This window comes from Mixophyes fleayi, chromosome 2, assembly GCF_038048845.1.
Source record: "Mixophyes fleayi isolate aMixFle1 chromosome 2, aMixFle1.hap1, whole genome shotgun sequence".
NCBI lineage: Eukaryota > Metazoa > Chordata > Amphibia > Anura > Limnodynastidae > Mixophyes > Mixophyes fleayi.
The window spans coordinates 96,171,962-96,405,930 of record NC_134403.1 but is presented as its reverse complement, the minus strand read 5'-3'; the positions used below and the strand labels follow the sequence as shown (position 1 = coordinate 96,405,930).

At 40.6% G+C, this 233,969-nt stretch overlaps 3 protein-coding genes and 2 non-coding genes across 6 annotated transcripts; 1 reads left to right on the top strand and 4 right to left on the bottom strand.

Moving 5' to 3' along the window:
- The first annotated feature begins 33,972 nt into the window (after positions 1 to 33,972).
- On the top strand, positions 33,973 to 205,749 carry GTF2F2 (general transcription factor IIF subunit 2). The gene is made up of 9 exons (XM_075199735.1): positions 33,973 to 34,142; positions 45,928 to 46,001; positions 47,327 to 47,345; positions 59,480 to 59,630; positions 99,058 to 99,093; positions 138,315 to 138,396; positions 169,886 to 169,985; positions 189,340 to 189,483; positions 205,268 to 205,749. The coding sequence occupies exons 1-9, from the start codon at positions 34,074 to 34,076 to the stop codon at positions 205,385 to 205,387; spliced, it is 795 nt and encodes a 264-aa protein (XP_075055836.1). The 5' UTR covers positions 33,973 to 34,073; the 3' UTR covers positions 205,388 to 205,749.
- On the bottom strand, positions 109,114 to 115,921 carry KCTD4 (potassium channel tetramerization domain containing 4). Of its 2 annotated transcripts, none has more exons than XR_012688651.1 (2): positions 112,004 to 112,671; positions 109,114 to 111,924 (listed from the first exon to the last, which is right to left on the bottom strand). XR_012688651.1 is itself a non-coding variant. In XM_075199734.1 (2 exons), the coding sequence occupies exon 1, from the start codon at positions 115,652 to 115,654 to the stop codon at positions 114,881 to 114,883; it is 774 nt and encodes a 257-aa protein (XP_075055835.1). In that variant the 5' UTR covers positions 115,655 to 115,921; the 3' UTR covers positions 109,114 to 111,924; positions 114,640 to 114,880. The 2 variants fall into 2 exon arrangements, 1 of the variants encoding a protein (XP_075055835.1); XM_075199734.1 differs by lacking the exon at positions 112,004 to 112,671 and adding an exon at positions 114,640 to 115,921.
- A 16,859-nt stretch (positions 205,750 to 222,608) lies between the features above and the next one.
- On the bottom strand, positions 222,609 to 227,746 carry TPT1 (tumor protein, translationally-controlled 1). The gene is made up of 6 exons (XM_075199733.1): positions 227,595 to 227,746; positions 225,704 to 225,771; positions 225,346 to 225,533; positions 224,039 to 224,144; positions 223,814 to 223,930; positions 222,609 to 222,810 (listed from the first exon to the last, which is right to left on the bottom strand). The coding sequence occupies exons 1-6, from the start codon at positions 227,620 to 227,622 to the stop codon at positions 222,808 to 222,810; spliced, it is 510 nt and encodes a 169-aa protein (XP_075055834.1). The 5' UTR covers positions 227,623 to 227,746; the 3' UTR covers positions 222,609 to 222,807.
- LOC142141863 (small nucleolar RNA SNORA31) lies at positions 222,895 to 223,025 on the bottom strand. The gene has a single exon (XR_012688897.1). It is a non-coding gene; the product is annotated as a small nucleolar RNA SNORA31 (small nucleolar RNA).
- On the bottom strand, positions 226,132 to 226,262 carry LOC142141862 (small nucleolar RNA SNORA31). The gene has a single exon (XR_012688896.1). It is a non-coding gene; the product is annotated as a small nucleolar RNA SNORA31 (small nucleolar RNA).
- Positions 227,747 to 233,969: the final 6,223 nt, after the last annotated feature.

The window sequence follows — 233,969 nt, the reverse complement described above, 5'->3', positions numbered from 1 at the left end:
CAGTACCACTGGACTTATACTGCTGAATCAGTGAACTTTGTAATAGCAGTACCACTGGACTTATACTGCTGAATCAGTGAACTTTGTAATAGCAGTACCACTGGACTTATACTGCTGAATCAGTGAACTTTGTAATAGCAGTACCACTGGACTTATACTGCTGAATCAGTGAACTTTGTAATAGCAGTACCACTGGACTTATACACTGCTGAATCAGTGAACTTTGTAATAGCAGTACCACTGGACTTATACTGCTGAATCAGTGAACTTTGTAATAGCAGTACCACTGGACTTATACTGCTGAATCAGTGAACTTGGTAATATAATATTGCAGTACCAATGGGCTTATATACTGCAGGATTGGTTTTGCAAATTTTGTTGTAATTAATTTTTTTTTAAATTATTTATTTTTTTGTATTTTTTTTTATAACTTTTTTTTTATTTTTTAAACACTTGGGAATAATGGGGAAATAACTATGCCCTTAGAAGCACAGAGCACAGGACACAGGACCACTGGACCACTGGACTGAACAGGACACAGCACAGGACCCAGCAGCACCACTGAACTCAGAAGGACAGAGCACAGCACACAGCACCACTGGACTGATACTGCAGAACACAGCACAGCACAGCACAGCACAGCACAGAACTAAACAGCACAGAACTAAACAGCACAGCACGAGATCTACCAGGACAGAGGACCACCTAACACACCCTCCCTCTACCCTGATCAATGCCCGAGTGAAGATGGCGGCGACTAGCGGGGAATTTATAATATCCAAGTATCGCGAGATCCGACAGCGGGATTATGACTCAGAGCCTCGGTTTCAAGTTTTCATTTGGCGCCAATACCCGGATCTGTCTCGGATCCGACTCGGATCGGAAAGGTTCGGGTGGGCTCGGATTCACAAAATCCGAGTGCGCTCATCTCTAATTAGAAATCACGTAGTCAGACAGCTTATTTTGTAATCAGCAGTACAAGTTATGCAGATAAACAGTTCAAAGGATAGAAGCTAATAATAGCATGGAGTTAAGGACACGGTTGTTGGGTCTCTCGATAACTCTTTCAAGGATCCCACTGCTCGGCCTGATAATTACTCCTCTACCGCATGTTATGGCCAGGGCAATGCCTTTCTGCTTTTGGAGTCCTATCGCTTCACGGTCACAGTTTATACTCTGGACAAAAGCACAGTTCCTAGTCACCTGGCCACGTACATCGTTCCAGTTCCCTAATTGCAGGTTACATTCCCCGCAATAAAGGAGGGCTGTCTAGGGGTTGTAGTCAAGCTATGATAGGTGGACAGATAATAAGACCTATTCCTTAGGTGCACTCCCCCGTGGTTGAGACCGTTGACTCCCTGTGCCGAGAGTGCTCTGAGTATGATTCCTGTAACTGCTGAAACATTTGCACTTTTGGCTATACATGATAAGCGTGGTACAATTTTACAGACATACGCTAACCATTTAACCCAGGTATCTCAAACCTCTCCTATCTCTGATGTACTAACTACCCCACCTGGTGACATTTAAGATAACTGGCATAGCTCCTATAATTACTTAATTGTTAACAAAATAAGGAAAGGCATTACAATAGCATATCTCAACCAAACAACCAATAATAACACAACAGTAATAAAAGCTGTAAAGCAGCAAACAGATAAAAGATTGCAATAGACACCTAATGAGATGGACTGCGAGTGTCACTGAGTTGCAAAAGTCCAACAACTGCTCCACATGGCTTCACACATTGCTTTTATGCAAATCAATAATTTTGAGTGTAGTTCTGAATCTTTGTCAAGTTATTGAAAAATTTGATTTCAAAATGTTCACAGTGATGCTTTCTGAATTATTTTTATCTTCTGTAGAACAAGACTGTCATTAACTGTTCAGTCTTGGGGGTAAATTTATCAAGCTGCTGGTTTGAAACAGTGGAGATGTTGCCTATAGCAACCAGAGTCTAGGTATCATTTATTTGGTACATTCTACAACATGATAGCTAGAATCTGGTTGCTATAGGCAACATCTCCACATTTTCAAACCCGCAGCTTGAGAAATTTATCCCTTGGTGTCACCTGAAGCCCTGAAATCTCGATTAACGTTTTGGTACAAAGAATGTTCAATACAAGAGACTTGCTAGAAATCATGATTCATAGACCTTCTCCAGATTGACAGGAGGTTTTGACATAAAGAAATACAGCAAGGATTGATTATGTCTTGATGAACATTAATGCTGTGAAGGTACTGAAAGGAACACCCGTGGTTATAAGAGCCAGTCGGTGCAAGAATCCCTTGCCAGATGATTAAATCTCTCAGACCAGTGCCCAGCAATCGTGTTACTTGTTTCCTGATCCTGCTTTCTAGTGAACACCACTGATAGCTGCCTGCCATTTTGACTATGCAGTTTTTGACCACAATGCATTTCTTTGCCTGTAGTCTATGTGCACTTGGTTGCTTTGCTACCACACACCACGCTACCAGCACAGTACATCTGTGTACTAAATAAGGCTGAAGCCTACATTTTTTAAACTATTTTTGTTCCTGCGTTGGCTGTGTCTGGTTCCACTTGCTGCTATCTAGCACTGAATTATTGCTGTGTTGCGTTCCTGCATTGATGGTGCTCGGTTCTACTTGCTGCTATCGAACACTGAACTATTGCTGTGCACTGTTCCAGCATCTTCTGTGCCTGGTTCCACCTGCTGCTATCTAGCACTGAACTATTGTTGTACTGCATTCCCGCATTGGTGGTGCTCGGTTCCACTTTCTGCTATCTATCGCTGTATAACTGTGTGTATTACAATCCTGTGACTACTGTGTCCGGTTATCTACACCTGCTATATTTTGGGAATCGATAGTATTAAGGAGACAACCTGTCTTCATTCCATAGTTGTCGTTATACATCCTACTACAATGTTGGTGCTGTACTGCATTACAGCTTCTCCCTTTGTGCTTGCTATTCTGGTTCCTTGAGTCCAGCTCTTTACTGGTGTCAATCTTAAACTTCCTTCAGCTTGTCTACTTCACTTCTGGTAATTACTGATCCGATTGTGAGTACATCTTCCTGCAAGCAATGGCAATGAGTTTTGTTTCAGCTTTTACATTTCATTGCCAATAATTTCCTATATAGATGATGGATATATTCTGTGGCATGTAACTGTGCTGTACATTCCAGCAGCCTTTCAGCATCCATCTGCATTGGGACTTATGATTAACAGTCGGGCTGAGAGTGCATTCTGTTTGATTCAGTACTAACATGAACGTATGTGCTGACCAGCATGAACTCGTTTCTCTTATTGTGATTCAAATATACTTCAGGCCTAATTAAAGTCCTGTTACATTTTATGAAAGGAGTATGAACTGCTATTTAAATTAAAAACTGCAGTTTTAGCATTTAAAACCTGTGTTGTCCTGGTGATGTACTACGTGTTGCCAGAGGAAGAGGTTATCAGCAACTGGGGTCTAATCCTGCTTGCCATTTTAAATTATAGGTTTACATACAGGACACACAGAATCAATTGATTCGGGAAGTATAATGACTACCACTTGTTAACAAAATATTGAACAATATAGAGTATAGACCTATCATCTGAATCAGTTTGCAAGATGCAGTGTAAATACAAACCATAATGATGGGTGTTTAAATAACTGTAAACATAAAATAATGCTTTTTTCCAATTGTTGTGGGCTAAAAATGTAGCCAAATGCTGCTGTTAACACATGGACAGCCTGATATACATCAGGTTACTCTTAAATTCAATAATAAATTAGGACAATACTTTTAATCAATGAAAGAGACACCATATACCCTTAGAATAGAATCCACATGCACCTCAAAACACCATTCAGATTTTCCCAGATGCCACCTAAAGCACCCTTCAGACTCCTCACTATGCACACACCCAAAACACCACCACATGCTCTTCAGAACCCCAATCATCCCAAAAGAACTCTCATACCTCCTGCTTGTCCTAAAACACAGCACCACCTGCTCGCTTACTTATTTGGTAAGAGCTTGGGGAAGCTGAGACACAGTGGGACATAAAGCAGAAAGTAGCTAAGTGACACGGGCCGTCTGTTGCCCATCACTATGCAACTATGACTATGTGTCACTGGTACTTAAACTTCTGCTTTTTTCCACCTGTGTTCAGTAAACAAATGCCATATTAATAATTCTAACACTGAAATGATTCTGCAGTCCAGTTGGATGACTTCACTGATGCATTTTTAATGCAATGTGGATCCTCACTGTGCAGCACAAGTATAAAACTTTAAGAGACAAAGTAGTTGCCCAAGTAGAAATTGGAAGGAATGTATGTAGCAATAGGAGTTTATTTTTTTGACTGTTCACATGAATTAGTATGGTGACTACGTCTTAGCGGCAGCATGCTCTGGCGTTCAGGACCTGCTGAGAAAGTAAAGTAGTAAGAAATAAACACCCCATATTAGAATTCCTTTATTTGAAATAGCAACTCCCTCGTTATCATCATTTATCACCTAATTCCTGTGAAATCTTCATTTTCCTTCTTTCATTTATTTCTTCTTTCCTTCATCTTTTCCCATCTTATAAACAAAAACCTTGCTACATGAGGCACAACTTGCTCCAAGATGTGACACAACACGAATGACAGTCGAGGCGCATGTCCACAAGTAGCCAATGTGGCTTTTGCGGGGGAATGCATCCTGTTTGTCCCCCTGCATTAGCTGTAACCAGACCGGGCAATGAGTGCTAGAGCTTGGGTAACTGATATATTATTATATTTACACTTATTTTACTATCCAGTAATGCAGCCAGATTCTTATGCAGTAATTTGTGTTGCACGTATTTTAAGATACAGTGGCTTGCAAAAGTATTGTTGGATCCAAGACCCTTAAGTCTTCACCAATCAATCAGTTCACCTGTGTCAGTTTATCAGTTTGAGCTCAATACAGCTGGAAGGACATAAAAGTTTTAAAACACATTGCAAGTTCTGAGAGTCCAAAATATTCTTTGCTTTCTGGTTATACAGAATCAGAATCACGCACTTCAGCAAACTACGCCCCTAACTGTCTTATCTTTGTCTTAACCACTGATTGTGCATGTTTCCTTTACACAAACCTTGCTACATTCTCCCATGAATTCCCCCAGTGGGTTGGTGGTTTATCTCCTGTCTGATATATTCAAGGTCATGGGTGCAGCTGCTTGCAAGCAACAAGCTAATAATGAATAACTTCTACAAACTAGCTGTCTTTAAGCTGTAAAAGGACAAAATGGCTGACAATTAACCAGGTGGCGTCAGCTTAGCAGAATCACCTTTCTCAGTATTCAATGCCGTAAATGTACATTTGTCTGTATTACAAATAACATTTACAGATTGTTCCAGACAGTATTTTTTATAGCGAATCAGTAAGATCATAAAATGAATTTTTCAACTCATAATTCTTTATTTGTCTGCAGATTTTTTTAAAAAAAGTATTCAACCCCTCCACACTAGTACTTGGTAGAACTACCGTTTATTGCAATAAGAGCTGTAAGTCTCTTGGAGTAAGTTTGTACCAGGTTTGCACACTGTTTGGGAGTGATGTTTGCCAATTCTTCTTTGCAAATTTCGTCCGGGATGTTTCAGTAAGTTGGGTGTCAAATAGTGCCAGATTCTCTACTGGATTGAGATCTGGACATTGACTAAGTCATTGTAGACCATTCACCTTTTCGTTGCTCAACCATGCCAGTGTTGTTTTGGCCTTGGGGTCATTGTCCTGCTGAAAAGTGAACTTCCACCTAGCTTTAGTTTTCTAGCAGACTGAAGCATGTTTTCTTGCAGTATCTCCCTGTATTTTGCACTATCCATCCTTCAATTTTTACAACTCATACTATACATCCTCATACTTCACAGTTGGGAAGGTGTTTGCTGAGGAATGGGCAGTGTTAGATTTGAATATAACATTTTCAATTGGGGCCAAAATGCTCAATTTTAATAATCATTTTTCTTATCCGATATTTTACTGAATACTCTGTTTTCTGGCAAACATGCTTTAATGAGGTTTTTCTTCATTAAAGGCTTCTTTCTAGCTACCCTCCCATACAGTCCAGTTGTACGCTTGCTATTGATATGGTTGACTGGTGCACCTTTACTCCAGTTTCTGTAGCCCCTTCAAAGTGATAGTTAGCATCTCTGTGGCTTCTCTCACAAGTCTCCTTCTTGCTCTGACGCTGAGTTTTGTGGGACGGCCTTGTCTAGGCAGTGATTGGGTGGTATGATACAACTTCCATTTCTTTACAATTGATCCAACAGTGCTCACTGGAATATCCAAACACTTGGATATTATTTTGCAGCATTTTCCTATCTTGTGCATGTCTATAACTTTATCTTTAATTTTTGTAGAATGCTCTTTGGTCTTCATTTTCACAGCTTTCCTTCAGATTCATAGTATGACTAATGTTATTTAAATTATGGGGTCTTTTATCTAGTCACTATATGTGCAACTCAAAGTTCAAAGATTAGAATGCAATTTTGTAGCCGTACGTTAAATGTACGTTTGGGCTGCAAAATTATGCTCAACTGTTTGGATAGTTAATACTGATATGAACATAAATGTATAAATAGTATTATAATAGGATGAATAGCATTATAACACAAAATAAAACAAAGAATAATAAAAAAAAAACATAAATATGCACTGATGCTTACTGTAAATATTGATGTATGCCATGCATCAGTGAGCAAATCTCATTCTTTTTTCACTTGTACTTATGTGGCATTCTGGATATTCTGTAAAAAAAAAAAAAAATCTTATGTAGATGGGATATTGCAGTCACATGGCACTGACCAGACAATGTGCTTTTCCAGATAGGAAAATGCAGTATTCATATGACCTGAATCACTTTCTTTTATCACAATATGATCATATATCACAAAGAAATGAGCATCAAAATGTGAACATTTTTTAATCAGCCAGTACTTGAAAACAATGGACTTGGCTGTTGGCAGTTGAAACAATCATAAAGAAAAGATCTCTTCTTTGCGCATGGCTACTGTATCAAGTTTATCAGAGTTTGCTAGGTCTGTGTGTGTGCAAATTGTTCAATGAAAATATTGTATATAAATTTAACCCTCGGACCCAGTGCTCACTTACTTCTATGGGGGAGTTGAGCAACAGAAAAGGAGAAACCACCTGCAGAGGGGGGAAGCCACTGTTGCCTTGAGTGCTGAAAACTACACCTCTCGACATGCCAGAGGAGAGAGTACAGAGAAGTGACGTCAGAGCCCACCAGATTCGGAGAACTTGGCCCCAAGATGTTGAGAAAGAAGTAAAAGCGTGGGAATGCAGCCATACAGGAGGTAGTCGTGAAATTGCTTGTGACTGTCACCATACGTCGGTGAGCCGATGGGAGAGAATACAGCCATACCTTGCCAAGATCTACAACCTGGAAGACAGAACCTGACATGACACTGCATTTGAGAACTTGAGAAAGAAGTGCGATTATCCTAACCATGAGATTTACCACACCTATCCCCACCAGGGGGTAAATGTATGAAGCTCCGGGTTCTTCAACACCCGCGAGTTCGGCGTCTTCAGCGCTTAAATTTAAAGTGGCGCTGCCTTGTAAAGGGAAGTTTCCCTTTACAAGGCAGCGCCGCTTTAAATTTAAGCGCTGAAAACGCCGAACTCGCGGGTGTTGAAGAACCCGGACCTTCATACATTTACCCCCAGGTGTCTTTTTATTTAAAATGCATATACACATTATGTTTGTAGGCCTTTGCAGCATTTTCCTGCTTAATTATACATTATTTGGCTCCTCTTGCACGACATGTAGAGAGTAAATAGAGGGGCACATTATGAATATTATTAAGCTTTATGAGGATGCTACAATGACTCACACAAGTGTAAACATGATTAATACACCAAATGCAGCATACCACGATGGCAATATTCAAATCAATTAATCTGTAACAGGAGAACTCTGTAACATTTAAAGCATATGACATAAGTACTGTGCAAAAAAGGGCTGGTCAATCCGCCAGGAAGACAGTCATAAAAGCTAAATATTTAGTGCATATCTTCTTTGGGTTTTACAAAGAAAGCTAGCTGCTGGGTTTTCTGATTATCTCAAACAATATTTATAATTATGTCCACTCTTTATTTAAATGGTGTCTGCACTATGAGAACTTTGTTTGCTCTGTAATCAACTTGCTTTAAAAACTCAGCTCTGACACTGCCTACAGTGGAAAGTTCCTGGCATTTCCATAGATCCCCGCAGTGCCAGGAGAGAGGACATAACAGCTGTGAGAAGCAGGAGCAGATGATTCCTCTGTCATTCATTCCTGCTATATGCTTAATGTTCCTCTGTCTCCAGAGCACTGATGATAGATGTATGAACCTGGCTGAATTACAGCTGTCATAATACACTATAGTCCTATTTCTGTCTGTGACTCTATATTAGTTTGATGTAGACTGCATGCATTGAAATGTATGTGCATAATTCTATTTTTTTTATTCAATTATTTATTTTTTAAATGTATTTTTGGAGTGTATTCAATTTTTGAAAGCAAGACAAGCGGATAAATAGGTCAGGAAAAGAGAAACTGACAACACCATGCTAACACCACTAAACCTGCAATTTACAAATGCTAACAAACAGCTAGACTGGATTTTTTTAAATAATAATATTGAAATAAAAAACTTGCATATATAAGATATTCAAATCAGATAGATCTCCACTGTCCATACCAGCTAATTGTAAATCCTGGGGGGAAAATTCTTTTTTATCCAATATCCCATATTCCTTTATTCTTCTGTTCCTTATGCTCTGTAATTGTCTCTTTTTTATATCTGCTATATACTATAGATTTGTTTGGATAAACTGTTCCATTGTTTCTCAAAAGTATGTGATTACTATAAGATAGGATTCTCACAATATGCCCAATTTAGCTCTACTCACCACAGAGGTGCTGAGTCTAATGTGGTGAAGGTCTTCACCAAGGACCTCAGCAAGAAGGTTTGTCCTTCGCTGCTAGCATTATACAGGTCTCGGTTCTCCGGATGGATACCAGGCGAGAGTGACAGGTGTAACGGGTGTTCACAGGCAAATAAGATCAGGAGATCAAATAATTTCTGGCTACAGAAAACCAGAATATGTGGAGTACTCGACACAGGATACCAGGATTAGCTGAGAAGCACAGAACGCTAGATACCATGAATATTATTATTATTATTATTATTAACCTTTATTTATAAGGCGCCACATGTGGTACGCAGCGCCATACAGAAGGTAAACAACAAGCCAGTACATGGTATAACAGTACAATACAGTAAAGAAATAACACCACAACTCTCATCGCTACTACTGATAGCCTCTATGGATAATGAGGTGCGAGGGTATATTCAGCGCAAGCTGAAACCTAAGCTCATGAGCGTGGGTGCAACTACCAGGTTTAGAGCCACTGAAAGAGGTGCAAAGATGATGGAGGAGTGGTGTCAAGGGGCAGATAGCCCAAAGAGGAGGTGCACTGTGTAGCTGGTAAGCAAAAGTTATTGGTAATGAGAACAGGAGGGAAGAGGGCTCTGATCACTAGAGCTTACAATCTAAAGGAAGGGGGCAAACAAACTGTGGACACATGGGAGTGAGTCAGTGTAAGGGGATTAGAGGGCAAGAGGCAAGAGTGGGAGAGATGTAGGATGAAAGAGGGTGAGATATACTACATGGTGAAATGGTTAAGCGGAGGACTGGTAAGCATTCATGTACAAGTGGGTTTTTGATGAAGAGTATATAAATAATCTATTATTTTATATTTCATTTCATAATATATAAGCAGATTTAACCATATTTGAATAAGGACAGTGATTTTGCACATAAAATTCCTTTCCCCACCTGTTACTATGGAACTTGTGAAAACCTGGCAAAAACAGGTTTTGCTATAGATGCGGGCTACATGCTGTGAGCACTTCCTGTGGAAAGGTAAACTCCGCCTAGAAGAAAGGCATTATGTTATGTAGCAAAGAGCACAAAGGCTCTCTTGGCGTCCTGCTCCCAGCCTGATAAGACATGCAGAAACAGCTCCTAGCTGAATCAGTGGCGGATTAAGAGGGGGGAGGCGATCGGGTCAATCGCCACCCCCCCCCCCCCCTAGCAGGGGCGTTTTGAAAACAATCAGAGCGGCCGGGCAGCACACTACATACCTGTCTCTGCCGAACGGACCTGCACATAGTGTGCAGCCGTAGGGTTAGGGTAGAGAAATGTCAAGTGATTGTCTAATTGCTTGTACCCTGGCTAGGTAGAGAAATGCGATTGAATGGAAGGTGTTTGTAAATGGAGTTAGTTTGAATGAAGTGTAATGCGTTTTTGAATGGAAGATGGTTGAGTCTGGATATATACATAGTTCTGTGTGGCTCTGTGTTGGTTTAAAGTGATAATGGAGTTTTGTTAGGTTATTTGAATGGAATTGTCTGAGTTCAGATAAAATGGAGTTAGTGAAGTTTTGGTCATGGTAGCATTTGTGTTGGTTTCAAAAGTTGTATTTTGGTTTGGTATGGATAGATGGATAGTGTTACATAACTGCATGTCTTGTAATAGTGTTGCAATGCTGTGTAGATAAAACATAGTTAATGCTATGGTGTTAGTCTGATTTGTATGTGATTATGTAGTCTAATAAGAACTGGGCCATGTTGCTATGAAAGTTGCATTGGCAGTAAATTAAGCCATTACAAGCACATGTGGTTAAGATGGTTGACAATGTGTTGACTCCTGTAATGCTGTACAATTCCTGGAGTTCCTGTTATATTTAGGATGGATTGTTGGTTTAAATGGTAGCATTTGTGACTGTTGCAAAAGATATTTAGAATAGATGTCTTTTGTGTAAAATAGATATTTGTGGTGGATTTACTAGAGTATATTATTAGAGGTTTAAGAACTTGGCCATGCTCATTGATAGTATTGTTCATGAAGTGGTCAGATTGTTAAAAGGTAGTTTATAATGGAAAACGTTGAAATAATGCGGTTTATTGCTGAAGAAATTGAAATAGTTAATATGGCAACATGGAGGTGATCTAGAAGCTACCATACTTGTAAAATGGCTGCCATCTAGAAGCTTCCATGTGAAGGGAATGTGGATAGTGAATAATGGCTATTGGACTTTGACTGAGATAAATGAAATTAAATGATAGATGGATAAATGGTAACCGTTTATATGTCAGATGAATGGAGTTTAAAGTGTGGGAAGATTTGGTTGTGGATGTTTGAAAAGTGGGTTTTAAATTGAAGTCTAGATTGTGTCCCCCCCATAGGTCCCTCCTTCCCCTCCACACATGTACACATTCACACACCTTTAGACAAAATACAAACACAATGACTTATATATTTATAAAACAGGCAATTGACTGCAGCGGATTGTGTAAAACGAAATCTGTTGAGTTTGTATAAATACACTGTTTACTGTTTTATAATGTATGCATACATTTTATAATTAGAATGTTAATTAATAATACAACTCATTTTAACTGAAGCTATATCTTGTGCGTAGTTTTTTTTTTAAGATATGAGCATAAGTTATTATATGAATATTGGTCCTGTGGATTTAAGTGAAAATAAGAATTATATTTCTTGGTTGAATCAGAATTACCTTTGCAAGGAGTTGATTGACGGTAGTAGTCAGAAAGGAGGAAAGGCAAGGGTCATTGGCACAGGGCCATCTTAACAACATTATGGGCCCCCGGGCAAAGCAGTGCACCGGGGCCCCTACATACATACTTACATAGATAGATAGATAGATAGATAGATATATATATATATATATATATATATATATATATATATATATATATATATATATATGTGTATATATATATATATATATAGAGGTATAGAGATACAGATACAGAGAGATAGAGATAGATAGATGTACTTGCTCAGTGACCCTTGAAGGTTTTGTTTGCAGACTTTTTCTTTTGCAGGATTATTTATTCTAATTAAGAGCCCTGCCTATGGGGCCCCCTTGCCCGTGGGGCCCCCGGGCACCTGCCCATCGTGCCCAATGGAAAAGATGGCCCTGCATTGGCCGACCGGAGAGGGTGGAAGGGAGTATGTAAGTAAGAGATGACATTGGTCCAGGAGGATAAGCAGGGAGAAGTGGCCCCTGGATTTGGGCAAGAGAAGATCATCAGTGACATTGGTCAAGGCAGTTTCTGTGGAGCAGTGGGGACGGAAACCAAATTAGAGAGGATAAAGGAGGGAGTTTTCAGAGAGGTATTTGGTGAGTGGCTGGAGGGAGAGGAGGGTAGAGTGGCAGGATTGGCAGAAAAGTGAGGGAAGGAGGAGATTTCATGTTTGATGGCCTCAATCTTGGAGGTTAAAAATGAGGTAAAGTCAGTGGCAGGAAGGGAAGATGGGAGGAGAAGAGGAGTGTGTTGAAAGTGGAGGACTGTGAAGAGATGACAGACTTAAAGAAGGATTGTTTAGTGAAGGAGAGGGTGGGAACTGTAGGATGAGAGGATGAGCTTGAAATGAAGGAAGACTCTCAAGGAACAAGATTTCTTTCAGTGACATTCGGCGGTGTGTGCATTTTTGAAGGAACTGGTTGTCACAAATCTGACGCCAGAATGGTAGATGAACAGGATCCTGCCGTAATTTAGAAACAACGCCCCAGTAAGGCGCAGAGTCTAACAAGGAGATGGTATTCACCAGGGACCAGCCGCAAGGCAGTTTGGGCTTAGCTGCTTCTCTCTGCAGGTAGCGGCCCTTGCTAGGAGTAACTAGGTGGAACTTCTTAGAGGAACAAGCCTGAGGGGTCTAAAATAGTAGAGTGTCAGCTCTGCAGACAATTGGTTACCACTGGAATGGCAGCAGAATACTCAGGAGGTGTTTGTTCAGCAGTCAGAAGGTTTCCACAGGAGCAGAGGAGAAGCGCTATAATAAAGTATCAGCTCTGCAGATAGTTTGTTACCACTGGAATAGTGGCAGAGCACTCAGGAGGTATTTGGTTCAGCAGATTTCCACAGGAACAGAGGAGAAGCGCTATAATAAAGTGTCAGCTCTGCAGACAACTGGTTATCATTGGAATGATGGCAAAACAATCAGGAGGTGTTTGGTCAGCAGGTTTCCACAGGAACAGAAGAGAAGCGCTATAATAAAGTGTCAACTGTGCAGACGAGCAGGAGGACAAGGAGCCACATCAGAATGCTATAAAACCTAAAGAACAGGAACTGAGTATACAGAGGAGGTGCCTTTTAAACTTTTGGAGCCAAAACTCCAACCAATGGAAGAGGGACCGAGGAAATTGACTGTACGGGTCTGCGCATGGAGCGAAGATGGCAGCGCCTGACCCGGAGCGAGCGGATGGCTGGAGCAGGTAAGTGTTACCGGGATCGGGTGTATGGCCCGATTGCCCCGGCGTGTGACACTGGGTAAATTTGGAGTACCAAGATTGGGGTTGAGAACAGCGAAGGTGGACAGAAGAGGCAGGGGCAACAGAGTCAAAAGCATGGTGAGAGTGTAGTTGTAGAAGGAGGCTGTCTGAATGAGGCAGGCCTGGGGTGGATAAAGGGGAGAGGAGAATTTCAAGCGAAGGAGTAAGAGAGGACCAGGAGTTTGATGGATGTTGGGTCAGATGGGTTGCCAATGGGGTTGTTAATATCAACTAGGATGATGGAGGGGAGGTCAGAAAAGAGGTAGTGGTGAAGTCAGACAGCAAAATTATAAAGAAATTGAGAACTGAGACCAGGTAGATGACTTAGACATAGACATGGAATAGGTAGAAGAGACAGATAGAGTGGACTTTAAAGGAGGAGAATGAAAAGGATGGCTGAGGGGAGATGACACAAAAGGCACAATTGAGGATAACAGGATGCCCACACCACCTCTTGGATGGTCATCAGGTCTGACAAAGTGGGTAAAAGAGAGGCCCCCCATAGAAGAGAGAAACAGAGGAAGCTAGGTTGCTGTGGTGGCAAGAAGGTTATGAGAGCTGGAGAACAAGAGGTCGTGGATAGAGAGCAGTTTGTTGTGGAAGGATGTGGAAATCCAAAGAGCACAGGAAAAATGGAGAGAGAGAAGTAGAGAGATATGTCAGGGTTGCTGGAGTGTGGGGTTGGGCTGGATCTGGAATGAAGATGAGGGTAGGGGAAGAGGATAGGTATTGGATGGGAGCAAAGAGACATGTAAAAACTAAGTTAGTGGAACGATATAAGGGGAGATGGTGGACTAACTAATGAGTGGGCGAATAATGCAGGGGCACTAGGAGGGGGATCAGGGGAGAGAAAAAAGACAGCATGAGAGAAGGAGGATATAAGATGGATCAGATTAGTTACCCAGTAACAACCTGCAGAATGTGAAAGCTAAAGTGAGTGATAGATACATGAAGCATCTAAAGATTATGTAACACAAGGGTGATAGTGTCTTGATAAAACTGTCACATACCGCACCAGCTAACCTCACATTTGGGGTCCGCTATGCTTACCTGTTCTCCTTGGCAATCATTCTCTCTCCCTGGTATTCCTCTGCTGGCAGGCGCCATCTGCTATCCAGCTCATCAAGGACCCCAGCACAAAATCATCCTGCAGACCTTTACACTCGTATGTATACCTGATTCTCCTTCACCTCAGTCAGGACTCCATTGTCTCCCTGCAGACCTTTGCACCTTACTACTAATCCTGTTCCTAGGTTATCCAGCTCATCAATACCTCATTGCATCATCATCCTGCAGACCATTACTCTCCTGTGTATACGTGACTCACCTTCTCTGAAGTTAAGATTCTCCTGTTACTCTGCAGACTTTTACTCTCATGTGTATACCTGATTCTCCTTCTCCTCAATCAGGACTCCATTGTTTCCCTACAGACTATTGTGCCATCCCACTGATCCTATTCCAGGGCTAACTAGCTCATAAGGACCTCAGTGCATCTGAACTCTGCAGATCATTGCTCCTTCATGTGTATTTGACTTGTCTTCTTTATTTTGCAGACCATTGGGCCTCCTAGCCAACGTAACAGGCAGTCTCTGCCTTACCCACCTCACCTCCAGCGCTCTGACATATCTCCTCTCCAGCCTCCGCTTCTGGGTTCTCTCTCCATCTCCCTCATCACCCCCTAGAGGAACATGACCTGCTGATAGAGAGCCGCTAAGTCCACATTCCCTTGCGGGGATCCCTGGTGAACACCTCTCTTTCCATTCGACTCTCAGAAGGTAGTTACCATCTGAGCAGACCTCGAGGACCCATCTGACTCTGAATCCGTGTGTCACACATTGCACCAGTTACCTTTCATTCTGGTCACTGTTCTTACCTGTTTCCCTTGCTTCTCACTCCCTACATTTACTTGCTGGTCTGAACTGAGCATGCACACACCTGGTCTTTTCAAAACTTCATGCATTCTTTTGATTGTCTAATTGCTTGTCAGCTCTGTCTATTAAAAACACCGGCTTCTCTACTAAGGTACCAGATCTTCAGGTCTCCTCACCTGTTAGGACGCTGTCTGCACATTGGTATCCTGTGTTACCTGTTCCACAATCAAGACCTGTAGTATTATTGCAAGAACCTTGTGCCTAATCAGTCCCATCCTCAAGCTATTCGCTTTCCAAGGATCTCAGTGCATCAGTTCTCTGCAGTTCACCACCTCTCAGTTGATATTCTGTGCTACCTGTTCCGCGATCAAGACCTATGGTATTATTGCAAGAACCACGTGCCTCATCATTGTTTCCTTCCTCAAGCTATTCGCTTTCCAGGGATCTCAGTGCAACAGTTCACTGCAGTTCACCACCTGTCACGGTCCGGAGACTGGATAGGAGCCCAGTGGCAGGGAGGAAGGCTGGCTAACAGGAGATAAGATGGAAGAAAGGTCAAACAAGCCGGGTTCGGTACACAGAGAGGCGTAGCGGTCCAAAGGTTGAGGCAGAAGCGTAGTGGAGGGCAAACCGAGGTCGGTACACGTGTAGTATATGCAGGTAGACAGGAACAGCAACAGGAGCAGGAGCTAGATCACAGGCACAGGGCACAATAATCAGGCACTGGAGACAGGAACTGGCCAGGCTTTTATAGGAAGTCAAAGGGGTGGAGCTAAGGCATGCTGGAAGATCAGGAGATCACTGGAACTGATCTAGAACACTGAATAAAGACAAGGAACTGTCCAGCAGCCAGAATAGCTCAGTCAGCAGAGCAGCAGTCCATGGAGGCAGAAGCCCTGGGTTCGAATCCTGACACCACCTCTCAGTTGGTATCCTGTGCTACCTGTTCCACCATCAAGACCTGTGGTATTGTTGCAGGAACCTCCTGCCTCATAATAAGTCCTGTTCTCAGCTATATGCTTTCTAAAGACCTCAGTGCTTCGTTTCACTACCATTCACCTGAACCTCTGCATTTATTTCCAGCAGTTCTGATTCACTCCACAGTTCCATCTCAACCTGCTTTAATCCCCCTTAGAGGACCGTGAACTGTGGCTAGAGAGCAGCTAAATCCATATTCCCTTGCAGGAATCCCTGGAGAATACCTCTCTACAATTAGACTCTGCACCTCTCTGGGGGTAAGTCTATCAAGAGCGGCACTTCAAGGTCTACTCCAAACAGTCCATATAGAAGCAGGTCTGGAAGATGGATATTCACTTCCCGCAAGTTCTGTTAAATTCAGAATCAGGGTAAATTCAGGGTAGACAGTTGGACACATAGATCGGGGCTGCAGTGAGAATAGATGCACAAGAATGTCAGAGAGGCAGCTTGTAGTTAACAGCAGTGCAGATCCAGAGCTATTGCAGAAGGACTGAATATCTGAGGCTTGGAAATCGTAACACAGGATGAAGGCATCAAGGATGAAGCAATGGATCAGGAGTCGATGCATCCGGTGTCCAGTGCATCAGGATGATTAGCACTGGACACCGGATATCAGGATTACCTGCGAAGCACCTGATACTGGATACCAGGATACCAGGATTAGCTGAGAAGCAACGGATACTGGATATCAGGATTACCTGCGAAGCACCGGATACTGGATACCAGGATTAGCTGAGAAGCACCGGATACTGGATACCAGGGTTAGCTGAGAAACAACAGATACTGGATATCAGGATTAGCTGAGAAGCACCGGATACCAGGATTAGCTGAGAGGCACAGGATACTGAATACCAGCAGTAGCTAAGAAGCACCAGATAATGGATACGTGCTTGAAGGTAATCAGGGCTGTTCCTGATTAAGTAAAAATGTGGCTGTGGCAGTCAAGGGGTAAAATGCATGTCTAGCTACATCACTCCATTTTATTTGCATCTACTCTAGTGAACACAGAGTTTATATTAAATACATTATAGAGTTTATTTATTTAAATTTATTTTTCTTATAACAACTCAATAAGGCACAGCTTCTCCAGTCTGCACACAGATCCACAAAAACTTGATCAGGTAGGAGAAACTGCTGTCACTGGGGGCCTGATTCATTACTGATCTTATCTTGTGCGCAAGTTGCGATGCGTATTTTAAGAACAAATAGGAAGATAAGAAAGTCACGATTCAACAAGGAACGAAAGTTAAGAGACACGCCCATCTTAAGCCATTTATGCAACGGAAAATAAGATGCAGCGGATCTTAAGTCAGTTCATCTTAAGATCCGCTTCTTAAGATCCGCTTCTTATTTAAAGATAAGACGGTGTTACGTAACGTCAAATGTGCGAGGTGTGAAGGTTTTGTTTACAAATTTAAAAACACAATTGGAGTGTATTGTGCAGGACTGTTATTAGCACTTCAGCCTCACAGCACTGGGGTCATGAGTTCAATTCCCGACCACGACCTTATCTGTGTGGAGTTTATATGTTCTCCCTGTGTTTGCGTGGGTTTCCTCCGGGTGCTCCGGTTTCCTCCCACATTCCAAAAACATACTGGTAGGTTAATTGGCTGCTATCAAAAAATTGACCCTAGTGTGTGTGTGTGTAGTTAGGGAATTTAGACTGTGAGCTCCAATGGGGCAGGGACTGATGTGAATGAGTTCTCTGTACAGCGCTGCGTAATTAGTGGCGCTATATAAATAACTGATGATGATGATGATATTCACATTAGCATTTATATAATTATATTACCTGGGACAAATGATTTTAAAGTGGCATTGTTAATATTAATTGGAAAAACATATACCGGTCAGTGGAGTTCTAGAGTGCTTTCATCACAGGGATGGGAGGGGGGTGGAAAGGTCCACCACATCTTCCTAGGGAATGTGTGGAAAGACCACCTCATTCATTGCACTCTTAAGAAGGGGAAAATGTGAAAGTTTGGGGATACCTGCTACCCTCCTCACAAACTTCATTATTACTAAAAATATATGGGAGTTAAGACCAGCAAGTTACCTTTGTGATTAGCACTTCTGTCTCGCAACACTGGCGTCATGAGTTTAAATATCAAACATGGCCTTAGCATCTGCGTGCAGCTAGTGGGCCTGAATCATTACGGAAAGGAACAAAAGAGGAACTGTGGCCAAACCAGCAGATATTTAGGATAGTATTTAGCACATAAGGAAAAAAATGGTTATTTTTTCATGTAACAAACAAACACTTGATAACTAGATTTTAACTCTGACATTCCAAGTTGATCTACTACATGCTCTACCCCAATTGTAAATCTGTCCTCATATTATTAATTTACCTTCCCTCAAATGCAACTTTGTTACACCAAGGTGCATTTTTTATTTATTTCAATGTATTACTTTCTAAAATGAGTCTGGTCCACAGGACACATTCACATTATTATGTGCATGCTGACATCTATTACTATGAATGGCCTAAGACTCTGAGGAGGGTGGGTTGATTTTGAGGGGGCAGGCTCCTTTGAGGTAAATGCAACTATTTTGTCCAGAATTGATACTGAAAAATAATTGCTGTATTACGTAAATTGTTATAGAACTGTAGAAATGGGTTGCTGCCTTTAGGGATCTGAATGGTTTCCCTATCACTTAACATATAGAGAATGCAGAATATAATTCCCTGGCGCTCCACCACAGTATAATAAGATTGATCTGAGATATAATTGTATGTAACTTTTATAAAACAAATAAAATATATTGCTGTTACTCTGGCCCTCTAGGTCATGCCCATGCAAACAGAAGTATTCTTGGCCTTGTAATACTAGTGGTACTTTGGCTAAACTTGCCCATCCTGGGACCTATAGTGGTCCAGTGAACATTTACTTACATGGAATATTCAGGGCCGGTGCTAGCCTCCATGGCGCCCTAGGCATTTTGAAAAAATCGGCGCCCCCCCCCCCCCCCCCCGCAAAAATCGGCGGCTCCTCCCTCCGTCTTTCCTTACCTCATCACCGCTGCCTCTCTGCTCCGTCTCCTCCCCTACACTCACTGACACTAGTGAGTGGAGGGGAGGAGACGGAGCAGAGAGGCGGCGGTGGTGAGCAATAGCCTCTTCCCCCCTCCCCCGTGCATCTGAATGCTGTGCGGCGGCCGTGACAGGTATGGTCAGCGGTCGCCGCACAGTTTTAAAGTAATTTTCATTCTGGAGGGCGCCCTCCAGAGCCCGGCGCCCTAGGCAAGTGCCTAACCTTGCCTAATGGGAGCGCTGGGCCTGGGAATATTGTTATCCCACACACACACTGTTTAGTTTAGGGATATATTAGTTTCATGTGCAGAACTCGGCAAGATGGCTCCTGCACTGGAGAGCCACGGGGTCTGTCCGGAGCAGCGTGGAAACAGAGAAGACAAGGTAAGTGAAGTCGGGGCGCTCGTCTGGATCAACGGGTCTAAGTGGTGAAAGGAATATTCTTTTGTACAGTTGTTTAGGCTGTCTAGGGGGTATAATAATTTAATTTTGTGGGACCTTTGTCTGTATAAATGCATTTTTTAATTTGCTATGCTTTATTAATGGATTCCTGCTATCCTCATCAGAAACTTACTGATGAATTTAATTATAAGCAACACAGAGGGTATAGTGATGTTATTGACAGTGAGGGAGACTGGAAGGCAGTTGGTAACTCAGGCATGAGGGACAATAATAAGCTCTGTATAGAACATGTTGAGCTTTAGGTATCGTTGTGACATCCATGGGAGAATGCAGAGAGACAGTGGTTTACAACAGATAGTATTGAAGGTAATAGGTCAAGGAAGCAATGTACATTTATTTGGGTGTCTGCAGCATAGAGGTGGTATTAGAGGCCAAATAAGCAATTAGTGCCCCAATAGAAGAGGTGTACAATATTAAAGTACACCATTTAGAAAAACAAAAAGGAGGCTTGTGAGACCTCAATAGAGAGTTGGAGTGGATGGGAGAATGTGCCATAGGTGGATACACTACAGGAGCGGTTTCAGAGGTAGCAAAGTGAACCAGGAAAGAATTGTGTCACGATGGGCAATGGATTGAAGGGTGTGTAGCAAATGAGGGTGTTCAACAGTGTCCAAAGCAGCAGAGAGTTATAGGAGAATGAGTTTTGAGAAATTAAAAATATGTATATTGAGAAATGTGATTTTGCTAAGCTGACGCCATCTTGTTGTCTTATAGCCATTTTGTTCTGTTATAGCTTAAAGACAGATTAGATGCACCTGTTTTGTAGGAGTAATTCATTATTTGCAAGACTGTGCTCATAACCTTGGACATAGCAGACAGGAGATAAGCCAACCCCCCCAGGGGAGTATTCCTGTGTGATAATGAGAGAATATGGTAACATCTGTATAAAGGGAGCATGAGTGGTTAAAACCTTTTTGGGCGTAGTTTTCTATAATACGTGAATTTTTGCTATATAGATATGGATTTGTAACTAATAAAGCAGAGATTGTACACTCAAACCATGTAGTGTATTTAATTCTCTCCAGCTGATGAGCTCATAACTGGTAGACTGACACCTACAGGTGAACAATCTGATTTAGATTCGACAGCATTGGAGGTCCAAACCGAGACTGCTGACCTGAGCCAAGGACAGGCAGAACTGGAAGTCGCCCTGGACACAGTGTAACAATTATGTAGCGTGTACAATAATGTAGCAATGTAGGTATTAAATATGGACTACTTGCCTTACTCTAGATCAGCGCTGGCCGGCCGATGGTGCAGAGTCTAACGAACCCCCTGTTTACCAAGAACTGCCACAAGGCAGGATGGGCTTTGCTGCAGAGGATCGCAGGTCGCGGTCCACTGGTCTGCCTCTAGAGGTAAGGATGTAGGAGGTAGCCCACGATAACACTGGAACTGGAAGGTAGTATCAGGATAGCCAAGGTCTGGTACACTTGGAGTGGAAATAATACGTTGTCAGCAAGCCTGGGTCTGGTACACTGGAGTGGAGATATATACGAAGTCAGCAAGCCTGGGTCTGGTACACTTGGAGTGGAGATATATACGTAGTCAGCAAGCCTGGATCTGGCACACTTGGAGTGGAGATAATACGTTGTCAGCAAGCATGGGTCTGGTACACTGGAGTGGAGAGAATGTCTGAGAAGTCTGCAAGGAACTGGTACGCTGAGAGACACATGAGAAGCACCTAGTCAGGGAACATAGGAAGTTGCTCTGACGCTGCCCAGGCGTCAGAGCAGGTCTTTAGTAGGGTTGCAAGTTTGAATCCCTCCCGACTCTCACGTGACAGCGCCACCGCGACCCGGAAGAGAGAGAGGATCGCGGCGCTGGAGCAAGGACGGGTGAGTTGTAACACACAAGACTCTGACTATAACCCAGGTGAGTAGAGTTTTCTACTCGTCAGGCTCCTCTGTTTAGAGCTTCCTCATGTCTGCCTAAGGTATCAGGCACGCAGATCTGTAAGTCTCAGAATTATACAGTTACTAACAATTTGTTTATTGTAATTGTATTGGTAATTAGATTTCTGAAAGATAAGTGAATTTTGAGTACATGTGTGATACACCCCAGAACTTTGTCAAGATGTTTAGAAAGAGTTTTCAGACCTTCGTCCCAGATGCTTTCAGGCTATTCTGCACAGACAGCCAGTGTAAAGAGTCCAAAAGGGACATCCAGTGTAAGGAGTCCAAAAGGGGCATCCAGTGCACAGAGCTCACAGAACTAGACATCCAGTATAAGGAGTCCAAAAGGGGCAACCAGAGTATGGAGTCCAAAAGGGGCATCTAGTGTACGGAGCCCACAGAATCGGACATTCATTGTTAGGAGTCCACAGTATGGGACATCCACTATTTGGAAAACCCACAGAAACTAGACCAGAGTCTCTATTGGGACTCAAAAGCACTGTCAATATAGGGGAATATAGACAGTAAGCAGATAGATGACAGCAAGCCCCCCATAGAAATTATGTGCAGATTTCTAGGATATGTGTCGAGTAGAAGGTCTGCAAGTAATTTGTCAAGAAAGCGGGGATAGCCAAAGAAGGAATTGATATGTGTTAATGGAGAAACAAGGGTGTTGCAAGTGGTAATGTGAAAAGAACAAAAGGGGTATTGAGCCCAAACCCCAAGAGATAGTTTGAGTTGGCAAAGGAAAGTTAAGAGATCTGGAAAACCGCAAAATATGTGGATAGGTTAAATGTATCACAAGCTAAGTTATATAATGACTAAAATAATGAATCAAGTAGGCTGTGTACTAAAAATGTATCTTTGATGCTGCGCAGCTGAAAGAGTGAAATGTGCCCCTCCCTTACTCTGTGCGAAAGATTTCAGTGTGTTGAGATAAGAAGGACTGTATTTTGTTATCTGGCAATGTATGTAACATTGATAAAACGGTTCTTCAAGAATACTTCAATATTTCAAGAAAAAAATATGTCCGGAGTGCCGAGTGATAATAATGTTGAAGCTAATTTGTATTTAGTCTAATACTGGGACTTGTAGTTCCACAGCAGTAGGCTGGAAGATAACAGTTCATTTTTCTTTTCTCTCTATGTGAGTTTTATCTCCGTCTTACTGCGTGTGAGGGAGAACCATGTTTGTCTGTCTTTACTGTTTTAAAAGAGACATGTTTCAAGGTTGAAAAAGTTGTACATTTGTAATTGTAAGCTTTTGAAGAGATGCAAAAGAGGTTTTAACATCTTTGGTCCGTCACTGCACAATTCAGTGGGAGGACAAGACTGTAAATAATGTACATTATCACTATTACTACTAGTGTCAGAACAAAGCTGACTGGGATCCAACAAGCCGTTTCTGTATTTGAACAAAATAATTTTGTTTCTGAAGTTGAGAAAAATAGCTTTCTCTTTAATGAAGTTGAGAATTGTGGGATTGAGCTTTTATATGCAGATATATTACAAGCTGTTTTTATTTGTGTTAAAATGGCACTGATGAATGTTCTCAGAAATCAGGAGGGTTTGTTATGCCCATAAAGAAATGGCTGAAAGAAAATGATGTCTGTGAGGGAGACTTGCTTAAATGAATATATAGTTTTACTTTTAACATACAAATCACAGAACCTGGAAATATGTGTGAATATTTGGTGATGGGAGATTTTGTTGAGAAAATATTGAGTGATTTACACACACAATGTGAGGTGTCTAACGAGAGTACTCTGATTTATAAGAGAAGCAGTGTTGCTTTCAAATGGTTGAATGCCTGGAACCAAGATTACAGATTGAATGTTTGTAAACCCGGAAAACATATTAGTGTCATTCAAGGGTGCTGTACTAGGTGATGATGAGAAAGGAGTGGCTTTGAACACTCGCCCAGGTCTCGTCACTTTGACATTCCCTGTTTGTGAGATTAGGGACTGCCCCTTTGAGGAAATCATGGCATGGAACGTATAGCGTCACAGTTAAGATTTTAGCAGCTGTTCAATGCACAAAAATGTTTACTGGTTACTTGATAACGGTGTATTGATACTGACAAGCATGATAGTTACTGTAATTCCTAGTGAATAAATGTTAATCTCTATGCAAAAGTTTTTTTTTTCCACAGGTCTCCAGCTACAAAGACCCTTTAGGCAATCCAGATTGCATTGATCCAACTTCCAATGAATAGATGTTTGCAATATGTTTTGGTCTACAGCCACAACAAACATAAGTATAAACTAATGAAGGATTTAAAGAACGTAGACTCTGCTGAGTAATGATTACCTTGTTTTGGAAAGAGATATTAGAGTTTATGGGCTATTCGCATAGCAAATGCATGAACTAGGTGGTTTTTCTGTATGTCATAGAAAGGTCAGAAGGTATGTTTTTAAAGAGAAAAGGAGAAATGGACTAACATAGTTGAATATGAAATAGTGTTTGGGTTTGTTTTTGCTTTTTTAAACCAAATTTTATATCAGAAGGTTTGAAAGAAAGTAATGCAATGTAATGTCAAATTATGGTAGATAACAAAGCTTTTTATTTTTTATCTTGTAATAGTTTTGAGTCAATCAGTGTTGTAAGGACATTCACTGCCCTTATTTACTGTGCTATAATCATCATATACTGTAAATACATCTTTGTATCATGGGTAGGGTAATGCATTGATGGGAATTCAATGTTAGTACATAAATGAAAAAAGCCTTAAGACTTTAAGAGCTATTATCTGTGCTCCTGCAATAGCACTTCTGGATGATAGCAAGGCATTTATAATCTCCTCTGAGCAGAGCCAAATGTTTAACCAATTTTAAGCTGAAGTAACTTCAGCGCCAGCACTGACTTTGCCAGATTATGACAAGCCTTTCACATTATTTTGTTATAAAGTAAGTGCACACGCACAAGGAGTACTGACACAGATACATGGTCGCAAGCTAGGGTCACTTGCATACTACCCTGCACATTTAGACCCAGTCATAACGAGCAGTGGCTGCAGTGGCTATAGTGTTTGGAAAAAGTACAGATATTGTGATAGGGCACCCAGTAACCCTAATGGTGCCACATGCAGTCACATAAATTTTATATCAAGCACAAACCAAACACTTCTCAGCAGCCAGACTAAGTAGCACTGCTAACTCCCTGTAATGTTACACTTAAGTGGTGCACAAAGTTGAATCCTGCTGCCTTATTACAGCAAGTATCAAAAGATGGAAGAAGTACCTTTATATATCGGGGTTACCCTAGGGATTTGGGAGAATCCCATTCCAGCTTGAACAGGAAGAAAAAAATTGCAAACATAAAATTTGTCTGAATTTGATTGTGTAGAACTAATGAGACAAGGATCTTTGGTTTTATCTGGCATTAAAGATACACCGCTACCAAATGCAGACATCTTACGCTACCACATAGATGGTGTTTCTTATACAGGGTGTGCTGTAACCACACACACAGAAAGAGTGATTCAACAGACTCTACCGAGTCACATGTCAGCTCAAGAAGCTGAAGTAAGGGCCCTGACACTTGGATGCATATATGCAAAAGGACAAATAGTAAACATTTACATTGATTCAAGTTATGCGTTTGAATTGCACATGTTTATGGCCATATATGGAAAAGTAGGGACTTATAGGTTCAACAAGCAAACCAGTCAACATGCTGAACATATCAGGGCACTGTTCACCGCTTTACAGCTGCCCTCTAAACTCAGTGATGAAGATGAAGACACACACAGAGACACTACTCCTGAAGCTAAGGGAAATAGACTGGTAGACCAGGCCGCACGAAAAGCCACCATAGCCCCAGTACCCCAAGGGGAGTCTATTTACATGGTGACCTCCTGACCCCATATTTGACCGTGCCACACTCCAACTTATGCAGAGACAAGCAACAGAGAATGAGAAAAAGACTTTGGCAAGACATGGAGCTCGAGAAGTGCAAGGAGAGTGGTGTAAAGGTCAGCGTTTGTGTCTGCCAAAAGCACTTTATCCCATTATGGCCAATATAGCACACAGTAAAGTGCATCTGAGGAAAGATGCTATGGTTGTACTCAGTAACAGGTTATGGATAGCACCAGGGTTTGCCCAAGCAGCATAGGTGTTAGTGGCAGGATGCCTAATCTGTGCATAGAATAACCCGGGTAAGTCTGTCCTAAGGAAAAGCACAACACAGACACAGTATCCCTATAAGAGGATACAGATAGACTTTACACAACTTCCCAAATGCTCAGGCTTTGAGAATGTGCTAGTCTGTGTTGACTTCTTTAGTCACTGGCTGGAGACATGACTGTATAGGAAAGCAAATGCTAAAGCAGTAGCCAAGAAAATTACGAGTGAGGTAATCTGCTGATATGGGGTACCAGAGGTCATTGAAAGTGACAGAAGGACACACTTCATGGGGCAAGGATTCCAGGAACTGTTAAAAGACATGGGAATCATATCTGCCCTTCACACCCATCACAGACCCCAAAGTTCGGGATGTTTGGAGCACCTTAATGGTACTCTGAAATTGAAAATGCAAAAAATAATGGCTGAAACAGGCCTGCCATGGATTTCAGTAAGAAACACTGCTAGAAAACACAGGTTTAACACCAAATCAGATACTGTTTGGCACAGCACACAGAACAGGCTGTTACTTCCCATAGCAACTACAGCATGTACATGGTGATTTGTTGAATTATGTTGCTTTATTATAGAAACAACTAACTGAAATACATGGTCAAGTGATTTCTTCCATTCCAGGCCCAAATTTTGATGCAGGTACATATAAACTGCAACCAGGGAACTGGGTGGTCGTAAAAAATCACGTCAGGAAGAGTCTTGAACCCAGATAAGAAAATCCTTTCCAGGTCTTATTGACGACTCCCATGGTAGTGGAAGAGCAGGGAAATGACACCTGAATACACGCATCCCACCGCAAGATCTTCAGACAAGGGGAGTCTGAGTAAAATGTATTTTACAAGTTTTTTAAAGGTTCAAGGGAGACCAGAGAGTGGTGTTCATTGATATTAGCAGAAAGAATATTGATTGCATGTTATGTTCCTTTGCTGTAGGCTGTAGATGTGTACTAGTCTAGAAAGGAAAGCTAGGTCTGGAAGAACCAGACTCATGCCAATAGTAATGTAGAGATCATTATACACAATGAAAAAAATTCTAATCTGAAAGTTTAACCCAACCAAATAAGAAAAGAGCTACCCATGACTGTAGGGGTTAACACCCAATACAGAAATGTATTTGTGAGTATTGTGGCCCAACACATTATTACATTTACACAAGACAATAGGTTAATATTGGACTACCTGACAGCTTAGTCTGGAGGGTACTGCCTGACCCTAAATATGTAAATTGAAGCCCATTGTTGCACCTTTTTAACTAGTGACGCAGATGATCCAAAGAAAATGTTTGATGAATACTTACTAAAAAATTAATACATGAAATATACATTTTTAAAGGAGCACACTGGAAATGCTTATTTAGAAGGATAGTTTTCATGGCTGTACCTGGCCGATTGGTTCAAGGGTATAGGAGGATGGTTATCAGGTTTTATACATGTTGTACTTCAAGGACTGTTACTAATCCTTATTATAATATATATACTAATAAAACTGATGTGGCTTATTAACAAGTGTAGTAAAGCTAAGTGTTTCTCTTCCAGAAAAATTAAAGGTACCAAATCTGTCTTAACTGCTGTAGTGTACATCCCATCTAATGAGTGTGAACCTTGTGGAACTCTCAGTACTACTGCCAGTTGTGATCAGTGCAGAAAAAAAAACACCTTTTCCTTGGAATCCACATGGTCGTTACTGAAGCCTATCCTTATGAAGATATACAGCACAATGGACAATCCCTTCTATTGTGAAATAAGTGACATATAACAATTGCCAGGCGCACTATGTATTTTCTCCCTCCCTTTTCTTTTTTCCTTCCCTAAAAAATCCATAGTTAAAAGACAAAAAGGAAGCACAAGAGGCCCCAGAGCCTCTCATGTTCACTGATATATGTGAAGATCTGATATCAGGACATGCAGTGGGTGCAAGACGGTTGTCGACTCATTGACCATCTATCAGCTAGAAGAGGGATCATGGCTATTGGTGGGGGATGGGTTGTTCTATGTATCCAGTTTTAGGCATCCCTATTCATATGTTCTGTTAGAAGGGTGTTTGTGTATAAGTACTATTAAAGTAATTCTATCGTTTTCAAATAAGCATTGCATAGGCGATTGTATTGTGTTTCCAGCGCACAAAGTGATTTATTTTAGCAGATGTAAATAGTTAACAGTTCAATACATTATTATATTATGATACAGTACAGTACAGCCAATACCAAAAGATACATACATACCGCTGCGCTACGCTGCGCCACCACGGGCACCAGTGGACAATAGTTCACCCTTGAACACTGTGGTCAGAGTAGACTGAAGACTGGGAGCGCAGCTATGATCTTATATACATTCAGTGTTACAGAGAGAACAATGCAGATGACGTGGCTTGCTTCTATAGGTCCAGACTTCAGGAAGGTCCAGAGGGTTGCAGATCATAGGCTGGTTCAATCTAAGGAATCCAAAGGTGGGGGTCATCTCTCCAGGGGATGAGCTCTGTTCTTCCCGCCAAAACTCCAATTACAACCAGACCATTAGCATTTTACAGTCAGCATCATATTAAAGGTTTATTCCCTAACATCAATAACTAGAGTATGCAATGTGCGATCTCTTCGCCGAATGCACCGGACAGCTGCTGATGTAAAGGGGATTAATATGATATCAGACATGACACCTTTCCTTTAACCTGAACCTTTAATAACACTGAAGTGTACATATAATCATAATATATAAACTAATAATAAACTAAATACTATCTGCTCATAAATTACTGTATAACAGAACCAATATGAATTATAAAAATAACTAAATGTTGTAATGTGAGTGTGTACGTGCGTATTTTACCGTGCGATAGCCGTATGCCACGTGTAGCGTGGCATACTGTGTGCAATCGGCCAATAAAACAATATTAACCAATATACTTTAGTTCATCCAATTATACAACTTCGACAGTACCCATTAAAAGCGACAGCAAGAATGTGATCTCTGATAGGTAGTGTTAGGACAAAAAATGAATAAAAAGATGGAAAATGAGAAATGTGATTTTGCTAAGCTGACGCCATCTTGTTGCCTTATAGCCATTTTGTTCTGTTATAGCTTAAAGACAGATTAGATGCACCTGTTTTGTAGGAGTAATTCATTATTTGCCAGACTGTGCTCATAAGCATGGACATAGCAGGAGATAAGCCAACCCCTCCCCCTGGGAAGTTTTCCTGTGTGATAATGAGAGAATATAGTAACATCTGTGTAAAGGGAGCATGAGTGGTTAAAACCTTTTGGGGCGTAGTTTTCTGTAATACGTAGTTTTTGCTATATAGATATGGACTTGTAACTAATAAAGCAGAGATTATTGTACACTCAAACCATGCAGTGTATTTAATTCTCTCCAGCTGATGAGCTAATAATTGGTAGACTGACACTTACAGGTGAACAATCTGATTTAGATTCGACAATATTTATTCATAAACACCTTTTCATTAATCAAATAAAACTCAAATTAAGAACAAACTGGACATACAAAAAAAAGATATTTACATGCTTACAAAGGCAACTCCCTCATGTCTTGAACCTCTTCCATGAAATGATCCTTGCCGCAACTCCTTTGTGCTCCAGCTAACAGCTGGGTCATAAGGTATGTTGGAATAAATTACACACATTTAGCTATTTACGAAAATGGTGTCTGTTTCTCACTTATCCTCAAAATGAAAGATAATGTAAGGTATCTCCATTAGAACACAAATCAGTGCCTTAAAATCAATATACAGACAACACTTACTTTACATGTATTTGTTTATTTTTTTGAGAAATGAAACATACCTTTACTTTCATCACCAAACAATTGTATTTTTAGGATACAACAGAATATTTGATGTGACAGATTTTAAAATATAAAACAGAGCATATTAAACATAGCTACAACCATGACAACATTGTAAATAAACATGGTACATTTAGGGCACCAACACTTTTGTGAACCAGTTGAACAACCATAGAATGGACAATTTCAAGGAAAGAGGGAAAGAGGAAATTTGCAATTTGCAAGAAAAGAGAGAGGTATGGAATCTTCACTGACCTGGAAAATAAATACAATACTCAGTTTAAATTTGTTTAAACACAACTTTACATTATTATGTCATTACATATACTGAATATTTCTAGTACTTTATAAAGAAAACGGTCTTGTATTCAGAAGCATATTTTATAGTTATTATAGCTTAATATTATAAGGTGTATTTATGAAAGGTGGAATCAGAAATGTGACAGCAAATGCAATATTTTTTACCTTTCATTTATACCTTTTTTACCTTGAACTTTTATACCTTTCAACATTTGATGTGTCTAATTCAGGACACAGCCACCCTCCTCGAAAAGGTGGGTGTGGCCTCACCACTTAAGGATTGTGTCTAGAAATTTTGACATACTAGGCCGACCACAACACCCCTTTCCTAAAAACAGGGAATCGGCTTAAATACGAATTTCTATTGCTTAAAGTATACCTGTTCTGCTTAGTTCTAACATTTACGGTACAGTTGATGTACAAGCCTAATTGCAGCCCACAGACATTAACACAGTCTTATACTCATACTTAAGGGTATATTTACTAAACTGAGGGTTTGAAAAAGTGGAGATGTTGCTTATAGCAACCAATCAGATTCAAGTTATCATTTATTTAGTATATTCTACAAAATGACAGCTAGAATCTGATTGGTTTCTATAGGCAACATCTCCACTTTTTAAAACCCGCAGTTTAGTATATATATCCCTTACACTCCTTCTTCAGTGTGTGCGGCACAGGCTTACCATGGGTATATTGCTCCCAACTTCCAATGAGTTGGGCACATGTGCTGACCTTGGGACAGTCCTCTCATATTGGGACTGACCCAACAAATGTCCCGGGACATTTGTGAGGAATGCCACTTGTGGATTTTCCACAGCAAGTACATTCTCTGCAGCTTTTTTGATCCCGTGATATCATGATTGTACGCAGCTTATTTGCAGCTTTCAGTGCCTTATTCATTACACATTCATTTGTGTTAAACCCCCTGCACAGCATGTGCCTAAAAAAGCAGTAGTAAAACAAGAGGGATTATTGCTTAAACTAAAAGTATTATCAGAAATGTTTCCCCTCCCCAAAAAAACTAAACAGTTGTAAGTGAGGATTCATCCATTATAAGTAAAGTGTTTATTCCACTTAAATATTATATCATTCATCAACCTTAACATTATTTTAAATCTGCTTATAGTTTATTTTATATCTTTATATTCTTTTCTTTTAAGATATAGATTTGGGGGTCATGTTGAGCAAATTGCGTTTTTTAACTTATAATATGTTTTTTTACTTCTGCACAAGCACTAGTTCTTAAATTATATGCCAAAGATTCAATTTGCATACAGCTCTGCCCCCTTAATGTTTAAGTTACAGGTGTCTATTTCTCAACCTATAATTAAAGCATAGAAATACAAGACTATTTATTAATGGAGGACACCAAATCCAGTCCCCAGAGGTAACTATGGGGATTGCGATTTTGCCCTAATTATGAAGCTCTGAAACTAGGAGCTTGGTCCCAGTAGCTAAGGCCAGCCATTATAACTAAGGATGAGCGGACTCGGATTCCTGGAATCAGAGCCCCCCCGAACAGAGCGGATCCGAGTCAGATCCGAGCACTGTCCGGGTATTCCCGCCGATTCCGAAAGTTAAAACGAGGCTCTGAGTCATAATCCCGCTGTCGGATCTCGCGATACTCGGATTCTTTAAATTCCCCGCTTGCCGCCGCCATCTTCACTCGGGCATTGATCAGGGAAGAGGGAGGGTGTGTTAGGTGGTCCTCTGTCCTGCTATTTCTCGTGCTGTGCTGCTGAGTCCAGTGGTGCTTTTGCCAGTGCTCTGTCCTGCTGAGTCCAGTGGTGCATCAGTCCAATGCTCTGTCCTTGCTGAGTCCAGTGGTGCATCAGTCCAGTGCTCTGTCCTTGCTGAGTCCAGTGGTGCATCAGTCCAATGCTCTGTCCTTGCTGAGTCCAGTGGTGCATCAGTCCAGTGCTCTGTCCTTGCTGAGTCCAGTGGTGCATCAGTCCAGTGCTCTGTCCTTGCTGAGTCCAGCGGTGCGTTTTGTCCTGTGCTTTGTTCTGCTAAGTGCATATTTATTTCAAAAGTATTAAAAATTCTTTCATAAAAAGAAAAAAAAAAGAAAAATTCTACAAAAATCCTTTTAAAATAATATAAAAAAAATAATGAAAAAAAGTCCTTGCTGAGTCCAGTGGTGCATCAGTCCAGTGTTCTGTCCTTGCTGAGTCCAGCGGTGCGTTTTGTCCTGTGCTTTGTTCTGCTAAGTGCATATTTATTTCAAAAGTATTAAAAATTCTTCCATAAAAAGAAAAAAAAAAGAAAAATTCTACAAATATCCTTTTAAAATAATATTAAAAAATATGAAAAAAAGTCCTTGCTGAGTCCAGTGGTGCATCAGTCCAGTGCTCTGTCCTTGCTGAGTCCAGTGGTGCATCAGTCCAGTGCTCTGTCCTTGCTGAGTCCAGTGGTGCATCAGTCCAGTGCTCTGTCCTTGCTGAGTCCAGTGGTGCATCAGTCCAGTGCTCTGCCCTTGCTGAGTCCAGTGGTGCATCAGTCCAGTGCTCTGTCCTTGCTGAGTCCAGTGGTGCATCAGTCCAGTGCTCTGTCCTTGCTGAGTTCAGTGGTGCATCAGTCCAGTGCTTTGTCCTTGCTGAGTCCAGTGGTGCATCAGTCCAGTGCTCTGTCCTTGCTGAGTACAGTGGTGCATCAGTCCAGTGCTCTGTCCTTGCTGAGTCCAGTGGTGTTTTTGTCCTGTGCTTTGTTTTGCTAAGTGCATCTTTATTTTAAAAGTATTAAAAAATCTTCCCCAAAAATTATAATTCGACAAAAATCCTTTTAAAAAAATATTAAATATTCTAAAAAGTCTAAAAAAAATTATTGCAGTCCATTAACATTAATACTGCAAGCTATTAAAAATTGTTCACTGTTCTTGCAGTATTTAAAAAATAGTACTGTAATACAACGTGTGCTGCATATAATGGAGTACCAAAATTTGGGGGATAAAGTAGGGAAAGACCAAGACCCACTTCCTCCTAATGCTGAAGCTGCTGCCACTAGTCATGACATAGACGATGAAATGCCATCAACGTCGTCTGCCAAGGCCGATGCCCAGTCTCCTAGTAGAGGGCATGTAAAATCCAAAAAGCAAAAGTTCACTACAATTAGTAAAAAAAGAAAATTGAAAACATCTGAGGAGAAACGTAAACTTGCCAATATGCCCTTTACGACACGGAGTGGCAAGGAACGGTCCTGTTCAGGACTAGTGGTTTGTGCCGCCCACTTGTGTCGCTTAGCTTCGACATCCAGCTACCTCGGTGCAACCTTTTGGCCTAAAAACAAAATTGTGAGGTGTGAGGTGTTCAGAATAGACTGGAAATGAGTGTAAATGAATGTTATTGAGGTTAGGAGTGAAAAAAACCCCCAAAAAAAATGGATTTTAGCACTTTTTATGCTTTTTTTTTAAAAAAAAAATCAGAACCCAAAACCCAAAATCAGAACCAAAACCTTTCGTGGGGTGTTTTGGCAAAACAAATCAGAACCCAAAACCTCAAGCTAATCAGAACCCAAAACCCCAAAAGTGGCCGGTGCACACCCTTAATTATAACCTATGGGAAGCACATAATAAGAGAGTGATCTTCGGATCCTGTTCCCAGTAGGCTTTGTGCTCCACCAACGCAAGTTCTGATTGGCCATAGAAACCGCAATTGCGATCACTTTACTATACATTGTTCGCTGCGATAGGCTTCTATGGAGCTGCTGTCACAGCTAATCAATTTTAATAAATTGCCACGTTAATTTCTTATCATTGTGATAAGAAATTAAAATTAATGTGAGCAATTTGTTTGGTCATAAATAGACATACCACATACTTCAATATTTGTATGAAATGTATTTATGTTTATATAGCATAAGTGGTGTACAATGTGCAATTAATTTTCAATTGCGGCTTCTTCACTACAAATGTTAAACTTGTTTTGCAGCTATGCAAGGAAAACTAATCTGGGCGAAATCTGCATCTTTCTAGGCAGTGTAATAAGTGTATGCAATAGATAATACTGAATACTGAACAATAGTCACGTATAGTATACAATACACAGGGTCCAGGGTCCCGGGTCCCGGACCGGTATCATCAACATGACTAGACTCAGCAAGGATATCGTAAGCGCACCCGGAAGTGTGTCCCATCCGGCGCTCCGTAGTCCGTACAACAGTGTGCACTTGCTCTTGTTTCCCCCTGTGTGCCGGCTTTAGTAGTATTGTGTTTGTAGTAGACGGCATCAGCGTTATGGCCGCAGATAAAGGGGAACTGGATCTGAGCGGAGCCAAGCAAAACACGGGCATGTGGCTGGTAAAGGTAAGAGATTTTAGTCTGTCTAGATGACTCAGTCATGGGTTTCAGGGAAGCTTCAGTATTGGAATCAAGTTGTCTTCTGTCTTCAATGGGGTTCTGGCTTAATGTGTATATTGGGTGCCGCAGGGCTCAGGCTCTGCGCTCTGGTCGCCGCAGGGCTCAGGCTCTGCGCTCTGGTCGCCGCAGGGCTCAGGCTCTGCGCTCTGGTCGCCGCAGGGCTCAGGCTCTGCGCTCTGGTCGCCGCAGGGCTCAGGCTCTGCGCTGCCAAATCACTCATTTATAAATTTGAGCATCTATAATCTACAAATGCTGCATCGCGTGTTTACCTTAGAAAAGAGGCGTCTAAAAGGACATATGATTACTATGTACAAATACATTAAGGGTCAATACAGAGAACTTTCATGGGAACTTTTTACCCCAAGCACTATACACAGGACATGTGGTCACCCCCCAAAGGTTAGAGGAGAGGAAGTTTCACAACCAGCAAATGAAGGGGTTCTTTACAGTAAGGGCAGTCAAGATATGGAATTCACTGCCAGGGAAGGTTGTGATAGCAGATTAAATAGATATGTTTTTAAGAAAGGGTTAGACAAATTTTTAGCGGACAACTGTATCCAGGAATACGACCGTTAATTAAAATGAAGGATAGTAGTGGATATAGGGAGAAAATAGGACTGCAATATTGGGTCTGGGGGGATTTTTCCTGATTGAAACAGATTGGCGGTTGCTTGATCTGGACCAGTTTCAATGATAAGAAAGGGATTGCAGGAAATCCAAAATAGGTTGAACTTGATGGACTGGTGTCTTTTTTTTAACCTCATCAACTATGTTACAATTAGTTCCCATTCATGTTTTCTATTGGTTAGAAATGCATAACCTTACTGCAATGCATGTATTTGTTCTGATTACCCTACTCGTATTTAGAGTGCTAAGTTACACAGTAATACAACATGAGCATTGAATATTTGTTGTGAAGGGCTGATAAGAAGTGCTGGCTTTCCAAATGTAACAAGATAGGTGTCATGTCCCAAACTCAGCCACACTCATACTCACTTATGTTTATTATGTGCATTTTACTAATGTTTTTAATGCTAGTAAAATACATGTTGGTTGTCCTGACACAATATTTTACTAATCTAAGGGGCCGATTCAGTTCAGCGTGATGTACGGGTACTATGGTACTCAACATCACAGATTTTACTGTTCACATCTATTGTTTTTGAGGCAATATCCGCGATGTCGCATTGATTTTACATTCCTGATGCACTCTGGCTCCTGAATTGAATTGGCCCCTAAGTGTGTAGTGTAAACACTGCAGAATAGCGATCTATTCATTTCTGTGCTGTCAACGCAATATTATTTACTCTATTGCAGTAATATATTTGCCAATTATGTAATGGTTGCCTATGTGGGCAGTATATGTGGCACAGTATAGAGATTAATTGGTCTGTTTTCTACAGATTTCGAAGAGAAAACTCTTTCGTCTACGTGCCCTTAGACCACAACTGAATAGTTTTTTTTTACCCTTGTATTAAAAATGTGTACCAATGTTTTTCTTTTTTTTTAACTACGTCCATTACTCATTCATGCATTATTTTCCATGTGGGGAAAAACGCCTGTAAAGCATTTAAATTCTTTTACCTCCCCATATTTGTTAATGTAGATGCATATTTGAATAACTTGAAATGGTGTAATTTAAAGTCTTTATTGTTTACACCTGTATGTAGCGACTTCAGTTTTATGTTTCAGAGCTCTGTGAATTTGAATTTCAGAAAAGACAATGTGTATGTACTTTGTCATTTTGATATGTTGGGAAGCATGCTTGAGTTAAGCTTATTGTATATATGAAAATAAATGATAGAGATTGCACCTAATAGTGCAGTATGCTTTTCAAAGCACCATCATGTGCAAGGATAGAGTATGTGACAAATAAAGAAATAGTGTTTTATCTTATATCATGGTCCTTCAGGTTTATCTTATTGAGTCTTTTGTTTTTAGGTGGAGACTCAAGTGATATAGATCAGGAAAGAGAATAACCACTATACAGTGTAATAAATCAATTAATTTAACGAATCTTCTTAAAAATGCACATACATTAAAACAAAGCAGAAAGGCTTTGGTTTTATAGGATTTAATGTCCCTTGTCTATTGTTGACTCTCTCAAGTTCTGATAATTTCCATGGAAAGCATCCCTTTGCATTTCATCTTCTACAAAGACTTCCTCAGGGGTCCTTTATAGCATACTCATACTCTAATTTATATATCCTTACGGTTCCTGTATTAGTAACACTTTGATAGATAGGTATAGGAGTAGCAGTTGCTTCCATATCTATTCAGCTGTTTATTGGCATGTCTGCAAACTGTGAGGTCCTGCAATTTTTGTGCACACCTGGTTTATTGAGGTAACGGAGGGGCACATCTAAATAAATTCCATTCTAAAGGAGCCACATACACAGATACTAATTAATTAAGTCTATTTTCTTGGAAGTGGACATCCCTACTACCACCTCTTTACAGTTAAGAGTTAGAATACCGGAGCTCCCATCATCCTTCTCCAGGAACAAGACAGAGAGGTGCACAACATTTGAAATTAGGCAAAGTAATGACATCACTATAGTAACAGTTTATGCCCTCTTCATTACTCTTGTGGAGAACTCTTAGGTAGCTGAATGAGTGCTGAATAATTTGAGTGTGTTGGTTATTGCAGCTACAGTAAAGTGTTAATGTGATGTCTGCTTCCCCACCTCCCCACATAACTTGTATCCCACTGTTAGGAACCCCCCTAGCCGATACTGCACAACCCGGAATCTACTCTGCCAGTCAGGTGTTCACTGGAGCCCCTAGTGGTGGGGACAGACTGGGCCGCAGACTGCCAGAGGGTTGTGAAGTGCGTACCGGCTGGGGAGAACCCAGGAAAGCGGAGTGGAGTCCAGGCAAGTGTCGAGGGCCGGCAGCAGACATGGAATCCAATAAACAAGCCGAGGTCAAGGGTCACGAGCAAACAGGAAGGTCGGTAAACACGCCAGAGGTCGGGGTCACAAGAAACACAGGCAAGGGGTCATACACGGGCAAACCAACAGAATATCCAAAGAACAGGAACAAGGAGCAGAGAAGGTCAGCAGACTGGTAATAGAAGCTATAACCGGCAGTGAGGCTTCAGACCTTACTGCCTTAAATACCACTATCAGCCAATCAGAGCCTAGCTCTGAAATCCTGAACAGCCCTTCTTGATTACATAATAAAACCTAATTAGCCCACAGGCTGTACCTATTTTTGCTCATGCGCCCGGCTTCCAGCACTGCCGGGACGCAGCGCTATGTGAGAGGCTTCTGGCCGTTGCCTTGGAAATGACCTTGACGACCGGGACGCCAGGGGGCACTAGAAGCGAGCCTCGGCGGCTGTGAGTACCGCCGTGTCACCCACCTGACCAGCCAAAAGCTTTAAGGCCTCAACACACTAGTGTTAAATGTGGTTTGTAATGTTGTGGCACAAGTGTAATGCATGTAATGACTCTGACAATGAATGTAAGTGACTCTACATTCCCAAGCTTTCATTTTGTGGGACAAGCTTATTTAAATGCTTTTTCGCCCTGCAGATGTACTTGATTTTTCCACGACCATATGATGGCGGAGGTCACATCTCATCCTATAAGTTCAATAGGACACATTTTGCACTTGACGACCGGGACGCCAGGGGGCACCAGAAGCGAGCCGCGGCGGATGTGAGTACCGCCGCGGCTCGTGACAGTAACCCCCCTTGAGGAGAGGTTAAGGAACCCGACACCCAGGTTTCTTAGGGAATTTTCTGAAGAATTCTTTAAGATGTTTAGTGGCATGAAGTTGTCTTCGCGGAACCCAAGACCGCTCCTCCACACCTCGATTCTTCCATTGTACCAGGAAGTGCACCTGGCCCTGTACCTTCTTTGAATCAAGAATCTTCTGAACAACTGATTTTTTTTTTATTTTTGTTCCGATTCTGTCCATAAGAACTTGGAAGCTGAGGTTGACTTGGATAAAGTACTTGGATAAAGTACAGATTTGAGCAGGGAGCAATGGAAAGTTTTGGGGATCTTTAATGACCCAGGAATTCTCAACCTAAATGCCACGGGATTAATCTGCTTGACAATGAGGAACGGACCAATGAATTTAGGACCCAATTTCCTGCAGGGCTGTCTGAGCCTAATATTTCTCGTAGAAAGCCACACTTTCTGGCCCACTTTGAAGGAGCAGGTGGTACGGTGGCGATCAGAATTTTTTTTTTGCAGAAAATGAGGCCTGTCTTAAAGAGAATTGCACTTTTCTCCAGATGACCTTAAGATCGGCAGCAGTAGAACGAATATCCGGAATGCCAGCGGATTTGAGGGAACACAAGGAATTGGTCCTAGAATGAAAACCAAAATTGCAGAAGAATGGTGAGGTTTGCGTGGATGAGTGACATGAATTATTATAGTCAAAGTCCGCCCAGGGTAACAAGGATGACTAGTTGTCGTGAAATTCTGAAGTGTAGCAACGTAAGAACTGTTCCAAAGACTGGTTAACCCTCTCAGTCTGCCCGTTAGATTGAGGGTGATATGCAGAAGAAAGGCTAACCTTGATTCCCAGAAGGGTACAAAAAGATTTCCAGAATTTTGCTACGAATTGGGAACCACGGTCGGAAACAATATCAGTAGGCAGTACATGAAGGCGAAATACGTGCTTGATGAACAGGACAGCCAGATTTCGAGCACTAGGGAGCCTGGTTAGTGGTATGAAGTGAGACATTTTGCTGAATCGATCTACCACAACCCATATGGTGTTGTGTCCTGCAGAGAGTGGCAGATTGACTATAAAGTCCATGGACAAATGAGTCCAGGGTTTTACAGAAATGGGCAATGGAACCAACTGACCTACCGGACGATTCCTGGGAACTTTATTCCTGGCACAACCCTCGCAAGAGAGAACATAAGTCCTGACATCAGTAGGTAACGATGGCCACCGTACAGTACGGGATAAGATTTCCCACGTTATCCGGATTCCGGGATGTCCAGCAGTCTTAATATTGTGAGCTTCTGCAAGAACCGCCTTCCTTAAATGGACCGGAACAAATAAACATCCCTCCGGGGTATTATCAGGAGCTAATTTTTGAAACCTCTGAAGTGTAGTGCTCAGGTCTTGGGTCAGCCCAGCGTGGATTATGGAAGAGGGAATGATAAGCTCCGGATTTGTAATTGGAACATGATGTGCCAAGAAGCTTCTGGACAGAGCATCTGCTCGTACATTTTTAGATCCCGGTCGGTAGGTGATCACAAAATTGAATCGAGTGAAAAATAGCGACCAGCGGGCCTGTCTGGGGTCCAGACGTTTGGCTGACTGAATATATTGTAGGTTTTTATGGTCTGTAATAACAGAGATCTGATGTGAAACACCCTCCAGCCAATGCTGCCACTCCTCGAAGGCCCATTTAATTGCCAATAGTTCCCTATTGCTGACATCGTAGTTAGCTTCTACTGAAGAGAACTTACAGGAGAAATAGGCACATGGGTGTAGACGATGAGTATGAAGGTCCTTCTGTGATAGGATAGCACCGGCACCGACGTCAGAGGCATCGACCTCAAGAACAAATGCTTTAGTTGGATCTGGATGTCTAAGGACCTGAGCAGACACAAAGGCTTTTTTCAAGCTTTCAAATGAGGCTACTGCTTGGGGCGACCAATTAGTTGGATCCATTCCTTTGCGAGTCAGGGCGACAATGGGAGCCACAATGTCAGCAAAACCACGAATGAACCTTCTATAGTAGTTGGCGAAGCCCAGGAACCTCTGCACCGCCTAAAGATTGTTTGGTTGCACCCAATCCAAGATAGCTTGGACCCTAGCTTGATCCATGGAGAATCCCTCAGCAGAGAATATGTAACCCAGAAAGGATACCTTCTGCACCTCAAATTCACACTTTTCCAGTTTTCGTAAAGGTGGTGTTTATCATCATCATCATTTATTTATATAGCGCCACTAATTCCGCAGCGCTGTACAGAGAACTCGTTCACATCAGTCCCTGCCCCATTGGAGCTTACAGTCTAAATTCCCTACTATAGACACACACTCACACACAGACAGACAACCGCAATTTCTGTATAGCCTGTCTGACGTGACCCCGATGTACGGACAAGGACTTGGAATAAATGAGGATATAATCTAAATAGATGACCACGAAACAATCAAGGAACTCCCAAAGAACTTCATTAATCAAGTCCTGGAATACTGCAGGTGCGTTGCTAAGACCAAACGGCATGACCAGATACTCGTAGTGGCCAGAATGCGTATTGAATGCCGTCTTCCATTCATCTCCTTTAATGCGGATGAGGTTATATGCTCCACAAAGATCAATTTTGGTGAAGACTGTAGCACCTCTTAGCTGATCGAATAATACGGAGATGAGAGGAAGAGGTTCTTGACTGTAATGAGATTCAGTCCTCGGTAGTCAATACGGGGTCTTAGTCCTCCGTCTTTTTTGGACACAAAAAAGCCTCCAGCTCCTACTGGAGATTTGGATGGCCTGATGAAACCTTTCTGCAAATTTTCATCAATGTACTCCTGCATGGATTTGGTCTCTGGACCAGAGGGATAGTACAAGCGTTCCTTGGGTAACTTGGAACCAGGAATAAGCTCGATGACACAGTCAGTCACGGTGATGTGGTAAGGTGTCAGCAGCCTTTTTGGAGAACACATCCCAGAACTCGTGATATTGTGAGGGAAGTTGCTCTGGAATAGACTGAATCATTCGCAGAGGCAGAGTCAAGCAAGACTGAGTACAATAAGAACTCCACTGGACAATCTCTCCTCACCCCGAATCAGCGGGACTGATGGGCAGTCGGTAAGGAGGAGGGTTATGGACTCTGAATGGAGAGCTCCTACGTTCAGTTGTAGTGATGGGGTCTCCCAAACAATTTTGCCTCCAGGCAAAGGATTTCCATCTAGGCCACAAACTGTAATTGCAGAAGGAAGCTTCACCATAGGAATCCGAGCAGAACGGGCAAACCCGATTTCGAGGAAGTTGCCTGCAGCTCCACTATCAATGAAGGCCAACAGGGCCACGGAACTGGCACCAAAAGTGACTTGTGCGGGAATCAGGACAGCATTCTTTTGGGAAACAATTTGCAGACCTAAGTGGACCTTTCCCAGACATACTCCTTTTTCAGGTTTGTAAGGGCAAGCGCAGGAGAAGTGGCCTTTATTACCACAATAAAGGCATAAGCCTTGTGACCGTCTTCTGTCTCTTTCGTCAGGAGAGAGGCGATACACCCCTGACTGCTTAGGTTCCTCCTCCTCCGCGGGAACCTGGATAAATGCAGATGAAAAGGAGGATGCCTCTTTCTCAGTCTTCTTCTCCTTGAATCTCCTGTCAATTTTAATGGCGAGTTGCATAAGACTTTCCAACGAGGTGGGGTAAGGATACTGCACAAGTGAATCTTTGATCTGCTCTGACAGTCCTAGGCGAAACTGGCTGCGTAACGCTGGATCATTCCATTCACTGTCGGGTGACCATCTGCGGTATTCAGCGCAGTATTCTTCTGCAGAACGTCCTCCTTGCTTTAGAGCCCGTAGATGAGCCTCAGCGGAGGCAACTCGGTCAGGGTCATCGTAGAGCAGACCCAATGCATTAAAGAAGGCTTCCAAAGATTGCAAGAAAGGACTAGACTGTGGCAGGGTGAAGGCCCGAGGCTGGGGGTCACCCTGCAGGAGGGAGATGACAATCCCAACTCTCTGTTGTTCTGAACCGGAAGACCGAAAGTAGAGCTTGCAGCTTTCCTTAAAGTTCCGGAACAGGGCTCTGTTTCCGGAGAACCGGTCCGGCAAATTCAACTTGGGTTCATTGGTGGAACCGGAAATGGCTAGTGTAGTCCGGTACAGGGTCTCAACATGACCCGCCAGGGCTTGAAAAGGAGACAATTTGGTTCCGCTTTCTTCCATCCCAACTTCGTCTCCGGAACGTCTGTTTAGGCCGGTTATAATGTTAGGAACCCCCCCTAGCCGATACTGCACAACCCGGAATCTACTCTGCCAGTCAGGTATTCACTGGAGCCCCTAGTGGTGGGGACAGACTGGGCCGCAGACTGACAGAGGGTCGTGAAGTGCGTACCGGCTGGGGAGAACCCAGGAAAGCGGAGTGACGTCCAGGCAAGGGTCGAGGGCCGGCAGCAGACATGGAATCCAATAAACAAGCCGAGGTCAAGGGTCACGAGCAAACAGGAAGGTCGGTAAACACGCCAGAGGTCGGGGTCACAAGAAACACAGGCAGGGTCCAAATCCAGGCAAGGGGTCATACACGGGCAAACCAACAGAATATCCAAAGGACAGGAACAAGGAGCAGAGCAGGTCAGCAGACTGGTAACAGAAGCTATAACTGGCAGTGAGGCTTCAGACCTTACTGCCTTAAATACCACTATCAGCCAATCAGAGCCTAGCTCTGAAATACTGAACAGCTCTTCTTGATTACATAATAAAACCTAATTAGCCCACAGGCTGTACCTGTTTTCGCTCATGCGCCCGGCTTCCAGCACTGCCGGGACGCAGCGCTATGTGAGAGGCTTCTGGCCGTTGCCTTGGCAACGGCCGGGCAGGAACCGGAAATGACGCCCCGGTCGTCAAGGTGACGGCCGGGACACCAGGGGCCACCAGAAGCGAGCCGCGGCAGCTGTGAGTACCGCTGCGGCTCGTAACACCCACCTGACCAGCCAAAAGCTTTAAGGCCTCAACACACTAGCGTTAAATGTGGTTTGTAATGTTGTGGCACAAGTGTAATGCATGTAATGACTCTGACAATGAATGTAAGTGACTCTACATTCCCAAGCTTTCATTTTGTGGGACAAGCTTATTTAAATGCTTTTTCACCCTGCAGACGTACTTGATTTTTCCACGACCATGTGATGGCGGAGGTCACATCTCATCCTATAAGTTCAATAGGACACATTTTGCACTTTTCCAGAAACGGGTATTTCTAGATACTTCAAGTTATGTAATAAAACCCTTAAAACGCACAAGTAACAATTAACTAAAGCCGTTCTGATGTTCCCTCACTGTCATGATCAATTTAAGACATAAGTGAAGCTAAGCCTACCAGTATTTTAGGAGGAAAACAAAAATGTTGACATTCATGAAGAGGCTTGATCCAGGAGTAACGGGAGATTTGCACATTTTCAGGTGGCCCACAAAGCTAGACACTAAAACCCGCAATTTGATGTTCAGTGTGAAATGCACTAGTAGGACAAGCAGACATATCAGCTAATTACTAATTCCAAAGCTTCAATTGTAATGTTTATAGCGGAGTGAAGAGAAAAGGTGCAGTGATAACTGCAGAGCCATCTTCTAGAAACATTTTACAATATTTTGAAAAATGTTGTCCTAAATTGATTATAATAAACCTTTGTACAACCCTACCTATATAGACATAGTTTCTCCCCCCTTACCGCAAATGTTATTGTAATGTAAATACAGGTCCCGCATATTGACAGTTAAGAGAGGAGAGTGCTGTCAGTGCTGTACACCCAACCGTCCTCGATGTTCGAGGACCTAGGACAGGGTTCTGCAGTAAATGCAGCTTCTGAATGGATTGTCTGCATCTAATCTCCATTCAGTAGCCACGTTTGTTATTCACATACAGAGTGTGAATTTTAAGGCAGAAAAAGTACAGCACTGTTAGATATCCCTACCTTAAATTAAAGATGTACCACTAACACAGATGTAGACAATATAACAAATAGCTTATTGCACAGCCTGAAATAAAACATATGTAATCACGCAGTATTAAACAGAACACATTATACTCTTAAGTCTGTATTAAAATGGAAACATGCCAGCATGTGTACGAAACGTATCTTATATAACCCAAAGTTGCTGGTATCAACCTAAAAGTCTCATTTGACCTGCTACTGGTTAGAAATATAAAAATTTAGATGTATAAATAAGCAGGAAATGTTCAAAAAGTCATCTTACTTAAAGATGCCAACATTGCATCGATGAAACACCACTTGCTAGTTTGAAAATTCTTGTATGACGTTATAACCAATATTTAGCTGACAGTGGAATGACACCAATATTGAAAATAGATGGCAAATTATATTCCTTGTGTATTACCAGTCAAGAGGGGGGTCCTCTCTTACCACAATCTGCAGCAAGAACCAACAATATACTCCCTATGCAGTGGCTGGAAAAAGTAGTAGAAGAAACTGTTGAGAGGCCCTCTCTCACCCCAATCTGCAGCAAGTGCCGACAACTCACCCCTGGGGACAGCTCGATAGACTTCACATAAATGCCTCTATTATGATGAGCGATAGAACCAGCAATTTTGTCTCCAATGATTGAAGCAATAGTCAGATTAAACACTGTGAGGTCACACGTCCAGTCGGACAATGTAAATACTGGAATCAGCAACTTGCAGGTTTTCATTTAAAATATGTATTAATAGATGAATATCTCTCATAGCTAAGCAAGCACATATGACACTTGGTGGTAAATCTATCAAGCTGAGCGTTTTCCCGGCGAGATTGAAAAGTGGAGATGTTGCCTATAGCAACCAATCAGATATTAGCTGTCATTTTGTAGAGTGCACTAAATAAATGATAGGCTAGAATCTGATTGGTTTTTCAAACCCGCTGAAAAACTCTCAGCTTGATACATTTACCCCCTCGAGTACTTAGATGTATATAGATGAATCTCAATTCTTCAGCAACTTTTTCAGAGGGATATTGAGCCCACAATTGTAGTCCAAACACAGCACATAAAAGGTGTGAATTTTCCCTCCTTTCCTGGCTGTCTGTGTCCGTAGGGAATTGCGATCTGGTAAAATGGGAGGGTTGTGCACAAACTCTTTTTATAGCCATTTTTTAAACCTGTTCTACACAAATTTTACTAGTTCCTCTTTAATGTCAAATAATTTATAAGATTTTTTTAATATAAATATATATATATATATATATATATATATATATATATATATATATATATATATGTATGTATGTATGTATGTGTTTTACACAAAAAATGAATTATCCTTTAGATCAGTGATGTACGTGTTTAAAAAGTATTACATTGAGATGTCATTAAACAGTGTTTTCCCACTGAATAATGTGTGTATATTTAAGTAGATATATTTTTCAGCTACATTATCTACGCCTTCAATGCTTTTATAGTATTGCTTCTGACACCTAACTTTTGGGAGTCATTCTTGCTGAGATTAATGAAAGCCCATGTTCCTTGTCTCCTTGCAAGATCCAGCTAACTTCTTGATTTGATTGACTGGCTCCAAATTCTACATTATTTGTCCACCTTTGATAAATGCATCTGTATTGCTGATTTGACAAATTTTTATTTGTAAAAGCAGATTGTATTGTTTTATTGCCTACGCATATAATTATATTTATATGTGAAATATAGCATTCATTTATGAAGCAAAGTGGAATGGGCTGATCATATGATGCTGGCTTGTACTGTTGTTTACCGGGCAATGCCACTTGCAAGATAGTGATTGGAAACTGGCATTGAACTGATAAACACTCAGATGCTTTGATGCTTTTCCCGTTTCTCCTGCAAATATTTCTTTTGATATTTAAATAGAATAGACAACTATCAGCTGAACAAAGCAGAGCTGCACAGACTAAATATAGTATTTTTTAGCCTATTTGCATTTTTGAAAGAACAAACACTTGGATCCTCTGCATTGCTAAACATTGCCATCATTTTGTTTAGATTGACAGAAGTATGTGTCACAGAAATGTGTTTAATGTTCTGAAATGAAATGGTGCTTGTTCTTTTTGCAGCTTCCCAAGTACTTGGCACAGCAGTGGACGAAGGCCACGGGAAGGGGTGAAGTGGGAAAGCTGAGAATTGCCAAGTAAGTCCATTTTTCTCTGGATATGGTCACTGGTGATGCAAAGATTTGAACCTTCATATGTCAGAAGTGTTTTCATTTTGATTCTTTGCCACATTCCGAGTAGATCTCACTATGTTTAGTCTTTGTGTAAAATAACTTTGAATTATGAAGGAGGAGGTCCGGGCTAAACTATGCTGTTATTTATGTACAGCAAAAACATAGCTGCAAAACTAAACCAGTTATAACATTTAATAAGATGTTCTAACAGATTTAATATTAACAAATTCAAAGGTTAAAAGGGTGTAGTAATTCTGGTTTATGCATATATCATTATCTTGAGTGGAGTACCACTTTGCTTTTAATATTGGTTGGTTACTTTATATTCAAGATTGATGCGCATCCTGAATGATAAGGGAATGGTTCACCAGTTCCTATTTCCTAAAATGTGCAAAGTGAAACTTGGTTGACAATATTTAGTTCCATCTTTTCAGCCTTTGCCTTTATCTTTTTGTGATACATAATGGCTGACGTGGTGTTGGGGTTAGAGATTCTTGGAGAGTAGGCAATTATGAGATAAAAATGGTATGTATTTATTTTCTTTTTATAGACTATGGAGTTTATTTACTACTATTTTAAGGACAATATGCTGCCACTTATTGCTTACCCCACTTATATAGAATAGTGTTTGCCCTCTGCAGTGAGTGGCCTAAATACTCTGCATAGGAATCATAAACACACAGATAGTTCCCAGCTGTTTGAGCTCTTCCCCAGAGATGCAGGAAGATCCATCACTGAAGAGGGCACAGACTGGCAAGATAATCATTTGATCAATCAACTTCAGCACATGAGCTGTCTTCTTCTAAACAGGATGTGTTAACGTTATTGCTTAGATTAATATATTCACTGGTACATATGTACTCATTTGTGGATATATTCAATATTTGCCCAGCAGTGTAAACATAATCTGGATGGGATCATGACGTGTAGTAATAGCTAGCCTGTGTGGAATGTCCAGGATCATTATCATCATCATCATCATCATCACCATTTATTTATATAGCGCCACTGATTCCGAAGCGCTGTACAGAGAACTCATTCACATCAGTCACCATGTCCTCCCAGTTTTCCCACGCTAACACACTGCATTTCGCATGAGTACACTGCTTGGTTCAATTGTGTCAATAAAGCTGGTTGTTCTACAGTGATTGCAGTGGATTTTGTGGTACTATTGTATATTGCTATTGTATTAAACTCAATGACACATAGTTCAATAGCATATGATTTTTTTTCTAATGCCTTTGTGAAGTGTTTCTACCATTAATATATATATTTTTTCTTTTCTGCAGAAACCAAGGGAAGCCTGAGGTAAGCCTTATAATTATGGCATTTTTTTTAGCTTGCATTGCATGTTTTATACATTGAATAGTTGTTTTTTATGTCTTTGTTTTATGTCCTCATAACAAATAAGACTAAGGGATACAGTTATCAAACCTTCTAAAAAGGAAAAGTCATGGTACCCATAGCAACCAATCAGATTCTAGCTATCATTTATCTAGTTTCATCCTACAGCTCTGCCCTCTCTCTCGCCAAACAATCTTTCTTTAAATCCCTCATCTCTTCCCAGTCCTCTAACTCCCGCCGCCTCTTCGCCACCTTCAGCACTCTCCTGGCCCCCTCCCCTCCCCCCACCCCCTCCTCCCTGACTGCCTCCGACTTCGCCTCCTTCATCAGTGTATTAATTATACAGAGGTGGTCCGCTGTGTGTGGCCGTTCGTTGTTATTCTGTATAGTTGTCCTTTTGTGAATATCGTTTTTTCACCCGGGACACCCAGACGTCTGTCTTCTCTGCTTAGCTCTCGATAAGCTACAGTTCTCCATATTTTCCCCCTCCACTCTCTCTTCTCTCTTCTACCCCTCCCACTCTTCCGTCCTCCTCCCCCCCCCCCCCCCCCAAACACCTTCCCCTCCACTCCTTCCGCCCCACCATGGGCGAGGAAGTCCACTCTCTCATTTCTTCCCCCCCCCCCTACTACCTGTCCCCTGGATCCCATCCCCTCCCACCTTCTTCGCTCCCTTTCCCCCACCACCTGCTCCCACCTCGCTCACCTCTTTAATCTCTCCCTCTCCTCCGGCATCTTCCCCCTCCTCCTTCAAACATGCTCTCATATCCCCCATTCTTAAGAAGCCTAATCTCGACCCCACTTCTCTCTCGAACTATCGCCCCATATCTCTTCTCCCCTTTGCCTGCAAAATTCTCGAGAGGCTCGTCTGCAGCCGTCTCACCTCCTACCTTTCTGAACACTCCCTCCTTGATCCTCTCCAGTCTGGTTTCCGCCCCCTTCACTCCACTGAAACTGCCCTGGCTAAAGTCACCAATGACTTCCTCTCTGCTAAAGCCAGGGGCCACTTCTCCCTTCCCATCCTCCTTGACCTCTCTGCAGCCTTCGACACCGTTGACCACCCCCCCCTCCTCCTCCTCCACACCCTCCAGTCTTTTGGCCTCTCTGGCCCTGTCCTGTCCTGGTTCACCTCTTACCACGCTGACCGATCCTTCTCTGTCACCACCACTGAGTCTCTCTCCCCCCTGTCCCCACCCTTCCAGTCGGGGTCCCGCAGCGCTCTGTTCTGGGCCCCTTACTCTTCTCTCAATACACCTCCTCCCTGGGTGAACTCATCAGCTCCTTCGGCTTCAACTACCACCTTTACGCTGACGACACTCAACTATACCTCTCCTCTCCTGATCTCTCTCCCTCCCTCCTCTCTAGGGTGTCCGCCTGCCTCTCTGCCATCTCCTCCTGGATGTCCTCTCGATTCCTCAAACTCAACCTCGCCAAAACCGAGCTGATAGTTTTTCCCCCCCCCATACCTCATCCCCTGTTGACCTCTCCATCACTGTCAACAACTTCTCTATCTCCTCTGTCCCCCAACTTCACTGCCTTGGTGTCACCCTCGACTCCTCTCTCTCCTTTGGCCCCCATATCCTCTCTCTTGCTAAATCCTGCCGCTTCTAGCTGTGTAACATTGCTCGCATCCGGCCCTTCCTCTCCCAAGATGCCACCAAATGCCTTATTCACTCTCTGATCATCTCCCGCTTGGACTACTGCAACCTCCTCCTTACTGGCCTCCCCCTCTCTCATCTCGCTCCCCTTCGATCTGTACTTAACGCAGCCGCTAGGCTTATCTTCCTTTCTCGCCGCTCCTCTTTTGTCTCCCCCCTCTACCAATCCCTCCACTGGCTCTCCTTCCCCTACAGAACTCTGTTCAAGCTCCTCACTCTTGCATACAAGGCCCTCGCCAACGCCACTGCACCCTACATCTCCACACTCCTATCTATTCACACTCCATCCCGTCCCCTCCGATCTGCCAATGACCGTCGCCTATCTTCCCCCCTCATCACCTCCTCCCACGCGCGTATCCAAGACTTTGCCCGAGCTGCCCCCCTCCACTGGAACAAGCTCCCTCCCTCCATCAGGACTTCCCCTAACCTGTCCAGTTTCAAACGGGCTTTAAAAACCCATCTTTTTTCTTAAAGCCTTCCAGTCTCCCACTTAACTACCTACCTTATCCTCTGCCTCTCCCCCTTCTTTCCCCTTCCCTGCCTCCGTCCCTCTACTCTCCCTCTCTCCCCTGCGTTTCTCCGTCTGTCCACCCCTCCCCTTAGATTGTACGCTCCTCTGAGCAGGGCCATCTCTCCTCCTGTTTCCACCACTTCTAACTCTGCTCTCTAGCTACTTTGCCCTCCTCCTCGAGGGCCCTCCTCCCCCCTCTGGGGGGCTCCCTGTCTTCCGCGCCCTCCTTTTGGGCCCCGTCATTTGCGGATACTCCCCTTGCCCTCACTAGCTGTGCATTGAGCTTACTGAGTTACTGTGCTTTATGTTTACTGTACTGTGCTGTCTCACCTTGTATTGTAATTTGTTTTTGTCCCTGTACGGTGCCACGGACACCTTGTGGCGCCCTATAAATAAAAATTAATAAGAAAAATAATAATAATAGTACATACTAGAAAATGATAGCTGGAATCTGATTGTTTGCTACAGGCAACATCTCTTTGTTTATATTTGTTAATATTTTTTTATATAAATATACCCCTAAGGGGCCTATTTATTATTCCTTTTTTTTCCACATTTAAATATCATTCACATTTATTAACAGTTCATTGCATCAGATATATGTTGCTTTGCATTTCTTATTTCTCTTTGAACTAAAGAGCAGATAGATGTCTATGGGGACTGCTCTATTTAGCAAGTTCAGAGAATTTAAACTTGTTCATACTAATGTTCACCAACTCAGACTGGCGTACATTACCGAATGTGTTTATTTTTCAGCTCTGTTCTGCAGAGTTGAGCTGAACAGCTTATGTGTAGAGGGATCATATGATCCCTCCCTCTCATGTGCTGCATCACCTCCTCAGAGTTGTCTCTGCGCATGCCTGAGCCTATCGGACGGCACATGCGCACATGGAGTTTCATGGCTGCTGGGGATCGCACTCAGCATTGTAAGAGAAGAGGCAGTGAAAAAATTAAGAGTTCAACTTCACAGGCACAGCACTTTTTCGTACTGCTGTTCCTTTTTGAAGATGTTTTAATAAACTCACAATATTTCAATCCTTATCTTTGCAATATGGATTGAAAGGGATCGTGTTCAAAATGCGTTCATTAATAAATATGCCCCTAAGTCAGGATATAGTGATCATTTATACCTGTAATAGTCTTTAAAAAAAATCAACTTGTCTTTAAATTGGAACTAAACTCATTAAATGAACACTTATTTCGAATTCTACACAAGACTTTGATTTATAAATGTAAGTGATAAGTGGGTATTTTATCATTAATTTGCAGTTCTACAGTCTCCGCTGTATATTGTGAGAAAAATGGTGAAAATCTTTTCTTTTGATAGTTAAGTGTTTGGTAGCCTAGTTGTGATAGCTGTAATACCCTACAGTGTATATACCATAGAAAGATAGCAATTAGTCAGTGCATCTCCAAGTGTGTTTAACACAGTATAGACGTGATCACAACAAGACGTAAGAGAAAGAAGGCAGTCCATGAGGGGATTGAAAGGCCCATCAGCATGGGGATACTGGGTGAATAGAAATTAAACCGTAAATATTGTCATAAAATGAGCAATAAACACTTATGCTGCGTGATCTGCTGATGTTATATGCAAAGCACTTGTGACAAGAATAAGAAATGGATATTTACAAATTTGTGTTTCAGTAATATGCAGTGATATCGCTGCACCATGCCAAAAATACTGAACAAATGATGTCATTTCTGCATTTTTATGACCTTAATGCGTTATGGCTGGAATGGTTTTGGAAGTTTGATCATTTTCCAGACACCGTGGGAATAATGTCTGCTTGTAAGAAGAGAAGCATGTTTCTTATCCGTCCAAGCGCCAACATGTAGATATGTACTATAACACATCGTAGGAAGACACAAATTCACATTCCAAATGCAGAGATTCTTGGACTGCCTATTTTGCTTTTAATTGCTTATATGGAAAGTATATTTACAGAATGTGTTGATGAATATATTATCAGGTTAATAACCCCGGCAAGGACATGCCATTTCACTGATCTACAAGATGAAATCAAGCAGCAGTTAATAAAACTTGGAATATCTGACAAGTTACACAGACGTGCTCTCATGTCTGAACAATATGTCATGAGCCTAGAACTCTCTGAAATACATACTAAGGACATGGAAATGGCCATGCGCACCCTGCAGATTACAATAGCATACAAAGTGCTGCTGACAAACACGTGAACAATTCTGGAAGCAGAGTGGAAAAATAATATTACAGGAGTAGGAGTGTCCATCAAAAAGTACAATATGCACTTCCTGTTTCAAAAATAAATCACATATCGGCTATGTGCAAATCCAATATACATTACATCTTCAAGGGATTTCGAAACCAAGCTTCAGGCGGCATGGTGTGAAGAATCGTTCATTTTCTGTTTCCTCTAAAAGTGACTGACGTTTCGGAAAGATTTATGTACATGATTCATAAGATAGGAAAACACAAGCTGAAATTGCCATTTTTCCCAGATTCGGGTGCATGAGTGAACCTGATAGATGGCACTAGCTTAACAGTTAAATGACCAAGTACTTTTAAAACCAAATAATGTAAATGGTTTTACTTGGGCAGTAAGAATCCTCTTTCATTACACAGGTCTTTTGATGTTAAAAAAAATAAATAAGAATAAAATCCAAAATGACACTGCCTTCGTTTTTTGTGGCCACATGTGCATCACTTAATCTCTTTCTTTAATACTACAACAGTCATGGGTTTGACAGATAGATATAATGGTGTTTTTATATAAACCACTGTATTGTACCAGTTGCTCAGAAATTTGACAAATTCCTGTAGATATATGGGAGAATCTATAATGGAAAAGGATTTGGGAGTGCTCGTAGACAGTAGACTTGGCAATAGTGCTCAATGTCAAGCAGCAGCTGCAAGGGCAAACAAAGTATTGGCATGCATAAAAAGGGGCATAGATGCAAGGGAAGACAGTGTAATTTTGCCACTGTATAAATCGTTGGTAAGACCTCATCTTGAATATGCAGTACAGTTCTGGGCACCACTCTATAAAAAAGATAATTTGGAACTAGAAAGGGTTCAGAGAAGGGCGACAAAATTGATAAAGGGTATGGAGTCATTAAGTTATGAGGAAAGGTTAGCCAGTTTAGGCATGTTTACTTTAGAAAAGAGGCGTCTAAGGGGAGATATGATTACTATGTACAAATACATTAGGGGTCAATACGGAGAGCTTTCATGGGAACTTTTTACCCCAAGGACCATACACAGGACACGTGGTCATCCCCTAAGGTTAGAGGAGAGGAAATTTCACAACCAGCAAAGGAAGGGGTTCTTTACAGTAAGGGCAGTCAAGATATGGAATTCATTGCCAGGGAAGATTGTGATGGCAGATTCAATAGATATGTTTAAGAAAGGGTTAGACAAATTTTTAGCAGAAAGGTGTATCCAGGGATACAACCGTTAATTTAAAATAAAGGATAGTAGTGGATATAGGGTAAAAATTGGATTGCAATATTGAGTCTGGGGGGATTTTTAAAATTGAAACAGATGGGCGGTTGCCTACTCTGGATTAATTTCAAATATAAGTGCAGGATCGCAGGAAATCCAAAATAGGTTGAACTTGATGGACTGGTGTCTTTTTTCAACCTCATCAACTATGTTACTATGTTACACGTGGAGTTGAATCTTGGGGAATTAGAGTTAATGGAACAAGTTTCTGTCTCAACGCCATGAGTCTTGCCTATTGTATTCATCCATAAATCAACTTAATGCTGTGAGCATTTGTGCTGATCTGCATCGTTCTAATGTACCCATTAAGAGGGGTAGTCATGTTGAAATATATTACAGTTAGCTAGACAAACAAGCTCTTGCTGTTGACTGGTGATGTGAGAAGTTTCACATATAGTTATATGGTATTTACTTTGGTTTTCAGACTGATCTTTATTTTAATTTGGAAATCCAAAATCCTAACAAGCAGCACATATACAACAACGGGGTTTACGCTTTTAAGCATATAATTTTACTATTGGTCAAATATTAAGTATTGATAATCTGACGGATTGAATTTCAAGATATCCTTCAACTTTTAATAGCTGCTATTCCACATTATTAGAGGAATATGAGTGTCATAATCAATAACTCAATTCCTGATTCTCTTACTAGTGACAGAATTAGAGACGCAAAATCAGCAAAGTCCTATCTGCAGAGAAGGAATGCGTTACTTCCAGTGGGTGGTGGACGGCATGGCTCTTATACACAAAGGATGATGGAAATGGCCTTAGAATAATCTATGAACACCACCAATAATTTACAGTACATAGTGCTTCCAGCATTCTTAAAGGAAAGAAAATAATTGATTCCTTCTGTGTTATGAAAGCTAATGCTAAGACATAAGACACACATTACATTGCAGACAGGATCAAAATAACATGTCCAAAACAATACATATGTCAATTGAGAGAGCCATGGGATTAGGCCAAATTTGAGCAAACTTCTTTGTGTGGCACACTCCATGCCGAGTGGGTTCAAGACCAAGCTACATTTATGTGTAAACTTTTTGGTTTCCCTCCCTGGAGCAGCTTGTTGTATCAGTGTTTATCACACAGGGGATAGACCTGTGATCAGGAACTAAGAGAAAGCAGGAAGTAGTGGGACAAGCATCAGCATGGGGGGTACTGTGTGTGCATAGAAATTAAACTGCAATTATAGTCCTAAGAAGAATCATAAATCCTTACACTGCATAATTTTACTGATGTTTATTTGCAATGCACAGAGATATTCCAAACTAAACATCCTGTCAACAGCAAAGTCAGTGACTTGAGTTGTAGGGTGGATTGTCACAGTAATATGGCAGTGTACAGGGAATGATTTATGAATGGTTTTTTGAGTATACAAGACCTAGGGGTAAATGTATGATGCTGCGATTTAATTTTTTTTTTAACTCGCTGGAAATCGGCGACTTTGCATTGAAAATTTAAATTTTAGCTGTCGACTCGCCGATTTCCGGCGAGTTGAAAAAAGTCGGACCATAGTGTTGTGAATGTCATTTATATGATTTTTATCCTGCATAGAATTTTACCTCAACTACTACAACTATGTTGTATTTTCGCTCAGTGTTGGTTTTGGCTTTAGTTTTCCTTTTCAGTAGTTTGCCAAAAAAAAAAAAAGTGCATCACCCAGTTTTTAGAATAAGGTGGCAATAAAGTTTTTTTTACTTCAGATATGTGTTTGCGAACCCTTACATATATCATGGAAAGCCTCAAAATGTGTGAACAAATAGGTTAGATGTTTATTCACTAATGCAGTGGTTCCCAAACTTTTGCAGTTCGCGGCACCCTTAAGAGTCTCCAAATTTTTTCAAGGCACCCCTCCAAAATAATTATTGAGCAGTCCTGTTTTAGAAGTAGTTGGGTCAAAAAATTGTAATAAGTATTTAGGTCAGGACAGAAATACTTATTTAGTTGTATGCAAAAATGCCCCCTCTGCATCCAAACACTCTGCTCTCAGGCACCCTGCCCCCTCTGCATCCAGACACACTGCCCCCTCTGCATCCAGACACACTGCCCTCTCTCACACTGCCCTCTGTCACGCTGTCCCCTCCTCTGCTCTGTCACGCTGTCCCCCTCCTCTGCCCTCTCTCACAATGTCCCCCTCCACTGCCCCTCTCACGCTGTGTCCCCCTCCACTGCCCCTCTCACGCTGTGTCCCCCTCCACTGCCCCTCTCACGCTGTGTCCCCCTCCACTGCCCCTCTCACGCTGTGTCCCCCTCCACTGCCCCCCTCACGCTGTGTCCCCCTCCACTGCCCCTCTCACGCTGTGTCCCCCTCCACTGCCCCTCTCACGCTGTGTCCCCCTCCACTGCCCCTCTCACGCTGTGTCCCCCTCCACTGCCCCTCTCACGCTGTGTCCCCCTCCACTGCCCCTCTGACGCTGTGTCCCCCTCCACTGCCCCTCTGACGCTGTGTCCCCCTCCACTGCCCCTCTGACGCCGTGTCCCCCTCCACTGCCCCTCTGACGCCGTGTCCCCCTCCACTGCCCCTCTGACGCCGTGTCCCCCTCCACTGCCCCTCTGACGCCGTGTCCCCCTCCACTGCCCCTCTGACGCCGTGTCCCCCTCCACTGCCCCTCTGACGCCGTGTCCCCCTCCACTGCCCCTCTGACGCCGTGTCCCCCTCCACTGCCCCTCTGACGCCGTGTCCCCCTCCACTGCCCCTCTGACGCCGTGTCCCCCTCCACTGCCCCTCTGACGCCGTGTCCCCCTCCACTGCCCCTCTGACGCCGTGTCCCCCTCCACTGCCCCTCTGACGCCGTGTCCCCCTCCACTGCCCCTCTGACGCTGTGTCCCCCTCCACTGCCCCTCTACCCCGCGCCAGGCGCCAGCCATAAAAAAAACCACAGAAACTTACCAATCCTTCGGGCGCCAGGACCCAGCAGCCTCCTCTCTCCCGCAGCAGCTTGTTACTGACGTCGATATTCAGTGACCGTTGCGGGAGAGAGGAGGCTGCTGGGTCCCGGTGCCCGATGGATTGGTAAGTTTCTGTGTTCTTTGTTTTTTTTATGTCTGGCCTGCGGCACCCCAGTGACAGCGCCGCGGCACCCCTGGGAGCCGCGGCGCACACTTTGGGAACCGCCGCACTAATGTCATTCTAGCTGTTCCTTTTTTTTTTATCATCAATAGATTTTATTGAAATAGTTTTTTCAAAATTTGGGGATACCAAATCTAGCTAAACGTCTTATTTATTAACATGCTCTGCTAATCCAATTTTTAATTTTATTGGAGGTTTTATCTGTATATTATTTTTCTACATGACCATATTAATAGATACATAATAGACGCTTTGAAAATTAACTAACCTAACTTATATATCATGTCTACTCGCATATACTGAAAAAACATAATCATCATTTATTTATATAGCGCCAGCAAATTTCGTAGCGCTTTACAATTGGGAACAAACATTGATGAAACAATACTGGGTAATACATACAGACAGAGAGGTAAGAGGGCCCTGCTCGCAAGCTTACAGTCTATGGGACAATGGGAATTTGAAACACAAGGGCATGTGCTACATCATATTGCACTCTGGACCAGCTAGAATGCAAAGGTAAAAGTACTGAGTGGGCGCTGTGTGTGGCAATGTTGGTCAGAGGGTTGTTGTCTTGCGTTAGCAGTGTAGAGGATGGTAATAGGGTAATTTAGAGAAATTAAGATGATGGTTGAGGAATATCATAAGCTTGTCTGAAGAGGTGGGTTTTCAGTGAACGCTTGAAGACTAGAGGAAAGTCTTACTGTACGAGGGAGGGAATTTCACAAAGTGGGTGCAGCCCGAAAAAAGTCCTGTAACCGAGAATGGGAGGATGTGATGAGTGGAAGAGAGACGCAGATCTTGTGCAGAACGGAGGTGTCGAGTTGGGAGATATTTTGAGACAAGTGAGGAAATGTATGTCGGTGCAAGTTTGTTGACAGCCTTGTATGTTAAAAGAAGAATTTTATATTGGATTCGTTGATATATAGGCAACCAATGTGGACACTGACAGAGTGGCTCAGCAGAGGAAGAACGGTTTGCAAGGAAATTCAATCTAGCCACTGCGTGTATAATAGATTGTAGGGGTTCAAGTCTGACTTTGGGAAGACCAGTAAGGAGGGAATTGCAATAGTAGATGCAGGAGATGATGAGTGCATGAATTAAGGTTTTTGCGGTGTCTTGTGTGAGATTTGTGCGTATTCTGGAAATGTTCTTTAGATGTATGTAACATGATTTAGATATGGAGTTGATGTGGGGAATAAATGATAGTTGTGAGTCAAGGATAACACCTAGGCAGCGAGCTTGCGGCGTGGGATTTATGGTCATGTTATCAACAGAAATAGAAATGTCAGGCAGGAAGCTTCTGTTTTTGGGTGGGAATATTATTAATTCAGTTTTTGAAAGATTGAGTTTGAGTTGGCGAGAAGACATCCAAGATGTCTTCTCCCCCCTCTACCTAGCCCTTCACTGGCTCCCATTCCCCTTCAGAATCCTCTTTAAGCTCCTCACACTCACCTACAAGGCCCTCGCCAACTCCACTGCGCCCTACATTTCCACCCTCCTCTCTATTCATGCTCCATCCCGCCCTCTCCGTTCTGCCTCTGACCGTCGCCTCTCTTCCCCCCTTTTAACCTCCTCCCACGCGCGTATCCAAGACTTCGCCCGCGCTGCCCCCCTCCACTGGAACAAGCTCCCTCCCTCCATCAGAACTTCCCCTAATCTGTCCAGCTTCAAACGGGCCCTAAAAACCCACCTTTTTCTTAAAGCCTTTCTGTCTCCCACCTAACTTCCTACCTTATCTTCTGCCTCTGTCCCCCTACTCTCCCTCTCTCCCCTGCGTCTCTCTGTCTGTCCACCCCTCCCCTTAGATTATACGCTCCTCTGAGCAGGGCCATCTCTCCTCCTGTTTCCACCACTTCTAACTCTGCTCTCCAGCTACTTAGCCCTCCTCCTCGAGGGTCCTCCACCCCACGTCCACTCTCGCTCCCTCCTCCCCCCTGGGGGTCTCCCTGTCTTCCGCGCCCTCCTTCTTGGGCCCCGTCATTTGCGGATCCTCCCTCCCCCTTCCCCGCCCTCTCTAGCTGTGCATTGAGCGTACTGAGTTGCTGTGTTTTCTGTACTGTGCTGTCTCCCATTGTATTGTGATTTTGTTTGTCTCTGTACGGCGCTGCGGATGTCTTGTGGCGCCTTATAAATAAATATTAATAATAATAATAATAATAATAATAAGATGCAATGGCAGAAAGACAGTCAGTAACACGAGACAACGCAGATGGTGAAAGATCAGGAGAGGATAGATAGATTTGTGTATCATCCGCATAGAGATGATATTGAAATCCAAAGGAGCTTATTAGTTTTCCAAGAGAATATACTCTCATATACACTGAAAAAAAACAAGTTTTACAGTGTCAACAGTTGTTGAACCCAACAGTCCAATAACTATTATTTTTCGATTTATGGCAACATAAGTTTTGTTTTAAACTTGGAGCTCTTCTGTTTATGATCATGATGTGGTGAATTATATTCTGTTCATCTCTCTCAAAAACTTTTGTATTTAAATAGCTGTTTCTTCTCTCGTTATGAGTTCTGCCGAGGTAATCTAATTGTGATTCTCAAGCTATGCATCTCAGCACGCCAAAATCTATTGTTCTGCTATAACTAGAGAACTACATCAGTTTTTGGGAAAGCACAGCCTGAGCCTGTGGGGGCTGCATATGAAGATAATACACTCACCTGTGGTTCTGAGTGAACAGGGTGTCTTTTTTTTTTTATTATTTTATTTTTTATTTTTTTGACCTTTTGGACGGTGGAAAGATGGATGTTTACATAGATATTAAGTGCACAAGAGTAAAGCATGTATTTCTCCATCACTACCACTTCTCTTGATCTCCAAGATCTTTGCGAGCGCCTGGCTCTCCTGGATTATTCTGTCAAAAAACAAGATTGATTAATTTGGGGATTCTTAATCTCTTGTCCAGGTCCAAGGATAGATTTAAAGATGTCCGTGAAATTGGATAGGGATAAAAAATGACATTTTTATTTTCACTAACCTCTAAATGAAATGTAACTTTTCCGTCCATTATGAACATAGGCAACAAACCATAGTAATATAAGTAGTACCTGTGACTTAGTCACCAACAGAAATCACAGATATACTTATGTGATATTTGGCATTTATAGGCGTGTGCTATAAGATGAGGTCACCAGCGTTTATGCTATTTATTCCCATTATTATCTATACGATAATTATCATGTTTTTGCCCTGTTTCATTTTGTCTATTCTAGTCTGCTGTACTTCTGTACACTTGGGATAGTTTATTTTATCCATGTCAGTATGCGTCTTACCTTTTGAACTAAACCATGTCAAAGATATATTTGCACGAAATGCAAATGCATTTAGTATTGGTAATACTATTGCTGTGTTACAGGTGTCCTTTACTCTGAATGAAGAGCTTTCCAACATTCAGGATATTGGAGGAAAACCAGCCGCAACCTTTGTGACAGCTCCCAGGGAACATCCTTTTCAATTACAGAGTGTGGGAGGACAGACGCTAACCGTGTTTACGGAGAGCTTAGCAGGTAAGATGACAACTCGCATTCAGTACAAGGTCGCTTTGTGGCTGTTCAGAAGAACAAAGAAAATGAATTTTGTTTTCTATATTTATTGAGTGTTCATTAGAACACGGCTGGATATTGTCTCTCTTAAAACTATTAACTGTAACAAACTGATAAAGAGTTTGTTACTTATATTGCTCTAAGGTAATATATTCTGTGTGAGGAAAATCACATTACACCTACCTTACATAGCGAATAGAATCTTCCCATGCTATAATATTTGTTTTACTATTTGATATTTTACTGAGTAGCTAAGATGCTGGGTGTCCCTGAGAAAAATAGTAATATGTGAAATAATTGAAGTGCTCAAAAGCAGTCCTCTATATGAGGGTTGTGCTTCTCTGTCTTGCATCAGTCTAGATAACAGAAATTGTCTGTACAGATACATATATTGATGCACAGTGGCAGAGACATTCATGTCAGAGCAAAGAAATTACATAATACGCATTTCCACTTCTTCAGCTCTTTATGCCTAGATGCAACATTCCTGGAGAGTCGACAAGTATGCTTTTGTCATCACCTTTTTGGAACAGCCTTAAAACTGTGTGTGAGTTACTTAAGCGGTTTATGATGGACAGGGAGAAATTCTTTATTATATGTTTTTTGTTTTTATAAAGTAAAGCTGAAGGAGAATTTGAGTAATATTAGCCACATATGGGACGAATCTGTTGCATTGCCCTTGTACCATGATCACATTAGTTTGGTCACAGATAGCTGACCCAATTAGAAAAGGTCCTGCTGTCCAGCACTTGGGCTGTGTGGTCAGATGACTTTAAGATCACACAGGGATTTGTTGGTGCAGTCGAAAGATGACTGCACACATAAGCTAATAGCGGTCACTTTCTAACCATAGTTATGAACATAACTGATTGATACCATACAAAAAGTCAATCAGATTATTATTAGGCAATGTGCTAATTTTGAGGCCACACTTGTGGCAATATTAGAACATTTGCCCAATATCTCTGCATATTTGGCCAGCTTAAGTTGGGACAAATTATAAAAAGATTAGAAATATGCATAGTACAATTTGTTGTGAAAAAGTGCACACAGGGCATAACTTAGTAGAATGCAGAACAAAATAACCGTGAACCCTATAGTACTTTAGTGGATTGATTGTTGTGACAAAACGGGGTCCCACTGGACTGAGGACTTTTTATTTGTCACCCCTTTGTAACAGTTTAATGGACTTTTTAATCCTTGGCCCAGTCTAAGTATATACACCCGAGCATTGGGTATTATGTGTAGTATTTCATGCCATCAGGTACATTTTGCCCTTTTATTACCTGCAATATTGTATGTATTGGAAATATAAATACTGTTGCCATATTGTGTGAAAATAGTAGGACAGCAAAAGCCATATGCATGACAACATGTAAAAGTTGTCAGTTAAGGTAGTTGAGTTAGCTAAGGTAATTGCCATTTGTCTCAAATGTTCATTGTTATGAGGTGTGGCATAGGTCTGGGCTATTAGTAATCCGAACAATGTCTGATTAAGTGTTAAATTAGCTAGCTGTCAGCCCAAATTGGTTATTTAGGTCAACAGGTAATCTAGGAGGTAATTGTGTTATAATTTCTAGATTATGTGCAATGTGTCTCCACAGTACTATACTGGCTGAAACCGCATTGGAAAATGTATTAATATGTGTCAATATAAATGTTGTATCAAAATGTGTCACAGATTAAGATTGTATAACGCTGCAGATACAATGTGTCAAACATATTATTTCACGCAAGCATGAAGTGTTGTTCCCTGATGTAATATTGTAACCATTAGTTAAGTGTATTCAGCCAACTGGTTAATTCAGTCAAGCGAATCCATTGTATAAGCAAGGTAACAGAGACAGTATGTCTAGCAGTTAAATAATTTTAAGTGTCCACTGATAGACCCCTGCTGAAAATTGGAGGATTGGATCACCTTAAAGCCACTCCCTGTGCAGACAGCCAGGAAAATAGAGAGCAGAATGTCAATGGATTAATTCTATGTGGAGGATCCTGCTGTATGTAACACCAGCACAATGGTCTCTGAGCCGAGCATCGTGGTGCCGTAAGAGGAAACCCTACCAGGACAGGGTCTGTGTGAGCCAGTATCCCAAACTGGGCGACATAGGAACTGTATAGCTGAACAGTAGCGGAAATACTGCAGGATTATAAGACTCTGAAGGATACAGAGTTTTAGTTTGGAGTGCTGACTGCTGGAGGGTACATGCTACCATTTACCTAGTACCATGTTGAACATCTTATAGTATTGTGCTGTCGTAATAAAGCCATATTTTGGATATATTCTGGTCTGCCCGAGTGAGTTAAATCCCACGGTGGGTAAACCACCGTCCCATATAAGGGTGGTTTCCTCACAGCTGTGTACATGGGAAATTTTTTCCTTGCTACTAGACCAGTGGTTTTCAACCAGGCCGTCGCTGACAGGTCATGGGGTACAGATATTGGGCAGGTGCAGATCATGTTCAACAGAGCATACATGGGTGTGGCACCTCTGACTGTCATGCTCAGGCTCCCTCTACTAAAGCGTAGTCCTCTCCCTTTAGAGGAATCCTGCTGAGGAGCCATTTTTGCAGACGGCAACAGTAACAGCAGCAGCAGACAACAGTTGTGTTCAACCTTAATATGTACAAGTTTGTGTTTAAGAGAAAACATGACGATTTTGGTGAGGGTAAAAAAGAAAGATACAGTTCCCACTTGCAGTAAAACTGGTGTGATTAGAAGGAAAAAATGTGTCTATTTGGACAGTTTAGATCAAGGATTTTCTTGGTGTGATGATGACTTTAATCCTACTCCAGAATGTGCTATTTGTGGTGGTAAATTGGCCAGTGAAGCCATGGTACCCAGCAAATTAGAGATGGTTCACTGTAAGACATAGTCCTCTTACTAACAAGCCTCGATCATACTTTGAGAGACTTTTCAATGAGCAAAAACAACAGAGCTTATTATTTTCTAAAACAGAGTTTCTTGTAAAGCTCAAGAGGTCCGTTACTTGGCTGCAGAATTAGTGGCTAAAAGCATGAAACCTCATACAGAAGCAGACACACTTTCTCCCTGCTTGCAGTGCATAGGAAAAGTACTAGACAGTTGTAAGATTCTTACTTGTGTTCTGTATATTAAGGCTTATCGATGTGTTGTGCCTTTATGATTCATATTTGAGTTTAGTTATTTCATACAGCTTAATGTTCTCTTTTTGAACTATAGATGGTTAACAGGCTTAGAACCTACGGGACATCTTTGCTGAAGTAACAACTTACCTGGTTCCTTTCAGTTACGCTGTAATATATATTGCGTTGTGTGTCTAATGGCTGCATAAACGATCATAGTTAAGAACTTGGCTGCTGTATTTGTGCCTGAAGGCCAGCATCCAGCCACATTTGATTAAAACTGTCAGCAGACTCTCCAGCGGCCCCTTTTTTCCTGATTTATTTTTGTTACAAAATTAAAGTTTGTTCAAGCTCTTAATGTTATATTAAAGGAGGGCCCTCCTGCCTGTGCTGTGGAGTGTGCTGGCACTGTATAAATTAATGTTAATAGATCCTACTAACAGTTGCCCAAGCTTATCAGACTGTAATTGTAAAAGGGTGCTATTTCTGGAGTCTGTTTATTGCTCTCTGTTAACACTGAGGGCCCAATGGTGAGGTAAATATGTTAATGACCATTTAGCAACTAGTCCCATTAATTACCACTCACAAACTGTAGTTTCCAGTTTAAATTTCCGTTCAATTTACACTGATATAGTACAGTATAATACAGGGAATAATGCTAATCGTATCAATTAATATACATTGCATCAAATACACCACTTCTCATTGCCTAGTAACAATAGACACTTATTTCCAATATAAATATATAGTCCCACGATTATGGTTCCCATTTTGTCTATTGTCTATCTCAATACGATTCCTATCGGACCACTCAAGGTATTTGGATTCAGTACAAATGCAGTAATAATCTACAAAACAAGTACAGTACAACATTAACCATTTATACACAGCCATGTAACAAGCATATTACACAACACAGTCCATATTAAACTAATATAGCAAGTATTAGCAATATTAATACTAAAGCTTCAACAGTAATGGAATATAGCATTTCATTGGCTAAACAACAAGCCCAGTTCTTGCTAAACTTCAACCATACAGGTTTACTAAAATCCAGATAAACCGTATATTTCTATAACAGACTTAATCAACAAGCACCATATGTACCTCCTATTCTACAATTAATTAATTAATTCTACAGTACATTACTTACAAGTTCACAGCACGTAGTATCCCATAACATCCTTTTCTACTAGTAGGGGATTGGGATTGTCTACGCACCTTTGGAAGAATCCAAGACTACATGTGCTCTAATTCCCATTTATATAACATAATCCTGACACATTATCAAACTATTTCACAATAACATCCATATCAAACACAAATTTCAGTGTTCTCCCCAGACATGATGCCATTCGGGTGCCATTAAAAGTAGCCAGGTAGGGGCAATTGTAATACTTTGCAATAATATGGGAAAATGTTGGAGGGTATTGCCCACACTTGCCAGGAGTGGTCAGTGGTCCAATACACACTGCTGGCTGCAGTGCTTACATAGTGCCTGTTCTAATAGTTGAAACAATGGTTTAATTCATTATAATAGGACTCTGTTGGGCTCAAAGAGCTCAGTGGAGCACACGGGAAATAGTTGCTGGGGAGAACACTGTGCATATAATAGAGCTCAATCAGACTCCTAATTCCAAAGTACAATGTAACAATATCACTTAAACATATGAAGCACTTTTCCACTAAATACTGTTAGTCTTAAACATATTTAACCATTATATATCCTATATTCCATCATGATTAAACATTACCACAGCCCAGAATGCCCTATCATTGCCACAGCCCAGAATGCCCTATCATTGCCACAGCCCAGAATGCCCTATGAAAGAGCCCTGTTGTCTCACCCATGGTGCTCAGAGAGTGAATGAGTGTATGTCTGTATCCAGCGTTTCTGATTTGTGACCAACAAAAGGATACAAAAGTTGTTTTAAGAGGCATTAACTACAAAGGTATCTGTAGATGTAGCCCCTGTATAGGATGTCAGCCAGGCTTAATGAAATGTATCCAAAGGTCTTTAGTTAAAAACTTGTCTAACAGCTCACAGTTTGGACAAAGACTAGTATCCTCAAATTATACCTTTTGAATAAGAAGGTCTGCAGATTTATACACAGCATATGGCTTCTGTGGGTATTTCAGATAGCAATATCTGAAATTAATGTTTCACACTGACTAACATGAAAAGTGTTGAGATGGTTTCAGATAAAAAGGAGATACCAGAAGGAGAATTAAGCTGGTGCACTACACATAAACATTCACAACAGCAGAGACTATATCAAGATACGATGGGAGTCAGTGTCTTGCACTGAGGACAGGGCTGCATATATCCCTGTCATTATTTGGAGAGGGCAATGGAGGTAAGCCTTAAACATCAGACTGAATGTTAGATCGTGGAATGAGGCAGCAGTGCAGAGTAGGGATTTAAGTTTCCTGGCAAATTGATGCAGGAAGAGTGTGGTGAGAAATTAACCCATGTATATAATATTAATTTATATAGTGCCACCATATTACGCAGCGCTGTACAGATATTATGTATTCATTCACCGCAATCCCTGCCCCATTGGAGCTTACAGTCTGAATTCCCTACCTATATACACACAGACTAGGGTCTATTTTGTCAGAACCCAATTAACCTACCAGTATGTTCTTAGACTGTGGAAGGAACCTGGAGCGCCCAGAGAGAACCTATGCAAACCTGGGGAGAACATACAAACTCCACAGAGATAAGGCAATTGAACTTGTGACCATAGAGCTGTGAGGAAGTATTGCTAACCACTGTTCCATCATGCTGCCCGCATGTATGAAATAACACTGCTTAATATTATTATATTATATATTATTAGTCACCCTCCTGATATTAACACTAAGTAGAGGCAAAAGGAATAGGTACTTTTCCATTTTATTATTTCAACTACCTATCTCTAATCTGCTTCATCAGGTCACACTTCTGGGGGTCATTTTACCTGAACTGAGTTGATCCTTGTAATTTAAAAATGAGATTTGTTTTTTTATACTTACGTGAAATCCTTAACTCTGAGTCCATGGGGACACTGGACCATGAGGTACAGAGCCTTCTTCAGGACATGGGCACTTTAAATAATTCTAGCAATTAAATGCTTCTCCCACTTATACCTCTTTATACAGGGAAATCAGTTTTTTTTTTACTAATCAAGCCCCACAGGACAGAACTAGAAACAACTTCATCCCTGAAAAAGAAACATTTTACTTTGGTAAACTTCTTCCCAAGAGAACTAGAGCATAATTGGGTGGGCGCTCAGTATCCCCCCACGCAAGAGAAAAGAATTTAACGCAAATATAAAAATCCCATTTTCTCTGTCATCCACTGGTGGAACTGCTCGGCCGAAGACCCATGCTGTGCCATCCACAAGGCGCTCACCGATTAAAGCCAGCTGTGCAAATCTCTGCCATGATCAGCTTTGTCAGTCTAGTACCACAGCTCCACCTGGACTCCTTCCTGTTTTACCCTTTTAGGGTGCGGGAAGCGTCACCACTAGAGGGAACTAGTAACAATTCTACAAATCTATTGCAGTAGAGGTATTTGTATATCCTTGATGATGTATGGGATATCCCCATAACAGAAGGAGACCCTGAGCTAAAGCGTTTAGCATCACTCTTAATTCTGGAACACTTATCGGAAGCTTTGCAGGAACAGACAGTGAAAGGAGACAGCCTCTCAGCACTAGGGGCAAGCATCTGTTGTCCCAATTTCCCAATTTTTATTTTAAAAAGCAAGGGGACAGCTCCTGTTAATGCCATCTTAAGCTCCAGAGGCGCATCCGAGAGCCATATAGACACCCCATTAATTTGAGTATGTCCACCTGAACATGAGTGCTAAGTTTCCAGAGGATCATGTAGCTGAATGAATTCGTCTAATACTTCAAAAAACAGTTTTGGGAGATAACCATTCCTGCTCTGTTATACTAACAATGGAAGAAAATGCCACTCGTATGTAAGTAATGTGTACACATCTGAAATCGGTCAGGGGGAGACTGCAAATTATGCTGCCTGGACCTGCACCTGCCCCCCAGGACTCATTAGTCCCTCTTTATTCATCAGGAAAAAGGCCGATACAGAGTACATAATATTGAAAAATGAACCAGGTATCAATAGACAATAAATCTCAGCAGAATTTGTGCAGAGATATACCACACAATCCCAATGCATTTCCAATCTTGCTAGCAGCAATTACCTGCTGTTGTAGAAACAGAGAATAATATAGCTAATGGCACCGTGTCTGATCTTCAGTACACACCTGAAATCGGTCAAGGAATTGCAATTATGCTGCTTGGGCCTGCACCCCTCTCCCCCACCGCTGCCAGGGCTCGGTAGTCATATAGCTCTCTCAAACCAACATCATAAGAAAAAGCAGTTAAAGAGGCAGCAGGTAGTTGCTGGCAAAGTGACTGGGTTAGACTGATCTGCAGAACACAGCTGAAATGAGTCAGGGAGGAGGTGAATAATATGGTGCAGGAATCTATACCCCCCCCCCCCCCCCCAAGGCACAGCAAGTCAGTAGCCACCATCCTAGAGGACAGCCTCCCCTCCCTGTGTCTAGTGCTGATCTGCTCTTGAAGATACTGCCGTACCTGACCCTGCTTCCCAAGTGAAGCCCTGGCTCTGCAGGCTTTTTAACATCCACCTTCCTGGGTGCCTAGAAGGAGGACTTACCTTGCTGTTCTCCTGATGCAGTCTGGTGCTGCTCTACTTACTCGATGGTGCGGTGGCAGCACAGGGGCTCCAGCTACAACCTGCATTGAAATGATGGCGTCCCCCCGGGAGACATCCCATGCCTGGAGTGGGGTTGCGACAGACTGTACCTACATGGTACTTCCCCTCTCCAGTTTGCAGACAGCCCAGCAAGGCTGCTAGCTCTAGGTGACCAATAATTAAAAGAAACAGGCTGCCGAGGCAGCCCAGCATAAAAAAAAACCCTGCCTAAGGGCACTCTAAAAACCTGGTTTCCCTGCAGGATGGGGAGGTAAGGGATGGAGGAGCATTTAATTGTTAGAATTATTTAAAGTGCCCATGTCCCAAAGTAGGCTCTGTACCCCATGGTATAGTGTCCCCAGTGGATGACAGAGAAAGGTGGGTGCATCCTAAAATGCATTCTACTGCTCTGTATTTATAGTGTACCATTTGCATTTGAGTTTTCATCAGAAAACCTAGACAAAAATATTGTCTAATCCACAGGAGACATCCAAGTTGTGCCCTTTTCCAAAAGTGCCAGACGCAATGTTATAGAATAAAATATTCAATGCCTGCAATGCGTTTGATTTTGTTAGTATTTCTCAAAGTTTTTACATATTTAATCTATCTGCTAGAATTTTATACCGCTACAAAATGATGACTGTTATGTTTCCTGTTATAGTTATGATCTTGTGATCAGTATAGTAACTACTATTGTAATTGTAGTCCAGAAAAATAAATAAATATAATAATGCAGACTATAATACTAAATATAATCGCTAATCTTAACTATTTATATTTGATACCATGCTCAACTCATTTATAGTTAATATAACCTTTTACTTTCCAATAATTGTTTTGTTTTTTTTTTTGTTTTTTTATAACGCTTGGCCTACAGCCTTCTGCTTTTATATGGTCACAAAGCTACTCCTTGACTTACAATATCCATGTAACTTACTATAGAGAGCACATTATACAATATATAACACAACAGCTTGATGACTGGCCTGCTATCACTGTTGTTATGAACAGTTTGGGAAGGTCGGAAAATGGCAGATAGCGGGAAGGTGGACACAACCCCCTCAATTTGTATGCAACTGTTATTGTGGGAAAAAACATTTAATCTGTGTCAAACACCTACATTCCCAGCACTAACTACAGTCCATGATAATTTTTCAGGTTAGAAAGTCTTCCAATAAAAATATAACGGCCTTCTCCCCTTTTTGTATAGTACTTCTCATATATTGTTTCTATGTTGTGTGACGCTAGTGACTCGTGAATGTGTCCTGGTACATTGTTGCAAATCTCAAGTCTAATGTGTTGCACACTTACCTAATTTTTCCAAAGAGAAAGTGTGGAGGACGTTAAGCTTTATGTCACCATGGACCCATCCCCTGGTGCGCAATGACGCCGCCACTACCGCCCAGCACAATCATGTTATACTGTGGTTCTGTTTGCCCAAAAGCACCATGTTGTCTCTCAAGACAGTTTCCTCCATACGTCTCATCTGTTGTGGAGGAGCAGACACCATAATTTTTCAGTTTTTATTTATATTTTCTCTAAGCACTATACAATGTATAAATAAAATGCAAGTGCCTAAAGCTGGGTACACACTACACAGTTTTCATCCAATAATCGGCTAAATCAGCCGACATACGACCGCTCGTTCAAAAGTCGGGTCAGTATGTGTAGTGACACGATGGTCGAAATGGACGATTTCGTTCCAATCTCGTTTCCGTTGTGTAGTGTGTATAAACTTCCGACCGATCCACAACAGTGAGTACGAAATTACAGTCATTGCTCACGACAACATGGCTGTAAAAAGTCGCTAAAGGGACGTCCGCTCTTCCCTTTATCGTCCTAAACAAGGCTAGTGTGTATGCAGTCCATGGACCGAGCGATCGGAACATCGATCGCATGTAAAATCGCTCGGCATAAAAAGTTGGTTAAAATTTCTGTAGTGTGTACCCAGCTTAACCTAGAAATAATTTCTCTAACTTGTTAGTCATGGTCAGCAATGCCTTGACTTATTAGATTTTCAGGCCTGATTGTATTGAATTTTGATCGCTTATGAAGATAATTTGGTTGGCTAGGTTAATCATACAACCCTACAGTATGCCTAAATATGTCAATATATACTTTGTCCATATGCAAATGGTACATGGGACATGGGTACATGACAAGCCTGTGTATGTTCATTTGCATACCAGCCTGAATTCTAAGCAGAAGTTGTTTCGTTTCAGAGATCATATATCAAAATATCAGCTTTCGTTAGGTCACTAAGTGATTGGAAGGTTGTAGTTCAAGTGCAGACTTGACTTTTGCTTTTAGAAAATTAATGGTTGTTCTATCTGTGTAATAATAAAGAACATGTACATTAAATGAAGTGTGGGAGTCTGATTCAACACTTCTAGGATTAGTTATCCTAATAAAAGACCACACACACATATGCTGACTGTTTCATTAATATTGCAGCCAGATATCTTCTGATATATAAACACGTTACTGTGTGAATTGTTAAAGATTATGTTCTATTGAACAACTATGTTCAATGCCATATGAAAGGGGACTTTTTGTACCTCATGTGGCCAAAATACTTGTTACGATTCTGATGTACCTTGATTTAGGGTAACTTAATTTTTAAACACTGTTTCAGTTAAATCTAATAATAATAATTAATAAAAACAACACTGGGAATGCCCAAAGTAAACGTTGCTTTACTCTCTTGGTAGTTAGAGGATGACCTCTGCTCTCTCCCTGGGTCATCAGCGAGCAGTGCTTATAAAAGAAATCGCATAAGTGTGATGTCTTTTTTTGCGGCATTATTTGAATTCTTTTGTACAGTGATTCGGAGTCCCGAGTGCAGCTAATTCAATCTGATTCGCTACTGTAGTATTTCTGGCATCTTGGTCTCCCTGTATCTGTGCTGCTCCTTGCAAGCCACCAAAAGCCAACCAGTCTGAACAGCTCAGCCTCTTCCTTGTTTCAGCAATCTCTGTTTGTTTATATTGGAGTCTGGGGAAAATTCTGGAAAGGCCATGATTTTCACCAAGCTGTTTTATATCTCTCTATTACCTATCACTACTAAAAGTAGTTTTGTTTGATGCAGTAGCACGGTCTTGATTATAGGTCTGCTCAGTCCATAAAAAAGGATATTTTATGCATGGTGCAAGGTGATTATTGTATAGCTAATAAGTAAGAGATTAACTATGTAAGCACTATTATTGGATTATATAATGGTTAAATTTTTATCTGCTAATCCAGGGTTTCTCAAACCCAGTCCCCAGGAGCCCCTATCAGTGCATGTTTTCCATATCTCATTGTTAGAGCACAGATGTATTCATTACTGACTGACAAATTGTAACAGATGCACAGATGGTATTATTTCACTTATCACCTGGAAAACCTGCACTGTTAGGGGGCCATAAGGACAGGGTTTGGAAAACCCTGTGCTAAACCTTGTTTTTACTAATCTTCTCTGTAAAGACACTATATCACAGCTTCTGTCAGGGATTAAAGAATTTGCTTTTAAATCAGAGTTTTGTATGTGGGGATTAATGAACATAAATAAGGTAATTTCACTCTTAAGTGTTACTAATAAGGGATGGGGGAAAGAATTTAAAACTTTCGGAATTCAGCTTTGAGGAAAATAAATCATTAAAGCAGTTTTTTTCTTTCTTTAAAATGAAAGAATCTGTCCGACAAATACAAATACTATGCATGTTCCAAATGAGAAATTGGTGTAATAGCCTAGACTGGCTTTGAAAAACATAATTCTTCCAAAAATAGACTAAAAGGTTTTTTTAAATGTAAATACTTGCATTCACTGCACATCGTGAATGTCTTTCCTTTTGTACATGATCACTACCCCCATCCCACCCCCCACTTAGTACCTATTGATAATAATTGCTCTGTGTCCTAAATTCAGTACACAGAATATAGTGCCAGTGCTGTTGAAATGGAAGCTTGTTGTCACGGTTGGCTTACAGGAAATTGATCCCTAGGCTCTGCTGAACATGGCTAGGCCCACCCACGGGCGCGGAGTCTAACAGACAGGTGGTTTTCACCAGGAACCCCCGCAAGGAGGTATGGTCTTAGCTGCACCAAATCTGCAGGTCGCGGTCCCGTGAGTGAGTGTACAGCAGAACGATGTGGGGGAGCCAGGTGAAGTGGATGAAGACGATGGAGTCCACAGACGAGTGGTATAAATACAGGCACAACAATAATATAGGCTGATGGTCAGCAGCCAATGAGTCACTAGGAGAATAGGTGCTCTGTGGTATACAACGAGAGGACGGAGGCTGTCACTATGAAGTACTCTGGAGATGGTACTGGAGCAGCAATAGTTCAACACAGCCAGAGGCTGAAGGCTGACTGGAGTTGTGGAGGTAACTTGTAGTAACAGCTGATGAGTTCCAGATGAAATGGCAGCTCTGAACGGTAGTGATGAGAGAACTGGAGCTGTCACAATAGAGTACACTGGAGATGGTAATAGAGGTACTGGAGCAGCGATAGTTTAACACGACCAGAGACTGAGAGCAGGCTGGAGTAGCGGAGGTAACTCGTGATAGCAGCTGAGGAGTCACAGGTGTAATAGCGGCTCTGAGTGGTAGCAATGAGAGGGCACCAGAGCTGTCATGATGAAGTACACTGGAGATGGTAAGAGAGGTACTGGAACAGCGATGGTTTAGCACAGACCACGAACTGAGAGCAGACTGGAACACAGGCAAACCACAAGGAGAACAGGAACCAGAACCACAGGCTACAGGAAGTGAGCTTGAAGAACAGGCATGAGACAGGTGAATCCAGGAGGTTTAAATAGTGCTCCAGAAGTGCTTAGCCAATGAAAAAGGAGGAGGAGGCCCTGAAGTGCAATAGGCTTGCACCTACACAGATCTGAATATAGCTGAATGAATGAATGAATGAACTGGAGAATGTCTGATGCTGGGACATGGCAGTTTCCAGATGAATGGACTGCAGGTAACGAGACGGGTACTATCTGTGGGACCGGAGCGTTACACTTGTGCCCCCTCCAGGATGTTTGTGAGGCCCCCAGCTGTCATGAAAACTACCATAATCTTTGTAGCATGACTTGTTCTTCAATGGGGACCTAGTATATGAGAGGAGTTCAGTTTTGCGTGGGTCCATATTTTAACCTCCTTCAAGCCATACTCCTAAAGTATTGTAAAGGAACACTACTCAAGTTTTAACTTGATGTACTCTTTGCATGGACAGTGTTAGATATCAAATTAGTTAGAAAGCATTTAAAGTTGAACCAATACCATAATTCTGACTTCTAGACCATTCTCTCACTATCCTTGAAGGAACTGTGCTCCAAGCATGTTTATTTCATTATGAAATTTGTATTTAATTTAATTTCTAAGCTTATGAATCACTACTGCTATTATAGCAGAAGGAAAGTTCAGTATTGGAAGGTAAAATAAAAACAAAAAATAGCTAATTTAGGTCACTCCTGAAACGTTCAATATTTCTATATTGACAGTAAAAGATTAGATTCCCTAGAAGACTATAAAACTTTCTAATAAATATTTAATGTGTGAAGTGTTCAGTTATCAAGAGATATTCAAATATTTAAACAAGGCCACTTATGCACTCGTTACAAGAGTAATGCAGGCATCTGTTTCATTTCTTTGCTGATCATCTTTCCTCTGCCACAGTTTATCTAGTCACAATCAAAAATCCTGTTCCATTTAATAACAGCAGATTAATCCAATGCATCACTCACAATCACTATCCGTTCCTTTCCAAATTTGGGACCAGGATTTTGAATTCAACAATTTCTGCTTTCAAACTCGAATGGTCTCCTGTAAGGTATCTTATGGCAATAAGAGCCTTTGTACCAAAATAGCGTCCTTTTTAATTTTTCTTAAACAGCTCCTCTTATTCTTTCAAATATTTCTCCTACGCTCCCTAGGCGCCAGCCATTGCCGGATGTCTCGTAAACATATAAGCCTTGATATGTTTGCCATTGATTCATGCACTGTTACATGAAGTCCCATAATCTCTATATCATCCTGTTGATATACAATGACCATACTGGGAAGTATTACTACTTTATTTTCAAACCTGCCTTCCATTCATTTTCAGATATATACATGACTGGACTATCAGCACCTGATGTTTCATCAAAATTTTGTATGGAATGTTGCCTTGTGGTGATGTGTATTTGGTCTTCAAAGGTGTTTAGAAAAAATGTATTGGTGTTCTTTAAAATGTTATAAGCCGATTTTTAATTTCCGTCTATTCAGCTACAAAATGCAGTTAGGTTGAGATTCAGCACCTGTACCTGGGCTGATCATGTGACTGGCTTAGATCATAAAGCAGTTTTGTGATGTCACTCAGCTTGGATATACAAGGGAGTGCTGGTCACAGTCAGTTGGAGCTGCCACTGAGCAAATGTGAACTGTAAATGGTGACGGATTTATTTTGTTAACTAAGTCAGCTGGATTGGACATCACATAGACTAAGGTAAGCTTATTTTATATATAGCGAGATTTAAATTCAAATTACCATTGATACATGACACGAAAAAAAAAAATAAACGCAGAAAAAAAACCAAACAGACACACAGCTACTTTAAGCTGCTGGACAACCAGAAGAGTGCCTGTGGAGCACAAAGGGAAAGTCTTCTATAGAACCAGAATATTAAGGAGGTTCAGTAATCCAATGCTGACAAAATGGACATATGCATGTAATTTAGATGAAGCTCCAATGGGCAGGGACTGATGTGAATGACGACGTATTTTTTGTACATCACTGTGTAATATGATCAGCACTATATAAATAAACTATAATTATAACAATGCTATTGTTTCATATTACACTTTTAAGAGATAGCTGGATAGGAGTTTGCCAGGGTGACTGTGCTCTATGCTCGTAAAGCTTTTATAAGTACAAGTACTTCCTCATTTTATCAGTAGAAAGTCTCTTGGAACATTAAGCAGGCAGCATACTTGTTCTAGAACTGCTTATCAATACTGCATTTTTACCACATCTCTTAATAAATTCTGCACAATAACAATCCTGAGGATATTAGGTATATGTAAAAGTGACATTTTAAGTGCAGTTATCTCTTTTTCCTGATAAAGGACCAAATCTTTTAGGGAAAAAAAGACACTTAAATGCCATGAAATGTAAGTCCTGCCAGCTAATGGCTAAATCTGACATTTTCACTTTACTATTACAAAAAATGCTTCTCCTTTGCAGTGTTTAGTGCGGATATTGATGTTTGTTCCCTCTCAGGGTTTTCTTTTATTTCAGACTTTAAAATTCTGAACTTTGATGCTGTGTCTGTTAAGATTTTCAAAGCACCCAACATTCTCATTGTGATTCTAAATTAAAATGTGTCAGAACGTTTTATGGCTCCAAACTGGATGTTTAGGTATTCTTATATATAATGTACTTATGTTACATTTAAAAAGAATATTTCATGTTGTGAATGGTTGTCTCCTTTCCTATTAAATGTTCACTTGTCGTCTAAACCCGTTAGAACGCTACCATTGTGTGGTGTAAATCAGAGATCATGGGGGAATGCAGCCTATCGTTCAGTATGGACCAAAGGATTGATGTGTTATAATTCATGGCTCAAACCACAGTATGGCTTTCTCCACTATGTGTAGGTGACAGGTTCACTTTAAGACTAAATAATTATTTTGGACAATACTTGTCATTACGTATTAGCCTTAACAGCTTTGGATGGTGCATCATTAACAGAATTTCACAATTATTTGGCACATTTTCATTGACTTCATATCTATTTCTTAATTTGTTACCTGTTTTCACTAGAGATGAGCGGGCTCGGATATCTGAAATCCGAGCCCACCCGAACGTTGCCGATCCGAGCCGGATCCGAGACAGATCCGGGTATTCCCGCCAAATGCAAAACTGAAACCGAGGCTCTGAGTCATAATCCCGCTGTCGGATCTCGCGATACTTGGATCCTATAAATTCCCCGCTAGCCGCCGCCATCTTCACTCGGGCATTGATCAGGGTAGAGGGAGGTTGTGTTAGGTGGTCCTCTGTCCTGCTATATCTCGTGCTGTGCTGTGCTGGGGAAATAACAATGCCCTTAGAAGGACACAGCCCAGCCCAGCCCAGCACAGCACGAAAATTTTTAAAAAAAGTTATAAAAAAAAAAAAAATTATAAAAAAAAGAAATTAAAAAAAAATATCCAAAAACAATCCTGCAGTATAAGTCCATTGGTACTGCAATATTACAAAGTTCACTGATTCTGCAGAATAGACTGGGAATTAGTGGAAATGATTGTTATTGAATGTTATTGAGGTTAATAATAGCGTAGGAGTGAAAATAAACCAAAAAACTTGATTTTAACACTTTTTATGTTTTTTTCAAAATAAATCCGAATCCAAAACCTTAAATCCGAACCAAAACCTTTCGTCAGGTGTTTTGCGAAACAAATCCAAACCCAAAACCTCAAGCAAATCCGAATCCAAAACACGAGACACCAAAAGTGGCCGGTGCACATCCCTAGATTTCACCAACCATTAGAGCGTATTGTAATTCTCTGTAGATGGTAATTGCAACAGTAGTTCCAGCAAACTGTAAGAAGAATCTGGAACATGTACAGTTATATGAAAAAGAAAGTATGCCTTGTCCCAAGTCTGTGTTTTAATTTATTTATTGCAATAGTGTTTTGAGTTTGAAACCATTTTCAGTCTCTTGTGTCCTCTTAAATCATCTGTTGTAGAGTACAATGCATGGAAATGAAGCCAGTAATGTGGAAGTACCTCATCATGCGTGACCTGTGTATGGCGATTTATAATCCATGGTGCCAGATGCCATGGTGTATAACCTGTATTTTTTTTTTTTATAGTGTGATGTTTGACTAGGATCAGCACCTTTTTCTTGCCAATCTTCATCTCCTGCAACTGTTTGTGTCGCCAGTTTTAGAAAGGGTGGGGATGGCTCAACTTGCAGCATAAAACTTGAAATGAAACATAGAATTGACGGCAGATAAGACCTGCTTGGCCCATCTAGTCTGCCCATATTGTAACCTATGGTAACCTCCAACCCTATTTAATCCTTATTTTTTTTTAACAATATCCTTAAGTCTATCCCAAGCATGTTTAAATTGCTCACCTGTATTAGAGCAATTACCTCTACCACCTCTGATAGGAGGCTTTTCCACTTATCCACAACCCTTTCTGTGAAGTGTTTTGTTTTTTTCTCACATTTCCTCTGTACCTACTTCCCTCCAGTTTTAGTGCATGTCCTCGTGTTTCCCTCCTGTACCTTGTGTTCATTTTGTGGGGATAGTGATCTTGACCTATGCGTTCATCTGATTTTGTTGGTGAGTAGGGTTTTAGTCCCATGTATTATTTTTGGTGCAGTGTGACTTTGCTGAAAACGTCCCAGATCGATTGGATTTGAAATTGGGGGAAAAACATACTTTGTTCACTGTGTAAATCATCATCATCATCATCATCATTTATTTATATAGCGCCAACATATTCCGTAGCGCTTTACAATTGGGGACAAACGTAATAAACTAATAAACAAACTGGGTAAAACAGACAAAGAGGTGAGAAGGCCCTGCTCGCAAGCTTACAATCTATGGGACAATGGGAGATTGACACATGAGGTTAAGTATACATTTTGCATCTTGGCCCAGCCAGACTGCAAAGGTAGGGTGACTCATAAGCTAAATGATCCTGTCACACAACAATGTTATTCCGGGGGTAGTTGTCTTGTGTGAAATTGTGTAACAGGCTAAAGGTAGTGAGGTTAAGATGGTGGTTGAGGAATATTATACGCTTGTCTGAATAGGTAGGTTTTCAGAGAACGCTTGAAAGTTTGTAGAACAGAGGAGAGTCTTATTGTGCGAGGGAGAGAGTTCCATAGAGTGGGTGCAGCCCGAAAAAAGTCCTGTAACCGGGAATGGGAGGATGTAATGAGGGTGGATGAGAGACGCAGATCTTTTGCAGAACGGAGTTGCCGAGTTGGGAGATATTTTGAGACAAGAGAGGAGATGTATGTTGGTGCAGCTTTGTTGATGGCCTTGTAGGTTAGTAAAAGTATTTTATATTGGATTCGGTAGAAGACAGGCAGCCAGTGTAGAGACATACAGAGTGATTCAACAGAGGAATAGCTATTTGCAAGGAAAATCAGTCTTGCCGAAGCATGTAAAATAGATTTTAGGGGTTTGAGTCTGTTTTTGGGAAGACCAGTAAGGAGGGAATTGCAATAGTCAATGCGGGAGATGATTAGTGCATGAATTAAGGTTTTAGCAGTGTCTTGTGTGAGATATGTGCGGATTCTGGAAATGTTCTTTAGATGTATGTAACATGATTTAGATATAGAGTCAATGTGGGGAACAAAGGATAGGCGTGAATCAAGGATTACACCTAGGCAGCGAGCTTGTGGGGTGGGATTTATGGTCATGTTATCAACAGAGATAGAAATGTCAGGTATGCTCTTGTTGGCGGGTGGGAATATTATTAACTCTGTTTTAGAAAGATTAAGTTTGAGTTGACGAGAGGCCATCCAAGATGAAATGGCAGAAAGACAGTCAGTTACACGGGACAACACAGATGTCGAGATATCAGGAGAGGATAGATAGATTTGGGTATCATCCGCATAGAGATGATACTGAAAGCCAAAGGAACTTATTAGATTTCCAAGAGAAGCGGTATAGATAGAGAACAGCAGAGGACCTAGCACCGAGCCTTGTGGTACTCCAACTGATAGGGGAAGCGGAGCAGAGGTGGCTCCAGAGAAATTAACAGTGAAAGAGCGATTAGAGAGGTAAGATGAGAACCAGGATAGAACTGTGTCTTGAAGACCTAGGGATTGCAGTGTTTGTATGAGAAGAGAGTGGTCAACGGTGTCAAATGCAGCCGAGAGATCAAGGAGAATTAGGAGAGAGTAATGGCGTTCAGTCTTAGCAGTGATCAGATCATTAACAACCTTGGTCAGCGCAGTCTCTGTGGAGTGTTGAGAACGAAAGCCAGACTGAAGAGGATCCAACAGGTTGTTTGCGGAAAGAAAGCGTGTGAGGCGAGTGTAGGCAAGTCTCTCTAGAAGCTTGGAGGGGCAAGGGAGCTGAGAGATGGGACGGTAATTTGAGAGAGAGTTTGGGTCGGAGTTTTGTTTTTTTAGAATAGGAGTAATCACTGCATGCTTGTATAGTGATGGAAAGATGCCAGTAGAGAGTGAGAGATTACAGATTTGAGTTAGAGGTGAAATGAGCACAGAAGACAGGGATCTACCAATTTGCGAGGGAATAGGATCAAGAGGACAGGAGGTAGAGTAGGAAGATAAGAAGAGCGTAGAAATTTCCTCTTCATTTGTGGGGTCAAATGAAGAAAGGGTGTCAGAGGGTAGTGGGAAGGAAATGAGCTGATGGCTTGTTGAGGAAGAGGATACCATTTCTAGTCTGATCTTGTCAATCTTGTCCTTGAAGTAGGAAGCAAGATCCTGAGCACTGATAGTAGATGGAGGGTTCGGGGTGGGAGGATTGAGAAGATGATTAAATGTATTGAAAAGGCGTTTGGGGTTAGAAGCCTGAGCATAGATAAGAGATTGAAAGTATGTTTGTTTTGCAGTGTCCAGAGCATTTCGATAGGAGTGGTAGACAGAAGTATATGTGAAGAAGTCATTAGAGCTTCGAGATTTACGCCAGTGACGTTCTGCTTTACGGGACAGTTTTTGAAGATTTCGTGTTGCTTTGGTGTGCCACGGTTGACATCGAAGTCGACGTGTAGTATGAAGTGTCGCTGGAGTCACTTGATCAAGGGCCGTTGCTAAGGTTAGGTGAAAATGAGGTACTGCCATCTCAGGGGATGAGAATGTAGAGATAGGGGAGAGAAGGTGTTGGAGAGAGGTGGAAAATTGTTGAAGATTAATAGAATTCAGATTTCTACGAGTATGAGGAGGCTTGGTTGAGTCAGACAGTAGAGAGGTTAGAGCAGTGGGGGTGAGAGTGTAGCTGATAAGGTGATGATCCGAGAGGGGGAAGGGTGTATTAATAAAATTAGAAACTGAGCATAGTCTAGAGAAAACAAGATCAAGGCAGTGGCCATCCTTATGAGTAGATGATTCAATCCACTGGGAGAGGTCAAGTGAGGATGTTAGAGAGAGTAGTTTGGAAGCAGCTTTGGAAGGTGGGTTATCAATGGGGATGTTGAAGTCACCCATGATGATGGTGGGGATGTCTGAAGATAAGAAGTGAGGGAGCCATGCAGAGAAATCCTCAATAAATTGTTGGTGTGCTCCAGGGGGACGATAGATCACCGCAACACGTAGGGAGAATGGATTAAAAATGCGAATAGCATGTACTTCAAAAGATGTGAACGTGAGTGATGGGACATTTGGTAGAACTGTGTATGTGCACTGTGGGGAGAGAAGTAGTCCAACCCCACCTCCTTGTCTGCCTTCAGGTCTGGAGGTGTGGGTGAGATGGAGGCCACCATGTGAAAGTGCTGCAGGTGAGGCAGTGTCTGATTGCATAAGCCATGTTTCTGTTATTGCCAGAAGGTTGAGGTTTTTTGAGAGGAAGAGATCATGAACGGAGGTAAGTTTGTTACAAACAGAGCGTGCATTCCAAAGGGCACATTTAAAGGACTTGGGAAGAGAGGGGAGACAGGTGATGTGTTTGAGGTTTGCTATAGAACGGTAGTGTTCTGATGTATGTGTGTGTGAGGAGTGTGGGGGACCTGGATTAGGTGATATATCACCAGCTAATAGAAGCAGAGTGAGCGAAAGATAGGCAAGGGGATTGTAAGATGTGTGGCCTTTTATTTTCTGGCCACAGGTGGAGGCTGTACTTGTTAGAGATAATAAATAGGACAACAGTTCATGGGTGTTAAATAGAGGTGAGTGGAGTAATGCAGGTGCAATATGAACAAATTTGTGTGTTGGTGGAGGGGTGAAAGATGACACAGTCCTAAAGATCATGCCATGAAAGGAGACTAAGAAAAGCAATTTGTGAAACATTGTGATAAAAGGGGTAAAAGCAAAAAGCAAGGGTATTTTAAGAATTACCTCTTAGCAGTATTCCATATAAATAGACAAGTAGTGCAGAAATAGGCTGTGGCAGATGTTGCTTATTGCTGGGAGTTAAATCAAGTCAAATGTAGTCCAATGTTTGGCCAACTGTGTTGTCTAACTGTGCATTTTCGTCCACTTTGTGAGAAAATCCCACTTAGTGCAGAAATCACACACGTCTAACCCCACATACGTCTCCCCATAGAAATGAATGAATAAATGAGTGGCTAAGCTGGTAACCCACCCATTCTTTCCTACCCCCAAATCATCAACAAGCCCCAGCATGTCATCCTCCTGCTATAGTGGATATCTCCAAGGATTCCAGGCCCATGCTGGAAAGCCAGGGTAGCTAACAAGATTGGACCGCAGTAATGGCAACTGCGCCACCTTAGTGGTTGCAGCAAGACCCCTCCCTGCCAATTATGCCAAAAGTAAATAGAACACACTTTTAACCTAAACTTTAATAAAATGATCAATTATTTTTATTTAATTAAATATCAATCCTGTTGTTCTTGGTCTGTCATACTCCAAATAGGAGAAGAAACTCCAAAATCACCATAAACAATCAATCTACCTACACACTAAGCGCTAACTACCCCTCGCCAGCAGCCAATCACCAATGGCTAGTGTGAGAAAACTCTTTGATCACGCTGATCCAGTCATTTGTAGCGTGTGTGTGTATATATATATACTGTTTTGGTATCATGTTTTAGGGATCCTGGATTCTTCATTTCCAGTCTCATTAATTAGCCTGGTCTGGGGATCACAAAGAGCCACAGCACTTTACAGAGCAGAACTGGGTAGTCTCTGGGAGGGAGTGAGGGTACACACTGTGTAAGGAACAGTAATTCATTTATATTAATTTACTGTGCTTTACACTGTGCCATCTTGTAAAGCCAGGACCAGCACTGACATCTATGGGAAGGAAGGAAAGGGGGCTAGTCTCATTAAGGCTGTAGGACTTATCTGCCTTGGTTGATGATTTGTGCGCCTTGGCAAATAAAAGTAAAGCTGTTGTGACCAACAAAAGAATATCGCTGGTCACTGCTTCTTTGCAATTGGGAACAGGGTTGCTCTATTTATCAGTTGCATATTTGCTGATTTCAAATTGGATTTGTTGTTTAATCATCATCATTCAACATTTATTTATATAGCGCCAGCAAATTCTGTAGCGCTTTACAATTGGGAACAAACCTTAATAAAACAATACTGGGTAACACATACAGACAGAGAGGTAAGAGGGCCCTGCTGGCAAGCTTACAATCTATGGAACAATGGGAATTTGAAACACAAGGGTAACTGCTACATCAAATTGCACATTGGCCCAGCTAGAATGCAAAGGTTTTAAGTATTGAGTGGACTGTGTGATCAGTCACACAGCAATGTTGGTCAGAGGGTGGTTGTCTTGTGTTCGCTGTGTAGAGGGTGGTAATAGGGTAACCTAGGGAGATTAAGATGCTGGTTGAGGCATATCAAAAGCTTGTCTGAAGAATTGGATTTTCAGAGAATGCTTGAAGGTTTGAAGACTAGAGGAAAGTCTTATTGTGTGAGGGAGGGAATTCCACAAAGTGGGTGCAGCACTAAAAAAAAGTCCTGTAACCGGGAATGGGAGGATGTGATGATAGTGGAAGAGAGACGCAGATCTTGTGCAGAACGGAGGCGTAGAGTTGGGAGATATTTTGAGACTAGTGACCTACTCTATGTATGTATGTCGGTGTAGTTTTGTTGGCAGCCTTGTATGTTAGTAGAAAAATGTTATATTGGACTCGTTGAAAAGCAGGCAACCAATGTAGAGACCGACAGAGTGGCTCAGCAGAGGAAGAATAGTTTGCAAGGAAAATCAATCTAGCTTCTGAATCCAAAATAGATTGTAGGGGTTCAAGTATGATTTTGGGAATGCAAGTAAGGAGGGAATTACAATAGTCGATGCGGGAGATGAGTGCATGAATTAAAGTTTTTGCTGTGTCTTGTGGGAGATTTACGTATTCTGGAAATGTTTTTTAGATGTATGCAGCATGATGTAAATATAGAGTTGATGTAGGGAACAATGGATAGTTGTGAGTCAAGGATTACACCTAGGCAGCGAGTTTGCAGGGTGGGACTTATGGTCATGTTATCAACAGAAAAAGAAATGTCAGGCAGGAAGCTTCTGTTTTTGGGTGGGAATATTATTAATTCAGTTTTTTAAAGATTGAGCTTGAGTTGGCGAGAAGACATCCAAGATGAAATGGCAGAAAGACAATCAGTAACTGAGACAACATAGATGGTGAGAGATCAGGAGAGGATAGATAGATTTGTGTATCATCCGCATAGAGATGACACTGAAATCCAAAGGAGCTTATAAGTGTTCCAAGAAAAGTGGTGTAGATGGAGAATAGCAGAGGACCTAGGACTGAGCCTTGTGGTACTCCAACGGATAAAGGAAACAGAGCCGAGATGGAGCCAGAGAAATTAACACTGAATGAGCGATTTAGATAGGTAGGATGAAAACCAGGATAGGACAGTGCCTACAAGACCAAGGTTTATTTTCTCCAGCAACAAATCTCTGAAAATTTGACTAGCCTGAATCGGCTTGTCCATCTGGATTAGTGATCACAGAGCTGTTTGTGGCATGGCTAGTGTCGTGTGAGGGAGGAAATAGACATTCAAGTAGCCACAGATGGAATGCTTTAGGCTATATACCCACTGGTGTTTAAAATTCTCTATTATGTGTTTTTAATGCAAGTGAAGTGTCTTCTCACAGATGTAAAAACAAAAACCATTGTACCAAATGAGAGTATATATATTTGCAGTTTTGAATGCTTATTCCATTTTTAGCGCTTCTGACACGCTTCAATGCACTTGTAAACTTATATTCAGTTGAACATTTAAGTTTAAAGGAATATCAAATGCATGCATAAATACAATGTTTATATGCATTTGTACTTGCATTTTAACATGCGATATTCATGCGAATATTCAAATGCAAGACTTGGAATGAAAGGAGTAGGGTCTCTCAACAGCACAGAAGGGATGTGAGGCTCCAGCCACACTGATGCGCAAAGGTTCTGCTATCGAGCACACCTTTTACCTGAAAACCGTACACCCAAATTATATATTAAAGCAATATTCAAACGCATGTTTGCATTTCTTTCGAAAAAATAAAATGATTAGTAGTTTTGTCTTCTCCACCATTTTAATTTTGTTGTTCTAGTAGCTTTCTCTATGAGCCAGTGTTGGGTTTGAAGTTTTATGGAATCATTCATTGTCACTTGCCAAATCAGACATTGTCATATGTCAGATCTTCCTGTAGTACAGTACAAAAGCAAAAATAACTGCAGATGATAGGAATGTCCTACCCTCAATTGAAATATTTAAAACTTATAAATAAATTGAGCAATCCTCATTTTCTTGAGATACATTGGTGACTTACTACAGGGTCTTGTTAGGGTAATTTTACCTCTCTTTTATCAAGTCCCTTCAGATATCAGTGAGATAAGATGCTGGTTAACCAGGAGATCAGTAATCAAGACACAGACATGCCAATGTCAAGATGTATACTGAACTGTGCTCGTTTAATTCTGGCATACATTTATACATGAAAAAACGTTTGATCTGGTTATAGGATAGAAACACAAGATTGATATTTTCCTGAGTAAATATAAATCTTCTGACAAAGCTAGTTAGTTCTCTTCATGTCACTTTTATGGGTTCTTATCAACTTTCACTGGAGCCAGTACTCCCAATGTCCTCATCATCCATTATCCCATGTCCTAGGCCTCCATCCGGGGTCTTTGAGATTGTTCAAGGCTGGAGCTGGTGATTACACTGAATGTATTTTTGAGGCAAATACCAAGATTTTTAACTCCTTCACATATCATTATTACCATCATCATTGAGAACCTAGAAATGCTCTCACAATCTCCCTCCTTTTAATAATATATATAAAAGGTAAAAAATGTTAAGGCCTGAAATGGTGACATCTAACGCAGCCCAGACTAATTTTGTACAGTCTCTTGTGAGAAAGCAAGGGTCTTTCACCATTCACCCGGGACCGAGTACAGATATCAGCACTTCTGCCCCTGTTTATTCAAAAAGTATCTTTTCTTCATGCCTCTGCTGTAATCTCTGTATATCTTTTCTGAACGTACATGACATATACCAGTTCCATCCTATCAATATGATCAATACCACAGTGATAATGAGTAGTGGGTGTAATGCCCATACATAAACACTAGTGTTATGCTGCAACATACATGTTTGAAATACTGCAGTTTGTTGTGGGCAAACAGGTCTTATGTCTGTGTTATCACAAAGATCTAGGTTATGTGTCCAGTGTGACCAGCGTCGTCTTGCAGTGTGATGCGTGCAGCCTGGAGTCTCGGTTCTGGAGTTTCACTGATGTGGGGGTGGTCAGCAAGACCTGATACAGACCCTCCAACCTTGGTTCAAAAGTTCTCCTCATGTGTTTCTTTAAGTGCACCCAATCGCCAGGTTTCAGCTTATGCGGCTGTAGGTCTGAATCAGGCTCTGGAGGTGAAGAAAATGCTAGAACATGCAAATAGTTTAAATGATCAGTTAGACTTATCATATAGCTAGTCCAAATCTCCATGTTTATGTTGTAATTGCTGTGGATAATAACAGACTGTCTTTGGTAGTGTTCCAAAAAGTATTTCATAAGGAGACAACTTGCTATTCCTATTTGGCACAGTTCTTACACTAAACAAGGCTATGGGAAGACATTCTGGCCATGTTTTTTTTTATTTCAGCCATGATTTTCTGAATTTTCAGTTTCAATGTCCCATTTAACCTTTCTACTCGCCCACTAGCCTGTGGTCTGTACGGCACATGAAAAGCTTGCTGTATGCCTAGATCTGTCATTATGTGTTGCATTATTTCCCCTGTGAAGTGTGTACCTCTATCTGATTCAATTACCTCAGGGACACCATACCTGCACACAATCTCACCAATCAGTCTTTACGCAGTTGCTTTTGCTGTTGCCTTGGCTACTGACCAAGTCTCCGGTCATTTACTGAGAAGATATGTACAGACTAGAACATATTCATATATTCCAGATTTAGGCAGTTGTATATAGTCTATCTGTAGTCTTTGAAAAGGATAAAAGGCTTTTGGAGTGGTACCTTGTGACGTTTTTACCCTTTTTCCTGGATTTGAAGTTCCACAGATCCAGCAGGCCTGAACATAGTCTGTAGCAGCGTTATTGAATCCTGGAGCTATCCAATGCTGATGGACCACGCTGGTCATCTGTTCCTTCCCCAGGTGCGGCTGTCCATGAGCTATCTGTAACATGGGAGTGAACAAAACCTGTGGAAGACAAAGTTTATCATTCAGTTTCCACATACCAGCGCAATCTTCTTGTGCTCCTAATCGTTTCCATCTTTCTTTCTCCAATGGTCCTGTTTGCTGTTGAAACTTTTTAAGATCAGTGTAGTCAGACATTTCTTTCTGTACTGTGTATACTTCTCTTTCAGGCTTTCTCTTAGCCGCCTTTTTTTTTTTTTTTTGCTTCTGCATCTGCACAACGTGTTCCCTTTTGAAACAAAAGTCTCATTCCTTGTATGTGCTTCTATTTTAATTACGGAAAACTTGTGTGGCAATTGCAATGCTCTAAACAAGTTTCTTATTAGACTGGCATGCTGTATGTCCTTACCACTAGAGGTCTTGAAATCTCTGCTCTTCCATATTGGACCAAGGTCCTGTGTCACTCCCCAAGCATACCTGGAATCCGTGTAGATATTGGCAGTGGTTCCTTCTGCATATTCCAATGCCTTGGTGAGTGCTATCAGTTCAGCAGCTTGTGCTGACAGTATCGATGATAGTGGTCCTGAGTCAACTACTTCATTTTCTGTAGTCATCGCGTATCCTGTAAATGGTGATCCGTTATCATAATACCTGGAACCATCTACATAAAGTACATACACAGCATTAGACAAGGGAGAGTCAGTAACATTTGGAAGAGACTGTGCTTCCATATCCATAAGAGCGAGGCAATCATGTGAAAAAGAAAAATTGTGGTTAATATTTTCACCCAATTCATCGTCATCACCTTCACTATCACAATGTCTTTCTTCTGACGGCTCTTGTTCTTCACTATTATTCCCTCCTTTTGAATCTTGAGATTCATACATTAGGGGTAACAATGTTGCTGGATTTAATACTGTGCACCGTTTGATTGTGACATGTGAAGCACTTAACAATGCTACCTCGTACTTAGTGAGTCTGGCTGCTGAAAGGTGTTTTTACCTGTTGTATCGCTTGGACTCTTTGTGGCGTCAGATGTTTAGTGCCCTATGAAATGCAGTGTCCTAAGAAAATTACCTTCTGTGCTGCTTGGAGCTTGGATTTGGACACTCTGCAGTCCTGCTGGCCCAAAAAGGTTAGTAGAGAAACAGTTTCTTCTTTACACTGTTGTTCACTATCAGCAGCTATCAACAAGTCATCAACATACTGCAATAGTCAGGTAGTTTCAGGATATTGCGGTAACCAGCCTTGTAAGACAGTTAACATTGCTTCAGAGAATTCTGAAGGGCTGGTGGCTCCTCCCTGGGGCAATCTGGTCCAGCAGTATTGTCTTCCTTCATGCTTTAAAGCCAGCATTTTCTGTGAATCGTTAGTTATTGGTACAGAAAAGAAAGCATTTGCTAGATCTATAACTGTAAACCACATTGATGTAACAGGAATTTGGTTCAGCAAGGTATGTGGGTTTGGGACAATGGGTGTGTTCACAACCAGTCATTTATTTATTTCTCTGAGATCGTGAATTAACCTGAATTCGGGAGCTCCTCCCTCTTACTGTTCTCTTTCCTTGACTGGGAATAAAGGTGTGGTGAAAGGTGATCGACATTTCTTTGCTATACCTTTGCCTTGGTATTCTTGTAATTGATTTGTGATTGCTTTATTCTGTAACAAAGTCAAAGGATATTGTTTAACACATATTGGTAGTGTGTTAGGTTTTAGTATAATTTGTACCGGAGCAATTTTTAACAGTCCCACATCAGTTTTTTCCCTTTGACCATATTTTCTCAGGTACATCCTTCAGCCACTGTGGTAGTGGTGCCTCATCTTGAGATGTGTTTTCACTTGGTTGTTTCAAAAACACCTGAACTGCTGCTTCTACCTGATTAGATATGTTGTCTGGAAGTTGACTGGTGCATTTTATCCCTTCTGGGCTTTATTTAATGCATGCTCTCATTAACTGTAATATGTCGGCACCCAGTAGATTTACAGGACAAGTGTTTGAAGTGAGAAACTCTATAGGGACAGGAGTACAGTCTTTGTTTACTTGTATCTTCACTTTTTTTTACTTTTCCTAAGGTGTATAGGCTGTCCTGTCAACCCTGATGCTTTTACATAATCTGAGGTCACTTATTCTTGTGGTACTTGATCGTGTCTCAATACTGTTTGCCTTGCTCCCTTGTCAATTAGGCAGTCCAATTGTTGACCAGTGAGCAGTGTAATTTGCACAGTAGTTCCAGGCAGCTTACCTTCTTCAGAGGTGTTTACAAGAACTGGGCAAGGTGTTGACAACAGGGAGCCATATCTTCATCTCTTTGCTGCTGCTGCCATTTCTTGTATTTCCTGCAGTCCTTCTTCATGTGACCTGGTAATTTACATCAAAAACATCTGCCAGTCATGTCCTCACCTTGATTCCTTTGTCTTGCACTTACTGTTTCTGTTCCTTATGGCTGCTGCCTTACTTGCCATGTTTATTTTCCCTGTACCAGGTGTACAGTTACCTGAGGAGTCTTTTGGGCATTCTTTTCCCTTTTTTCCTGCCTCCTGGTCCTCCAGTCCTCCAAGTACCTGTAGCAAAGATTACATTTTCATAGACAATGCCTCAGGTCTGACTGTAAAGAGTTGGCTTCTTACCTCATTCGTTAAACCATTCAAAAACTTTGTTTTCAACATTCTTTGACCATCTGGGGTTTCTGTAGAAAAACCATCATTTTGTCTGGTAGTTAATTTATCCAAATACATCCTTACTGAATCATTTCTCTGTGTTATGTCTAGTGCTGCTGGTGCTTTTAATTTTGTTTATGGCACCACCATTGTACTCTGGCTAGAAATTCAAGACCAGTTATACGTATTTCTTTGTTCTACAGGGGTTGCAGGATGAGTAATAGCCCCCCTGTCACCTTCTGGTGCTCTTGCTGTTAACCCCTGCTGTTAATTATTTGAGTCATCACTCCCATTATTAGCACCTTCGGCAGTATTGGCATCAAAGTTTGGGTTAGGCACCCTTTGTATTCTGACTGGATACATATTAGTATGAGAATGCAATACCTGCTTTTCCAATGTTGTTCTCCTTCTCACCCTCTGATTTGTTGTTTCTCTTTAATGGACTGATATTGTGATCCTTCAACCGGCTTACCATCATTGGTATCTTGTAAACATTTTCCTGTAAGAATTATCTGTACAAGGAGGTGCATTAGATTCCACATTGCAAACACTGTCTCTCAGGATAATCATTTATTTCATTATTATTAGACTGAGAATGTATTTGACTTGGGGTTTGAAACGTGATTGATGGAGTGTTACCTGCGTCCACTGGGGTCACTGAATGAGTTTCTATTTGCCAATGCCCCTTTTGTGCTGCTAACTGTACTATGTGACCTGCCTGTTGAGGTACTAGTGGTGTATCTGGTCTATTGTCTGGTTTCTGCAGTGGAGCTGTAGGGTCCACATAAGGCGGTGGCATGTCTAATACACCTGTACCTATGTGTGCATTCTCTCTTCTTTTCTTTTCTTTTTTTTTTCTCATCTCTAATGATACTGTATACCACATGTTAACCACATCTGCTTGTCCTTTTCTGCTTATCCATGCTTTATTGGTGTTTTGAAACCTTTCACTTTTCTGGATCTAGTGTGCCCTCTAATGGGAAACCTGCTCTGTCAAATATTTGTTTTTAAATATTTGTTGTCGATTTATTTTATTTTTTTAGAAATTTCTTTACTTCTCTGTATTCCTGTACCTTTGTGGGTTTTATAAACCCAACAACCCTGCTAGCCTGTGCACCCTAGTATTCAGAATTGATCAATTTCTGAATATACTGTACTGTTGGGTTGCTTTACCGCATGCACTCTTATAGCAGTTATATGTATTTTACAGAGAATTATACCTCAATACTATCGTTCAAAAACCTCTTAATTCCTTCTATTCTGGCTGAAAAATATTTGCATACTATACAAAGAAATATAATCAAACAACAATAATAACAATTGTGCAAATCTCTGTTGCAGCTGTAACCATTTTTGCTTTCTTATTTCATAATCACCAGAATATCCTTTTACAATATCATTATGTAACCCAGGTGGTAATTTCTTTATACTGTACAGACAGATAGGCTTCCCTTCAAAGGGTATGTGATTAACTTGCCAATATAGTAACACTTGAGACCAAAAATACCCTATATTTTGCTGCAATATATATCCTTATTTAAATGCACATTTAACATACAATAATATTGCTTTGCATCCACAACACATTCAAAAACAGTTCTATCAATTACAGCTTCCAGTGTAGAACAGTATCATCAGAATGCTTTCTAAGTATAACAGCACATGAACAGTCTGAACAATAACCAAATGAATTATTAAAATACAATCGTGAGTACTTTTGACATATATTAAATTCAACCATATAGTTAGCGCTTTTTATGCTCTCAAACAGATATCTGGGTTCAGGAAATCTCTCTTACCATATACAGATGAACAGCTTTTAGACACACAACAGGAATGCTGGACAGAGAGTAAATCAGTGGAAAAAATCACAGCTGAATTTACTTACCGTACGGGTTTGAGCTGTCCGTGATTCCAGCTGGTGCTGCAAGCGTTATTTGTCATCTGTATCGGTTGTCCGAGATCCCGGCTATTGGAGCCCCCACGTAATGTTAGGGTAATTTTACCTCTCTTTTATCAAGTCCCTTCAGATATCAGTGAGATAAGATGCTGGTTAACCAGGAGATCAGTAATCAAGACACAGACATGCCAATGTCAAGATGTATACTGAACTGTCCTCGTTTATTTCTGGCATACATTTTATACATGAAAAAGCTTTTGATCTGGTTATAGAGCAGAAACACAAGATTGATATTTTCCTGAGTAAATATAAATCTTCTGACAAAGCTAGTTAGTTCTCTTCATGTCACTTTTATGGGTTCTTATCAACTTTCACTGGAGCCAGTACTCCCAATGTCCTCATCATCCATTATCCCATGTCCTAGGCCTCCATCCGGGGTCTTTGAGATTGTTCAAGGCTGGAGCTGGTGATTACACTGAATGTATTTTTGAGGCAAATACCAAGATTTTTAACTCCTTCACATATCATTATTACCATCATCATTGAGAACCTAGAAATGCTCTCACAGTCTACATAGTAATACATACACTTCTGGTGCTTGAATGCAACTTGGATGACTGACAAAACAGTAAGTCTGATCCCTGTTGCAAATGTGTCTTCAGTACACATGACTACGTTTTATAATGCTTGATGGGCTATTCAAGCTCATTACTCATTGAAAAAGTTTTGTGTATATTGTTAACTGATTTGCTAAATTAATTGGTGATCCCTACTTCCACTTTTTTTTGCACCATGTTGTAATTGGATCTGATGCAGATGAAAAGCTCAGACTACAATTATTTGAGCTGCTGTTGGAATTGAAGTCTCTGCAGCTGGGTTTGAATCCAGCAATCCTCACAGTGCATTTGTGCAGCGCAAGCTTGTGAGTTACTAACGGTCAATTATGAAAGTGCAAAAGTACACTTTTGTGATGGCAAGTGCCTTCCTTTGAGCTAATGCACCTGTTTTTCCTCTTCACTCCTCCATGGCAGCCTTTACAATAGTTAGGTTTTCGTTTTGTTTAGCAAGAGCCCAATCAGTATATAATCCAGCTCCTGGAAATAGAATCCTGGTCAGGTAATAGTTTTTATTTTTTCTGTAGTGCAGGGCTTGGCTGATCTCAATTCCAGTGACACACCACCAGCAGGCCAGTAGCATTGTCTGCGCATTCATCATTGCCGGGCACCAGGAAATGAATGGGAAGCAGTAAAAGGAAAGCTACTTAAGTGTTCCCTGTTCAGTAGAAAGTGCTATGGAAGTCACTAAGCAGAGCTTTCAGTACTCTTCCAGAGCCTGGGGAAAGCAAGAAAGAGAATAAAATACAACAACACAGAAGTTGGGCAGTTTGTGACAGCACCTTTACAGCTGATTCTGATGGAGTGTTTTATATTATGTGCAATTCTCATATGCTCCCTCCTAACCAAGCTATATCCAGATGGATCAGAGAAGTGATCATAAATACATACAAGAGGAATGGGCATAAAGTATCAGAAGTAGAGATGGGCGGGTCCGGTTCTCCGAGAACCGAACCCACCCGAACTTTGGGTATCCGAGTACCGAGCTGAGCAGCTCGGTACTCTCCCGCCCATTCCGAATCCAAATCGAGCCCGAACGTCATTGTGACGTCGTCGGATCTCGGGGCTCGGTTCTCGCGATACTTCAACTTTATAAATACACGCCTCCACAGCAATCCATCGCCATTTGACAGAGGGAGAGAGCAGGGTGTAGTCATAGGCTAATTAGAGCAGGGACAGAGAATACAATATTGTTCTTGCAATTGCTCTAACCAAAATCGCTAGTGCAGAGAGGAGGATAGAGGTTTATTATTTTTTCTTCATATTTGGCACTCCCCAGCGCTTTTGGGGTGTCCCCCATAATTGTGCATAAATATTTCTGGCTGTCAAAAGTCATATCTGTCAGCAGTATCTACTAAATAATTTTAAGCACTCCTCAGTGCTTTTGGGGTGTCCTCCCTAATTGTGCATTAATATTTCTGGCTGTCAAAAGTCATATCTGTCAGCAGTATCTACTAAATAATTTTTAGCACTCCTCAGTGCTTTTGGGGTGTCCTCCCTAATTGTGCATTAATATTTCTGGCTGTCAAAAGTCATATCTGTCAGCAGTATCTACTAAATAATTTTTAGCACTCCCCAGTGGTTTGCGCTCAGAATGGATTCAAAGCAGTCCACATATGATCTGAATGAGCAACCAGGTTCTGTCACCAGTCCTGATGTTAGTGTTCCCAGTACGTCATCTGGCCAAGGCGATGTCAAACAACAGAGTGTTTTCAAATTAGTGCAAAAAACAAAAACAAAAAAAAATTTACTGTATTGAAGCGAAAAAGAAGTGTAACTGAGCAAAAGTTAAGTTACGATAAAAAAAAAATTGCAAGCATGCCATTCTACACACGCAGTGGCAAAGAGAGAATGAGGCCTTCACCTTTGGCTATTAGTGGCAGATCCCAAAAAGTTACCCAGCCTACAATTGGTGCACAACTACTGTTACGCGTCAAAGCCGAGCTGCAAGATAACAGTGAGGCATCACAGGAGAATATTTGCTCTGATTCACAAATGACAACAATCCCTGTGGAGAGTCCATCCAACAGTGGGATGTCTAATCGTGAGCATTCTGCTGATGTGTGCCTTAATAGCCCGAGTGTAGCCGGTGATACCCAAATTGAGGATGCCACTTTGGAATTAGAAGAGGATGAGGGGGAGATTTGTGTAGGCGACGAGGGCGCTAATGATGTTGATGATTATGATGCAGACAGATACCAAATTGCCTTTCTCAATTTCTATTTATATTCTAGATTATATAACGGCTGAATAGTTTTCTATTTTACTCCTAGTGGAGAGAGGATCTGATGCAGACAGATACCAAACTGCCTTTGTCCATTTCAATTTATATTGTACAGTATATAACGGCTGAATTTATTAGTATTTTATACAAGTGGAGGGGGGCCTAGAGAGACAGAAACCAAACTGTCTTTCTCCATGTCAATTAATATTGTACAGTCTATAATGGCTGAATTTTTTAGTATTTTATACAAGTGGAGGGGGGCCTAGAGAGACAGAAACCAAACTGGCTTTCTCCATGTCAATTAATATTGTACAGTCTATAATGGCTGAATTTTTTGGTATTTTATACAAGTGGAGGGGGGCCTAGAGAGACAGAAACCAAACTGGCTTTTTCCATTTCTTTACATATTTAACTATAAGTGTAGGGTGTAATATACATTCAAAGACGATGGCTGCATTGCCAATATGCATAGATGGAGAGGAAGACGATCTGTTTTGTGTGTAGAATAGGCCTACCAACGAAGAATTAAACTGTTTTTTTGGATGATTTATTACCTCAACAATTAGATTACTTGTCTCTAAAACAGTTGGAGCACTAAATTGGGTTAATTTAGGCCCAAAAACATGGATTTTCCAAAAAAAATAGCAAAACAAAACCAAACAAAACCAAAACCAAAACACGCAATGGCAGTTTTGCAAAACCAAAACCAAATCCAAAACACGACGGTAATCCAGATCCAAAACTGAATCCAAAACCAAAACACGGGGGTCAGTGACCATCTCTAATCAGAAGTACTGAAGGAGCTACATCTTGGGCACAGATGGCCTCTGAGACAAAACGAGTGCTCAAAAAATATTACCGTTTATACGGTAATATTGCGCGTGAAAAGCGTTAATACGGTAGTTTGTCCGCGGAATTTCAGCTCGCCGCTCAGGGAGCGGCGAGCTGAAATTCCACGACTAATTACCGTATTAACGCGAAGATTTTTTGAGCGCTCGTTTGAGAGCGTTAACGCTAACAATTGAATACCCCCCTAGTTGTTTTATATGTTCCAAAGACAGCTTGGGAACTGCTGAAATACATAGAGGAAGGGGAGGATCTGGATTATATACTGCCTGAGTTTTTGTTTGACCTGTCTTTAGATGGAACAAAATAGAAACCTTCCCATTGTGAATTCTGCCTTTGAGTATTTTAAGGAAAAGGAATTGATTGTACTGATAATTCACATTTTTATCAGTTTAGCTGCATCGATTTGTAGGCCAAAATGGTGGCATTTTCTGTGAAGGATTGTCTTATGGGGGAGGAATTGAGGGAATCGGGGTGTACCTTGCTTGTGTGGATTGGGTGCACAATTAATCCTATGTTTGCACTGAATTGAAACACACTAAGATAAAATTTGGCAAGTAGATTTATCTAAATAAGCTGGTATGGGTAGAGGCATGTAGTGAGGTGTTCTCTGAATAGATACACATGTTTTACATCCCAGATCTTGAATTCACTAGTAGGTAAAAGGGACTGGAAACCTAATTTTGTGAAGTGGGAAGTATGTTGTACCTTTCAGCTGCAGGAGAGCACATTTCTATGTGTATGACACCCAATGCAATAATGGCTTTAAAATACACAAAAATGACAAGCAATAAATACAGTCCCCTAACTTTCATGATAAACTTAAACCATAAATGAGGCTAAAATTAGTAGTATTATGTTTAATACATTTATTTTAGGAAAAAAAGAAATGTTTACATTAATGAACAGGGCTGTCCAAGACAGCAATTAGGTTACTGGAGTATTTGCAAACCCTTTAATGTAGGCAAAAATTGATTTTACGGAGGTGTTTCCAAAAGCCTCTAAATGAATGTGCACTTTTAAATATGCCTGGCAGACAATTGTTTGTTTGTTTGTTTTTTTTTTTAAATAGGATTCGCAAATGGCCATTTGCAAAATAAAAAGCTCCCCAAAGACTACCAGCCCCAGCACCCTTGGATTGTGGGTACCTAGGTGATGAGAAATATTAGGCTAGCTCTGTAATTCCAGTGTAATGGTACAGGGTCCAAGAAACCTTAATCCATTATGCTAAAATAGTAATAACTTTTAAATAACTTTTAAAGAGCAACAAAATTGTTAAATATAATAAAGACAAAGATAGTGTTCATCTAGAAACTATACAAAATAATTAAAAAATGTAAACAATTTTGGGATTAGCAGTGATCCCATATATTTGTAAGCAGCGAGTGTTTAGCTTTCTGTTGTAATCTAGTCATCTAGTTTAGAATTTTTGCATTATATCTTTTTTGATACATTTGGTTTTACTATTGGCTCCCTAGTTTTAGATTTTTTTGGGGGGGTTCTATGGTAGCAGGCCCAAGAGGGACTCACTGCAGAGAGATACATAATAGAGCCTATCAGGAGTTTCCCAAAACACATCCACAAGGCCACGGCCAAAAATGGAGGCTGTTCGGTGATGTTTTGAGGTTGCTGTGCTGCATCTGGTACTTGGTGTCTTGCACGTGTGCATGGCATTATAAAATCTGGATGTTACCAGGCCATTTTGGAGCGCAATTATGAGCGTAGTGTCAGAAAGCTGGGTCTCCTCGAAGGTCATGGGTCTTGCAGCAGAACAATGATCCCAAACACACTTCAGAAAGGAATGGCTCAAGACAAGGAGCTGGACTGGACTGAAGTCTCCAGCAATGAGTCCAGATATGAATCCCATAGAACACTGGAGAGATCTGAAAACAGCAGTTGGCAGGTGATTGCGGTGCTTTAATACAGCATTCGAACTGTCTCGCATTGTAATCCTTGGTCATGTTTTCTGTGGCCACATCCAGGGCAGTTGGTCATATCGCTGTGAGCATCTAATAACATTACATATAGTGGTGACGGGAACATCAAGGTTTTGGGAAATTGATTTGTAGCCTTGAGATTATCCATGCTTTGCTACAATCTTCTTTCTGATCTACTCCTGGCAAGTTCTTCTATCTGTGCTCATTGCAATACACACAATTACACAAAACAGAATGAGTCCCTTTCTCTATTCAAGGTAATTTTAATCAGTGATTTTTATCACCTGCAATTCACCACAAGTGAGTTAATTTCCAAAGTGAAGAAGAATCGCTTGCAATAGATCAAATTATTTATAACTACTACAAAAAGGTGGCAATAATTTTGTCCTGCCCGTTTAAACCTGTTGTGGGGATTGAGTTAAGGCTTGGTACAGTTTTCTAATTTTTGGATTTTATTCCACTGCAAACCAAAAAAAGACATGTGTATATCAAAATATTTTTGGAAGAAATAGTGCCAGTTTTTTTGGCCACGGATTTATAAAAAAAGAACTGTAAACTTATGTGTGATTTGGAAAACATGTTAAAACCTCCTGCTGTGCCCTCCACCATTTTTATATATGGTCTAGATTTTGCAAAAATGCACCAACAAAATAAACATCTTGTCTCCTACTTTGGTACAAGTATTTGCTAAAAAAATAATTACATTTTGTACATGTTCTGAATCATTTTTTGTTTAAATAGTGTTAAATATATTCATGAAAATGGAAGCATAATCTGCTGGCCTTGGATTGGGTCCGGCGGTTCCCAAACTGTGCGCCGCGGCTCCCAGGGGTGCCGCGGCGCTGTCACTGGGGTGCCGCGGGCCAGACCTAGAAAAAAGAAAGAAAACAGGAACTTACCAAACCGCCGGGCGCCGGGACCCAGCAGCCTCCTCTCTACCGCCGCTGTCACTGAATATCGACGTCAGTGACAGCTGCGGGAGAGAGGAGGATGCTGGGTCCCGGCGCCCGGCGGCTCGGTAAGTTCCTGTTATCTTCCTCCTTTCTGTGGCTGGCGCCTGGCGCGGGGAAGAGTGAGAGGAGGGGGACAGAATGATGGCAGAGGAGGGGGACAGAATGATGGCAGAGGATGGGGACAGAATGATGGCAGAGGAGGGGGACAGAATGATGGCAGAGGAGGGGGACAGAATGATGGCAGAGGAGGGGGACAGCGTGAGAGAGGGCAGAGGAGGGGGACAGCGTGAGAGAGGGCAGAGGAGGGGGACAGCGTGAGAGAGGGCAGAGGAGGGGGACAGCGTGAGAGAGGGCAGAGGGGACAGCGTGAGAGAGGGCAGTGTGCCTGGATGCAGAGGGGGCAGAGTGTCTGGATGCAGAGGTGCATTTTTGCATATAACTAAATAAGTATTTCTGTCGTGACCTAAATACTTATTATATTTTTTTTGACCCAACTACTTCTAAAACAGGAATGCTCAGTAATTATTTTGGAGGGGTGCCTTGAAAAAATTTGGAGACTCTAAGGGTGCCGTGAACTGAAAAAGTTTGGGAACCATTGGATTGGGTTAACCCATTCACTCATATTATTAGGAACATTGTGTTTTCTGGTTCTTAAGTAAATGGCTACAAAGAGGATGAGTGAGGTAATCCTAGTGTATGAAAGTGGACCCGTTAACTACCTTAACATAAAACCAAATATCTAGATGTCTGTGTGTTAAAACATAACAGAACTGCTGTAATTTCCATTCCTCACTCCAAATGTGTATATATATTTAAGTCTGTAAATAAAGTAAAAATAAATATGTACAAGAAAGTAATGATTGTGGTGTTCCTACCACAGTAATAGTAAATATCTTGTGAAGTTTGAATAATTGTTGAACTGTTGCTGCTGCTCTTACACCAGCTTGGGACTCATCTGTAACCTTGAGAAAAAAAGCAAGAGAGTGCAAAATAGTGCAGTATATTGAGTCTCCCCAATATGAAACTAATAAAATACTGCATACTTTTTAAAAATAAATCAATGTCTGACTTTCCTTTTTTTTATGATTGTATCTTCTTATAAAGATGAATTTGAGATCTTCAGTACAATGATCCTAGTGTGTCTCTAGAATAAAATAAAAGTTGAAGAACCGCCAATGGTGTAGTATTTTATTTAATAATTGACCTTAAAAATAGTACAAAATGTATTTGAAAAATGTAGTCATATGCTAATCTGGTATGTTAATGCCACCGGGGTCCCTTTGTTGGTGGTGACATCACTTGGATGGTCCCAATCAAATTAGGATGATTGAGTAACCCCAGAAGGGGGTTAGAAAACTTAATGCCGTGTATGTGTAAAGAACAAGGAAGGTCAGAAAGCTGCTCGTGTGCAATATTGCAAAAAAGCTGTTAACTCTGGTGAATTTCTTGTTTTCTTCTGTATACATTTTGCTACATTTATTTTCCAGTTCAGTAACTTAAAAGTGCAAAATAATAGCAAAAACTTTAATATATAATATATAGCCTACCCATTCACTGGGATTGTGTAAAATAAATACATTTTATCTAATCTCTTGCTAGGAACTATGTTTAATCAGTGGGCATAAAAATATGATTTCTGTATAGTATGCTACTGGCAATAGGTTTAATATTATCTTCGCCTAACTTAGATGACTGATTCCATACTGTTTTATATGCAGTGATAAAATATATTATTCCATAAATAAGTATTCTAATCTCTATATTCAATCTTTCTTATATACTTATTTTGTGTTTTAAGTTTTCAGTTAAAGCTAATATAATTTATCTCCAACATCTTACGGTATGCAGGTCGATGGTTAGACAATTATTTGGTCGGCACTAAAAAAGTCTGCAACATTAGATACTTCAAATGTCCACAGTATTATATGGTCGACAGTATTATTAGGTTGACAATTCAAATGTCCACAGTATCACTAGGGCGACAATTTGAATGTAACCCGTATTATATGGTTAGGAATATTATTGTTGACTTAATACTGTCTATATTTGAACTGTCGACCTAATAATACTGTCAATGTCGTTATTGTTGGCTTTCCAACCCTGTCTATGTTATGGTGTAAATCATGTAACTGTCGAAAATATGTATCAGACCCTATCTTACAATGTTTTTTGTTTTTCAGGTCAGTCTGATGATAAATCTGAGAGCAGGACAACAGGTAAGTGTCTTATTTGCCACTCAGTTTTTTTTTTTTCTAAAGTAATTTTTTTTTTTTTTTACCAGACTAATAATAATAATAAATGTTTATGTCTGTGTTCACATGATTTTAACCCTTCCTACAAAAAGAATGTGCTGCAAACTCAAATAAGGCTTTTAAAGGCTTGTGCAAGCAAGACGTCTAGGGATCTGTTGAACTGTCCACATAGATGGCAATAGAACATATAACTAGATCTCTAGTCAACAGTATTATACGGTCAGCCTACTCATGCTGAGTTCTGTTTCATGTGTACCCCGAGTACTTTGTAAATAGGCATTCATCCATACTAACCCTAGGTGTAGGAGTTGTTTAAAGGACATTTCTGCTCTCTGCTATCATACCTGTATTATGGAGGTCATCTGTGCCAGAAAAGAAATCCGGGAAATCGATCCTCAGCAAAGCGGCTTTAAGTGCAATGTTCAGCACGGGATAGCAGCCTTCAGTCCTATGCACCCCATTACGTCGCAGTGGGATTCCATAATGTTTCCCTACGTGACACAGAGGTGGTCCAGGGGTATAGATTCCCTTTATACAAATATGGTGGGGAGGAAGGTCCTTAAAGACAAGTATTTTTAGTTATGCCTTTCAGTTTTTCCAATTGTCATATATTATGTGAGGGAATTGCAGATGATAGGCAAGACATATTTGCTATGTTTAATGTAATTGTGCCTCCTAATGTATTACGTAGACTTGTCTCTTGTGTTTGCTACATCCTGCTCTGAAACCTTGGTGTTGTCCTCCACTGTACTGAAAAGCATATGGAATGTATAGAAACAATTACTTTGATGCTGGCTTAAGAGTATTTTGTAAATGTTAAATACCTTTTAAGGCCCGAGAGCCGTGACCTCACAAATGGCCACCTTCTGAACACCTTTTTAATACCTTTTTTTTTTTTTTTTTACCATGTCTGATAATGACACTGTTTGCTTTATCTTGCATACTGATAGCTTTGGGGTCACATCTTTAGCAATATTGGAATGACCTCCCAATATCTCAGTCATTGTAGCTGCTTTAGGTCTAAATATTGTCTATCGTCTTGTGGTTCATTAACGCTTAGAAGTCATGCAGTCTTTAAACTGCAAATCGTTTTTATTATTTTTTTTTTTTTTTTTACAGTTCCTAATTATTATGCATCTGTCTTTACATTGGTTGGCGTTCTTTAACTCTCTTACAATATTTGGTAACAAATGAAAGCTTGTGTGACTTTTGTGGACTTTGCTATATTCAGGTTACATTGTTAAGGGATCTCATCAGGTGCTTAAGTAGTTTACCTCCTGTAGTGCAGACAATAAATGCTGTAAAGGAAGATGCAAATTCTGGAATGGTTAGAGTTAAAGGCCATTACATATGTTATGCTAATTTTTTAAGTATTGGGCTTTGTTTAAAATGATAGTATTTTACTTTGTAATGACAATTAATGTGCTTGTATCTCATTGTCCTAGTGAAAACATGCATGTAGTGTGATAAGTGTATGATATTTTATAATTCTGATAAAAAGTGATTCGACATGCAGGGCCTTCTATAAAACGAAAATCCACTGGATCATGCAAAACATTGGTATTAATGGGCTCTTAATACAGTAGTACTGAACATACAGTGATGTTAAATTAAATGTATCCTTGACAGAATGCTTTAAAATGTACTATATTAATTCTCATAGAGACCATTTTGTAGCAACGTTGTGATGGGGCACAATTCTTTCTTAAGCTAAAGTAAATAAAAACCTTAATCACGCTTTATGTTGCTTATGTGTTATGCTTAATGGCCAACTCAAATGTCTCTTGTGGAGTCGTTCCAGGTTAAAAAACATATTTGCCTATTCTTCTAGGAGACTCCCACATGTCAGGTAGATTAGGCCGCCCTCCCGGGTCATACCTCTGTATGTTGTGAGGGGGGGCAGCGCCTTGATGAGGCACATTATGTCATCTCCTCACCTGCGTGATGGCGCAAAACATTGTGTCATTGTGCAGGGTGGGGCTGTGATATCACCATCTCCCGCACTTGCCCATTGGTCCAAAAAGTAGGCAGGGACAAGAATACCCAGATGCAGATCAAGTTAGCAATTAAAGCAATGAAACTATTACTGGTCACCAGATCACCCATGATTAGTTCTCCATTCCTACACAGGACTTAGGAGGAGACTAGGAGTGGCATCTGATTAGATACTGCGCCTCCACCTAACTGGAGTGGGTAACTTGAATTTTTCTGTTAGTGCTTGGTATACAGTATTACTTGATGCCAAACCTTTTCAACGTATGCATTACTTTGTCTAGACAGCTTCCAAAATAAAATCTTACTGACTTTTAGATTAACCACTATTTACTGTCCATTCATAGTTTCTTTATACGCCTGACAAAGTACAAAATCAACAATTCTGCTCACTTTAATATCTCTTTTAATAAGAGGTGAGTAATGTCATCCTCAGGCTGCTTTAGTACTAGAGGACCCAACATACCTAGCCAAATTGGGATATGAAGTTGGCTTTGTTTATGAAAGTGACCACGAGTTTCCAGAGGCTGATAGGGTTTACTGGGAATTACAGTTAACTGTTAGAGGGCTACAGGATGCCAATGTCTCCCTTAAATAGTGAACTATCAGTAATCTTAGTACAAAGGGATTGTGATAATTTGTATTATGACATCCATGACACCTTTAAAAACTCTGGCCCTTCTCCAGATCAGTCTTCGACATCACAAGAGATGATCATCCAGACTGTCAAAGAAAAACATCCACGGGCCCTGGTGCTATTGAATCCCACAGAATAAGTTTTGCTAGGGGCAGAAGTTGCTGCATTTCTAGGGATGAGCCTCTTGCATTATAGTATGCTCATGACCTGTCTGGCGGTTGAGGCAGTCTTGCAGGTCTAGGCTTCTGCATGAAATTTATGTGAATTTAATGTATTCTGATTTGTGTGGCAGGAATTGGCTGGGTATGACTGTCCATGTACTAAATGTCCACTAAAGTGCACTGAACTGCCTTGGAGCCCAGGTAAAACACACCTGAAGCATGACAGTACATTGGACAGGATAGGAGTTCACTGCAAAAACAGAAGGGGGGAGGAATGTAGTATGCACGAAATATTGTGTTCTGTCCCCTATAAATTGTCGGGCTTTTTCTATGCTTTTCTTGGTCAGGGTTGTGAATGCCTGATAGAGAATTTCAAGAGGCTCAGCCAACCTGTGAGATACAGTCTCTAATACTGTGTATGCAGTACCTACACTGGTTTAGCTAACTAATGCTAATAATCACTTGTATTCTAGTTAACTTGGTTAATAAGTGAAAAAAGCAGAAGTAAACTGTTACTCTAAAATAATGGAAAAATATCTTTCTTCATCAAGATAGAAGTATAAACATTAAATTTAGCTAATTAAAATATATAGAAATGTTTGTGTATGTATACACAATACCAGCTTGGACACAGCTACTCATAGCAGGGGTTTTCCACATTTTAGATTAATAGTAAAATCCTCAAAACTATGAAACAATACCAAATGGAATTATGCAGTAACCAGAAGCATGTTAAACAAATATAGAAACATAGAATTTGATGGCAGATAAGAACTACTTGGCCCATCTAGTTTTTAACCTACTGTAACCTCAAACCCTATTTGATACTTTAATCTTTGTAAGGATATCCTTATGTATATCCCAAGCATGTTTAAATTGCTCTACTGTATTGGCCTCTACCACCTCTGATGGGAGGCTGTTCCACTTATCCACTACGCTTTCTGTGAATTTCCTCTGAACCTACTTCCTTCCAGTGTCAGTGTTTGTCCTTGTGTTCTAATACTTCTCTTCCTTTGAAGAATGTTTCCCTCCTGTACCTTGTTATAACCCTTGATATATTTGAAAGTTTCTATCATGTTTCCTAAAGGCCGTCTGTCTTGCTTTCACAATTTTTGCTACTACTTTTGCAAACCACACTGTCTTCCTTTTTCTTGTATGTTTCCTTTACCCTTCTGATACAAAGGTCTGTTGCTTTTAGTATTGCACTTCATTTTTCCCACCTCTCCTATACTCTTTTCAAGTTCTTTCACTCTACCAAAGAGCCACTTACACATTTCCCCATCTCTACAAAGTCAGCCTTCCTAAAATCTAACACCTTTGTTTTTGTGTGGTATGAGTCAGTCTCTTGTCTTTATACTAAACCATACTGCTTGATGGTCCCTGGATCCTAGGTTCTCTCCCACATTTACATCAGATATTCCCTGAGTTTCATATCTGCTCTATATCCTAGATTATTCAAAGTAACCACTCTTTGCCTTGATACCAGCTTTGCACACTCTTGGCGTTCTCTCATCCATCTTCATGAGGTAGCCACCTGGGATGCTTTTCTGCTTTTTGCAGTCTTAAATGAGTTCCTATTTATGCTGAGCACTTGTTGGCTGCTTTTCCTTCACTCGTCCCAAACCATCTCTATTGGGTTGAGTTCAGGTGACCGTGGAGGCCAGGTTATCTGTTGCAGCACTCCATCACTCTGCTTCTTTGTATCATTGTTCTATCACTGCCTTGAGATGTGTTTTAGGTCATTGTCCTGTTGGGAAAGAATGATGGCCCAACTAAGTGCAAACCAGATGAAGTGGCGTGTCGCTGTGGAATGCGGTTGTAGTCCATTTTAAATAAATCGCCAAATGTCAGACCAAAGGACAGATTTCCATTCCACTGGTCTGATGTCCGCTGCCAGTGTTCCTTGGTCCATGCAAGCCTCCTCTTATTATTTCTCTTCTTCAGTAGTGGTTTCTTTGCAGCAGTTCTACCATGAAGGTCTGACCTACATTGTCTCCTCTGTACATTTGATATTGAGATGTCTTCTGCTTGAACTCATTGAAGCATTTATTTGGCCTCTACTCTGAGGTGCTGTTAATAGGCAATTTCTGAGGCTGGTGACTTTAATAAACTTGGAGCTCTTTTCTGTTGCGATCCTCATTAGAGCCTGTTTCATCATAGCGGATTATGGTTATTGCCACTGCTCTTATATAAACTTTCAAGTGTGTTGTAACTTTCTGGATTGACTGACCTTCATTTCTTGAGCTGTTCTTTTCATATTATGGATGAATACAATCATAAAAGATGGCCTTCTACCAAACATGGCTATTTAAGACCCATCCTATCTTGTCATAACATAACTGATTGGCATTTGCCATTAACAAGCAAAGCAATTCCACAAATTATCTTTCAAAGGTACACATTTACTATGTGAGCATTTAAAATGATGATTTTTTTATTTATTTATATTTTTATTTGAAACATAGAATATAAATTACAATTATGTCATACAACATGATTATACAATACATAAATTGTCTTAAATACCTCTTCGAGGTGCGGTCTAATGATTTAATCAGTGTGGTTTAACATTCTCCAGCTCTAAATGTCACTGATTTGCTAAATAAAAAACTACTTGTTCGGGGTACATTTGAAAATTTTTTACCTTTTTTATTACATTTTTTTTGTGGGGAAATACATAGACAAATAAAGATAGTTTATGCCTAAGAAACTTAATTTCAAGCATTTTAGCTTAAGCCTTTAATACCAAGGGAAGCATACTTTCAGTCATAGGAGTACAAACTTTTAAAAAGTGGTTATTTTACTCGACAGGAAAAAATGTACTGCAACCACTGATGTGGTGTTTTGTCATGTGTAACATGATCTAGTTCCTATTAGCTGTAATTTAAAAAAAAAAAGAAAAAAGAAAAATTGTGTAGTTATTACTATCCATATATTAACATGGGTCATAGGGAAAATACTAGCTGCATTAAAATGTTGTCCTCCAACATCGGACAGCTTTGATTTTGCAGTGTAGTTACAATGTAGAGTTCAGCTAGGGCACATACCTTCCCAACTCGAAAGTTGTCTACACACTACAGTGCAACATTGTTTCACCAAGGTGCAAATTTGCTCCTAACTCTAGTGTGTAAAAATTTGCATATAGTGTATAAACACCATTACAAAATGAAAATGTTTTAGAAACTGAACTTGAGTGCTACATTTTGTAAATAATATACATTTTCATCCCATTATAGTTATGTGAATGACATTTCACATGTGTATGTGTCCTAATGGACTTTGAAGCTTTTATGTTTTTCTTCCTTGTGGCTTCTTTTCTGCCAAGGCAAGAGCCTCTTGGTTGCTATGGTTGACATGTATGATATAGGTTCATGATAAAGTCTGAGATATTACTGGGGGGCTGGGGATATATTAATCTTTCTCTGTGTCTTTTCCAGTTTAGTTTTAAAGAAATCTTGACCTTTTCTTTTTTTGTTCGTTTTTCTTTTGCACAATATATATATGGTCTTGAGTGTATACACACTCACACATTGCCCTACATCATTCAATCGGTGATCGTGATTTTTAGGATATCACTCCTCTAGTATAGACCTCCTTTTAATCCACATGAATAGGAAGCATGCTTATTATCACATCCCAAATATGTTATCATTAATGCATCATTTCTGTAATAAAATCCCCTACAATTTGTCCTAACTTCCCAGAACACATCACTGAGGAGATTGAATATTTTAGTCTGCTCTTTTTTTTTTTTTTTTTCATAATACAATTTTTAAACTAGATAATAATATGGTTTTATGAGGACTTCTTATTACTAACTACACAGTCCTCAAAAATGGTTGAATATTAATGTAATTCATTTGTTTGTATGATTATCTCTTGACGTTAGGGTAACTTCTGCAAATATTAATAATGTTTAAAGAGTCTGGTCATTTCTCTTTATATCCCACCCTCATGTTTGGCATTCATACACATCTAGATGGACTTGTCCAAGCTCTGACCTAACCATGATGTCTCTTGTAATAAATATTTACATGCAACTGACTGCTTTTCAGCCATTTGCTTTTCCTTCCGGAAGCCAGCATGACACAATACTTATAGTAATTAAAAGCATTTCACACAATTAATGAAGCTGTCACAACTACCTAACATTTTTAACACATTTTGGATTTTAGTTACCTGATAACCCCCTTCATCACGAAGGCTTTTCGCACCCCTGTGCTGAACCAATTTTGTCCCTTTTGGGCTGGTTACAGTCCAACGTCAATATCAGCAACTTGTTTATGCCGTAACCACGCAAATTATACCTTTCAGACAATACCATTAGACTGCTTATACCTCAAAGGAAATGTACCCAAAATGGACAAACATTTTTTTTTATTGAAATTGCAAGAAAGTGAACTGAAACCAAATTTAAACACCAGCACCAGGAAATAATTTGTGGTCCTTGCTTTGGCGTCAATCCACCTTTCCAAAAAAGCAAAAAGTAGGATCTTACACAAATCTGCACTTGAAAATGGTAACGCATTTTTTTTCCCCCCTAGTTTGCACAATCTTGACTAAATTGTCTAAAATGTGTTGGAATAATATGGTTAGTCCATTTTTGAAAATAGCCTACCACCAGGCTGTTGGAGATCTGGCCATTAGAAGCCCCCCATTCTTTGTACTTGTTAACACTTTCTGTAGTGTAGCAGGTTATCGTCAGGTGACCACTAGACAAGAACTACTAATGGGCCACATCAAAGTGTTGTCATTCTGCTGCATCCTCTCTCTGTCCCTAATGGCAGTAAATTACGGTGGGGGACTTGTAAGTAGGTTTTTTTTTTGTTTATTTTTTTGCTTCATTTACACCCTTCAGTGCTACGGAAGAGTGGCACTTTTAAGATATATGTACAGGACGAGTCCCACTTATCCATAGCACTGAAGGGATTAATAGCAAATCTTCATCTAGCAGCAAAGGTACTAAGAGTTAGAAATATAAACGAGCTTTGGTTTATTTTAAAGCAAAATCATTGTAATGCAGAAACACAATTGATTAAAAGTTTTAATCTGATAAAGGTCATGGTGATTACACAAGATGGTTACATAAATTATTCCTATTAAACATAGGCAAATGGTTTCTAATTACATCCAAACATTTAAAAATGGTCTATCCAGTAAGATGGTTAAGAAAATCTCACAGTAGATATGTAATCTTCCATGTAAAGACTTCCAAAAGCCACACTTTAGAGCATGTGGGTTTTTTTAATAGCAAAGCTGAATGAAAGCAGGAGCCGTTTCACTTGGCCTGACTGTAAATACATTAACTATATAACTTTCAACTGATGTTCACCATATCTGAGGTCTTGATACCTATGCAGGATGGTCAGGGGAAATGAATGACACTAAACAGAAAAATTGTATTTACCCATATGCATGAGGGTTCCTGTTAACCATTCACCATCTATACCTTTCTATCCATTTTTAACAAAGTAGAGCTAATACATTTGAAAGATATCCTTTCAAATACTCTCGACTCTTATTGGATAACAATCTTATCGATGTTTCATCATCATCACCATTTATTTATATAGCGCCACTGATTACGTAGCGCTGTACAGAGAACTCACTCACATCAGTCCCTGCCCCATTGGGGCTTACAGTCTAAATTCCCTAACATACACACACAAACAGAGAGAGAGAGAGACTAGGGTCAATTTTGTTAACAGCCAATTAACCTACTAGTATGTTTTTGGAGTGTGGGAGGAAACCGGAGCACTAATTTACACATTTACAAGAATCTGAGCATGTCATTCGTTCTATCCCCATGTATAGAAGCTTACATGCTCTTCTCCCATGTGTTGCTCATTTTTATGCAATAGGCAGTATCGTTCAGAAAACCTGGAACATATGGAAGAATACATATGCTTCTCTACATGAACACAACATGTTTAGATTTGTGTAAATGTGTGATTAGTATCTGTGTGTATGTGTCGACATTATTTTCTTCCCACATCCTACTATTGAGATGTTTGGCTGTTTGCATTGTGGTTATCAAAACTCAGTTTACCCCCATATATCACAAACTCTGCTACTGTGTACATTGGCACGGTCAAATGACAATTGCATGACATTTTGTATCTTTTTTTTTGCTGTTCTTGTTTTAACCCCAGTCCCCCCCCCCCCCCCACCTAAAAAAAACAAAAATCCTGTAGTGATGGGAAATATATTTTCTTGTTATATCTGTTTCCTGTGAAATAGTATGCGGTAAATCTGCGGTCTGCTTTGGCAGTAATGCCTTTTATTTCCAGAAAAGCACTAGATTTAATATGTATGCATATATATCACAGATTCACTAACCTTTTGGGTCTTGAACAGATTAGTAATGAATAATAATCTTAGCGATCTCCGAGCTATGAATGAATTGCTGTCACAAAACGTTTACTTTACAAGAGAATATGATATAGCTGTTTGAAGTGTAACATAAACAGATTTTTTTTGTTTTGGTATAGATGTCTTTAACAAGAGCCTTCTGAAATGCCTCTGTCCAAAGGGTCAGCCCTTCTGCTGTGCAGCAGAAATGTGAGAGCAGAAATAAAGGTTTAATGATTTTTCACCACTTGGATGCTGCAAATCTATTTTCCCATGAAAGGTTTTGCTTTTATTTTCAGAAAGCGTCGGGTGGGCTTTTTATCAGAGGGTATCCATATCAATCCAGATTTTCTTTTAAAGGCAACCATTGGCAAATCTTAAATCCTGCAGACAGGCTCTAAATTGTGTATCTAAAGCTCTTTTTTTTTTTTTTCTTTCAAATAGTGATTTGTAAATGAAATACCGTATTTTCCCATGTATAAGGCACTCCCATGTATAAGATGCACCTTACTTTTGGCCCCGAAATTTGGAAGATAATATATATTACAGTAGCTGTCAAAAAAGGCAGGGAGAGTGTAATGGCCGGCTGCTCTGATTGTGATCAGAGCAGCCGGGCAGCACACTCTCCCTGCAATCGCTGCCACTGTGCCTCTGTCCCCCTCCTCCTGGATCCCCGCTGACACTCTCTGCCTGTCCCCGCCTGCTGGATCCCCACTGACACTCTCTGCCTGTCCCCCTCCTCCTGGATCCCCCGCTGCCACTGTAACGCTGCCCCGCTCCCCATCGATCCCCCCCTGCTGCCCCTGTAATGCTGCCCCCCCCCCCCCCCCCTGCATCCCTGCTACCCCTGTATAGGACGCACCCAGGTTTTAGACCCAAAATTTTAGGGCAAAAGGTGCGTCTTATATGTGGGGAAATACAGTACACACTTTTCTGTTACTTTGTAATATGTGCATATTTGATCTTTGTTGTTGGTTCTTTTTATTGTGAGAATTTTCCTAGTCTAATGAAATGAGACATCAGTATAAACTGTATTGGTCATGTAGTTCTGAAAACTCTAACATTAAGAGAACAGCTTGAGTAAAAGTTTAGTTATAATGTACAGTGTGGATGATTGGATTGTAGCTAATTAATCATACATAATATATTCAGCCGGCACTGCTTAGCTCAATTTGTATGGGTACGTGGTCTGCTGCAGATGCTACTGCTCCGAACAATACAAATTAAGATCTAAAAACTGCAGCAGTAGGGAACTATCAGAAATATATGTAGATAAAGAGCCAGCACACCCCCACGGGTTCAGCGACTTTCTGTGTTTAATCCAGGTTTTGGTTTTTAAAGTGTATGTATGTATGTGTAAAATATATACAATCTCCACCAATCAGCCACAACATTAAAACCACTGACAAGGGAACTGAATAACATTGATTATCTTTCTACAAGGGGTGGGATGTATATGGCAGCAAGTGATCGGTCAGTTCTTGAAGTTGCTGTGTTGGAAGCAGGAAAAACAAGCAAGTGTAAGGATCTGAGCGACTCTGACAGGGACCAAGTTGTGATGGTTAGATGACTGGGTCACAGCATCTCCAAAATGGAAGATCTTGTGGGATGTTCCCGGTATGCTGTGGTTTGTACCTACCAAAAGTGGTCCAAGGAAGGACGTCATCTATTGTATCACTGCCCAGAAAATACAATAACACATTCTGAAAGTTAAGATTCCTGTATTGCATTCTCTCACTCACATAATCTATCTGCCTCCTTCATCCAAACAGACTTTCTTGGCTCAATGCTTGATACCTGTAAGTTTAGTTTGTGACCCTTTTATCTGCTTTATACATCCTATGCTATAGCTAGGCAACCAATTTATATATACCAAACAGGCTTAAACCTTGCTGCCTTATTATATTACTATATTTACATTCTAAAACAATGTAGCAAAGTTTTAGGGACACAGTAAAATGTCCATGGATATTTACCACTCCCTAATAACACCTACAGAGTCACAACACACCATTCACATCCAGATGTACATCCAAATACAGTCTACTGAAATAAGACTTTCTGAGCCATGTTGTATGTTAACCCCATCACTGAATGTCTGCACACTGTGCCTACCATGTCCATACTCAGCAGCACTCTCCTCCTTGCCTGGTCAGACAATAAAAGGAGATTACATTGGATGGAATAGCACGTAGAACACACTTACTCCATAGACTGTTTTATAAATGAGCCTAAAACCTGTTTACAGTGGTGCCATTTGTTTACAGATCTAAAAGTTCATTGCTACAAGTTTATTTGCATTTTAATCTTTGAGAACTTGCTCAGCTGTGAACCTGACAAATCTAATTTTTGTTTGCTGTAATTCATTACCAAGGAAGTGCATTGAACCAGTTCCAACTTTTAGCTTCTTAGTTTAGATATACGGTTATATAGATGGCTAACATCTGGATTTGGCACAGACTCCACTTGAACTTCTCTAGAGCAAAGTAAGATCTGCTTCGACCATATAATCAGTGCAATTTGTTGTTTTTTTTGTTGATATGTGAATAGTTTGAGGCATATACCCATATTTACTTGTATAAAAAAACAAGTGAAGAGACTGTTTGTTTGTTCATTTACGTTTTATAGTTAAAACAGTTATTTTTGCTGTTCTCTTTCTCAAAGTTTATCACTTAGTAAAAAGTTAGTAAATTAACAATTGGAATGGTTTAACCCAGGTTTATAGGGGTTTTTTTTCTTCCACGCTCTCAAGCTTTGTCCTCAAGTGTGTGTGTGTGTATATGGATAGATAGATAGATATGTATATATATGTGTATAGCAAATCTGCAAGAAACATGTGTCTACATTATGCATTTAGGACTGGTTTACAGCATGAAGATGTAGCCCAATGACACCGTAAACTTCCTGCATCAGTGTAATGGGAGCCTGTGTTACCGTTCTGTAATGTTGGAGACCCTGATCCTTTCACTATTTAATACGCAGTCTTTGGTTTCCCACTCCATTCCACTCCCGTCCCCACTAATATAACAGGAGTTGTTAGGCCACTGCCTTTCACAGCACACTCCTCTGCTGCTGTGAACACTGTGATGATCTGATTGGATAATATATATGGTACACCAGGACGAGCAAGAGATGAATATTGAATAAGTTGTGCATACCTAATCGCTTAAAGTGGTTTGGGTGCTCTCTGTTCTTTAAGCTAATTAAGAACACTGCAATTTAAAGCAAATTTATTCAGGAGATAATTTGTTAGAGTAGGTTTTTCTTTTTATTCTGCTCCCTTGGTAAATCAGAATTACAACATGTGAAGCAGAGGTGGACAGTAATAGTTTAAAGGAATTCAAGGAACAGTGAAAAGCCACATGTACAAGGGACAATAAAATGGAATCGCCAATATGAAGTAACTTAATTGGATGTTGGACCACCACATGCGGCCAGTATGAACTGTATGGTGGTTACCAATGTCTGTCATTGTGCAGGAGGGATGCAGCAACATTATTCTTCAAGAAAGTCACTCAGCTGGAAAACACTGTCTCACTGGCTATGCCACAATATATACCATAATCTTGACAATGGGAAGTCTCATACTTGGCCTCTCATTGGGCAACGACACGTTCTCTGTAAATGGGGGCATGTTCATCCTGGATGCCCCTCCTATCAGGAAATAAATACTGCATTATGGGGTGAAGATGATCACTCTCTGTCATTAAAAAGCAAATAGCACTGACCTCACCTTCTACTGTAGAAGGTGCAGCTATTCAAGTTGTACGTGAATGGCTGCACTTAAACCATGGCATGAAAATGCTTTACACAACATTACAGCAGCAGCAGAATCCTTCACTGTTGGAAACGTACTCATCTGCTTGCCGAGAACATAATAATGGATGATTCATCTGACCATATCAAATGTTCAGTAGTCTGTGGCTTGTTCTCTTTACACCACTGAACTTGCATTGCCAGGTGTGATGAGCAGTGTCCTACCCTGCTATGTCATCGTGCTCTGTGGTGTTCTTTATGGAGAGTTTTTTTTTTATGAAACTGGCTGCTTCCCCAGCAGGTTAAAATTCAGTCAATTCATCTGCAGCTGCTCAATTATTTGCCTTGTTTCACTTTTCTGATGTTTTGTCACTCAGAATTCCATGCTGACAACTCCTTAGACACTGTTGCTTGTGAAGCATCAACAAAGTTAAGCTGTCTCAAGATCCTGACAAACACACTATCAAAGTTGCTGAGGTCTCCTCTTGCTTCCAAGCTAGCTGCAATTATAGGCAACCAGAGCAGTCCAGCTTTTGTATGCATGACTCTGACCAAACAAAGATTTTACTTGCTACATCGCTTGATCCACACCCGTGTGGAAGACCTTGTTTTGAGTATGCTTAGTCCCTCATTTACCCAGGTATATGGTGTGTGTGTGTGTATATATATATATATATATATATATATATATATATATATATATATATATATATATATATATATATATATATATCATTAATATTTTAAATTGTGCGAGTATATTATATTCTCTGACGGCTACCTATTAGTACTTGGCTTTCATTTACAATTGTAAATGATAAAATAGATAACTAAGTTTATGTAATATATTAAAATGTATTAATATTTGTGTTATCCCAATAAAGGAAGCTATGATTTTGCAGTGAATTTATTTTCCTTATTTTAATTTATAGGTACTACTTTATTATGTTTATATTAGAAGCAGCATATGATGTTACCTGCTACTCACAGCAAGGGAAAATAATAATTGATGGCTCTTTATAGTTCAGTAGAATTAGAGGTTTTAGGGATGAATGATTATAATTTGTCCAAACTCTGTTGCATTTCCAATATTGTAACTGTTGCCTAAACATACACTTTAGTAGAGGTCACTGAACCAAATGGAAAACAGACTGTACACATCCATCTTAATATAGAAAGGATGAGATTCCATGACGGATGCAGCATGCATTATTTTTTTTTACTGCCAATGGTCTGTCATCTATTAACAATTGAGCGCACAAATCAGTGATCATTACTACAGTGTTTGTTAATGAATTCAGAGTTGAGTTTGGGAAACCGATAAAGCAATCATACACTCCAGCATGGGTTGTAAACTACACCTCCCATGATAATGAAAATGAAATGCAGTTCGGGATCAGCTGAAGTGCCATGGTTTTCCCATCTCTTCCTGATTTTGCTGAATTATACGTTTAACTGGACCATTTCTATGGCTTAGACTGGGTACACGCTACAGAATTTTCCAAACAATGTGTTCTCTACAACAGTTGTATCAACGGATGAAAAAAAAACAAAAACCCAAAAGTCCTGATCAGCAAGCCGATTCATGCGTACACACTATACCATGCGATCTCTGCTCTTTAACTGTCATAACTGTTGGCTGAAAAGATCATGACTCTGTAAAGTCTATGGAGATCCTGATAGTGAGTGCATACACACTGCAGGATTGGCAGGATGTCGTTCCACAGCTGAATGAGGTTTATAGTTCTACTGAACAATCAAACGAAATGGTGATCAGTGCTTTAGAACAACTATTGTTTATTGTCTAAGTGTACACACTAATGCAATATCGGGCTGAATGGTCATTTATCGGGTGTTTGGCCCAATGATTGACTGAAAACAAAGTAGTGTGTACCCAACCGTACACATGGAAAGTTTACATTTACTGTGTGTGTTATATCTATTAATGTTATATTAGCATTATCAATTTTAATAAATTCACTTTTGACACACACAACGAATGGCTGACATAACACATTTACTACTTTTCAAACAACCGAATTATATATAAAATGTCAAACATTTTTTGTCCATGTAATAGTGCAATACGTAGACCTAAGAGCAGAAGTTTGGAACAACAAATCTCCCTGCACCCACCAGTCTACTTGTAGCTCTACAGCAGCTGAACATCTGCAGGTTCCCTCTTACTTAAAGTAATAGTTGATGACAAATTACATTTTTCCTACCACTGGACCACTATGTAAACCAGAGTACTTAAGTACTAAATATATTCTGCAGCTTACCTCTGGTAACCTCTACTAGTTCAGTGTAAACATGCAGTGTAACAGTCACATTTTAGGACCCTGGAACGTCATGCACAGAAAATTACTTTATAAATGAATCATCTCTAGAAAACCATTTTTAGAAAAGAAAAAAAAAAAAAAACAGCAGCTTTGAAAAGTAAATATCCTTCAAATGCGTGTTCAGTGCCTGGTTTCTCAAACTTGTATGCTCTAAAATAATGTTACTGTTAACAGGAAAGAAAGATGAAAGAAAATCCATATTTTCTGCCTAAGCTGAGAGAGAGTGCTGGATAAAGGCATGATAAGCTTGCTATCAAGGAACAGAACCTACCTCAGCCAAACACATTGTGTGTGTTAATCATACAAGTGCACACAAGGTTGGAGTAAGATTGTCTCGCATCTAACAGAGTAGCCATGTTAAAGAGCTAGTCCGCCTGTGCCTCGTCCAGGAGTAAAGGAGAGAACCTACATTTTAGGCGAGGTGTAGACATGATCTGTATATTGGCTGTCAGCAGGTCTCTGCTGCTTATTGAGGATGCTGCGTGGACTCCCTTTGTCTATTGATAAAGTAATTACTTGATAAAATGAAGTGCATCGCTCTGCACAATTGACCCTTTGGAGCAGTCCAGGCTTGTCAGGAGTCTGAAGCCACATTTTAGTGCCATCATAATGGCTTCAAACTTCAGAGTTTCTAGGGTGCAGACAAAGGTGTTGTCCTCCTTTAGCACCAGCCGGGTCCCGTTTTCCGACTTTATGAAATACTTGAATTGGATAACGTTGGAGGAAATGCAGAACTCCTCGGGGAAGCCGTCCAGCCGGCTCTTGGAGACCAGGACAATGCGAGCTTTTATCCTGGTTATGAAGTCGGGGGCATTGCAGAAGATTCGCAGCCCCTGCGAGCGGTCGTGGTTATCTGTTATTTCCAGGAAAGTGGTTTCTCTGGCTGCCTGCTGCTCCCGCTCCCACCTGGCTTTCACTGCTTCGTGCAGCGCCTTCAGCTTGAAGAAATCCGCTTCATTCGCCAAAAGCTGGTTTTCTTGGAAGCCCTCAGGTAGTAAGAGTTCCCCGTTCCGTAGAAAGTTTAGAACATGCCTAAACAATAGCCCGTCCCTGTCAATGAAGTAGTGTCCATCGGCATCAATGGGGCAGAAAATCCTTCTGTTGATCACACCTTCAAGGTAAGAGTCGGGGTACTTGGACAAAGTCTGCTTCTGTGTAATGTACAGGTATCCACCAACGTTTAGGGTAACGAGAGACGATTTGCTGTCTGTGCTCTGGTTCCCGTCCTCTGTATTGGGGCATTTGTCATCACATTCCTTCTCCTTTCTGTAGGATCTGCGTTCCATCCTGAGCAACAGTGCGCTGTGTTTGCTATCTGGCCTCGCTCTTGTTTGATTTCAAAGAAAAAGAATGAAAAAAGATCCGTATTCAGTTCTTCCACAATGATGGAATGGAAGCGCTGCCAGCATCGTCTGAGCGATCAGCTCGCTTTTGCAGTAGGTGGCGTATGAGCTATTCAAACGGCAAGATATCACCAATACATTTGGGAAAATAAGCATTTACATTTAACTGTGTAAAGGAACACGTGCACTTTGTGCTCTTCTTCCTCCACCCTCCTGTGCAATACTTATTGTTTGTTTTTTTTCTTGGTAAATCTAGCTAGACAAATAGCATTGCAGCATATAAAGAGGTATTAGCCTATCTCTTTATGATCATTACAAATGGTTACATAAGTGTATCATTCTATGTTTCATTTATAGAGTAATGGTTGAATATGCAAATCTCTCCCTCTCTGCCAGAACATTAAAACCACCTGCCTAATATTGTGTAGGCAGGGCCTGATTAAGGGTTCTGGCCCCCTAGGCTAATACGGCCGCAGCGCTCCCCCCCCCCCCCCCTCCGAATATATAGGTGTATAGGAACACTCCTGAATATGAATGTTCAGGTGTATTCTCCAGCATTCAAATTTAGACAGATTGTGCCATTGTCTCTTACCTGTTCTTGCTCTTCTCTCTTGCCACTTTGTTATCCTCTCGCTGGCTTCTGGAAAGTTGGCGTCCTGTTTTGAAAATGCAAAAATGTATTATAATGCAAACCCTGAATGATTAGGCCCTTTAGTTAAAACAAAACACTCCATTATGGCCAGCTAAAAGTACCCCATTGGACAGGCATATATAAGCAATATCTGAATATTTGTTGTCAATCAAATACAAACCTCTACCAGCCCCATCTCACTAATATTTAGTATTCTAGTGATTGCTGAGACCACCCATGTGACCACCACACAATCATGAGATTCTGCCCCCCAAAGCTGCTGTATTTTTTAAATACCCCCTGCAGCCATTTTCCTTAACCACAACCCCCCCACAGCCATTTTCCTTAACCCCTGCTGCAGCCATTTTCTTTACCTCCCACCCTGCATCCATCCCCCTTGCAGCTATTTTCCTTACCTCCACTCTGCTAGCTAGCTATCCCCCCCCCCCCCCCCCGTCACATCAAAAATCCCCCAGTCACATATATCAGCCCCTCTCCTCTGCCCTCCTTCATACATATCAACCTCTCTCCCTCCCTATAGATTTTCATGGCAGCCCCCCCCCTCCCACCCTATAGATTTGTATGACAGTCCCCCTCTCCCTCCCTATACATATGCATGACAGTCCCCCCTCTCCCTCCCTATAGATATGCAGGGTAGTTCCCCCCCCTTCCTATAGATATGCAGGGCAGTTACCCCTCCCTATAGATATGCAGGGCAGTTCTCCCCCTCCCTATAGATATGCAGGGCAGTTCCCCCCCTCCTTATAGATATGCAGGGCAGTTCCCCCCCCTCCCTATAGATATGCAGGGCAGTTCCCCCCCCTCCCTATAGATATGCAGGGCAGTTCCCCCCCCTCCCTATAGATATGCAGGGCAGTTCCCCCCCTCCCTATAGATATGCAGGGCAGTTCCCCCCTCCCTATAGATATGCAGGGCAGTTCCCCCCCCTCCCTATAGATATGCAGGGCAGTTTCCCCCCCCCTCCCTATAAATATGTAGGGCAGTTCCCCCCCCTCCCTATAGATATGCAGGGCAGTTCCCCCCCCCCTCCCTATAGATATGCAGGGCAGTTCCCCACCCTCCCTATAGATATGCAGGGTAGTTCCCCCCCCTCTCTATAGATATGCAGTGTAGTTCCCCCCCTCCCTATAGATATGCAGGGTAGTTCCCCCCCCCTCCCTATAGATATGCAGGGCAGTTCCCCCACCCTCCCTATAGATATGCAGGGCAGTTCCCCCACCCTCCCTATAGATATGCAGGGTAGTTCCCCCCCCTCTCTATAGATATGCAGTGTAGTTCCCCCCCTCCCTATAGATATGCAGGGTAGTTCCCCCCCCTCCCTATAGATATGCAGGGTAGTTCCCCCCCCCTTCATATAGATATGCAGGGCAGTTACCCCTCCCTATAGATATGCAGGGCAGTTCCCCCCCCCCTCCCTATAGATATGCAGGGCAGTTCCCCCCCCTCCCTATAGATATGCAGGGCAGTTCCCCCCCTCCCTAAAGATATGCAGGGCAGTTCCCCCCCCTCCCTATAGATATGCAGGGCAGTTCCCCCCCCCCCTCCCTATAGATATGCAGGGCAGTTCCCCCCCCCCCTCCCTATAGATATGCAGGGCAGTTCCCCCCCCCTCCCTATAGATATGCAGGGCAGTTCCCCCCCCTCCCTATAGATATGCAGGGCAGTTCCCCCCCCCTCCCTATAGATATGCAGGGCAGTTCCCCCCCCTCCCTATAGATATGCAGGGCAGTTCCCCCCTTCAATTACCTGTAGTGTTGTGCCAGCGTCGCTCCTCTCCTCAGATCAGCAGATAGGAAGTGAAGACGTCCTGCTTCCTGTCTGCTGCACAGCAACAGGCAGCCTGGCGATTGGCTGTGTGTTGCTAACCACTGACCACCATTGCTTTTGATTGTCGAGCCCTCCACCCCCCCGCGGCGACCCCCCCCCTCCCCCACCCCGAAAAAAAAAATGAATGAAGAAAAAAAAAAAAAAAAATTTAAATTTTTTTTTTTAATAAAAATACCCACAGGGCAGCGCCCCCCGGGACCCAGCGCCCCAGGCTGCAGCCTGGTCAGCCTAGTGGTTGATCAGGCCCTGTGTGTAGGTCCCCCTCCTACTGCCAAAACAGCTCTGACCTGTCAAGGCATGGACTCCACAAGACCTCTGAAGGTGTCCTGTGGTATCTGGCACCAAGACGTTAGCAGCATCTCTATTCCCTAGGTAAACGACACATGTACCCATCCGTCCCCATGATTTAAAAGAAAACGTGATTAATCAGACCAGGCCACCGCCTTCCATTGCTCCACGGTCCAATTCTGTCACTCTCGTGCCCATTGTAGGCACTTTTGGCAGTGGACAGGGATCAGCATGGGCACTCTGACTGGTCTGCAGCTACACATCCCCATATGCAGCAAGCTGCGATGCACTGTGTGTACTGACACCTTTCTGTCATAGCCATCATTAACTTTGGTTCAATCCAAAAGAAGAGCTACTGTAGCATAAATTGCTGACAAACAGGCTTGCCTTCTCTCCCCATGCGTGTCAATGAGCGCATCAGTATATATATTCTAATGTCTGTACATTTGTTTCAGAATAAGGGTTGCACTCCCATGCTTTTCAAAAGTGTTGATATTTCAGTTCCCTTACTGAGACCTTTGTCAATACCCTTTTGCATGATTTCAAGCCTGGAGAGTGCACCCTTTATGCAGGATTGGGTTATGTGAGTGCAGACTAGCATTGATTCATGCTCTCTCTCTCTCTATCTCTCTCTCATATATATATATTTATTTATTATATATATGCGTGTGTGTATGTAATCTTGTATGCGGAAACTGCATTAAGCGTATCAAATATACGCATCTTCTGTTACACCGAATCCCCACCACACTGAATTCTTGTAGCAGTTTCAACCTACCTCAGCAAATGGAAAGAAGGGCCGAAAACTTTAGAGATGGTTGTTGTATTTATTGATTACAGAATTTCTTTTTGCTTTCTTTATCTTTAATTGCCGTTAGATTTCTAATCCTGTGGATCACTGTGTTCAGAGAAGCCATAAACATATGCAGGGGCTAAAGCCAGTTTTATGTTTACACTTCACTGTGCTCAATTGGACTTTGATAGCAGCAGAGATGAATAATACAATTTTATGTTTCATTGACTACATTCAATATAAAGCTCATATTTACTTTTAGGTGGGCAAACCCTGTAGTGAGTGAGCATCTCATTTGAAAACCTTTTTGTGTACTGCCAAATAACAGACTTCTGGTTCAATATTTTGTCCACAAGTGTATTGTTTTGTTTTATTTTGTATAACAAATAAATATTATTTGAACACCACATAAAAGTAGTTAAACCAAGTAGATTAATAATGGAAAACTTGGCTTTTGGTGACCAAACTTAAACCATCTTGGCCAAGAGCAAATTATGTTTTCAAACACCTTGGACTATTTTTTTAATTTTTTTTACTGAAGCTCCAGGTGTATGCTCCAGTCACACAGTGTATTGGCTGTGCTGGGGTATTTGGACTTTTCGCTAAAGGGGAAGGTCCCCTTTCTCCACGATTGTGGCCAAAGCTTTCGAAGATGAACTGGATTTTCAGCTCTTGCTAGAAGGCATTGTGTCTCTCTGTCAGTCTTCCCCTCCCCTTAGATTGTACGTTCCTTCGAGCAGGGTCTTCTCTCCTCCTGTCTTCACCACTTTTACTCTGCTCGCCAGCTACCTAGCCTTACTCCTTGAGGTCCCTCTTCCCCTGGGGGTCTCCCTCTAATCCGTGCCCTCCCTCCTTGGTGCCGTTGTTGGCTGACCTTCCCCCGCCCCTCTAGCTGTGCCTTGAGCTCACTGAGTTACTGTGATTATTGTTTACTGTTCTGTGCCGTCTCTCCTCGTATTGTTATTTCGTTTGTCTCTGTACGGCGCCGCGGACACCTAGTGGCGCCTTATAAATAAAAATTAATAATAATAATAAAAATGACTTTGGGATGGGGAGGTGGGGGGGGGGGTGGGAGAGAGTGCCTAGAAGGGTCACTCACGGCCAAACCCCTGAAAAGCACAAAAAGTGACCCACACAAACGAAATGGAATGGTCGTGCGCACAAAAGTTCCTTAGACTGTGCACATAGTGGCATCCCAACAACAGTGTGTTTTCAGGCAGAACATAGCACCTTGTGCTTGAAGTGACCGGTCTGTTGGCCAGAGAACCAGGTGGTGGTCCGTACATGGGGCATCTACACCCAATCTTGGCTTAAAGGCTGAGAAGAAACTATTGGTCTAGGTCAGTGGTTCCCAAAGTGTGCGCCACGGCTCCCTGGGGTGCCGTGGCGCTGTCTCAGGGGTGCCGCGATCGCCCTCAGAAGAAAAAGAAAAAAAAAAAAAAGAGAAGAACTTGCCTATCCAGCTCCAGATCCTCCTCACTGTTATCACTGACTGCCGGGCGTGACGTCATCACGCCCGACAGTGTCAGTTAGGAGCAGGAGATAGAAGACAGCAGAAAAGGAGGAAGAAGGTAAGTAAAGGAACGGAGAGTGAAGGAGGCACAGAGAGAGAGAGAGAGACGCTGAAGGAGGGGAGGGGGACACAGGGAGAGAGACGCTGAAGGAGGGGAAGGGGACACAGGGAGAGAGACGTTGAAGGAGGGGAGGGGGACACAGAGAGGGACGCTGAAGGAGGGGAGGGGGACACAGGGAGAGATGCTAAAGGAGGGGAGGGGGACACGGAGAGATGCTGAAGGAGGGGAGGGGGACACAGGGAGAGAGACGCTGAAGGAGGTGAGGGGGACACAGAGAGGGACGCTGAAGGAGGGGAGGAGGACAGAGTGAGAGAGACGCTGAAGGAGGGGAGGGGGGCACAGAGTGAGCTGGCAAAGAGGAGGTGACACAGAGTGAGATGGCAAAGAGGAGGGGACAGAGTGAGATGGCAAAGAGGGGGACTCCGTGTGTGAGATGGCAAAGAGGGGGACTCCGTGTGTGAGATGGCAAAGAGGGGGATACAGATTGATATGGTGAAGGGGTGCAGTAATATGATGAAAGGGCACAATGTGATGGTGAAGGGATCTAAATACATCTTACGTCATTTTGACCCAACTACTTAAAAAACGGGACTACCCGGTAATTATTTTGGCTTAGGGGTGCCTTGGAAAAATTATGTTGACCATAATTATGCCTCGAACTAAAAAAATTTGGGAACCACTGGTCTAGGTAATGCAGCTCATACCCACAAGGATAGAAGAGGTTTAGGAGTGATGCTTTGTAGTTGTGAATTAGACTACGTTCCGGACGACAAGACATTTTGCTGTAAGACATCCTTAGGGTTTTTATCTACATCTCTGATTTATATACCAAGTACTGCATAGGAGTGTGGTGGGAATATATATCTATAGATCACTTGTATTAGCATAGTAATGTGACTGCTACAGATCTGTCTCTAGGAAGAAATGGCTAGAGAAACATATCAGGACTAGGACAAGGAAGTCCTTTTATGTATTGAAGATGGACACATTTCATACTCTGAACCTTCAGAAACACAATGCAGAGCCAACTCTCTCCTTTTACTGTTTAAGAATTAAATATAATTTTGCAAAGGAAATGCAATGCTGCTTAATGGATGTCCATCCAGAAATAATTTTTATATTTTCAAAGCCAAGAATATTGAAAAAATTGAGTATATACATAATCAGATAGTTTTACTGTGAGGATGTTGTAAGGTAGCCAACTCTGCCTCGGCTAGTCCAGTTATTTCCTGCTCTGGGAATGTCAATGACATTCGTGACTGCCAGTGGCGATTTACAAAACACGTGCACTGATAACAATGATAACATGTTAGAATAATGTTTATTTTATTTGATAATGGCTAATTAGATTTTTTTATTTCCTCTTCAATAAATGCAGATCTACAGATACATATGTTTCTCCCTATGTATTAATCAAGGCTTCAGTTGTCTGGAAATTACAGTCCTCCATAGTTGCTTTGAACAGTAGATTCTTAATGCATGTCATTCATGTTGTCATTAAAATTATGTTTCTAAAACACTAATTTGGCTTGGAAAAAACATAGATGTGTGCAGTACATTTCACACCAACCAGGGTTTCACCTAGTACTATTTGAAACAATTCACACTTTATTTGTTATTTTAATAAACAATAGATGACTTTCATATTTAAAGTTGTATTTCCTCTTAATCCCTAATATATAGACGATTAGCATGGAAAGAATTATCAGAGGCTTTTGCTTTTTGATGCTTCTCGTATTTTCCTTAGTGGAAGATAAATCTTTCACTAAGCGTTCTCTTTTAAGTTAAAGCACAGTTTCTCATAGAAACAAGAAGTCCTGCAGGACCTTCTAATTAATTCACTAAATTGTATTTCTTTCTGTTGCCAAGTGATGCAAAACCATCTATATATCCAGTGACGAGTTAAGTTATTATCCTTAAATATAAAACCAGTTTATGCCTCACAGACTAGTACTATGGCAGTTACCACAGCAACCGACAACATTTCAATAGTTCATTTTGCTGATAGTCTTTCTTTGTTCACCCACATTCCATTTGTCCATGTTATTCCATTGTTATTCCAGGCTGTAGGGTGAAATACTGGAATTAGGGCCATATATTGTATTTACAACAATGCACTTGTTTTCCATATAGAATTGTGTAAGACTTAATTACCAACGCAAAATGGGTTTGCTATTGCTTGTATTAAGGCTCGGTCTTATTTTCATCCAATTGTTTCTGTTGGAGAGAAGGATGTCCTCGTAACACTGTTGGTGATTTAACATATTCAATTCTGGCTGTTGAGCAAAGCAATGAATAAAGTATCCCTCACTCGCTATCTGGGCATAAAACTCCTAAGTGTCGCACATGAGCGATTGTACATCTGACTGTGGTATGTTCTTGTGGCTGGATTCACTAGGAAGTGAGCGCTACTTGGTGCTGCTTCCTATACCCTTAACAAACATTGATTTGTTTCTTGGTTTAAAAAGCACATAGTGCTATTAATTTTTGATTGTTTTTTGTTTTTTTTAAAAGAGGGACAAATGCTTTAATAAATTACACTGACTGGTGAACTGTATTTTCACTTTCAAAACTTACATAAGATTACAAAGGTCGCAAAATTCTATAGTTATTTTGGGTTATATTCTTGTTGGTGCTGAGCCCCAGCCATCAAATTATTTATTCTGCAACCCCAGAAGATTCAGTTCACAATACAATGTATTGCATATCTGATAATCGGTGGACCCCCTAAATCAGAACATGGGCTTTCCATTTTCCACTGTGGTTCAGATCCACAGTTTATGTACCTCTGTCTTGTCCTATACCATTCTTTAGGTAAACATTTATAAGTTTACCACTGTATGTTCCTAAAATGTTACAAATTCCATGTCGCTGGTATTGCATAAACTGCTATGTTCACAGTAATATGTGCTACAGCACATTTTATTATTATTGTAGATTTGTAAGGCACCACAGTGCTCCGCAGCACCGTACAGTAGGGAAGACAAGGACATAAACGTAAAACAAGAACAGACAGGGCAGACAAAATGAATGGAGACATGAAAACAAAGGGTATGGAGGACCCGGCTCATTGAAGAGCTTACATTCTAAAGGGAAGAGGGCACAGCTGAAACAAGAGGAGCGAGTGTGGCTCAGAGTGGAGATTAGGATAGTTGTGAGGGTGCATTAGTGTAAATAGTGTTATCAAGGATAAGGTCACCTCTTAAAAAAAAAAAAAAAAAAGATGGATTTTCAAAGAGCATCTAAAGATTTGGAGGCTGTCGGAAAGTTTGTCTGAGCGTGGTAGGAAATTCCACAAGTGGGAAGCAGCACTGGAGAAGTTTTGTAGGCGGGAATGAGAGGTGGTTACCCGAGACGAGACAAGGTGAAGGTGTCAGAGGTAGATCTAAGAGGGCAGGAGGGAGAGTATTTTGATATGAGATTTGAGATGTATGCAGGGGTGTTGTTGTTGAGGGCTTTGTAGGTAATGGTGAGTAATATGAATTTGATTCTGGAGGATACAGGGAGCCAGTGTAGGGATTTGCGAAGTGGTGCAGCAGATGTGGAGCGGTGAGATCAGTCTTGCAGCAGCATTTAGGATGGATTGAAGTGGGGATATATATGGGTGTGAGGAATGCCAGATAGCAGGAGGTTGCAATAGTTAAGACAGGAGATGATAAGAGAATGGATAAGAGTTTTGGTAGCATGTTGAGTAAGAAAATTGCATATTCTGGCAATGTTTTTAAGGTGGAGTTGACAGAACTGGTAGAGAGTCTGGATGTGAAGAATAAAGCAGAGAGCAGAGTCAAGTGTGACACCAAGGCCCTCCGGGCTTGGGAGGCTGAGGAAATTGTGGTGCTATTGAAGGGGAGATTTAAGGGCAAGTGGTGACTCTGTCAGAAGGGAAGATAATAAGTTCTGTTTTGGCTATGTTGAGCTTTAGGTAGCCTTGGGACATCCATGTGGAGATAGCAGAAAGACAGTTGGTTACTCGAATTAGTATAGAAGAGGAGAGGTCAGGAGAAGATATATAGATTTGGGTGTGATCAGCGTTGACACATTTTAAACTCCTGTTAGTTTAGATCACATTTATAGGTGTGCTGAACAGATACAATGGTAACTGGAAAGTTGGAAAATTGGCAGTTCAAATTGTACAAATATTTGGAAAAACTGTCTACCCCATATAGTACTATATATATATATATATATATATATATATATATATATATAAACACAGGGATACTCTGCACTCCAAACACATAATTAATGCTGTACTAAATACTGTTCTATAATAAAAACAGGGAATGTTAGTTCCACATATTGCAGTATATGTTAAGCTGACCAACTCACGCCAAAGTCTTCCCAATCTGGTCAGTCCTAACATGATCAAATGCTGAGCTATTTTATCTGGGCTTAAGGCTTACCTGCACACAGCTTTTAAAGGCAAGTCTTTCCCAAGCACTAGCAGCCATGGGAGACCTGGGACTCACCTGACACAAGTTGGAATTAATTAATGTAAAGAATGGGGTGTAAGAGTGATGGGACTTACATTGTATAAACAAAAACAGACATAGATCCTCTGCACTCACCATGTACAGACTGGGGTGCAAGAGGGGGTTGCCCACATTGTATAGACAGAAAAACAGGGATACTCTGCACTCTCCAAACACATAATTAATAATGTACTAATATATGTATATATATGTGTGTGTGTGTGTGTGTGTGTGTATATATATATATATATATATATATATATATATATATATATCTATATATCTTTTGCAGTTTCCCCCTTTTACTGAGGAAAATGGAGCATCGGGGGCAGATAAGCTGTAAAAAATGGCAAATATGTAAGTGGTACTGTAAGGCTTAATAATTATTTTGGGGACCACCATGATTTTTATTATGTTTTTGCTGTACTGATCTAAATAGTGTGTGCACTTTCAGTCAAGTCATGTATTTACATGACATACAAACTATATTACTCTGTTAAATTGGTGGGGAAGGGGGGTAATTCATTGTCTCATATGGTTATGGAGAATATGCTAATAGATTAAGTTTCCGGACTGACAGGTTTAGGCCTCTTCTCGATCTGCCCTTTTTAAGGTTTTCACAGTGGTTAGACAATTGTTCTTTTAACGCTTTGTTTACCAAACTGTATTTGAAACAGTGTTTTGGGGACAGATGGGGCTTTTGTTTAGTAGCCTAAAAAATAGTCTGTTCACACCACAATTATGAAAAAAGTATATTTTTCTTGGTCTTGTCTCGTAAATGATTAAATGACTGGTACTGCAACAAAAACGTATCAGGTGTTTTTTAGTTATTTAACTTGATTGCCTGGATGCCCCGTGCTCGCCCTTGCCATGTGCTGGGATGCCTCGTGCGCGCCCCTCCCATCATCTCTTTTGGGGTGCGCTACATGTCTCTGTATAGGGATTGGATTTGAAAATTGTCTTGTGCAGTCCACTTGCATCTGACCCAGAGCTATCAGGCTATTGTCTGTTTGGTACATGATGGATAAAGTTATTATCGTAGATTTGTAAGTTGCCATATTGCTCCACAGCGCTGTACAGTATGGAAAACAGGACATACATAAAACAAGGGCATACAAGGCAGACAAAATAAATATTTGCCTGATCTTATTGGAAGATAACTATCCTACCGGATAATTTATATATTACATATGAATTGTAAATAGACAGTTCTACCATGATATTTGGGTTATGCGTGTAGTTCTCATAGTTACATATAGGTTTTGGTGTCTCTCCAGCTCGCCCACGGGCCTTTCCACTCTGTGGATGGTTTAAACCTATAAACTTTTATCCTCATATTTTTATAGCCAGCAGTACTTCTCTATGGAGACCAGATGACTCTGGGAAGCATTTATGATTTACCCTCTTTGTACTGTGGAGTACAGTATCCATGGTTCAGCAGTGGGGAGATGAGGTCCCAGACTATACTTCAGCTGGAGCCAACACAAGATGGGGAAACAGGGACTCCAGTTGACTCTCTTCCCTCATAAACCTAAAAACTACAAATGTTGCCAGTGCTGCTCTCGCTTAATTTGTGCATCATTACACTAGATCTGTCGTGCTTACTTTGGTTATTATTAATCTCTATATAGGCCAACATATTATGCAGCGCTTTACAGAGAATGTTTAACCATCCACATCAGCCTCTGCCCCAGTGGCGGGATGGGGAGTATATGTTACTGAAAATTTGGCATCTAATAAAGGGAGAAACGGTCTACATTTATACAGCTGGTCATGTCTTCAGTCATCTCTTGGTGGGCAGAAGTTATTATTGAAATGCAAACAACATTAATATTTATTATTGCAATCACTGCAGGCATGCAATGAATGGACCTGTAATACTTAAATTCTTGTTTATCTTGTAATGCTCTTGTTAAAACCAATTTGATCTCTGGTATAATCTTGCACTGCATAGCCGGGTGTGGACATTTTTGCCAAAAAAACTGCTGAAAGTAAAGATTTGTTGCTCTACCATTAAGCCTTAAAGCTTATCTGAGATGACTGACTGCATAAAATCTTAAGCAATGAAATTGCCTTTCAGCACATCATTGCCTGGCTTAAAGCGTATTTAGATATGACCACAAAGGGTTAAGTATTTCTTGTGGCACAATACATGTAGGTTCTCAATGACTCTCTGCATCGCACACCTTGATGCCGGCTGCCATCCTTGTACCCCACTGCAGCTCTCCTCCATGCACCCTGATACCGCTAACACTCTTTCATACATTCTCTGGTAGTGTTGGTCCTCTTTGCTTGGGGTTTCCTAGTCAGAGGTGACTGTTAACTTATCTCTGTCTCCTAGTAGCTCATGCTTTAAACCTCTTAGTGGACAATTTATTGGTATCACTCCTGGTAGATTAGTGATCTGTTTTATTATTAGCAGTACATTGGAGGGAAACCATTAACATTAACTCAATCTGGAATGCAGCAGTAGCCAGACATTATCCTCACAAGGGGCTCTAAATAAATTGTGAGATTGAGCAGCAGCATAGCAGGTGAAGTTCATTGTGGATAAATAGCGAGTCTATGATTGTGGTGGATCTAGGCATACTTGTGGATTGTAGACTTGGCATCAACGTGTAATTCTAATTCATGGCAACTTGAATATGCAGTACATTTCTTTGGCACCAATTCACAAAAAGAATGTTCTGGAACTGAAGAGAGTAAATTAATCAGACATATGGAAGATCTCGGTTTAGAAAAAGACTGAGACTGGCGTTTTGAAAAAGACCGAGCTAGATGTTTTAAAGCTGCACATCCACCTTGTAAAATATTTTCCTAAGATGTCCCTTCTCCATTGCCTGAAAGGGGCTGTTTCCTGCATCCATTCTCCGGGACTCCTCTGTTTTTGTCACAGCCTGGGATGAAAGCTAGTGGGAAAGGGGTGGCTACAATGGATATGTGTATTAGTGGGAGGACCAATCATAGGCTGCAACCAAGAGACTGTAGTTTGTGTTTGGTCCTCCTGTTTCTTTGCAAGCAGAAGTTAGGTGAAATGATTCAGAGGCTATGTATGGGGGTTTGCAGCTTTTACTGCTAAACAGGAGTAGATTACGGCAGCCCATAAGACGCAATTTTATGAAAGCCAGAATATATGCCTTTATGGGCAGAAGCTATGGCATACATAGAAATTAAGGATATATTAGACAAAATTTTCAAGCCTACAAATTCTAAGGTGCTGTCTAAATACTCACAATGAAATAAGAGGAGTCTAGGGGACATGATATTCCTGGTAAATGGAAGGCTGTTTCTGTATAGATCTAGATACATTCAATTGAACACTTAAGGTTGTCACAAGTTTTCACAATCGGCTATTCACTGGAGTTTACAATAGTCCAAACCCTGGACACTAAAGAAGGAGTACAAGGGGTGGTCAGTACAACCGTAGATTTTGGGTATATCAACGTCTTAAGACAAAAAGGTTTTGGATGAAGTCCTTGAGGTCCATCCTGGCAACAATAGAGCCAAGGGACTTCATGACCTTCATAGGTTTAATGGTTGCTGATCACCACATTCCTGTTTTAAAGGCTCATCAGAGGTTTCTCAGGTTTTCTGACATGAATCGGCATGTTTAATTAACCAGCCTTCCCTTTGGGCAATCCACAGCTCCTTGCACTTTTACCAGGTTCTTGGTAGTAGTTATAGCTCATCTGAGACTTTAAAGAGATCCAGCTTTTACCCTTATCTAAATAACATTCTAGTGAATGGAAAGGCATGGTCTAGCAGTACACAGCAGGAGTGATTATACAATGAAATACAATTATACAATGAAATTGAGGCTCAGCCTCTCGCTCAACAAAGAATAGTGACAATAAAGGCAGCAATTAAGCAGCTAGCCTAATAAAGGTGGCCATAAGAGTTTGCATGGCGGTGCTGGGGATATTGTTATTGGACATCAAAGTGCTGCCTTGAGCTTAATTCCATATGTGGGAGATTCAGTAAATGTGTTTCCTTGAGTCCCTTTATGGCAGTCTGCTTTCTGCCTTTTTTGTAGTTTATTGGCTATTGCAATAATCATATTTTGAGGTTATTATGCATTGTTTGGTATTTTCTTGTTATATGGTGTATAATACTGGGAAAGAGTCAGAAGACCCCAGAAGGGTGGAGGTAATTTTATATACTTCTAGTGCAAACTTATTTTTTTGTCCAACCTTTAGCAAGTATAGGAATAACCCTATAGTTGCTGATCCATGGAGAGACTCAAGGAAACAGAATTAGGTAATAATTGTTGCTTTTCTGCTTTCAGTTGCAAAGTTTAGTCTATGTAATAGAAGACTCTCCATATTTTTTGTTGAACTACATGTGCCATAATCCTCAGATAGCCTTCTCATGAGTCATTCTAGGGGTAATTCCACATTAGCAAGATACAAGTTTGCAACTATGGTTGTAATTTATGTGTCTATATGTTGTTATGTACGTCTAGTCCCTATCCAAAAACGATTGTCCACCTCCAGTTATATGGTTCCAAAGCACAATGCGATTTAATAGCAAAATGCAGCAGAGTAACAATCCAAATAAAATAAGTACAGTCCTTACGTTTGCAGGCGCCCAGGATCCAGCATACAGTAATTTAGTCCTGAAGTTTGTGGTCAAAGAGACTGTCTGTTGGCCCCAGAGCGCCTGCTTATATACAGTCAGTGATACAGTGAAAATAATACAGATGATTTGGCATGTTTCCATAGGTTCAGTCTTCAGGAAGGTCCAGTGTAATGCAGGTCATTGGCCAGTTCAAACGATGCCCTCAAAGGGTGGGGGTCAGCTCTCCAGGAGATGCATACTGATCTTCCCGCCGAAAATTAGTTCAAACTGGTCTATTTACATTACAGACACAATACCATTCATGATGATTTATTCCCTATAATCTATATCTAGCATACGCAAGGTGCAATCCTTTAGGCGATTTATCCGGACGTCTGCGGATAAATAGGAGATTTGAATGATACCAGACATAATGTTTCCTGTATCCTGAACCTTAGATTTCACTAAAGTATATATAACATTACAATATTTAACTATATACCCTGCTACATTTCACTACAAATAACTGCGTTGCAACTATTTTTATATGAACTAATTCCAAGTGTATGTGTTCGTGTTAGTGTGTGTGTAAGTGTTCGCACATGTGGTTAATTACGCTCCTCTATGCCGTAGCGTGCTATTCGCATAATTTCAGACATAGACAATCAGATTGACAGATATTTTATTGAAATGATCATATCCAATTATTTGACTTTGACAATGTTCTTACCATTCCTTTTCATTTTATATCTGTTTTACTGTGTTTTTCCCCCTAGGTTTCAGGCTGAGTTCATATACTGCCGTGTTATGGTCATAAACACAGTTATGTAACACGTAGTGGTACAGTAAAATAACCATAGAAACAGCTGCTACTCTATTTTCGAACCAGACTGAGAAAACCTAGAGGTTAAACTTGTGCAGGCAGCTCACGGTAGTATATCCATTTTGTGTTTTTAGCCTACATCACCTGGACAGAATTGTAATACTGAATTAAATGGAGGTGCTTTCAACAAATGTAAATGCTCTATATGAAGGAATTTCCTACTTTTTGTAGCCTACGTGTGCTCCCAATGTGTACATTTACTACTTACTGGGTACACACGTCAGCATTTTCTGACCAATATGCTATTTATAATGATTTTTTACTAACGACTGGAAAAAAAAATATCCCGATCAGCATGCCGATTCATGTGTACACACTATACATATTTTACAAGATTTACCCTCAGATCTGTGCTCTTCAACTGTCATAACCGTCGGCTGGAAAGATCATGACTCTGTACACTCTATGGAGATCCTGACTGCGAGTGCTTACACACTACAGGTTTGTCAGAATGTCGTTCTATAGCTTAACAAGATTTATAGTTCTGCTAAACAATCAAAGCAAACGATGGTCTGTGCTTTGGTGCGACTATTGTTCATCATCCTAGTGTACACACTAATGCGATATCGGGCTGAACGGTTGTTTATCGGGTGATTGGCGCGATAATTGGCTGAAAACATTGTAGTGTGCAACGCAGTGATGCTAAAGCGACAATTGCTAAAGGGCCAGATGACGTCACAGAGGTTCCCATCCTGTCCACTTCACTAGGAAGTAGGCAGGATGCGGGAGAATGGCCTGTTTTACTTGGAGACCTACCCGGGATTCGGGAGTCTCCAGCACATTCTGGGAGAGTGGACAAGTAGGACATACAAATGTATACTTTTATCTGAATTTTCCGTGTTTATTTTTGGGGAATTCTGTGTTTACTATTCCTGTTTATTTATTTTTTTTGTTTGTTGGAAGGAATGGGGTAGGGTAGTGCAAATGAAATGATTATCTGTGTTTACCAGTGTTGGTGAAATAAATATACTATACAAAGGACAGGCTGCCAGGAGAAAAGAGAGTGTGTCAGGGAAGAGGGTCCCCGGGGAGAGAGGTACTTTTTTCTCGCATTCCTTCCTGGCACTTGCAATGTTGAATCGCCGCCTGCTTTTCTGTTCTTATATAAGAGTAGTGTATCAGTTTAGTGTCTCATCCCCTCTGTTTGCAGTGGTTTCTTAGTCTAAGTGGGACCACAGTGTGTTTGGGAAGCCCATTGTATTTCCCTGTGATTCCCTATGGGACTGCCTTCTTTGCCTTGCCGCACTTTGGGGCTAAGTGAAGACCAGGTTGTGAGAGTCTCAGTTTTCACCTATTTAAGCTGATGGATTCAGACATGGACAGTGATGTCACATCAAGCATAGTGTACAAGCTTTGGTTAAGTGTTTGGTTTAAAGGGTGCTCAAGGCATAAAAGCTCACTCTCAGTTTGAATGGTGTGTTGGAGAGATACTCTGACACTCTTTAATTTAGGGACATGATCTTCCAGCAAGCTTGCTGATTAAATTCAGGTTGGTAGAATTTGGAGTCATTTAATCTGAAGACCCCTGTTGCAATGATGCCTAGGAACTAGAATCTTTGCAGGTTACTAATTATAGGTTTTCCAAAGGAGTTTTATCTAACCATGAAGGAGTAGGGAGTTGTGTTTTAAAACTTGCCAATGGTGGCCAGGTCCTTTTAAATCTGTCTTTGTCTTATCTGGCTCTTTCAGCTCTGCCTCTATAGATCTATATGGTTTATAAATCTATCTTGTCAGTAAATATATGTACCGCATTTGTGTCCGTTTTGTGAGACATAATATTTAAACACCATCTTCAATCTTCTATATGCACACATTATCAGACTATTGTGTCCGTGCTGTGAATCAGCATAGCATGAGACAAGTCCTTTGCAGTATTGAAAGTAATTTTAGTAAAATAATAAGATTTTGTATCTCTGTTCATAAAATGTTAATGGGATTCTCTAATAGTACTTTTCAGAACACTGAATTGCATTTGTGCAGATAGCAATGATCATCTTTCAGATGGCAGAACCTTTGCACACTGTATTTGACTTTCATAACCACTAACTTCATTTATTCTTGCATTTTATTTTTATCTAAATAACCTAAAAGTTAACCAGTTAATGCACCATGCTGCTTGCACAATAGCTTTTGTTTAAATAAATTGGTCATGGAACTTGCTGCTGCTGAACTGATTCACTGATAACCAGGACTTGCTGCTGCTGAACTGATTCACTGATATCCAGGGGAGGGCTGGCAAATTTTAGACCCGGGGGGGGGGGGGGGGGGCAAGATTGGACTCGGCAGCCTATTAGGAACATTTTAAAGGAAAAAAATGCATGTGGCCCAGCGACCCAGCTTAAGGTAGCCCACTTTGGAACCGGCCCGGGGGGCAGATGCTCCCCTGCCTCCCCGCCCAACCAACCCCTGCTGATAGCCAATAATGTATTATTGACTTATAACAACGTTTGAAAAGTGAAAATATCTTCTAAGAGGGAAGCAAGAATTGCACATGGGAGGTTTACACTGCTGTGTGTGTAATATTGCAGTGATAGTAGGCTGTAAGGTGTTGCTAGTATTCTGTTTTACTGAGAAGTGAAAATTTTATCTGTGAAATTGAAAACTCCGATATAATGATATAATTTCTGGTACTGTACAGCCGGAGTGTGGCTCGAGTGTAATCCTTTCTGATAGTTTTGTTATACATACAGCTAGGAGTAAAATAAATATAATATTGGGTGACTGGCAAATGTAGAAGCCCATTTTTCCGTTAAAAACAGTTTTTGAAACCAGTAAAATCTACAGAAATTACCCCAAGTTTTTAGGCAGTAGATCTATTTTTCCTAAATGATTAATACTGAATCACATATATAAAAAAATCCTTCCAGAGTGTCATATATTATTGTCTAAGCTTTATTGTACTACAGGCAGCTTCTAAATAAATTTAACAGGGTAAAGCTGCCTTTTTACCTATGACTTTCACATTTCATCAACTCTGCTGCACATTTAGCATCGGTGTGCGAGGTGCATAGATTCATTTATCCTCAGCCTCACATCTTTACATGTCATACTCCCATCTCCTCAACCTTATTCTTGTAGTATCCGGAACCTCTTATCATATAAAACCATAAGGCTACAGCTGTTTCATGAGAATGAGAATCTAGGCAGTGACTGTATAGATATAAAATGCAATACAATTGAAACATTTTGGAACAAGTCTATTTCAGGTGCAAAGTATAAATAAATATAGCAGTAGTTTACGTCCTCACAAAATATTTTCAAATCAAAACTGGCAGAAGGGGCAGCTTCTTACCCAGTGATGAACCCTGGTTTGTGCAGCTTTTTGGGTTATGCTAAACTCCTTTTATAAGAAAAGAAGAAATAAAAAAAGAAATCTGACACACTTTTAATGCTACTAGATTGCGAACATACTCATTTCATGATATCAATTCATCATTGTGGAAGGTGACACACTGTATAAAATATTGACGCATATTAATACTGGCTACACACATGGAGCTCACCAGGATATGACCATTTCGATGACCATTCTGTCTTCATGTGTGTGCAGTCATTGGATGACACCAGTTTTAGAATAGATCATGTGAGGTCAATTCTTCCTGTTTTCTTCAAAGTACATTCTGGTGTGCCATGCCCGTGCCCAACTTAGCCATCAATCTAGTTGGATGGAGGTCAGGTGGAATTACTGGATTTGTCTGTATTTGCACGGTGTGAGAGACCTACTTCTAATACTTCTAGAAAATTCAATGTATAGCTCTCAAGATACTAAGGCATTCATAGTGCCCTGGAGTATCTAATGTGGTCCACTACTGATAATTACACAGAATAGCCACAGCTTTAAGACGATTATCTCTAACTCAATAACGAACAATAAACCTTTAATAATGCACATGTTAGAATACCCTCATTTTTATTATTATTATTATTATTATTATTATTATTATTATTATATTTATATATTATTATATATATATTGACATTTTCAAAAGTATCTTTATATTTTTAATCTATAAAACTAGTTTGTGCTCATACTCTTATTGCTCTTGTCTTGCACTACACACGTTCGAGCATCAGTCAGTTATTAACCTTTCCTGCTATCTCCGCTCGCAGATATCTGCAGGCTTTCCTGTAGTTGTACCTGTTCTTTGGAACTTTTGACCCTGTTCCCCTCCAGTTTCTGAACATTTTAGCATGTGACTGAAGACTGAATTAGTTACAGAAGCTTATCATTATTCATTCTAACCTCCTGTCTTCACCAATACCTTTTACAGCCCTCATACATAATGGATTTGACACAGACAATTATCCCTCATACTCGAAGGGGGGAATTCAATTGGCCCTGTTACTCTCGAAAGTAACGCGGCCTGCGCCCTATTACCGGTTATACGGTAATTTTAACCCAAATTTTTGAGCCGCAAGCAAAAATGAGTGTTAAAAATTACCATACTAACAGTAATAATGCGCACTATTAATGTAGTAACGGTAATAGTGAGCAGGCCGTGTTACTTTTGAGAGTAACACGGACAATTTTCAAAAATGTTATAATAAAATCTACAACTTTATTGAAGCAATAATTCTTTCTTTCACATTTTCCATTTTTTGGGCTGGATAAATGTGAAACTCGGAAATTCTTGTGTGATGTACGCCTTAGGTTAAGTGGTTCTTTAATTGCTTCCATACTCTCCACTGCCTCTATACATCATTTCTCACTACTCATTATTTGTGAGAAGTGCAAGAACTGCAAGTGGTAGTTTAGCTGTAATAGTACAGGGTTCCAGAGAGTAGCAGGAACTGAATCCTGACACCCCAACACTCCAATCTCTTGATTACAGCAATTAGATGTGATTTTTTTTTTTTTTCTCCTTCAAAATATAATAGCCACCCATCGCTTCTGCTAGGTGGATGATAGAAACCTCAGTGCCCACCTTTTGTGCCTTTTAGATGTAGGGTAAATTTTAGTGCTGCTTGGGAAGTTCAGATTGGATCTCCACAGACACCAACATTCTTTGATCCAATATAAGCAGAATCTAATGGCAACTTATAATTATTGTTCACTTATAAAGCGCCCAAAAAAATATACAGTGCTGTACAGACGGAAAGCAGAACGTATTACAAAGGCTTAGAGAACCTACAATCAAAACACATGACTTTCAAGAAGCGTAATTGTAAGAATAGTGGAAAATTAAGCATTATACTGTACCTAAAACATACTAGGTAAGGTATATAACAAACCAGTGTTGTACAGCACATGCAAGAGACACAGATGAACAAGAGATGGAACCTGACAAGAGGAGAGAGGACCCTGCTTGTGAAAGCTTACAATTTAATGGGCAGGGATGAGGCTGAGACGAGGGATGGGGTGACACCGCAAGGTGATAAAGTGGGCAGAGTGAGGCAGGTTAGGTGGGAAACTGATTCTGCTATTGTGCTTCTGACCATCAAACCTTCTCTCAAAAATAAAAAACAGTAAGTAATTTCCTTCCTTAACACTCATCTCATGAGTCACCCCAACATTTTTCAAATTGTGTTAGATCCTTGATATTTTCTTTACCATCCCTGGCACTATCCCAGCTCACTTATACCTTCACCATTTGTACTCATGGCTACACTACCCAAGCGCAAAAATAAAAACATTTAAACTTAAATGCAGATTTTTGTCGCTGTACCTATATAACTTGTTTAAAACTTGTAAACATGTTTAACATATTTGATATCCATATCGAACTGGTATCCATCATAACTAGCTGATTACATGTTGAGAGAAATATTTGATTTGATTTTCTTACATCATGGATTCATCTGGGAATTCTCATCGCTGATCAACACAAAATTCTCTGTCAAATTTAAAAATGGCTTTTTCTTAATTAGAAATAAGAACAGACAATAATTGCCCCTTTCCCCCATAGAAGCACCTTTTGCTGCAGTCTATTTGGGTTCCATCAGATTGGCAGGGGACTGTTGGGAAATTCAAGTGAGATATTTTTCTTTTAATCCAAAGGGTAATCCAGCAACAAATAAAACACCATTCAGAGCCCCACCACAGAATGAGGGAAGAATCAATTCTCCTTGACTCGCCTTAGTCCATTGACAGACAACCTGAAACTTCAGGGCTGGCATGGGCGTCCCTCAAAACTTCAAAAGGGCCGCATGTAACCTTTCAATAAATTAAAACAATAAAAGAAAGAGACACCTACCTGTAATAACATAGCAGATATTTTTAATAAGTGTGACAAGCTATATCAAGCAAATCTGACAATAAATCGGGAAGGAGCTGGGGGCCACAGATGAAGGCTTGGGGGGCCACCTGTAGCCCATCACTGCCTTATCCTCTCAGGCAATCAGTCTATTTTCCTACATTAACCGCAATGTGATTGTCTGACAATAAGGGAGTCCTGGTGACTCCCTGCTTTGAATCTCTGTTGTTGTACAGGGGAAAAATAATTACTACTGCTGTGCAGCACCCTTCATGTCTACGGTCCATTCATTTCAATGGAGTTTCTACATGTAGTGCACCAATTTCCCATATTTAAATGAATGGGCCATAGAAATGAATGTGAAAAATACAGCAAAATGCCAATTAAACTGCTTGTATTTATCACTGTGTGCCCATCGGGGTTTATTTTTTTTTTTAAAGTAGTAGCATGCAGTGAATACATTGAAATCTAACAAGCAGTATGTCATAGCCTCAACGCAAACACACCAGATGCAAGTGGATAAGGACATATAGAATAGAATTGATTTTTATCTTTACATGCATTTGCTTTAAAATTGTCATATGCAGCTTTAGAATGCTATTAACCAGAATGGGCCTAAGGGGCAGAAACCATCCAATCATGAAGTGGTTAACATCAGATGGGGTGTAAAATCCAACATTCATAGCCAAAGACAAAGTTGATAATTGTCATTTAAGACCAAATGTTTGTATAAAACCAAGAGAGATGGTTTTGCAGTTTTTATAATGTAATCTTCTGTGACTTAATGATTTATAATCTATTTACTCGGTAATGATACAGTGTAGACTAATCCTATCAACAGGGCACTTTTGCAGAGTAGTCATTGCAGATAGAGCTGCAGTAACAGAGTAAAATTGATATATTAAGATTTTGTGTAAGCCCTTCATGCGCTTTTGAGACATAATATTTTATCTTTATGAAGCCTCTCTTGTGACCATATAAATGGAGTTATTTAGATTTCTCTCAAGTCTCTACAGTAATTAAATTAATGCCAACGATACCTTTTTTATGAGTGTGTATATATCCAAATAGGCACCAGCTGATGTTTTAATGTGCTTCACATACCATGAACAGTGCTAATGAGATCCAAACAGGTTTACTATCGGTTTAACAATCAGATTTATTCTCCTAAGGAGTCCTACTAGTAACTTGTGCAGCATTTACATGGTTATTTTGCTGACCATAAGTTATTTTTCTTTTCAAATTGTTATTGTATTATTTCTGGTGCTGATAATTATAAAAGGTAGTTCAGCTGCTCTTTCTGGTGGAAATAAGGTGTGCTGATTTGTAGTTATGCTTCTGACCTTTACTTTTCTTGTTGCAGACAAATTGGCCATTGAAGGTATAGTGGTGCAGCGGGCTGAATGCAGACCGGCAGCCAATGACCACTATATGCAGATGAAGAGGTAGGCTCTGTTCTGTTGTTACTTGCTAACATTTTAATATAGTTATTTTTTTCTCTCTGTGTCTGTTATCTGACATTTGGCACACACCATTATATTCAATCTAATAAAAGAAAATACAACCTTCACTTGTTGGAAGGAAGCCAGAGACCTCAAAGGCTTGGCTTATAACCCAAAAAACACAAGTGGTACAGCACCAAAAGTGTACCTACTATATATCCTGAGGGCACATTATAAAAGTTTGACTTGCCAGTTAAAAGTTATGCTGAGGTAAATATATTATTGTTCTTCGAACTTAATAGAGCAGGGCCACCTTCTGGCCAAATTGTTATGAGTAATTCCAGAATGTCTGAATAGAATTGCCGGGTAATAACACTGAAATAAAGTATCTGGCATATAACAGGTGTTAACACTTAAAATGAAGAGGAGTAAACACATTTGTTATTCCTATTTGTGGCTTCACCTTTGGTAGTTTATGGACATGTCTTACACCATATTGACGTATTTAAATACTTTTTACACCTAGTTTTTGTAAAATAAATGCATGATACTGCTTTAGATAGCATTTTTCCAAGAGATGTTTGAAAGGGATCAGTGTTCAGTGCCAGAGTGAGCCTCTTATAATTCATTGATGCTCTCTACTGCACTCAACTCCCCCCTTTCAAATTTCTTCCAGTCAGTCACTGTTAAAAACAGTGATCAGCAGATATAGCAACATCTGTAGGACAAAGATAAAGACATGGTCTTGGTTTTTGTTTAAAATAAAGAAGTTTTATACTTTTTTTTTTCCCTCGTTTCATGCATAATGTGGCATAAATGCTTTGTTCTACATGTAATTAGATTGCAGTGTTTTCTGGTAGTAACAGATTAATGCTGTATTATCTAGTATGGGAATCATAAGCACATAGAGGAATTCATGGGTGCCATGAGCTCTGTGTGTGTTTATTAACATCTACATTATACAATCAGCTTCTCAACTGTGCATATTATTTTGCTCCTAAGTAGGAGATAAATTAATAAATTGATAAATCAAGACACGACAAATTCCTTTTTAAGGGTGTGTTATAGACCAAATATTGATTATACATGTCATGGGACAAGATACATAGAGTTTGGTCTACCAATAAAGAGCAGCAGCGTGGTTAGACAAAAGTATTTGTCTTTTTAACTGTTATTTCTATCCAGTTTGTCATCTATTTTACAAATTTTAATACTTCGCTAATAGACCTAAGTTTATAAACATTAATAAAGATTTATTCAGGAAAAGTCCTGATCAGATAAATATGATTTACATATATGTGTTCATATCCATTATGAGTGCCCCATGAGATCATTCTTTCCCTTTTTTCTCTAACCTATTTTAAAAGTTTAATCTGCCTCCCTTAGTGGTTTAGACATTCAATGGGAAGTGATCTGTTGCCATTGTGCATTCTTAAGAGTCTTATTTAGGTCTTCTTCCCAGTGAAGTTGTGGAAGGGACTTAAAGGAGAGTTTTGTTTGTAATTATTCCTGATACCAAAATGTAATTGCTCCTTACCCTTTGCCCTAGTTTATTCAAAATTGGGTCTGGTGACATCCACATGGGAACTTGGTTCTTTACAACTATGTTGACCCAATGCTTGATTTGAAGATATTTGTAAATGTATTGAGATGATTGAATTGCACTTGGAGAACATGGAAGAGCAAAAGGGAGTCTGCTGACATTAAAACTATTTAGTGTTTTGTTTGCCTTTGTGAGCCAAGAGGTGAAACTCAAATTGGGGATCAGTTTTGCCAAGTTCTGAATAGGTAGAACAATGTATTTATTTATAGCTGTCAAACCATTCCACACTTTCAAGGAGCCTAGAGTTGAAGTTGGCAGATTTATATTGGGTGGTCTAAAATGTTTGGGAGCCCAAGCAAGAGTCTCTATAGCAGTGTTTTCCAAATCCAGTCATCAGGGACCCCTAGCAGTGTTTGTTTTCCATATCTCTTTGCTGGAGCACACTTGTATTCATTACTAACTGACACATTTTGAAAGATCCACAGGAGGTATAATTATATCACTGGTCACCTGGAAAACCTGCACTGTTAGGGGTCCTGAGGACTGGGTTTGAGAAACATTGCTCTGTAGCAGTGTTTCCCAACCCTAGCCCCCAAGTACTAACAGTGCATGTTTTTCATATCTCTTTGCTGGAGCACAGGTATAATCATTACTGACTGACACATTTTAATAGATCCACAGGTGATATAATTCTATAGCTGGTCACCTGTAAAACCTGCACTGTTCGGGGTACTTGAGGACTAGGGTTGGGAAACACTGTTCTATAGGATGTTCAGTGTATAATGATCTTTCTAAATCCACCAAAGATTTGTGATGTCTTGGAAGGGCCTAATTCTTCATTTGTGTAATAATATATGCTTCCTGGTATTCAACAAGTTTTAGGAGGGTTACCCCCTTCATGTTTTCTCCCCAGCCAGGAGACCTTATAGTTGAGCCAGGCTCTCATTCAGCAGGTCTGTTGTCCTATCATGGGAAGAACATTGACATTAAATATGTTAGCAATAGCTAACTGGTATGCCAAGATATGATATGGAGTCCTTTTTCCAGATATATTGAAATGTGTTTTGGAAGATACTCAAGGAAAAATCAGATACTAATCAAATAGCTTCATGTTTGGTGGCATTACATTTATATAGGGAAGCTTTGCTGTACTGATCCAACAAATGCTACAGGGCTGTTAATTATGTATCTGGGTTGGTAACAAACAATAGAACATCGTCTGAGAATAAGCACAGCCTATGAGATTTCTGCATCATATTGTTCATTCAGGCATTACACTGTCATTTTTTTCCCAAAACCCCAAACTAGCTAATAAATTGATGAACTGTAGCGAGCCAGTGCTCTGGCTCTGAGAAATCTCTATCTGCAGTACTCAGATCTCTCCTTGTTTTAAACTCTCCATCCGGTGAGGCAACTGTGCAGTGTGTGCACAGCAATGCGAAAGCATTTTCAAATGTTGTTAATTAAATCCCTAGAGATGTTTCTACTTAACAAGTTCTGCAGAAACGGGGAAAATATATGCAGTGCAAGAGTTTGAAACACGCTTTCACTGTCTTTGTTAATAATTGTCACGGGATGGGGGGGCGGGTCAGGAAACCTAAAGCTGGAGTAGATTTGTTGTTGATAGATCAGTAAATATATGCACATATTGTTGAACGTTAATTATATTCCTTTGATAAAACAGCTTCCAACAAGGTTGAATTACGTCAGCAACTTTTAGTTGGTTGAGTTTTTATTAGTTGTTCGCTGATGAAATTGACAACAATAAATTGGTTATAACATATAAACATTCAGTTTGATGTCCGAAAAGAACCTACAAGACAATGTAGTCAGTCATTTTTGTGCTTTTTTTGTTTTAATCTTTCACCTTTTTTTTTTTTTTTTTTGTTTGAACAAAAAAATATTTTGACGTAATAACAATAGCAATATGCCATGCAGTTTTGAATTATTTTACTGTGCGAGTTCCCAGTACAACTGCTGGAAGATTACTTTATGAATTTATCACCTTTTCTATGAGTTATACTTTGTTATCTTTCGGTTTTCTTCTCTCCAGTTTGATAATGTGTCCTCCTTGTTGTAAAAATACTAGCTTCTTGACATCTATTAATTAGTATTTCAATGTGTTTTTTCCCTATCACCCTTGTCCCTTCTATAGATGAGAGTTGGTTGTCAGAGTTGAACCAAGGAGCATGTCAGGGGCAGATATAAGAGAGCATGAGAGTATTTCATGATGATGTATGAAGGAATTGTGGTGTTGATGACTTGTTAGGTCAGGGTGAGTAATTTGAATCAGATTCTGGATATTATGGAGAGTAAATACACAGCTTTTGCAGAGTGTTGTGGTCCATGTAGAGTTGCAGGAGTGGAAAATCAGTCTTGCTACGGCATTGAGGATTGTATGAAAACTGGACAGATGGGTTAGTGGAATACCAGATAGGTAGCAGTAGTCAAGGTGGAAGATGATGAGAGAATAGATAAGGATTTTGGTTGCATCTTGGGTAACAAAAGGGCATATTCATGACTGATAGTGAGCTTAATTGACCAAGACTCCCCTAAGCCGTTTAGCCCAATCACAAGAGATTTCCTGTCCTAGCTGCCAAGTGTTTGGCTGGCGATGTGGGGAGTCCTTGTGACTCTCTGCTTTTATCATACAGCAGTTTAATTGAATCCTGTTAAGGGCCCATTTTGTTTCAGTGAAGTTTTTAAATGCATCACTTGGCGCCATTGACATGAATTACATCAGCCATTCTAAAATCTATAAACTTTTTTTGGTGCTGTTCTGCATTACTTCTGCCTGTTTATTGAACTACATTGACCAATGGACTACAAAGTTCTCTCCTACAGACATATTTCATAATACATCTCCATTTGTTAGATTTAAATCTAGGAATGATTTCTTGCATGTTGATTCCCCAACTAATTTCTTAAAGTACGCCCTATACAAACACTCCAGGTTGTCACTGCTCCTGACCGATTTATCAATTGGAAGATTCACCTCCGGTATATTGAAATCTTCCATAAATATCTTTTCACCTTGATACCTCAATAATTTTCACTAATAATAATTTATCCAGTACCTCACCAACTTCTGATGATCTATAACTTGTACATCTGATCAGTGTAACAATCGCAAGCACAAACTTGAGATATCTGCTCACCAAATTGAAAGGTGTAGGTATGATTTGCAAGATAGTGTAGAACTAAGCCTGAAACCTGTTTTCTGAATTCAGAAACTGCATGTTGCCATGTCATTTTATCACCTCTTGGCATATATAGAAAAGTACCATCGACATAGGGAGAGATCAATATGGCAGCTTCCAGCCTACTGACACTATAACTGTACAGTTGGTGGCTGTAGAGTTAATGTGTCAATTTTACCCGTCTGTCACGTTCACATGGATGGATAATTGAAAGTACTTTCATTTTTCAGTTTATTCCTACTTTAAATATCTTTTAATGGACATACTAGTACTGGCAGTTATTATTTTTACATTGCAATGATGTGAAATATGTACAAGAAAGGAGAGTAGGGTAGAAGAGAGAAGAGTGCTTCTCTTTTATATTAATGTTTAGCCAGCTTTGGAAATTTTAGCATTTTATCTACAACCCTCAGCCAGGATGACTGGCAGCTGTGTCGCGTTTGACTTCCCCTGGTGTTATTGTCTCCATTTGCACTGAACATATATTGGTCCTTTGCGAATTTTCTCTGCTTTGTGTCACTTTGATCATCTCGAATATTCCTGAGAACCTGGCTTAGACTAGCAATGTGACCTAGTACACGAACTATAATTGTTTTGATGTTAAGTTGATAATTATATCTAAGGAAGTTTACTGAATCTAAACTTGCCAATTAGTAACATGTGTTCTGCAACAGCTGGAAAGAAAGCCTTAGTAATTACCCACCATGTGCAGTAAATTCAAATTCAGCTTTAGACATCTGGGTTTTTCAGGAAGATGCGGACAAAAAAGGAGACGCACATCAAAAATCGTTAACTGTGCTATTGATTATTGGCTAGCTTGCACTGAATTATGGGCAAGAGCAAACATTGATGTTTGAATTTAACAAGCAGTGCTAACACTGTAGGGAGTCTTCTAGTGAAAGGTAGCTAGTATCAGTGGCCAGAGATATTCTATGTGAAAACATTGTGCCCTGAACCTGTGGGTGTCAAATGAAAAGATATTACTGAATAAATTCTACTTTATGAGCATAAATGGGATCTTATTAACTGCAATGCAACATATAGTACCTTACAAAAGTACTGAGACCTTTGACCAGTTTTAATTTTAATGAGTAACAAATCCTACACTGATTTATCTGTGTTCTTTTTATTTAAAGCACTGAAACTACAAATGTTTTTTAATGTGATGTTTTACGTTACTAAAACATCTTAAGAAAACAAAGCAAAACTGATATATGCTGTTTGCTGAAGTCTTAAATCCCTGTGTTGTGGAAGCTCTAAGTTTACGGTGAAGAAAAATAACTGTCAAGTGAGGATGCAATTGGCAATCACCAGTGAATCGTTAAAAACTGCCACGTTTTCTGGATTAAAGGTTATGAACCTGAAGGACAGCTGTATAATTGAAGACTAAAGAGCATCCCAAAAACCTTAGAGATAAAGTAATGCAAATTCATAAATTAAAAGGAAAGGGCACAACACAATATAAGTGCTTAGATGTCCCAGAGGGCACTGGGTTTCAATGATCAGGAAGTGGAAACATCAAACCGCCAAACAGTGCCTAGAAATGTTGCAGAGAGACATACAATTACTTTGAAGGAGCTGATGGGTTCAGTGTTACGAGCCGCGGCGGTGCCCAGCCGCCGCGACTCACTCACCTGCGTCCCGGCCGTCGCTATGGCGACCGGGACGTCACTTCCTCTCATGTCCCGGCTGTTGCTGGGGCAACGACTAGACGCTCCAGCGCTGCGTCCCGGCATTGAGAAGCCGGGCGCATGCGCTCTACAGAATTACTAGCCTGCGGGTTAATGAAGTTAGGGGGCTGGTTTCTATCTGAGCCAGGCCCTGATTGGCTGTCTCAAGTATTTAAGGCAATGAGGTCTGCCACCTCATTGCCGGTTATAGCTTCTGTGTTCCAGTCTGCTGACCTGCTAGTTCCTGTCCTGTATCCTGATATCTCTATTTGACTCCCCGTGTATGACCCTTGGCTTTGATTTGGACCTTGCTCGTGTTTCCTGTGACCCTGATCTTTGGCCTGTTTACCCGTTCTGATATTTGCCTGTGACCCCTGACCTCAGCTTGTTCATCGATACCGTTGTCTGCTGCCGGCCCTTGACCTCTGCGTGGACCTGACTCCTCTGGCCTGGGTTCTCCCCAGCTGGTACGCACTTCACGACCCTCTGTCAGTCTGCGGCCCAGTCTGTCCCCACCATCAGGGGCTCCAGTGAACACCTGACTGGCGGAGTAGATTCCGGGTTGTGTTGTGCCGGCTGGAGGAGATCCTAACATTCAGTAGCTGAGACTGGAATAAAGGTCCACGTTTAGAAGAGTGAGAACCACCCCCACCCGCTACTACTTCACCAAGAAAAAACAACAACATAGACACCATATCAATATTTATTTATTCAAGTAAATGTCTACCAGTCAACCATAGCAAGAGGTCTGCATAACACCTAGCCTGTGGAGTGTGACACAAAACATGACATTACTGTAAAAAGCACATCTGGAGTGTGCCAAAACCATGAGTTACCCAGAAAAAGTGTTGTGGTTAGATAAGACCAAGATAGAGCTTTGGACAAAGCTCTATGTGTGGTGCAAATGTAATGCTGCCCACACCTCAAGCGCAATACCTTCAATCAAGTATGGTGGTGTAGCTTTAGGCTGAGGGGCTACTTTTGATGGAAGGAAATGTTCGACTGCTTCAAATAGGAGGAAGAGTGGATGGTACAGATTACAGGGAATTAAGCTGTGGACACACCTATGCAATCCTACTTCAAATGCAATGTCTCACAATTTAGCCAACAATTGAAATTCTGGAGGAGTATGCCGATGCTCCTCCGAGGACAGTGGCAGGTGGGGACTTTGACTGGGGCGGTACACCTGTCAAACCTTAGCACAGGTGTCCTATGGCGAGCTCAGGGAGGACAGGAACCTCCCGTGGAGCAGAAGGGACCTACACTATTTACCTTCAGGGGGTAAATGTATTAAGCTCCGGGTTCTTCAACACCCGCGAGTTCGGTGTCTTAAGCGCTTAAATTTAAAGCGGCGCTGCTTTGTAAAGGGAAGTTTCCCTTTACAAGGCAGCGCCACTTTAAATTTAAGCGCTGAAGACGCCGAACTCGCGGGTGTTGAAGAACCCGAAGCTTAATACATTTACCCCTAGATCTGTGATCTTCATATCTCAAAATCACACTCAACAATGGAATGATGTCTTTTCAGCAGATGGTTATAAGTACATTTATAAATTCAACAGATGTGATGTGTTTTGTTATGTAAAACCAAGGGTGTGCACCGGCCACTTTTGGTGTTTTGGGTTCTGATGCTTGAGGTTTTGGGTTCTGATTTGTTTTGCCAAAACACCCCACGAAAGGTTTTGGTTCTGATTTCGGGTTTTGGGTTCTGATTTTTTTTTAAAAAAAAGCATAAAAAGTGCTAAAATCCATTATTTTGTTGTTTTTTTCACTCCTACACTATTATTAACCTCAATAACATTTATTTCCACTAATTTCCAGTCTATTCTGAACACCTCACAATATTGTTTTTAGTCCAAAAGGTTGCACCGAGGTAGCTGGATGACTAAGCTAAGCGACACAAGTTTAATGTAGTGCGCAAGAAAAATCATCCTGAATAACTGGAACCCTTGTTTGCTTTGTGTAGGAGGAAGAATATTCATAAACTATGCTCAATTCACCCCCCCACCTACACACGCATCACTACACCCTGATGATGCGTGTCCTTCCTTTCAATGTAGAAAATTGCTAGCGACCTTTATGACAGTTGGCGGGTGCCCACCCCCGGAGCAAAAGTATTCACTTATCATTCACCTGTCCACAAGTCATATTCACGAACAAATGGACTCTACAGCAATCTAAATCTATCTCCGTCATCTCGATTACCATGTCACATTATTGTGGGACGGTCCTTTACCAACCGGACATTACCCCGTAGAATGTGGCACCTCCCTAATAACCTCCTCACTCTTTTGGAGAGCAAAAAGGCACTTAAGGATGCCCTTACACAATTCACTGACACAAATAAACCTGAGGTCACGTCCATTTTCATGTATTGGTGCTTACTTAAGGCTGTTATACAGGGAATTATACAGACAAGATCCAGACTTAAAAAAGTGAATGCTTACAATGAAACCATGTAATGACCACTTTAAAAACTGCTAGAATGTCATTTTAAGATATAAGTATCATAACAGCTTTAGTTTGTGGTGTTTATCAGACAAAGTAAAAAAATAGAAGATGGAAAAGGTTCTTTGGTTAAGGTATAAAAGAGTGTTATAGATATGAAACATCATTTATTTGAGGTATTTCAGATATCTTTGTACGTTTTTGGAAATGTTGGTGCTTCAGGTATTTGATAAAACATATACTGTATCATTAACACTAAAGTATTTGCTCTACAGGTGATGTATTTAAGAGGGTAATACTGCCACTACATATTAATCTCCGGTGAGAAGGCTGATTTTCTAATGCCATTTTTCAGTTCCCCTTGTTGCAAAAAATAAAAAAATTTAAACATAGAAAACAAAAATATTTAACAAAATTTATTCTGTAAAACAATCCCCATGTGAAAAACTAATAAATCATAATACAACTACAGTTATTGCATAGCTGCACTCTTTAGTAATGTGTATTAAAGTTTACCTGGGCAGAGCTAAAACTCCATTCTGGTCAGGAGTGGGTGCTGCACGGATCTCAGGAGTGGGTGCCCCGACGGCGTGATGACGAGGTTCGTGATAGGCGGGAACCCCCGAACAGTGCTCGGATCCGGGCTCGGATCGGCACTATTCGGGGGGGGTTCTGATTTACTAATTCCGGACCCGCTCATCTCTATGTAAAACATGATTGTTGGAGCATACACTCTTGCGATATCTGACCAAATGGTTGTGACTCGTGATCTACACAATAATTGCATCAGTGTGTACCCCACTTTACTGAAAGATCTTTTTCAGATAAAATGTGACACTGTTTTATGTTACAAAAACATGAAAAAAACTAAATGCTTTGAAATAAAATATCACAGATAGCAAAATTTCAACATAGCATTTGTTATTCATTACATTGTCCAGAGAATAGATCAAGGATCTGAGTACTTTTGCAAGGTATTACATAAGCACTTGGCATGCTTTTGTGTTCTCCTGCTAGGTTTGCTGGCTAGTATTTTAACATGTCTGGTCTTTGAGTAAGCAGTGGTAAATGGAGATCGAAATAATTAAAAAAAATAGCAAGTTAATTTAGTTGTGTTACATGTGCGTGTTAAGGGAGTAGTAGTTAAATGTTTATTAAACCTTCCAATGTCATGGTAACAAACCACCTCGTTGAAATCAAAGAGCTATTTGTATTCAGTTAATGCCTCTCATAACATTTCTAAACCTCTAATCCCAGATAGCAGAATTTCAGCTATAATCCTTACTCAAGCTCCACTGCCGCTGTGCTGCACCACGTCTTTCAACAACCAAAGTGGCTATGGCAATATTCAGATCACTGTAGTAATAGTAACAATTATCGCAAGCAGTCTATTTATCAAATTTCATTGGTTTTCCTTCTTTATTTAACACTCTAGCACAGCAGTAGGTATAGCACAGTCATAGCCTTGTAAATGTAAGAAGATTGCATGGTCTCGTAGATATTTTGAATACTCCACTTTTATAGCAGATTATACATAATAATCCTGACGTATTTTTTTTTCTTTTTTTTGCACTGTTACTTTCGCACAGTAGTTGCCTTTGTCCTATACATATAACTCCCATCATGCTTTCCAGCCTATGGTATTTTATATTATTTTAAATATCATTTTGACTCGGAGTTTAACATGCAGTGTTGTGTGTGAAAAATATTCCAATTTCCTGAAAATGTGATTGCAGCAATGAAATGTACAATATTTTAATCCTAAAATTACCGTATTTCCCCATGTATAAGACGCACCCATGTATAAGACGCACCTTAATTTTGGGGCCCAAAATGAAAAAAAAACATGTATCAGGTCCTTTTGCCAATCAGACACCATCGGATGGTCACATACCGGTAATTTGTGCTCTCCCACTCAGAGGATTCATATTCTGCCTTACCTTTGAGACTACAATCGGCCATCAGCACCTGGGTAGTGGAGAACACTTGCTGGACTCGCTGGTGACTTGTTTGCTTCCTGAGACGACTGGGGTCTCCCACTGCCGGCCGGAAGTCCCGCGCCATCTGATGCTCTGAGCATGCTGCCCTCCTGGCGGTTGCCAGATTCCCGGGTGCCCCCCGCCTTCTGAGAGTCCCCCCTGGCCCTGGTGGCTCCTAGCTGAGTGCCTTACCTCACTGAGCGCCTATCACGGAAATTGTGGCCTGTTTCCGGTGGAGACCAGGGGCTGGAGTTGGAACAGCCTGGCGGACCCGCTACTTCCTGTTACGCGGCAGGACTTCCGGTTCACCCGGATCGATCGGAGTCAGCACCTCATCACTGGAGCCTCTAGTGCAAGTTACCCCCACTGCTCCTCTTAATCGCTGGGTTAAAGCTCACATAGGGATGGCTCCTGCCAGCGGGGACACTCTGTTCCATACAGCCAGCGGGGACATGCTGTTCCGATTAGCGGGGACTCCTCTCTCACATCCAGGTTCGACTTCTTCATCGATGTAAGTAGCGCTTGCAGTGTATAAGATGCACCTTTTTTTTAGACCCAAAATTTGGGGGAAAAAGGTGCGTCTTATACATGGGGAAATACAGTACTCTGGATGGTTCAACAAATCTATTTGAAGAGAAAAAGGAATAAATAGTAACAAATATACATCAGCCACAACATTAAGACAACATTAAAACCACTGACGAGTGAATTGAATAACACTGATTATCTCTTTACAATGGCACCTGTCAAGGCGTGGGATACATTAGGTAGTAAGTGAATAGTCAATTCTTGAAGTTGATGTGTTGGAAGCAGGAAAAATGGGCAAGCTTAAGGATCTGAGCTACTTTGACAAGGGCCAAATAGTGATGGCTAGACGACTGGGTAAGACATTCGACAGGTCTTGTGGGGTGTTCCCAGTATGCAGTGGTTAGTACGCTCCAAAAGTGGACCAGGGAAGAACAAGTGGTGAACCAGCGACAGGGTCATGCGAGTCCAAGGCTCATTGACGCACGTGGGGAGCATAGTCTGGTCCAATCCCACAGAAGACCTACTGTAGCAGAAAATGTAAAGCTGGCTATAATAGAAAGGTGTCAGAATACACAGTGCATCGTGGCTTGCTGCGTAATGGGGCTGCATAGCCGCAGACCTGTCATGCTGACCTCTGTCCACCGTCGTCAGCGCCAGAACTGGGTCATGGAGCAATAGAAGAAGGTGGCATGGTCTGATGACTCACGGTTTCTTTGACATCATGTGGACGGCTGGGTGCATGTGCATAATTTACTTGGGAAAGTGATAGCATCGGTATGCATTGGAAGAAGGAAAGCCGGCAGAGGAACGGTGACACTCTGGGCAATGTTCTTCTGTAAAATCTTGGGTCCTGGCATTCATGTGGTTTTTACTTTCATACGTACGATCTACCTAAACATTGTTAAGGACCAAGTACACCCCTTTGTGACAACAGTATTCCCTGATGGCAGTGGCCTCTTTCAGCAGGAGAATGCGTCCTGCCACACTGCAAAAATTGTTCAGGAATGGTTTGAGGAACATAACAAAGAGTTCAAGATGTTGACTTGTCCTTGAAATTCCCAAGATCTCAATCGGATCAAGTATCTGTGGGATGTGCTAGAAAAACAAGTCAGAGCCATGGAGGCCCCACTTTGCAACTTACAGGACTTAAAGGATCTGCTGCTAACGTCTTGGTGCCACATACTACAGGACAGCTTCAGAGGTCTGTGGAGTCCATCCCGCGACAGGCCAGAGCTGCTTTGGTGGCATGAGGGGGACCAACACAGTATTAGGAGGATGGTTTTTATGTTGTGGCTGATTAGTGTATGGTTTAACCGCACTGTACTTACTCCAGCCACTCAGTAGTGTTGTTTGAACTTGTGTATAGCCCATATGTTTCAGTATTTTATGTAATTTGTTATGATATATGTAGTACATATGTTACCTTGTGTTGCCATAGTAACAGAAGCCAGGTTGTAGTTCATCTTTATCAAGGCAGTTCTTTGAGTTTGTTGTTGAAGAGACAGAAAATAAAATCCAAAGGAGTACCACCTTCTTCTTCTTCTCCTTCTCCTTCTCCTTCTCCTTCTCCTTCTCCTTCTCCTTCTCCTTCTCCTTCTCCTTCTCCTTCTCCTTCTCCTTCTCCTTTTTTTATTTTTTTATTTTCTTTCTGTTTGTAAATTATTTAACTTATTTCATTAATTAGTTGAGTTTATGCAAGTCCTCTTTTAACTTCTCATGAGCCGTAGGAGATGTGATGTAAGAAAGTGGTTAGGAGTTCGACTAGATTTTCATTTACTTTTTATATTTTCATTTATATTTAAGCATAGCTTTAACTACACGCACAATGTTTACTTTAATCACAGTGTTGCTCAAATCTTTTCATTATCATGCAGTTTTGGAATACATTCTCTCAAATTCTGCAAATGCAAAAGTAATTTTAAATACATATATAAAAAAAGAAAACACAGGGGGAGACCACAATTTAGCGCAATGTGTCTCCGGAACGGCCACAGAGAAACAACGCTCCCTTAGAGATGCGCAGAAAAGGTGTAGAGATTCCTACCATATTGGTTGGTAATGTACGAAGCCGGACATCGCTGTGATGTCCGCACGGCAAATCACAAACAATTACACCTCCCCCATGATTGTAATGTTTCTTTTGTTCTGCAAAACAGCGGAGTTCTTAATAATTATCTTATAAGTTCGGTATATTTTTATAGATGACAAGTCGTCTTCTATTCACCCAATTAGTCAATCACAGTCTCTTGTTGTGACACAGGACTGTGCATGGAAGTTTCTAGAATCCCTTTTGTATGTGTACTAATATTTGCATGCTGCGGCTACCATAAACTGATAGTTTTGTACATACAGAGTACCACTAAGCTTCCTCTTTTAGACCTACTTGTCTGTATGGATTTCCTATATTGCAGTTTTTCTGGTACGGGCTTTATTATGAAATGCTTCTCAGCTGTCATGAGTATATAGCTGTAAAAAAAAAAGTCTCCTTATAATTTTTTGTCACATAAGGGCATTAAACAATATCAATAATAGTTGTATTTCTGACATTAGCTGTTATGTAATGTAACACACACAAATATTTTCAGACCTCCACCGTAGCACATCGAATAGATTCACTAGCTGCAAAGTACTCCTGCACAGCTAACACTAGAGGAAAACTCATGTAAAAGCCAACTTCCATCACTATAAATTCATTCACCTTACAGCCCTGCCTGTTCACTTGCCAAGTAAATCTACTCTAATGTCCACCCAGTCTTCTAACTACCAATGCCTCTTTGCCACCTTCAACTCCTTCTTGGCCCACCTGCACCACCTTCCCCATCATTTCTCACAGCCCATGACTTTACCACCTACTTTAAAGACGAAATCAAAACCATTTGCCAAGATAACGTCTCTCCACCCACCTTTTTCTTCACTTCCTAATCCACCTTTAGTTCAAACATTACAGTAATCGAGGATGACTCGAGTAATTCATCTCATCATCTCACACTGAATACTGCCCCTTCAACCCTAATCTCTACCTATTCAACCTCTCCTTTGGCATCTCTACTTCTGTCACATGCAGCCCTCTTCTTTTCACACTTTACACTTTCTTTTGGTGAGCTAATTTGCTCAGTCGGCCTACAGGAATACATTTACACTGATTACACCTATATCTACTTCTCCTCCCTTGACTTCTCTCTTTCTCTACTATCTTGTGTGACAATCTCTCTCCTATCTCTACATGGATGCCCCAATGTCCAAAGCAGAGCTTTTCAACTTCACTCCTCCCAGAGTCACCATCTTTTCTCAAATCTCCCTCACCATCAACACCACCACCACCACATTTTCTCAGTCTCGTAAGACTGCTGGTTTGGTGTCATACTGGACTCCGCCCTCTGATTTACTCCTCACATCCTGTCTCTCTCTCGGTCCTGTCGCCTCTATCTTTCAAATGTGTCTAGAATGAAAATAATTCTTATACAAGATGCCAGAAAAGCTATTGTGACAGGATGGACCGCCTATGCCACCCTGTCTGTTGTTGCTGGGAACTGGCTGGGCTTACTTTACCACCGTTCCCTTTCGTTATCCCAAATGCGCCCTCTTGCCACAGTAGAAGGGACTTATAATGCTGCCACAACTGAGCTCCTTCTATGGCACTCAGAACCACGTTCCATCTGGGTAACTGACGCTGCTAGTGTACCTCGTTGCTTGTGTACCCGGGCTGGTACTCCTGACCTCTCACTATAGACCAGGGTTGCTGTGGATGGGTCCTCCCCTGGCCTATCACACTAACCAGGGCTGCATGGGTAGCAGGCAGAGCGGTGGTACTGGAAAAGCTTGGGTCCAAACCTCAGACAGCCGGAGAACGAATTAGTTTTAGGGTCTAATCTGCAAGTCACAGGATTACAGCAATATTGAAGATGTTTTCAAGCAGGTCTTGAAGCAAGATGTTTATTTGCTCTCACTGGTTAAAGGTCCCAGTGATCAGGTCAGTGGAAATCAGAAGAATACATATCAGTGTACAAGTCAGTGCATTTTTTACAGATTTGGACACAGGCTATTTTTAGAATCGGGATGTAACCCCATTTACCAAAACAATGGATTTACATGCATTGCAAAACCACTAATATTTACACTTGGCTATGAAATTCTTAAAAACCTTGCTGTGATTTCCTGGATCTTATTTCAGAGGCAAGAGACCCAATAGCAATTCAAAAGGTCTGACTGGCATGAATACTTCAGACAGTCGCCGAATATGCATTCCCACTGAACAAAAAAACAAAAAAACAAGCCACTTCCCCACATCACAATACACCAAAGGCTTGGTAAACAAAGGCTTATTGTATCAAGACATATATACATCAGAAATAAGGTATTTCCTTTAGCAAGGGTAAACAGAAAAAAACTAATTTTCTACCCTGGTCTCAGACATAACGATTTCCTATCTCACAATATACACAATATCAAAAATAAGTGCATTGGCAATTATATAAATAAGCGACCTGCGCTATTTCCTTTAAATAAATTTAGACCAAAAGTTATTTATCAGTGATCCAGTCACAGCTATTATCCATTCATCATCTCTTTCTTTGATTACTGCAACCTCCTTGTATCATTGCACTGACCTATTGCATTCCACGCTCCCATCTATACCTGCTCCAATCAATCATAAATGCCTCAGCAAGACTGATCTTCCTCTCTCACTGCTTCAAGTACATCACATCACACTGCAAATCCTACACACTGGCTCTCCATATTGTTCAGACTCCAGTTCAAATGATAAAAAGATAATAGAATATACAGATGCCATAAGAGGTACAGCGCTTTCTCTCTTAAGACAGTGCCACCAAACCTGTCATATAAAACTAAACCAAAAGAAATGAGAGAAGGAAAAGTAGGCGCTCCTCAAATTAGCAAACCGTGAGATACAATCTAATATATGTGACAATATACAAATGCTGAACTTAAGTCCCAATATGTATGGAGAGCGTCTCCTAACTTCCTTCATAAAACAGTCTTGAAGTTATATGTTCTTCTTCTTGCCCACGGACAATAGTACTCACAGTACCAACAGCAAAGTGAACGTCTCCTCAAGAAAAGATAAAGATGGAAATAAAGTTCCCACATGCGGTTTGAAAAATGGATTTTCTATAGTTCTTTTATTCTCCTTGATTAGGGACCAGATCCTCTTAATTCTCTAATTGACATCCACCCATTATTTCAGAGGCAAACTATGTTGTCTTTTTCACTCCACATATAACATAGGGGGAAAAAAATGAACGTAGTGTATTTCAATTTAATGATAGATTACAAAAAATATAATTTATTTCACTTACAAATAAAAATGATAAAACAAACTATACAAAACACATCAGTACTGTTTTCAAGGGTCCTTACCAAATTGAATAAGGTATTAGGCATCCATAATATATCTGCGGCTTTCACCCGGGCTGAGGCTGCCAACAATGAATGGATCACACAGAACTCTCTTCAACACTGTTGGCGAGTGTATGTATATATTAAAACTTCTCTAGCCAATCAAATGTTAACAAACACGAACACAATTAATATAATTACGTAACATACTTAAAACATAATATAGGATTTCAATATACATATTGTAACTCTTAAAGTGTATTTCAAAACAAATAAACACTCTTTTCACTTCTCATGTGAGAAGAAAAAATAAGTCTCTTCAAGCCGCAGCTGAAAGTAATCTGTCAAGGACATCCAATTCTCCCAGTCTATTGCGGCCCATATTAGTGGTGCATATACTGTTCAATATAAAATTTTCTAATAACTCAAAACGTCCTTATAGCAGCGCATACTATTCTCCTATATCTAACGTCTGATTGGTTCTCCTCCCGATCATGTGACTAAAATATTACACTAAGCTCATTCATAAATTTCTTGTGGCACAGTGTCAGGTTGTCTCTTAATCTTTTCTCAACAGTAACTTGTTTACTTCGGAGTAATCTATTTCAAATATAACTGATTATGAAAAGATTTTGATAACTAATAATAATTTATGCCCAAATTAAAAGTGACATAATCATACAAATTAATCATCTGAAAACACTTCTAACCTTCTTTGAGGGTTCTTTTTCGATCGACGGAGAGTATCTTTGTTGGCAGCACCTGTATGGGTATACATTAGTGATGTTCACTGACCCCCGTGTTCTGGTTTTGATTTTAGATCTGAATAAACTTCGTGTTTTGGGAAAAAAACAAAACCACGCCCTTTTTCCTACATTATTAATAACCTCAAAACACTAATTTCAAGTCATTTGCAGTCAATTTTGACCACCTCACAGGTCACAATATTATTTTCATACACTTTCACACAAAGACTGCAGCGACCTGGCTGGATGTTAAGCGACAGAGCAATTACACAAACACACGGCACTTCATAGAAACATCTAGGAAACATTGCCACACAGTAATGGCAGAAAGGAAAAGTGGTGCAAGATGGAATTGTCCTTGGGCCCTCCCACCCTCCCACTCTTCTTCTTGGTCTGCTTCTAAGATGAAGATCCAGCAGCAGCAGCAGTGGGACTAACGCTCAAGAACTCTTCTGAGGAATCTGGGATAGTGGAGGAGTCCTCTAGCCTTTGCAACTTGAATGCAGGGCTAACTGCGATCACTACTGAGGATATTGATGAGGACGGTGTTGTGTGTAGATTGCAGGTGTCGGGATCTAACTGAGAGAAGGGACCTAGCTGATGCTGGACTGCTTGTTGTTATTTTTTTATCATAAGTTTCCGATTTTCCCAATAGCTTGCCGTGAACTCGCTTTACATGGCGTAACATGGATGAGGTTCCTAGATGGTTAAGGTCCCTACCTCTACTGTCTGTGGCTTTACAAACGTTACAAATGGCTAGACAATTGTTGTTAGGATTTGGGTAAAAATAATTCCACACAGAAGAGGTTGATTTTTTTGATCTTATGCCCAGACATAACAATGGCCTTCATCTTATCACGTGCATCTACTGGGACAGGACTTACACAAACAACATCATCCTCATAAATATCCTCATTAGCTCTCTCGTCAGCTACACAAATATCCCCCTCATCTTGTTTCAATTCCAAAGTGGCATCCTCAATTTGTGTATCACAGGCTACACTTGGGCTGTTCATGCACACATCTGCAGAAATGCTGAAAGGGGCCTTCTTTATGGGTACACTGTCAGAAAGGTCAGGCTTACACATAGCACTCACTCAGGAATTTGTGTCCTTTCTGAATCTGAACATACATTTTCCTCCTAATGCCTTGCTGTTTTCTTTCAGCTCGGCTTTTACACGTAAAAGTATTTGGACACCACCTTTTGGAGTCAGAATGACAAGGTCTTGCTTGGTCATGACTGACCTTACAAGAAGATGCCTCAGTGACAGTTGCAGAACTAACACTCACAGAGAAAGGCGAAGGCCTCATTCTTTCCTTCATTCATTTTTCCCCACTGCATGTGTAGAATGGCATGTTGGCAATTTTATTTTTTTCTGCAGATAATTTTGCCTGGATTACAGGTCTTTCTTTCTTTACCAAGGTAAAAGGTGTCTCTTTTTACATTTTTGTTTCCCTGACTTAAAAACACAATGCACTTTAACATAGGCTTTAGCAGATGACGTAGAGGGATTACTATCGTCCTGACTGGTGTCAGCAGCTGCTTGGTGCTCCTTCTCTTCTGTGTACTGCTGTGAATCCATTTGATAACACAGTACAGTGAGACTGCAGATTAAGAACAACACTGCCAGCCCTATTATTTCTATTTCAGCAATGACAATTGGCAATGGAGCTCTCTGTTTGTGCGTGAGCTATATAACACAGTACAATGTGACTGCAGATTTAGACCAAGACTGTGTCCACTGTGAAATGACGCTGGATCGCCGTGGAGGGCGGTACTTATAGAATCCAAAACCCGCGAGATCCAACGATGTAATGATGACATTTTGCCTCGTTTTCAATTCAGAGGGTGTGCAAAAGTACCGAGCTGACTCGGATTGGTACTCAGATTGGCAATGTTCAGGTGTGCTAGGTTTTTCGGGGAACCAAGCTTGAGCAACTCTAGTATAAATTAAATAGAATTGTGCCAGTTGTAGCTCCACGATTAAGCTGCCACCTCTGTCTCTTGGCCATACTTTGTAGAATAAGCATTTTGACGGTAACAAAGTGAGTCTGCTCTATTTTGTTTTATTATAATAAATCAGTGTGTGTGAGAATGTTTTTTGCTTTTTTTTTGTTTGTTTGCCTAAAATTATCTTTTAGTCTGAGGGAGTAAAAAAAAAACCACAATCCTGGTGTGCTAATGTAATTAGGAATATAAGAGCTTGTAAAAGTTTGTGTACATATTTATCTTTTTACGTTTCATTAAAGTGAAGCTGTCATCTCCATGTAAAATTGTAAATTATGTTATGCTAAGGCTTAATTAAAATGTAGAACTGGTGTAATAAAGGTACACACTTTCTTCCACTTTAAAACACATTTTTAGCATTGATTTTTAATAGGATAATACATTCAACTAAAGTAACACTTCAAGTCACTTTTACTTCATTTTCTACATAAGTTTTGTAGATGGGGTGTAACCAACTCGCATCTGGTTTTACCATCAGGTACAGGTTACAACTAGATAAGTTATTAAAATTAAACGGATACTTGTCTAGCATGTGTTGTAAGCTTGCATGAGTACCAGCAGGGCTGGACTGGGAATAAAAATCAGCCCTGGCATTTAAAGTACACAGGCCCACTTCAGTTCCAGCAGGAAAGAAACTATGTGCCGCCACGCAATGGCGGCGCCGAAAAAGGCGTGACCACATTGTATTGTGGGTGTGGCCAACAATGGGCATTGAGGCATACATTATAATAAAACATTACATTTCACACCCTGCCTTCACATTTAATAAATAGCCCTCCTCCCCAAAATCAACCCCATATTCAATTGATAGCCCTAAACTACCCCAACAATAAATTAAAGGTTCCTTCACCTCACCTTAAATAATTAGCCCCCACCTACACTCCACCATTAAATAGCCTACCTCCCACACTATATTAAGATCCTCCCTTCCCTCACATATTATATTAAAATGCTGCGAGCACGCACACTATATGAACATGGGGCCACACGGGAGCTATAGCAACATTGGACCATACACGCACACTATAGCCATACAGACACTTACCTTTTTACATCTGATCCCGAGCAGCAGCACCTGCTTCCTGTGCGCTGGTCAGCGAACGGACAGTCAGGGGCGTGCCGCCTATGCAAGTAATCACATGGGCCGGCACCTGTCATCTGGTGCCATCCCAGGCAGGGTGCTGCTGCTCGGCAGGCATACAAACTGGCCCATCTAGCCATCGGCCCTTCTGGCATTTGCCAGGTGGCCAGTCCGGCCCTGACTACCAGTGAGTAAGCCTTGTGTCTACCCTACAGAACACTCAGTTTAGGTTGTTTATTTGTCTAGTCAAGGCTTTTGACCTAGAAATTGAATAAACAACTGCTTCTCAGCAGTGTAATCAGGGCCCAGGGTGACTGTCATGTTGTTTCACAGCCTGACATTGCTTTGTTTTCTCTTTTTTTAATCGCTGTTCGTTATCATCTTTTAATTTTTGTGCCTCATCTGCAGGAGTCACTATTAAGGTTGTCTCTTAAATGCATTGATTAACACAAAATGTTCATATGTCTGATAGTAAATTTTCCTTAAAGAGGCAATACCATGTTATCACACCTTCCAACATGTCTGTCCCTGGCAGCGGGACCATGTCACAATGGAGGCGTGACCACAGCTCAACTATATTCACCCCTCGTGAAATACATCCACTATGTGGCACCATCGCCAGTATAGTTTTCTCACAACATTTTTGCACACTGCTCTACAGGTAAGCTTTATACACTATAAACTACACTATATCTATATATATATATATATATATATATATATATATATATATATATATATATATATATATATATATATATATATATATATTGTAACAAAAGGAGGTATTTAGCTGGCAATATGCAGAGAAAGCAGGGAAGTAGAGTAAAACATTGGCACAGTTATGTACCTAGGTGGAGATTAAACCAGGTAAAAACATATGTGTAGTTTAAAATTGGTTTACTTACATGATTTAAAAGCTGCTACCTCTCAGCAAACAGACAGGGTGGGTCTGATAGTCTAATCAGAGCCAGGGATGGGCGTTTCCTGTCACCTGTCCATCAAGCTAGGCCTGTGGGAGGAGTGTCAGGTATAAAACCCTGCTTGTTTCATTGTTCAGGGAGATCAACACTGGGCTAGCTGGCTGATCTGGACAGAGAGCTGGACTATGTATAGTAAGCGTTGAGGGTCTCCATAATTGCTGTGCAAGTATACGGTGTCAAAACATTATTACCATCCTGACAATAAAGAACCATAAAAAGGAAGAAGTTGTATGCGTGTGCTTCTGCAGTAGCGAGCTCTTGCCACAATATATATATATATATATATATATATATATATGTGTGTGTGTGTGTACACTAGTGGGCAAAAGTCCTTGGCCAAGGAAAATAATTGATAATAAAAGACAAAGTAGTGAAACAATGAAAATATTTACTCATAATAATCATTACCATCTATTTATATAGTGCCACTAATTCCGCAGTGCTGTACTCCCTCTCTCACATCAGTCCCTGCTGCATTGGAGCTTACAGTTTAAATTCCTTAACATAGACACACACAGATAGGGACTAGGGTCAATTTAATTGCAGCCAATTAACCTGCTAGTATGTTTGTTTTTGGAGTGTGGGAGTCAACTGGAGCACCCGGAGGAAACCCATGATAACACAGATAAGGCCATGGTTGGGAATTTAACTCATGACCTCCAGTGCTGTGAGACAGAAGTGCTAACCACTAAACCACCGTTCTGTACTTTTATAGTATAACATAAATTGCAGATTAAATTTTGGCTTATATCAATGTGGCCTCTTTTTTGCGTGTATCACTGCTTCATATAATTTGGAGATTCATATTATTTGTTGGTGACATTACATAAACTTTAATGTGTAGTTCATCCCAGAGTTTCTCAGGGATGAGTTTAGGTGACTAAGGAGGCCTTGTCATAATTTGCAGAACTTTCTGCTTTTTTTTACTTTTCAAATAATTGATATACAGTTTAGATGTGTGCTTAAGGTCGTTATCTTGTTACATGATGAACCCCTTTCCAATATTTTCAGTTCTACTTGGTACAGTGTGATGTACTAACATACTCTGGTGTTGTTTCTTATCCACAGTTGATGTTATTTGAACTAAATCTCCAACCTTTCCTCCACCAAATCCACCTCAAATCATGACATCACCACCACCATGTTTAACTGTATGACTTATACAGTTATCTAGCACACGTTCTCCAAACATTCTTCGAACGTACTGGCGTCTTCTGGTTCCAGCAAGGTCAAATTTGGACTCGTCGGTCCAAAATACTTTTCTCCACTTATCCAGTGTCAAATACTTGTGTTCTTTGGTCCTTCAAAGGCGTTTTACTTTATTTACAGACCTCAGCAATTATTTTCCGCAAGCTATGCGACCAGTTAGGCCTACATTATACAGATGTCTTTTAACTGTATCAACTGGTACTGAAGGTTGATTTTTTTTATTGCAGTTGCTGGGAGTCTTCGGTTTTGTTTTCTCATTACGACAATGTATTTATCTTCCTTTTTTGATGCACACCTTGGTCTTCCAGGAAGTTTTATGTAGTCTCGTTTTTACCTGTTCATGTGTTACACTAGACCGTGGAATTTTTAATTTTTTTAGCAATTTGTCAGAGTATAGCCTTCTTCAGAAAGGATTTGAATCTTGTCACGCAATTTAAGTGACTATTTGCGTCATTTCTTAATTTTGAAGAAGTTATGGTTATTATTATTGATTTTAACAGTGTAAAAAAGGTAATTAAAATAAAGTAAGATATAAAATATTAAAGTTATAAAAATATATTTTAAATTAAAAATATTATTGAATAAAATTAATCAAAATACATACAGATTTATTCATGCACAGCTCGAAATTACATACTTTAGCATATAAATAAACTCTTGGGACTGCTTTGAAAATGAAATATGCTTGTATACGCTAAGTATAGTACATTTGAAGTAAAGTCTCGATTGTAATCTTGATAATAATTTTAGGGAGTAATTAAAGTTGATATTCATTAAGAGAGAGCAATATAAGTAAACAAATAAACTTTGGCCAGATATTTTTGCACGCTAGTGTATTTATGTATGTCCGAAAAGGTGGCTTTAGAATGTACTCTACCTAATGAATCAAGATTTCCTTCAAGATCGAAAAACATACTGTCATTTTATTTTTTTTGTTTATTTTTTTTTTAAAGTGCACTAGAAAAATATATATTAAAAAGAAAATTCCCATAGACTGGAAGATTGCGAACAGGGCACTCCTACCTTCTTGATCTGTCTGCCAACGCTCAGTCTTGTTTTATTATCTTTGTTCTTAATTGTAAATCACCATGGAATATGTTGGTGCTATATAAATAAATGTTAATAACATTAATAGTATAGGTCACTTTCAACTTCAGACATCCAGTAAAACTTTTATCTTGGACTGGACAAATTCTGTTTTCCAGTTCCATTAGAATCTTAGCCCTTCTGCTATTATTGTGACAACAGATATGCTTCTGCATTAGCTGGAAGCCTAGATGAGTAGAGAAGCACTGTATTTTAACTTTCTGAGAAATGTGCACAGCGATGCTGCAGTCAATTTCATATATTCTGTTTAAAAATATGTATTTATTTTTTTTAAACGTTAATCTGGCTTTCTGACTATATATCAGATACAGAGAAATCACAAGAGCGCCTTTTTCTGCATTAAATTATAACACCTACAGTTTAATGTATTTTTGTGTAGATAGATAATTCTTCAGATTTCTACTCTTTAAAATGTACATACTGCTGGCAAGCAGTTCTCCTTTAGTTTATTTGGAAGATTTTAGTGTGACTCATTGCATCTGTGTTTTTGCATATTTAAATAAAGTTATAGCTGTGGTACTGATTAAAATATAAATAGTTTATATGGCTCATATAAAGGGAAATGAAAACATACATAGGGGTAGATTTATCAACCTTCTAAACGGGGAAAGTGGAGGTGTTGCCCATAGCAACCTGTCAGATTCTAGCTATCACTTTCTAGAATACTCTAGATAAGAGATAGCTAGAATCTGATCTACTCCATAATATTATATTAAACAAAGGGGTAATATTTTAATTTGGGCAAGGTGCCCCCTTTCTTTTCCTTAAAACTTCGGTTAAAACATTTCTTTAGGTTAATTTGCACAGAAAAAGTATTTTAATGGAAGTGGGCCACCATGCAGCTAGTTCAGTTGAGGTGAATTTATCTTCCCACTCTCTTTAAATAGGACATAAAAGCCTGTACCACAAAATAAAATCCCATCTCTTCTTTCCCCCAATCCGCCCTACTTGGAATACTGTCCACCAACTCACAAATCATGTTTAAAACATTTAGGTAGTAATTTTTTAGGAGTAAAAATAATTTTAGAGAACCTATCAAAATGTTTGTTGTTTTTTATTTAAGTATCATGCTTGTAGAAAGATGTTCCTGTGGATTGAGTTGAGATCTTAATTTCAACACCTGCAATTCTGCTCATGTTCTATCTAAAAGGTCGACAAAATAAATATTTTTAAATCTTTTAATGCAACTTTCGTGGATTCATGTACGTCCATAGGGATCAGGAAAAGTTTGTGGCTGATAATATATGATATTTTGTTACTGCAAGTAGAGAAGATGCCAATTGTTTCTTTTTCTGTGTAGTTTTAGACAACTTATTTATAGCGTTGTGATTTGGCTGAAACAAGAATATAATGGTTATTCTACACAAATTCAGTTTTATAACTGACTGGTATTTGGGTAATTAATGTACCTCTCTTCCATTTTTTTTTTTTTTCTTTTTTCTTTTCGGGATCCCATTTAAAAGGTCACAAACCTATATCTACCCAATTAGTTGCAAGACTGTGAGATTGCTGAGAGATTTATGGAAAGACTCATAGGGGGGTATTCAATTGTTAGCGAGATCCCCGGAAAACGAGCGCTCGAAAAATATTAGCGTTAATACGGTAATTACTCGCTGAATTTCATCTCGCAGCTCACCGTATTAACGGTATTTACGCGCATATTACCGTATTAACGCTAATATTTTTCAAGCGCTCGTTTTTTCCAGGGATCTCGCTAACAATTGAATACCCCCCATAGATTCAGCGTACTGCATTTGTAGATTTTTTACTTCACCTTCATTTCCCTCTGGATGTTGAGTTTAATCTTTACACTTACCTTCCGTTGCCAGTTTTGTGTGGATTCTTATCTTACATGTCAGCCTTCGCTCTTCTGCTATTAATTGCATCTTCTAAATGTTAATAACATGTACTCCTATTTTCCTATTCATCAGTTGTATACTTTACTTGTATGGAAATCTAGCTTGGATAAAAACAAAAAGTTGTATTCATAGAAAAAAATTGATGTTTAGCCACCTCCTATGAAATGTCTCATACGTGGTATTACATTTTCAGTAGAACTAACTAATCACTTCATACAACAGGCTTATTTAGTATAGAGGAGTTTTGACTTTGAAGTAGACTTCAAAAACATCATCAATTTGATAAGGGTATGTCATAATTTCCAGTTCATTTATGTGTCTGTCTATCTATCTCAGGAGACATAGTGATGTGCTGTGAAACAAATCGGATATATGTTTGTGTAGTCAGAAAGCTGATCTGGCGGGTTATTGTTACGAGCCGCGGCGGTGCCCATAGCCACCGCGGCTCTCTCTCTGTCCTGCCCCACGTCCCAGCCGTCTCCTTGACGACCGGGACGTCACTTCCGGGTCCAGCCCGGCCGTTGCCTTGGAACGGTCGGACGTCAAGTGCTGTAGCGCCGCGTCCTGGCAACGGAGAACAGCCGGGCGCGTGCGCAAAACGGTTACTAGCCTGCTGGCTAATTAATTAATTATATGTACCAGGCATAAGCTGGGGGTGATTTACAGAGTTAGGCTCTGATTGCCCACATTCAGTATTTAAGGCAGGGAGGGCTTAGCCTCCCTGCGGTTATAGCGTGTCTTACCCAGTCTTGCTGACCTGCTCCTGTTTGCTGTAACCCTGTCCTGTGAACATTCTGTTAGATTTCCCGTGTATGACCTTTGCTTGGATTTTGGACTCTGCCTGTTTGCTCGTGACCCTGACCCTTTTGGCCTGTACCTTGGACCCTGCTACCTTGCCTGTGACCCCGACCTCTAGCGTGTTTGTTGACTACCCTGCTTGCCTGTGACCCTTGACCTTGGCTATCGTTTGACTATCCGCTGCTTACTACCAGTCTCCTGGCCTGCCGCTGTGGTCCTGCATTACCAACCCACACTACATCTGGAGCGAAGTCCTGGGGGCATCTGAGTACCGGTGAGCACGTCAAGCTCTAAGGGAAAGGTGTCTGCTATAGGTGAAAAGCTCCGTCATCTAGTTCTGTGGGTTGGTGATCAGGCCAGCAGCCTAACAGTTATATGGGTTACGTTTTTGCTTCTTAGATCATGTTTTGGAATAAGTCCCATTGAATGTTTTAACATTAGAATCATAAGATAAGTCAAGTTATATTAGCCAGTCATCCAAAGATGGATCTGTGGGAGCTACTTTACCATTCATGCGATAACGTAAGTCTGTTCATAAACAATAGTTGCAGTCTATCTTTTGACAACCAACATTTCAAGTGGAGCAGAAAATAGGTTCCAGCTATACACTAACCACCAGATGTTGAATCAAATATAAAGATATAGTATCTTTTTCGTATCTGGAATATGTATGAGTGCACATTAGCTCTTGATAGCTTTCACTGGACCTAAACACTCCGTAATTTGTGTTGTCTGTTCCCTCAATCACTGACAGCTATAGTAGTACTCACTTCTAAAAACATGGCGCTCAGCTTCCTTCCTGCAGCCATGGGCCACGTTGCCCTTGACTTGGCATCAGCCAGTATGTATTACAATAATGTCCTAACACATGTCCTCTCTGTGAGATTAGCGATGCTGCATGTCTCTACTTAGATGTAAGTTGGTGGAGACCTCAGTGCCTGCAGTCTGCCAGTCTCTCATAGGATTTCCGGAAAACATCATCTTCTATCCAACATATGTAAATGCATTTGGGAAGCTTACAGTGACCTGTGACCACAAGTAACAATTGCAGGCCATGTGTTTACGTTGGACACATCTTTTCACTCTTGTATTAGAAACGTAATGCCAGTAGGTACCTGGCATACATGTATTCCACTAGAATGTCAATACAGGGGTTCCCAATGACCTTGTTACAAACCTGCTTAAGTATAATAAAGTCTACTAAAAGAGTACAAAAACAAAGCAAGATTTGGCTTTTTGTCTTCAGTGAGTATGTAGGTTTAGTTTACTATGTTTGTCCCCAATTGTAAAGCGCTACGGAATATGTTGGCGCTATATAAATAAATGATGATGATGATGATGATAGGTCATAGCATGCATATACCATAATCTGAATTTACTTTAAGACATTTTTCCTAAAGAAACTAAATTGTGGTAAATCTAGCTATATGGTGATGCACAGTTTGGTAATCTTTGTTGTAATATGTTTATTTTCCCACACACTCCAGAAATGTTGATGTGTAAGTGGTTTTGAAATGATTGCTAGAATTTTAGCAGCACATATGTTAAAGGCAATTACCTGAATACATGAAATGTCTAACATGTTGAAAAGTCACCAAAAAAGAGAGGTATGATATGCACATTAAAACCCAGTATTTCATAGTGGTCTTATACTTGCTGATTGTCTCAATAAATATACATTCAGCTGATGGTGATTAGTCAGATGCTGTTTGTCATGCTAGAAAACGTGTCTCCCCTTTAACCTCCTCTGCCTTCCAACAATGGGCAATTTTTTTTAGGTGTCTTCAACTAACTTGGTTTAAGGGTTAATGTCAGTGACCTTTTTAGATATGAGAGCAAACAATCTGCATTGCACCATATTAAACACTGTGAGATATATAGTACATGTTATTTACATTTAGACTAGCACCATGGTTAACAGCAGTTTAAGGACTTTGGACATTTCTAATGATTCAGCTCTAACAAAGCACCCATAATCCAATGTAGAATGACTATAATTAACAAGAAGAGTGTGTCGGCTGGAATGCCAAATATGAATTGCTTTATTATAAATTCAACTCAATCTGCCTTTACTAATTCATATTTATTATATTTTATGCACATCTGCGTTTTTACAAAGAACCCTGTGAAGGTACAGTCAGTCTACCATTAGTAGTCACAAATGCGTAATGCAGTAAAACATTTCCTTGACAGATTTCCCTTTATTTCTGCCTTTGCGACTGTTAGTGCGTGATCTCATTGATGTGCATGTTTAATCAATAGTTTTTCATTTTATTCTCCTTTCTACCAAGCAGGAATTTTCTCTCTTCATTTTTATCATCAGATTTCTGTAGCACTTTTTGTCTATTTTTAATCTTGCGGTCATCCTTAACTGAGCACAAATCAGATCCTAGAGCTATCAGGAGTACCTCTGAGATATCCCACTTTTTGATGAGATAGGATTTGATATCCAGCTGTTTCCTGCTGGTGGTTCAAATCCCATTAAAAGTGTCATAACTTCAAAACTACCGAGCTAGGCTGGAAGCTATACAAGAGCCCTCCCTGACCACCACTTACAGATTTAATTAAAGAAAAATGCAGGCCTTATCTCAACATTCTATATTGCTCTCCTCTCCTTCTCTAATGTTGAGAAAAACTCTTACCAAACTAAAAGGAAAGCTGATTTAGCTGACCTCTTAGACCTGGAGAGGTTGGCTAATCATGATGGAGTCGCTGAACCCTTAATCAGTGTCTCTATCAATGAGGATGTCTACAAATTTCTGTACTGGTGGTATAACGTTCCAACCAGGCTCCGTAATATCATATCCGCCACCCTCTTCCTATCTCAGACCTTCCCAAACACTCCCTAGACTTCATCACATCATAAGTGCTGGACTTGTCAAATAGCCTCATGGAAATCTCCTATCCCCCTACCATTATCTCAGTCTGCAGGTGAGTGTGGTATACCTATAAAATGGAACATAACGAGTTTTCTGATGAACTCCTCTGCATCTTTCCACAAGCTATTGCTTTATTGGATCTCCTTTCATGGTCAGCCTTTGCTTGATCTCCAGTCCAGTGACTTCCATCTTAGCCCTCACCCATGATGTACACCCCCCCTCCCTTTCCATTTAACCTCTCCCCAACCTTTGACCCCCTTCTATGATTCTCTGATAAAGTTTGTTTACATATTGTGTTTTTTATTACAAGCTGGAGTGCCGGTACAATTAGATCTTATTACTGTTTTTGTACAATTGTAACCGTTTCATGTACAATGTCCTGATGCATTCAATAAATAGCAATAAAAAAGAAAAATGCTGGGAGTGCTTCAGGAGTGAACATGAAGAATTATAGCAGAATGGTTTTATTAGTCAATGAGCTCCTAATTCATTTTTTTAAAGCAGAATGGTATTTGCAAACCACAGCCAATATAGAAATATGCACAATATATGTTTAGTATTTATTGGTATATATGTGGGCCTGCAGATCTTATACCTCATATTTCCATTTATTAACCTGTGAAAATATAAATAAATATATATATTAATATTATTTCCTAGCCTGTATACCTTCAAATGTTCATTGAAAGCCCATGTGTTTAAAAACTCCTGCCATTCATCTACTTAACCATTTCACCATGTAGTATACCTCACCCTCTTTCATCCTCCAGCTCTCCCACTCTTACTTCTTGCTCTCAGATCCCCTTACATTGGCTCACCCCAATGTGTCAACCATTTGTCTGCCCCATTTCCTTTAGATTGTAAGCTCTAGTGAGCAGGACCCTCTTCCCTCCTGTTATTACCTATAACTGTTGCTCACCAGCTACACAGCACACCTCCACCTTGGGCTCTCTGCCCATTGACTCAACTCCTCCATTGTCTTTGCATCTCTTTCAGCAGCTCTAAACCAGTTAGTTGCTCTCACGCTAAAGGGCACAGGTTTCAGCCTGTGCTAAATATACCCCTTGCACCCCAGTAGCTGTGTTGAGAGTTGTAGTGGTATTTGTTTACTGTATTATACTGTTATACCTTGTACTGTCTTGTTGTTTGCCCTCTGTACAGCGCTGCGGACCTCATGTGGTGCCCTATAAATAAAGGATAATAATATGTTTTCCATGAAAAGCATAGCAACATTTTTAACGGTGACACTTGTTAATGAAAAATATTTGGATTTATTTTATAAACTAGTAAAAAGCCAAAAGTACCTGTTGGAAAAAAAGTATGCACAATGGCTTTTTTTAATTTCTTCATAAAGAACTCCTGGCCTTCCTGCTACATTGTAATATATAATGGCCTAGAAGAGTGTAGCACATTATAATGCAAAGGGGTATATTCATGTGCTGCATGGAAACCAAGTCAATCCTGTCAAATAGGTTTTGTGCAACCAGGGATCCCAGTGTTCATGTCCCTCTATAGGAAATAAAATATTAACTCTGTACTCTGTTTAAGGCGGGTGGGGGTCAAAAACAGATGGGTTAGGTTTTTTTTTTTCTTAGTGCTGAAACCCTTTTAATTACACTATAAACAAAATCTGTATTCTGATTGGTTTAATATATTGTCTCTATACAAATACATGTTTTATGCGTAACTGTTTTTGTTTATTATCTCCAATTAATAGAATGGGATTTGCTGCCAATTAAATCTGCAATAATAACATTCCTGACTGTACTGCAGCCGTGCCCTTGCATTGTTTGTGCACAGAGTGCCTATATTGAATTCATAAAAACAAAAATTAATTTGAACTTTGTTCCTATTCTGACAAGATGTTTTGTTCCTGAGCACTTATTAGTAACATGCTTATTCTATGAGTAATTTTATTTCTGCAATAGCAATTCACATACAAAAATAACAAGTCAGTGTTATGTTTAGTAAACAGGCAGCAACAGGCTGATTATAAGTTTTGCATTGTATTGTTTCCATGTGACAATTTAAGTATGTTTATTACGATTTTAATACTGTAATTGGTGGTTTATGTAAGCTGACGTAATATTGTGTTTTAGACGACAGATCGAAGAATCTTCCAAACCAAAGAGACAGTCGCAGCAAATTGCAAAGGCTGTAACAACAAATTACAAACCAGTGTCCAATCATCAGTATAATGTAAGTATCACTCTTTGCTTATGTCTTTGTCTGTTTCAGGGCTGCACTATTCCAAGCCATGAAGACAGCTCATGGGTCTTTGGACATCCTCAGTCCGTAAAAACAGTAGTTTTAACTACACACTATTGATTACTTTGGATGATTCCTTGAGGTTTTAAATTGTGCAGCTGGGTTAGACTTTGTATGTATAACAGAAAAAACTGTTATGTCCCCATTGTTGCTGACCTATCCACAAACCGTGCGCACATTGTGTCCTTTGGCATGACTTGTAAGAGCGGACCAAGCTGTATTTTATTTCACTACAAATATAGAAAGCAGAGATGCTTTCTATAGATCTTAGACGAGTGCATTGATTTTACTGTGACAATGCAGCATCAAACCTCCAATAAACAACAGAACTAAGGCATCCGGCCAACAACAGTTTCTGTTGGAGACACACTTGCTTTCTCATTTCATATGCGCTATTATGATGGCTGGCATGGCAGAAGTATATTTCTGAGTTACAACGGGTGATTTTAGCAGTGGTAGTCACTACATCGACTACCACAACCCGACAACAAATAGCACGACTTGACAACAGCGCAACTGTGCTTACCGGCAGACGTGTAATGGCGACTGCTTGAAAAACAGACTTCAAAGGATGGCGATGAATGAACATCCTGTCCGGCCAAAATGACGTCAGTTTCTAGGGCGACACTTTGATTGCTGCTATTAGGGTGCTGATTTAAGGAGGCGCACGCTGTAGAATGTAAAAGGGTTTGTAAAAAATATTCTACAGCGTACGCCGCCTTCAATGGGCACCCCAATAGTAGCAATCATAGTGTCGCCCTGAAAACTGACGTCATTTTGACCGGATGGGATGTTCATTTGTCGCCATCCTTTGAAGTCTGTTTTTTAAGCAGATCCCTTACAAGTCTGTCGGTAAAGCCAGTTTCATTGTTATCAAATCATGCTATTTGTTGTCGGGGTTGTGGTAGTCTGTGAAAGGTACCCAACCCGATTTTAGGTAGAAGTCCTATTTCAAAAATCTGGAGATATCCCCAATAAGTTGTAGTTCCTAATATAATAATTTCAATTAGGCAACAGCATTCGAACTGACTTATCCTTTAATGTGAGTTAAATAGTTCTTATTTACATACTCCCAGTAAGAGCGGAGAGTGAGGGTGCAGGTTGCATAAAGTTGGGTCTCTTAAGAGTACAAGAATGTATTTTTTTGCTGCTGCTCAGGCCTTGAAATGTATTGCAACTTGATGACATGTTTGAGGAGGATGCTGTTGCCAGCCTTCATCGTTCTCCTGAGATCTCCTGTCCACCATTGTTGATGTTTGGAAAGTATGAAGTACAGACATACATTGTCACAGATGGAGGACCCCCACGTGGAGTAATTGAGGGGAGGAGCATTGCCAACATGTGTAATAATGTCCAAAAATAGACTTGGTCATTAAGCTGCTTTGGTACAATGAGATCAAGGTTTATAGTATGAAAGTTCAGCAAAATGTGTTTGTACTATTTATTTATTAAAATGAACACCTCCATTATGTTTCTGCACTATGATTTTGCATTACAGAAATGTTAGTGAGGTTTTCACTGATGGTAATGGGTTGTGACACTGCACATAGTCACATAGTGTCCCAGAGGCTGCAGAAATTCTGCCTTAAAATTGGCTGCTACAGGATGAACATAATTAGATCAGACAGACGGTGTCCTCAATGCACTGGAGTATATTCCTGAAGGAATATAGGACTCTTCTGAAGTTAACAAATGAGCGGTGTAGCAGTGTGTTTAATGGCTTTACTTTCTGCCACAGTGCTTAAAGGCTCGATCAATAATTTTTGGGCAAGTATGATATGCCAAAACAAAATTGAATAGAGATTTCTATACCTCTATGAGAGTTATTAATATTACAGTTGTTTAATTGGCTTTTGCTGAAAACTATTTTAACAGTTTTAAAACAACAGTTGTTCTCACTGTAGAGCACATATGAAAGTGATATTACCAGTCTAAGGTAGACCTAGCTTTCTGACCCTGGTTGTCTAGTAGTCCTGAACTTGATGGGGTTTTTATGTGCTGTAGCTTATAAACAAGTGTGTAGTTTACCTGCTTTGCTTGTCATGAGAACACACAGTAGAAGCAGTAATTTTCCCTTTTAAGTAGAAATTAAATATTTGTTGGGATATCCACCCAGCCTGGAAGATGTCCCCTTCATATCTGCATTCCAAAATGTAATAGAAGAACATGTATCGGTGTACCAGGTTATTCACCCACAGGTTGACCTGAACCAATACTTTGCATTAGGCATTGCATCACATGTTTTCAAATATACTTGATCTCTAATATGAATAGGATATTATCCATGCACCTGTTTTCTAAATATTCTTATATAAGCACAAAGTTACTGCATGTTAATCTGTTTTTCTAATGTAGCTATAACTAAAATATGTTCACAATGGTAGGAGAATATTTATCTGTTGGGATGGCACCACGCAGAGCTTATTACATGCTATGTTCATCGTCGTTAGGATGAGGGACATTTACAAAAGAAGAGTAATGAAACAAGTGAAGGAAAATAATGGGACTCTAAATTGACCACATTATTTTACATTTAGTTTGCTTTACTTTCAAAGATATTTTTAAATGTTCACTACATCTCATATTCTTCTTCTGCTCAGTTTAGTGGTCTTTTGGGATTTGGTAGCTACTCTGCTCTTTTGTTCTTTATTCAGTAACCTTCATTTCAGTTAGTGAACTCTTACTAAATATTTACTCTTCTTGTTACATACTGTTTATTCTCCTCCTAATAGAAACAGTCTCTCATAACTCTCCAGACCTACACAGCTGGAATATTTTAATGCCAAGCTTTTGGGCAACCTGATGGCTTGAATGTTGAAGAGAGATGCAAAAACATACAGTTACATAAATGCATGCTATTGTAACAATTTCCAATTGTAAAGGCTCCGCAGGAATGAGGAACCTACAATCTAAATGTGTTATATTAAGGCTATTTTTTAATACTTGGAGATGTCAAATGTTCAGTTATCAGGAATGTATTACTACATTAAGTTCTAAGCACTCTACAGCCTGTCAGATATTTGTTTTAGGTTTTATTTTACATTTTGTTATAAAATAATAAGAAGAAGGAAATACTTACCTAGTGTTACCAAACAATACTTTATGAACAAAGAAGCTCTCGCACAGCGAAAGCACCTTTGTTATAATTGGCAAGAGGAAATCTGCAAGATATTCAATATGTACAGTCATGGGCAAAAGTTTTGAGAATCACACAAATATTATTTTTCACAAAGTGTGCTGCCTAGAATAACAGACTGGAAGCTTTAAAAGGCGGGTGGTGCTTGAAATCATTGTTCCTCTGTTAACCATGGTTACCTACAAGGAATCACGTGCAGTCATCATTTGCACAAAAAGGGCTTTACAGGCAAGGATATTGCTGCTAGTAAAATTGCACCTAAATCGACCATTTATCGGATCATCAAGAACTTCAAGGAGAGAGGTTCAATAGTTGTGAAGAAGGCTTCAGGGCGCCCAAGAACGTCCAGCAAGTGCCAGGACCATCTTCTAAAGTTGATTCAGCTGCGGGATCGGGGCACCACCAGTGCAGAGCTTGCTCAGGAATGTCAGCAGGCAGGTGTGAGTGCATCTGCACACACCGTGAGGCGAAGACTTTTGGAGAGTGGCCTGGTGTCAAGAAGGCCAGCAAAGAAGCCACTTCTCTCCAGGAAAAACATCAGGGACAGACTGATATTCTGCAAAACATAAAGGGATTGGACTGCTGAGGACTGGGGTAAAGTCATTTTCTCTGATGAATCCCATTTCAGATTGTTTGGGACATCTGGAAAAACGCTTGTCCGGGGAAGGAAAGGTGAACACTACCATCAGTCCTGTGTCATGCCAGCAGTAAAGCATTCTGAGACCATTCATTTGTACATCCTCCAAAAGGAACTTCTCCCAACCATTCAAGAACGGTTTGGTGATGAACAATGACTTTTCTGGATTGTAATATTAGAGAGGTCAGTGCCCACTTAATAAGATTCACCATGGTAAGACAGATCCAGAGAGCTGTGGTTTGCTCTCATTAGTACTACTACTACTACTCCTCTCAGTGTTGTCTTATTTGCCAAATACATCAGAAAGTTGACATTTTTCTTAAGAATTCTTTCGTTTGAAGAGTCTACTACAGTAACAACATCGTCCATATTGGTTTCAAGCACATCTGTACATTTTACAAAGATTTTTACTGTCAAATGATAAGTTGGAAATAATCCTTTTTTGTGGTAAATTTGAATTCTGACTGTAATGGTACCTTAAATTTTCACAGTAAATCTTCAGATTATATAGCAGCAGGAAGGCTGTGAGGTTCTAAGTATGGAGACAAGCAGCCTTTTACTGCCCCCCCCCCCCCCCCCCGCTTAAGGGAATAGCGAGTATCAACTTTAGGAGGGGTTAGTTTGGGAGCGGGTCTGGTCTTGTTTGCCTTGAAATGCTACTTTGGCACACAGGAGTTCTGCTTGTTTTTGAGTCACAAGTGGTATGGCTTTGCTCTAAATGGTGTATGCCATCGGACTGCAACAATGGTGTTGAGTATTGCTTTAATTCTTGATTAGTGCCACTTGACTGCTTACATGGCCCAGTTTTCATATATTGTTGTATTTTAAAAGTTATTAGTCAAGTGATTTGAATTTAGAACTTCTTATTTCCCTACAGGCAGGCATACTCTGCAATATGATGGTTAACACTTTGTAGCAATTATAAAGACTTTATTCTAAAACAGTTATTCTTCTAAAAGCAGTATGTTTTTCCTGAATTAAATATAGCTTCTCCCACATCTGATTCTCTGGTAATGCTTGGTAATACAAGTAAGTACTCTACAACTTCCCACAACTTAGCCACTGGAGGCACTGTTTCATTAAAGTATATGGATTGCAGTCCCTACTCATGTTGCTAAATACAACATGAGAACTCCTCTCTAAACACAAATAAGGTGTGCGTGTGTGTGTATATGAAAAAAAAAATATATATATATGTGTGTATATACAATGTATACATAAAATGAGCATGAGTCAGACCTGAGCTACCATTTATATCTGGCTAAAGCTCTAGCGGTATACTGCATGAATGTAATCTGCTGGAGTTTAAGAATATTTAGTTTTATTCAGCCTCAGCCAGACTTTAATATCAACATAACTGTATTCCACATGAGCATTGAAAGAAGTATTACAAGTATTTATTATTGGCTCCAGTCCAGCAGCGCGGAAAAGAGGAGATGAATAGCCGAATGTTTCGGTAGATGATTTTGCAGCAATGCGTGCATCCACAGCTGTGACTATCTGCTGAGCTTTAGAAGTGACATTGTGTCTAATGTTAAAACATTTCTTTTTCTTTAGATTCCTGTGCTTTGATCTTTGCTTTAATAGCAGTTTTCTATCAAGCTGTTTATTGATGGTTTGTCCCCAAAAAAAAATCATCCATGTTTTAGCGAATTTAGAAATTCCTCAGTAACTGTAAATTCACTGTATGTGGCTAATCAAGATAATATAATTGCATATTTAAAATGAAAATCTCATAAAGTCTGGCGCTTGTATAAAATTGTCAGTGTTTGAAGTGGTTGTTTTATGCATTTTGCGTTTAGTGCTGACTTCGGTGTACAATGAAAGATACTTGATTTACAGTCATGGCTGAAAATATTGGCTCCCTTGCAGTTTTTCTAACAAGGTACGATTTTTTCCAGAAAATTGTTAAAAGTAAAAATTATCCACATATATATTTATTTTGGTTTGCAGTGAAATAGCATACAAATCTTAGCTTATTCCACTGAGAGAATTAAATTTGGGCACCTTTTTAGAAATAATTAGATTTCAAGCAAGTGATTCTCCTTTACTTTGGAACTGAACCCACCTGTGGTAAGCAGCAGGTGCCTGCAATGTAAAAATCACTAATTAAGCCACTTGAATAGAGAAAATGACTCATTTGCCTGTTTTTGCTTTGTTTTTTTGTCACTGGCTGTACTGCAAGGAGAGAAGAAAGAAAGCCAGAGAATTGTCTAAGAAGGTCAGACAGTAGATTTTTGAAATGTTACAAATCAATCTCCAGAGATTTTGACGTTCCTGTTTCCACCATACGTAATGTTGTTAGGAAATATAAGGCCCATGGCACTGTCGCCAACCTCCCTGGAAAGAAAAAAATTGATTGAAGATTTCAACACAGGATTGTTCGACTGGTGGAGAAATCACCTATATTACCTGTCAAACAATTCAAGCTGATCTTCAGAAACAAAGTATGCCCGATTCAATTCACATCATGCATTGTCAACTCAATGAAGCCCAACTTCAAAAAAAAAAAATCTTTCTGGGAGAATGCCGTGTGGACAGGTGAGACAAAATCCCTATGTTTACAGAAAGCCTTCGCTGTGGTGAAACATAGTGATGGTTTGGGGTTGCTGTGCTGCATCCGGCACTGGGGTAACTTATGCAAGGCATGATGTATTCTGGCATTTGCCAGGCCAGCGCAATGTGGGATCCAGTATCAGAAAGCTTGATTTCCATCAGAGGTTATGGTTCTTCCAACAGGACAATGGCCCCCAAGCACACTTTAAAAGATACCCAGGAATAAGACCAGAAGACGGACTGTTCTGAAGAGTCCAGATCTAAATCTCATAAAATAGCTGTGGAGAGATCTGAAAACAGTAGCTGGGAGAAGACAACCTATCAATTCTGGGAGAAATAATGCATCGCGATCAGCAAGCAGGGACAGCCGCCTGTCATTTCCAGCCGAGGGAGCTCTGTTGCTAGGCAGCAGCGAAGCAGTCTCCCCTGGCCGTTTGAATCGCTGCTTGAGCAGGCGTTGTAGCCCCTCTAACCCCCCCCCCCCCCCCTGTTGCTAAGTAGCGGGACGCTATTTTCAGAGCTCTCGGCGGCGGTCTGGCGCCCTGATCGCTGACCAATTATGTCCTGGGTCCCTCTATTTAAACCTGACCATTAGGGTGCCAGAGTATCCGGTCTATTTCCTGCCTCTAGCATTCCTAGTATTTCTGCTTCAACTCTTCAGTATTTAACCCGACCTTTTTAACTATTCTCCTGGATTCTGTTTTTGGTTGTCGCTCCCCTGGTTTGACGTTGGCTTTTCCTGACTATTCTCGTGTATCTCCCTCGGCACAGCATCGTCCTCCTGGTTTGACCCAGCTTGGTCTGAATACCCTCTGTTACTACACTGGAGAACCGCGACCTGCACATCCATTGCAGCAAAATCCAAACCTCCCTACCACTCAAATATTTACTATGTCCCCTCACCCCGTTCGAAAACCTTTGTAAACTCCACCCCATGGATAAGGGTATGATATCACAACTTTATAATATCTTTCTTGAATCCACTATCCACTCGCAACTACCACATGAAGATGACTGGGAGAGGGATCTTGCCCCCCCCCCCCCCCCCCCTGATGAGGAGGCCTGGGAGGACATGAGACTGGGGATATCCAAAAGCTCCATATCGACCAAACTAAAAGAAACATCTTATAAAACTTATTATCGTTGGTACTATACCCCCATCCGACTTCATACAATGTTCCCTTCCTTGTCGCCTGACTGTTGGCGGGGTTGTGGCCACAGGGGATCAATGCTACACATCTGGTGGACTTGTCCAGTTATTATTCCCTTCTGGGACGCGATCCATGGCTTTATCAACACCCTATTTGAGGCTCCCTTGGCGAAGGACCCTTGGATTTTTCTCCTTTGTTATCCTCACCCAGACCTTTCTAGAAAATTGACTGCTTACAGCCGCCAAATCCCTTTATAGCCCTTAATTGGAAACGTAGCTCTCGTCCATCTCTATCTACTCTCAAAAAGCAAATATGGCATGTGGCGGCCATGGAAGAGATTACTTACTACTTACACGATAGAGGCTACACTTTCAACTAAGTGTGGGCTCCTTGGCAGTTCGCAGAACGTTCGTTCCCCTCTGTCCCTTAACGATCTCGTCATGACCCATGTGTGGCATTCAGGACTCTGCTTCTGTTCCGCCATTTTCTGATTCTCTAACATTTACATTTTACATTCCTTGCGACCACACTCCTGTATCAGCCTCTGTGGTCTGTTCCCTGACCCCCACCCCCCCTTTTTTCCCCTTTTAATTCTCCTTCACCCTTTCCCCCCTTCTACCTTTTGTATTATTGGCTCATATTCCTAAACAAAAGCAGAAAAAAAAAATATGGTCAATTTATGTTCCAAGTTGTCAAAGGGCACCTTCGCTCTCTAAACATTTGTCCTCATACTGTGTAAATCCTTTATTGACTGACCAACCAAAATAAAGAATTTAAAAAACAAACAAACAAAAAAACAGATACCAAATATGTAAAATACTTCCAGATGATGCTTAGTAATCACATGTAGAACATTTACAGTGCTAATCACCACCATACTATCCTAATTAACCAGAAAACAGGTGAGCCCTTTATGTTTTACGTTTTAAGGTAGTTTAGTCTTCCACAGGCTTAGGTACAGAAGTAAAAAATGTGGGACCAGCTGGGTATTGAATAGGACGCTCAATAATATAACCAACAGGTTAAATTGGCGTGTTATATTATATAGCAATAAAAGATACAAATCATTCATGGAAAACATTAAATTCGTACTTGTCATTAAAACAAAAAAGGACCATGGTATTGCGATTACAGATCCAAAAATAATTCTTCTGTTTTTCCTGTATCAGGATTAATTTGTTAATCATAAACCATATATATTACACAATATGAGAAGATAATTAAGGGTACACTTTGCCTTAGTGATGCTCATATTGTCAACATTCTGTTCAAGATCAGTTGTAGATGGCAGTAAGTCTCCTTACCTCATCATGAAACCTACCATTTTTAATTCAAATATGCAAATAACACACACACGGCAACACACACAGCCTTAATGTGGTTTCAACCGATATTCAATTAGATTTTTTTTTTATGTCTCAGAGTTATATTTATCAAGCCTAAAACCATATAATAACGTCTGTTTTTGCATGGGTTAGGAAAAATTAAGTTATGTTGCTATTTCACAGTAGCCTAACGCAGATGATATCGGAGATATCTCCTGCATTAAGCAAACTACCATAGTCCCCATTATTCTCAATAGGGACTGTGGTCTGGACCTGTACATGGACCAAGCTCTGAAAATCTTAACTTGTCCCCGATTGCGATAAGAAATGATAATTAACATTCAGAAAGTTTGAAGGGTCATAAATAGACAAGTCAGTGAGGTAAACAGTTATTATTAAATTAATAAGCTGCATTCTCATATTTATTTTCTTCTCAAAATGAACTGTCCACTGTGAGAAGATGACAGGAATGCTTTAAGCCAGCGGTTTCCAAAGTTTGACAGCGCCGCGGCACTGTGACAGCACTGCGTCACCCCTGGGAGCTGCGGCGCTGTCACAGGGGTGCTGCAGCCAGGGGACAAGAAAAACAAAAAAACAACTTACCAATCCGGCGGCGTCCAGGACCCAGCATCCTCCTCCCTCCTCGCTTCTCATTGAATGTCAGGCGTGACATCATCACGCCCCACATATTCAGTGAGAAGAGGCAGGAGAGAGGAGGATGCTGGGTCCCGGACGCCGCCGCATTGGTGAGAAGAAATAGAAGAAAGATGGCCAAGTATGGTAAGTAAAGAAACTGAGGGGAAGGTGAAAGGAAACTGCAATGGAGGGGCAAAAGAATGAAGGTGGGGCAGAGTGAGAATGAAGAGGGGTAGACTGTGTAAAGGTGTGGGGCACAGTGTAAAGGTGAAGGGGCACAGTGTGATGATTTTTGTACATGTTGTTTTATTTTGTTTGATCTTATTCCTCTTGATATTAGCTGTAAATTATTCTTTGACAGAAATATAATTGAAAAAAATATATAAAAATATTCTTTTCCCTTGGATTTATGTATATTATTTGTGCAAAAAACTTACTAAGTATTTCTGTCCTGACCTAAATACTTATTATGTTATTTTGACTTAAATACTTAAAAAACGGGACTGCTCTAAAGTTATTTTGAAGGGATGCTTTGAAAAAATTATGGAGACTCTAGGGTGCTGCGAACTGAAAAAGTTTGGGAGCCATTGCTTTAAGCCCTTAGATTTTTATACAGTTATAAAGTATAAATGATTGGTGATCTAGATAGACTAGCGGAATGGTCAAGAGAGTGGCAACTACAGCTTAATGCCAAAAAATGCAAAATCATGCATTTAGGTCTCAAAAACCGAAAGACTAAATATAGTATTAATGGTACTATAATGGAAACTACCGAGGAGGAAATGAATCGCGGTGTCACTATTTCAGGTGAAGAGAAATCAGTAGCAGAAAGAAGTAATCAGCCACTGTATAGGTCATTGGTACGGCCTCATCTAGAATACTGTGTTCAGTTCTGGAGGCCATAGTTCCAGAACGATATAAATACATTAGAGACTGTATGAAGAAGTGCAACTAAAATGGTGCATGGCCTACAACACAAAACTTACCCGGAAAGACTAAAAGATCTTACTATGTATAGTTTGAAGCAGAGAAGGGAAAGGGGAGAGATGAAGCTTTCAAATATATGAAGGGTTTTAGCAAGGTACAGGAGGGAAACATTCTTCAAAGGAAGAGAAGTATTAGCACACAAGGACATGCATTGAATCTGGAGGGGGGTAGGTTCAGAGACATATGTTTACACTTTGGATTTCACCATCTTTCACTTAGACATGACCATATAGTCACTTCAATATCGTAGGCTCCTCACACCACAGGTTTGTGAATTTCTCTTATATGTGACTGAGAGGATAGTGAGGTAATCTGCACAGTTTCTCATTCATGTAATTCAGTCTCTGCTCCATAACTAAGTGTCCCTGCACTAATCCCTTGTTAATATTATCTCAGTCCAGCAAAGGGTTCATTTACATTACAATCTTCAGGCCTTCCCAGCTAGTCCCTATCTGACTACTGGTATAATACAGAGTCCTGATAAATCAATAAACAGATAATAAGATGTTACTTATCCATATAACAATGAGCCTTTTATACCAAGATGGCTTTTTTTCAGTCAGGACACCTGTTTCTCTCTTTTAAAAAGGTCTTTTCCTTCTTCTCACTGTGTCTCTCTCTACATCTCTCTGGGGTATTTTCTTTATTACAGACTTTTACTTTAAACAACTGACAGGAGTGTACTCTCCTCACCAACATCTCCTATTTACCAATATGGCTCCTCTGTATACAGGGGTCTAATAGATTCAGGTCCCTTCTCTTCTCAGACTTCTGGCACTCTCACAGAGTCTCTGTCCTGCCTCTCTGATCCCTCTGTTCTTCTCCCAAGCAATAGTACAGGGGTGCACTCACTTCTCAGTCAGCTCTGTTTTTCTTGCTCTCTTCCACACTTCTCCTCTTTTCCTCCTCTCTCACACTCCAGCTGCCAGTTTTAAAGTCATTTCTCTCACACTCCAACTGCCAGTTTTAAAGTCATTTCTCTCACACTCCAGCTGCCAGTTTTAGGGGGGTATTCAATTGTTGGCGTTACAGGCAAAAGTAGCGCACCCCGCGCACTATTACCGTCATTACGGTAATAGTGCGCGTAAATACCGATATTACGGTACTTTTCTCGCTGGATTTCAGCTTGTGGCTCAGGGAGCTGCGAGCTGAAATCCGGCTTACTATTACCGTAATACCGGTAATAGTTTTTCCGCAGCGGAAACCGCAGACAATTGAATGTACCCATTTAAAGTCATTTCTTTCACACTCCAACTGCCAGTTTTATAGTCATTCCTCTCACACCTTAGCCCCTCCCCCTTTCGCACGCTCTTACTGAATCCTCCGGCAGCAGCTCAGTGCAAACCAGGGATTGTAGTTCCTGGTTGACTACAGTTCCCTAATGCGCATGTGCAGGCGTCCGTGTCTGTCAGCGCTACACTTACAAAGGACCAAATAGGGCTTGAGGTTACCATAGGTAAATAAAACAATGGGCAGACTAGATGGGCCAAACGGTTCTTATCTGTCGTCAAATTCTATGTTTCTAGCATGAAAATAAACTTTGTTTTTATGGTTAATATTTTAGTTCAGCGAAATATCATTCTTAGGGGCATATTCAATTGACGGCGGGATTGGCGAAAATCCCGCGCTCAAAAAATATTACCGTTATTACGGTAATCCTGCGTGGGAAAACCGTTAATACGGTAATTTATTCACTGGATTTCGCGAGCTTTCACGAAATCCAGCGAATAAATTACCGTATTAACGGTTTTCCCACGCAGGATTACCTTATTAATGGTAATATTTTTTGAGCGCGGGATTTTCGGCGATCCCGCCGTCAATTGAATATGCCCCTTATAATTGGTTCATAACACATCAACTTTAATTTTTATAGTGCAGCTGTCACATTCACAGCATAGATGTACTCATTTTCTAGTCTGATGAATTCTGATCATCATCATCTTTATTTATTTATATGGCACCACAGAATCCACAGTGTCGCACAATCAACACAAAATACATAGAAAAAATACAGATAGGTAAGAGGCAAGAGAAACAATAGAATCAGTAAAAATCAATGCAAGAGCCTATAGAGAAGGCAACAACATAAGACACGACTAGAACACAGGAAGCATTACAAAGATGATGAGGAGATTGGCCCTCTCTACCAAACTTGTGAGAGTTAATATTACGAGGATTAGGGTAGTAAATGGAGACTATAGAAAGTGAAAGGGGCAGGTGGAGTGTGAGGAGGGAAGTGTCTTAGGATGGGCCGTGTAAGCAAGTGTGAAACAGTGAATTTTGAGGCAGCGTGTGAAAGATTTGAGGTTGGGGACGAGTCTGGGTGGGGCTGGGAGTGTGAAGATGTTCATGAAAATGCAATCTAACAACTCCCTAGGAATCTGTGGCACCTCTGAAGTGACAGGTGCCCTTCAACATGAACAGCACATACTTATTAAAAGATAACTTTGCAATTACATAAATTAAAAAACAGATTTCTACTTCCCTTCAGTGATCTAATCGGCAGATCCAGCAGTATCCTTGTTTCCTCCAATGTGTTCTCTTTTTACTATTGGAATTATTTGAAACAAATAAAGGTGGTGCACTGCATTACATTTTAAAACACAGTCATAGGAAAGGCACCATTGACTCTTATTTGGCCTATTGTGCTTTGCATGTGTTTTATTAATCTGTGAAAATTGCCAAAAAATGAATAAATAAAGTTGTGAACAAACCCTGAGTCAGTGCACATTGTTATCTGTCCTAATGGGTTTCAGATTGCAGAATACATTATCATTCAGTGATGTTTGAATTTAACAGTTTTCATCAATGTTCTCAGAGTGAAAATGTTGCAGTGCTGTAATTTACATAAAGCCTAAAGAGATTTTCCCAATACACATTCAGTTAATGTGTGCTTCTAATTTAGTGTTATTACTTTTCTTTAAAAATGCGTTCTTGTAATCATTAAAGTGATTGCTTAAAGTAAATATAGTCTGAGCATGTGTTATCAAGTGGGATAGCCAGTATTATGTATTTAAGCCACCGTATGCTAGGGTCACTGTCTTGCATGAGTATAAATTTAAAGTCTTGTGTGTCATGCAGACGACAGAAGGTTTTCCTCCAGGATTTGTCTATACTATCTTGTTCTATCCATCTTGCCCTCTGTTTTGACACATTTTTATGAGGGATGGAAATATCCCCATAGCATTATGCATCCTGCCACTGTACTTCACTGTCAGTATAATGTTATTTAGGAAATGCACAGAGTTAGGCTTGTGCCAAACAGAGCGCCTATCGCTGAGGACAAAATGTTCAACCTTTGTCTTATCAAACCATAGAATATGCCAGTCTCCCATATTCTTTTGTGCAATGAATCATTATACTAGACTTCAGTTTTATAAACGAGAGCTTCTACCTCGTGAGCCCCACACTCTCATTCGTCCTCCACGTACCTCCGCAGTTGGTGTCTTGGTTCTCCAATGCATGAACTGTTCTGCTGTGTGCTTTAAGGTATTACGTCAGGCAATAAGAGATAAACAAGCAAGGGGGCATTGGTTATATTTTAATATCAACTTGACTGCAACAGGACATATTAAAAATATAACAAAGTAAATTTCTGCTTTTCATCTCTTAATTTATTGATTTGTAATCAGTGTCTTCATATGAAGATTTACTTGCTGATATCTCTTTTTGCATTCACTCATTTAATTTGAGTCTGCTGCCTATTGTATTGCAGTACAATATAAAATAGCATGCTATTGAGCATTCGGGAGAAAGGCTAAATGTATTTTCTGAAAAATGCAAATATATGCATGTTCCAAAAGCTACAAGTAGAATAACTATTATTAAATATACAAGTAAACACTTCAGACCTAATAAAAACCGTATTCTTTCACATTTTTTTTACCGTTAATAACAGATATGTGTGAGCAATATCTTGCCCTAGGCTGTATATCCGCTTTCAATTATGTCAGACATCTCAATGTATGTGATTGTACAGGGACTTCTTCTCTACATATATCTTTACTGGGATTTGTCTGTGTATATCCTTTCTAATAAACCCTTGTATGTTTAGTGCCTGCATAGCTAAATGTTATTATAAAATTGGATAGACATTATGCTGATTATTATTGATCAGATTTGAGTGGGGCTGGCACATAAAAAAACGCTAGTCATTATTGGGTCTCTGAGCAAAATTCTGGGTAAAATTGCCATATGGCCAAATATTCCATTTTAAGTACATGGCCTTTAGTTCGTTATATGTTTATTATAAATAAGTTAACCCGTGCATGATACTCATGCATTCTAGTCAAATCAAGCTACTTAAGGTGTTAAAAAGGTTCTTGTCATGCATTTGGGCCTAGCCCAGGCTTCCTCAGGGGAAGAGCGTTACTTCCCGACGCAAGCGCCCTTTTTTAACGTGGTTTTGTCCACATGTCACCACCTCATCATTTTTCTCCATCACCTCATCCTTCATCTTCATCGCCACATCCTTCATCAAGCTACTTAAGGTGTTAAAAACTCCCCACTGTCACCCCCGGCAACCACCAACCACTCCCAACTGTCACTTTTCCTTCAAGAAATATATAGGTCAGTGTATAACTCTGCCCAGCAGGTGGCGCTGCAGTTTGGGGGGGGGGGTTTTCCACACACGCCACTAGGCATTTATATAGTAGATTATTCCCAATTTTGATGCTTGTTCCAGTGAATTATGAATAGTATCTGTAGAGAGGAGTGTTTCACCTGTCTGTGATGCAGATTTGGAAATTGTAAGCTGGCATTTTTTGGATCGATGGAAACGTAATTAGCCTGTGCAAGGTCATACAAACCTCTCCTTTTCATCAGCACAACTGTCTCTTTTTGAATAGTTAAGCTTCAGTATTAGTTAGAATTAGTAGTAAATGCCATACATGCAGGCAAAAGTTAACATTTACTGAATTTGACAGTAACTTTTATTTTAGTAAGTGACCTAACTCTTTGTTTCATTACTGCATCCCCAATTAGCTGTGAGGTTCCCTGCAACAGAATCTTGTATTCTGGCTGCACACATGTAATGTCATTAAGACAAAGCATCGTGAAGTGGGGCATTTCTGGGTACTTCCAAATCTGCCTACCAATAAATGTTCTGCCTGCAAAATGGACAGAATAATATACCCTAACTGTAGTTAGATGATTGATATCTATATTAGTTGTCACCTCGTTGTCCCCCTAATATTATTCAACTGAGATTGTGCTTTACAAATGCAATCAAATTCACATTAAAGCGTTCCTTCTTGTGGGCGAATTGCTAGTTATATTTTCATGTTGGTGGATTTTCTAGTCTGATGTTTCCTTGTGCTTCTGGCTGTCAGACAGCGGTTGCAATTAGCGTCTGTATTTGTTTTAACTGGACCATCTGCTCCATATTATAGTGCCTCTGAGCAATGCAAATATACATTAGGGTAGTAATATGTTATGGTAAATAATCAGATGTGCATAGATGCTGTACTACATGATTATGCACCAGTTACCATGTGGAGTTTGTATGCCTTGGTGCATTGTTTCTCTAGAGGTGTTTCTTTTCACATGTCAGTTGCCATTACATGTATCTGGTGATGGCAAGTCTGCACTTAACTCAAGAAATGAGTTATCAATCCTTAAGCTGGATGTACCCATGCAGCTGTGCTGGCTGATGAGCAGGGCCTGATTAAGGGTACAGGCTCCATAAGCTAACACGCACGTAACACCTCCTCGCCTTCCACACCAGGCTAATACACAGTAGGTGAGAAGGAACTTGTCCTTAATTTAAAATCTGGCTTCCTTTAGTGCGCCCCCCTCCCAATGTTTATGTTGCCACTCCACTTGGACATTCAAAATGGTTAATGGCAATTTTTGTCATTCATTTAGTTTTCATTAAAATCGAAACTGTATAGCAGAGTGGAGGCATGGACGAGCGCTACTGAGGGTGACAATGTGGAGGGGGCTGTCACACCTGTGCCTGTCACCATCCTTTCTTCTCCTGAATGCTTATCCTCAAGCGCCCACTGAAGAATGACTCTGTCTTCAGCCATTACCATGGGAATACGTCATTATTAAAACCTTACTACATTTTTCTTTCATGATTTCTTTTTTATTTGGAACACACCTGTCACAATTTTGCACCCCCTAAAACCTTGCGCCCTAGACTACAGCCTATTCAGCTTATTGGATAATCAAGCCATGCTGATGAGCTCCCATCAGCACATGTGTGAGGTCATATGCTGAACCAGGAATGGTAAGTCCATAGCCAGCTTTTCATTGATATCTGTCCACCACCTGAACAACCAATTCTGTACAGTTTTAATATTAATGTATCTAAAATTATTTGTTCTACTTGCTATAGTGCAGCACACAAACAGTTCCAAGACACTACAACTAAAGGTGTCCTTACCTTATTCTGTTGCCCTTTCTCACTGCCCCTTTCTCTGTCTCAGCGCTGGGCCTTTTACTCTGCTGCAACTCAGTCTACTCTCTTTGTCCAGGGCCTTACAATCTATTGTGTCTTTCGGTCTCCACTTTCTATTCAGGACCTTACACTATGCTCTTGGTCTTCCCTACCCGTTCAATGCCTTACACTCTGTTTCTGCTCTTGGTCTTCCCTACCTGTCCAATGCCTGACACTCTGCTGCTGGGCTTCTCTACCCGTCCAATGCCTTACACTCTGCTGCTGCTCCTGGTCTTCTCTACCCGTCCAATGCCTTACACTCTGCTGCTGCTCCTGATCTTCTCTACCCGTCCAATGCCTTACACTCTGCTGCTGCTCCTGATCTTCTCTACCCGTCCAATGCCTTACACTCTGCTGCTGCTCTTGGTCTTCCCTACCTGTCGAATGCCTTACACTCTGCTCCTGATCTTCTCTACCCGACCAATGCCTTACACTCTGCTGCTGCTCCTGATCTTCCCTACCTGTTCAATGCCTTACACTCTGCTCCTGATCTTCTCTACCCGACCAATGCCTTACACTCTGCTGCTGCTCCTGATCTTCCCTACCTGTTCAATGCCTTACACTCTGCTGCTGCTCCTGGTGTTCCCTACCTGTCCAATGCCTTACACTCTGCTCCTGATCTTCTCTCCCCGTCCAATGCCTTACACTCTGCTGCTTCTGCTCTTGGTCTTCCCTACCTGTCCAATGCCTTACACTTTACTGCTGCTCCTGGTGTTCCCTACCTGTCCAATGCCTTACACTCTGCTGCTGCTCCTGGTGTTCCCTACCTGTCCAATGCCTTACACTCTGCTCCTGATCTTCTCTACCCGTCCAATACCTCACACTGTGCTCCTGGTCTTCCCTACCCGTCCAGTGCTTTACACTCTTCTGCAGCCCATAACCCTGAGGCTAAGCAGCATCTCCAACTCTTCTCGCTCAGCATGAGTTTTGTTTTTCTTTGCCTATATCCTTGTACATTGCACTTGTTCCCTTTTTCCAGTGTCATTTCTTTAATAAATTTAGCAAAATATTGCTTAAGTCGAATGTTCCATCTACAGAGTTACATAATTTGTGTGGGATTCAAGGTAATTGTTTGAATACAAAAGTTAAATGTGTTGTTGTTCATTTTAATAGCTGTCCTTATCCACGTCTCTCGAGTTTCCTAGCTGTCAGCGTTTATTACATATTTATCTTAAATAATCCAGACACGTTAAGAAAATAATAACTTTGAAATTAAATGCAAAAGCTTTTAACGTGATTAATAAATGACTTTTTTTTCATAGTATATAGATTTTTTTTTAAGGAATGTGACAGAATGTAGAGTGGTATGAGCTGGAAAGTATAGGCATTATTTTGCTTCCAGTGTACCTGTATACATCCAGATGTCAGTAGCTACAGTAAGGCATTGGTTGTGGTAGGAATGGGGACACATCAGCACTGTTTTCCTCTTTTGGGGATCTCACCTTACCCCATACAAATATAGTTTGCTTAGTTGGGGTTAGACGAATCCGAAATTCCTCCTGCACTCAGCTGCCAGGATGCTTAAAACACCGAATGTGAGTATAAAACCTGCCAGTTAACTGATATTACAAGCATAAATCTATGTTGCATAAGTTTGCAAATACGTGTGTAAGACATTCAATACTTTGAAGGTATATCTGCTAATAGGATTTAGAGTATCAATTGATTACTTACTTTGGGAGTACATAAAAAAATGTATCCCTTATAGAATATATATTAAGAGCAAAACTTACCATTATGTACCCCAAACCTCCAAATACCTAGCATTATTTGGGGGGACTGGCAGCTGCCTTTTGACCTCCCATGGGGATGTTACTTGCTAGACAATCTGAGGTACATCCAGGTACTTTTCAGTCTCAATATAGCAACTATAAAAAGTATATATGTGACCCATTGGTGTGGATGATTACCAGTGCACAGTAGAGCTGCTTTGTGTCAGGAACAGGATGGAGGGCAGAGGAACAATACAGAGTACAATGGGGTTCATCCAAACTCACAAAGACCCTTGATCAACAGTGGGAGCTGTTTGACAATGGTGATTACCCAGATTGTGAAGAAAAACACAACCTTACAACTGACCATATAGATTTTTTATAGAATTTAAAAAAAAAGGCAAGTGCACGTGTAAAAACTGATGCACAAGGACTTGAAAGCTGTTGAATCATTACTGTTTATGTTATGCTTATATCTGTTGCAGAGAAAGGGTTAAAGCTGAGTTGGGGATAAGGCACCCCATCACCACCACCTTTCCCCTAACCCTAAAAGCTGTCCACTGCTTGTGGCTACAGTTATTTAAAGCAGGATTAGTGAGGGGGGGTGCCTAGTAGTGTGTGCCTAGGGCTAATGGTTTATGGAATCTGTTCTATTACTAACATATGCTGTATTATAACGCTCTCTGTATATATTTCTGTGCAGATTGAGTATGAAAAGAAGAAAAAAGATGATGGCAAGCGTTCTCGTGTGGACAAGCAGCAAGTTTTGGACATGCTGTTTTCTGCCTTTGAAAAGCATCAGTATTACAACATTAAAGATCTAGTGGACATTACAAAACAGCCTGTGGTGAGTACCTAATGATGAAGAAGGGAAGAGTGGGGTTGGCAGTGTTTGTTATAAAACAGCTTCATTAGTTATAACACATACTGATTTTCCTATTATGATATTGTGATCACTTTTCTTTGTGGGTCTCAAGATCTTTGCTGAAGGCCATTGTAAGTAACATGTTATTTGTGAAAGTAAAAGAAGAAATCTCTCCTGAGTTACAAATAAATATATAAAAGTGCTGGAAGGTTGCACTCCTTTCCCTCGCATCCTCAGTCTCATTAATATTTCAGTCTTATTAAAGGGCAACTCTCATGAAACAGAAAAACTAATAGCAGCTTATAACTGCAAAGTGATATATATTTTTAATTTGGTCGTTTAATATCTGAAAAGGAAAGAAGATCTTACTCACAGCATAAATGGCTTTAGAACTTTCATGTTCGCAAACTGCCTGGTAAGAATACAGAAATCAGTCCTGCAAATGAATGTCTTCTTTCCTTTGAGGGATTAGGACATTTACAAAGTAAAAATTAATAAAATATGAAAAATGTGGCTCTCTATACCCAAGGAGGTTGCGCAGCAGTGTTGCCTAAGCTTTACCCACTTGGACGTATGATTTTGGGGGAGTGGTCACATGGAGGGGGTGTGGTCACTACCCCAGAGGGCTGACTAGCTCTGTGAAGCTTAGAAACCACCCTTCCAAACCCTGCAGCATGTACCAGTAACTGATATCTCCCAACGCTCCCATCCGCAGGGCAAACATGTTTAAGGGTGGGACAGAGCCCTAAAATCGGGACAGTTGGGAGATGTACTGAAATCAAATCTTGAGATCTCTTGAAAATAAGACAAAGGGTGTTGCACACTTCTGGAGATTAAAACATTTTCCCCATGCCACATATAGTAAGCAAAGTGGAGGGAGTCCTTTTCCTTCCCACAAAACGTGCTTGTTAAGTGATGCTGGACTGCTGGCAGTCAGATGAATTTGACATTCAAAGATGAGTCCTACAATCTGTCCATATAGCTGTATTGAGTACATTATTATTTATTAATATGCATTCCTGTACAGAGATGTTTAATCCTCTATCCCTGCCCCATTGGAGCTTACATTTTAAATTCCCTACCACATGAGGAGGGGTTCCTTGAATGGACTCAAAATACCCATATTTGCTGTTCGGAGCGATGTATTTTATAGACCAGTAGTTGGCCAAAAGTTGGCAACAACTTTTAAAAGCTTGAAAGAAAACCTTGTTGTTACATCTAAGCAACTTTTGAATTTACCATATAGGTCTTTCTCCCAGTCTATAGAACTATTTTGTTGTCACTATCAGTCAGGGATTGTTTACTGGCTTTCTGACGCTGTCAGTGTTACATTTAGATTCTATGAAATTGTTACTTGGGCTTACAGTACGTTAGAGTACACAATGCTGTGCACAGCTTAGATATGTGTTGCTGTAACTAACTGTTATGAATCCCATCAAGACTTTTGTAACGATTCATATGAGAAAATAGTTGGGTCTGTTAATTGATTACAAATCCATCAGATGAGTGTAACAATTGATGGGTCTCTTTAAAACAATAGATAAAGAAGAAAGGGAGCGCTGTATACAGATTAATTATAAATGTATTAAAACAAATTAAAATCAATAATGATGCTAGATGTAGAAGACATAGTATTAAAAAAAAAAAAAGACAAAAAAACACAATAATCAGTTGGTCACATCACACAGTCATATATCCACAGCACATGTGCATAAATTGTTTGAAGATCTATAATAGGGATAGCCCTGTATAGTAACAAAAATAGTTCACTGTGGAATCCTATTAAATTAGATGAAGAGTCCACATCTGTTTAAACCAAATATAAACAGTGGAATGGTAGCTGGATGATGTTCAAATAATTATAGGCTCCCCAATGTTCATAGAGATAATCTTAGCAGGTATGTAAGCTGTACGAAGAATCCTCCATGTTTGGGAACAAACTACAGTGTAACAGATTGCAACGCAGATCGTATCGATCACAGACAAAGTACTTATCGTTAGTCTGTTTCTTTGTTTAACCAGAGAGCTTGTGTAGAACCCGACAGGATCCAATTATATACCAGCTGTAAGTCTGCTGAAAAGGTAACCAGTGTGGAACAAACCCCAGTGATACACAGACAGTAATTTTACTTGTCAGCATAAAGAAGTGACGCGTTTCTCCACCTACTTTATCCCAATTGGCAATTTCATTGTTGCACTACATCCCAACATGCCAGACTTCACACATTCAGTTCAGGGAAGCACAATCCAAGAAATGTGAACAGTACTACAAAGTTTCTTGAAAATAAAAACACTGCAGATACTCCCTATTCTGGAGAAGAACTAGTATGGTATAGTAGGTTATGATATATTTGTCTAAGTGGGATACATAGTAAGTGATTAAACACATACAATTCTGCACCTAAAAGTGACTTTGACATCTTATTTCTGAGTAGATTGTTTCCTTTTTAAATATCATGAACAATACAGAGACAGTGCCTAAAGTGTACAGATGTCTGTAAGTGTAATGTTTTTATTTAAAGTTTTGACTCGCAGACCTTTTATCAAGGGAAGACCAGATAGGTGAGAGGTAGATGATAAATTCATGTTGGGGTGGGCATGGTTGGCGCAGATGCCTTCTTCCTTAATGTCCGAATACCCGCTGTAAATAGAGCAGGGATCGGAATAGTTGCACCAAGTCGCCTCAGTGCAGGAAGTTGCTGATTGCCGGCAGGAGGACACTGGAAATACTAGCGCCTGCCCTGAGGTGAGGATCTTTTCACCGATATCACATAAATGGGGAACTTTTAAGTAAAAAACTAGTTTGATTTTGACGTCCTACCAGGAAAATAGATTTAGAGAGATAGAAGGTTAAGGAGGAGGGTTAGGAATTGAACAAGGAGAGAACAGTGCCAAAAAAGGCCAAGAGGGTGAACGGTGCACTGCAGAAGAGTGTGGTCGATTGTATCGAAATCAGCATATGAGTAGTGAAAAGAGACCCTTCAACTTAGCTGCGAGTAGATGGATAGTCAGTACACATCTGGGGTGATGGAGTGCTACAGGAGATATCCCAACTAACACTGATAATCCCAGGGGATGTATGCTTTGAACACAGAAAGAGACTTCACCACAGTTGTGCACACTATTGTAAACATGTCACTAAACTTATGGATAGCAATACTTTTAGTGAACCTATCAACCATTTAATTGCCTTCTTATGAGTTAAGTGTTTAGGAGAAGGGGATTTTCTCCATTAGCACTGGGTGGCCTGGGAGAAATTTTTCAGATGCTGGGTCTATTTAGTGTGACAGGGTTGGTCATAGGATCTCCAAAGAAGAATGTGTTGTGGCTGGATCTGCCTCCTATAGGACTACATTGCATGAAATGTTGTAGAAAGAGACTGCTGCACCAGTACAGGGGAGAAATAGAAGTGGTTTAGGACAGACGAGAAGAGGATTTGGGTGGTCAAGGGTGTTTTAGCTGTCGCTTTGTGTGCATGGATTTGGGTGCAGATGTCAAAGTGAGGTAGAAGGAAAGTAGATTGTAGTCAGAGAATGGAAAGGTGGAGTTGGAGAAGCAGGAGACAGCTCAAAGATGGGAGAACACAAGTTCCATTCCAGGAAGTGTCCATTGTGATGGTTGGGACATGATTTCCACAGAATGAGATGATAGGTTGAAGTAAGTGTGAGGAGTTTAGCTACTGAAGTGCCAGTAGAGTTCTCAATAGGGATGTTGAAATCCCCGGCGAAGTTGTCAAGGAATTGGGAGACTGGTCCTGCGGGCAATAAAGGAGAGTAACACAAAAGTGGAGTGGAGAGAAGAGGCTGATGGTTGGACTTCAAAGGAGGAGGAGATGGACGTTCTGTGGTTTCACACAGAAGATGCAAACAGAGGAAAGTAGAAAGCCTTCTCCACAACTTTGTTGGTCATTGAATCGAGAAGTGTGGTTGACGGAGAGTCCTCCACATGGGAGCAGCAGGGGAAACTGTGTTATAGAAGGGAGAGTCAAGTTTCAGTAATGGCAATGAAAGTGAAGGAATTGGAGAAGAATCGGTCATGGATGAATGCAAATATGTTGCAGACAGATCTAGTGTTGCAGTGTATGTAGGAAAGGGGGAGGTAGAAAAGTGGAGAAATTATAATGCTGTTGGAGGGATTGAAAGTAGGTGGTGGATGGAGGACCATGAGCAGATAGTAGGGATTGTGCGGGGCCTAGGGTTGAGTGAAATGAGTCTATCAGCCAAGAGCAGAAGGAGAAATAGAATTAAGAAGGGAGTTATGTGGTGAGCAGAGCCTGATTAAGGGTTCTGGCCGCTCTAGGCTAATACACCAGTAGCACCCCGCACCCCACCGGCATCCACCCCTCCCCCCCCCAATGTTTACATTCGTATTCAGCAACAAACAAAATATCATAGAGCACATTCACTACATGCACAACTGGAAATTAATGCTATATGATGATATTCAGCATATTGTATAAGGCATATATCTGGAACTCATTAATGAATATTCAGACGTATAGGAATGCTCTTGAATATGAATGAGTATTCTCAAGCATTTAAATTCTCTTTTACCTGTTCTTGCAGCTTTGACTAATTGTTGCTCTCTTGCTTGTTCTTGCAGCTTTGTTGTCTAGTTCTCTTCTAGAATGTTGGGGTCCTGTTTTGAAAATATGCCAAATGTTAACAAACTCAGTATTATTAGGCTCTTTAGTTCAAACACAACACTCCATTATGGCCAGGCCAGATAAATCTACACAATAGCACAGGCATTTATAGACAATGAAATATATGTAAATCTGTTGCCAAAGAGTTGTAAACAAATACTAACATCTTCCAGCCCCATTTAATTAGTATTTAGTATTCTGGTGGCCACAGAGAGCATCCGTGTAAACGCCATTCAATACAGAGAGAATCCGTGTGCCCCCCTCCCTGCAAAAAGCTGCTCTATTTTCAAAATGCCCCTTTCTGCCATTTCATCGCCTCCTCGCACTGCCATTTAATGTCAAACAGCCCGTCACTTAACTTCCATTCGTTGATCAGGCCCTGCTCCTCTCCAGGTTAATGGGAACAGGACAGGCAGCTTGGCAGCAAGTCCGAATGCAGTCAGCTGCCAGTCAGTGCGGCTGCTGATGGTTCTTTGTCTGATCTCACGAGATGTGCTAATGTATTGCTGCCGGGCTGCCTGTCTGCAATAGTGACTGCAGTGGACGCCCCTTCAGACCAGGGACTGCCCCCACATCAATATTAAAAAACAAAACAATAAAAATAAACACAATTTTTTTGGGGAAAACAAATTCTGGTGGCGCCACCGCTCCAGAATGCAGCATGATCAGCCTCTGTTGGCGAAAGTGTCGTTTCAGTTTCTGCAGACTTTGGGAGGAGAGCATTGGAAGGTGCAGTCAAGTGAGAAAGGGGTTAGTGTAGGTTGGGGGGGAGTAATGAAAGGTTGCTGAGATGTTGGAGAAGTGAGTGTAAGTAGGAGCAGGGTGGGTTAATGTGTACATGGCTGAGTGGTGGAAGGGAAGGAGATATATGAGGGATGAGAATAGAGAGATTGGATAGGGGTAGCCAGAGCAGCCAGTATAGGACAGTTGAGGGAGCAGTTGTAAATAATTATTGTTAATAATGTAGCAGGGTCATACAATCATTTCACCAATGTAATTGGTGCAATTACATTGGTAGCCAAGAAGTGTTAATGTATGTGGGCGAACAAAATGCATTATTGTGGTTTTGTGAATTGGTGAACATTGGTTTGATTTTGGTAAACAATGTGGCAGTATTACACTGTTACTTTCTCTTAATATATGCCTGATATATAGCTTATTTTAGACTGAACGCACATGCTTGTGTTTATCTTAAAAAAAATGGTACATAGAGACTGAGTTAGATCTGTGTGCTGCAGTGTACATATGTGTAAATCTGAAACACGCCTGTACTGTATAGATAGATGTTTAGGAGCTTTGGGTGAGGCCACATTTATCAGAGTCTCTGGTAGAACAGATGAGATTAGCAATGAATTACTAAGTGCATTCGTTTATGTTTTAATGATATAGGCCCACATGATTATTTACCATATGGAAATGAATGTGTCATTTACTTAAAACGCTATTTGTTTTTTGTGTTTACCAGCAAGTCTGTAACGGAGCTGTTTTTTTTTTCCCTCGGTTATGTCTAAATATGTGCTTGGCATACAATACTTGCAGCTATTTGATTTGTATTCAGCTTACAGATCCCTTTGTTGTCTTCTTGTGCAGATACATGCCATTGCTGCATTTGACGGCTCTGGGGATTTTCCATCAAAAAATCCCCAATGCCTTTTCTCAGCCTGTAAAGTAATGCTCTGTCCCTTTTCCTAAAAAATATGGAATATATATGAGGCTTGTTCTAGTTTTTAGTTTCTTTTAAACATGATTTATATTTTCTCACTTCTCTGACAGAAAGCAGCACACTGAAGTCTGATCAAATACACGTAGAAAGCAATGTGACACGAAATAATCCTGACATTAACCTTTAGAGCACTCTATTTCTTGAAGTGCACCCATCATGATCAATTAACTTTTTTTTTATTAATTACCAAGAAAAGTACCTTTTTAACGTATACAGAGAGTGTTTTAAAGTATATATGTAATGCAGTTTTGAAAGATCTAATTTATAATAGTGCAGCCTGAATAAAAGTATTATTGCACTATACACTTATCACACACTTCTCAGATATAAAATTGTCCCCCAATCCCTGTAACTTCCAGCTAAAACCCCAAGTAAACCCTTAAGCCTTGTTTAAATGAGGTGTTCGTCTGCTCATCGACATTGACATTTTGTCTCTTTTCCAGTAGTCCCTGCCCCTTAGTGGTCATTTATACTCATGTGTATTCAGGCCCATATTATGGCTAAAGTTATGCTGATAAGTAGAAAGGGGAATAGAGAAAAAAGTAGCACACTGTAAGGGGCATATTCAGTAGTTGTTTTTCCACGCCGTGGAAAAACTAGTACCGTTAATACGGTAATGTGTAGCTGGATTTCAGCTCGCGGCTCAGGGAGCTGCGAGCTGAAATCCAGCAAGTAAATTACCGTATTAACGGTTTTTCCGCACACGATTACCGTAATAACGGTAATCGTGCGCGGACCGCGAGATTTTCGGCTTTTCCGCCGAGAATTGAATATGCCCCTAAATGTAACATTTAGTTTTATGTTGTCTTTTCAGCTATCTTAAAATGCAGCAGTATTTAGGAGGAAAGCCTTTATTCATAAAGACATTTTAGTTTTAAATTCCTCATCCTCATTACATTTTGGAATAAGAAGCCAGGTCATATGCAGGCGTACCTACCAGTAAAGTGGCCATGACTTATGCACTTATCCATCGAGCAACTACATGTCCTTTCTCAGCATGCACGCCATGGTCTGAAAGCTTCATATCTCTCCTACATCAACAGAGAAGTCCTGCAGTATTGTTGTCATGCTGTCCACCAACCTGTTTCTGGTGTAACATGCATGCATGCTCACCTGACTAGCAGAAGATGGGCTCCCTTTTATAATGGGGTAAATGTGTTTTTCTAGCAGGGCTTCTCAGTAAAGCCAAGTATTAGAGATGAGCGACATTTCATGCAAATTGAGTTGCAGCGTGACAAGCTTTTCCATGCGGTTGCAGAGTTCTTGTTATGCAATCTTTAGGTCCATTTTTGCTTTGATGTTCCACTGGAAACCATGCTGTACTGTCTTTTTGATTTTTGATTTTTTATATTTGCATTTTGTGGAATGTATAGTCCATGTATAAAGCTGGGGCAGTGGACAATTCATTCTGTTGTGTAGTGGTGCTAAGACTGGGATCTCAAGGCCAAGGTCTGCCAAAAAATTGATAAATTCTATGGTCATAAAGACAAATAAGTCAAGGGACAATCTTGAAAATGTTACTCATTCCTCTCTACCCTGTACAGCACTGGTGACAGGAAAAGTGTAGGTAATTTATAGGGTGGTATAAATAATTAGTAGTTTAGCGTTAAGTGGGCCATTAAATATTGATAGAATAATACAGTTGAACAAAGAAATAACAAGACTCTAAGCAACATTAGCAGCACACACTTATTAACTGTTACGCTCTTCTCATTGGCCCCGACGGACTACAAGATTGTTAAAAATAAACAGATATAAATATGTGGTTGGAGACGTATAAATATATTAATTTCTTTACTAAATAAATAACAGTTTAATAATGTATAAATGTGGCTACTTGCTACCTATATCTCAGAGTTATAGAGCCAGGGGAAAATTGCAAACGTGGATTTCATTATGTGCAAATGTTCTTATTTGCTTTGCCAATAACTCATACATATTAACAGGTTGTTTTAAGGTCAAATGTTTATTTACAGACTGTACCACATGTCTAAATGTATGCAGTGTGTACATTAACTAAATCATCTTTAAAGAAAGTATATTTTGCAGTAGGGTCTACCAGAAATCTGTTACTGAACCAATCAATATAAAGTGTAGACCCTACAGCTACCAAGCAAATGATGCCCCTCCTATAGTAAGATTTTACAGCGTAGTTATCTTTACATATTATGTCAACATCATTATTTTATCAAAATATGCTTAAGTAACTAAGCTAAAAAAAAAAATTGTACAGTACTTTTCTAGGATTATATTACTAAGAAAAATTACAATTTCATATTTAATTTCTTTCTCCGATATATATTTAGCAGTTACTCCGTATCTGTGTGCAATACAGCTTGGTACAATAAAGGTGAAGCAGATGTGTGTCCCGTTAAAGTATTACCCATAATGCATTGTTTAGGGTGTTGTAGCTTCAGATGACTAAGTTATTGGCCCTCATGAAACTTTTACTAGATACATCTTTTCAACTTCAGCCATGTTTTTATAGCGGATCGAAATTATTTTAGTTGCTACTACTTGAAGCTTTGTCACCCTAGAGCAACAATGCCATAACAACATTTTTAGCCTGTGTCCTGCATGCAGGACACAAATGGTTATAATTGCTTTAAAAGCAGTCACTTTAAGTAATTCAAAACAGTTTACTATTTTTATTTTCAAATCCTCTTTGGTCAGTAAGGGGTAATCTGTCTGTTCGTAGTGTTTTGGCTCTTTATAATTAAAATCCACAATTTCAATCTGAACAATTTGTCCTTGTCCTTGTAATGTCGTTCAAGCTCTGTTTTGTGTAAATGGTATATTAAAAAACGAAGGGTGTGCTTAGTAGAATGACAAGCAGTCATATATATATATATATATATATATATATATATATATATATATATATATATATATATATATATATTATATTGATTTATTTTAAACAGATTCTGAACAATTTATTGTAAAGAATATGTATTTGTCTGGTTTTGACATTAGGTAAGCAATCTTGAAATATTTCCAGACATGTTTCCTGCTAAATGTACTGTAGTTTAGTGTAATTATAGTAGGAGAGGTGCATGAAATCTCTTTGTGATGCAGTTTGCAGCTTCCCAGAGTTGTCATATTAACTGTATATTTGCACAGGTTGTTTTTTTTATCACAGATACACTGCTTGTACTAAAGTATACGTGTCACCTACAGATATCGGCAGCCATTTTCAGGGCATAGGACCAAGGGTTAGATTTATCAAACCTTCTAAAAAAGAAAACATTTCGGTGTTGCCCATAGCAACCAATCCAATACTAGCTATCATATTCTATAATGTACTAGACTAACAATAGCTAGTATCTGGTTGCTATAGGCAACTATTCCACTTTTCCTTCTTAGCATGTTTGATACCTCTACTGACTAGTGTCCTTACAGAGGCATGAGGCACGAAGTACCTTTGGTAATATAGGTTTATGTTTTTCTTTTTGGAGGCAAATATTGACCCAAATATAATTTTACAAGCATAGCTCATATCTTATTTGTAACTCTTGTATCTTATTGATCAGATTTGTGATCTTCAGAAGGCAGAGCATAAGCAGCACTCTGTCTCGCTGAAACCAGTGAGTCTTGATTGCTGTCCATTTCTGTTTTAAAAGGGAATGAAGATGAAAATATAATTTTGAATATAATGTGTAAAAACTACATGTATAGTGGCTTTAAGAAGTATTTGCCCCATTTGGCATTTTTTAAAATTTAATTTTCTTAGATCATGGATCAATATTTATTCATGAATTTCCCCACTGATCAGCAAAAACTGCTCTGTAATGTCAAATAAAACAGTCACCTTTTAAGCTCTTTTCTTAATTAACTATAAATTAGAAAAATACAACACCTGGTTATATAAATTATTACACTTTGTTTTAATACTTGCGGGAAGCATATTTTAGTGCAGCTATTTTCAGTCATTCCATAGATTTACAATTGTGGTGTTGGCTGTGATGTGAGTGGGCCACTCCAGTCATTGATCTTTTAGTATTTAGGCCACTTCATTGTGCTTTGAGTTATCACCTGTCTGGAATATAAATCATCTTCCAATTCTTGGACTGCTGCAGGTTTGTCTCTGTTCTGCCCTCTTTTACAGTGATGAGCAGCAGTCATAGGGCCACATGTGGCCCTCCGAGCCTTCTCTTGCAGCCCATAGCCCCTCTTACCTTATTGTCAGATGTGTTTGTTATAGCTTGTAACACTTGTTTAAAATGCCTGCTATGTTCTTACAGGTAGGTGGCTCTTTCTTTGATTCAATGTATTGTTTATTACCTAGGTTAAGGATAATGTGTGACCCCTTTGAATGTTTAAAGGCCACCAATGTGGACCCTGGAGTTTATCCAGTTGCTTATCACTGATCAGTTAGGACAAAGTTTCCAGTTTCTGAAGCAGAGAAGTGCCCTATAGCATATGCTTTACCCTAAGGATTTTGTTCTTCACATGATGCTCAGTGTTGAGCTTGCACCAAACAATAGCCTGGCATGCAGGCCACAGAGTGCTATCTTGGTGTCATCAGACTATGTGAGTGTCTAACATGCTTCCGGGCAAATCTCTCTCTCAGATTTAAGTTGGTTTTTTTTCTTTCAAGAATAGTTTGTTTATCACCATAAAATACCCAGCCAGAATTGCCTATAGGCAGGATAGCTTGTTTTAAACAAAGTTGTTCCATGTTCTCTTTTTCTTTCTTTAAGATGGCTTAACAGTGATCCACTGAATAGTAAAAGTCTTTGATATTGTATATATCCTTCCCCTGGTTTGGTGTTTTTCAAAAATTGTTTCTGGGATTTGCTTTTAATGTTTTTTTGCTCTTCATGATGAAGCTCATTTGTAAATACACTTGGCAACTGTGGGACCTCTCAGACAGGTGTATTTAATTTGAAATAATTCAAAACTTTTATTGATTTGAGTTCACATGTGTAGATTTAATCTGATTGCACCATGGTTTCTTTAGGTGTTTCTTTGCAAAGGGAATGAATACTTGTGTAATCAGATATTGTTTGATGTGTATTTTGTAATGAATTTAGATTTGTTTTTATTTGACATTACAGAGTATTTTGTGTGTTTCAAAACCAAATCCATATTGATTCCATGTTGTATAAAATAAAATGGTGAAATACTTTTTATAACCACTGCTTTTAACACTGAACAAATAATTTCTGTTCACAGCATACTAAAAGCAGAATTTCCTTTAGTAGACTAGTGGTAGCCTTTGAATATTGAAGTCAGTTTTTTTTTAATGTTTTTTTTTTTTTTTTTTTTTTAAATAAAAATAATATTAACATCATGTCGTGTTTGCATGTATGTGTAATGTATGTGTGTGTGTGTGTGTGTGTTTTCTTTTAAGTGATCTTTCATTAGCATTGTTCTGTGTGTGTGATTACCATAGCAACAGGATTCAATTCTTCATGTAATTCCAGCATGTTCAGTACATTTTTCTCTGCTTTAATAGCCTTTACTTACAATAATATATTTACATATGGTAATTTTGTTGTTGTGATTGCATGTTATTTTAAATGGAAGCTACAATTTCATGTGACTAATAATACATATAATCTCCATTCTCGTGGTTTGAGTTGTCTTTTCTTGAGAAGCTGGATTGCCTGCACCAGTCTAGTTGTGACACTTTGTGTGTAATTAGATCATAAAGCTTGGGAATTTTTCCACTCCATTAAACCTTTGCATGTTGGTTCTCCTCTATGACTCTCATTTTCTAAAACTAGGAAAGGATATCAAAGGTTTAAACTACTGAGCTCCCGCTTTATAAGATGCAGGTAAAGAAGGTGACCTATATTGCAATTATTACATTTTAACGCATTTTTGGTGTAATAAGTGACTGTGGCATTGGGAAAAGGGAGCGCTGCATATTGGCCACAATCACCGATTTAGATCTACAATTTATTTGAGATCCTGTGAAATATAAGAGGTGTATTAGAACGCACCAAGGAGTCCCTTAAAGCATTTTAAAGCAATGAGGCAAAGAAGAATGTAAATAAAAAAAAGAATATCTGAGGTGGACTTGTAAATGCTTATTGTATACCTTCTTAACCTGGTTAGGTATATAATCAATTAGGCAGAGCCCTAACATTATGTGAGATGGGAAAGCGGATAATGACGGGTGTGTGTAGTGTATGATATAGGTTTGAAAGGGTCTTAGAGTATTACCTCACATAGCCTGCAGCAATAGACTCAGGAGTGCACAATGGAACATGGTACACAGAGTAATTCTGTCAATGCTCCCTCCTCTTCCCCCTGTCGTGCATATAATAATTAAGTTGATAATGTTTAATCTTCATTTTCAACTCCTACTTTGCCCTATTTTGATTAATCAGTGAAAGGTTGAAGTCCTATGCTAGAGAACAGCGAAACAAGTCTTTCTAATACTTAATGGAGTTTCATTAACTGTGGATGTTTGCTGCCATCTGCTGGGGTGTGAGCAAAGTTTTGTGTCAAGCTCACACTTTTTCGAACTTAAATTCTAATCTAAAATATTTTCATTACAACAAATGCATAGTGATCCCAAAAAGAAAGAACTGCTTAATTCAAGCATCCTCAACTACTGATAGAATGGCTAGAGAGCACAGAGGAAAAGATGGAAGAACATATTTAAATTAGCAGCAAGACCACTCAGCCAAGTGTTCCCAAATGACCCAGTGTGGACCCCATAAAAATGCACAGGGTAAAAAAATCTCTACCTGCTGTAAGAAAAAAACCTGTCGGTATGTGCGGTGGGCCCCATTCATAGGCAGATGTGAGAATGAAAGAACCCAGATTTTGTGGTTTGTTGGCAAGGTCCTTTATCAGAGGTTCAGACCACGTTTATAGAGATTTCTCCCTCACTATGTCACTGGCTTCAGGCTGCAGTTTTTCTGTGTAAGGAGGATCTCTAAAGATGTTAACTAGATTGTGCAGTCCCTGTTGCACCCCATCTCTCCCCACCCCCTCTCCCTTTTGCAACCCTCACTATTTTCTTATTGCAACCAATTATACCAGGAGGAGTAGGTGGGAATTTTTACTGGGTGGCCACATCTTGGAGGGTAATGCAAACTTGCAGGTGGAGTTATGTAGTGACTGTTGCAGCTGATTTGACAGAAATAAATTCAATCAGGTGCAGCTTTCACTACTTGACTCAAGTTTTAGCAAATGGAATTGCTCTGGCAGGTTAGTCCACTGCCATATAGGCCCCCGATTCCTCTGTAGAAAGCCAGTGGTTTGCAGTCTGAATTAACCCTCCACAGCACTCCATGGGGGGGAGGACTCCTGTAATTAGTGTTGTTCCTCAGTCTTAAGAGCAGAATATACATTGCTGTTTAGTAATGGAGACAAAGCTTGATATCTTTTCATAGCTTACTTTTGATAAAAGTGTGGGCCCTCTTCTCTGTGCCCCTATGTAAGTGATCATTCAAACGAAGATGTATAAAGTAATTCTACCTGCTCACTCTGTCTGAAACCTTCATTTTTCAAACCTTTAAGGGGATCACAGGTGATTTAGGCCAACTTTAAGAAAATAAAATGCTCAGCCTCCAGGATTGTCTGATGCTGTATTAACTCTCCCATCTGCTGGTGTGCTATTTCCACATTGAGAAATTACAACTTTTAGGGGTATATTTACTAAACTGCGGGTTTGAAAAATTGGAGATATTGCCTATAGCAACCAATCAGATTCTATCTGTCATTTTGTAGAATGTACTAAATGAATAACTAGAATCTGATTGGCTGCTATAGGCAACACCTCCACTCTTCCAAACCCGCAGTTTAGTAAATATACCCCTTAGACTTCAGATCTATCTGCGTGAAGTGCAAAGTTTTCTTGGAGGGAGGGGGGGGGGGGGAGGAGGCAGCAATGTTTTACATGGGGAAACTGTTCAGTCATTTTTTTCAGACCTTGGTGAATTTGGGACAGTCACATTGTGCTTCCGAATTTGTGGAACCACCATTTATTCTCTGGGAGGATGGATTGATTGAAGACTGGATAAATAATTTGATTAGAACACTATATTTGTGCTTCTCTGCTTCATCAAACATTGACCCAAAACAAAAAATTGTCCAAGCATTGGTCATGTAATTAACATGGAATAAACATGTTTATATATGAAGGTGTAGTGGTCAAATACATCTGACTCATATGACTATTTTACAAAATGTAGTAAATCTAGTATTTATAGGATCAGTCTTGGTGTTACTGCATATGCATTTGACCAACAACCTCCTTTCCCCACCTCAATCCTAAACCTCTACTTTGGCAGCCAAGCTGTAACCCTGCCACCACCCCCTGCCTTGGCCTAAGCTACCTTTTCCTCCTGTAGACTTAACCGTAACTTCTACCCTTCCAGATCTGAACCATAACATTCCCAAGTTCATCTTTGCTGAAAGGAGCATGATGACACTGGAGGGCCAGTGAGAGCAGTACTAAAGCGAAGGTATTTGGAAAAGCAGCAAGTACCAGCGGGGCAACAAGAGAATGATGATAGGACAGAAGCTGGGCACCAGTGGGTAAAGAGGTAGTGAAGAAACCATAGTGAGTAGCAGTGATAGCTGTAGCAGAAAACCAGCGACTAGGCGAGCAATAGTCTTTAATTGCTTCCAGAGAGCGGTTGTTACAAGTTTGTTCAAATTGCTCTTTTGATAAACTCTCTTTTGATATGTGTTTAATAATAAACACCAATAGCTGAAGGCAGCCTCCTGGAAGAGAGTAACACCAATAGCTGAAGGCAGCCTCCTGGAAGAGAGTAACACCAATAGCTGAAGGCAGCCTCCTGGAAGAGAGTAACACCAATAGCTGAAGGCAGCCTCCTGGAAGAGAGTAACACCAATAGCTGAAGGCAGCCTCCTGGAAGAGAGTAACACCAATAGCTGAAGGCAGCCTCCTGGAAGAGAGTAACACCAATAGCTGAAGGCAGCCTCCTGGAAGAGAGTAACACCAATAGCTGAAGGCAGCCTCCTGGAAGAGAGTAACACCAATAGCTGAAGGCAGCCTCCTGGAAGAGAGTAACACCAATAGCTGAAGGCAGCCTCCTGGAAGAGAGTAACACCAATAGCTGAAGGCAGCCTCCTGGAAGAGAGTATGCAGGATGTTTTGGGTTTTTTCTTTTTGTCTTTTTAAATATTTAAATCTTTAAACAATTCAGGTCATTCACAGCAGTGTGTCTTTGTTTAATACAGATTCCCTCCCTGTTGGTCCTCATTGACTGCTATTATTGTTTACACATTTGTGGGTTTTCCCTACTTGTATTAGATTTTCTTTTTCTTTGTCTGGAAAACTTTGAAAAGTAGAGGGTTTTCAAAATCTATGTATAAGTGTCATTATTACTAACCAAAGCGTTTGTTAACTGAATCAAAATATTCTGGTTCATTGAGTCATGTTCTTTATATGTTTATTCCTCATGCAGACATACCTAAAAGAAATACTGAGAGATATCGGCATTCACAATGTGAAAGGAACTCACAGGAACACGTGGGAGCTGAAGCCAGAATACAGACATTACCAAGGAGAAGACAAGAGTGACTAACAGTGTTGCTATATGGGAGAAATGGCCATTTAGCCGAGGAGATGAATCCACATCACAACCTATTTGTTTTTATTTTTGTAACCATGACCTGCAGCACAATGCAAAGAAAATAAAGTAAATGGGAGAACCTTTTGTTCATGGGCATTTGAATATGTTATTTGTATGTAGACATACACTCTGTGCACCTTGCAACAGAGAACAATTTTTATTACTGAAAGTGTCAAGTTATCTACATTTTATAATACTTCCACTCAGATGTGTTTAACTAAAATGTATAAATGGATGGACATATTTTCTAGAAATCTGCTTAGGTTAGGACATATTGCCTTCAGAAATAAAAGTGTTGTTTTATTTGGTAGAAAGGATTGTGTGTGTTTTTTGTTTGTTTTAATTTTCCTATCCTCTGTTTCTGCTATATAATAGCAGTCATGTGACATGCCTGATGGGGAGCTCTCCTGGTCATATGGTCAGTCGAAAATATACACCGTACTTTCCGCACAGCAGCCGCCTTAGTTATTTCAATTAGAGTACACTTGTCGTAACGCTAGGGGGGCCAGACATTTTAAGAATACATCCAGGCTCAGACTGACCCACAGTGGTCCTGAGAAATCCTTGATGGGCCCCACAACCTGTCACCCCCTCCATGGCTCACTGCCCACGGGGTAGGGGGTCCTGGTCTGGCTGACCCAGGCTATAGGTCGCTGACGCTGGTACTTTGGTCCTTTCTGGTTGTGGTCTCTTCCCAGGGACCAATCACCCAATTAAATGTCTTGCTGCTTTCAGCAGGGATAAACCCCCTGCTCAGGTTTGCTTAACTCTATATCTGTCAGCTTAGGGCAGAATACTTAGGCTGGTAGTGAGCATAACCAGTTAGGGTAGCAGACAAATCTGCTTTTGCTGCCTTCTGCCCGGCTAGCTGTTCCTCCTCTACCTTCTGCTCTTTTCCTCCAATTACCTCTGCTCGTTTTCTCCCCTTCCCTTTGCTCCTTTCCACATATACTACACTTTTCCTTTCTTAGACACAAAATACAAAATAAAATATGATGAGCAATGAAATTATTAGACACACACATCTTTGCTTGAATTGGCTTGACATTTGAGCTTCTGACCTCTCTCCCTTTGTCATGAAGGATTTGATCTACATGGCAATGCCATAAGACCATGAAAGGATTTTCCCTGACTGCCATTTGTCCTCTTGATAATCACATGTTAAAACTTCTTGACCAAAATCAAAATTTCTGTTCTGTTATTGATACATATTTTTTAATTGCTTTTTATGGCATTTGTTACATATATCTGGTTTCAGTCCCAGCAAGATCTCAGGTTTCTGCTGAGAAACATTATTGCTGGAGTTTGCCCTGTAGTAGCAAATTCAGCATTTCAATAAACAAAATAAGAGATTGTTGTTTTGGTGTTGTAGAGTAATTTGCTTGTGGCTCATGGCCTTGATAGTTTTGTTGAATGTTATGGTACTATCATTACTTTTCAGGAATCCTTCTGAAATGAACAAATGTCCATGATCACTACAGATTTCTTTAGGTAACCCATCTAGAGAATATAGTTCTCAAAACAGCAATAGTTATCTCATACGAGAGAGAATTCATCATGTGGACTTCATGCCAATCAGAATGTGGTTCACCACAATCAGAAACATGAGATCCAGGAATGGTCCTTCAGATTCAATATGAACTTTGCCATGGAGAGCAGAGCCATTCCCAAGGGTGTAATTGAGCTGGTGGGAGGTGTGTATTAAGTTTTTTTGACATCCTTCACAGTATTTAATTATTGATTCGATCTGCCCATTAGTTGCAGGCCACCATACATAACTTCTAGCTAAGGCCATCATTTTCACTGTGCAGAGATGACCTTGTACGAAGCTTGGTAGGCACTACTACTCTGGACCCACACATTAATGTTCCTTGACATACAGACAGAGGTGATATCATCTTGCTGAGAATCCTGGTACAATAAATTGCCATGTTTTGACCAACCTTTAACTGTAATATCATAGACTTTGGATAATTTCTGATTTCTTGCTTGATATCATCTTTGGATAGACTCATCAGCTTGTTGTATGAGGGGATTGTGAAAATCTGTCAACGTTACCATGAAGTTTAGTTTAAGAGCTCTAATTTAACACTTTAAATTTAATCTCATAAGTGTGAGTTCCCTAAAAATAAGGGACCATTTTTGTAATCTAACATTTGACATTGCAGGGACTCTCTTAAGAGGATTTAATATAGACACAAGAGGTTGGTGGTTTGTGAACAAAATGAACTTCTGTCCATAAAGATACTGGTAGCATTGTTTTACCCCCCATACTTAAGCGTCACAATCAATTTCTGCGTAATTATGTTCAGCCACTGATAGGGATCTCAATGCAAATGTGATGGATCGCACACTGCCATCCGGTAGAATATGTGATAATACTGCCCCTATTCCATTGGGTGAAGTATAACATGCCAACTTGATAAGTAGTTGATGGGTCAAAGTGTGTGAGGACCTTGTCCGATGTGGTCATTTTCTTTGTCTCTTGAAATGCTTTTTCACAATTTGTAGCCTATTTCCATGGTGATCCCTTCTGTAAGAGAGCATACAATGGGTGTAAAACCATTAATATGAGGTAGAAATTTGTGGTAATAATTCACTAGACCAAGATGAGATCTCAACTGGACCAAGGGTTGTGGTAGTGGTGCTTTTGTCTTCAGACTGTGTAGACCAGCGGCTCCCAGGGGTGCCGTGGCATTGTCCCAGGGGTGCAGCGGCCAGGGGACAACAAAAACAAAAAACAACTTACCAATCTGGTGGCGCCCGGGACCCAGCATCTTCCTCCCTCCTCGCTTTTCACTGAATGTCATCACGCCCGACATATTCAGTGAGAAGCAGCAGGAGAGAGGAGGATGCTGGGTCCCGGGTGCCGCCGCATTGGTAAGAAGATAGAAGAGAAGGTAGAAGAAAGAAGGCCAAGTATGGTAAGTAAAGAAACAGGGGAAGGTGAAAGGAAACAGCAATGGAGGGGCAAAAGAATGAAGGAGGGGGCAGAGTGAGGATGATGAGGGGCAGACTGTGTGGATGAAGGGGGTACAGTGTGATGATTTTTGTACATGTTGTTTTATTTTGTCTGATCTTATTCCTCTTAATCTTAGCTGTAAATTATTCTTTGTCAGAAATATAGTTTAAAAAAATATATAAAAATATTATTTTCCCTTGGATTTATGTATATTATTTTTGTAAACAACTTACTAAGTATTTCTGTCCTGACCTAAATACTTATTACGTTATTTTGAAAAATGGGACTGCTCGGTAATTATTTTGGAGGGGTGCCTTGAAACAATTATGGAGACTCTAAGGGTGCTGCAAACTGAAAAAGTTTGGGAACCACTGGTGTAGACTGTTCTTCTTAATTACATGTCCAAAGTACGAAATTTCCTCCTTAAAGAATTCACATTTCCTTTCCCTACTCCATGGCAGCCCTTACAATGGGTTAATACCCTGATCAGCTTAGTGTAGACAGGAAAAATTTGCCCCACCTGAACCATATATAAGGTAGCTCCTTCTCTTCCTCAGTGTCAGCATGTGGTATGACAGGGTAGTGCATTGTTTTGTTTGTTGTTTTGTTCTAGAGGGCTTACCTGAGGTTTTTGGCTTTCCTCATGAGGCTGGCTGTGTGTGCAGTTCATTGGGGCATGTGCCGAGACCGAACCGTTCCCTTCAGTGTGGGCTGTTTGGAAGTCAGAAGGTACTGCCTATGGCGTGCACACAAGGATGTAAGACGAGCCCACGTAGAGGATGCGCAGTATGCTGGACGGATTGCTGTGCAGCGCTGACTCCCGTTTATCATACCACCTGTCAGGAGTAAGACAGGTGGAAATTGTTACCCTGCTATGGACACACTTTGATGATGTCAGGGCAGACACCTTTCTTAAACAACTGACGCCAATTATATGAGGCTCATTGTTGGCTATAGGTGGATGTATGCTGCATCGACCTAGCAGCTATCTGGATACAGTGCACTATGGACCAGGAGCCCGCCCCCAAAAAGCTGAAGGACACCCCAAGGTAAGCCCTTAGAGTGGGTCTTTGTGTACTTTAGAATAGTTTACTTAGTGCCTTTTTTGTTCTATTGTTTACAGTACCTCTGTGGAGCTTGTGCAGGGAAAAAGAACATGTAAAGTAAAGAATCGGGTGTGTGTAGCTTGTGATGGTCGATTGCAGAAAGATTGCGTTTGAACCATTATGTGTGTTATGCACCCCTGAAACGATAGAAGAGCCTGGCCCCCCAGAACAATTCAAACAGTTCTTTTCATGGATTAAGGCGATGCAGGATTTTCAGGCCCCAGAGCAGGGGGCAAAGAGGGGCAGGACTTCAATATGAGAAGATATGGAGGACGTGAGGCCAGGGCCATCCTCTGAAACGATTCAGTTCCCTTCAGGACTGTGAGTCAGATAGTGAGGCTGAGGTGAAAGAGGATCCCAGAATGTTTAATTTGGATACCGTGAATGTTATACTCAGGCATATTAACAAATCACAGACAGTTCCGGTCAAACCACAGGATGCACTGTTTTCGGAAAATCTAGAGTCTATACCCATAAGGTGATAAAAGACTTCATCTCTAAGGAGTGGCAAAACTTAGACAATAGTCATCCTAACAAGGGGAGACTGAACCGCATGTACCCTTTTCAGGATGAAGATATGCTGAGATGGTGTTCGGTACCTAAGGTGGATTCAGCCATAGCCTGCTTCTCCTCAAGGACCACTCTCCCTTGAGATGATGGGGGACAATTGAAAGATGCCATGGATAGGAGAATGGAGACTTCCTTCAGGAAATTACACATCTCCTCGGGCATAACTCTAAAGTCTGGGATAGCCATGACTTCAGTAGCTAGAGCCCTTAGGTTGTGGGCCAGCACATTGCATACAGATATCAAAGATAGAATAAATAGATTGTGCCTTCTAAAGTCCTTAGAGGTTATGCAGAAAAGCATTGATTTCTTGTGTGAAGCCTCGTTTGATACGAATGTGTTCTCTTCCAAGACCATGGCCTCGGCAGTTGTAGCAAGAAGGGCACTTTGGTTACGTCCATGGGCGGCAGATCACCAATCCAAAAGCTGTCTGACAACGCTTCCATATGAAGGTAACTTCTTGTTTGGGGAGAACTGGATAATCTGATGCAGAAGCTAGCAAGTGGTAGTGCTAATCGTCTACCACAAGACAGAAAGGGGAGACGTTTCCTCACTTATTCTCCAAGGGAACAGTTTAAAGAAGCCCGTGCCTATAGGCCTGGGAGACAGTATTCCAGACACCAAGATAATATGGCAAGACAGTCCTTTCAGCCTTTTAAATCAAAAAGGGGGAAACAAGGACAGCAAAGGACCCAATGTCTATCTGCAGATCCAGTCTCCACTAACTCCAGTGGGCATCAGGATATCACGCTTTGCAGAAATTTGGAATCAGACCACACAAGACAAATGGGTCCAGGACAATAGTCACCAGGGGATATGCCATAGAATTTCATACATGGCCAAAGGGAAACAGATTTGTCCAGTCAAGAAGTCCCACGTCCTTCTTAGAACAGCAAGCATTGGAGGAAAGCCTATAAGGCCTGGTGAAAACAAAAGCTATTGTGGCGGTGCCGACAAATCAGGAAAGCATGAGGTTCTATTCCAAACTGTTCCTCCTCCAGAAACTATCATGTGCCTTCAGAACGGTACTAGATTTACGAGCTCTTAATTGCTATGTGCAAGCAAAACACTTTCGGATGGAGTCTATCAACTCAATCCTTAAGGCAGTAGAAACAGGAGATTTTCTGACGGTGATAGACTTAACGGATGTATATTTTCATATCACGATCCATCACCATCAATTCCTGAGGTTCTGCATTCAAGGACGCCACTTCCAATTTACTTGTCTTCCATTTGGCCTTTCCACGTCTCCAAGAACATTTACCAAAGTCCTTATAGTTCTCATAGCGGCACTCAGGGAGAGAGGAGTAGCTTTGTGGCCGTATCTGGATGATATTCTGATTTCTGCAAAGTCAGAAGAAGCGGCCTTTGAGGTTACATCCCAAGTAATCCGGTTTCTGCAACGGCACGGTTGGTTAATCAATGTATCAAGGACAAGGTCTGTCTCTATCAAGAAAGATTGGACAAAATCCAGTCGCTGGCACATCAAGATTCAATATAGAGTTTCAGCACGAACCTGTCTTCGCCTCCTAGGAATGTTTTCCTCAACGATAGGAATGTTTCCATGGGCAAGATGGCATATGAGAGATCTTCAATCAAACCTCTTTGTAGAATGGGATCGTATAGTGGGGTCTCTAGATTTCAAAATCAATATCTCAAGGTCGGCAAGACAGTCCCTGGATTGGTGGCAGCTCCAAGGCTTGAGAAAGCAAGGTGTGGATCTCTCGATACCAGTCTGGTGTGTTCTTAACACAGACACCAGTTCGGTAGGTTAAGGTGCTCACATGCAGGCGATCGTCACGCAGAGATGAAGAGAGACTTCTGCAGGAGAACATCTTGGAGATGAAAGCAGTCTGGCGTGCAGTCCAGTACTTCCAGTCCTATCTACGAGCCAAACATCTGGGAGTATTCTCCGACAACAGGACTGTAGTAGCCTTTACAAATAGGCAGGGTGGTACCAAGAGCAGAGCCATGCTGGCTGAAATAACCACACTAATGGCATGGGCAGAGATTAATCTTAAATCTCTCTCAGCCCTTCATGTGGCATGCAAAGACAACATGGTGGCGGACTATTTAAGCAGACACCAAGTCCATCCAGGAGAGTGGGAGTTGCACGAAGAGGTCTTTCAGCTCATATGACACAGGTTTGGGATGCCAGAAATAGACCTGATTGCCTCAGGGAGCAATACCAAGGTACCCCTCTTCTACTCCCGTCACAGAGACAACAGGGCCCTAGGGATAGATGCCCTGTCAATGCAGTGGAACTTCAAGCTGGGGTACGTGTTTCCTCCCTTTCCAGTCATCCCTCAGGTACTCAGAAAAATAAGGAAGGAAAAGGTGGAGGTGATAGCAGTCCTCCCGGTGTGGCCGCGTCGCCCTTGGTTCGTGGTAGCACGGAGGATGCTGCTGGAACATCCATGGCCGTTGCCGGTCAGACCAGATCTCATGCATCAGGGTCCGGTTCTACATCCAAATTCGGACTCCCTTGGCTTGATGACGTGGAGACTGAGCGGCGACTATTGAAATCAAAAGGTGTTTCAGATGAGGTAATAGACCTTCTAATTCAGGCAAGGAAAAATAATTCCTCTAATTTATTACAGAATTTGGAGAAAATTCATTTGTTGGGCGGGGAACATGGCGAAGGATCCCATGTCCGCCAGTGTTCCAGATGTTAGTTTCTTAAGATGGTTTTGTTAAAGGACTAGCACCATCTACATTAAAGGTGCAAATATCTGCTCTTAACATCCTTCTTGATACCAAGCTGTCATCTCAGGATATCGTTTTCCAATTCTTTCAGGCACTGAAGAGGTTACGACCACGAGTGAAACCATTCTTAGCCTCTTGGGACCTTAATATTGTCCAGGGCACCATAACCACTGACCCCTTTGAACCATTGCAGGATATTTCTCTCAAATGGCTCACTCGGAAAGTCCTCTTTCTAGTGGCAATCGCTTCGGCTCGTCGGATAGGGGACATACATGCGTTATGGTGTGAAGAACCCTTCCTGAACATTTAGGAAGATAAAGTGATTTTGGGTACGAATACGGGCTATCTAACCAAGGTTGTCTCTTCCTTCCACATCATTCAAGAATTGGTAATACCGTCTCTCTACCCTCATCCCACTAATAATGAGGAGAGTCAACTCCATACTCTAGATGTGGTGAGAGCTATATCTACTTACATTATCAAGACGGAATATCTTAGGAAGACAAAGCAACTATTCGTACTTCCTGAAGGTCATCACAAAGGACATGCCCCATCCAAACCCACATTGGCGAAGTGGGTTAGAGAAGTGATTGCACAGGCCTAAAGGGGGAAAGGGTGTGAGGTACCTAAGATACTGAAGGCACATTCAACTAGGGCGGTAGCAACCTCCTGGGCACATAGAACCCATGCATCGGCAACCGACATCTGTAGGGCAGCCGGATGATCGTCGATGCACACTATTTCTAAGCATTATCTGCTTGACGTTTCAGCCTCTATGGAGACACAGTTTGGGAGTAAGATTCTCCAACAAACGGTGTAAATAAATTTTTTGTTTGACTGTTATTAAGGTGTTGGTTTTTATTGCCCTCCCGACTATTGTACTGCTTTGGTATATCCCATTGTAAGGGCTGCCATAGATTAGGGAAAGGAAAATTGAGAATTATACTCACCGTTAATTTCCTTTTCTTGAGATTCTCCATGGCAGCCCTATATTTTCTCACCCTTGTTCTAATAGTTATGTTATGGGACGGCTTGGGAAGTTACAAAAGACACTGAGGAAGAGGAGGAGCTACCTTATATAGGGTTCAGGTGGGGTGACTTTTTCCTGTCTACATTAAGCTGATCAGGGTATTAACCCATTGTAAGGACTGCCATTAAGTATCTCAAGGAAAGGAAATGAACGGTGAGTATAATTCTCAATTTTCTATTGGCTCTCCACTCATATTCATGTATTCTTGTGGGTAGATTTGTAAATGTTGTTTAAATGATCTTCATCAATGTTTCCTGTAATGATAAAATCATTGAGGTAGCAATGAGTACCAGGTATTAATTGTAACACTTGATCCATGACTCTTTTGGAACAGCTTCAGCTTCAGCAATTTGGCAAAGACAAGATGGTTCTATTGAAATAACCCCTTATGTGAGTTCTTCAACTTCCTTTTGTAAATACGCTTGTGCAAATCTATTTATTTTGTAAAGTAGTCTCCCAGCAACAGATGCAAAAATGTCCTCAAACTTTGGTAGTGGATATTGCACTGTGTGCTTGGCCTATGTGAATGCTTTCCGCTTTACTATTCCTTCAATACTGGACTGGGATGACCCACTCACTACATTCTACAGGTGACAAAATTCCCAAATCCTTTAGTTTCTTGAGCTCCGCCTCAAACCTTGATCAAATAGCGCATAGTACAGGTCGAGCTTTGTGAAGTTTCATATTAGCTTTTTTATTCTAATACAATGTTAGCTTTCATTCCTTTGAGAATCTCTTCTTTTTTTTTTTTACTATACCGTTTTCAACTTGAAATTTCTTAACCATTCACGGCCTAACAATGCTTGTCCACCATTGTGTAATATATTTAGATATGTTTGTTTGTTTTTCGCTCTGTCTTTGACATCAATTTTAATGTTTCCCTAGATGAGATACTTATTTTTTTTTCTTTTTCATTCTATGGGCTATATTTCGATGAACTTTGCAGTCATTTTCTTAAAACGGCAATATATATTGTAATACACTGAAACATGAAACCTGAATAGTACATCACACCAATTCAGTTATAGCAAATCCAGCGGGGAAGGAGGAGAAGGTAGGCAGGAGGGAGGGGAAGGAGACCTGACTGCTTGCGATTAGAATGCTAGGTTACAATTTAAGTGAGAGGATAGACAGTCCAAACCAAAGTGGAAATTCAAGGTTATAAGGGTATGATCGTTTGCGAGGTGGGTTGCTTATGTAGATGGAGTGGTTATTCTGGCTTGGCAAATGTCAGATTTTTTGGAATTCTAGCCAGTTCAACCATGTAGCTGTGAATTCAGAGGTTTGATCAGAAGTCGGGGAGGATGATGTCCTCCATAGACATATAGAAATCTATGTGTCCAAACCATTCAAACAGTGGGAGGAGGAGGAGACCTCCAGTGTACTGGAATCAATGATTTGGTCGCATTCTGAAGATGTTTAAGAAGTGATTTTTTTATGTCGATATGGGGATATTTGAGAGTGGGCAGCACGGTGGCTAAGTGGTTAGCACTTCTGCCTTACAGCACTGGGGTCATGAGTTCAATTCCCGACCATGGCCTTATCTGTGAGGAGTTTGTATGTTCTACCCGTGTTTGCGTTGGTTTCCTCCGGGTGCTCCGGTTTCCTCCCACACTCCAAAAACATACTAGTAGGTTAATTGACTGCTAACAAATTGTCCCTAGTGTGTGTGTGTTAGAGAATTTAGACTGTAAGCCCCAATGGGGCAGGGACTGATGTCAGTGAGTCCTCTGGACAGTGCTGCGGAATCAGTGGCGCTATATAAATAAATGGTGATGATGGTGATATAAGCCAGAAACGAGGGTCAGTTGTCACATCTGCCCCAGTTATGGTTTTGGAGAGGTGAACTATCTCATTACAGTATGCAGAAATCTGGGGGCATGTCTACAGTATGTGTATTTGGGAACCCACAGCAGAATTACATCTCCATCAGAGGAAGGATAAAACGGCAATTTTATTAAAGACAAAACCTGATGGGCTATTCATTAATTATAATCTACTATATAAATGCCTAGTGGCGTGTGTGAAAAAAAAAAAAGCTGCAGCGCCACCTGCTGGGCAGAGTTATACACTGACCTATATATTTCTTGAAGGAGAAGTGACAGTTGGGAGTGGTTGGTGGTTCCCGGGGGTGACAGTGGGGAGTTTTTAACACCTTAAGTAGCTTGATGAAGGATGTGGCGATGAAGATGAAGGATGAGGTGATGGAGAAAAATGATGAGGTGGTGACATGTGGACAAAACCACGTTAAAAAAGGGCGCTTGCGTCGGGAAGTAACGCTCTTCCCATGAGGAGGCCTGGGCTAGGCCCAAATGCATGACAAGAACCTTTTTAACACCTTAAGTACCCATATCCGCTAGGCAACGGAAGTAATCACAATACATGTGCATCGCCCACTAACTATACGAGTACACAAATAATGGTTATCATGGTAACAGAAGTGACACTATGGCGCTATGCACACCCTGTTGAATCCATTATGTAAGTTAGAACACTATTATAATAATACTGTTTTTTAATGTACATGTAAATACAAATATCAACTTTAAATTTCAGTGTACAAATAAGCTATCAAGTATTTGTGTGCTACATGAAAAAACAGGCAGTATTTAACTTATGTGCAAAACAGAACACTCATTTGCACCCCTTGCAATGTAACATGGTTTTGTCCAGGAGACTGAAATAAGGATCCTCTTCATTTAAGATCCTTTATGAATTAGGCCCTAAATCTTTCAAACGAGGAGCACCTATCATCCTTCCTGCCCTGGCAGCGAGTGGACTGGAATAAGAACACACACCCATTCCCCTGAGTATTTTAAAAGCATGGTCCAAAATGATTCACATAAGGGAATCAGCCTGGACTGTGGATGTAAAACTGTATGTAAAGTCCCATGGAAAAAGGGGTATAACATCTACTCCTTCAAGTGAGTGTTGTGTGTAGCCGCTCTTTTAAGCAAATAAACGTCACTACTCAATGATCCTGCTATGTTCTTGTGATCTACACATAAATGCTAATCTATCCCCTGGCTGTTTAGCCCAACGTCCAGACTCCATGCCCTGATTACAAGTATCCAATCAGGAGGATCCAGTCCGAGTAACTAGCAAAGAAGTGCTGCAGCAGCTATACACACAGCACATAGAAGAAAGCTGCTCTCAAATGCTGATGAACGCGGTGTTTGGTGGCAGACTATTATACAATTAAGTGTTTGGGTTTGTGTTTACCACCAGTAACCGGCCAAACCAATCTGTGCCACCCCCTCAGTTTACAAGAGTGACACATGAATGTATGTGCTCAAAATTATTGCTGGAGATTAACCAGATTGCAACCAATGTGTGTGAGCATCTTTTTTTTTTTTTTTTTTTTTAAATGATTGGTTTTACTTAATTGCTCTCCACAGGTAATAGATTAAGGAAAGAAGTGTAATATCAAAATTATGTCATTTTGTTGATGAACTATTTAAAGCTTCCATATATTTTAGAGACAAGTTTCCTGTTTTAATATTATGCTTGGGTAAAAGCTGTACATTATCAGGTTTTTTTCTCTGCATCTTTTTCAAGTGAAGTCCTTGTATTCATACACACAAAGGTGAGCTTGTACAGACAGAATAAATTGATGTGTATGGAGAGAGGAGTAAGGAGTAACCAAGCAGAGTACAATGAGGGCTGTATTAAAAATATAAAACCCTATTTCAGGACAGCATATAATATACTCTATATAGCAGTTTCTCAGTCAGTAGTTACTTTTGTTTAAATAGAAAAGTACTTGTGCTGAAATATGTCTAGAAAATACACTGGTCACATTCTGGCATCTAACCCCCCCCCCCCCCCCCCCCCTCCACATGTTGTGCGTCCAACATTCAGTATGTAAGTTTCTATTTATTGTCAAGTGCAGACTAGTGTTGTAAGCTAAATGTCCAGTATTAAGAAACATCATCCACTTCTCTTCCCAATAGAAAAAATGCCTATGTATTTTTTTTTCTGACCCGTTGAGGCATGGGCTCCACAAGACCTCTAAAGGTGTCTGGCACCAAGACATTAGTAGCAGATCCTTGCAATCCTCTAAGTTGTTTTTTTCAGCACATCCCAGAAATGCTCGAATTTGGAGACCAAGTCAACGCTTTGAACTCTTTGTCGTGTTCCTCAAAACATTTCTGAACAATTTTTGCAGTGTGTCAGGGTGCATTATCCTGCTGAATTCCTCCACTGCCATCCCAGAATACCGTTGCCATGAAGGGGTGGTACTTGGTCTGCAACAATGTTTAGGTAGGTGGTACGTGGCAAAGTAATATCCACATGAATGTCAGGACCCAAGGTTTGCCAGCATAACATTACCCAGAGCATCACACTGCCTCTGCCGGTTTGTTTCTTCCCATAGTGCATCCTGGTGCCATCTCTTCCCCAGGAATACATGATTCATCAGACCAGGTCACATTGCTCCATATCTGGCGCTCTCGTGCCCATTCTATGCGCTTTCAGCGGTGGATAGGAGTCGGCATGGGCACTCTGAATGGTCTGTGGCTCTGCAGTCCCATACTCGGCAAACTGAGATGCACTATGTATCATAGCCAGAATTAACTTTTTCAGCAATTTGTGCTACAGTGGCTCTTCTGTGAACTTGGACCTGACGGGTTAGCTTTCGCTCCTCACGCGCATCAATGAGCCTTGGGAGACCATGACCATGTCGCCGGTTCACCTTCCATGCGCTACTTTTGGTTGGTACTAACAACTGCGTACTGGAAGCCCCACAAGACCTGCTATTATTGGCACTATAGCAGGGGTCCCCCTGCCGTAATGACAAACCAACCCCAGGCTGTTCAGCACTGGACTGGATTCACTAGGGAGGTCGGCAAAAAAGACAGAACTCCAAGTCCCAGCCAGGCCAAGCTGCCCTAAAGAGTCTGGGCATGCTGAAGCTTGTAGAACTACAAGCACCAGCATACCCATGGCAGCCAGGTTATGCTGGCACTGGGAGAACCACAAGTGCCAACATGACCTGACACCCATGCTTTGCTGTGTCCTGTAGTTCCACAAACAAAAATGTTAAATAAGCCACAACACCCTACTAAAAACCAAAACATTTTAATAAAAATAATAAAACTCCAATAAAAACACAAAACACCCTCTTTAATACCACATCTATTTATTAAAAATAATAAAACCCTATATACTTACCAATCTGATGTCTTATTTTGTCAGCAGCTTTTAATCCAAAATGGCTTGTAACCCCTGTCCATAAATATTTGTAATTCCAGAGTCCATGAAAATGTCACAAAATATTTGTAATTCCAAAAGTCCATCCTTGAAAAAATCTTCTGATCTGCGGGTCACATAGACCCTCATTTTGCTTTACATGGATTACTTTGCCAGTATCTAATACAAGCAACCCATCGCGAATGAAATGAAGAGCCATAAGCTCTATTTATAGACAAAGGGCAATTCCCACGCTGTCATGGGAAGCCCCTTAGTCTATAAATAGTGCTTGCGACTGTTTATTTCATTTGCGACGGGTTGCTTCTATTAGATACAAGCAAAGTAATTGATGTAAAGCATGTTCCGGAACAAAGAAGACTTCAAGCCTATTGGAATTACAAAATGGGGGTCTATGTGACCCGAAGATCAGAATTTTTTTTCAAGCATGAACTTCTGTAATTACAAATATTTTGGGACATCTTCACTCTGGGACTCTTTGGAATTACAAATATGTATGGACAGATTGGTAAGTATATTGGGTTTTATTATTTTTAATAAATAGATGTGGTATTAAAGAGGGTGTTTTGTGTTTATTATTTGTATTAAAATGTTTTGGTTTTTACAAGGGGGTTGTGGCTTATTTAACATTTGTTTGTGGAACTACAGGTCGGCCTGGCTGGGTTGTTTGTAGTTCCACATACATGGGATGCATTTTTTTTTTTTTGCGGACCACATGCCCTAGGTGATACAGCCCAGCGCTGAACATCCTGGTGTTGGTTTGTCATTATGGCAGGGGAACCCACTGCTATAGTGCCAACCACTCAGGCTGGTTTGCCTAGAGCTGACTGCATGAAAATGGAGGGGTCCCCACACAAATTTTTTCCCCGATTTTCACACAGCCAGCAGTAGGCTGGCAGCACTAGGGTTAACTCTCCCTCCCCTCTCCCCCCCCCAATATAGTTTAGCCTAAAATTGCCAGTTTGTAATCATGTAGAACTTTCAATCCATCAGAAATGCATATTGGTTTGCAAATGGCGATTTTCATCTAAACACCGGTGAGTTTGCTAAACTCAGGCGACTTTGAAATCGGCACAAAGCACAAGAGATAAACAGCAATTTGGGAAATTATACTAAATTTGCTACTTAATACAAATAGTGACTTGGGCTCTTAAATCGCCAGTTGTCTGCTGTGATTTAAAGTCGCTGAAAAAATGGACCTTGATACATTTACCCCCAGGTCTCCTTTGGCTCTTATACTTCAGCCTTCACTCTGCTGGGAATGATTTCCACTAGATCTTGGACCATGGCTTACAGGGATTTTCACCTATTCAGGCTCAGGAGCATTAGTGATGTCAGGCGATAAGACATGGCTCCTAGTGTACATTCCAATTTATTTACACAGTGTTTGATGGAGTTGAGGTTAAGTCTCTGTACAGGCCAGTCAAATTCTTCCACACCAAACTGTGCAAACCATTTTTATATGGACTTCACTTTGTGCATGGGGGCATTGTCATGCTGAAACAAGAAAAAGGTTCCCCAAACTGTTGCCACAATGTTTGAAGCACATAATTCTCCAGAACATTATATGCTGTAGCATTAACATTTCACTGGAAGGGGTGTAAGCCATTATAACTCCTCTATGAAACATTTAGTCGACAGTACACATTCATTCCAGAGAATGGGTTTCCATTGCCCCAGAGTTCAATTGTGGTGTGCTTTACACATCTCCCGCCATTGCGCATGGCAGGAGATGTGTAAAGCACAATCACTGATTCTCCCAGTGAACAGTTCTTGTGCGAACATTGCTTCCAGTTTGGCACTGTGTAGTGAGTGTTACAACAGAGAACAGATGATTTTCACACTTAATCATGTGGCTGTCCCATTATGCAAGCTTATACAACCCAATGCTTCGCGTTTGAGCTTTGCTCTTAAACATTTACACTGCACAATAACAGCACTTACCATTGTCAATCTGACTTGAAGAGGTGGCATCCTATGATAGTGCCACATTATATTGCTGTTTGACTATGGAGCTGGGTTGGCTGTGTGCTGGATATTAAGACACCTGTGGGCAAACATACTAAATATAGGAGTGTCCCCATACTTGTGGCCATGTAGTGTATCAAAGAAATCACATTTCCATCTCTACAAACATCTTCCAACACAGCAACCACCACTCTCACAATCTAAAATGCATCCCCATTATTTATATTCTAGGTAGTTAGAACAGAACAGCCTTTATTTCACACCACTTTCTAACGGTTTACAAGATTCTCTGCAGCCACTGATAGAATATCACTGTTCCATCCACACTCCCCCATAAATCAGTCATACATGCTGTTGTACTTAGCTGCCTTATTGGGCTAGTGTGTACCGATATCTGTACCACGCAAAAGTCCATTTCCAGCCTTTTATACTGTAAGTGTACCATTAACCATGCACAATATTTTCCCTACACTCTGCCCAGTACATCAAATGTTGCCAAGTCCCACCCCTGCTTCAGAGAAAATTGTAGGCACATAAGGAAACCTTCTCATGTCAGTGTTCAGAAAACACCAAAGTCTACCCCTATCTGCAGTTAAAACTACACCATTATGGACTGCTTTCTTTTCACAACATAAACGCAATGGTAAAAGTTTTACAACTAGTGCACTGGATAGACTCCAACGTTAGAGTGAACTTGCCCAGGAAACATTTTAGTTGCAATAGTGACCAGTGAAGTTCTGGACAATCATTAAGTGCTAATTCACTTTAATGTTTCCAGGATTCATGCTCCTATAAATCAATATTTGCTAGTACACACTTTTAGATTAGCTGTTCAAAGCATCAAACATGGCTTGTTATGGCTCCCTTAACAATGACTTACAGGACAGCACATTCTTGTAATTCCAAGTTCCTGTTTCAAGGAATTAATGCAACATATTTTTTTTAAAAAAAAAAAACTTTGTTCTTGCAATATTCTTGGACCACATGGGCCAGGGTTTCTGGGGTGGTGTATATATGCACCAAAGCACAAGCAGCATTGATAATTCCTTACTGCAGGATTCACAAGCTAGTTAATACTTTTTTTTTTTTTTTTTTTTAAATATAATAAGTGAAACATGAGTGAGCAACAGTGGCAATGATGTACAGGATGATGTAGAAGTGTAGTAGCCATTTGCAACCCACCAATTGCTTATAAGCATACTACCAATTGTACCAGCTTAGTAACTCAACCAGTTACACCATGTCAAAGGCAGATTAGATGGGCAGGAAACAGGCTATCCGAGAGCTGCACTTTGTCTTAAATAACCTCTACAAAAGATGATCAGAATATGGTGCCTGTTAGGGATTTGTTTTTGTAGATAATCCACTTTGTGTGCAATAACTTAGCTGCTGTGGTAGAGTGTAGGTAGCAGGTAAATGTCAGCAACACCTTTCATGACCAGGTACTTAATGCAGACATAAGCCAGCAATACTATTTTCTTAGTAGACTTCTAGATTGTCCAGAGGAGAAAGTCAGCATCTTGGGTCAATGAAATGGAGAACTGCTGTAGTTTCTTTGAACATGCCTGCAGAAGACTCATTCCATACCAAAGAATGAGCAATTGGAGGAAACACAGAGGCTTTACCTAAAGTGGAGTACAATGACTTTATTTGGACTAAATGACAAGAGTTTAAAATGCCTCCACTCCAATAATTTAAGGTCAAAAGAAATGAAGCTCAATGATAACAGTCCAGTTTGAGTCGGTCTTAAGACTTTGCTTAATCCTGGTGTTGTATGGATGGGTGAAGCAGCAGCAGTTGGTTATGACAGATGATCCAAATTCCATTACTGCAAATAAAAAAAACAAAACAATGTAGAACCCATATAAGGAACCACAGAAAGAAATTCAGTATGCAGAGGAGACTTTCTCAAACATGTGTTCCTCTCTTCAATCTGTTAAGCCACAGTTTGACAGACAGAAAGCGCAAGGAAAAGTTTGTCTAGCATCTCAGTGCAAACCAAAGAGCTACAGTATGAGGCTTATGGTCTATCAATAGATGCATTAAATCTAATAGCATAGATTGTCTTATGTACATCACGTATCCCAATGACTGAAAATGTTATCCAAGTGTGCTATGATTGCTACACATTTATAGGAAAGGATGCTGGGAAGCATTATATCCAGGGTGGGATACCACTGTTAGTTTCCTTTGCCTTTCCACTTACTGCCATGCCAGAACACTCCCTTACGCTACAGACGACTGGAGCAAGCCAGTCAGTCACATGACGCGTGTAATAGCACTGAATATAAAAGGCAGTCATTTTTCATGCTTAAGAGACTTTACCTAAAGTGGAGGGTAATTACTCAGACTGGTCATAATATGAGTCTGTAGTTACAGCTTTATGTCTAATTGTGGGTGGAGCCATCCTTTAATTTGTAAAGAATTAAAGACCTTCATATTTCTGAAAGTGCAGCAAATTAAAGTGTCACAATTGGATGCAATGGATTACATTGCATTAAAATGTTAATTAAACCCCCGAATAATTAGGGTGAGAACACATTGCTGTGTGCCGACAAACAGATCAAGGCTCCCAGCAGCTAACAGCGGTGTTCAGCAATCTTTATTTGCAACTGCACTTAAAAAATTGTTTCAGGACAGTTGTTTGGATGGAAAACCCTAAACAGCAACAGATCTCAAATTAAAGTGGTTCCTTGGTGAAAAACAAAACAAACCCTTATGTAATTCTATGTTATTAGTTAATCCAGAGAATGATATGACAAGATCTGCTAGTTTATAAAACAAAGAAATAAAAGTGAAGTGTGATAACTAGCTAAAGAGTGTCAACTTACACATTTCTCAAGCTCCAGGCCATCCTTAAAGAAAACGAGGTAGGGAGTTAAACCATCTTCACGAAAATCCAACAATGCCACCATTCCATCTGGATTCATTGTCTCTCCTATGAAAAACTAAACCAAAACAGATTTGTTAGGAAGCTAAATTCCCTCTTTCAATAGTGTGCCTATATGCATCACAATTGTGTTAATATTGTACAAAACAAAGACAATCGAATTTACCTCATAATTTTTGAAGTCTGCAAGAATTTGTTTGACTTTCTCTGCAGCCCCAGTCATAAAAGGCTTTACTCTATCAGGGCATGTTTTCTCAAGATCAGCTTTGATTCTTTAAAAAGAGAAAATAAATTAAAATTAGCCAGATAGCCAAGTCCTCCGGAAAGTCTACATCTCCACAAAAAGATTGTGTGCTCAGACGTGAAAGTTGTTTCATAGGAACAGAGCCTCCAAAAGGTGTCCTAAGAGTCATCATTGTCACAATTAACAAATAAGTCACCAATATGTGCCACAAAAGTCTTATGCAGCACAGGAAATGCATTTGTAATCGTAATAGAAGGTATCTCAAGTTACAGAATGACTCATGCTTTGTTTCAAAAGTAATTTGATAAGCCGGAGAGAGCTAGAAATATGTAAACGCGAGATACTCCTGTTAAATTCAAGCTTGCTATTGCTAGCACCCCTACTGTTCATGAGAAGCTCACTCTCAGTCAACCAAGTTTCAGTATACAGAGCCAATTCAGTGCTTGCAGCTCCTAAACCAGATCCTTTAACACAACCACTTCTAACTCAAACATACCCGGCTCTAACTACAGCAGAAAAAAGTAGAAGTATTTTGTACAGAGGGCAAGTAATCATATTGGCGCATCGCTAGAAAAGCAATACTATCTTGAACATATCAAACTTGTCCCCTGAGCAAGACAAAGTGCTGGGATGACAGCCCCATCTCCAGTGTACCTCTAGAAGTATTAGTATAGACCCTACAAGATATTCAGCACCGTACACAGCTATTACTACTTTCACAACAGGGATCTATTGAGCAGAAAGCACACAACCAAGGCTTTCTGGAACAGCAGCTTTAACCACAGTAGCAGCTAGTGGTGCACAGCACTGAACATTAGATCTGTAAGACAAACGCATTCTAATAACTTATGCGAAGAGAACTGGAGCTTGATAAACAGTGGGGCGCAATCCTCTCTGGAGCAAAGTCTGGTTATGTGTTGGACAAAGACTGGTGTTATACAATGTCTCGAATGCAGGCGATTTATAATATCCTGGGCATTTGTTATAATTTTTCAATCAATTCTTTATTACGTTTATTTAAGGTATAATGCAGTTACTGGCCAATGTGAACACTTATATTTTTCCATGTTCATAAAATAGCCGGCTCCTGATATTTTTTCAGTCCTACTGTAATTGCAGTACCACTGAGGCAAGTCAAGCTTCCAGTCATTTATAGTGTACATAACAGACTGCAGTAAACAGTTACTGTAGAAAAAAGTGTGAAAAACCATTCAGGTCTTATTACTTACGACTTCATATAGTTCTTAATATACTGTTTGTAGGACTCCTTGGTGAAGACCGTTTGCTGAAGCTTATGGTTTAATATTATATCAATCCCTCTGACTGTTGTTGACTCTGATCCTTCATCCGCGCACTCTGCAGACGCATTTCCACCAATCAGAGCATCATCAATTGCACCTTCTTCTCTGGTGACCATCTAAGACAAGGTTCAGAAAATGTACACACTTCATTAAAAAACTAAAAGATAAAAGGCAACAAGCACTACAAGAGAAACAAAACACATGTAAAAACAAAAGTAGAAAGCAATAAGGTACAGTAGTACCAGTTTACTATTAATTTACAGTTTACCATGAGACACCAACTTACCTTCCCATCAACCTCAAAACACAGCCCATTGAGAGTTATTTTGTAGATGTCAGAGAACATTTCATCTCCTAAAATAAAAAAATAAAAATTAAACTTTTAAAGAACTGTACAAATAGTGCAAAATAGCTGCATAGTTGATGCCACACAGAATAAACACCCACCATTTTCAAAGTCCGCAACTGGACTATTCTATAAGACCCCTGATTGATGAAGTAGACTACATATGTAAGGGGGGAGGTTGGGGTGTTTTAATTCATCTCAAACACCTCCACGTTTTGCTTGAAATAATCCTAAGTTCTAAATAATTGATAGGGATGCAAAATTATTGAAGTTTTTCTTTTAAAAGAAACTGGCGTGTGGATTTTGTAGAGGCTTAAAACAGAAGTGGATATTAAAAATCTAATGAATGTTTCCAGAGAGTGTGTATAATATGTATTCCTATATTCAATCTGCTATGTCACAGAGTTCGACAGACAGAAAGCGCAAGGAAGTTTGTCTAGCATCTTAGTGCAAACCAGTAAGCTACAGTATGAGGCTTATGGTCTATCAATAGATGCATTGAAACCAACAGCATAGACTTATGTACATCAGTTATCCAAGCGTGCAAATCTCTAGCTACACATTGGTAGTAAAGGAACAGTACCAACTTTGATACCAATACACTGAATAATTCATTTCTCAAATTGGTGGGAGCTGCTGTGTGTCAGACGTTATTACCAAGAGCTTTGTAACAACAACAACATATACATAAACCGAAGGGGTCGGGAGAACCATAAACACGTAAATATGTTAGTTTAAAAATAAGTTGTAAGAAAACCCAATAGATGGGCAGCACTGTGGCCTAGTGGTTAGCACCTCTGCCTCACAGCACTGGGGTCACGAGTTAGATTCCCGACCATGACCTTATCTGTGTGGAGTTTGTATGTTCTCCCTGTGTTTGTGTGGGTTTCCTCCAGGTGCTCCGGTTTCTCCCACACTCCAAAAACATACTGGAAGTTTAATTGGCTGCATTCAAAAATTTACCCTAGTCTCTCCATCTCAGTCTGTCTGTGAGTGTCTATAGTAGGGAATTTAGACTATAAGCTCCAATGGGGCAGGTACTGAATGAGTTCTCTGCACAGCGCTGCGGAATTAGTGGCGCTATATAAATAAATGATGAGCTGCGCAAAAAGACAAAAGACTTTATTTACTAATTTCTGCATAGGGGCAGATAAAAAAATATAAAGTAACTATTTGCCGTCACCTCCCCCAGTAAGAGGCAGATGTAGGTCACAGTATATCAGGTAGGAGAACAAAGGAGCCCACAACCCGCACTAACGGCCGCTGACTCACTACATAATGTGTAACAGTCCTTCCATGAAGCGGCCGCTGCGCCCCGTGTGACGACACACACACAAGTAAAGCCAAACTTTTACACCGGATACTGTCCCGCCCTTCTGCCCTAATCTGCCCGGCAACACCCCTCCTCCCCGCAGGCGAAGCTTCCCGCCGATGACGCACTAGACAAGGGGCGAAACGTCACAATGGCGCCTCCTGCAGCTGGCATACCTCTAGCGACTACCAGCTGGAGCCGATACAAGCGTCCGGCGCCTGCCGGTGAGGGCGGGCGGCCGCTCACACACCCGGCAGCGGTCAGACAGGAGCGGGTGATAGGGCGCCCTCCTCGCCCGGCACAGCACGCGGGGTCTCCCCCTTCCACGCGCCCAGCCCGCGAGCCTGGAAGGTGCCGGAGAGCGCGGTAATAACGGCCACATGAGCTGGCTGGGAAGTGAGCGTCCCACACACACAAGATGGAGGGCCCTGTGCTGGACCCACAAACACCGCTACAGTTACAGTAAATCCGTGCGTAAAATAGTTATTTTAGCCTTGTAAGTACGGCCGGGCTACTCACCGGTGAGTTTATCTTTGTAGATGATCATGGCGGAGGGCTGGGGAGGTTGACGTCCCGGAGCAGTCTGCGGGCAGCTCAGTGCCGACGAAAGGTGGGGAGTAAAAAAGGAACGAGTCAGCGGCTCACTTGGTTGATATAGGGGCGGCACGGCCCTAGTGACGCCACTGGCGCATGCGCAGTGGGCTGTGGGGAGGCCCGCGTGCTGAGGTTAGGGGGCGCAGGACAGCACGCTGTGGTGTCGCCACCCCTTTGCGCTATTGCCGCGGCTGCTGGGATTCCTCACCATGGAGCGCCCTCTGTTGGTTAATGTGTGACATATACTTCTAATTTCTTGTTTTCTGAACATTTTACTTTGTGCTGCTTTTGAGCAGAAAATCATGTAATGGATGTCTTTGTGGCTATTGAGTTATATTATTGTAGATATTAGGCCTACCGGCTTCATTTGTTTACTGTGTAGTCCCGGTGAGCAAATTATCAATACATCCAATCCACCAGTTGAAGTGGAAATTTATAAATGGAAATATAGAATTCAATAGCTTTACAATGAACACAGTAGGAGAAGTGGCGGTATAGCATACACATTTGAGAATTAGCACACAGCTACAGCAAAAACAAAATTTTAATTTCTCATTTGTAAGGTGAAAAATAAATTCCATTAATATATAGTATAAAACATACTTGCCAACTCTTCCGGAATGTCCGGGAGACTCGCATTTCAGGTGAGTCTCACGGACTCCTGGGAGAGTGTGGTAATCTCCCGGATCTTCCCACTTCCTAGTGAAGTGTGCAGAATTAAGTCCAAAATGCTGTGATTCACAGGGAATCGCAGTGCTTGGCCCCGACCCCGCTGTAAAATGATGCGTTTTACGTCATTCCGTCACGGGGGTGGGGCCAAAATGACACGATTTTTGGAGCCCCGCCCCCTGCACGCCCACCTTCCCTGGCAGGCTTCCGGATCATACTTGCCATAAGTTGGCAAGTATGGTATAAAATTAGCAAAGCACACCACCAAAATCTTAAATTGTTCCAGCATTACAGGAAAGGTATAGGTGTTGGTTAATTATACTGGCATGGCATTTGAAAACATGGGCGCTACACCATACTTACCAACTTTCTGTTGGTGAAATCCGGGAGCCTGCAGAGGAGGTGGGCGTAACGGGGGGGCGGGGCTCCAAGTGGCGTCATTTTGGACCTGCCCCCATGACGTGATGACGCAAAATGCGTCATTTGACAGCGGGGGGGCGGGGCCAAACGCCGCGATTCACCGGGAATCGCGGCGTTTGGGACTTAATTCTGCCCACTTCACTAGGAAGTGGGCAGAATTATCCAGATGCGGGGGATTGCCACACTCGCCCGGGAGCCCGGGAGACTCTCGCAAAATGCGGGAGTCTCCCGGATATTTCGGGAGAGTTGGCAAGTCTGCGCTACACCTTGCACGGAGGATAATTCTTGTGTCCTCACAGCACGGTGGTATATATTGTGTTCTTTTACCCCTCTCAAACACTGTTTATCCCTGCTCACTCATGAAGTGGATAACTAAATCCATGTAATGACAGGTTAGTGGAGTTCATCTTAGAGCTGCTCCTCTGTTTTAAGTGCATCACTTAATTAACAAGTACTAAATGATATACTTGATGCAATGTGTGCAGCACTCTGCCCAGTGTAGTGGAGAAGTATATACCTGACATGAATTATATGGCAAGAAAATAAAAATGTACTCATCACCGTATAAAAGTGAATACTTTGCATATTATGGGTTAAAGCATTTATTATTTATCAGTGTGAAAACATATATCTTTGATGTGCATAAAACGTGTTACGGGATTGGGCCACACTGCCAAGATAAGATCTCTCACTAGTACAACATGGACTGTCATACCAAGACCAGTTCTGAAATTGCGCCTGGCGACGGGGAGAACTTATTATGGACACGTGGGGGAGTAAGAAGGAAGGGACTGGAAGTGAGGGACAGCTGGAAGACCTGACATGTAACAAAAGCATGGAGGAGGTTCATTTTAGGAGGTACTGTGTCTTATCCAATATCTGGAGGTGGGGAAAGATAAGTATTACCCATTGTCTTCCACAGGACTGGCCCAGACATTGTGGCAGGGACACAGCAGGGGAGCCACTGTGGATGGCCAGCTCACCTCCACTCCCACTCCAACCCCCTGGCCCAGCACCCACCAATGTGGGTGGCAATGCAACTTTTTGAACCCAATATGTAAAGTTTTTTTTGTGTGCCACATGCGTCTCAGAATAAATATATGATAGTAAAGTCATATTTTGTGGCATGTATGTGAAGGAGATTTGCCATTTAAGGCTTTAAAAATAAGCACATCCTGCACCATCCAAATTCAGGATTACATTTCCCTTTTTAATCTGCACAAATTCATTAGGTGTTTTTCTACAGAACATGAATTGAGGTTATTTATTAAAACTAGTGCAATAGAAAATAGTGGTGTTGTCTATAACAATCATATTCTACCTGTCATAGTCTTCTGTAGCCTGAGAAATAGTTTGATATATATATATAAGAACTCTAAAACATTGATAATCCCTGGCTAAGACACTACAATCATGATGATGCCACCTTCATATAGGGGTTTATGAACCTCTCAGCCTGAGCTCTGGATAATCCGGTGTCATTTCATTGCTATGCTTACGATTTGTCCAGGATGGTTGCGCTGTGTGATATCCAGCAGACAAGTATTTATATCCAAATACAATCACTTGAGAAATTTGACTTTCTTACCCTCCTTTAGGGCTTACAGTGTATCAGGGCCATCTAGCTTACCCAAATTGACTGTAACTGGCTCCCCTTGGTCATCCCGCACGGCACTATCCTTCAAAACATATTACTATTCTAATGTTAGTATTGTGGTTATTGTTATTTATGTTATATTTAGATTATTCTTGATCATTTTCACCAATCTCATTTATTTTACTTAATTGAAACAATACATATTCTAAATATTTCCTGGTAAGTGCTTTCTCCCAATTTTCTTTACATTCCCACTGCCTCTAACCCTTTACATCTCTTTTACACTCGGGTACACAGGTCACCCCTGTACCAATATTGCACCAAACACTTTTTTTTCTAGACACTTTTACCTTCCAGGAGACTTGTCCCCCCCACCCATCTCATTCGTTATGAAGTCAGTACTTATATAACATATTATCCTCCATGACCCCAAAGATTCTATCTTTAAATGTTAGGGCCTTAATTCTCCTACTAAACAGACGATTGCACTCGAACAACACTTTGCAAGTACTTCTCCAAGAGACAGACTTCAAAATCCCCAACCCCAAAATGAATACCAAAACATATCCCCCAGCAAACAAAGAAGGGCAGCTATAATTATCCTTAATAAAATTCCTTTAGTAGTTGATCATCATCATTTATTTATATAGCGCCACTAATTCCGCAGCGCTGTACAGAGAACTCATTCTCATCAGTCCCTGCCCCATTGGAGCTTACAGTCTAAATTCTCTAAAATAGACACACTCACACACTGACAGATAGGGGGAGACAGACCGAGTGAGAGACTAGGATCAATTAACCTACCAGTATGTTTTTGGAGTGTGGGAGGAAACCGGAGCACCCGGAGGAAACCCACGCAAACACAGGGAGAACATACAAACTCCACACAGATAAGGCCATGGTCGGGAATCGAACTCATGACCCCAGTGCTGTGAGGCAGAGGTGCTAACCACTAGGCCATTGATACCTCAATAACGGACCCAGAAGTGGAACTAGCGAGTTGTGGGCCCAGGTGCAAAAATTTGGTATCACGGACAACAGGCAGAACACAGGTAAGTCCAAAGAAGCAGACAGCGGACTTCACAAACCTGAGGCTGTGAAAGAGTATCACAGACGAAAGGCAGAATCAAATACCAGGCAAATGGTCGGTCCAAGCAGCAATATACGTAGTCAGGGCCACAAGCAATAGGTCAATCCAATCAGCGATGGTCAGGTCACAGGCAGAGGTCAAAACAGAGACTCAGACAGGAGCAGAATATTCACAGGGCATATAGACAACAGCAGCAAGGAGCCGCTCCCCTCCATTGGAACAAGCTCCCCCGCTCCATCAGAACTTCCCCTAATCTGTCCTCTTTCAAACGAACATTAAAAACCCACCTTTTCCTTAAAGCCTTCCAGTCTCATCCCTAAACTCCCACCGGTCGGCTACCTCTCTTTCTCATCCCTTCTCCCCCTTCCTCCCGTCTCTCCGTCTCATCCATGTGTCTGTCTGTCTTCCCCTTCCTTTAGATTGTTCGCTCCTTTGAGCAGGGCTCTCCTACCTTCTGTTTCCATCACTTTTAACTGCGCTCTCCAGCTACTCAGCTCACCTCCTCTCAGTCCCTCTGCTTCCTCTCGCTTCTCTCCGCTCCCCTCAGTGACTCTCAACCTGTCATCCGTGCCCACCCTCTTGGGCCATAGTTGCCTGCCTGTACTCACTTTTCCCCTCCCTCCCTCTCTTTCATGCTGTGTCTGAGCCCCCAGAGTTATAGTGCTTACTGTTACTTGTACTGTGCTGTTTCACCTTGTACTGTGCCATTGTTTGTCCTTGTACAGCGCTACGGATACTTTGTGGCGCCCTATAAATAAAAATTAATAATAGTAGTAATAATAATAATGTTTGGGGTAGGCATCTAAAGCAGTGATTCCAGACGCTCCACCTGACTGAATAGTTAGACTTATTTTTTACTTTTCTTTTTATGACTGCTTTTTCTTGTATTATCCAATGTAAGCACAAGAAAAGCAGTCTCCTCAAAGAATGTGTAGGCCTTTGCTGGGGAGAACTTTTTCATAACTACGGCATTGAGGGCACGAGGTTTTGTAATATGGGATCTTTAGGGTCTAAAAGTGAATGCCTTAGAGCCTCTCCTCTAAAATACATAAGGAGGCAATAAAGTCCCATTGAGTGATGTCACGGGAATCAGATACTTAATTTGCATTTTGTTGCATCGGTACCATGTATTGAGTAATATCTCCCTCAAAAAAATTGAGTGGTTTTTGCAAGGTTGACTAATAGCAGATGAACAATACTGTGAGGCAACTGTGGCTGAACGATACTGTGAGGCAACTGTGGCTGACGGTACTGTGAGGCCACTGCCTGAACGGTATTGTGAGGCAGCTGTAGCTGAACGGTACTGTGAGGCAACTGTGGCTGAACGGTACTGTGAGGCAACTGTGGCTGAACGGTACTGTGAGGCAACTGTGGCTGAACGGTACTGTGAGGCAACTGTGGCTGAACGGTACTGTGAGGCAACTGTGGCTGAACGGTACTGTGAGGTCACTGGCTGAACGGTACTGTGAGGCCACTGGCTGAACGGTACTGTGAGGCCACTGGCTGAACGGTACTGTGAGGCAGCTGTGGCTGAACGATACTGTGAGGCAGCTGTGGCTGAACAGTAATCAATGTCTCTGGAGAGGACTGGAGGGATAGTGCCCTCTCTGAAACAGACTTAGGAAGTACTCCAAAGTAGACCTATGAACCTTTGGGGTAAATAAGAGAAAATTTGGATCTGAGCAGTGGGCATTGCATCAGGTAGTGGTCTGGCACAGTAGAGGCTTCGGTAGTTAATCCTTCTGTATGCAGGGTCCTCAGACAAAGAGGGACGCGGGTGGTCTGCCAGTTTTGAATCCGCAATGATAGAGGCTACGGACACTAACTTATTTTTTTTATTTAAAACCATGTCTGGAAATCCATCTTTCTGGCTTTACGATCAGCAAATTCGTGAATGATATTATCCAATTGAATATTCTTTGCCTTCTCATTTTCAATGGACAACATTGCTATATCCAAAAGGCCTTTCCTGGCCCCATTGTGCTGCGTAGGTAATTCTTAATTAGTTTTAGTTTTGAGAAGGAATGTTCAGCAGTTGCTACCGTTACTGGGATGGACAGAAATAAATCGCTGTACAAACTTCTGAAAAACTTGAGCTAAAACACTATTATCAACAATGAGTAGCTTTATCAAGTCTTCCACTGTAGAGGAGTTAGATATTTCTGGTTTTAAACATGCTCTAAATGCAACCAATTGTCCCGGGAAAGAAGTAGAAAAGTCCTTGCAGAAATGTTTAACTAACATTCTGGCATCTTCATAGAGCTCATCACCTGTTGCTGTCACAAGTGTACTGGGTAGAATGGCTTTAAACTTTGTGACAGTGGCATTCAGACTTTTAAAATGATTTGACAGTTGGGCAACAATAATATCCAAACAACCATAGTAAATGTTCACTTTAAAGGATCTCTCTGCATCATTCAGTCTTTCATCCTCACATAACTCCTCAAACTGTCTTTTTACGGTCTTTCTCCTTTTTGATGTAAATTTGACCTCCACACTCCATGTTTTAGACATGTTTATAGCA

Bases quoted from the DNA above. Each gene is read 5' to 3' on its own strand.
- TPT1 (XM_075199733.1), bottom strand. From the start codon at position 227,622: ATGATCATCTACAAAGATAAACTCACCG. The intron at 224,145-225,345 runs GTAAGTAATAAG...CTCTTTTTAAAG, and splicing joins ATTAAGAACTATATGAAGTC to AATCAAAGCTGATCTTGAGA. The intron at 223,931-224,038 runs GTAAATTCGATT...GTTTTGGTTTAG, and splicing joins CAGACTTCAAAAATTATGAG to TTTTTCATAGGAGAGACAAT.
- GTF2F2 (XM_075199735.1), top strand. From the start codon at position 34,074: ATGGCCGCAGATAAAGGGGAACTGGATCTGAGCGGAGCCAAGCAAAAC. The intron at 34,143-45,927 runs GTAAGAGATTTT...TTCTTTTTGCAG, and splicing joins CGGGCATGTGGCTGGTAAAG to CTTCCCAAGTACTTGGCACA. The intron at 138,397-169,885 runs GTAGGCTCTGTT...ATTGTGTTTTAG, and splicing joins CACTATATGCAGATGAAGAG to ACGACAGATCGAAGAATCTT.
- KCTD4 (XM_075199734.1), bottom strand. From the start codon at position 115,654: ATGGAACGCAGATCCTACAGAAAGGAGAAGGAATGTGATGACAAATGC.